Below are 277,500 nucleotides of genomic sequence, written 5' to 3'. Positions count from 1 at the left end.
CTGAAAATATAGTGAAGAAGCAGATCTAAAGAAAATGTGTATCGTACAGTGACCAAATAATCAGGTAAACTGCACGATAACTGTTTACTCCATGATGCATGCTTAGAGCTAAACTATTTATCGACATCATTTTGGCCATAAATTCAGATTTACAAATGATCTTACAAGGATACACATGATACAGAAACTCATGTGTTACATATGTCCTAGCTTATTTTATAATTGGTCTATCCTACATTAGCAAATGTTACTAATCACATGGGTTGAACAAAGTAGATTTATCATCATTAAAACCAATCTAATGGGAGTGAATATGAAAAAAATTAAGACCTTGAACTTGAGAAATGCAGTTATATGTTGGAAAAAGCCACTTGTCATTTAACATTTGTATTGAGGCTGTAACTAAACAATTAGAAGTGTAGAAATAAAAGCATGTGTAAGATTGCTCCCTGTAGGGATAAGACCCTGCATTGCCAAGTCATTTACACTAGGTTGTCTATTTTATTTTTTCAACACATTAGTATATAGAGTTCCTCCAGGTGCACTTAATATTGAAAAAAAGATCTTCGTAATAACCACATCAAGCAAATGTGAATCATATAATTCATCAACTGTCGAATGTATTAATCTTCCCTAATCAAGCAACAGATAAATTTAAGTGTTTTGTGATTCATTAAAACAACTATAGTTTAGATGATATTGATCAAAAAATAATATACAACATGTACTGCCATGGTATTCTCTCTCAAGAAAACAAAACAATGTTATGTCACTAATCTTTCTGTAATCCAATGACAAACAAGCATGAATCAGAGTCCACTGTCAGGACACTTGTTCCAGAATATCTCAATATGTGAGCCTAATTATGGCTACCATCAAAATGACAAAAGAGTTGTCAGATGAAGTGAATGATTAAACAAGTTCATTTGCAACTCTTTTGACTACACAGAAATCCTGCATAGATCAAATCTAGAGAACCACAATGCTAATTGTCTCATGGAAAAAAATATCAGCACACTAGAAAAAACAAAGGGAACTGCTTAACCAAATAAACAATAAAGTGCCTATACTTACCAAGTATTACTCAAAGTTCTTATTTTTCCAAGGTATCATAGATGTCTTTAGAGATACAAATTCTAATTCATGGTTTGTTAGAAATCATATTTTAGATTTACATTACAATTTAGGATTTCCAGTTTACAAATTTTAAGGTTTAGAACATATAGTAAAGTGTAACGAAACAGTAAGAAGGAAAAGAGAAGATACACTCTATCTTGTAATTTGAGCATGATTCGATGTGAATTAGTGCCCAGCTACAGGTTCACACACCTCAATATTAGTAAAAAAAATTTAACCTACAAATCAGTGAATTAGAGGAATGCATACATTTTGAGAAGTGTCATCACTCTCTTCTTCACTTGAACTATCACTTGTGCTATCACCACTGCAACAACCATATTCTTTTATCCAACAGACAACTTGCAAAGGAGTGTAAAGATAAAGACACGATAATGATAAACAGGCTTACGGAATTATACACCTCTGGGAGACTTCATTAGCTGGTGGCCCTGATGATTTACATGTCTCACTGTTGTTCTTTTCTGAAATCATATTTGAACTACTGCAACCTCCTTTGGATCGCTTTGTGGGACCTTTTTCCTTACCTTTACATGACTTACCATCCATTTCCATGCTGCTGGGAACAACTCCCTAAGATGTGGACATCAATCTCTGTTGGCGATATTAATTATGTTGCAAAATAGTTTAAAAAGCTAAATCACATGCTTACAGAATTCTCAGCATTCATATTTGTAGTAGACATGGCAAAAGGACCAAAAGGGCGTAACCCCTGTTCATTACAGAACAATAAGATCACATAGGACATCTAAGTTGTACATTAGAGAAAAGACAAATTTCTATGCAAAAGACACATTCAATGCATTTGGAGGAAATACCGGAGGAACTGAGGGATGAGAATATAATCCTCTAGGAGGATACGTGAGGTATGGAGGTAGTGGAGTCCCATAAGGTGGCATCAAGTGCTGTTGACAAAAGAAAATGGACGTAAATGCCTATAAGAACTGCTACAAGGTTCATGAATGATGATGATAATGTCTTGCTTAACATTCACTGCAAAGGTATACGATACATGAAGGAGATAAGCATTAACACCATCAACTAAAATAAGTAAAAGAAAAGAGAAGAAAAGGTTATGAAGCTCAACAGAAATATAAAAGAAAATTTACATCTTAGAAATCCTGGAAGAGCTAAATGAAGAGATAGATATAGCCTGCGACAATTGTTGATCCTGTAAGAGTACACAAGAATCATCAAAGTTTTGTGGATTTTCTCCAATTGATTGCAGCTTTCTACCACTCCAGGACCTAATACTGCAGTACCTCGTAAGGATGCAAAGATTTCTGCTGCTAAGGAGTGACTGAACTGCTCCTGAAGATTTTTAAGAATGATGTCACCTCTCACAGACCTGATGACTGGAGCCCATATGTGTTGGTCCCACACATCAGGTTTGAGATAGCTGGCATCACCCCTGAAATTTTGCAGGAGTATTCTGGTCCACCTAAATAGAATTTGTGCATGCAAAGCATTCCTGATAGAACATTTAGCAGTACTCAATGAATGAGGTGACCACTGACAAGGTGTGCGACAATCATTCTGGAAGACACAGGCAGCCTAAGAGGCTCACGAGTTCGCCTCCAATATGTGATGTTACTAGAAGAACCCTTCAAAGAAACAAGGTGCTCATTGTTGATTCACATGAATCTGATAACATATTTAGGCCCAACACTTGTCTCAAAGTACGACCCAAATTGGATGCTACCATCTACTCTAGTTGCCAAATCATATTTATTTCCTATTCTAAAATGCTAAAATATGAAAAGATCCACTGTGAGGAACTTAAACGAGATAGAGATGATTTTGACACATAAGCAAGCAATAGTATCCATGTATGAATTCCATACCGGAGCTCCCCACATATAAGGATAAGCCTGGGGACTCGATGGCACTGGGGAAGGGAAGAGTCCATGAGGCGGAATCGGAGGACACGCCTGCCAAAACAGAAATAACCAGCTTATGAGGGACGCAAGGAAACATAAATCTCCCTAAAAGGTATGAAAAAAAAAATCTCCATAAGTATACGATTTCTGATTAGAAAAAAGGTGAAGCCTTTCCACCTGAAAGTTGGACCAATCTGGGTAAACGGACACGGCCGCAGCAGAGCTAGTGGTAGGAGATTGCTCCTAAACCAGGAAACGACAAGGAAGAACCCAATTTTTCTCAGCGAGAAGGAAACCAAATTTCTTGAACAGATCATAGTGAAGACCATAAAGATGAGACTTCAAGTACCTGACCCGCCAATGGTTTTGGAGACTTGGCCGAAGCCTCACCCTCGCCGCTGCCCATGGTCAAGCGTCCACTCGGCCACCCAAATTCGTCTCGTGAAGCGAAAACCCGTAGATTAAGCACCCGACATTGGAAAGGGGATTGCTCCCGTCGGGCTCGACCTTAGGTTTAGGCCCAAAACCCTAGTATGTCAAAAACCCTACGAAGCGCGACAACTACGAATTATTCAGCATGGAAGAAAAAAGAAAACGCCATTTCTTGTAGTAAACGAAGATCTACAGCTCGTTAGTACAGAAAACTCCGGATTCGTAGGGCCGACAGAGAGAGCGAGAGAGATTTCATGCGGAGAGAAGCAATCGATACTACCTTAGAAAGCGAGATTTCGACGGAGGAGGAATGAAGCCGAAAACTGGACCGATCGGCGCAAGCAGGGAGAGATTGCTGTCGCCACGAAATCGAATCGGATGGCTTCCGCGAAGAGGGAGGGGGAGGGAAGGAGGGAGCCGCAAGGTGTGGCGAGCGGGAAGTGAAACGAAGTGGGGAAACGTCAGAAGCTACTTATCGGGGAAACGGATCTTATTTGTGGAGATCCATTGACCGAGACGGGATCATAAAGTGGTGGTCTCCTTGTTCAGGTGTGTTGAGCGCCACACACACACCATAAGTCAACCAATGGATGGCCTCCGTCTCACCATGCCTCTTGTGGGTTGGGTGTTTGTCTCAGACACCTTAATTTATTTCCTTCATTTGATACCTTTAGAAGATATATATAATACAACGTGAAGCCATTGCTGTAGTTTTGAGAGCAGACAGAACACAACTCGATGACTGAATGAGTCCAGCATGATCGCCCAACAATGGCAGCCATCTGCCATCATCCATATGTAGGCTCTTGGAATCTTCGCATGTTTCTACTGGATCATCACCGACAGCCTCTCTTTTGTCGTTTCATGCATGGCTCTGATATCCTCACATGCAATGTATGCATCAGATCGCCGCCGGATTGCAGCTTTCTGGGTTTCCAGGCTCGACGCCATGTTCGCTGCAGAAAGCTTGCAGCTTCAGCCATGGATTGGAAGGTTACGAGGGCAACGTCGTCATGCGAGACCGAGACGGATGGAACGACACAGGCCCTTCGCCACAGCGGAGGAGCTCGTGGGCGGGGTTTGGTCGTGGTTGACTGAGAGGAGATGGAGTCCTACAGAGAGAGCGTTCTTTTTCACACACACAGGAGGAGGCAATGAGATCAGAAATGTTTTCCTTACAGGGAAGCGACGAGGAAGACGATATCTACCGCTACTGCTGTCGAGGATTCGCTGTGGGGCTCCAACACGGAACACATCAATGGAGCCCCTAGATTGATGTGGGCTTTGAGTTAGGCCTGCCTAAAACTCAGCCAGCTCTGACCCAACTCCTACAAAGTGGGCTCCATCTGTGGGCCGCATTACTTTAGAAAAATAGGCTCGTAAGTTTGATTTATATTATCATAGAATTATTCTTTAAATATCATTTATTCCTTTTATCTTATTTTATAGGACTGAAATTTTGTTTTTTATTTATATTGAATTTTTTTCTTTTAAAAATATTTTATAATACCACCAATAATTTGATTTATTTGAAATATTTTTATTATGTCAAAATGTAAGCACCTGATCCGTTATCGGGCCTAATTGCAGCAACCTGTAATCATCTGACTACACCACCTCAAGAAAAAGGTAGGAGATAACAACCAATGGTTTGGACTTGGGGAAAGGAAGGATGACGACGAGAAGAAAGCAGTGGGAGGTGTGGCAAAGAGAGAGGGATGCTTGTCAGCTCACGTGTGGTCATCCGTAGACAACGAGGAGAGGGTAAAGGGAGAGAGAGAATACGAGTTTCTCGAGGAGAGAGAAGGATGAGACGATGGTGAGGTAATGAGGATAAGTGAGTACGGGACATGAACTTGTTGAATCTCGTATTTTGATGATGAAACCACTTGATATGTGTTTATAATTTAAACTACATTTTGAGTGATGCAGGTCTACTCAATCAGGATTAGACAGTTAACGCAGGAAGAATTGACATTGCGCCGGAGGAGATCACGTTAGGATGACAGAAGACTTCATACGTCGGGCATCGGGCCAAGGAGAGCGGAATTGCGCCAAGGATATCGGGGTTGCGGAGGTCAACCGCCGATTGGGCAACAAGCCGCAAAAGAGGACGATGCGCTGAAGAATTGGATGAAGCACCAACCAATGACGTGCCGGGCAACAGAATGTCAATTCATGTTGTAATAATTGTCTAGATCGGAGTAGAGTTTTAGCTTGTGTGTGCAGGATTAACTACGATAACGACGAAGACATAAAGCAAAACAAAGTGTCAGAGTCAAGCACGAAGGATTCGTTGCGAGTTCGAGAGTTCGACGGAAGTCCGAAGGTTCGTCGGGAATGCTGCCGGAACTAGCCAAGAATAAGTAGGGAGCTTGCCGAAGGGTTTTTCGGAAGCTCATCGAAAGGTTCGTTGGAAGTTCGCGGAGCTCACCGAGAAAGATCGGAGCTGGCCGAAGAAGCTCGTTGGAACTCGCCAAGATCAAATCGTGAAGTCTAGGAGCTTGCCGGGAGTCCGTAGAATGGTTTCCGAGAGTTTATCGGAAGACCGTCGGAAGTTCACCGAAAGCTCGCCGGAAGAAGTCTTGACTTACGGACTTTGTAATAGCTTAGAAAATGTCTTTAAATTCATAGTTAACACATTAATTAGGGTTAGGATTAGGTGTTAATCCTATAACCCAAGTAGGGGCCAATTGGGCCCGAGTTCGGACTGGTTTGGGCCAAGTTTGGAGCCCAACCAGTGAGCTAAATTGGCCTAGGCGATGGCATCACCTAGACTAGGCGGTGGCACCGCCAGTCCATTGTCAGTGTCAGAAACTCACAGGCGGTGGCACCGCCAGTCCATTGTCAGTGTCAGAAACTCACAGGCGGTGGCACCGCCAGCATCAGGAACCAAAGAGAATTCAAATTTTAGAGCCCAAATTTGAATCCTCTTGAGGCCTATAAATACCCCTCAAATCTCAACTGAGATAACAACCTTTTGGAGAAGCTAGAAGTTGAGAAAAGCTTTAGGAAAAGTCTTGTTTTCAATAGCTTGAGTGTTCACCTCCTTTCTTTTCATTGAAATCTTTGTAAAAGGGTGAACCACTTGTAAGAGGTTGTAAGAGGGGTGTAAGAAGGAGGTTGATCTTCTCCTAGTAAAGGAAGATCATTAGTGGATGCCGGTGGCCTCGACGGAAGAGGAATCGGAGGAGTGGATGTAGGTCACGATTGACCGAACCACTATAAACTACCGTCTTCTCTGGTTTGCATTTATCTTATTGTCATTTATATTACTGCAAACCATCTTCATTTTGATGCTCTACTTCTTTGTCTCCTTCTTACATATGCCTTCAAGTTAAAACGCAATCGAAACGGTTGCAAACAAAATGTTGCTTTTATCGTACGAAGCTTCTGTAAGTGTTTAAATCGTCGAAAGTTTATCATACTTTACCATTGCACTAATTCACCCCCCCCTCTTAGTGCCACTCCGGTCCTAACAATTGGTATCAGAGCTCGGTATTTCTCATTTCGGATTTACATCCGAGAGAAATGGCTCTTCATGGCTTTAAAGAGGGCTTTTCGGTTGTTCGTCCACCGTTATTTAATGGATTGGACTACACTTATTGGAAAACTCGAATGAGAGTTTTCTTGATTTCTATGAATTTAGATTTATGAAATATCGTTGAAAATGGTTTTCAACTTCCCTCTAAACCGATGAATGAATGGTCGGATTTGGAGAAGAAGTATTTTTTTTCTTTAAACGCAAAGGCTATGAATGCCTTATTTTACGCTTTGGACAAAAATAAGTTCAATCGGATTTCAACGTGCGAAACGGCTTTTGATATTTGGCGAACACTTGAAATCATGCACGAGGGAACTAGTAGAGTCAAAGACTCGAAAGTTAATAATTTATTGCATGATTTTGAGCTTTTTCAAATGCAACCAAGCGAGACTATAGGTGACATGTATACCCGTTTCACGGATGTTGTCAATAATCTAAGAGTTCTTGGTAAATCTTTTTCGAATTTTGATCTCATAAGCAAGATCTTAAGATCCCTTCCAAAAAGGTGGGATCCTAAAATAACCGCAATACAAGAACAAAAGATTTAAATATTTTTCCACTGGAAGAACTAATTGGTTCGTTGTTGACATATGAAATGGTGTACAAAACACATGATGAACATGATGAACAAAATCACCTTCCAAAGAACAGGAAGGATTTGGAACTCCGGACAAATGAATACCACTTGAGTGATGACTCAAGTGATGAGGACAATGATGAACTTGAACTTCGAACACTAAATCTTAATAAGTTTATTAAACAAAAATCTAAAATAAACAATGAACTTGAATGGAGGAAGAGGCCAAAGATGAGGAAGGCAACCAAGGATGAATCAAAAACTTCCAAAGGTGAAACGGCGAATTGGGCTTTGACAAGCTTCGACTACAAGGTAAGTAACTCAACTCTCTTGAATTATTCTGAAATTACATAATACTTTTCATGAGTTATTTTTAATTTAGTTTAGGATTAATTTTCTTAAAAATTACATGAAAATAAAAAAAAATAGAAATCATGCTTATCATTCTAGTAATTTTGAAAATAATCATGAAAATTGTATGTTTATGATAATCAAAATGATTTTGATTAAAAATACCTTATGAAATATGATATCATGCCTAATAAATTTATTTTTTGAAGCTATGCATGATGATGATGAGCTTTGGGTAATTTATAGTTTATTGATTATTGATGATTTCCATAATGATCTTTTACGATTTATGGATTATCGATTTATACTATGATAAAAGTTGCTTTCGAAAATGATGCACGGCTTTTGTATACAAACTAAACATGAAAAGATAGATTCACCTAAAAAGAAAAATGTATGACTATAACAAATAACAAATGATTTTGGTTGAAAATACTTTATACTCAATAAAACCATCATTGATGAATATGCTTTATGTTTAATAGTTTCTTTGGCTTATATGCTCTATCATGATAAATATTTTAAAAATAAATGAAATCATGTTTGATTTGAAGTAATGCATAATGATCATGCTTAATGATGCATTTTTTGATTTGACATAAAAGAGGCTTTAAAAAATGATGTATGTTTTGATTTGACGTAAATGAAATAGGCATGCTTATATGAAATAGTGAAGTGTCATGCTTGACAATTGTATACTTAATGATGCATAAAGTTGTAATGAAAATATTAAAATTTTAATACTATGATTTGATGATTTTATGCATGATATTGTAAAGTTATATATAATGATGCATAATGATGAAATTGTGTAATAAAAATATTAAACATTTTGAAACCATGTTTTAGTGTCATGCATATTGATCATGCTTAATAAATTTCGAAATTATGCATGATGAATCTTGCGATTTATGGATTATTGATTTTTACCATAATGAAAGTACCTTATTGATCTTTGTTGTAATAAATCTTACTCTTTCGGTTTTAAACATGATAAATGTTTTTATTTGGCATAAATGAAACAAAATCATATGTTTTGAAATAATCGAAAAGAGGAAAACATTCTTGAAAATTATTTTGCTCAATCTTATTGATTTTGATGAATCCATTTGTATCATCTTTGTGAATCTCTTGGATTTTGATAATGATTTTGATGATTTAAATTTGAATCATTTTTTTTATCAAAATCACGATCTTGATCTCTTGAAATTCATAACATGAAATCCTTTATGAATCAAGATTTTTTTTCTATTTAAAAGGAGATTTATCGAAATGTTTCATAGTCTTTTAGTATTCATGATCTTGACAATTATGTTTTGAAACTTTATGTAAACCAAGAATGTTCATCATGATTCTCTCTTTGAATATTTAAAGAGGAGAATTTTCTAGATGAATCATGATTTTGATGATTGAATATTTGATATGCATGAATTGAGATCTTGCTCTCCTACTACTCTTTTTGCTATTCACCAAAAGGAAGACTAATTATTATATGAATTTTATTGTATTCATGAAGTAATATCTCATCACTAATTTTTGTTTATATTCCTTCATGTGATGATATGAATGTATGAAACACTTATGATATGATTTTTTATACAATTCCATGTATTCGTGAAATATTTATCTCATCACCCAATTAATTCCTCTTGATACTCCTAATGTGATGAAGTGAAATTATGCATGAAATACAAATGGGGAGAAGTTTTGATCATGCATGGTAGGATATAATTTGACAAATTAATACCATCATGATATGAAACATTTATGATTTGCAATGATGTATGCAATACTTGTGCTTTCTAATTATGATGTGATGTATTACATATGATGTAAATCATGATTTAAAATACTATGAGTTGTTGCTAAAATGATGTATTATAAATATTGATTTAATGTTTTGTATCATGAATACTCTAAATGATGAATGTTTGGTATCATGATCAAAATGTTGACAAATAGTTAAAAGTTTTAGTATAATGTATGATATCCTCATAATGTTGATCGATTTATTCAATAACGTGCATGAATGAATATAAAGTTTTTGAAAATGTGCATATTTTAATTTGAAAATATGATGATGCACAAATAAGATTATTACTCACCTTTGTCGTGATTTAGAAATTGACATAAAGGGTCTTCCCTTCTTTAAAAAGGGTCTTCCCTTCTTTTTGATAATGACTAAGGGGGAGATAGCTAGCTTGCACAATTCAAGAAGAAAGCAAAAATTGCACTTCTCAAAAGAGAAGAAATTGCTATCTTGAACATCACTGAAAATTGCTAGCTTGAAACATCAAGAAAATACAAAAATGTGCTATCGTGCCTATCTCAAGAAAAGCAAATATGCCAACTTGCACATATTTGAATTTGCTAGCTTATAAAACTTGCATATTTCAAGAAGCAAGAGTTGCTTTCTTGAATATCTCTAAATTGCTAGCTTGCAAGTTCTAAAATGTTGTAAAATTGCTAGATTGCATGATGATAAAAACTTAATATTATGTTTTTCATGCAATGAGTTGAACCCATATAACAAACACTTGATTGTGGTACTTCTCCTTTTTGTTGATGACAAAGGGGGAGAAGTATGTTGATGACATGACATGTGATGCATAAGTTTTATGCATATGTTCATGATGATGTGTTGCAAGTATTCATGATGAATATTGTAATGACTTGAATTCAGTTTGAATTCAAGGTTCTATCAATATGGCATATTGATAGGGGGAGTTTGTTTAAACTCCGGGAGTTAAGGTTAACTCCGTCATCAAGTGGTTGTCATCATCAAAAAGGGGGAGATTGTTGAATCTCGTATTTTGATGATGAAACCACTTGATATGTGTTTATAATTTAAACTGCATTTTGAGTGATGCAGATCTACTCGATCAGGATTAGACAGTTAACGCAGGAGGAATTGACATTGCGCCGGAGGAGATCACGTTAGGATGGCAGAAGACTTCAGACGTCGGGCATCGGGCCAAGGAGAGCGGAATTGCGCCAAGGATATCGTGGTTGCGGAGGTCAACCGCCGATTGGGCAACAAGCCGCAAGAGAGGACGATGCGCTGAAGAATTGGACGAAGCACCAACCAATGACGTGCCGGGCAACAAAATGTCAATTCGCGTTGTAATAATTGTCTAGATCGGAGTAGAGTTTTAGCTTGTGCGTGCAGGATTAACTACGATAACGACAAAGACATAAAGCAAAACAAAGTATCGGAGTCAAGCACGAAGGATTCGTTGCGAGTTCGAGAGTTCGACGGAGGTCCGAAGGTTCGTCGGGAATGCTGCCGGAACCATCCAAGAATAAGTAGGGAGCTTGCCGAAGGGTTTTTCGGAAGCTCACCGGAAGGTTCATTGGAAGTTCACGGAGCTCGCCGAGAAAGATCGGAGCTGGCCGAAGAAGCTCGTTGGAACTCGACAAGATCAAATCGTGAAGTCTAGGAGCTTGCCGGGAGTCCGCAGAATGGTTTCCGAGAGTTTATCGGAAGACCGTCGGAAGTTCGCCGGAAGCTCGCCGGAAGAAGTCTTGACTTACGGACTTTGTAAAAGCTTAGAAAATGTCTTTAAATTCATAGTTAGTATGTTAATTAGGGTTAAGATTAGGTGTTAATCCTATAACCCAAGTAGGGGCCAATTGGGCCCGAGTTCGGACTGGTTTGGGCCAAGTTTGGAGCCCAACCAGTGAGCTGAATTGGCCTAGGCGGTGGCACCGCCCAGCACCCGAGAGCTGGGCGGTGGCACCGCCAGTCCACTGTCAGTGTCAGAAACTGACAGGCGGTGGCACCGCCAGCATCGGGAACCAAAGAGAATTCAAATTTTGGAGCCCAAATTTGAATCCTCTTGAGGCCTATAAATACCCCTCAAATCTCAGCTGAGATAACAACCTTTTGGAGAAGCTAGAAGTTGAGAAAAGTTTTAGGAAAAGTCTTGTTTTCAATAGCTTGAGTGTTCACCTCCTTTCTTTTCATTGAAATCTTTGTAAAAGGGTGAACCACTTGTAAGAGGTTGTAAGAGGGGTGTAAGAAGGAGGTTGATCTTCGCCTAGTAAAGGAAGATCATTAGTGGATGCCGGTGGCCTCGACGGAAGAGGAATCGGAGGAGTGGATGTAGGTCACGATTGACCAAACCACTATAAACTACCGTCTTCTCTGGTTTGCATTTATCTTATTGTCATTTATATTACTGCAAACCATCTTCATTTTGATGCTCTACTTCTTTGTCTCCTTCTTACATATGCCTTCAAGTTAAAACGCAATCGAAACGATTTCAAACAAAACATTGCTTTTATCGTACGAAGTTTCCGTAAGTGTTTAAATCGTCGAAAGTTTCCGTAAGTGTTTAAATCTTCGAAAGTTTATCATACTTTACCGTTGCACTAATTCACCCCCCCCTCTTAGTGCCACTCCGGTCCTAACAGAACCATCGAGCCTGGGCATCACTCACTCGTTCACTCGATCACACATCGACGCATTGCCAAATCGTTCCTATGCCTCAAGTCTCACACTCTCATTTGTCACGTTCCCATTGGCCATTTCTACCTTATGTAAAACGAAAAAGAATGACATGAGTAGCTTTAGATTGGAATATGAAGTCTTAAATCTTATTTAACACATCAAATTAAACATGCTTTATAGAATCAAAATTAAATTTTAGAATGTTTCCATAAAAAATTATTAAATTCATAATAATATACATGAAATCCTATAATAATTATGAAACATATTAACACGGAAGCGTACCTGATGAATCTATCGACATATTTTGGTTTAATTGGTGAATTAGCCTTCCAATTACAAAGTGTTTCTAAGAACCCTTTTGTTTCTCTTTAATAGGTGAAGAGAAATATGAAAATTGATACTACAATTGGAGACCATAACTCCATTTATATTCATAACTGTATCTATAGTTATGCCCCAAGATGTTTCATATTTCTAACTTGTCTTATCATCAAGTTAAAAATGTAACTGATAGTATCCACATAATTAATTTTCATAACAATTATACCCCTTAGTCAAATAAGTTTACTTTAATTAGATCATTTTTATTTTTTGGCTAATCAAAGTAATGACTTAACATATTTAATTATGCATGTGTAACCCTTAAAATTCTAAGTATCTCCCACTGGGTCACATATATATATCCTTATAAATGTGATATAGTTTATGAGCTCAAAACTGTTGCCATTATTAAACAAGGCATATAATATAATCTCGTCCATTGGCCATATTAATATAGGACCAAAATAGTCTTTGCTATATTAATCATAGCTAAATCAATCAATGATCACTAATATTACTATAACCAAATGACATAGAACAATCATGAAATATATAGCATGAAAATTACATGAATGTAATATGTACATGTCAATTTTCAACTGGTCCAATTTTATCTTTATGAGATCATTAATAACTTTAATAGTCATAATATATAAAGCATAATAAATTGAAACTTTCTTTCTAATCAGAAAATATCTATATAAATATAGAATCTGGCATAGAACATACAACAAATATATAATAAACTCCCACTAAACTGAAGTTTCCTCAAATTCTAGTATATTCATACGAGCAATATGCTCATGAAATAACTTGGGTGGTACACCTTTTGTGAGAGGATCTACCAACACAAAGTTTGTTCCTAAATATTCTATAGAAATTTGTCTACTTTGTATCCTTTCTCTCACAACTATGAACTTGATGTCAATGTGCTTTGACTTACTCGAGCTCCTATTATTGTTGGAGTATAAAACAGTTGATTTATTGTCATAGTATATCTTTAGTGGTCTTTCAATCCCTTATACTATTTTCAGCCCTATGACAAAATTCTTCAACCAAATTTCATAATTGGATACCTCAAACCATGCTACAAATTATACTACCATGGTGGAAGAAGTATAAGAGATTGCTTGGCACTACGCCAAGAAATCGCCCCACCAGTCAACATATAAATATAGCCCAAAGTGGATTTCCTACTGTCTTGGCATCCAGTAAAATCGGAGTCAGAATACCCAATTATCTCCAAATGGTTTGATCTTCTATATCTTCTTTAAATATCTCATAAATCCTGCCTTCCAATGATCCATTCCAAGATTGCTTAAGTATCTGCGTAACACGCCAACAATGTATGTTATATCCAGACGTGTACAAACTTGTGCATACATTAGACTCCCTACAACTGATGCATACCAAATCTTCTGCATTTCTTGAGTTTCTAGATTTCCTTTAGGGCACTGATTGAGACTGAACTTATCTCCCTTTTTAATTTTACGTTTAGTACTTCATAATTCCGTATTCAGGGATTCATAATAGGACGCTATAGTATCAAGCAAATATAGATTGTCATAAGTCATAAGTGAACTAGTTCCAATCACTTTTGAATTTAAAGACAAAGTAAACTGATTGTTTCCAAATGAATAAGAATAACCATATTTGTCCAAATAAGAAATATAAATTAAATTTCGTCTAAATGATGGTATAACAAAAGTGTCTTTCAAATCCAAATAGTATCCGGTACACAATAACAATCTAAATATGTCTATAGCTTCCACATCTATTAATTTTTCATCCCCCATATAAATGCATATCTCAACATCATTTGGCCTTCGGTAGCATAGGCAACCCTGCATTGAAACACTGATGTTAGTAGTTGCACCAGAGTCTAACCACTAAGTGTTTCCAGATACTGAAGTTAAATTAACTTTATAACAAACCAAAGTAACGAAGATACCCTTTTTAGCACGCCAAGTGTGATATTTGGCATAGTCCTTCTTCAAATACCCAAATTTCTTATAGAAGAAACAAGTATCATCTTTATTTTGTTTCTTCTATACTAGACTCTTATCAGCCTCATTCTTTTTATATTTATATTTTTTTTCTTACCCTTGTCCTTAGAGGTACTCGCCAAGTTGGTACTTTCAATCTTTTCTTGCTTCAACTTTTTTCTTCTTGCACACAATATAAAATGAGCTCATTAAGAGATCATTTGTCCTTTTGACAGTTATAACTGACCTTAAACTGACTGAATTGTGAATGGAGAGATATTAAAACTAAATGGACAAATAAGTCCTATGATAAGCCAAGCTTTAATGCTTTAAGCTTTGAAGCAAGTTTAGACATCTCCATGATATACTCCCTTATATTTCCTTTGTCATTGTACCTCATGGAAATCAAGCTTTGTAGCAGAGTGCTTGTTTTCGCCTTATCATTTGTAAGAAAACGCTTTTCTATTCCGGTAAAGAAATCTTTGGCCTTGGTAATCCCTTCAGATATCGCACCCCTAAAGACTTCCGGAATGTCACGCTTAATGATCATGAGACTCATGTGATTAGACCTGTCCCACTTTTCATATAGTTTCCTTTCATCAGGAGTACTATTTTCCGTAAGAGAAGTGGGTTGGTCTTCCCTTTGTTGAATCTCGTATTTTGATGATGAAACCAATTGATATGTGTTTATGTTTTAATCTGCATTTTGAGTGACACAAGATGCTTCGATCAGGATGAGACAATTAAAGCAGGAAAAATCATGTTGTGCTGGGGGAAAACATGTCAGAAGATTAGACGTCGGGTCGGAGGAACGGTCAACATATCGACAAAAGGCTTCGGGCCATGGATTCGAGCATCAGGCCAAGAAGGGTAGATATTACGCCAAGGATATCGGAGTTGCGAAGTTAACTGGCCGATTGGGCAATAGGTCGCAAGAGAGGACGATGCGCCGAAGAATCGGACGAAGTGTCGAGGGACCAATAACATGCCGGACAACATTATTAATGCTTAGTATTAATTGTTTAGATCGAAGTGTGTTTTACATGTGCAGGATTAACTATGATAGCAAGGCATGAAGCAAAATGAAGTCTCGAAGTCAAGGACATGATTTCGTTGGGAGTTCGAGAGTTCGTCGGAAGTTCTAGCGTAACCAGCCGAGAAGTCTCGGAGCTTGCCAGAGAAGCTCATCGAAACTCGCCAAGAAGATCGTCGTGAAGTCCAGGAGCTTGCCGGGAGTCCGCCGGAACATTGCCGAGAGATCGTCGGAAGTTCGCTGGAAGATCATCGGAAGCTCGCCAGAAGAATAGCCATATGGACTTGTTTAGCTTAGCAAATGTCTTAAGATTTCGTAGTTAGCACATAATTGGGCTTGGATTTGGGCCAACCTAATTAGGGGCTAGCTAGGCCCATGTAAGAACTGTGTTGGGCCCAATAAGAGGCCCAAACAGTGCCCCAAGAAGTCTCACCGTCATGACACAGTCTTTCAGACTGTGTCAGGCGGTGGTACCGCCAGCCTGGGTGGTTGTACCGCCTCTAGCAAGGTGCCAGGCGATGGTATCGCCCAAGGCAGTGTCAGTCAGACTGACACTGGGCGGTGGTATCGCCCAATGTAGGCGGTAGGACCACTCGTGCCCGGAGAACCCGGGATGGGAAAGTTTTAAGCTCCAAGTTTGAATCAACTTGAAGCCTATAAATACCCCTCTCATCCATAGTTAAACAACGCAAGCATAGAGAGATTAAAAGAGAGAAAACGCTGCTGCGATCATAAGTGTATTCCCTCCTCTAGCTTAAACTTAGATTTCTATTTAGAGAGGAGAGTGAGTACTTATAAGGGTTATCTCCTAAACCCAGTAAAATGAGAAGAGGGGTGTAAAAGGTGATTGGCCTTCGCCTATTGAAGGAAGGCATCTAGTGGACGCCGGTGACCTCGTTGGAGGAGGAAGCCGAAAGTGGATGTAGATCACGTTGACCGAACCACTCTAAAACTCTAGTTTGCATTTACTTATTGCTATTTACCTTATTGCAAACCTCCATATGTGCTTTACTTCCTCGTTACTTTTGCCGCACACCTTTACAAACATGCTTTCAAGTTAAGTATATTTTCGAGATCGGTTTTCAACGAACGAGAAAATTTTTGAAACTGACATTTTTATCCGCTTCAACGAAGTTTTTGAAGACGTTATTTTATCCGCTATACTAATTCATCCCCCCTCTTAGTGCCGACCTCTTGATCCTAACACCCTTAATACAAGGTCCAAATCCATGCAGCCTAAAACGATCAGAATATTTTCCTTCAAATCCTTAAAGTTGGTTCCGTTTTGAATAGCAGATATTGTTGCAAGAGAACCTAAACAACAAAACAATATACAACCATAAATTATAATTATATATATTTCCATAAACTTAAGTAAACTCAAATAATGATATAACTCATCTAAAGATTTCACGTGCAACATTAATATCTTGTCTTTGGACTTCAATATTAATTGTTAGTGGTAGTCTTATTGTAATGATAATAAGGCATATCAAATGATAAATTCATATTTGGATTTATTTATTATTCACATATACAACTTTATAATTATTACATGTTTACCATGTGTGTATAGAATCCTACCGGTCAATTAACCTTGAGCCGAATAATTTTCACATGGATGTAAATACATACTGCCACACATGAGAGGTCACTTTAGTAACTTCATGCATCAAATTAGTCAATCGAATATTAAACAACTATATAATCACTAATTGAATTTGAACCATATTAATCAAATTAGCTTAACCTTAATTTATTGATTGAAACATTTGCCGCATATAAGCTATTCGATTTATGTCAACAATCAACTTTATATAACCAATATTATGTTTAAACCAACTATTATTAATTGAATTTGTATGAATTTAATTAATTAGATAAAATCCAAATGTATTTTAAAAAATAAACCGGAAGATGCACTGCAATGAGGAAGTTTATGCATTATAAAAATAAACAACAATAGGAACTCTAATATCATGTGTTGTGCATACTGTGAAGAGGAAAAAACACAAAAAGGAAAAAGCATATAAAACCATCATGACAATATAATCGAATCACGCCAAAATACTAATAAAAAATAGCATTAAAATGCATGAAAAAATGAGCTTAGATGTTCAGTAATCATTGTAAGAGCAACTCTAATACCATGTGTTAGTTATTTAACACATCAAATGTAGATCAAACATGTTTTATAGAATCAAAACCAAATTTTAGAATGTTTCTATAAAAACTTATTAAATTCATAATAATATACATAAAATCATAAACAATTATGAAACATATTAACACGAAAGTATACCTGATGAATCCATCGAAGTATTTTAGTTTAATTGGTGAATTAGCCTTCTAATTGCATGGTATCTCTAAGAACCCTTTTGTTTATCTTTGATAGGTGAAGAGAAATATGAAAATTGATACTACAATCGAGGACTATAACCCTATTTATATTCATAACTGTATCTACAGTTATTATAACTCAGGATATTTCATATTACTAACTTGTCTCGTCATTAATTGTATCCACACAATTAATTTTTATAATAATTATACTTCTGAATAATTTTATTTTAATTATATCACTTTAATTTTTTGACTAATCAAAATAAGAACTTAACATATTTAATTATGGATGTAGATAATTATCAGCTTTTGAGATGGACCCACATGATTTGGAGATTTGAGCTCTCCAAGATATTAGCTTAGAAGTTGGTCGTCAATCCCAATTTTAAAGACAATTTAACTTGATTTTAATGTTGACACTGATAAGTAGATGAGATTAGATGAGATTTCCCTAACTGTTTGAGGAAATCTATCTCTCTACTCTGTTGAGGGAAATCCTCTATTAGAGCAGTTCCTCCTTGGCGACAGCAGTATCGCCGTGTGTTAGCCAAGCGGCCACAGTAACACGCTACCTCTTCCTTCATCACCGGTCTTGCTTTTCTTCGCCGGCCTCGCTTCCCTCTACACAACGGCGCCCCCTTAACGGCGGTGTCCTCCTCCTCAATAGCGACGAACGACGAACAGCGGTGTCTTCCTCGCTCAGTCTTCCTTGCTTAACGATGGCTACTGCGTCTTCCTCCTTCGCTGTCGCAGTTGCTTCCCGGCCAACAGCAGCCGCAACCGCTGCATCTTCCTTCCTCTACCGCAGCAGCTTTCGCTGCCACTTTCCTCTATACATCTAATTGCTGTAGATTTCTTTCACTGCAGTTTTCTTGAGTACCGCTGCAGATTTTCACGGCTATTTCCCGGCGAACCGCAGCCTTGAGTACCGCTGCATTTTTCACGGCCATCTTCCGGCGAACTGCAGCCTCTACAATCTGCTGTAGCAAGTAGCAATCCACAGCAGCGAACTGCATCCTCTACAATCTGCTACAGCAAGCAACAATCCACAGCAACTGCCGGCATCTTTGGGCACTGTTGTAGATTACTCAATTTGCTGCAGCAATCTATAGCAGCAGCCCCTTCCCTCATTCTCCACCTTGTGTGACTTGCGTATCACATAAGGTTCGCTGCACTTCTTCCAAAAAAAAAAAAAATAGAAAAAAAAAATGTCTTCGTTCACTTCTTCTGATGTTTTAGTTCCTGTAGAGACTCCCACTTCTTGTTCTTCTAAAGGGCTTATCTCCATCAATGCTGTCATGCTGATCCCCTTTAAGTTATCAAAGGGTGGCAACTATGCGTCCTGGCGAGCTCAATTTTCTAATCTTTTATTTGGATACGACTTGTTAGGTTACATTGATGGCTCTTTCAGTTATCCTCCGGCCATGCTCAACATCCCCGATGATCCCAGTCCAGTACCCAATCCAGCTCACAAACTGTGGCTACGTCAAGATCGTCTCATCCTCCAAGCTATTCAAGTTTCAGTTGCTGGATCCGTTGCTCCCTTGATATCTTCATGTGTGACAACTACTGATTTATGGTCTACACTGCAAACCACCATGGCAAATCATTCGCGTACTCGCAAGCTCAGTCTTCTATCCAAGCTTATGGTGACAAAACAAGAGGGAAATACTATCTCTGATTATCCACAACATATCAAGGTTATCATTGATGACTTGGCCTTGATAGGTCATTCCCTATGTGACGAAGAGGTTGTCATTTATACCCTCAATGGTCTCGACACCGACTACAAGGAATTGGCTGCTGCAATTCGGGCACGTGACTCGCCAGTCTCTTTTGAAGATCTCTATGATAAGCTGACTGACTACGAGATGTACTTGAAGCATGCGGACAACCTGCCTGGATCAACTATCACAGCTCAAGTCAATCACAAGTCTAAACGGAAGAGCACTCGGTACTCGCCAAACATCACCCAAGGTTTGGCTAATGCGCCTCTTGATTCTGTGAGTTCCATGCAACACCCCTCCTATCCTCCTAGTCATCACTTCTTGCAAAATGGCAACTCCAGCCATCATCCGTCTTGGCGTCCTGCCCTACCAAACCATCAAAGACGGGTCGTTTGCCAACTGTGTGACAAAGTCGGCCACTTCGCTAAAGTTTACCGGTCTCGTCCCCGCCTCCCTACTCCGTCACACTGGCCTCAAGCAAATCTCCTAACTTCTCCGACAACTAGCCAGTCCAACTGGATTGTCGACTCTGGTGCCTCTCATCACATCATCGCTGATCTTCAGAATTTGTCTCTTCACAATCCCTATGGCGACCATGAAGATATCATCATCGGTGATGGTAAAGGACTTCTTATAACTCATACTGGTTCCACAACGCTTAATTCTGACTCTAATACATTTACCCTCGATGATGTTTTATGCGCTCCTCATATTAAACGCAACCTTATTTCTGTTTCTCAATTTTGCAAACATAATAATACTTCCATTGAATTCTTTCCTGATTCATTTCTTGTTAAGGACTTGAGCAAGGGGGCATCATTGGTCCAAGGCCCAAATAAAGACAACATTTACGAATGGCCGTCAGCCTCTCGAATAACCCAGCCCACTGTTCATTCTTCTGTTGCGGCTCCAGTTAACGTGTGGCATTGTCGGCTTGGTCATCCCTCGTCCTTTATTCAGCATAAGTTATTATCTCGTCACTCTCTTCCTCTTTTTATATCCACTACTTCTATGATGCATTGTGATGTTTGTCTTAGTAATAAGAGTCATCGGCAGCCTTTTGGCTCATCTTCCATTTCCTCCTCTAAACCTTTTGAAATTATATATACTGATGTTTGGGGTCCTGCTCCAATCTTATCTTTTGATAAGTTCCGATTTTATGTTATTTTTGTAGATCACTTCTCTAAGTACATATGGATATATCCTCTTTACCTCCTTCTTGTCCAAGTGTTCTTGACGTGTCTCCCCTTGACTCGACTTGTGCCACAGATCCTCACCCAACATCACCTCCCAATCCTGTCGTCTCCAATCATCCTATAACCACTCGCTCTAAGCATGGTATTTTTAAACCTCGTCAGGTACTTAACCTACAAGCTATCATGAATTCCTCATCCCCCACCGTTGAACCCACCACCTTCACTCAAGCCCAAAAATCTTCGCATTGGCGTACTGCCATGAGTGAGGAATATAATGCCCTTCTCCATAATTCAACGTGGGATCTCATTCCTTTCCATCCTTCACAAAACATCATCGGGTGTAAGTGGGTCTTTAGAATTAAGCGGAACCCAGATGACTCTATTGCCCGATATAAGGCACGCCTGGTCGCCAAAGGGTTTCATCAATGACCTGGAGTTGATTTCACTGAGATGTTTAGTCCTGTTGTTAAACCCACTACAATCCGACTTATCTTGAGTTTGGCTACCACTAAAGGCTGGCAATTATGACAATTGGATGTTAATAATGCCTTTCTACAGGGATCTCTATCCGAAGATGTTTTTATGCAACAACCCCCCGGTTTTACTCATCCTCAGTATCCACAGCATGTTTGCAAACTTCGGAAAGCCATTTATGGACTTAGTCAGGCTCCGAGAGCTTGGTACACTGAACTTAGCTCATTTTTTACTTCTGTCGGCTTTCTTAACTCCAAATCTGACACTTCGTTGTTTCTGCGACATCATCATGGAAACACAATGTATATTCTGGTATATGTTGATGATATTATTGTCACAGGCAACAATCCCATCAGCATCCAAGCGTTCATCAAATAGCTGGCAGCTCGAATCTCGCTTAAGGATCTCGGACCCTTGAGCTACTTTCTGGGCGTCGAAGCTACCTTCACTTCTTCCGGTCTCCTTTTATCACAACGCAAGTACATTCAAGATTTGTTATTAAAGACAAACATGCAGGATGCAAATGCAGTTACAACCCCTATCTCTACTAGTGGTTCTCTCAAATTATCGGATGGAAGTCCTGCTACAGAACCCACTCAATACCGTCAAGTTATTGGCTCTTTATAATACTTAGCTCTCACGCATCCATACATCTCATTTGCTGTCAACAAATTATCACAATTTATGCAGCAACCATCTACTCTACACTGGTCTAAGGTCAAGAGACTTCTACGATATCTTAAAGGGACCCTAAATCATGGACTCTTTTTTCGTAAAAACTCTCCACTTCGTCTTCATGCCTTTGCCGATGCTGATTGGGCAGGTAACCTTGATGATAGAACATCCACATCGGGGTTTATTATTTTCCTTGGTGCTCATCCAATCAGTTGGAGTTCTAAGAAGCCAAAGACAGTCGCCCGGTCTACAACTGAAGTTGAATACCGTGCCATTGCCGCTACCACTGCAGAACTCAATTGGATCACGAATCTACTCCAGGAACTCAACATCGATTCCACTCCTACAATATATTATGATAATATTGGAGCTACCTATCTGTGCGCTAATCCGGTATTCCACTCCCGCATGAAACATATTGCTATCGACTTCCACTTTGTACGCGATCAAGTTGTTCGCCGTCAACTTCGTGTTTCTCATGTTCATATGACTGATCAATTGGCCGACTCATTTACGAAGCCTCTAGCTTGTAAACTTTTTGCATTACATCAGCCCAAGATTGGCCTCCTTAATCGGAGCACCATCTTGCGGGGGCATGATAAGTAGATGAGATTAGATGAGATTTCCCTAACTGTTTGAGGAAATCTCTCTACTCTGTTGAGGGGATGTGTTAATAATAATCAACTTCTTCTACAACTTGTTTATCTATTTATTTTCTAACAGACACACCAGTAGAATTGTCCAATAGCATAAACTTTGAGGAAAGATGATCTCCGATGAAAGCTCTAAGCTTGATCCAACCTTTGGAAGACTTTTTATTATCATTTTTTATAGGATCATTTTGGTGCTTAAGTTAATGGATCTTTAAGTTTAGATAAAAAGCCTCCAAATGGAAGGGGGAGAGAGAGAGAGAGAGAGAGAAATAGAGAGATATGGGAGAAAAACTTATGTGATTGTAGAGGGTTTAGTTTGTATTTTGATGGGAGATGATATGATAAATTCAATCATTATATAAATATAAATGAATTATGTCGTGAGGTAAAGAATAATGATTGAATTTCTGGAAAAAAATCTTTAGTTTTCAGAAATTCTTCATACAACACCTTAATTTTTTTTAAATTTTTTGTAAGAAAACATTCATAAATAACAATTTGACCCTTTGTCACTTCTGCTAGCACCGGCTACCTCCAAGCATTGACCACGCTTGTGCCTCCGACGTTGGTCGGAACTTGATCGCCCACCCATTTACGCTTACATGAGCCTCTAGTTACCTCGATGCATTAGCTACATAAGCCTGGCAACACCTACAAGAAAGGAGGAACGAGAGAGTTGTTGACGAGGAAGGAGAGGTTGCAAGCGATGATGGTAAGAGCCCCTAGCCACCTCCATCCTTGGTCACCTCTGCATGCTAGCCATAACTACGAGGAAGGAGGAAGGAGGGGGCTACGCAGTTAAACTTATCAACCGATTCTCTCTTCGTATGCAAAAGGAAGAAAGTGTTGATCATCTCTATTTTACTTGTGGCTATGCTAATTGGATATAAAAGAAGATTTTAAAGAGATTTGAATTTAATAGGCTCATGCAAAGCTTTTTAAGAAAATGGCTTCTTACACAACTAGCAAAGGTTACTTTCAGATGTGTTATTTAGTAGATTTAGAAAGAGAGGCGTGGCAAAATATTTGAATGTCACAATATAAATAATGCTCAACTTTTGATAGAGATTTTTAGAGACTCAAGATCATATATAGAGTAAGATCTGAAAATGGAGCACTTAACAAGAAGAGAAAAATGGAGCAGTTAATAATCTTAGGAATGATGATAAAGAAGGGAATGCATTCCATGGTTACATGCTTCAATAATGTGATGTATTCACAAGTAGTCCAAGCATATCCGGATATTGTATTTTATTATTCATTGATTACAGTAAAGAATCATAGTCTATCGTATGTGTAGTCATGACTATATTTTTGTTTGACTACTGTTTGAGATAAGTCTGGTGGAATGAGACAATTTTACCTTTCCGATGTGGGATGCACTCTCCTAAACTACTCTAAGAGATTTCAGGATTTAGTCTATAGTCTGTGTAGATAAACCTATTTTGTATAAACTTTATACATAATATAATTACTTTTACTTTCCAAAAAAAAAAAGGAAAGGACCGCGGACGAGGGCCCCTAGTTGCCTCCATCGCTAGTCATGCCAGCCCGACCATGCTTCTGAGGAAAGAGGAAAGAGGAAGGATAGGGTCATGGGCGAGGATGATAAAGATGAGGACAAAGCAAGGCCATAAGTGATAGAGGAGAGTGGGATGAGGGTGGTGAGTGGAGGGTGAGCGGTTCATGCACCAAGGCAACCAGGGGCATCGCGAGCCATGATTCAAAACGTAGAGGTACAATCGGCATCATAAAACATGCGAGTCAATCCCCGCATAAAGGCGTAGGTGGCCAGAGGTTCATATTTGCTCATAGCTCTCCACCTCGTTATTGTTCTTGATCGACGGGAGGGGAGATAGAAGAACGGTGTAAGGTAGAGGTGATCAAGGATCTTTAAAAATTTTAAATATGTTATAAATTTCTTAGAAGTTTTATTTTTTATTTTTTAGACCGTCTCCGAATAAAACTAGAGTAAAGCAAATGAGCACAGCAATTGCGGCAGCTTGACAGCACCACGTGGGTGAAGGAAGAGGCAAAGAGTAGCGGGGAAAACAAGGCATGCAGGAGGCGTCACCTCAACCGGTCCATTCTCGGCACTCGCCCCTTGACGGAACTCTGACGCTTCTTTAAAGCGCCAACCCCGAAGAAAAAGCGTGCTCTGCGTTGCATGCTATCTGCTGACACCTCTCACAGTACGCCTTCATTCCGCCAGCGAAAAATGAGGGGGAGACAAGGCAGAGGAGGAGTTGCTGGTGCCACGATCGAGAGAGCGAGACAGAGAGAGAGAGAGATTATAGCGTCTGAAAAGAGCTTCCATAAATCTGCTACGAAGAAACAAGAAGAGGAGCTTTATGTTTGCTACCCTCTTTGTTTCACAGGGCTTTCTCCCACATGAGCTGATGAGTAGATTGCATCTCTGAGACTAGTTCGTGAACGAGAACAAGGACAAGATATGCTGCTGCTGCTCTCCCAGTCCATCATCACTGCCTTGATTACTACCGAAGGCATCAGTTGGATCCAAACTCATCCAGCATCAAAATCAGCACTCCTTTAAACAAGCAGTTCATAATCTGGCACGGTAATCTCTGTCGGATGATGATGTAGAACTGTTTGAGTCAAACACACACACAGAGAGAGAGAGAGAGAGGATTAATATGCTGTCAGAAGGGCATGCTTAGGAAATCAGAAAAAAAAAGCAGGAACAGTTGTTTGAAAGCATATGAAGTATCAAAAGGCACGGCAGTAGTAATCTGACACATGCATGCAACTAAGAGTGGGCTGTGCATGGCAGCAGAAGCACACCAAGAAGAGCCAAAACCAATTTTGCCACATAGCTTCTGCATTTGCTGCCACTTCTTGTTACCACTCTCTCGCTTTCCATCCCTGCATGCTTCCTTCCCTGGATCAAATAAATACTCAGCAAAGTTACATGTTTAGTTACCAGTTGTTTTCTCTTGTATTTTGTCAGAGATACAGCTCAAAATTGTAGCATTAGATCCATCATAAATCTTGTTCTTTTGGGGTGAAACTAGAGGTAGTAATTAGATCATCTATAAAAGATGATTTATTTTTTTTTCCTTTTTTTCTAATTTCAGAGATAAAAGGCAGGCAAGTTTTAATCTCAGCTGCAACACTGAACCGAGAGAGAGAGAGAGAGAGAGAGAGAGAGAGAGAGAGAGAGAGAGAGAGGTAATAGAAAATGTTGATGGTAAGGGGAGACATGAGGCACACATCAAGAATCACATCTGACAAAATAATTGATGCTGCTTATGTTGAAAATATGATGTACATAATCAGCATTTTTCATATCAAAGCATTCAACACAATATTCCATGCATTTTCCCCCTTCATTGATAATAAAGTTAGATATTTCCACTCTTTTTATGCAAACAAAAAGTGATTCGTAGCTTCAATGGTGTGGCTCAAATTCCTTTTCTATATGGAGTTCATCTCTTTGGTATTTAAAATAACATTGTCATTCTATGTATCATGTGTGTATATAAATGATGGCTAAAGATTTTTTGTGAGAGACATCTTTTAGAGTCACCCTTTAGAAGAGAGGATATTTTCTTAAAAATAATTGTGGAATTGAAACAAAGTTAATTCATGTTTTGCATACTTAGTTTGATAATGAAAACCTCATGTTCAGTCTCTACCATGGAATAGTACTAAAGTTGAACCGCATAAAATCTGTGTTGATTATAGACTACCAAGTTTGCTTAGATCTTATTTTTAATTGTATTTATTATAAATTGAGAACAAATTTTGTTCTCTGAATGTTTGAACCTTCTTGAGGAATATCTCATACTTTTGAGAGAGGAGGGTTTAAATAAATACTTTCATGTGAACATTCTATTGGTGTTTAGCAGACTTTAATCTGATAAATCAAATCCGAGGATCGCATTTAGCAAATAGTGTGTGATTGGGTTGCTAATTATGCATTGTTGGTTCTATAATTAAGACTCACAGTGCACACAAAAAAGATTAAAGAACTCAAAAGAAAGAAAATGTGAGAGGCTACTATTAACATAAATTAATGTGCTTGAAACACAAGTCCAAAAAAATAAAAGACATGAATGTGGAGCAAAGAGCTAATTATATGTCATGTACTTGTAGTGAATGTACTGAAAGGCTACGACTCGTTTGGATTTTGGAGGAAACTGCATCTTGTGGTCAATAGTTCTACTTTTGAAGCGCCTAAGTAAGCTATATTGCTTTGTTGGAGCTGTCTCTCTCTCTATAGGACAGACTTGTCAAGTTCAGACATCAAATACTTTTCTAAACATTTTCCCATTAAAGATTCATCGTAAAGTTCAGCCTTGTATGACAACATATTTCTACTCCAATCATACAAGACCAGAAGAAAATTATGCGAGATTTGCTTGTATTTCTAGTCAGTGAAACACCAGATCCATATACATGTGCATATCATCTAAGAACACAATCTTAGGTACGCTTACAGAGAGATGAATGCATAATCTCACTTTATTCTCTGTTGCCTGAGCTCTCTCCTTGACCTTTTGCTCTTGGCAATTTCTTGCGTGACCTCTGTGGGGGGCAGGCACTGTTTCTTTTTGTAGTCGAATAAAGTGATCTTGCAAAGGAAAGCTCATGTCAATATGGTCTGCCAAGGGTGATCTCAAGATTCGGCTTATTCGGGCTTGATGAGTTCGATATGGAGAACATTTCAGAGCTTTTTGGCTGCATATCCTGCCGCGACAACATAGAAGAATCATCACATCATTATTGTTAGTTCATTCTTTAAGTGCCTCAGTGTTTTGATTACTTTGCAGTAATATCACACAGTGTGTATTGCAGTTCAAAATAGCATGGAATCACATCATCATCATTTCATTCTTTGAATCAGCTCATGTGAGTTAAGGAAGGAATAGTTCATGTACCACATTCGATTGCATTCTCCCTGAAGTTGAATCACTTGCTATGCCATGGTAACAGCCTTTTCTGTTGCGAAACCATCACAAAGACTATCCGTCAGCCGAAAAATCATTTTGCAAACAACTTCATTTTGTGAATCATTAGTGCCGAGAAGAAGCTGCAAAGAAGTTTCAGAAAATGTGCTTCGAGAACCTTTAAGAACAAAATTTTCAGGAGAGCTCGTCTCCGGCAATTGGGAAGAGAAATAAGCTTCCCTACTGTCCTTTCCAAGGATCACAGAGTCACTATGGATGTGTAAATGTGGACAGTTGGAACAAAGGTATGACACAGTGGAAAGACAAAAGGAATGGAGAGCCATTATATTAGACCTGTTCTTGTGTTCTCTTTGACTTGTATTACAAGGCAAACAGATTCGACCGGCGGCACTGTCACAAGCTCTTCTCTCTTCCAAAAAAGGGGAAAGTAAACCATTGATTCATCCAGCGATCGGAAAAGAAAAGGTGAAGACAGATGTTATTCTTAGTGATTTGATTACTTACAAGAAGAAGGCACAAACCTTTTCCCATGCAATGTATTCACATTGCGTCATGTGATTGGTGAAGCTTTCTCGAGTTGTAGGTTCATCATTTATTTATGCTGATGATGAAGGCCAAAAGTTTGAGATAGCAACTGTTCAGGTGTCTATGCTGGAGCACTTTCTCGATATTAGAATATCGATTCTACTTTTTCAGCAGGCAAGAAATTTTATGTTGATTGAATAGAGCTTTGAGATACCATTATTGCATTTAATATGCTTTTCTTACTTCAAATGCTCAGATCTTTTAATTAATTATAGGAAGTGAAGATTGATGAATTAGCACAAAAGGTTTTCTCTGACAGTGCACAACCTAAAACCAACCAGCAATAATGTGAAAATACAACGATCAAACAAAGAAAACAATTACTACCTTGAGGTATTGCTCCACACACCAGCATGATCGACACGACAATGTGCAGCGCCTGAGGATTCCGATCTATGGAGACTCTGAATACCTGTCAAAGTTTCCTCAGAATGATCTCCCGACGAACCATTCTCGAACCCATCACACTGGCCTGCCATAGGTAGTCAAAATCCATAAGATCCTTTATTTAGTAGAGAAAGACAACCAAGTTTTGAGCTAGAAATACAAGAAACGATGTCTTCTCCACCTGAAGGAACTGCTGGTTTATCCGTGTTCTTGACAGTTCGATACATCTGCAACCACATATCAGCGACAAACTTGGATAATCATTTTTGAGAAGAACATAAATCTAGTTTTCAAGATGAAGTTAATTTGGAGTGCCACTTATTATTATTATTAGATAGAGGCTAAAGAGGTTCAGAATTGTGCACATGGATGCAATTTATCCACCTTTTTACTTACAGTAGCATCTTTTTAGGTTCATGTGTAAAAGCTGCTGCAATACTTTGCAGGTGGAGATCTCTTTTCCCATCTAAAACAGGCAGGAAGAAAACAATAGAGGGATGGATAATAAGGTCCTCATGGATTCGAGTTCGTTCTTGATCTATCTACAACTGTTTTCATTAGTGGTTGCAGATGGGGAAATAACTAAGTCAACTTGGTAAGGAAATTGCAACAAGAGAAACAAAACCTAAGCAAGCGAAGATTAAAAAGGAAACGGAAACTAAAAGCTGGGAACAAGAAATACGAGAGGTTTCCTCCTCCGACCTGCAAGTGAGATTTCACATGGGCCAAGGTGAGATCTTTGACATCCATGAGCTCTAGAACTGACTTGGGTGTAGCCCCTGAATCCAAAAGAATCGAAGCAGGAGCGGTCAGATAAATCTCGATGGCTGAAATGAAGAGAGATTTCCATGAGAAGATGGGGAGGGAAACTGATCATACTCTCATGGCCTCCTAACAGCTCCACGGCACGGACGAATCGGTCATGGAGTGTGGTAGTCCACCGCATCCTCGGCGCCCTCGTGATCCGCTTGGCCGGGAACCTCGACCTCGACAAGCCTTGGCTTGCAGCGAAGGTCGTGAAGCTGTGGGTGGAAGAAGAACAGCCGCACAGGTGGTGGTGCTGCCGCTGTGGGGCGACCAAAGCGAGGGAAGGCGCGTGTCGGTAGACCGGGATGCCCGGTATGGGCTCCATCGAGCTCTGGTCTTGGTGGTGGTGGAAGGAGAACCCGGAGGCGGCGGGGTCGGCGTCGGCGTCGGCCTCGGCGTCGGCGTCGGCAGTGGTGATCATGCTGTAGCTGGTTGTGGAAGTGGAGTCAAGAGCCCTTCTCCAAAACCCTAATTCCATGTTCTCATCATGCTTTCTCCTGCCCGATGGTGTGGCACTGGGGGGACTGATCTGAAGTGACAGATCTGGTTGTGCAGCAAACAGCTCCATTTGGCCACGCAAACCTTTCTTCTTCCTCTTCTTTTCTCACTCCCTTCCTGTCTTCCTCTCTCTCTCTCTCTCTCTCTCTCTCTCTCTCTCTCTCCTGTTTGAGATCGCCTCCTCTTCTTCCTGTGGTTAATAGAGTGTGATGCGGATGGATGTACCTTGGTTGAATGTGTGGAATCATGGCCTTGTGGTCAGGTAATTTATCTGGTAGTGGCCATGGCTTGCAAGTGGCCATACTGTTGTCTCTACCAAAAAGTATGTAATGTCAAGAGTGAATATTGTGTGGAGCAACAAAGATTGATCTCCGGGTGGGTTTGTTTCTGAATGCTGTGAAGCAAAATGACAATCGAGGAGGCCGCTTGAATGTGGTGTGCGTGAGAGAGAGAGAGAGAGAGAGAGAAAAGGAATAATATGTACAGGTTTGCTATTGGATCTGAGAGAGATGGGTGGAATGGATGGTCCCTGTACTACTTTTTGAGCTGATCCTTCCACTGCATTGTGGATTTGACCCTCTCAAATCAAGATTGGCAGTACATTGTGAGCATTGGTGGACACCACAAAGTAGGATGCCATGGTTCTTATGTCCAATTAATGCAGCTTCATGTCAGGACTAATTACGCAACTTTGGTCCTGACTCACAGGTCAAGCAGCTAATGGCCAAGTAAATTACACTACTAATAGACTCCTCGATGTTTCATGTAAAGAAATAAATTAACCTTCGATTGAAAATCTATATAGGATATCAATTCAACATAATAATCGGTGGTATATCAGTTATCCAATCAAATTCTATCATTCATAATTGTAGTTAATTTCATTATTTATTTTCATCCATAGGTCCTCGTGGAAAGCAAGTGTTAATTAAAACGCAGAGAATCTAATGATTCAAACTAAAATTGGCACCTAATAAAACTTTAAACTGCGATTTTATAGTGTTCTATTTAATTGAGATGCTGCTTGCTATTTGGTGGCACCAAAAAATATTTATCACAAACGAATGATTCAACTAAATGGGAAGATCACTAGATTATTCCCATATCCACGATTTATGCCCCTACTCCTGTTTCAGAAATCTAATTCATCATGATAATTTCCAACAGTAATGAAAGATTAATGATGAGACTTTCTTCTGTCTATTTGAATTGACGAAATTGTTACAGATTACAAGTGTCATGAAAAGTTGAGCATAATCCATAATCTTTATGTAAAGTTGACATCATAATCTGCTGAAACCTTGGTGATCTCTTCAGAAATGATTTCTCTCTCATAAAATATATTGTAGGGCTTTCTCATTTTACTGGTTGACTATCGAAGGAGACCAACTAAATGTATGTTTAGAATGGTAGTCAACAACTCCAATTATTAATTATCCAGTCTTTGTTAGTACTAAAGCATCATCTACAAACAAATGCTCACAGGCTACTATATCACTTGGTCAAAACTTACACATAGCAGCAGCATAGACAAGCTGAGTTATGGTGTTCTTTTGTTAGCTAAGAACATATCATGGTCTCAGTTGGAGTAATATTAGCTGTCCATCATTCTTGATTTTGATGATATATATACATAGGGAGAGAGAGAGAGAGAGAGAAACCCAATATTTTTTGTGATAATACCTGATCGATGAGTTATATTAAATGATATAATTATATGTGGACTCAAACTCAAAGACCTATCACTTTATAAACACAAAAACCCTCCATATTTCATCATCAATCAATCAATTAATGATAAGAAGAATACATCCATTATTTTCTAAAGTCATATCGTGCAAGCAACCTACCACAAGTTGCATGGTGGGGCTCACATCCGGTAGTAATTTTTTATTTGAATACTTGCCTTACCGCTTATCTCCGATCAAAGATTTAATCTATGAATTTAATACCTAAAATATAAATTTGAAAAACCTACCCCCAAAAAACAAAAAAAGAAGATACACCGAATTTTAAGCTAAGCTAGCTATAATTGGACTTTTGGATTGGTATTTAATTACAGTAATAATCCTCCAATATTTACTTGTTTCTAATAATTAAAACATTCTTGCTATAAAGAAGGATATAGTGGGACTAATTATAGATTATCCTATAGTTAACTATTCTTAGTATTTTGATCTTTATACTTTAAAGAGTTATATTGGTATTTTTATAATTATAAAAATGAAACATTTAATCTTATTTCTCCTCGCGTCGTTGACTCTACCGACCGAAGATGCAGCATATATTATCATATATAGATACTAGAAATATGGATAAAAATATAATTTTATTATCTTTATCATCAAAAAAATATTAATTTCACATAAAGATAACTTATGTAAAAACTTTGATATTCTCCCTCCGACTTTACTATCCTCTCGAATAGCCTACCTACTGGCGGTGTCGGTGGTGATCCTTATCTCTTACACCATTTTATTTCTTCAACTTTGCTATCCTTCGATTTGACTTTGCTATCCTCCTGGATAACCTACTTAACGGTAGCATCGATGACAATTCTCATCTTCTACACCATCCTATTTCTCTTGTTTTGTTATCATATCCAATGCCTTCGACTTCACGTAAGGTTGGTAGCTCTTTGTTGTTCCTTTGCAAGTCAGAGGAGAGCATAACAAAGTTTTCACGGAAGTTATTCTTTTATGAAATTAATATTTTTTGACAACAAGCAAAATTATCCTTTCATTCTTATTTTTAGTGTCATTTTTATACATAATAGCATATGTATAAAAATTAGAATATCCATACAAAATTATGGATATTTTCTATTATCAGTAGTGTGAAAATTAGGGCTAAACATTTCACTTTTGTAACTATAGAGAATATATATATATATATATATATATATATATATATATATATATATATTGAAATATAAAAATAACTAACTACAAGATTACTTAATTATAATTATTAAAATTAGGTTAAGTGTAAGGATATGTAATTACCGCTGAAAGAATGATAGAGAACTATCATTATAAAATTGTCAAATTACTGAAACAATAAAATAAATATAAATTTCAAAAGTTTATTTGATTAACGGTGGAGAAACTTATTGACTAATATTTATTAACCCGGTCCATCCCCATCAACAATTTATAGTTGATTATTTATCAAATCAATCATATTGCAGGCCTAATTAAATAAAAAAAATTATTTAATTTAGAAAATATATATATATATATATATATATATATATATATATATATGAGATAATTTTTTAGAAAATACTCATATTTTAGGAATTTCTCAATCAGTAGCTTTTTAATTTTTTAAGCAATACCCCTAATTTAAAAATATATAAAAATATTTTTTTTTCAAATATTTTTCATTTATTATTTTTATCATCTTTAGATTATTATAATGTTTTTATTTAGCTCATTTACGATATTTTTAATATTATTTATAGTATTTTTATTAAGATTTTATAATATTTATATTTGACTTATTTATAATATTTTTAAATATTTATCGTGTTTTTGTTATGATGACTAAAAATTATAACGAATTAAATTTTTTTTAGGAACAGTTTAGATATTTTTAAATTAGGACTACTATTTGAAAAAAAAACTAAAATGAAAAAATCCAAAATATATTTTTTTTTAAAAAAAAATCGTATATATATATATATATTAATGGGATATTGTAAGGCTTATTACGTATCTGACATATTTACGTGCGGGCCATCGGACGCCATGTGATGTGACGAAACGGTTAAATAGACGGTGGATATGGCGTACGCATAGATATCTTTATAAATAAAACCATTACGTCGTTGATCGCTAAGAAGCTTCGCTCCTCAGTGTGTTTTCTAGGGTTTTGACAGCGAGACGACGCCGTTGATCTCGTCTCCGGCTTCAGCGGCTGCTAGCGTCCATGGCGGTGAGTGTGTTCAGTTCACGATCCATTCTTGGGCGCCCTATTCCTTCTCGTTTTGGTGCAGAAATTTCTCAGGTTTCTTGGGTTCTTGGTCTGGCTTGTTGCTTTGCGTTTGGATGAGGCATACTTGATAGGAATTTTGGGGAAATTAATGGGGAAGCTACTGCATCATGTTTTGTGCAGTGATTTGTCTGTAAATTTACATGTAGGATGAAGTAATTCCGCAATTTCGAGGTTAATTCTCCAGCAAGATACTTTCCTTCTTGATAATCTCACATACGTTTGCATTCTCAATCAAATCCAATCGTTGTGCTGTTGAAGAACGGCGAAATTGAGCGTCTTGTGGATATTGAAGACCATCTTTACGTTGTTCTCCATGCCCGTAACTCTCTTGGAGTTTCTTAGGTTCTTTCCTTGACCCACCCTCTTTTGCCTTATTTCTATTGTGGAGCTAGCAACTTGGTGGTATGACTGATTCGACCCCCGGGGTCGTCCTGATTCAGGTTTAATTATGATTTCTGACTCTTGTAGCACTAGTGTGTGTTTTCAGTCGATGAGTGCAATCTAATCTTGGCTTAAGTGCATCAGTTCTCAAGCATTCAGATTTCTAGATTCTGTGACTACTATAATAAAAGAAGGGGAGTCTCCTTTATATCTGTTCCCTCTTCTTGGTTCACGTGAATATCAAATAACATATAAAAATTTACACAAAAAGGAAGATGAAACCTCAATAAACTTCATTGATCTTGCGAGGAACTCAGTGAGCTTCTTTGACGATCCTAGACCCCACATTACCAGAAGCCTCGTACACTGGCTTTCTTTTTTAGTTTAGATCTTTACCCTCAACGACACCTTATTATGATGTTTCTTGCAGCACTGAAGCTAAATATTAAACCCTTTGGAACATGATGTCTGATTTTTGAAGGGCCCTCTTTCATTATATATATGTATAGATATTTCTGGATATCTTTAAAATTTGGGCTTTTTGTTTCTTAAGCAGATGTAGTAGTTGGATATTAGAGGAAGAACCTGATCAGTGTCTCTAGTAGCTTTTTTTTTTTTCTGTTTACTAGTGGAATTGAAGTGTCTATACAAAAGATATGTATGAAAACATATTAATCATAAAGTTCATTGATTTGATTATTGGTGTTATATTCGCTTGACAACAAAGCAGCAATTCAATTAATAATCTCAATTTCATTGCTAAATTTCCAGAGAAGAATATAAAAAAAAATCTGAGGCTTTTTGTGCACTATTTAGATTTTTTGTTAATTTCATCCATTCATGTGCAAGAGATTTCCATCTGGGTTAGATTTAGGATGCTTACATGTTTAAGCATTAAAGTGACAGAGCTTTCTGTATTTTTTGGATGAGTCCAGTATACTTTTAGAGCTCAAGGTTTTTCTTAAATTTCAAACTCAAAAATACTTATGGCGGTGCCTGAGTATTAATACTATGGCCTGGTTTGGTTTTTTTTTTATCTTTATGCTTTTATGAATGAAAAAAACATATTTTAAAACAGGTTCCTTGGTTACAACTTAGCTACTGATCTCAGGTTGAAGTAGAGGGACTTATCAGTATGAGGATTTGGAATCTCAAAGATCATGAATCTTATGCATGGATCTGAAATCTTCCAGTGTTTGTTGTTGCTATATTTAGGACAGAAATCTTTCTTCCAAAAGTCAAAAATAGGAATATTCCAGGAAAAAAATGGAGGAATGGAAGCAATGTTATCAAACATGTTTTATGGCTCTGAATGTTTTCAAGAAAACCATGAGAAAGAAAATAGCAACTGACAAAAGGCAACCATAAGTTATTTGCAGCGCAGGTTTTACTATCTATTTGAGGTTCATACATGAATACTGAAACTGTATCGATTGGATGCAAATAGTCACTGCTAACTAGAACAGACACCTGTTACTACTTCCATACTTTTAATGAACCTAGTATTGCTTTGTCAAATATCCTCACTTGTCATTTGTACAATTTTTTGATGACAGTGTTGACTTGGTATTGCAGGTGAAGACGGTGAAGGTTAGCAATGTCTCCCTAAGTGCCACAATGCAGGATATTAAAGAGTTCTTTTCCTTTTCTGGGGATATTGAATATGTTGAGATGCAAAGGTTTGTGTCGGCAATGCTATTAGTGCCCTCTGTTAATACATGTTGGCAGTGTTTGTCTTATGGCTTTCCAGGATCTTTGATGTGTTATGTCTACCATTTTTGTTTTACAGTGCGGATGAGTGGTCTCAAATTGCCTATGTCACGTTCAAAGATTCACAGGGAGCAGAAACGGCACTTCTTCTTTCGGTGGTTTAACTTCTTAAGCCCTTTCATTATGATATTTCCAGTTCTTTCATTTATGTCCATAAAGAACTGTAACAAGAATTCAAGAGGAAGATTGAAGTTTTTAGTGGTTCTTTGACTTCTTTTCGTGTGATGGCCACCTTTTGTATTTCTCGTAATGTTTAGTGTGTACAGGATCCCTTAGGTGCATTTATTTTACCGACTACCCTTTTGTTAATTTCATATGCCAACACATGTTTTGCTATCAGAAGCTAAATTTCTTTAAGAATGGACTCCATTAGACGTGGGAGATTTTGGAAGGTATATTCGGATGTTTAGTAGTTAATGTGTGGGAATGAGTGGTCACTTTTCAGTTTTTTCAAAGAGTTGCAACGAACCAGCCATCTGTTACTTTACTATATTTCAAGGAAGAAGGATATCATTTTAATGACATTCCCTGATGCCATTGGAATAAATATTGGCAATGTTTAGTTTCCAGGTCTCTGATATTTTCTTATTCGTTTATACAGGGTGCAACAATAGTTGACCTATCTGTGATTATTGTACCAGCTCCAGAATACCAAGTGCCTCCAGCTGCTTCATCTCCTCCTGTGGTAGATTTCATGGCATGTTTCTTCTCTTGGGTCTGTTGTTCCCAGATTAAAATATTGCATTGTGATCGATTAAATTTTGCTGCTCCTTTTCAGCAAAAAGATGATAATGCGAGCAGCAGTGCTGGATCTGCTGTTCAGAAGGCTGAAGATGTGGTTAGCAGCATGCTTGCCAAGGGTTTTATCTTGGGCAAAGATGCTGTCAATAAAGCCAAAACTTTTGATGAGAAGCATCAGCTGACTTCCACTGCAAGTGCCAGAGTTGCTTCTTTCGACAAGAAGATAGGGCTGAGTGAGAAAATCAGCACAGGCACTTCAGCTGTTGGGGAAAAATTCAAGGAAATGGATCAGAAATTTCAGGTTTCTGAGAAGACTAAATCAGCCTTCGCTGCTGCTGAACAAAAAGTTAGCAGTGCAGGGTCTGCGATCATGAAGAACAGATATGTCTTCACCGGAGCATCATGGGTGACAGGTGCCTTCAATAAAGTTGCCAAGGCTGCTAGCGAAGTGGGATCAAAAACAAAAGAAAAAGTTGTTGCCGAGCAAGAACACAAGACAAGGTCCGAGGATGACTTCGCCGAGGTTCATCTATCTGAGACTCCAAAAGCCGCATCTGCCGAGCATTCGTCCAAGCCTACGTCGGCCCAAGGATTGATTCTTTGATGTTCTCTTTCTACAAAACAACGCTCTGGGATACTTGTGTTACATGTTGTGACGATAAACATGAGAACAGATGCTCCTCTGTCTACACTTGTCTATTAGAACAATTTCACCATGGTGAGCCTTGAGGTATCATGAAATGGTGGCCTTGTTGCTGGTTCATGTATGAGGATGGAAGCTCCAGCATCTATTATTCTTCAATAGTCATTAAGTTAATTTCCTATCCTCCTTTCTGTTAGAATTCTGCCAATATCTTCTACCAACCTTGAGAAAAATGCAATGGTGATCTACATTTTGCATGTCTTCCAAATGTGGAAATACACAGATAGGAGTGAGCATATCCTCAGCATGACCAGACAAGATGCTCAAAATCGAATTCAGACAGAATATTAATTTGATACACGCAAAGAAACCAACATTACTTACATGATTCATTCATTGACTAATTCTATGACATCAAATTTTATCTTCACATTCCATTGACAGGATCTGAATTGACCTTCAAATTAAAAAGGGGTATATAACTATGATTCCAGACTTTAATCTCCTAATTTATGTCAATACAACCTTATCTTAGCACCAAGAGCTCACTTGTAATTTGGTTTCCAAATTGGTTGTCATTAAAATATAATATTTAAACAGGTTTTAGAATTAAAATCCAATATTCTACACTTGTAAGATTGCTCATGGAGCATATATATACATGATACTGCTTTGTTATCGACTTAAGGAAGAATGAAATTTCATCAACCACCTCTGAAAGTGCACATCCGACATAAGATACTCATTTTTTGTAGGAAAGCTCTTAGTGTTCCACCAGCCACACACAGGAGGTGAAGGGGGACTGGTTTGTGGTATCTATTATTTCATCTTGTCAGCACATCATTTGATTTTCGATTGATAGGGAAAGAAACATATATTAGGTAAGAAGATTGCACTAGTAAGTTTTGGTTTTTTAATCTAAAAAAAAAAGGATTTGTATGGTATTTTGATTCGATAAAATAATTAATTTATTAATTTGATAGACCTAGATTATAATATTTTTTAAAATATTTAAGCTCGTGTTCTTCTTCTTCTTCATCATCATCATCATCATATATATATATATATATATATTCAATTGATCTTCTTCATCAAGTGTTTTGATTATACGGAGGATGTCAAACCTTTCTCACTTAAAATTTGATATCCTTTAGTACGACTTAAACGTAATACATAATCATAAGACTCGGTTCAATTAATATTAGTTTTATATTGATAATATTGAGGTACCTCTGATCACTTGTATAAATAACATCGTTTTCATTTATCATAATCTAAGTCGATGAAATAGTCAGTCGTTCAAAATACTTAAACACGAATAATCCGCCTCACCTCAAATGAATTATCACACTCGACTTGAGGTGTCATAATTATAATCATATGAATTAACCAAGATTAGCACAAGGCCAAAATAAAACTCAGGAAACATCAAAGGCTGGCATGCTCAGGTTCTGTTTGTGTGACAGATACATGCCTTTTTTTTATCTCACTGAAAATGTGTCTTAGCTTAGGTAATGAGACAATAAAAATCACACAGCCACAGTGACACAGATTGCCATACTCAGATTAAATTAAGTGCTAATGTTAACTATCACATTACTCAATCAAGTAGGCTACCATATCTAATGCCAAAGAAACAATCAAGATGTGAAGAAGCTAAGAGTCACATGAAAGTCATATGCTGCATGGATGTATGATAGAACATGGAGTTCTATCATAAACTGCATGTTCTTATGATGGAGTTGGACGAGGACAACTCATGCATAATGTCTAAGGTGTACAGCAGCACATCGAGGTTTGTCATTCTACTGAATTCAACCTAAGTTTGGATCATGTTCTTAATAAGGGATTGTACAAAAGGGGAAAGAGTGTTCTAAGTTAATTCCACTGCATCTGCTTTGTGAGGATGGTGTGAAGTCAACGTCAAAGAAAGATGATTCCCATATGCTCGAGTCGTAGTAAGTATATATGGCTGAATCCAATGTACATTCCTGCACATGTCACTTCATCATTGGCTGGGGGATGGACTGTTCCATTACCACCAACACTCAACTAACTCATGCCTGATTAAAGCATGCCGAGAATACTAACAACAGGATACACTGTATCCAGAGCTGCAGCTGATGACTCCATCCTACCTACCGCTTAAAGAAAAAGGTGTCATCGTCATGTGCTTGTTATCTTCTCTATATGCACCGAAAAATCTAATTGTTTGTTTTGAGTTTAATTTTTATTAAGTCCATACTAAGTTAAAATAATTTGGATTTATAGTTTGAGCTTTTCTTGTTTAGTAGTTTCAGATGTTTTATGGCCTAAGAACATTTTCCTAAGGTATTTATAATTATCCTTTTTATAGTAGAGTTTTACTCTTCCTCTGTCCGTAGACGTAGGTCAATTGATCGAACCACGTAAATCTGGTGTCCTTGTCTTTTTTATTTTTCTGCTTTATTGTCTTTATTGGGTTGCCAAATTATCCTTTAGTAAATTTTCTGGGGTTAAAATGAAGGTCATTCTAGTTCAAGACGGGGTTGATTTGGCACTACAGGGAGCCGAGAACATTCTAAATGATATGTCAAAGAAGACCTTGCGGGTATGAATAAGAAGGCCCGATCAAGCATTATTCTAAATCTCTCTGACGAGGTTTTACGGGAGATAGCTACGGAGACTACGGCTAAAAGCATGCGGGACAAGCTTAAAGCTTTGTATATGAAGAGGAGTGGAGAATCGTCTCTACTTGAAGCAGAGTTTGTATATGTTTCGGATGACTGAATGTACATCTATACTCTCACATCTTGATAAATTTGATTCCTTAGTTATGGATTTGGAGAATATAGATGCGAAAATTGATAATGAGGATAAGGCCCTGTTACTTTTGTGTTCTCTTCCCCAATCCTTTAAGTATTTCCGTGATACTATGATTTATGGAAAAGAAATAATTTCGTATCAGGAAATTAAATTCGTACTAAAATCTAAGAGGCAAATAGACAGGGATATCACTGGGGAAAGTAGAGAGAATCAGGCTGAGGGTCTGGTTGTCAAGGGTAGAACGGATAAAAGGAAATTTGACAGTAGTAGATTTAAATCCAAACATAGAAATTTGGAGTGCAGATATTATCATAAAATGGGACACATTAAGGCTGATTGCTTTAAATTGAAAAATAAATTAAACCAAAAGGAAAAAATTATTGAGAAAACTACTGAGTCCGCTGAAGCTAGTGTAGAAGCTGATGAGAATGTTAGAAATATTTTCTTTGCTACTTATGATAGGACGAGGTCTAAAAATGAATGAATTTTAGATTCGGGTTATTCTTATCACATGTGTCCCAATAGAGATTTATTTTCCACATATGAATCTTGTAATGGTGGAATTGTTTTGATGGACAATAATGCCGCTTGTGATGTTGTTGGTACAATCCGAATTAAAATGCATGATGGTATTGTGAGGATGTTCACTAATGTTAGACATGTTCCTAATTTAAAAAAGAATCTCATCTCTTTAAGCACCATAGAGGCTCTTGGGTATAAATACGTAGTTGAAGGTGGAGTTATAAAAGTTTCTAAAAGTGCCCTTGTTGTTATGAAAGCTTGTAGATATGGTAGCTTGTATATTTTGCATGGAACTACTTTCACAGGCTCGGTTGCAGTCCCGTTATCTTCATTATCTAATTCTGATATCACCAAATTATAGCATATGCGTTTGAGTCATATGAGCGAAAATGGTTTGAGTATATTGAGCAAAAGGGGTCTTCTTTGTGGACAAAGTACTGGGCCACTGGATTTCTGTGAACACTATATTTTTGGAAAGCAGAAAAGAGTCAGCTTCAATCGTCCAACAGTTCACAAAACGAAAGGTATTCTTGACTATATTCATTTAGACCTTTGGGGTCCAGCTCGTGTTCAGTCTAAGGGTGGTACCAGGTATATGTTGACTTTCATTGATGATTATTCCAGGAAAATTTGGGTTTATTTTCTAAAGCATAAAAATGATGTTTTTCTAACCTATAAACAATGGAAGGCTTTGATTAAGAAGCAAACAAGTAAACAGATTAAGCGGCTTTGAACAGATAATGACATAAAATTTTGTGAATGTGACTTTGATGAATTTTGCAAAAATGAAAGAATTGTTCGGCATCGCACTGTTAGGATGATGCCTCAGCAAAATGGTGTGGCCGAACGTATGAATAGAACACTCTTGGAGACAACAAGGTGTATGATCTTAAATGCAGGGTTGACCAAGAACTTTTGGGCATAGACGATTAATATAGCCTATTATGTTGTCAACCGTGCTCCTTCTGCAACATTAAATTTTAAAACTCCAGAGGAAGTTTTGTTAGGTACTCCTGCTGATTACTCCGATTTAAAATTTTTTGGGTGTTTAACATACATGCATGTAAATGAAAAAAAATTAGAGCCTTAAGCTAAAAAGTGCATTTTTCTTGGGTATGCTTCTGGGATGAAAGGATATAAATTATGGTGTTTTGATCCCAAATCTCCAAAATTTGTAATTAGTAGAGATGTTACTTTTGATTAATTGTCTATGTTATCTTTCAAAGAGGAATCTACTAGTTGTACAAATTATAGTGTGCGACAGCAGGTGGAGCTTGAGATTGGTAGTTCTGATTCTTTTCAATCAAACTCTTCTACTCAAAGAATGCTAGTAGATGGTCCTGAGTCTACTGACGAAGATGATCCAGAGGAAAAGCAATATTCTATAGCCAAGGATAGACCACGGAGAGATATTCGACCACCACAAAGATATACAAATTTGGTTGTATATGCTTTGTCTGTTGTAGAAGAAACAAGTAAAGTTGGTGAGCCTACTACCTACTCAGATGCAGTTTCTTGTGATAATTTCGCTAAGTGGTTGATTGTGATGAATGAAGAAATTGAATCTCTCCATCCGAATAGAACTTGAGATCTTATGAAGCCGCATTCGGGTAAGAAAATTGTTGGATGCAAATGAGTCTTCAAAAGGAAGGAAGGTATTCCAGGGGTTGAAGATGCAAGGTACAAACCACGATTGGTTGCAAAGGGCTATCGTCAGGTACATGGTGTTGATTTTAATGACGTATTTTCACCTGTTGTTAAACATAGCTCTATTTGTGTTTTGCTTGCTTTAGTTGTCATTTGGAATTCAAGCAACTTGATGTCAAGACATCTTTCTTACATGGTGAACTTAAAGAACAAATTTACATGAAGCAATCTCATAGATTTAAAGTTGACGGTAAGGAAGACCATGTTTGCTTGTTAAAGAAATCCTTGTACGGATTGAAGCAGTCTCCAAGATAGTGGTATAAGAGGTTTGATTCTTTTATGTTGGGTCATGGTTACACGAGGAGCATGTATGATAGTTGTGTCTACTTCCGGAAGTTAACTGATGGCTCTTTTGTGTATTTGTTGCTTTATGTTGATGACATGCTTATTGCAGCTAAGAATTTGTAAAAAATTCACACTTTGAAAATGCAACTGAGTAGTGAATTTGAAATGAAAGATTTGGGAGCAGCTAAGAAAATTCTTGGCATGGAGATCAAAAGAGAACAAGGAGTTGGAAAATGATTTCTGACCCAAAATAATTACCTCGAGAAAGTCTTGGAGAGGTTTGGCTTGAAAAACACTAAGCTAGTGAGTACTCCTCTTGCTAGCCATTTTCGGCTATCTGCTGCTCAGTCACCACAGTTAGTTGAAGAGGAAGAATATATGGTGTAAGTTCCATATTTCAGTGCCATCGGCAGTATTATGTATGCAATGGTGTGTACTCGTCTAGATATTTCACAAGCAGTCAGTGTGGTTAGCAGATATATGTCTCGCCCGGGTAAAAAACATTGGCAGGCTATGAAGTGGATTCTCATATACTTGCAAGGGACTTCAGATGCTTGTTTGGAGTTTGGGAAAAATCGTGACACTTTGGTTGGTTTCGTCGACTCTGATTATGCTACGGATCTTGATAAACGAAGATCTTTAACAAGCTATGTTTTTTGCATTGGCGATTGTATAGTTAGTTGGAAAGCTTCCTTACAACCTATCATGACTTTATCTGCTTCAGAGACAAAATATATGACAGTGATAGAGGCGATCAAAGAAGTTTTATGGTTAAGAGGATTATTCGGCGAATTATGTCTACATCAAGTTGTTACTACAATTTTTACCATGATAGTCAAAGTGTTATTCATTTGACTAAAGACCAGATGTATTATGAGAGGATGAAACACATCGGTGTGAAGTTTCATTTTATTGGGGATACCACTGTTGAGGGAAAGGTCCTTGTTCAAAAAATTTATACGAAGGACAATTCAGCTAATATTCTTATGAAGCCTCTTTCGGTTTACAAGTTCAAGTAGTGCTTGGACTTGTTTGGCAAGTCCCATATAGTCCCATACTAGGAAAATCAAGCTTGTTATCTCTATTGCAACTATAAATAAGAGTTTGGGCCTTGAAGCCAAATGCACCACAAGAAAAACCTAATTGTTTGCTTTGAGTTTAATTTCTATTAAGTCCACATTTAGTTAAAATAGTTTGAGCTTTTTTTGTTTAGTAGTTTTAGGTGTTTTATGACCTACGAACATTTTCCTAAGTCATTTGTAATTGTCTCTTTTATTTTTCTGCTTTATTATCTTTATTGGGTTGTCAAATTACCCTTTGATAAATTTTCTAAAGTCAGCTCTAACATATAGTCTTATATTTATCATAAATAGAGATAGCAATATATATATATATATATATATATATATATATATATATTGATAGATAAATAATGTACAGGATTCAAGAGTGGCATATAGAAGCTCTAATTTGCTCTAAGAGAGAGAGAGAGAGAGAGAGAGAGAGCGAGGTGGAAGACGACGTCCCCTACCTTTGCTTCCTCGCTTGGGGAAACGCTACTGCTTATTACCACTGTTCACTGATAACTATTTGACAGGTGCCATGCCGCACACCTAAACCTCTTCTGCCCTTTTGATGGCGTGTCGTGTCTGCTAAGGTGCAGAAAGAGACCCCCTTCCATTGTATCGCAGGCGTCTACGTAGCTTTTGGAGGCTGTCTGCATGCGTCTCCACAATATCTGTAGATTTTGGAGGCTAAACGCTACTATAAAACCCTCTGCCCGCCACCTCATGCCTCTTCTTTTTGTAGGTTGGAGGAAGGATCGATGGGGAGGTCACCATGCTGCGATGAGGTGGGGCTGAAGAGGGGTCCATGGACGCCGGAGGAGGACAAGAAGCTGAGGGACTACGTCCAGAAGAACGGCCACGGGAGCTGGCGGCGGCTCCCTATGCTCGCCGGCCTCAACCGCTGCGGTAAGAGCTGCAGGCTCCGGTGGATCAACTACCTGCGCCCCGACATCAAGAGAGGGAACTTCACGGAGGAAGAGGAGAGTCTCATCATCGACCTCCACTCCCTCCACGGAAACAAGTACGCTTTCTGCTTCTTGACACCGTCTATTAGACCTTGCTTCTTGACACCTTGCTTCTCCAATCGAAGGTGGTCCACCATCGCCGCCAGCTTGCCGGGGAGGACCGATAACGAGATCAAGAACTACTGGAACACCCACCTGAGGAAGAAGCTGCTGCGGATGGGCATCGACCCCGTGACGCACCAGCCCAGAACCGACCTCCGTGTGCTCCCCGGCCTGCCCGAGTTGCTGGCGGCGGCCAACTTGGCCGGTGGATTCACGAGCAGCCTAAACGATCCCCTGCACCTGCAAGCAGATGCTGCGCACCTGATCAAGTTGCATTTGGTGCAGAATCTTGTCCAGGTGCTGACCAGCAATCCCACTCCAAATCTGAACCAGATCATGGGTCCGTTCGGATCAGGCTTCCTGAGGAACTACCGACTCGACGATGTCGACGTGCCTTCCAGCCGCCAGCTGGAGAGCCTTCTTCGTCATCTTCCTCATGGTTGGCTGTTGCAGAGCACAGCGCCGATGGCCTCGAGCCTTTCGACTCAGGGCTGGCAGAGGTTCGTCGACAGCCTTCATCGTTCGACGCGTGAGTCCAGCCGTTCTGTGGACGCCGGAGACCAAACAGCTGCAGCAGCAACAGAAGACGTAAGCTCTGTTAACGAAGGTTGTCTCCCAACCTCGGATTCTACGCCTCCATTTCTTTCGTCATCTCCAGTAAACATGAACAAAGGTGAAGCGATCACCATCGATGGATCCATCAACGCACCCTTGGAGGCATGGGACGCGAATCTGGATGATCAAGACGATCTTGGCTACTGGAAAGAAATCTTGGAGTGAGTACTCAAGCAACTTCATCTTTGCTTCTCGGCGTTAAAAGGGTTCGTGTATCAATCTAATGCTGTGTCAGCTGTTGCTTGCAGCCAAATCTCATCATGGCCCAACACACCATAGAAGTCAATTTGCTGATGGAAAAAGGAGTGTGGATTGATTTGTGAGGTAGAAACATTATGCCAGCATGTTGTTACGATTATTTCCATGTCGAGACTTGAGATGGTTTCATGTGCACATAATAAATAATACATTTAAAGGAATAGATGCAGAAATATAATATGTGTTGTTCTTTTCAACAAGGTTGCATTTGGTAGATGAAACCCCCTGAAACGTTACTATCTAACAATCAGCTTCAGCTAGTGGAGTTGGGGTTGACTTGTGGCAAGAAGGAAACAGGCATTTAGGTTGGAGCTGAAAGGTTTACCTCACAGGTAGCAGACAACCCATTCATTCTGTCTCTGGGATTAGGGGGATCCAAGCGATGTTCACCTGTTGTGAGGGTCAGTTTATATCTTAATCTCTCGATGAACATATGCATATAATGAATGCATCATTGTCGTGTATAAAAGATAACAAGATAGATAGATTAATCGGGATTATATGGGGGGACAAGACACAGAAAAGGCTAGCGGAAGCAGATGATATGGTCACAACACACACAGAAAAGACATATGATGGGTTCCCAAGATAGATAGATAGATAGATAGATGCAGGGTGTCCAAATATTCTATTCACTTTATCACTTTCATCCAACAGAAAGCAAGCAGAAGGATATATTTCCTTTCCCGAGTCGAGGCTCTATTTTGATTTATTAGTAATCAGAAGGATACAAATGTTCTTCTACGTCACTGTTTGATGCTCTTGGGACCATCGAAGCAAAAGTCTCGTGATTTGTTACTGGTTAGGTGGATGAACTCACTGATCCCTTACTTTGGCAACAAGCCATCTCTCTCTCTCCTCCACCCCACCCCCACCTTGACAACGCTCATCCATCGGCAATAACTCGCTTGATTCGGAGAGGTGGATGCGAATCTACCAAGTAATAAGGTATGGTATGGTATGGTATGGAAAAAGCATTCTCTCTCTCTCTCTCTCTCTCTCTCTCCTAGGAACATGATGATGTTGTTTTCATTCGTCATGTTTTATTGGGTAAAAGATGAGAAAAATGGATTACATGATGATGTTGTTTTCATTCGTCATGTTTTATTGGGTAAAAGATGAGAAAAATGGATTACATGATGATGTTGTTTTCATTCGTCATGTTTTATTGGGTAAAAGATGAGAAAAATGGATTACATGATGATGTTGTTTTCATTCGTCATGTTTTATTGGGTAAAAGATGAGAAAAATGGATTACATATGATGTTGTTTTCATTCGTCATGTTTTATTGGGTAAAAGATGAGAAAAATGGATTACATATGTAACCTTGTCCCACGAGGAATAACATGATATCAAGTAGGTAAAATGCACGACCAACCCATCTACCTACACTTCACGTACGTAGTAGACAAGTAGAATGCTACGTTCGACACAAACATCATCAACTAATTGACGTTCGGAAGTCCAAATGTACTTTTTTTTTTTTTTTTGTGGAAATTAAAATCGTTGTGTCGTAGAAAAATAAATTTATTCTTATTGAAATAATCACGTAAGCATAGGATCATTAGCCATACCGACATCCGATTAGTATCTATATCATCATCGTTCATGTCACCGAGTCCATGCAACAGATTCGATTTGGGCTTTTTTTCTCTCTCGAAGAATTTTCTTTTTCTTTTTCTTTTTCTATACATAAAGGCACACATTCTATATTCTAACCTCGGTTAATAACTGACTTGAGCATTATAGAGATGTCTCATCAGAAACACTTCAAGTCATGTTTCTTCTACCCCCATTTTCATGTGATTATCAAGCGGACAATCTTCCATCGACAGATATCCATCTTAATTCGACAAACATACAAAATTCTCTAAAGAATAATGCCAAGTGGCAGGGCATCCTCTAACCTCTAACATGCTTCGAAGAACTGACAAGTCCTAATGCCGATGCAGAAGAATTAACTTGCAGGACAACGCTTTGAGTTAGGTAAGATGTCAAGCTTTTGATCGAGTAGACTGAACTAAGAAGACGATAGTTCGGAGTCCATTGTTAGTTTGGAGACAATACAACTTAGCGTGCTTGGACAAGCAATGGTTTCAGAATGAGATGGGAGTCATGTCACTTGATGCCACTTCCAAGCGAGGCATGATGTGTGATGAGTATAATAATGTTTCCCTTTGGACTTGTGTTTTGGTTTTTCAACAGAGTAGGTAACTAAATCTTTAGCATACTAATCTATCTCACGATAACACTTCTCTTTGCTGTAAAAGCACGAGGATTCATACTATGGATGTTTATGGATATCTATCAGAAATAATTTGAGACAAATTCCATAAGCTTTGCTGTTCTTGGTTGTCAGCCACTGGTTGATTTGGCATCATTGTGGGATAAACTTTAGTGATCACCACAAAAGATGAAAGAGAATCAAAGAGACTGGGAATTTTTTTTTGTAGATAATGTGTTTGACTTCATAAATTTTGATGCATGCAACTCCCAATACTCAAACAAGAAACCATACTTCTCACTGAAAGAAAGAAATCTCAATCATCAGGAAGCCTTAAACATCCTTGTAGAACAAATAAGTAATATATATATATATATATATATATATATATATATATATATATATATATATATATATATATATATATATATTCTTTTTATGGTATGATTCCACCGTGTGAATGTGTGAGGCTTTCATCCTGAGAGTATCCTATTTGAGACAGAGTGAGTCTAATGTTTATTACTTAAATTATTTTTATTATCTTGTCATTATCATTTTTTCTCTTTCTCTATTTTTAAATTATTTTTCATTAAAAAAAATATACTGTAACTCATCCTACATCAAATTATCACCCCCGACACACTTAGTGCAATATGATGTTGACAAACAATGTTCATGTGTACTATGGATGTGTGTGAGATAAAGATATAAATGAACTCCAAATTAATTATTTTATTTTCCTATTTATTATATGCGTTCATGCGTAAGACTCTACATAAAGCCTTCATGGATGGAAGATTTAGTGTATTGAGTCCTTGATGTTTCTTAGTGAGAGACATTGTGCAGTAGACAGATCAAAAGCAGGTATTCATCAGCAGCTGCTGCTCTACATCATCACTCGTGGCTACACACAGCATACTGAAATAAGCTATACTGTTAGTGTATTAAGAAGCTTGTATACGAGATTTTACGTGGAATATAAAGAGAAATAAATTTTTATATATGAATAAATACTAACAAATCATAATACACAGTGAAATTAAATGAAACAATAATCAAATAGAATATCAAGATTTACGTGTTAAACCCTTCGATAAAAATCACGGGGTAAAATAGAGATAATCCACTATAAGAATAATGAATATATAAATCTCAATCTCTTGTCCTAAAATCCTAGTAACAATCACAAGAAAATAACTGGGATACAAGGATCATATCACCGTGCATAATATCTAAATTCTTCCCAAATAATCATAACAATAATTTACTATAAATATGATCTAACCTGAGATAAAAATACTGTTGGATGATTGAAAACAATTTTACTACGTTGTCATTGTATTCTTCCCTTTCTTTCTATTGTTTTACTATCTTATTCTCCTTCTTATTGAATCAAATTACTGTAGCAATTTTTTCTTGCCTTTTTCTGTCTCGATTTCGCAGCCTCCGTTCTTTCCTAATTGATTTAGAGTTTAATCAAAGAAGAGATGGGCTGTGGCCTATGGGCTGTTAAAGCCCAGCATTGGCTGTCAGTCCAACACTGCAATCATTCTGCCCAACAGCTTGGCCGTGAGCTGCTGCTGAGAGTAGACCCGGGTCGTCATCTTCGTCGTCGCTTGCTGGATCATGAGCTCCTTCACCACCGAGATGTTGGCGTAATAAAGCTCGAGGTCAAGCTCTTTTAGCGCCACCATCAAACTCGCCGGCGGGTGGCTCCTCCTGTCGCACTGCACTCGAATTATGGCCTCCGAGCCCACTATCTTCACCTCCACGTCCACCTCGCCGCCGCACCGCCCGCTCCCGTTCGTCTCGGTCGTCTTCGGGTCGCGGTGGGCCGCCGAGCTCCCCGCGGACTCGCTCTCCGTCCTGAGGGCGCTGAGCTCCGACTGCAGCCCTCGGTTGTTGGACTCCAGAGCTTGCGTCTTGGAGCGGAGCTCGTTGATGTAGGTGACGGCGTCGGCGAGAAGGGAGGCCTTGTCCATCTTGGACACGTTGGGAACGACGGAGCGGAGGGAGTAGAACCGTTGGTTCAGCTTCTCGCGCCGTTGCCGCTCTGCCTCCACGTGGTCGAGCGGCTACTTGCGGCTGTTGGCCGGCTTCCGGCCCCGCTTCTTGGGACGGTTCTCCGGCGGTTCCGTTATGCCGCTGCTAGCCACCTCCTTGGCCGAGGCCTCGATGTCCGAGTTATCTGACTCTCCGCCGCCGAAGAGGCCCTCGCACTTCACCCCCTCCGCCACAGCAGCGGACGAGGAGAGGAACACCTCCTCGTTGCGCTCCCTCGACGTTGACTACTTGATCTCATACGAGATGTGTTTGCCGACAAACATAGCTCCGACCGAGGTGGTGGGAATCGTATTGATGTCGCCGGTGAAATTGAGGTCATGAGGCACATGAATTGGGACAGGGTTTTCGGTGAGACAACCGGGAATGGGTTTCTCGAACGGGGAAGAGGGCATCGGCGCCGAAGGCACCGAAAACCAGAGCATGCTTGGATCTATTACCCCCTGCTCCGCCGCCGCCAGCAGCGGCGGAGGCCAGGATCCGGCTGCCTTGCGGCCGCCGGTGACGTCGCCGAAGAGCGCTCTGGCCTTTCTCAAGATCTCCGAGTTCCGGAAGATCTCATGCGTCGAGCCGAGCTCCACGACGCCGCTCCCCAAGGGGACGCAGGCCATCGTCCTTAGCCCCAACGCCCGCGCCTGACGCACCCGCTCACACAGCGCCGTCGCCATGCGGTCCGCCCCGGCGATCCACGCCGGCGAGCTAGAGAGAAGGGCCTGACCAGGGAGTCCAGCGCCAAGCGCGAACGTCTGGGTCATCGACACGAGAAAGAACCACTCGGTGTCGGTTACGTCCTCGTCCGCCGCGTCGTCACCTCCGCCGCCAGAGACGAGGGCGTTGAGCTCCCGGAGCACGTGCTTGCGGTGCTCCTGTTCCGCCAGCGACGAAGCTCCGCCGCCAAGAGGCTTCCCCTTGGCAGCCTCTGTAGTAGCCGTCGCCCCATGTGAGGGCAGCGGCGCCGCGGTGGGGGAACTCCGCCAATATATGGCGTACGTCCAGCTCTCTCTGGCACCCTCTATCAGCGAGTTGAGGCGCTGCTGCAGGTTCGCCGGGCTGAAGTGCGCCACTGCCAAGGAGGTCGCGGTGGAGGAGGCGGCTGAGTTGACACACGGCGGCCAGCGGGGGGGGTGGTGCTCCGGAGCGGCCGCGGGGGAGGAGATGAAGGCCTCCATGACGGAGGCTTTGTCGTCGGTCCAAAGCTTCATGGGTGAGAGGAGGAGGTGACGGACGCAATCGAGCGCGTGCAACGAGACGCTTCGCTGGCGGTCGGTTCGATTCGGCAGCTGGTTTAATAGTGGAGGGAGAGGCGTTGGGGAAGAAGCTGGGTCCCGCAGCGGGCACCACGACAGCAGAACCAGCTCGACATTCGGGTCGGATCCGTTCCTTATCAAAGACACAATTAACATAATTAGTCATTAAAATGTCAAATTAAGACATCATTGTAGACACAAAGGTCCAGTTCCATCTTCGAAGGTCCACATCACCGTCCATTCGGGATCAAAATCGAGGTGATGTGATTGCTTGGTCTGAGTAGGTTACTTTAGCACGTAACCCCGCACATGTTTCGCGTTCTCTGCACGATGCTTTCGTGGCATTTCGTTTCCTACCGAGTAAGAGGGTTGGATGGCTCGCCCATTTTGACATTAGCCACGAAATAGAATTAAATGCGGTAATTGACATGGAAACCAACAAATTAGCCACGAAATAGAATTAAATGCGGTAATTGACATGGAAACCAACAAATTATGTTTGTTGGAAATGGTTATTGGGAATATAAGGCGTTGATAAATGTATGTTAGTTGGAAAAAAAATTATTTGGACACGAATTTTAAGAAAAAATCAATAATTTTTTATGATAATAAATTGATACTATCTTAAATCCCACTTTAGTTAATAATTAACAAAGTTGACTTAATGGATTTGCCATTCTAAAATTTGACATGACTCCACAACTGATTTAAGGTACGACTTACGGACGTGGCGAGTATGCAGATGCGATGAGGAACGATATAGGTCACTACGCGAAGGAGAATTCTCGGTTCGTACGACGATGGTGATGGACGTGGGGCTACTGAGTTAGACGACAAGCTTACCCTGGATTGGTTTAGAATGTGTGATGCAGAACGTGTGATAAATGCGGGGGTGCAATAGTAAGAGTATTCATCTTGCTGTTGTTAGGATCAAGAGCACTAATAGGGGGGTGAATTAGTGCAGCGAAAAATTATCGAGGATTAAAACTGCATTCGTACGTTGAAATCCGATTCTGACGTAAAAGTCGTTTCGTGCATATAATAACATTGAAAGCTTACGAAAACGTATTTGAAGTAAAGTAAGGAAGGAAGTTTGCAGTTAAGATAAATAACACAAAGGAAATGCAAACCAGATTTTAGAGTGGTTCGGTCAAACGTGACCTACATCCACTTTCGGCTTCCTCCTCCGACAATGTCACCGGCGTCTACTAGAGGCCTTCCTTCAATAGGCGAAGGCCAACCACCCTTTTACAGTTTCACTCCTTTTGACGGGTTTAGGAGACAACACTTACAGAATTTTCTCTCCTCTTTTGAAAGATCAAAACTTGAAAGAAAAGGAGGAGAACTTCTAGCCTTTACAATACTTTTGAGCTCTAAAAATCACAGAGTAAGATTGGATTTTTGGTGCCCTTTCACGCAGGAAAGGGTGGGGTATATATAGACCCTAAACTGGTTTGAATTTGGAGCTCAAAAATGTCTTTTCCTGGATTTCCGGGGTCCTGGCGGTACTACCTCCTAACTAGGGCGGTACAATCGCCTGACAGCTCGGAGACTGAGCCTCTAGGCAGTGCCACCGTCTGATAGGGGCAGTTGCACCGCCCAGTCTCGCTCGGAGACTAAGCCCAAGCGGTGCCACCGCCTGACTTGGGCGGTTGCACCGCCCAGCTTTCCTGGGAGACCATCTCTTGGGCAGTGCCACCGCTTGGCAGGAATTATGGTCCGAATGGTTTGATCCATTCGGCCCAATTTGGGTATGTCAAGGGCCCAATTGCCCCCAGATTAAGTTAATGGGATCACCTCCCATTCCTAACTTAATCTACATGCTAACTACGATATTTCTTATGACATTTATTGCAACTTGCTCCGGTGCGTCAATCGCTTCTTCCGGCGAGCTTCCGGCAAACTTCCGGCGAACATCCGACGAACCTTCGACGATGCTCCGACGGACTTTCGGCAAACTCCTGGACTTGCGACGATCCACTTGGCGAGTTCCGACGAGCTTCTTTGGCAAGCTCCTAGACTTCTCGGATTTGTTCCCGCAGAACCTCCGACGACAGACTGGACTTCCGTCGAACTCTCGAACTCCCAACGTGATCATAGTCTTGACTTCGGTGTAACTCCTACCGCAATAGGCTGTAGGAGAGGATGATGCGCTGAAGAATCGGACGAAGCGTTATGGACCAATGACATGCCGGACAACTTGGTTAATTGCTTAGGATTAATTGTCTCAATCGAAGTTTTGTTTTAAGTGTGCAGGATTAACTACGATGAAAGTAAGATATGCAGCAGGAGCTGCGTCAGAATCAAGACAATGATCACGTTGGGAGTTCGAGAGTTTGACGGAAGTTCGGACAGTCGTCGGAGGTTCTACGGGAACAAATCCGAGAAGTCCATGAGCTTGCCAAAGAAGCTCATCGAAACTCGCCAAGTGAATCGTCGCAAGTCCAGGAGTTTGCCGAAAGTCCGCAGGAGCATCACCGAGGGTTTATCGGATGATCGACGGAAGTTCGCCGGAAGCTCGCTGGAAGAAGCGATTGATGCACCGGAGCAAGTTGCAGTAAATGTCTTAGGAAATATCGTAGTTAGCACAATGATTAAGTTGGAAATGGGAGGTGATCCCATTAACTTAATCTTGGGGCAACTAGGCCCCTGAAAAACCCAAATTGGGCCGAATGGATCTACCCATGCGGACCCTGATTTCTGCCAGGCGGTTGAACCACCCCAGCCAGGCGGTGGCACCGCCTGGGCTCAGTCTCCGAGCGAGACTGGGCGGTGCAACCTCCCCTGATAGGAGGTGGCACCGCCTGAGCTCGGTCTTCGAGCTCTGGCAGGAGGTGCAACCGCCCCTGACAGGTGGCACCGCCCAGAGGCTCAATCTTCGAGCTCTGCCAGGCAGTGCAACCGCCTCAGTCAGGCGGTGCAACGGCCAGATCCCGAAATTCCGGGAATTGATAGTTTTGAGCTCGAAATTCAAACTGGGTTGGGGCCTATAAATACCCCACCCTTTCAGCACTGAAAGGGCACCCAGAAACCACCGAAATTCTGATTTTACTTTATGATTTTTAGAGCTCAAAAGTGTTGTATGAGTTGAAAGTTCTTCTTCCTCTTTTCTTCCAAGTTCTAATCTCATAAGAGAGGAAAGAAAATTTTGTAAGGGTTATCTCCTAAGCCCGTCAAAAGGAGTGAAACTATAAAAGGGTGGTTGGCCTTCGCCTATTAAAGGAAGGCCTCTCTAGTGGACGACGGTGACCTCGTCGGAAGAGGAAGCCAAAAGTGGATGTAGGTCAAGATTGACCGAACCACTCTAAATCTCGGTTTGCATTTACTTTGAGCATCTTATCTTTACTGCAAACCTCCTCAAAAGCTTACTGCCTTCTGCGTATATACGATCGTGTTTCAAGCTCTGCATTTTCCGAATCGGCGTTTAGACGTAAATCATTTTTATTGTACGAACATCATATTTCAGTTTGCGTTTATGTTCTAATTTCTATCATAACTGTAAACTGCCTTTATATCTTTGCTTTAACTGCATCTTGCTTGGTTATAAGTTAAAGTGATTTACGAATCGGATTTTCTACCGAAATCGCTCTTATCGTACGAACGCGATCTCAATCGTCGAAAGTTTTCTGCTGCACTAATTCACCCCCCCCCTCTTAGTGCTCTTGATCCTAACAATTGGTATCAGAGCCCGGTATTTCTCATTTCGGATTTACACCCGAGAGAAATGGCTCTTCATGGCTTTCAAGAGGGCTTATCGGTTGTTCGTCCACCGTTGTTTAACGGATTGGATTACACTTATTGGAAAACTCGAATGAGAGTTTTCTTGATTTCTATGAATTTGGATTTATGGAATATCGTTGAAAACAGTTTTCAACTTCCCTCTAAACCGATGAACGAATGGTCGAATTTGGAGAAGAAGTATTTTTCTTTAAACGCAAAGGCTATGAATGCCTTATTTTGCGCTTTGGACAAAAATGAGTTCAATCAGATTTCTACGTGCGAAACGACTTTTGACATTTGGCGAACACTTGAAATCATGCACGAGGGAACTAGTAGAGTCAAAGACTCGAAAGTTAACATTTTATTGCATGATTTTGAGCTTTTTCGAATGCAACCAAGCGAGACTATAGGCGACATGTACACCTGTTTCACGGATGTCGTCAATAGTTTAAAAATAATTTTTGGTGATTTGAATTTGAATGAGTTTTATCCAAAATCATGATCTTGGTTCCGTGATATTTACAAATTAAGATTTATTATGAATCAAGATTTTTTCATTAATCGTTCTCCTAAGATTTTCTTTTGATTAATTATGGAGTAGGTTTTTCAAAATGAAATCATGTCTTTTGGTATTCACATGTTCTAATCTTTCATGATATGATTTTTATGCAATTCCTTGTATTCATGAAATGTTTATCTCATCACCTAATAATTCTTCTTGATATTCCTTATGTGATGATAAGAATACATGAAATATTCATTAATTTGTTTTGATGTATACAAATAAGAAGTTTCGATCATGTATGGTAGAATGTAATTTGACAAATTTGGTACCATCATGTTGCAAAATAAATGATGATTAGGAATCATGCATTAATGATGATTGTATATTTTATGATTTGGCATGATGCATATTCATGAATTTGAAATGATGCATGCAATACTTATGACAATGATGTACATAATGTATTGCATATGATATGTATCATGAATGCTTTAAATGATGAATGTTTGGTATCATGATCAACATGTTGATAAATGCTTAAAAATTTTAATGTTTGAGTATCATGTATGATATACCCATTAATGATGATTGATTTATTTTTCGATATCGTGCATGATAAATAAGGTTTTTGAAATTTTGTATGTTTTAATTTGAATATATAATGATGAACAAATAAAATTGATACTTACCTTTGTCATAATCTGAAAATTGAAAAAAGGGTCTTTCCTTCTTTTTGACAATGACAAAGGGGGAGCAAGAATTTCTAGCGTAGACATCATGAAAAGAGGCAAACTAGCTAGCTTACACAATTCAAGATGAAAGCAAAAATTACACTCCTCTAAAGAGAAGATGCAAATGTAACACTTGCCAAATTGTTTGCTTGCCTCATGTAAAACATTATCTCTTACTAGTTTGGCATTTTGCTAGCTTGCACTTTGCAAAGAAAGCGAAAATGACACTTCTCAAAAGAGAAGAAAGAGCTTGTTATCTTGAACATCACAAGCTTGCCAAACAAAAATTGCAAAAGTGCTATCTTGCCTATCTCAAGAAGCAAAACTTGCAACTTGCATATTGCAATAAGAAGCAAGAATCATAAGCTTACACAAGAAAGCTATCTTGCATTTGCTTTTGAAATTTTTGCTAGCTTGTATGTAGTAAAACTTGCATATCGTAAAAATTTTTAGCTTGTAGTATAAAGAGAAGCAAATAGTTGCTATCTCAAGAAAATTAAACATGCTAAACTTACACCTTGCAATGGAAGCAAAATTGCGAGCTCAAACATTGCAAAGGAAGCAAAAATTTGCTAGCTTGCAACTTGCATATTTCAAGAAGCAAGAGTTGCCTTCTTGAACATCTCTAAATTGCTAGCTTGCAAGTTCTAAAATGTTGTAACATTGCTAGCTTGCATGTTCTAAAAGTGCTATCTTGTATGCTGTAAAACTTGCATATCTAAAACTTGATAGCTTGAATGTTCTAAGCATGATGTAACATTTGCTAAATTTTCTGGCTTCAAAACTGCACGATGATAAAACTTGATATCATGTTTTTCATACAATAAGTTAAACTAATATTCCAAACATAAGAATAGTTGGACTTCTCCTTTTTGTTGATGACAAAGGGGGAGAAGTATGATGTTATGCATAAGTTCATGATGACGTGTTGCAAGTATTCATGATGAATATTGCAATGACTTGAATTCAGTTTGAATTCAAGATTCTATCAATATGACATATTGATAGGATGAGTTTGTTTAAACTCCGGGAGTTAAGTTTAACTCCGTCATCAGGTGGTTGTCATCATCAAAAAAGGGGAGATTGTTGAATCTCGTATTTTGATGATGAAACTACTTGATATATGTTTATGATTTAATCTGCGTTTTGAGTGACGTAGGATGCTTCGATCAGGATGAGACAATTAAAGCAGGAAAATCATGTTGTGCCGGAGGAACATGTCAGAAGATTGGACGTCGGGCCGATGGATTGGTCGATGTATCGACAGAAGGCTTCGGACCGTGGACTCGGGCATCGGGCCAAGAAGAGCGGGTATTGTGCCAAGGATATCGGAGTTGCGGAGTCAACTGGCCGATTGGGCAATAGGCTGTAGGAGAGGACGATGCGCCGAAGAATCGGACGAAGCGTCGAGGGACCAATGACATGCCAGACAACTTGGTTAATTGCTTAGGATTAATTGTCTTAATCGAAGTTTTGTTTTAAGTGTGTAGGATTAACTACGATGAAAGTAAGATATGCAGCAGGAGTTGCGCCAGAATCAAGACAATGATCACGTTGGGAGTTCGACGGAAGTTCGGACAGTCGTCGGAGGTTCTGCGGGAACAAATCCGAGAAGTCTATGAGCTTGCCAAAGAAGCTCATCGAAACTCACCAAGTGGATCATCGCAAGTCCAGGAGTTTACCGGAAGTCCGTCGGAGCATCACCGAGGGTTCATCGGATGATCGACGGAAGTTCGCCGGAAGCTCGCCGGAAGAAGCGATTGACGCACCGGAGCAAGTTGCAGTAAATGTCTTAGGAAATATCGTAGTTAGCACAATGATTAAGTTGGAAATGGGAGGTGATCCCATTAACTTAATCTTGGGGCAACTGGGCCCCTGAAAAATCCAAATTGGGCCGAATGGATCAACCCATTTAGACCCTAATTTCTGCCAGGCGGTTGAACCGCCCCAGCCAGGCGGTGGCATTACCTGGGCTCAGTCTCCAAGCGAGACTGGGCGGTGCAACCGCCCCTGACAGGAGGTGGCACCGCTTGAGCTCGGTCTTCGAGCTCTGGCAGGAGGTGCAACCACCCTTGACAGGAGGTGGCATCGCCCAAAGGCTCAGTCTTCGAGCTCTGCCAGGCGGTGTAACCGCCAGATCCCGAAATTCCGGGAATTGACAGTTTTGAGCTCGAAATTCAAACTGGGTTGGGGCCTATAAATACCCTACCCTTTCAGCACTAAAAGGGCACCCAGAAACCATCGAAATTCTGATTTTACTTTGTGAGTTTTAGAGCTCAAAAGTGTTGTATGAGTTGAAAGTTCTTCTTCCTCTTATCTTCCAAGTTCTAATCTGATAAGAGAGGAAAGAAAATTTTGTAAGGGTTGTCTCCTAAGCCCGTCAAAAGGAGTGAAACTATAAAAGGGTGGTTGGCCTTTGCCTATTGAAGGAAGGCCTCTAGTGGATGTCGATGACCTCGTCGGAGGAGGAAGCCAAAAGTGGATGTAGGTCAAGATTGACCGAACCACTCTAAATCTCAGTTTGCATTTACTTTGAGCATCTTATCTTTACTGCAAACCTCCTCAAAAGCTTATTTCCTTCTGCGCATATACGATCGTGTTTCAAGCTCTGCATTTTCCGAATCGACGTTTAGACGTAAATCATTTTTATCGTACGAACATCATATTTCAGTTTGCGTTTACATTCTGATTTCTATCATAACTGCAAACTGCCTTTATATCTTTGCTTTAACTGCATCTTGCTTGGTTACAAGTTAAAGTGATTTACGAATCGGATTTTCTACCGAAATCGCTCTTATCGTACGAACGCGATTTCAATCGTCGAATGTTTTCTACTGCACTAATTCACCCCCCCCCCCCCCTCTTAGTGCTCTTGATCCTAACAGGCACAATATCTGCTCTTCTTGGCTCGATGTCTGAGTCCACGGCCCGAAGCCTTCTGTCGATACGTCGACCGATCCATCGGCCCGACATCCAATCTTCTGACATGTTCCTCCGGTCCAACATGATTTTTCCTGCTTTAATTGTCTCATCCTGATCGAAGTATCCTGCGTCACTCAAAACGCAAATTAAAACATAAATGCAATTATCAATTGGTTTCATCATCAAAATATGAGATTCAACAATCTCCCCCTTTTTGATGATGACAACCAATTGATGACGGAGTTAAACTTAACTCCCGGAGTTTAAACAAACTCCCCCTATCAATATGGCTTATTGATAGAAACTCTTGGATCAAAAAATCTAAGTAACATGTCATGATCAAATCATGCATGTCATCAACATACTTCTCCCCCTTTGTCATCAACAAAAAGGAGAAGTACAATTCTCATGTGTTTGTAATATAAGTTCAACTCATTGCATGAAAAACATAGTATCAAATTTTATCATCATGCAATCTAGCAATTAAAGATGTGCAATCTAGCATGTTTGCAATCTAGCAATTTTTACGATATGCAAGTTTTACTACATATAAGCTAGCAAAAATTTTGAAAGAAAATGCAAGATAGCTTTCTTGTGTAAGCTCATGATTCTTGCTTCCTATTGCAATGTGCAAGTTACAAGTTTTGCTTCTTGAGATAGGCAAGATAGCACTTTTGCAATTTTTATTTCTTAAGATAGGAAAGCTTGTGATGTTCAAGATAACAAGCTCTTTCTTCTTTTTTGAGAAGTGTCATTTTTGCTTTCTTTGCAAAGTACAAGCTAGCAAAATGCCAAACTTGTTGAATCTCGTATTTTGATGATGAAACCACTTGATATATGTTTATGATTTAATCTGCGTTTTAAGAGACGCAGGATGCTTCAATTGTTAGGATCAAGAGCACTAAGAGGAGGGGGGGGGGGGGGGGGGGGGGGGGGTGAATTAGTGCAGCGGAAAACCTTCTGCGATTAAAATCGAAAACTGCTTTCGTTCGATAGAAGTGATTTTGGTAAGAAAGCCGATTCGTAAATCACTTCAACTTTTGACTAGGAGAGATGCAGCAAAGATATGAACGCAATTTGCAGTTGTGATGGAAATCAGAATATAAGCGCAAACTGAAATACGACGTTCGTACGATAAAAGCGATTTCGGTATAAAAGTTGATTCGTAAACCACTTTAACTTGAGATAAGGCAAGATGCAGTTAAAGCAAAGATATAAAGGCAGTTTGCATTTATAATGGAAATCAGAACGTAAGCACAAACTGAAATACGACGTTCGTACGATAAAACAGATTTGCGTCTTAAACCCCGATTCGGAAAGCACTGAACTTTGAAACACGTTCGTAAAAACACAGAAGGCAGTAAGTTATTGAGGAGGTTTGCAGTAAAGATAAGATGCTCAAAGTAAATGCAAACCGAGATTTAGAGTGGTTCGGTCAATCTTGACCTACTCCACTTTTGGCTTCCTCCACCGACGAGGTCACCGACGTCAACTAGAGGCCTTCCTTCAATAGGTGAAGGCCAACCACCCTTTTACAGTTTCACTCCTTTTGACGGGCTTAGGAGACAACCCTTACAGAATTTTCTCTCCTCTCTTTACAACTCAGAACTTGGAAGAAAAGAGGGAGAAGAACTTTTGGCCTTTACAACAATTTTGAGCTCTAAGAATCACAGAAAAAGATCAAGATTTCGGTATAAGTTTATTGCCCTTTCAGTGCTAAATGGGTGGGGTATTTATAGGCCCCAACCCAGTTCAAATTTGGAGCTCAAAACTGTCAATTCCCAGAATTCTGGGATCAGGCGGTTGTACCTCCTGATTGGAGCGGTTGCACCGCCTGGCAGAGCTCGAAGACTAAGCCTCTGGGCGGTGCCACCTCCTGTCAGGGGCGGTTGCTCCTCCTGCCAGAGCTCGAAGACTGAGCTCAGGCGGTGCAACCTCCTGACTGAGGCGGTTGCACCGCTCAGCCAGTGCTCAGAGACCGAGCCCAGGCGGTGCCACCTCCTGTCAGGGGAGGTTGCACCGCCCAGTCTCGCTCAGAGACTGAGCCCAGGCGGTGCCACCTCCTGGCTGGGGCGGTTGCACCGCCTAGTCTCGCTCGGAGACTTAGCCCAGGCGGTGCCACAATTAATCCTAAGCAATTAACTAAGTTGTCCGGCATGTCATTGGTCCCTCGACGCTTCATCCGATTCTTCGGCGCATCGTCCTCTCCTGTAGCCTATTGCCCAATCGGCCAATTGACTCCGCAACTCCGATATCCTTGGCACAATACCCGCTCTTCTTGGCCCGATGCCCAAGTCCACGACCCGAAGCTTTCTGTCGATACGTCGATTGATCCACTGGCCTGACGTCCAATCTTCTAACATGTTCCTCCGGCACAACATGATTTTCCTGCTTTAATTGTCTCATCCTGATAGAAGCATCCTGCGTCACTCAAAATGCAGATTAAATCATCAACATATATCAAGTAGTTTCATCATCAAAATACGAGATTCAACATCAATCAGGATGAGACAATTAAAGTAGGAAAATCATGTTGTGCCGAAGGAACATGTCAGAAGATTGGACGTCGGGCCGGTGGATCGGTTGACGTATCGACAGAAGGCTTCGGGCCGTGGACTCGGGCATCGGGCCAAAAAGAGCGGGTATTGTGCCAAGGATATCGGAGTTACGGAGTCAACTGGCCGATTGGGCAATAGGCTGTAGGAGAGGACGATGCGCCGAAGAATCGGACGAAGCGTCGAGGGACCAATGACATGCCGGACAACTTGGTTAATTACTTAGGATTAATTGTCTCAATCGAAGTTTTGTTTTAAGTGTGCAGGATTAACTACGATGGAAGAAAGACATGCAGCAGGAGTTGCGCCGGAGTCAAGACAATGATCACGTTGAGAGTTCTAGAGTTCGACGGAAGTTTGGACAGTCGTCGGAGGTTCTGCGGGAACAAATCCGAGAAGTCCATGAGCTTGCCAAAGAAGCTCGTCGGAACTCACCAAGTGGATCGTCGTAAGTCCAGGAGTTTGCCGGAAGTCCGCAGGAGCATCACCGAGGGTTCATCGGATGATCGACGGAAGTTCGTTGGAAGCTCGCCGGAAGAAGCGATTGACGCACCGGAGCAAGTTACAGTAAATGTCTTAGGGAATATCATAGATAGCACAATGATTAAGTTGGTAATGGGAGGTGATCCCATTAACTTAATCTTGGGGCAACTGGGCCCCTGAAAAACCCAAATTGGGCCGAATGGATCAACCCATTCGGACCCTGATTTCTGCTGGGAGGTACAACCGCCCCAGCCAGGAGGTGGCACCGCCTGGGCTCAGTCTCTGAGCGAGACTAGGCGGTGCAACCTCCCCTGACAGGAGGTGGCACCGCCTGGGCTCGGTCTCCGAGCACTGGTTGAGCGGTGCAACCGCCTCAATCAGGAGGTTGCACCGCCTGAGCTCAGTCTTCGAGCTCTGGCAGGAGGAGCAACCGCCCCTGACAGGAGGTGTCACTGCCCAGAGGCTCAGTCTTCGAGCTCTGCCAGGCGGTGCAACCGCTCCAGTCAGGAGGTGCAACTGCCTGATCCCGGAATTCCGGGAATTGATAGTTTTGAGCTCCAAATTTGAACTGGGTTGGGGCCTATAAATACCCCACCCATTCAGCACTGAAAGGGCAATAAACTTACATCGAAATATTGATCTTTTTCTATGATTCTTAGAGCTCAAAATTGTTGTAAAGGCCAAAAGTTCTTCTCCCTCTTTTCTTCCAAGTTCTGAGTTGTAAAGAGAGGAGAGAAAATTCTATAAGGGTTGTCTCCTAAGCCTGTCAAAAGGAGTGAAACTGTAAAAGGGTGGTTGGCCTTCGCCTATTGAAGGAAGGCCTCTAGTTGACGTCGGTGACCTCGTCGGTGGAGGAAGCCAAAAGTGGAGTAGGTCAAGATTGACCGAACCACTCTAAATCTCGGTTTACATTTACTTTGAGCATCTTATCTTTACTGCAAACCTCCTCAATAGCTTACTGCCTTCTGTGTTTTTACGAACGTGTTTCAAAGTTCAGTGCTTTCCGAATCGGGGTTTAAGACGCAAATCAGTTTTATCGTACGAACGTCGTATTTCAGTTTGCGCTTATGTTCTGATTTCCATTATAACTACAAACTGCCTTTATATCTTTGCTTTAACTGCATCTCGCCTTATCTCAAGTTAAAGTGGTTTACGAATCAGCTTTTATACCGAAATCGCTTTTATCGTACGAACGTTGTATTTCAGTTTGCGCTTATATTCTGATTTCCATCATAACTGTAAACTACGTTCATATCTTTGCTGCATCTCTCCTAGTCAAAAGTTGAAATGATTTACGAATCAGCTTTCTTACCAAAATCACTTCTATCGAACGAACGCAGTTTTCGATTTTAATCGCAGAAGGTTTTCCGCTGCACTAATTCACCCCCCCCCCCCCCTCTTAGTGCTCTTGATCCTAACAATTGGTATCAGAGCGGAGTTAACTCTCAAACGGATTAAAACCCAAGAGAGATGGCATACGCCAGAAACCAAGAGGGCCATTCTATTACACGTCCACCCATATTCAATGGGACGGACTACACTTATTAGAAAACTCGAATGAGAGTTTTCTTGATTTCTATGAATTTGGATTTATGGAATATCATTGAAAACGGTTTTCAACTTCCCTCTAAACCGATGAATGAATGGTCGAATTTGGAGAAGAAGTATTTTTCTTTAAACGCAAAGGCTATGAATGCCTTATTTTGCGCTTTAGACAAAAATGAGTTCAATCGGATTTCTATGTGCGAAACGACTTTTGACATTTGGCGAACACTTGAAATCACGTACGAGGGAACTAGTAGAGTCAAAGACTCGAAAGTTAACATTTTATTGCATGATTTTGAGCTTTTTTTAATGCAACCAAGCGAGACTATAGGCGACATGTACACCCGTTTCACGGATGTCGTTAATAGTTTAAGAGCTCTTGGAAAATGTTTTTCGGATTTTGAACTCGTAAACAAGATTTTGCATTCTCTTTCTAAGAAGTGGGATTCAAAAGTAACTGCAATACAAGAAGCTAAAAACCTAAACAACCTACCACTTGAAGAACTAATTGGTTCATTGATGACATATGAAATGGTGCACAATGCACATGATGAACATGATGAACAAAATCACCTTTCAAAGAACAGGAAGGATTTGGAACTCCGGACAAATGAATACCACTTGAGCAATGACTTAAGTGATGAGGACAATGATGAACTTGAACTTCGAACACTAAATCTTAATAAGTTTATTAAACAAAAAACTAAAATAAATAATAAACTTGAACGAAGGAAGAGGCCAAAGAAGAAGAACACAAAGTGGGATGAATCGAGCTCCTCTGAAGACGAGGAGAAAATCAAGAAAGGCGAGGTGGCAAACTACGCCTTAACCACTTTCAATGATGAGGTAATCGAAATCCCCCTAATTTATTTTGAAATTACTTGATGCTTTCATGATGTATTTTATTTTTTAGTTTAGAATTAAAATTTAAAAAAAATATTATGATCATGCTAGTAAATGATAATATTGCATATTTTATGATAAACAAACAAAATGATTTTGATTGAAAATATGAAATAATAATCATGTTGATGTCCATTGTTATTTCTCGATTTTGAGTATATTAAATCATGTTTAATTTGAAGTTATGATTAATGAGTATATATTTTTAAAATTATGTATGATGATTCTTGATAATTATGGATTATCGATTTTCATGATAATAATAGTGGCTTTAAAAATTAATGCATGTTTTGATTTGACATAAATGAAAAGGCATGCTAACATGAAATCAATCACTTAAGATGAAACACTTAAAAAAGGGGAAAAATATATTATCAATGAAATCATGAATCTATTTATGTTATAAATTTTGTGAGCCATAAAAATGATTTTGATGATTTAAATTTGAAATGAGTTTTATCAAAATCATGATCATGATTTGTCAAATTGAATGAATTGAAAATGAATGATGATTTTTCTCTTAAATGATTGTGACCTGTATTCCTTGTATTCATGATATGATTTTTATGCAACTCTTTGTATTCATGAAAGGTTTATCTCATCACCCAATTATTTTCTTCTTGATATTCCTTATGTGATGATATGAATACATGAAATATTCATTAATTTATTTTGATGTATACAAATGAAAAGTTATGATCATGCATGGTAGGATATAATTTAACAAAATTGATACCATCATGATATGAAATATTTATGATTTGCAATAATGCACGCAATACTTGAGCTTTTTAATTATGATGTGATGTATTGCATATGATGTGAATCATGATTTAAAATGCTATGAGTTGTTGCTAAAATGAAGTATTATAAATGTTGATTTAATGTCATGAATGCTCTAAATGATGAATGTTTGGTATCATGATCAAAATGAAGTGATAAATACTTAAAAAATATTGATTTAATGTTCGGTATCATGAACACTTTATTATCATACATGAAAATAGTGATAAATACTTTGAAAATAAATGTTTGTATCATGTTAGATGGTTTGACATATTGTGCATGATAAGCTATAAAAGATGATTGAAACAATGATTGAAATAATAGGAATGATGATTTGGAATCATATAATAATGAGTTTATATGTTTTAAAAATATATATGATGATAATGATGCATGCAATGATGAAATATTCATGATAAAATAATTGTTTTGACATTCAAGACTTGAATTTTCATCAATACTATTTACCTTTGTCATAATTTAGAAATTAACATAAAGAGTCTTCCCTTCTTTTTGACAATGACAAAGGGGGAGCAAAACATGCTTGAAAGATAATTTGCTAGCTCATATAATTAAAAAAAAAAGGAGAAAGAAAATAATTACACTTCTCAGAAGAAAAGGAATTGCTTTCTTGAACATCTCAAAATTACTAGCTTGCGTGTCTTAGAATTGTAAACTTGCTATCGTACTACCATGATGATGAGCATGCCTTACCTTCATGATTGTAATTGAATATCTATAGCAAAACCTTGTCCGAATGCATGAAAGTGTTAATTTCATTTTCGGATTCTCTTAACTATTGGTATCCTAACAATTGGATTTTCGAATTATCCTCTTCCAGACTTAATAAGCATATGTCATATCAAGTTTAATTCATATCATTGATTTTTGACATATGGAATCAACTAGCAAATACATCTCTCATACACTTATTATGTGAATAATATTTTGTTTTGAGAAATGGATTTGATGAAATGATTCCTGCTTATAAATTCCTTCTTGAAAAAGGAAGTCATTTTTACGCACAAGGATTTGATTCACATACATATCTTGATACTTGTAAAAATGAAGCGTGCTTTAATATCTTATCAATTTTAACTTCATTCGAGTAAGCTCAGAAATAGCTTTCCTCCTTCATGTAAAAAGAAAATAACAAATAAAATGGAAGAAGTTTTCAAAGCTATCTCCATGTCATGTTTTCCTTGAGATGTTTGAATATTTGGTATCTTATCACTCTTTGTTGAAAAATGACATGAACCTGCTTATGGCATCGCACTTATATTTAAAGTTTGCTTATATCGTTCTCCTTTTTGTTGATGACAAAGGGGGAGAAATATATGAATTGATGCTATGATTATGCCATGCTTGCATCATCAATAGATATATGAATTAATATGATTGCCATATTTGTAATGCTTGCATCATCAATAGATATATGAATTGATGCTATGATTGCCAAATTTGCATTATGCCATGTTTGCATCATGCATTAAGATATCAAGAACTTGTATCGTAATTTTACGCGTTGATATCTTACCATGTGATGAAATGCTACAATTGATAAACACTTGAAATGTTTGCGTTATGATATCAAAAGCTTACATCGTAATTTTACATGTTGATATTTGATAATAGCAAACTTGCATGATGATAAAACTTGATATTATATTTTTCATGCAATGAGTTGAACCAATATCACAAACACTTGATTGTGGTACTTCTCCTTTTTGTTGATGACAAAGGGGGAGAAGTATGTTGATGACATGACATGTTATGCATAGTTCATGATGACGTGTTGCAAGTATTCATGATGAATATTGCAATGACTTGAATTCAGTTTGAATTCAAGATGGCATATTGATAGGGGGAGTTTGTTTAAACTCCGGGAGTTAAGGTTAACTCCGACATCAAGTAGTTGTCATCATCAAAAAGGGGGAGATTGTTGAATCTCGTATTTTGATGATGAAACCACTTGATATATGTTTATGATTTAATCTACGTTTTAAGTGACGCATGATGCTTCGATCAAGATGAGACAATTAAAGCAGGAAAATCATGTTGTGCCGAAGGAACATGTCAGAAGATTGGACGTCGGGCCGGTGGATCGGTCGACGTATCGACAGAAGGCTTCGGGCCGTGGACTCGGGCATTGGGCCAAAAAGAGCGGGTATTGTGCTTAGGATATCGGAGTTGCGGAGTCAACTGGCCGATTGGGCAATAGGCTACAGGAGAGGACGATGCGCCGAAGAATCGAATGAAGCGTCGAGGGACCAATGACATACCGGACAACTTGGTTAATTGCTTAGGATTAATTGTCTCGATCGAAGTTTTGTTTTAAGTGTGCAGGATTAACTACGATGGAAGAAAGACATGCAACAGGAGTTGCACCGGAGTCAAGACAATGATCACGTTGGGAGTTCGAGAGTTCGACGGAAGTTCGGACAATCGTCGGAGGTTCTGCGGGAACAAATCCGAGAAGTCCATAAGCTTGCCAAAGAAGCTCGTCGGAACTCGCCAAGTGAATCGTCGCAAGTCCAGGAGTTTGCCGGAAGTCCGCAGGAGCATCACCGAATGTTCATCGGATGATCGACGGAAGTTCGCTGGAAGCTCGCCGGAAGAAGCGATTGACGTATCGGAGCAAATTGCAGTAAATGTCTTAGGAAAAATCGTAGTTAGCACATTGATTAAGTTGGAAATGGGAGGTGATCCCATTAACTTAATCTTGGGGCAATTGGGCCCCTGAAAAACCCAAATTGGGCCGAATGGATCAACCCATTCGGACCCTGATTTCTGCCAGGCAGTTGAACCGCCCAAGGCAGGAGGTTGCACCGCCTGGGCTCAGTCTCCGAGCGAGACTGGGAGGTGCAACCGCTCCAGCCAGGCGGTGGCACCGCTTGGGGCTCAGTCTCCAAGCGAGACTGGGCGGTGCAACCTCCCCTGACAGGAGGTGGCACCGCCTGAGCTCGGTCTTCGAGCTCTGCCAGGCGGTGCAACCGCCTCAGTCAGGAGGTGCAACCGCCTGAGCTCGGTCTTCGAGCTCTGTCAGGAGGTGCAACCGCCCCTGATAGGAGGTAGCACCACCCAGAGGCTCAGTCTTCGAGCTCTGCCAGGCGATGCAACCGCTCCAGTCAGGAGGTGCAACCGCTTGATCCCGGAATTCCGGGAATTGACATTTTTGAGCTCCAAATTTGAACTGGGTTGGGGCCTATAAATACCCCACCCATTCAGCACTGAAAGAGCATGAACTTACACCGAAATCTTGATCTTTTTCTGTGATTCTTAGAGCTCAAAATTATTGTAAAGGCCAAAAGTTCTTCTCCCTCTTTTCTTCCAAGTTATGAGTTGTAAAGAGAGGAGAGAAAATTCTGTAAGGGTTGTCTCCTAAGCCCGTCAAAAGGAGTGAAACTGTAAAAGGGTGGTTGGCCTTCGCCTATTGAAGGAAGGCCTCTAGTTGACGTCGGTGACCTCGTCGGTGGAGGAAGCCAAAAGTGGAGTAGGTCAAGATTGACCGAACCACTCTAAATCTCGGTTTACATTTACTTTGAGCATCTTATCTTTATTGTAAACCTCCTCAATAGCTTACTGCCTTCTGTATTTTTACGAACGTGTTTCAAAGTTCATTGCTTTCCGAATCGGGGTTTAAGACGCAAATCAGTTTTATCGTACGAACGTCGTATTTCAGTTTGCGCTTACGTTCTGATTTCCATTATAACTGCAAACTGCCTTTATATCTTTGCTTTAACTGCATCTCGCCTTATCTCAAGTTAAAGTGGTTTACGAATCAGCTTTTATACCGAAATCGCTTTTATCGTACGAACGTCGTATTTCAGTTTGCGCTTATATTCTGATTTCCATCATAACTGTAAACTGCGTTGATATCTTTGCTGCATCTCTCCTAGTCAAAAGTTGAAGTGATTTACGAATCGGCTTTCTTACCAAAATCACTTCTATCGAACGAACGTAGTTTTCGATTTTAATCGCAGAAGGTTTTCCGCTGCACTAATTCACCCCCCCCCCCCCCCCCCCCCCCCCCCCTCTTAGTGCTCTTGATCCTAACAAAACTAGCAAGAGATAATGTTTTACATGAGGCAAGCAAACAATTTGGCAAGTGTTACATTTGCATCTTCTCTTTTGAGAAGTGCAATTTTTGCTTTCATCTTGAATTGTGCAAGCTAGCTAGTTTGCCTCTTTTCGTGATGTCCACGCTAGAAATTCTTGCTCCCCCTTTGTCATTGTTAAAAAGAAGGGAAGACCCTTATATCAATTTTCAGATTATGACAAAGGTAGGTATCAATCTTATTTGTGCATCATTATATATTCAAATTAAAACATACACAATTTCAAAAACCTTATTTTTCATTCACGATACCGAAAAATAAATCAATCATCATTAATGAGCATATCATATATGATACTTAAACATTAAAATTTTTAAGCATTTATCAACATGTTGATCATGATACCAAACATTCATCATTTAAAGCATTCATGATACACATCATATGCAATACATCATTATCATAAGTATTGCATACATCATTTCAAATTCATGAATATTTCATCATTGCATGCATCATATCAAATTATAAAATATAAATCATCATTACATACATGATTCTAAATCATCATTTTATCATAAAATGATAATTATTTATTTTCATATTATTTTAAAAAAATTAAAGTGTTGCATGCATTTTTATCTAAGGGAAAAATCATAGTGTTGCATGCATTTTCATCTAAGGGAAAAATCATTGTGTTGCATGCATCATTCCAAAACATTTCAAGCCATGCAAGCCATAAATACAAAAAAAATCATGTCATGAAGGATAAAATCATTTTAATACCAAAAGACATTATTCATATATTAAATATCTTCTTTAAATAAAATGTTGAATCTCATATTTTGGTGATGACGTCAATTGTCATTTGTTATCTTATCTATATGTTGAGATAAGTGTGCCGGATTAACTACGATAAAAGTAAGACATACAACAGAAGTTGCGCCAGAGTCAAGAGTATGATCACGTTTGGGGTTCGAGAGTTCGACGGAAGTCTGGACGGTCGTCGAAGGTTTTGCGAGAACATATTCGAGAAGTCCAGGAGCTTGCTAAAGAAGCTCGTTGGAACTCGCCAAGTGGATCGTCACAAGTCCAGGAGTTTATCGGAAGTATGTCGGAGCATCGCCGAAGGTTCGTCGGATGTTCACTAGAAGTTCGCCGGAAGCTCGCCGGAAGAAGCGATTGACGCACCGGAGCAAGTTGCAGTAAATGCCTTAAGAAATTCGTAGTTAGCACGATGATTAAGTTAGAAATGGGAGGTGATCCCATTAACTTAATCTTGGGGCAATTGGGCCCTTGAAAGACCCAAATTGGGCCGAATGGATCAGCCCATTCGGACCCAGATTACTTGGCTAGAGGTGGCACCGCCTGGGTCGGCGGTGGCACCGCCCAGGGCTCAGTCTCCGAGCTCTGGTTGGGCGGTGCAACCGCCTCTAACAGAGGTGCAAGCGCCTGAGCTCGGTCTCCGAGCTCTGGCAAGAGGTGCAACCGCCCCTGACAGGAGGTGGCACCGCCCAGAGGCTCAGTCATTGAGCTCTGCCAGGCGGTGCAACCGCCAGACCCCAGAATTCCGGGAATTGACAGTTTTGAGCTCAGAATTCAAACTGGGTTGGGGCCTATAAATACCCCACCCTTTCAGCAATGATAGAGTAACCAAAAACCACTAAAATCCTGATCTTACTCTGTGTTTTTGAGAGCTCAAAAAGTGTTGTATGAGTTAAAAGTTCTCTTTCCTCTTTTCTTCCAAGTTTTGATCTGTCAAGAGAGGAAAGAAAATTCTATAAGGGTTGTCTCCTAAGCCCGTCAAAAGGAGTGAAACTGTAAAAGGGTGGTTGGCCTTCGCCTATTGAAGGAAGGCCTCTAGTGGACGTCAGTGACCTCATCGGTGGAGGAAGCCAGAAGTGGATGTAGGTCAAGATTGATCGAACCACTCTAAATCTCGGTTTGCATTTACTTTGAGCATATTATCTTTACTGCAAACCTCCTCAATAGCTTACTGTCTTCTACACATTTACGATCATGTTTCAAGTTCAGTATTTTCCGAATCGGCGTTTAGACGTAAATCAGTTTAATCGTACGAACATCATATTTCAATTTACGCTTACATTCTAATTTCCATCACAACTGCAAACTGCCTTCATAGACTTGCTTTAACTGCATCTTGCTTGATTACAAGTTAAAGTGATTTACGAATCTGATTTTCTATTGAAATCGCTCTTATCGTACGAACGCGATTTTAATCGTCGAAAGTTTTCCGCTGTACTAATTCAACCCCCCCCCCCCCCACCCCCTCTTAGTGCTCTTGATCCTAACAATTGGTATAAGAGCGGGGTTAACTCTCAAATGGATTAAAACCCAAGAGAGAAAACATACGCCGGAAACCAAGAGGGCCATTCTATTACACATCCACCTATGTTCAATGGGACGGACTACACCTATTGGAAGACCCGAATGAGGATCTTCCTTATTTCAATGGATTTTAAACTTTGGAATCTTGTCGAAAATGGATTTTCGAAGTCTTCTCTTCCAATGATTGATTAGAATGAATTGGAGAAGAAGACTTTCACTCTTAATGCAAAGGCTATGAATGCCTTATTTTGTGCGCTTGATAAAAATAAGTTTAATCGTGTTTCGGTTTGTGAAACCGCATTTGATATTTGGCATACACTTGAAGTGACTCACGAAGGCACAAGTAGAGTGAAAGAGTCAAAAATTAATCTTTTGATACATATTTTCGAACTTTTCCGAATGAAACCGAGCGAGACTATTGGCGACATGTACACCCGTTTCACGGATGTCGTCAATGGTCTAAAAGGACTCGACAAAAGTTTTTCGGATTTTGAGCTAGTAAATAAGATTCTAAGATCCCTTCCTAAGAGTTGGGACCCTAAAGTCACTGCTATTCAAGAGGCTAAAGATTTAAACAACTTCCCTCTTGAAGAACTAATCGGGTCATTAATGACCTATGAAATGACATGCAAGGCTTATGAAGAGCAAGAAGATATCCTTCTAAAGAACAGGAAGGATATGACACTTAGAACTTTAGATGACCACTTGAGAGAAAACTCAAGTGATTAGGACTGTGACGATGACTTGGCACTTCTAACAAGAAAATTCAAAAAATTCATTAAGAGAAACAAGTTTAAAAATGACACAAAAAATAAACTTGAACCCAAAAAGGACCAAGTTATTTGCTGTGAGTGCAAAAAGCCGGGACACTACAAAAGTGATTGTCCCCAAGCCAAGAAGAGAACATCAAAGAAGAAGGTGCTCAAAGCAACGTGGGATGACTCGAGCGCGTCCGAAGAAGAGGAGTCCAACATTGAGCAAGTTACTCATTACGCCTTAATGGCCATCGGAGAGGAGGTAACAAATTTAATTGATGTAAATTTATCATTTGATGAGTTATTAAATACCTTCCATGACTTATTTGATTAATGTAAGATTATTAGTAGAAAATACAAATTGCTAAAAAAAAAAGCATGATAGTCTTATTTGTAATTTCGATAAGTTAAAAACTGAATATCATGATAGTTTAGGTTCTTGTATAAAATGTCATGATATAAAAACTATCCAAAAGGAAAACTTACTACTTAAGGACACCTTGAAGAAATTCGAGGTTGGTAGCAAGTCTTTGAACATGATCCTTACAAACAAGGGTCACGTTCCCAAAAGAAGTGGAATTGGATTTGTTAGAAATCCTCACCAAAATCCAACCACCTTCATAAAAGGTCTCATCCTACATGTTCGACACCAAAGCAAATGCAACTTTTGTTGCAACCATGGACACAAAACACATTATTGTCCATTCAAGAAAATTAGTCCGAACAAATTAATTTGGGTTTCTAAAGGAACCATGATAAACTCTATACAACATGATAAACGATATAGATCAGTTTTTGAGGCACCCAAAAGTAAATGGGTACCTAAAAATTATCCTGTCTTGTAGAGACGTAATCCATCCCAAGCTGGGAGCATGAAATAATATCCTGCTCTTTGGATACTCGATATTCATAACTCGAGATCCAAAAAGAACACGCGATGCTCCCTAGCCTAAATAACAAAAAGAGGATTATAAAATTAAAATTACAAGAGCAATGCAGATACAATCCTATCTGATCCCTCAGAATTAGAAACCCATGATTCTCCCTTCACATATCCTCTGGATTTCCGAACCCATCAAATTGACTTGTTCGAATCCAACTATATCATAAACTTATGTCTTGTAAGCAAAGTTTGTCATGGACTTGCAAAGCTTACCAACTTAGATAATCTGTCATAAACATGCGTACGACATTTGAAGTAGAGTATGCACGTCACTAGATCTATCTTGATCGTGCAAAATTTCTCATCTTGAAAATTCTTACGTAATTACGTAAGTAAAGTTGACTGCTCCAAATAAAAAATTCTTCTCAAGTCAAAAACATTCAAATTAGATCACACAGCAGTCAAAACGAGTGCTCACCGCCTACAGGCGGTGGCACCACCCCAGCTGGAGGTAGCACCTCCGGCTATCACTTATTGCAAGCGGTTGCACCACCCCAGCCAGCGGTGCAACCGCCCGCAATCCTGCCCCCTTTTAAACCAAGCTAGGGCCGGCGGTGGAACCGACCCCAACTCACTCCCTTCCCCTCTTTACTCTTCCAAAGCTTCTCCACCTCCATTTCTCCCCTCTTAGCATCCCAAATACTCCTCATTTCGAAGCAAAAGATCAACAATCTCTCCTTCTCTTGAAGATCTCACTTAAGGTATTATCTAAGAAACCTCTAAATTATGTTTTTGATTCATTTACTCTTGCTCATTACTATCCTCTTAAATAACAGTAGTTATGGGCTCTAGAAGATCCTCAAGGGACAAAGGGAAGAGGAGATTAGTGGAAGACTTTGATCTTACCCTTTTTGATTCAAAATATCATGCTAAAAAATTTTCCTCTTTCGAATTTAGAAGTGTCAATAAGGGAAAACATGTAGATTTAGATGAACTAAGAGACTTACAGACAATCTAATGGTTTGCAAACCTAGATCTACTCCCTATTTTACAAATTAGTGAACCCATCTATCCAAGACATGTTAGACTGTTTTACAACAATCTACAAGTAGATGAAGAAGAAAGAATGTCTACCTATCTCTTAGGACAACACATCTTCATTACAGATAAATTCATTTGCGACATGATAGGCATTCCCGTAAAAAATAGAGGACTTTATTTTAGAGGATCGTGGGACAATGAAACGGTGGGGACAACATATGTTGAAGCCTTAGGAACAGTTTTTGGTAATCCCAACCTAGTGATAGTTCCTAAAAGCTGTGAACATCTATTACCACTAAATACTAAAGTACTTCATCATATCCTAACTAGTATCGTTCTCTCTAAACAATACCATCATGATGAAGTAAGTCAAATAGAATTAGGAACCATGTATTGGATCATGAAAGGACATAACATCTGTTTTGGATACCTTATACAACAAAACATGATAGAACTATCTAAGAGAGACATGATGCTTCCATATGGTGGTATAATCACTAGAATACTTAAAGCCTACGATATTCCAATACCACCCAATGAAGAAGTGATGAAAGTAGATATGTTTAGCATACCCTTCAACAAACCCGGGCAGCGAATGTACCTCGGGAATTAATCACAGGGTAATCAATCAGGGCAATAAATCATAGGAGAATCTGACATCGGACCTTCCTTAAGTAACAGAACAGAACACTCATTCTATGATCGACCGTCTTAGAGTAACCATCCACTCATTCTTTAGGTAGAACCCATCAATCCACGGGCGAACAACAACTCATTATGATTTATCGATTGAATGATTCAATGTACTTATCCGCTCCTTTCTGCTTATTAAACTAATCAATATTATATGAAAGAACTTTCCATACGAATACCTAATAAACAAAAATCTACTTCACCGATTGAGATGTGTTTATAGAAACGGTAATTGGGTTAGAATGCCTAGAAGAACTGATCCCTCTCAACCAGAACCAGAACCTGAAACACCAGTCTTTAGGGGTACTTAATCTCCTTCGATCTGTCCCTTTGAGGAAACACATCCATTTGAGCAAGCTCCTGCATCATCTATCGAAGACATTGGAATTCGGATGGACCAATTTGAACAAAGACAAGATCGGCTTAAACTTTGACAAGATCAAATCCTATCTAAACTGCAGCAAATTCATCGATAATTTGACTCTTTATTTAGGCACTTTAATTTTTCACTTCCTGAATAAGCTTGTATATGTGGACACAATAACCTCTTGTTGTAACAATCACGTTGTTGTAAACTCTTTATATTACTCACCTTGATCACAATGCCTTGATGACTACTGATCACTGATATGGTTACCTAATGCATTAATTAGAATATGCTCAATCGCATTACTCATTGTCGCATTTCATGTTAAAATTAAATGTTTCTATAATGCCTACTTTGAAAACATCATGTCTTGGTAAATATGATACGAGAAAGTAATATAGTCATGAAATTGATAAGACATTACCATAATGTTAAATATTACCATGATATTGATGTATTGCCATGATGTTGATGTGTCCGAATGCATAAATTTATTAAAAAAAAAATTTTGGACTTTATTGATTGAATGATCAAATCACTTAATTGCCATTACATGCCTAAAATCACATGCTAAAAATTAATACAAAAATTTCCATAACAATGAGCATGATTATAGTCTTGTCCGACTGCATGAAAGTGTTAAATTAACATTTCAGTTCTAATCGGATTTCATAAATACATTATTCTCTTTCGGACTTAATAAACATATGTCACTTATAGTTTGATTCACATCATTGATTTTTGACAAATAGAATCATCTAGCAAATGCATATCTTTTAGACTTATCATGTGAAAAATATTCTCCTTGAGAAATAGATTTGATGATTCCTTCTTATAAAAGGAAGATATTTTTATGTGCAAGGATTTGATTCACATAAATATCCTGATCCTTGTAAAGCATGCCTTAATATCCTATCGATTTGAACTACACAATTGGCTTTCCTGCTTCATGCAAAAAGATAATAACAAATGAAAAGGAAGAAGTTTTCACTTTATGTCATGTTCTTCTTGAGATGTTTGTATCTTATCACTCTATGTAGATAAATGACATGAACCTACTTATGACATCGCACGTATATTTAAAGTTGTTTATACCGTTCTCCTTTTTGTTAATGACAAAGGGGAAGAAATATATGAATTGATGCTATAAATGCTATATTATGTTGAAAGAAGCAGATATATGTGTATTGATGCTATGCCATGCTTGCATCATCGAAAAAATATGAATTAATGATAACTATGATTGTCATATTAGCAATATGCCATGTTTGCATCAGGTTAAGATATCAAGAACTTGCATCGTAGTCCTACGTATTGATATCTTACCATGTAATGAAATGCTATGATTACTAAAATACTTAAAATATGTGCATCGTGTTAAGATATCAAAATCTTACTTCGAAATTTTACATGTTGATATATTACCATATGATGAATTACTATCATTACCATAATTCACATTTGAAATTTGAAAATGGATGTCGAGTCTTGACATCATACATCATTTTTAGAGAGATACATCATGATGGGAATCATGATGGGAGTATTGATAAGGTTAAATGATTTTAACTTATCAATATATCTCTTGAATTCAAAGGCTTTGGATTCAAGAATAATTTATCTCAATTATGGCACATAGATAGGGGGAGTTAAGGTTAACTCTGTTATCAATTGATTGTCATCATAAAAAAGGGGGAGATTGTTGAATCTCGGATTTTGATGATGACGTCAATTGTCATTTGTTATCTAATCCATATGTTGAGATAAGTGTGCAGGATTAACTACGATGAAAGTAAGACATGCAACAGAAGTTGCGCCAGAGTCAAGACTATGATCATGTTGGGGGTTCGAGAGTTCGACAGAAGTCCGGACAGTCGTCGGAGGTTCTGCGAGAACAAATCCGAGAAGTCCAGAAGCATGCCAAAGAAGCTCATTGGAACTCACCAAGTGGATCGTCGCAAATCCAAGAGTTTACCGGAAGTCCGCCGGAGCATCGCCGAAGGTTCGTCGGATGTTCGCCGGAAGAAGCGATTGACGCACCGGAGCAAGTTGCAGTAAATGCCTTAAGAAATTCGTAGTTAGCACAATGATTAAGTTAGAAATGGGAGGTGATCCCATTAACTTAATCTTAGGGCAATTGGGCCCTTGAAAGACCCAAATTGGGCCGAATGGATCAGCCCATTCGGACCCAGATTACTTGGCCAAAGGTGGCACCGCTTGGGTCGGCAGTGGCACCGCCCAGGGCTCAGTCTCTGAGCTCTGGCTGGGCGGTGCAACCGCCCCAGTCAAGCGGTGGCACCGCCTGAGCTCGGTCTCCGATGTTGGGAAATCTTGGGGGCGACATCATATGCGCAGCGGAAGAACAATAAAATAAAATCCCCGATTCCCAAAGAGATGTTCGTCGTCGTGCGAAGATTGGTGTGCAAAATCTGTGAAACTTAAAACTGCGTATAGAGTAGATTGTGTTACCTAGGGAGATCGTATATCCCTGTTTCCTTGCAGATCCTTAGGAGAGGGTGAAGGAGGTCAAGCGTCCTCCTCTCTAGCGGATGGAACTCTTTCCACTGCTACATCTCCTCGGGTTACGATCTCTCTGATAAGCTGGAACCTCCTCAGAACACTTCTCATGAGACCCGGGTTCCCTTATTTGAGTAATCGCCCCATAGTTGTCGCAATATAAGGAAGTCGGCTTCTCGCTATCCGGCACGACTCCCAAATCTGTGATGAACATCTTCACCCAGACTCCCTCCTTTGCTGTATCTGATACAGCAATGTACTCCGCCTCTATGGTCGAGTCAACAGTAGTATCTTGTTTGGAACTCTTCCAGCACACTGCTCCTCCATTCAAGGTGTACACATACCCTGAATTCGACTTGCTATCATCGACATCAGATTGAAAACTTGAGTCTGTGTAGCCTTCAACCTTAAGGCTATTACCTCCATATACTAGTAAACTATCCTTAGTCCTTCTCAAGTACTTAAGGATACACTTTACTGCTTTCCAGTGCTCCAAGCCTAGATCCGCCTGATACCTGCTCGTGATACTCAGAGCATGCGCTATATCAGGTCTAGTACATAGCATGACATACATGATAGACCCTATTGCTGAGGCATAAGGTATCATATCCATGTTCGCCCTTTCTTAGAATTTTTCATGCCAAACCATTTGACAATGGTCTCTATGTACTTGGACTGGGACAAGCCAAGCATCCTCTTGGATCTATCTCTATAGATTCTAATCCCCAAGGTATAAGATGCTTCCCCTAAGTCCTTCATGGAGAAGTGTCTAGATAACCAAGCCTTTACTGTGGATAGCATTCCTACATCGTTCCCAATGATGAGGATGTCATCCACATATAACACCAAAAAGGTGATAGCACTTCCACTTACCTTCCTGTACATACAAGGCTCATCTTCGTTTTTAACGAAGTCATAAGATTTGATTACCTCATCAAATCTTATGTTCCAACTTCAGGAAGCTTGCTTTAGTCCATAAATGGATCTAAGCAACCTACACACCTTATCTGGGCAGTTCTTGGACACGAATCCCTCAGGTTGCATCATATACACCTCCTCCTCGAGGTTCCCATTGAGGAATGCGATTTTCACATCCATCTGCCAGATCTCATAATCATAGTGTGCTGCAATAACCAATAGAATTTTGATGGATTTTAGCATTGCTACGGGTGAGAAGGTTTCGTCGTAGTCAACACCTTGCCTTTGACGATACCCCTTAGCCACTAGCCTTGCTTTATAGGTCTCTACCTTTCCATCTACTCCGATCTTTTTCTTAAAGATCCACTTGCAACCAATGGGTACAATACCTTCGGGTGCATCAACTAGGTTCCAAACCTTATTAGAGTACATAGAATCCATCTCAGAATTCATGGCTTCTTGCCACTTCCCGGAGTCTATACTTATAATAGCCTCCTCGTAGGTCTGAGGATCAATATCCTCAACATCCTCTCCTCTAATATGTCCCACATATCTCTCAGGAGGATGGGATACTCTATCAGACCTGCGTAAAGTTGAAACTTGTGTATTAGGTACCTGAACAGACTCGGGCTGTAGAGTGGTGCTTGAGCTTGGTTCTCCAACCTCGCTCAACTCTATCATTCTCCCACTGTCTCCGCCAAGAATGTGTTCCTTCTCAAGGAACACTACTCTCTTAGCTACAAAGACCTTTTGGTCCTCGAGATGATAGAAATAATACCCACAAGTTTCCTTGGGGTATCCCACAAATTTGCATCGCTCTGTCCTTGATTCTAACTTATCGGGGTTGTGTCTTTTAACGTGGGCAGGGCAGCCCCAAATTTTAACAATCTTAAGATCAGACTTCTTCCCTTTCCATATCTCATATGGTGTAAACACTACCGACTTAGTTGGAACTCTGTTCAGAAGGTAAGCTGCGGTTTCTATGGCATATCCCCAGAATGAGATGGGTAGGTCAGCGAAACTCATCATGGACCATACCATATCTAATAACGTACGATTTCTCCTTTCAGAGACACCATTGAGCTGAGGTGTATAAGGAGGTGTCCATTGGGATAATATCCCATGGTCCTTGAGGAACTGAGTAAACTCTGTACTTAAGTACTCACCTCCTCGATCTAATCGAAGAGTTTTGATACTCTTTACAGTCTGGTTCTCCACCTCATTCTTATACTCTCTGAATTTCTCAAAGGCCTCGGACTTGTACTTCATTAAGTACACATATCCATACATTGAGAAATCATCAGTAAAGGTAATGAAGTAGGAGTAACCACCAATGGCATGAGTTGACATGGGTCCACATACATCACTATATATGAGTTCCAACAGCTCAGTGGCTCTCTCTCCAATTTCACTAAATGGAGAATTGGTCAGTTTTTCACGAAGGCAAGGCTCGCAAGTTGCATATGACACATAGTCGAATGGATCTAGATATCCATCATTTAGCAACTTTTAAATCCTTCTTTCATGGATGTGACCTAGCCTACAATGCTATAGGTATGCACTGTTCACCTCATCTCGTTTCCTCTTAGACACTTACATTCATGATATGTGGAGTAGTGTCTTGCATAAACAAACCTCTATGCAATATTCCTCTCGTCAATCTCCCCTCGGCTTTGCTAGAATTTACAATAAATTGTAGATGTGATAAGCAATACTGGTATCCAATACCAATGCACTATCACAAAAATCTGACAATTGGGGATTGATCATGAATGTACCTGAAATGAAGCTTCTCCAAGCATATATTTCGCTTTTTCTGCAAGGTACTCTTTGCAGTTCCTCTTCCAGTGCCCATCTTTACCATAGTGGAAGCACTGGCCTTTGTCCTTTACTGGGTCTTTCTTAGCAACCTTTGCTTTACCTGGTTTGCCCTTGCCCTTTCCCTTCTTAAAGGACCTTTCTGCTTTCCTTTTCTTTCTGGTCTCACCAGTATAGAGAATTGGCTTCTCTTTCTTAATAGTACTCTCTGCCTCCCTCAACATATTGAGGAGTTCTGGGAGAGTCGCCTCAAGCTTGTTCATATTAAAATTCATTATGAACTGTAAAAAGGAATCTGGTAGGGACTGAAGCACAATGTCCACACACAAGTTATCCTCTAGGACCATTCCTAGACCTGTGAGTTTCTCTATCCACTCAATCATCTTTAGAACATGGTTCTGAACCGGTGTCCCCTCAGTCATCCTAGCGCGGAAGAGGCTATTAGATATCTCATATCGCTGAGTCCTTCCCTGTTCCTCAAACAATTTACGGACATGTAGGAGAATGGATCTGGCATCCATCTTTTCATGTTGTCTCTGTAACTCAGGAGTCATAGAGCCCAACATATAGCACTGAGCAAGAGTGGAGTCATCAATGTACTTCACATAGCGAGCGATCTCATCCTCGTTTGCCCCTTCTTCGGGCGTAGGCATCACTGTATCAAGGACGTACACGATTTTCTCCACTGTGAGAACAATTCTCAAGTTACAGAGCTAATCCGTATAATTTGGACCAATGAGGCGGTTGACATCAAGTATGCCATGTAAGGGATTTGAAAGCGACATTTTCTGAAAACAAAGATGTAGCAGAAATGAATAACATGCAGATTTTGTAAGAAATAAACTATCAAGATATGGACTTCTATCTTAATATGCTCCCACTATTTTACTAACGAGTCATGCGACACCCTCAGCACGTGAAACGGAAGTCTCCGGCAGATTTCTAGTGGGGATCAGGATCCAATCAGCGTCTTAGTGTAACCTCGAGGGACTCGACCAATCACACTAAGCCTAAAAGGTAGGCAACTCTTGCCGATCACAACTCCTTGTGATTCCCGTCCTGTTCGGCCTCCGAATCACCATGGCCTCGAGGGACTCGACCAACCATGATGCTCGGTTAAGTCAACACCTTCGTTACAAGATGAGTCTGATTTGATGATATACCCTCGAGGGACTCGACCAAGCATACCATGCCCTCAGGTCACCGGTGACATCTCTATGTCGTAAGCAAGATAGCGAATCACGATATAGGTGAGTCTCGAGGGACTCGACCAACTCAACCTACACCGGGAATCGGTTCCTACTTATAACAATGGAAGGCCACGTGGGTCAATCTAATTGCCTCACGTTTACCGACTTAATATTATCGAGAGATGTTTCTATGATTTGGTCTCCTAATATGACATGTCACACATATACATATTTAATATATATTTACATCGCATGCAAATATATATACATATCTAGTATGTGTATAAGCAATCACACCAGATGATCATGGACCACAACCTAATATGATTAGGCCCGAGCCAGTAGGCATAATCACTCACATCAAGATCTATGTGTGCAACGGTGCATCTCCATGCCCTGTGATTGTCCATCTCGTCCTCGTCGGTTCCGTCGACATCTTGATGCATCTTCATGCATCACGATCGTCCGTCTCGTGGGTCCTGCTATCGCATCCATGCTCCAGCTGCGCCTCCTCATGTGATTACAACTTAATCATAGGCTCGCAGACCTCAATAATAATAATCACAAGTACACACATCACACGGTCCATGATCATCCGTCCACACATCATACATCACATGTATAAATAATCATCATTATGTAGGAGTACTAGATAATAATAAAAATAATAATCAACTAAACCTTTTAATTAATTAATAATTTTTGAAATCAGGGACATAGGAAATTTCTCAATTTCTAAGGGTATTTTCATAATTTGGACAAAAGACAGAAAATAGAATTTCTCAAATTCACAGGGGCAAAACTATCTTTTTGCCCAAAACCCTAATTCCCTCTTACTGCTGCCGCCGCCGCCACCCTGCTGGCGGCGGCCTGTGCAGCGGGGAGAGGGCGTTGCCCTCGCCTACAGGCGGCACGCTCGCTGGCGGCGCTACCGCTGCAGGTGGGCGCCCCCGCGGGCGGTTCTGCCAGTGGGGCAACGCCCGCAGGCGGTGCTGCCCCTGTAGGTTGGCGCCCCTGCGGGCGCCGCCGCCTCTACTGTCGGTTCTGCCCGCGGGGCAACGCCCGCAGGCGGTGCTGTCCCGCCAGGCGACCGCCCCTGTGGGGGGGGGGGGGGGGGGGGGGGGGTGGTTTCGCCCGCGAGAGCAGCATCCAATAAGACAAGGGCTCCGTCGGATATATGTGTGTGACCCTATAGGCCCAATATCGAGCTGCCCGCGAGAGCAGCGACGGCAGGCGCCGCTGCCCTGTGGCGCCTCACCCACGGGAGAAGCGACCGCAGGCGCCTCTGCCCGCGGGCTGCCAGCCCCGTCGGACGCAAGCCTGCTGCAAGCAGGCCGCCGACCAGCTACTGCAGACCCAGCCCCTGTGCTGCCTGCCTTCGACTGCGCTGCACGCACGCAGATCGAGGGCAGCAACTGTTGCTGCCCTTCCTTGTTTTTGCGTCAACGATTTTGACGTCAAAATTCTTCCTCAACACAACGCACGTAGTTAAAAACCAATCATTCGCACGAACAACCTAGCTCTGATACCACTGTTGGGAAATCTTGGGGGCGACATCATATGCTCAGCGGAAGAACAAGAAAACAAAATCCCCGATTCATAAAGAGATGTTCGTCGTCGTGCGAAGATTGGCGCGCAAAATCTGCGAAACTTAAAACTGCGTATAGAGTAGATTGTGTTACCTAGGGAGATCGTATATCCCTGTTTCCTTGCAGATTCTTAGGAGAAGGTGAAGGAGGTCAAGCGTCCTCCTCTCTAGCGGTGATCCACACAGTAGGGTTGCAACGACGCTCCTCGAAACTCCAGGCCTGCTCTGAGGTGGAGAGGAAGATGAGAATAGGAAAGGCAAGCAAAGGCTCTAGCCTATGAGGCTCTGAATCCCTCCTATTTATAGAGATCCCCTGTCAAACCCTAATGAGTCCTCCCATAGTGGGTATTGGATCTGCATCCAATAAGACAAGGGCTCCGTCGGATATCTCATATCTGAACCTCTACTCATCGCAATGCCTACCATATGTGTGTGACCCTCTAGGCCCAATATCGAGCTGGCCGTGAGTCATACATGTCAGAACTCCTTCTAACTCAGTGAATTATTATCTCTGTAATAATCCACTTGACTCATCGACTACGGAAGTACTAGGCCACTACGCCGTAGTCCCCAGACGATACAGGGGAATCCAATCCATTGGACCTGTCTGTCCTCAGTTACCGTGTACCTATAGTCCCTCATCCATCTAATATCCCAGAGACCGTATATCGAGCATGGTGTTGTCAGACCCATACGGTTTCTACTCGAGTCTCGCTCTAATCGGATTCTCCCGGAGAACTCTTTCTCTCTCAACCCGAATGACCCTGGCCAGGGATTTGTCTGAGCAAGAACACATGGGATATTCCTCTCATGACGTCGAGAGTGGATGATCCTCTATCGACACTCAATAGCCCTCGTAAGGTCGACTACCACTCTCAATGACTAGCTGTACTAGATCTGGGACAGCCAAACCTATAAGTCTGGTATCAAAGAGTGGAGCACTCATACAGGACATCCTTGGTGTCTCAAGTCTAAGGACCAGATACACCACTAGGACTACGAAATCACTGTCTAACAATAAGGCATCATCAACCATCTAGCATTCCGTAAGCGGATCAATCAGTGAACTCATTCTCCAATGAGCACCTGTACTGTATCCCTAGTGTCCCTACACGAGCAGCTATGAGACCAGCTGCATCCATCATATGGACGGGTATACAGCACACCAGTCTGTCCGGTTATCACGATGTCCCTCTCGAGTAACCTATGACCGGGATTATTTAGGATATGTGTTTAAAGGTGAATCGATTTCATTATCGTGATCTCATCACGATCCGATTCCCATTGCACAAATCCAATGACATCACAATATATATATGCACATATGTAATAGTTATAAAGTGATATACGCCAAAATATAATAAGCAAAAAGATTTTGTATCAAGTCACACGTGCCATCACTCACGTGATTGGCTTGCTGGGCACCTATGACTAGCATCCGAGCTCTAGCAGGAGGTGCAATTGCCCCTGACAGGAGGTGGCACCGCCCAGAGGCTCAGTCTTCGAGCTCTGCCAGGCGGTGCAACCGCCCCAGTCAGGCGGTGCAACCGCCAGACCCCGGAATTTCGGGAATTGACAGTTTTGAGCTCGGAATTCAAACTGGGTTGGGGCCTATAAATACCCCACCTTTTCAACAATGACAGAGTAACCAAAAACCACCGAAATCCTGATCTTACTCTGTGTTTTTGAGAGCTTAAAAAGTGTTGTATGAGTTAAAAGTTCTCCTTCCTCTTTTCTTCTAAGTTTTGATCTGTCAAGAGAGGAAAGAAAATTATGTAAGGGTTGTCTCCTAAGCCCGTCAAAAGGAGTGAAACTGTAAAAGGGTGATTGGCCTTTGCCTATTGAAGGAAGGCCTCTAGTGGACGTCGGTGACCTCATCGGTGGAGGAAGCCAGAAGTGGATGTAGCTCAAGATTGACCGAACCACTCTAAAATAGAGCATTCATAGCTCTAGCATTTAAAGAAAACGTCTTCTTCTCCAAATCATTCCAATAGTTCATTAGAAGAGAAGACATTCGAAAACCGTTCTCGATAATATTCCATAAATTTAAATCTAACGAAAGCAAGAAAACTCTCATTCGAGTTTTCCAATAAGTGTAGTCCGTCCCATTGAAGAAGGGGGGACGAATGAGAGAGTGACCCTCTTGGATACCGAAAAGAGCCATTTCTATATGGGTGTTAAACCAAAATAGAAAACCGTGGCTCTGATACCAATTGTTAGGATCAAGAGCACTAAGAGGGGGGTGAATTAGTGCAGCAGAAAACTTTCGAGGATTAAAACTGCGTTCGTACGTTGAAATCCGATTCCGACGTAAAAGTCGTTTCGTGCAGATAATAACTTTGAAAGCTTACGAAAACGTATTTGAAGTAAAGTAAGGAAGGCAGTTTGCAGTTAAGATAAATAGCACAAAAGAAATGCAAACCAGATTTTAGAGTGGTTCGGTCAAACGTGACCTACATCCACTTTCGGCTTCCTCCTCCGACGATGTCACTAGCGTCTACTAAAGGCCTTCCTTCAATAGGCGAAGGCCAACCACCCTTTTACAGTTTCACTGCTTTTGATGGACTTAGGAGACAACTCTTACAGAATTTTCTCTCCTCATTTGAAAGATCAAAACTTGGAAGAAAAGAGGAAGGAGAACTTCTAGCCTTTACAACACTTTTGAGCTCTAAAAATCACAGAGTAAGATTGGATTTTTGGTGCCCTTTCATGCAGGAAAGGGTGGGGTATATATAGGCCCCAAACTGGTTTGAATTTGGAGCTCAAAAATGTCTTTTCCTGGATTTCCGGGGTCCTGGCGGTACTACCTCCTGACTGGGGCGGTACAACCGCTTGACAACTCGGAGACTGAGCCTCTAGGCGGTGCCACCGTTTGACAAGGGCGGTTGTACCGCCCAGTCTCGCTCGGAGACTGAGCCCAGGCGATGCCACCGCCTAGCTTTCCTGGGAGACTATCTCCTGGGCAGTGCCACCACCGACCCTAGCGATGCCACTGCTTGGCAGGAATTATGGTCCAAATGGTTTGATCCATTCGGCCCAATTTGGGTCTATCAAGGGCCCAATTGCTCCCAGATTAAGTTAATGGGATCACCTCCCATTCCTAACTTAATCTACATGCTAACTACGATATTTCTTAAGACATTTACTGCAACTTGCTCCGGTGCGTCAAACGCTTCTTCTGGCGAGCTTCCGGCGAACATCCGACGAACCTTCGACGATGCTCCGACGGACATCCGGCAAACTCTTGGACTTGCGACGATCCACTTGGCGAGTTCCGATGAGCTTCTTTGGCAAGCTCCTGGACTTCTCGGATTTGTTCCCGCAGAACCTCCGACGACCGTCCGGACTTCCGTCGAACTCTCGAACTCCCAACGTGATCATAGTCTTGACTCCAGTGCAACTCCTACTACATATATTCATCGTAGTTAATCCTACACATGTAAAACAAAACTTCGATCGAGACAATTAATTCTAAGCAATTAACCAAGTTGTCTGGCATGTCATTGGTCCCTCGACGCTTCGTCCGATTATTCAACGCATCGTCCTCTCCTATGACCTATTGCTCAATCAGCCAATTGACTTCGCAACTCCGATAGCCTTGGCACAATACCCGCTTTTCTTGGCCCGATGCCCGAGTCCACGACCCAAAGCCTTCTATCGATATGTCGACCGATCCACCGGCCCGACGTCCAATCTTCTGACATGTTCCTCCGGTCCAACATGATTTTTTCTGCTTTAATTGTTTCATCCTGATCGAAGCATCCCGCGTCACTCAAAATGTAGATTAAAACATAAATATAATTATCAATTGGTTTCATCATCAAAATACGAGATTCAACAGCCGTGTCTGTCGCGGTTAACGACCGGCCAAGTCCGATTGTTCCCACATCATGGTTATAAACCAAATCAGAGAGCGGTTCGATTAAGTTTCGGTTCACTGGACCGGACCAACCGATGGCTCAATCAATCAGATCGTAATTAAAAATATTCTAAAATATATAAATAATTTAAAAGTATATATAATAAAAATATTAAAATATCAAAACTAATGAAAAATAAAAACTTTTATAACAAGTAAATTAAAATTTAAATAATTTTAAAATAAATTTCTTAATCCAACAAAATAGCTTATCCAACATAAGGAATCGACTAGTATATGCATATTTTTTTCATATATCAAAAAAGATATTTTCTTATTCATCAAAATGCAATTTGATAATTCTACCCCAATGAATCCATTATTTGAAGATTCGAGAAGAATTATATTGTATATATTTACAAATTGATCAACCATCGAAAAATTACGTGTGTGGTGAAAAATAAGAACAAGTGAATATAATTCTTATTTTATGTCCAATATTGAAAGGAAGCAGTCTACGAGATGCGTGCGATTCGCGCGAGCGCAGTCGCCGGATCTCGACCCACCTCATTGGTGGATGAGAATTAAACCTCACGGCGATGATCTGAACGTGACACTCGCTTACCTTCTCCCACTCGCCACGGCAGTTCTCTTTCTTCTTCGTTGTCGCAGGAGCAGATGGAGTTTGGAGCTGGCATCGAGTTCTCTACTCTTCAGAAGCAGCGAAGCCTCTACGTTCCACAACTTCCCCCTTGCTTGCAGGTACTCCTTCGCTCTGTCTCTCTCTCTCTCTCTTGGTCAGCGTTCAGTGGAAACAAGGGAGTTGAAGGCAGTGCAGTGAGGTGACCATTTAGTGGTGTTGAAGCTTCGTCAACAGGCACACAAACGCATGCATCGCATGTGTTGTGTCAGCCACTGTCGTCAGATATATATATATATATATATATATCTCTCTCTCTCTCTCTCTAACCGAGGGATGGCAAAGTTACTGAGATGGACAATTCAATGACAGGGATCTCATGTCCAAGTAGAGTTTGGTGATGCGACTACTGTTCCAGATCCGTTGGATGCTGAATCCATCAAACGTTCCTTTCCTCTAACTTATGGCCAACCTTTGGTGCACTTCGTCAGCTCACTGGAGAAACCCCCTCCTAATGGCGTCCAAGATCAACAGCCACCACTCAGGTGATGACTCTTCCTCTCTTTCTCTCTCTCTCTCTCTCTCTCTCTCTTAAGTTGTATAAGTTATAATACAGAATATTTTAGCCTGATCTATTCAAGAGTTTAAATTAATATATATTAAGCAAGTATTTGATTGTTCCAGTTGAATGTTGATTGAGAGTAAATCAAAAAAATTATTTTATGCTAATATTATGTCGATTTTAATCAACACCCCACTTGCCTGATTCTGATTGTGCTGAACCTTATAAAATTATATTTAATAATTCTTTAAAAATATCATTCTAATATTTAAATTAGTCTTAGATTTGGATAATTCATCTTATGTTGTGTAATATATTTAGAGAGTGATCTCATGATACATGATGAGCCCTTTTATATTGAGCTTTCAATACTATTACTCGGACGATCAATATCGATGACGGGGAATGTTAATCACATATTTAATCATAATCATGATGTGTTAATCACATATCAATCATATGATGCCATGGTGTCGATTATATTGATACTGTAATGTTAGTCATACGACAATATTGGTTGTTTCTTTATTCATATAATAATATATAAAATATGGTATGATTTATGTTTAATATTATTTATAATTTTATCAAATTATTTTATAAATTTTAAATTTAATGATAAACGATGGTATTCTAAAATTTACATTTAAAATTTTTAAATTTAAAATGTTAAAATTTTTAAAATTTATATTTTTAATTTATTCTAAATTTTAAATTTTAGAACAATGATACTAAATTAAAAATCAACTTCAGGTGTCTACCAAAAGAAAATCTCACCACACCAATATATGATCCTAATAAATTAAAAATTACATTAATTAGATTGCATTATTTATCCTATGGAGTAATACCATATCGATTTAGTTATATCGAAGCTATAATTTTAATTATTAATAATATATTTTTAGAGTTGTCAACAACTAAGATAGCAAACATTTAAGGATTAACTAACTTAATTTATAAAGACTTTGAATCTCATATTTAGTATAAATTATTTTAAAAATAAATTTTTTTAAGGAGGGTTTATTATTTTATATTTTTGTATTTTTCATTCGAACTAACCATATTCGTAAATAGTTTTAATGAGAGAGTGCATGTAAATGATCTTAATACTTGAGGATTTATGGGGAAAAAATATGGACACCGTTGTCACATATTTACCAATTTGGGATGGGTTTGGTGCCAATTCGGCGGGAAGAGTTCCCCCCCTTCTCTGCCCTGCAGAGGCAAGGGATGTGGTTTCTGGTCGGCGGAGAGGAGGCACAGCCCAATGTTGAGAATGGCAGGCTTCGAGCCTTCTTCCCCTTCCAGATTCGTTTCCCTGAAGGGGATTGCCAAACTGCGGCACTCCGCCAAGCCGCCCAAAGGGCCGGCGAAGGTATCGATTCGAACGAGCACTATCCTCTCCTTCAGGGTTACACGGCCTCAGTCAGCTTATGCGTTGAATCTGTCCGATCTTTTTCTCTTGCCTGGTCATTTTGCCTTCTCGTTCAATGTCATAAACAAGAAAACACACATGGCGCATTTGGCCATCTTCAGAATTTTTCCGATCAGCTGTATGTTTTCGGTTAAATCTTGCTCAAGAAAAGGGTTTCCAAAACATGGCACGACTTTGGTGATAGATTTGCTTGGTTCTGACGGTTCTAGCCGACGTCTGGTTGATCTTAGAAGAAATCAATGGGCTAAATTATCCTTGCGCAGCTGACTAGCTCAAGTAATTCAGGCCTCTGTTTTTGTGTTGTTTGGTCGCTAATCATGATTTGTTATCTCTTAGCAAAGAAAACGAGAGATGGTTATTTGACATATTTTAACTAAACTCCTAGATGGGTTATCTTAAATTAAGATTTTGGTGCATTAAATCCCTAGCCATTCGTTTGATCCTCCAAATCGGGCTTCCTCCTTGATTACCACATTTCAACAAAGGCTTGATGACAACGATGATCATGAAAATGTCCGAGATAATTTAAATTTCTAGTAGTGATCAGTTTAATACCAGAAAGAAAAAAGACATAATGTTACATCCTCCCTATTAAACATGCTTCTACAGTTCTACTTCACATGTCGTGCATCATGAGATGCTATCTGCTTGCTTCTTTTCTTCATCCATTATGCACTGTGAATGACTTCCATAAGTTCGTCTATCTTTTTCATATGTGAAGTTCTAAATCACTCAGCTACACAATTGTCTTTCTATGCCAGTACTGAAGCCACAATGTTATTCTGGTAATGGTCTTATACAGGGTTGGGGTAGTCTTTTGTGGCCGCCAATCACCTGGAGGGCATAACATTATTTGTGGACTTTATGATGCTATGAAGTTACACAACCCAAAAAGTACCTTGCTAGGGTTTTGCGGTGCGTATGCACTCACCATATATCTGATATATAATGGGCAAAGAGTTTATTTTATAGTTCACTGTTTTAACTTTCTATCCAGTGGATTATTTTTAGAAGGTATTTCTTTGAAACTTCTTTTATCTGGTGACATGTTGGTTAGGCAAATTATTGCATAAGGCTTTTTGATAATTGACAATTTCTTTGCTTTGTTAAAATAGGAGGAACCGAAGGATTATTTGTGCAAAAAACATTAGTGATCTCGGATGATATCGTCGCTGCTTATCGTAATCAAGGTTTATATTAGTTGTCTTTTGCTAAACCTATGGGCATTTTATTTGTTCATTTCTGGAATCACTTGCTCTATGACTTTCTTGTCACCTGGCACCAGCTGTGGTTTGAATGCTATAAATTGTCAATTTTTTTAGCCATGCATTAGCAATTTAAGTTGTTGTTAAAGCTATATACTTCCACAATAGGGAATTTAATCATCTTTTGGAAAATGCAGACCAAAAATTTCTTACTGGTTTATCTGGAAATAAGCTAATTCTTCTGGTTTTACAATGCCCTAGCACCCTCACATGATGCACTTGCTTGAGTGTTTATTTTAATCAATGAATTACAATATTAGAATATTTAGTAGTTTAAGAGTCATATGCATCAACATGTTGCATTTTGGTCCATAAATATTATTAGTGTATGGCCGTATGCTTCATAGCACAATGTGATTTTGTAACGACATGTTGCATTTTGGGCCATGCATATTAAAAGCATATGCTCCATACCATCCGTATTAGTTTAAAATGTCAAGAAACCAACAGTTGGAAGTTTTTCCCAAGAAACAAGTTTCTAAAATTGTTTATTCTACTCCATTGATGAGAAGTACCGGATAAACTGAGATTGACCCATATGCATTGGGTAGATGACAGTCATGATTGCTGACAAGAATGTGTTGTTTACATAAATGACTTTTAATCCAAGGATGAAAATTACCAAATAAATTGAGATCGATCCATCAGGTTAAGTCATTGTTTCTGATGTTAATTTCTTTACATAAATTGCCTGGCAAAATATCTCTGCCCTAGCAAACTAAAGCCTTTGTAAATAATGTACTTGTGATTTCATGAATGTTGATGTCTCCTCTATATATTTTGAGTTGTTAAGTGCAAAATTTTGTCTTTGGACCAGAAGAAATGAGATCTGGCAATATTGAATGCTTAACACAAATTGGTATGGTTGGCACTTGCAGAAATAAAATCTGAACTACCTAATCATTACGAAATTTATTATCTAGGGGGTTATGATATGCTGGGAAGGACAAAGGATCAAATCACATCAAAGGAACAGGTGAACTCTGCACTAAATGCATGCCAAACACTAGATCTTAATGGACTTGTTGTTATTGGAGGTATTTGCCTTGATTTTAATCCTAAATAGACAAGCTTTTCAGCATTATCTAGAGTGATAGTTCATGTATTCTTTCTTCATGAAGGTGTCACATCCAATACTGATGCAGCTCAACTTGCTGAGACATTTGCAGAAGCAAAATGTTTGACAAAGGTTTTTGGCAATTCCTGTAGCTAATGTTAATTCTTAATCTGTAATTCATATAATTTATTGAATTATTTCTCTTAACAAGTTCCAACACAACAGTGAACCATTTTTCCCCGTGACTGGTCCAATCCTTATATGGCTATTTTTTTCCAACAGAAACGACAAATATTGTCTTAAATTTGGGTATTTGAAGTTTTTATTGAGTAGTGAACTCCACCTAAGGTCATAGTCTTTATATGCGATAGAAGAATGATAAATCTTGGGTTTGTAGGTTGTTGGTGTTCCTGTTACCTTCTATGGGGATCTTCAGAACCAGTTTGTTGAAGCTAATGTCGGATTTGACACAATCTGCAAGGTATTTAATGTCCACTTTTTTTTTTCTTCAGTTTTTTCTCTTTATCCTTAAATTTGGAATGAAGAAAAGCAACCACTAGATGTCAAACAAAATTAGCATATTGTGTCGCCACCATATGCTAACTGCCTTATTAAATATTATACATGTAATAACTGAAATATTTGTAAAAGATTTCTTTTTCTTTTGATGATTTAGTAACCTCCAACCATATACAAAATTGTGTATGCAAAGTTGCAATCTCTTATTCTTTTGTTCATCAATAAGAAAAAATTCGGTTGCCAGTAAAAAAATTAGTTACAAATTTTTTTTTAAAACAAACAACAAAATGTTAAGGAACAGTAATCGGGTAGGTCACCACTCCAAACATAAGAACCCTGCTGTCAGGCATAGTCAGCAAGGGTGTGGGCCTCAATATTATGATCACGTTTCACATATTAAGCATGTTTCCAAAAGGTGAATCGCCTGCAGGTGGTCAGATCTGGCCAAAATGGGGCGGGCACCTCTCTAGTGAGCTAACTTCAATCCTTTAAGAATGGTCCATCTTTCTGTCTGTAGAACTGAATGAAGCTGTTTAGCCCTACAGCCTGCTACAATGATCTGGCCTTGAAGGTCCATTAGAGAATATAACCTGTTCCCGCAAACGCCATAGAACTTTTGAAAGAAGCATCATATTCTAAAATATAGTAACAAGTTGCAACTTCTATTGTACAAGAAATTACACAAGCATCTTATATTAGAAATTGCTCTGAAACTACTAAGAGAAACTAAGACTCAAGATTGTCAAAGTAGGATAAAAGAAATGTGATGCATATTTATTCAATATAATGCAGTACTAACTAGTAAGATTAGTTAAATAATATTATTATCGGATTGAACACCATCCTTATATGTAACTAATATATAATAGGTTGAATTTAACAAGAAAAGCTCAATGAAAAAGTACTTAGAATCAAGGTTCGCCATACCGCAGCATACCGCTCAGTTCGGGTGGTTACGTGCCGATTTGACAAGGGACTGGTATGGGTGGTACATTGGTATGTCCTTATGTACTATATGTTGATATGTTTGGTATGGCTCGGTACAGTTTGACACGTATCGTACCAACAATTGGTCAGTACCGGTATGAACCAATTAGACGAATCATGCTTAGACTTATGAATCAGATATCTTAAGAAAATATAGGAACTTTAATATGTAATTGGTACATATGGTAATTATGTATGCAAAAATAGTCTGGAGTTATTGTATGATCTATGATGCATAAAATTATGACATAGCTTATGATTTGAAGTATCAGTATATGATTGGGAAGGTTTATGGTATAGGGTGACAAAAAAATCAATCTGAAGAGCCATCTCACTCTGTGTATCAGGAGAGATCATCTTGTCCCTTGGAAAGAACTATTTGAAGAAAACATAACAGACATGCAGTCTACTTCTTGATTTTCTACATCAATAGATTGCATATACTTTCTGGGCTCCAATCTTTTGAATATGAACAACTCATGGCCCATTAAAAAGCACTGACATGACATGGAATGTGGGTTCAGCATCATGTGAGAGATCCATTTTGCTAACAGATACATTGATGATGTCTAACTTTTGCCAGTATTCTTAAATCTGGTGCTAATAAACTGCTCAGCAAGTGAAAAATCTTGTCATAGACCGTAATATATGATCTATTTCTTGAGATTCATGCAATGACTTAATTTATATTCCTGCTTTGAACTTCCAAAGTTTGACTTTTAAATTTTTGCTGTTAATTCTCACAGACATCTGTTAGTAAGCACAGAAAGCTGTGAACTCCTAGAACCATCATTATCTTTGATATACATTATACAGTACCTTAATTTACTTATGTTGCATTTCTTCATTTTATTAAAAATAAGAAAATCATTTTCATAGTTTAGCTGGTTCTTTTGCTTAGGTGAACTCTCAACTCATCAGTAACATATGCACAGATGCCCTTTCTGCTGAGAAGGTACAAATTACATTATTTGAAATTTAAATTGAGTATTAGTTGGAAAAGGGTATTGATAGTGGGTAAGTTTCATATGATTCTATGAAATAGGTCCATTTGAATAGATGTCAAGACTGTCCTGATCAGCCATCAGCACTTGTAATATGCGTATATCCACAAGCATATATATATATATATACATACATACATATATACATACATACATACATATATACATACATATATATATATATATACACACAAGGTCTGTCGTACCGAAGTGTACCTCCCGTACCGGGCGGTATGTACTGGTCTGACAGGTTATCGATACGTGGACCGCCCGGTACCGCTACAATGCTACGGTACTATACTGTAGCACTGCTACAGTTGTACAGTAATATATTGTAGCACTGCTACAGTATGAAAAATAAAAAATTATTCGGTACACCAGGGCATACCGCTCGGTACGCCCTGATGTACTGCCCGGTACACCGGTACCGTACTGTACCGAGCCCGGGTCGAAATGTCGGTATGGTATGGTACAGCGAACCTCGTATATACATACATATATGTATGTATGTATATATACATATGTATATATCCATACATACATACATATACATGGATATATACGTATGTATATATACATACATACATACATACATACATACATATATATATATATATATATGCACTTGTGGATGTACATATGTATATATGTAAACTTAGCCTTGCAGATTCAAAAGGAACACAAGGATCAACCAGATCCAATCCTCATCAACTATGTATATATGTATGTATGTATGGATATATACATATGTATATATACATACATACATACATATATATATATATTTTATATATATATATATATATATATATATATATATATATACTTGTGGATGTACATATGTATATATGTAAACTTAGCCTTGCAGATTCAAAAGGAACACAAGGATCAACCAGGATCCAACCCTCATCAACTATCTTTTTCTAAATTGTCAAGTCTTAAAATGGTAGGACTGAGTGATTACCTTATCTTCTTTGCTTGCATGGTGATTTTGGTCCCTTTTTGCAGAAAAGAAGAAATTAAGTAACTAAACAAAATGGATGATAGATTTGTTCTATTTTGGTATTTATGTTTTACATAGCTTAAATTTTAATTAACTAGTTGCTTTGCATGTGCTAAATCACATCTATACCTAGAATTGGGAGAGTTTTGAAGGTTATTAATTAGCATGAGGTTCAGATGATTCAGTCAGAAATTAATCACTCAAATCATTCTGTGATTCATGTGAAGCTTTTATTGCACATCATTTCATTGTTTTTCCTGGTTACAAAACCAGTCTTGTGAAGTCTATTATCTTTTGACTGTGTAAAGTAAATTCATCAATCTGGTTGACATATTTAAGCTAAACAACTTCCACAGAAATAACCTATCAAATTATGACAAGAATACTTAATCCTTTCTTGACTGTAAGGATTATGTATGAACTTTTCATTTATTGTATGAGTCCAAAGCAGAACCACACATATTGGTGCTTATTAAGTAACTTGTAAATAGTAGAAACAATCTTGGCATGATTTTGTATAGTATCTACCATCTATGATCTTTTTAACTTTGGCAAACACCTCGTACTTGCATCTGAAAACATTGTGATTTAGGGGCTTCATGAAGCAACAAAGAGTAACTAGCTTTTATTTCCAGCTAGCTTGGGATACACCATGTTAATTTTGTCCATTTAATTTTTTGGAGTCATCTTAATTTCCCTAACCAATGCACTAAGTTCTTTTAAGCATGTTCAAACAAATTGTTTTTGGTTGACGTAAGTCTCTACAGATCCAATTTTATTGTTTTATATTGGAAAATGTATTGCAATCTAAGAAACTAATTACTCCTGAAGGTTCTTTTATACTCATTTTTTTGGGCATTTGTTTCTTTTTTATTCATAAACTACACAAGGTAAGTCTACATATGTTGACCCTCCCTAGACCACCTTCCTCGAGTTGCATGCTCTTTGCCTTTTTGTTTCACTAGTCTTATAAATTTTGTAAAAGTTAACAAAAGGCATATTCATTAATTGCATAAAACATTAGATGGCTGGCCTTATTGTCATATACTCAACTCAAGTTTGTGCTTCAATGACTACATATGAATGGGCCATATTGGGTACCCCACATGGCATACAAATTCATATACCATCCCATAGCTAAAATGATTACAAAATCCAAATTTAAAACCTCGATACCAGGTTGGACCGATATAGGTCTGGTACATAAAAGCATATCAACACATGGTACACCATACACTAACAATACTGATCAACGCCAACCAAAGAGAAAGAGGGAGAGAAGGGAGGAGAAGAGGAAGATGATAGGAGAAGAGGAGTGGAAAGAAGAGAAGTAGAGGAGGAGGGGGTCTACAAAAGGCGAAGGAGGAAGTGATGATCCGGTGGCACGGTAACAACAATCCAGCAGGATGGCAGCAATGAGGCAGTGGATCCACGACAGTGAGGCAACAGGTCAAATGAGGGCGAGGCATTGATGTAGTGGGATGGCGGCAGTTAGGCGGTAAATTGGCCAGGACAAGGTGACAGGGAGGAGAAGGAAGAGGCTTAGAAGGAAGGGAGAGAGAGTGAGAGAAAGAAAGGGTTTAGGACTATGTGGAAAAACAACTCAGGAAAGATTAAAGAAAATGGAAGAAGAAGCAAGATAACTGCAAGAAAAATGATAGTGGTACCAGGTTGTAGACTTATCACCATGTAACCCCATCTCTGAACCAACAACGGGATAAATCATTTGGATCGTGTTCTAGTTTTTGGTTGGACCAGTAAATACCAATCGACATGGACTAGCACAACTGGTTTTCTATACCTTGTACAAAATAGGTGAAAATTTTGAAGTTTTGATTCAATGACTTAAATCTCATATTAATACTGATTGGATTCATATGATACTTGTACACCGTGTGATATATTGGTTTGTACCATACAATATCACCATGAAAGGGAAAATTAAATGCTGGCTGGTACCGACCTATATGGTTTGTTACCGATTTTTGATCGGATTGATAAAATAATGTTTGACATGTACCAGCCCGACATGTATTTGTAATCTTGTTCTGGTTGCATATTGGTCAAAGGTTGCAATTTTCATTTATATACTTCTGCCTTTTCAATTACCAATCACTTTTTCTCTCTCCTCAGCACATGGATTTTATGTGCTCCAATCTCCTTCCTTTTCTGACAATCCTTTGACCATGGCCATCGTATGACCTCACCAAACTACTGGCACAGTTTTGGCCCATTGCCCCTTAGAATATTAATCATGGAAGCAATTCATTTTGCTGTGGTTGGTGCATAAATGAGTAGTAGCAATGGAAAAGGCAAGATCCACAATGGCTTAAGTTACAAGGGATAGTCTTGACGCTACTCATTAGTGTGAGCTTGATTCTATGAATAGGATTCCTAAGTATGATACGAATGTATCATGATAATTTCCATCATATCAACAAAAGCTCCAGTTGGACTTATGATTACATAAGCTCTTTTACGGCACATGTGTTATCGAATGTTTGTCCATGAGTACAACATACCAGAAATGGAGAGCTCCTCTATATTTAGTGATAATTCTCTATATAATTATTGTTTTTGACAAAAACAATAACATTTTGTTTGATTGTTATTCTTAATGAAAAGTGTCTGTGATAGTTCTCTTCATAATTATTGTTTTTGTTTGATTGCAATTATTATTAAAAAATTGGCTTCTGACTTGATTCTACTTTGTTTATCTTAATTAAATGTTAAAAGCACTGTAATCTATATATTTAACTTGGACATCCATTTTTGGATGCTTAAATTCTTAAGTTTGCAAGCAGGGAAAAATGTTATAAGAAAATAGCACTAAACAAGCAACTTGGTATTCAACACAAAATTCGCCTCCAATAAGGGTATCATAATCATAGAATTAGAAGATACCTATGCACCTAGAGTAGACATATCTTTGGCCAATGTAGACTGCGTACTGCATAAGGCTCTTTCCGATACAAGATCTTAAAATGTCAATGTGCACAAGCTTACTCCTGAAAGTAGAGAATTTGTTTCCATGACTCCAAGCTTGGTTACCCAAGTGGTAAAGGAGCAACATTTCTTACATCAATATTTGTCCTATATATTGACATTTCTAGACCATGCATAAGTATTTGGCACATATGAATGCTTATAAATAAAGCTATCATATTGTTTTTGTTGTTGAATTATACCAAGTAAAGCAGAGCGAAAAGTTTAAGGGATTGCTAAATCCATCTGTATGTTTCTCAGTATTACTATTTTATTCGGCTTATGGGAAGGAGCGCATCTCATGTTACTTTGGAATGTTCTCTTCAGTCTCATCCAAATATGGTATGCTTATCTGGATTTGCACATTGGTATTTTGTCTTCACAGCATTGCTGGTAACTTGTTGCTCTGGAAACATATGGTTAGGTTATTCTTGGAGAGGAAGTTGCTTCTTCAAAGCTTACTCTTCATGACATAACAAAACGAATTTGCAATGCAGTTCAATCACGGGCAGAAAAAGGTAATTTCTCTCCATGCACATCGAACATTGTGATTCCAAATTTCTTAAAATGAAAAGAGAATGCAGCATTTATTACATAGCATTGATTTCCGACAATGTAGTAGTGATGGAATTTCATTATCAACCAATAATCCATGATATATAGTCAAGGAACTTGCTCTTTCCATATAATGTGGTGGATGAGTTAGTGCATGCAAGAAAATCATATCATTCTTCTAAAAGTATCATAAGAATAGCAGCATATCAAGTGCTTTTTTAGCTTTTTCGATATTGGAGTTTGGAGGAGACCAACCTTTTCTTTCTAATCAACTTCTTGAGTTGCCATTTCCATGATGTGGGAAGATCTCCATCTTCTGTGGCAGGCCTTTTTGCCTTACATAAAACTCATACCATTATTATGCTTGTTTGAATTGGAATTGATCACTTTTTTGGCCATTACCTTCTACCAGTACTGTTAAAAATTTATCATGATATTGAACTACATTCCACAGTAATTATTTTTAATCTTTTATTAGAGTTCTTGGCTGATTAAGTACGCATGCATGTTAATGCAACTTGTTCAAATGTTTCCAATCTTTTGCACTTTTGAGAAGTATTTTTACTTTAAGAGATCTAAATTCATATGGAAGCTATATTTGATATTGGTCAGTGTAAGAGATTTGTAGACATTTTTTTCTACATACTGGAATGTTTCCCCAGGCAAAGATCAAAATGAGATGCTTTTATTCAAAATATATTTATTCTTTATCATTTCTATGAAAATATATGTCATGATGCAAATCATCTTAAGGGACAGAATCTTGTTTTTATAGGAAAATATCATGGTGTGATTCTTTTACCTGAGGGACTCGTTGAAAGTATACCTGAAGTATATGCCCTACTGCAGGTACTAACTGCATCATAATGAGAATAATGGTTATATATTTTTATGTTTTTGTTATTTTGGGAATAAAATGAGCTTGAGCTTGGATCTTTCATCTTTCAAGGAAATACATGTTCTTCTGAAGAATGGTGTTTCGACTGAGAGCATTTCAGGACAGTTGTCTCCTTGGGCCTCTGCTTTGTTCGAGTCTATGCCGCCATTTATAAAGAAGCAGGTATACTGATTTTCCCATTACAGCCTCCATAATGGCCTTTATTTATGTTAATGAGATTTAACATTACTTGTTCACACTATCGTGTAAAATTATACTTCATGTTACTCTCTGAGGCTTGTTCAAACGTGACATCCAATTAGAGCTTCTCGAATGAGGATAAAACACTGGGTGTGGTTCTTTACCATCCATTTATGTAATATTTGTTTAAATACTAAAGTTACAGCATGCAATGCCTCATTTTGCCATTCTGTATTTTCTTTGGATTCATTTTTTGTGTTAACATGTTTTCAGGACTGAAGAAGTTCTGTCTAATGTTGACTCTTATACCAATGTTTTCTCAATGAACTTGATTTTGAACTAAAGTTATTTATTTAATTCTGTTCCCATGATGCAGCTTCTTCTTTCTCCTGAATCTGATCAATCAGCACAATTGTCTCAGGTATAAAACTGATGTAGTACATGTTTCATTCAAATTGTTTGATATTCGAGTGCCTCCATGAGAATGAGTGAAATTAAATTCTTCTCCTGACAGATTGAAACAGAGAAATTGTTAGCTCAATTGGTGGAAACAGAGATGGAGATACAGACTGTAAGTTGAAATTTGAAAACTATTTACGTGTTTTAAGTGTTTAATCTGTCTGTAGTAAACCTTGATTATGTGTTATCAATTCTTTATTGATTTATTTGCCCAGAAGTTTTAGCATTATGTATATCAAGCACAATGGTATAGTATTGACACCATATTGTATCGTGTATCAATATGCTTGGTTTAATGGTAGGCCAATAAAAAAAATCTTTCAATATTTTTTTATTGTTTTGGATGGTTTTGAATGTCTTTGAATTTGTATCATCTATGTCATGTATCATGATCATAATATTGTCTTAGAAGACAATAACATATTATTGCATTTTATCTCATTAAAAGATCATATATGGTAATGAATTTATAACTCAATTAATTACAAAACATGTTAGCTCAATGATATAAATGTAATTCAGGTTCTACTAGCACAACTATCAAATTATTATTATTTATATATTTCTTGATACAGATCAGCGACCGAACCAATACACTAGGCTTTTAGTGGCTCATAGAGACCCAATTTTTAATTGTCAATGTTTCATATGGATTGATACCATTTGGTACCACCCAGTGTGTATAGAGAGAGAGAGAGAGAGAGAGAGAGAGAGAGGATGTGCACTAGTAGGAGGCATGAGTGATCTATTGAGAATGAAGAGGCGACATCTACAAAGCTGCGAGGAGGAGGTGGCAGTGAAATGGTGAAAAAGAGGAGGCAGCTTAGCGTGGAGGAGGTGGAGGAAGGGAGTGAGAGCCTGAGAGATAGAGAAATAGAGAAGAATATGAAGAAAAGACACCTATGATAGAAGTCAATTATAAGCTTACCACTAATCTATTTACTTCCTTGTAAGATGAGCTTACTAAATGGTTCAATTCATACTGAACCAAACAAAGTGAAAACCAGTTCATATAAGTTAGTACAGATGATATTTTGATCCGTGCTTGATTCAATAGTAAGTTTGCTCCTTTGAGACCTAAGTGATTGAGATTCGGTATGGAAATAACCTCTTATAGGGATAAGGCTTCATACTTTGAACCTCCCCATACCTTGCTTTGGCCAAAACCTCATGCGTTGGGTTCATAATATTTTGCTCAATATTGGTCTCATGATATATCTAGACCTCTTATTGTTGGATAAGTAGCTGCAAAAAATGGTCCCCCACTGGATTGTTGGCTATTGGATGGTGTATATGGATGCAGCCATGTGTCCGACCAAAATAAGAAGCTGGATCTGAGATGGGCCAAGTAAGATAAAGTTATGAACTTATTTTGTTCTGTACAAACTTTTTAATTAGAGATGTAATATTTTGAGACCAATATTTTGCTCAATATTGGTCTCATGATATATCTAGACCTCTTATTGTTGGATAAGTAGCTGCAAAAAATGGTCCCCCACTGGATTGTTGGCTATTGGATGGTGTATATGGATGCAGCCATGTGTCCAACCAAAATAAGAAGCTGGATCTGAGATGGGCCAAGTAAGATAAAGTTATGAACTTATTTTGTTCTGTACAAACTTTTTAATTAGAGATGTGTAGTCACTAAGTTAGCTGTTGTAATGTATATTTTCTTGTCAGCTTCTGTCACCTAGTTCAAAAGGGGTTGACCTTGGGAGGGGAAAAGACTAGAAGCAGCTCCTTCATACTCTTTATAGGTGAAATCACTATGGGCATACCGGCACAGCATTGGATGCATTGGCAGTGGGCATTAGATGATGCTTCACCTTGCAATAAATAAAGGTGTGGTGGTGGGAACATGAAGTTGCTACTTATGATGAGTGCAAACTGCATAGGCAGATATCAATGGCATTGCAAGTGGGAGCATGCTGCTCACTGAAAGCCAGCGAGGATGAGGCCATGGTGAAGCTATGGTGGGAAGGGCAAGTTGTGCATGGTAAGGCCACTGGTGGCGAGGGGGCAGCAGGACTGGAGGTACTGACATGGGTGGATGACATCCATGATATTGCCATTCAAGAGAGGTAGGGATGGTTTGAGCATCTAAAAGACAGGCTTCTTAGACCTGGGTTTTATCCATGATACTTTTCGAGGGTAATGGAGCACTACCTAGAAGTGACAGGAGCAGTAACTTATTTGAAGTTTTGCAGGGGTGTAGTAGCAATTCCAACATTTGTGGGGATATCTAGACAAATATGGAAAATAGGGGGTGTCCAGTGCAAAAAAACCCCCAAAATTTCTAAATTACCTTCAAACATCATTTGTGTTGAAAACATGATACAGAAATAAAATCTGTGCTTAATATGTCATTGATGTCTTTCTTGATTTAAAGTTATTTCTGCTGGAAGCTGATATATTTTCTTTGAATGTTATATTTGTGATATACAGAAAAATGGTACATACACAGGTAAAAAGTTCAATTCTATCTGCCACTTCTTTGGATACCAGGCACGAGGATCAGTTCCCTCCAACTTTGATTGTGACTACGCATATGTAAGGGTTGGCTTCTTTAGCTTGTTGATGGCAAGTTTATGCTGTTTTACAATCAACTAATTAGATTCATGATGGTTGATCTAAATGTAGGCTCTTGGTCATGGTGCTTATCATCTTCTTGCTGCGGGGCTTAATGGTTATATTGCTACAGTGACAAACCTTAAAAACGATGTTTCTAGGTGGCGATGTGGTGGTGCTCCACTTACGGTATGTCATCTGTTATGCTTTTACATTGATGAACTCACAAATATATCTAAACCTCAACACTCTTAAGATGACCCTTGGCATCATACATTAGAATCAAATCAAGAAATTGGCCTGTTGGAGGGTCAGACTCTCCCACTAAGCATATGTTTTGCTAATAGCAAGATCCAACCAACCCAGATTCTGTCTTTTTTTCTTAACTTGAAATTGAGGTTAAATTTGTCTTAACCTGCAAATCATTCCCTGACCTGAAATCTTTTTACCCGAGCTGTTATCTACATGGGTAGGATACATGAAATGAGTTGTTGACCTGCCAGGAGGTCATGGCAGGCTCAGGCCAGCTTTTGTTCTATTACCCAATCTTGAATTGACATGAACATCTCATTAGGCCCCAAGCAAATGTGAAGAATTTATTTGAAGGAAGAAGCCAGGAATTATATAATTAGTAATAGCGAGGTCTTAAATGCTGCTCTGAGACCAATTTGACAACTTGTCAGATAATTGTACACTGGACAGTCTATCAACCTGCTCCATCCAGTATCATAAAAATATCAAAAAAATAAATACTGATCAGTAGAAACTATATGGTAATTCTAGTCCCTGTTTAGACCAATTATTCTCAGCCTGCTTTGAACCGGTCCAACAGGTATTTGAAATTGAAACCATAAGTAGCATATGTAGATTAATTTAGTTTGTAAAGAGATAATCAAAGGTTTACATCATGAATTAATTTTTATACTGCACGAATTTTATTGTTTTTCACATGAACTTTATTGTTTTCCAGATGCAGAGAACAGCATATTTTCACTTGTTATCATATTGTATGAACAAGATATTACCAATGATGACCAATTTTTTTCATGATGAGAGTTGCAAAGTATTTTGCAATTTGATTAGAGGACAAATTGCTGTATGTTTGATATATAGTTCCTCAACATTAGTAGTTGTCCTGTTATAACTTATGTGTTTTAAAGAACTAGTTTTCAGAATTCTTGTAGCCCATTTATTGCTGGTGTTAGACTTGCTAAACAAGACGACATACATTAATTCTAGCGGTGATGTTTTGTGCCAGCATCTGACCTAATAAGTGTATTTCCAACAGGTGCTTATGATCGTGAACTCTTCACAATGCTGACCTCATTATTATAGTTTTGATGTATTTCAATGCTTAAGATTTCCTTTTAACATATCATTGGTTGAATCCTGATTTATATTAATTGTGAAACCTTATTAAGCATAAAAAATCACTGCTCTCTTGTTTTCTGTTAAAATTAACTGCTCCAGGTTTGTGTTTTATAAGGAAATTCGTTCTCCTATGTAGCTTCCATATGATGCTCTTAATTGGGAACTTCTTTCTTACTTTGCTTATTGTTTATTGAGAGCCTTGGTTTTGTCCCTGTAATTGCTAATACTGCTCTGCCCCCAGGTCTTTTGTTTCAAACAGCAAATTTTACGCTAAAGAAACAATACCATAGAGGTGATTTTGACCTTTTCTTATATATTGGCAGGCTATGATGACTATAAGGAGGTTGTTGCGTGGTCTTGGAACTCCCTTGATTGGAAAACCATCAATCCATCCAGTTGGAGTGGACTTAAAAGGAAAATCATATGGGTAAACTGTTTTTTTTTTAATGTTAGTTAGTAAAATGAGTTTGTCAGTTTTAGGTTTTAGAGTGAGTCTCCATACAAATTTAACCTCATGATTATTCCAACATTTCAAATATAGTCCTGATCTATATAGTGGTATTTGTAATGCTATCCTGACAAATCATATCATATTCTAGATACTGAGGGATATATCATGGGAGATGTCTAAAAAATGTAAAAAAAGGGGAAGTTGTGATCTGAGTTCTAGACTGTTTAGTATGTTGGAAGGTAGAGCTGCAAAACCAACTTCAAAGAGAATGTTGAGGCTTATTTTCATGTCAAGCCTTGTAAATACTCCAATTTGCTGTTAGTGTTCTTAGTAAAAGTGATAAAATCAAAGGTAATATATAAGGGAGTCTGATGCAACATCAACATAGTATTGTAGTATTATGAAGAACAAAGGGTTAAGTATGAATTATGTGTAGTCTTATGGCACATTAATGATATTTAAAACCCTTACAACAAATTAATGATCTTTCATCTATACGTATATGATAATCAAAATGACATGGCCATCCCCGTACTTCTTTCAACTTTGTTGCTACTATAGTAATGTGTCAAATAATAGAAAGGTTCTACAGAAATGCTTGCACTAGGCATTGAGTAACATCTGCATAGAAAAATGGAGCTTTGAAGTTTGTTGTGGGGCAGATACCAGATAGGAAAGTAGAAGATGTAGCATTTATCATTTTCACCTTGCCATATTGTGCATAGAGAAATCTTTCCAAATACAAAGAATAATGTATCGTCAGCTGAAACTTGATTTTGATTTATGTTGTAGGTTGCAACAAAATTAACATTGATGAGAGCTACTTACTGAAGTTCATCATTATATGATAATAATGATGACAAATCTGTACTTTGACATTTTTTAAGCACTGGCTTTTTTTGTTCACAGTTTGTTGGTGCAAAATGCTGAAAAGTACTTGATGGATGATCTTTACTCCAATCCAGGACCAATTCAGTATAAAGGACCTGGTTCTGACAGCAAAACCATCTGCCTGTGTGTGGAGGATCATGATTATATGGGCAGGTTGAAAAAGTTGCAATCTTACCTTGATAAGGTACAGTGAATAAGTTATTTTTATAACTCATGTTCCATTAGATGTTCTTCATATGGTTTGTGCAGCATATCTCGTCTAATAAACAAAATCAATACTTAAATGACCGTGTTTGCTGTCTTTGCTGCCATGATGATACTGATCAACTTTCCAGAATGATTTTAGACAAATATCAAATAATCAAATCACTCTGGTAGTTTGTTAATGGTAGCCTTACTCGACTGAACTACATTTAGTCACTCAATTGACATTCCTATCATTAGGAGAGAGGCTTGGCAACTACTCACTGCCCTCCTGCCCTTTGCAGCACCAGCAAACTTCCTTCAAATATTTGTGACCAGATCATATCGCTGATATTAGTGCACTATGATCGAAGTAGTGAGCAAGATTTCTTATGTGACACTAATTAAAATAAATATATTAGTAATTTTAGTGGATTTTTCTTTGACTGCAGGTGAAAACAAGTGTCAGACCTGGTTGTTCACAAGAGGTACTGAAGGCTGCTGTGAGTGCCATGGCTTATGTTGTTGAGATACTTAGCCTGATGTCACCAGCTGGAACAGGCCATGCTTATCATCCTTTAGAAGATACATATGCTAATATGTGATAACCAGTTTTGGCATTTCATCAAGTTACGATTCTTCAACTCTAGAGATCTCAGTTTTGCTTTCTTGAAGCCTCTGTTGCAACAAAGTCGCAGTGAAAATTATTATTATTTTGATCCTTGTTTCAGTCCCAATGGAAAAAAAAAAGTATGAATGAATTTAATTGATTTTAGCAATAACCCCAACTTAGTCAACTCTACCTTCTATGATTCAACAATATAAAAATATTTTGCTAGCAGCTGTTTCTTTGAAGTCTGATTAATCTACCAGCTTTTTTGTGTCTGCACTTATTGTGTCTTCTTTTAGGGTAAATCATGTTACAGATTGTTTAGATCTGCACAAAGACTGATTTGGCCATCCATGAAGGTAAATCTCATGCAGTTTTATTGAATCATAGCATTAGCAAGCCTCTAAATTACAACCTTGTGATATATAAGAAGTTGGCAACATTAACATTAATTCTTTGACTTCACCTTCAGGCTCTCTTGTGAAAACCCTTTTTATGCCCTAAAATTTTATTTTCACATATTTTTTTACTTATTTTTACTTTTTCAGAATTACGAACAAAGCGTAAATATTTAAATGGAGATGGATACAATAAATTGAAGCATAACTCTTCTACTCGCTTTCTTATTGACTTGTCATGAATTTAGTTAGTTTTGTTTAAGTCGTATGATATTTTTACGTGTTTGATCGTAAGGGTTAGTTTTGAAACTTTTTATGGTTCGTTAAGGATTTGCAAAAGAAAAGATAAGCTAGAGAAAGTGTTTAACTCGGGATCCATAAGTAGTCATTTCCGTAAGCATTTGATAGACAATGCAAATTATAAATATAGACTTCACAAGCTCTGAACGTGAAAAAGGGTCTAAGATGACCCGTTGCGATCAAAAGTCCTCATAAGTGTCCACATGATATTGTTAGAATATGACAACGAACCTGTCTTAGACACTATCCTAAATGCCCATTCAACCATGTGCCAGCCAAGTAGCTCTTGGGTGTTGTATTGGTTGACACTTTACATTACTCTACAGAGCTAGAAAATCTCCAAAATGACTGTTTGGATGGTTTGTTCCTAGCAGATTTGCTTTTACTTGATGACTACACAATAACATGCATTTACAAGCCTGAAACAACTATAAAAGCCAATCAAAATAGGGCTGTCAAGTCTACTACAAGCCATCTATATGTTGTGTAGAGAATGAATAAAATTAAAAGACACGACATAGATGAGCATTATATCAAACCCCTTGTTTATAACTTTGTTTGGAACATTCTCCCCCACTTATTTCTTCATTGTTATCATCGAAGTCTTTGCGAATACTATGTATCCTCAAATTTGATGAACATTCAATCTTCTACTCTAGTTGCAATGCACTCGTAGCTCTTAACTGCTTATCGTCGTTATTATGAGTAGGCAAACTTTGATCTATTATGCTACTTCAACTCGCCAATAACTCTATCTCTATTGTGGGGTCGGTTGAGTTGTGTTGATCTTTGTTGGTTCTTACGGATCCTTCAGATGAAGAAAAAAACATTTCTTGTTATGCATAATCTCTTAAACATCTCGTCACTTGAACTGGTTGAATGCCTATTGGAGCTTTAACAAGTATTACCTTGCCGACTCTAAAAATTTTGAGGTCTTTCCTTTGTAAAATTTGCCCATCGATTCTTCTTCTACTTGGTTGTCACATTCAGGCAGGTTTGCATAACTTCCGCTTTTGACTGACATTATGTTAGAAAATGAAACAGATAGTCTACTCTCGATAGAATCGATCACTATCGGTGAGGATTTACAATTGTTGTCTTATACTAAATTTCTTTGAATGATCTTTGAATATGTACAAAGCTCCTCTATTGGATAAATAAGAGAATTAATGTACTCGATTTTTCTCATTCTCTTAAGAGTTAAAAAGGTAAATATTACTTGACTTCGCTTACCTCATTAGAGGTTGTACTCAATGCATTGAGTTGGTTATTAGCCTTCGCTTGTTTTTTGCTCATACTTTTGAAGCACTCGAAGTATTTGCACTACTTGCATTGGGTTAACTATTGTGATTCACCTCCTTATCACTATAGAACTTTTGGAATATAAGAAGTTTTGCCCCAGAAGAGAAAATTTTATCTCGATTTGGAGAAGTCTCCAATATTTTTTATTGCCTCTGGCATTGTATTGTCTTATTTATCATTTCTATCGTATACTCCTTTGAGCAGAAAAGGTACAACACCACGTATTGTCTAATTCATTTCTTAGTCAAGCATTTCTGCATCGACTCGAAGTCCCCCACTTTTGGTTATAATGATTAGAAGCATGTTGACACCAATCTTACGAAGTTTTTGAACTTTTGCCCTTCAGTATTGTCTTGATACTTGGAGTTTGTCTCTGTATTCTCCACATCGTCAAACCCTTTCACGATCATGCATTCTCCCTCCATAAGAGCAAGGAATTGATAACTCTATGGAAGTTTCACCTCTATAATATCATAGTGTTGCCATGCTCATAGCTCTGCAATCTGTTGCCTTGCATGTGCATCTCTTTCTTTACGATTGGTAGATCAGCATCTGTGGCACTATGATACCCCTTTGAGTCCACCTCCATTCTAATTGATATTTGATTTTAGATAGCTAAGTTTTTTATCTACTTATCATCGCTTCCTCGCCCCTTTCAACTATCTACTTTAACACCTTTATATTTTTCGAGTAGTTCTCCTTGATCGATAGAAAGACAGATTACAACTCACATGCATGACCTCCACCATCATGTTGTAGGGTTCATGCCGATTCTATTCTCATTTATGTCCTTGGGTAACAATGTTTACTTACTCGACTTTATCCTCTGATTTGTCGGGCTCCCTTAAGTGAATATGAGCTATGGAACATTCCAATACTCTAAGCACTCAAATCATACCTCTGTATGATCAAGTCTCCCTTGGGACTCATTAGTACTTACACTTGAAATTCTCCCTTAGTGGTATACAACTCTTATATAATGATGACCAAGACTTTCATCTGATTCAAAATTCGATGCATGCAAATAAAACTTGCCTCCGTGGTATCATGAAATTTACTCATTAAATCCATAGGCCTTCTTGTTCTCGTATTTATTCACCAAAGTGAATCTCTTAATAACTCTCAATCATACATCCATATGACCAAGTCCTCTTATAGGACTTGTCTCATGTGTGTCGCATTGCCTTGAATTATTTCATAATGATCTATTGCACTATTGTCATGGACTTAGCTGGTTTTGCCTAAGTCGTGCGGCACCCTTGCATGTTCGTCCGCAAAGGTCAGCCTCCCCGAAGCCTCCCATGTCCCTTAGGACTCACAAAAGAGAGAACAGGTTAGAGAAAACGCCTCATTCGAGATCCACAAGCAAACATTTCCGAAAACACTTCATAGACAATGCAAATTACAAACAGACTTTACAAGCTTTGAACAGTTACACAACAAAGGGTCAAAATGGTCCATTACAGACCAAAAATCTCTCACATGTATCCTCATGATACAATCTTTATTTACAAGCCTAAAGCGACCACCAACCTAACTAAAATGGTACTATTAAGCCTTCGGTCGTCCCTCTACATGCTGTACAAAGCATGAACATACCAAAAGACATGGACATATATAAGCATTACATCAAACATCCTGTTTAGAAGTTTGTCCATGACATTCTCCCCCACTTATTCCTTCGACGTCCTCGTCGAAGCCTTTGCCAACACTGCAACTCCTTGCCTTTGCTAAGTCTTCAATCTTCTGCTCCAGCTGCAATGCGCCTCTTGGCTCCCAACTGGTCTCCACTGCTATTTTTGAGTAGTCGAACCTTTGATCCGCCATGCGGCTTTAACTCGCCAATGACTCTGACTCTAGTGTGGGGTTGGCTGAGTTGTGTTGATCCATGTTGGTTCCTGCGGATCCTCCAAATGAAGGAAAAGACCATCCTTACTATGCGTCAGTCTCTTAAATGCTCATGCTGCTTGAACTGGGTGGATGCTTGTTGGAGCTTTAACGAGCATCGTCTTGCAAACTTCTGAAGTTTTTGGGTCCTTCCTTCACAAAATTTGTTCATTGACTCTCCTTTCACTTAGTTGTCACTTCCAAGTAGGTTCGCATCACTTCCGCTTTCGATTGGCAGTTCGTTGGGAAATGAAGCAGACAATCTACTCTCAGTAGCACTGATCACCGTTGGTGAGGATTTAACAACTATTATCTTCCATTATCTTCAAAGGGTCTTTGAACATGTGTAGAGCTCCTCTGCCGGATAGATAAGAGAATTAGGGTACTTGGTTTCGCCCATTCTCTTAAGAGTTGAGAAGGCAAAGGTTACTTGACTTCGCCCGCCTCCTCGAGGTTATACTCCATGCATCGAGCTGGTTACTGACCTTCGCCTGCTCTTTGCTCACACTTCTGAAGCACTTGAAGTGTTTGTACTCCTTGCGTTGAGTTAGCCACGGAGACATATCTACTGATCGTGAAGAAAAGGAATGCAGGAAGTTTTCACCCCAACTTGGAGTAATTCTCTCATAGGTTTGGTCGCCTCTGGGATTGTACCGTCTTCTCCATCAACCCTGCCGCCTACTCCGCTGAGTAGCAAAGGTACAGCACCGCGTACTGCCTGCTTTGTTCCTTGGTTATGTACTCTTGCATGACCCGAAGTCCTTTACTTTCGGCTATCTTGATGAGAAGCTCATTGACACCGATCTTACGAAGTTCCTCAGCCTCTGCCCTTCAGCCTTGTCTCGGTACTTGGAGATTGCCTCTGCATACTCCACCTCCTCGGCCCCTTTCACGACCAAGCACTCTCCCTCCATGAGAGCAAGGGATCAATGACTTTCACGGAAGTCCCGCCTCTGCGGTACCATAGCGCTGCCATGCCCATGGCCCTACTATTCGTCACCTCACATCTGCATCCCTTTTCTTCACGATCAGTAGATATGTCTCCGTGGCACTCCTCTGGGTCCACCTCCATTCTAACTGATGCTTGATTTTGGGTAGCTAAGTCCCTCTGGACTCGTCGTTGCTTCCTCGCCCTTTTCGACCCCTTGCGTCAACACCTCTGTGTTCTCCAAGCAGTCCGTTTGGTCGATGGAAAGACAGACTGTAACTCTCATGCATGGTCTTTGCCATCACGTTGTAGGGTTTGCACCGATTCTGTTCTCCTTAGCTTCCTTGGTAGCAACGTTCGCTTACTTAGCCTTGTCCTCTGACTTGCCGGGCTCCCTTAAGCGAATATGAGCTCTGGAGCAGTCCAACTCTCCAGCTGTTTCGATCATACCTCTGCATGATCAAGTCCCTCCCATGGAACTCACCTGTACTTGCATTCGAACTTTTCCCTTGGTGGAACCCAGCCCCCATATGCTGATGACCAAGGCTTTCATCCGATGTAAAATTTGATGCACGCACGGAAGACCAGCCTCTGCGGTACCATGGCCTTCACTCCTTGAATCCATAGCCCTTCTTGTCGTCGTGTTGTTCACCGAAGTGGAGCTTCCAGTAGCTCCCGATCATACCTCCGTATGATCTAGTCCCTCATGGGACTATGTCATGTGTATCGCATTGCCACGAACTGTTCCACCACGATCCACTGCACCATGTCGCCTCCTGGTGACATCTCCATTGCATTCTGATCCTTGTGGAATAAACTCGAATTGTGAACCCTCTGTTGGGAAATCATGGGGGCGACATCACATGCGCAGTGGAAGAACAAGAAAACAAAATCCCTGATTCCCAAAAAGATGTTCGTCGTCGTGCGAAGATTGGTGCGCAAAAATCCGCGAAACATAAAACTGCGTATAGAGTAGATTGTGTTACCTAGGGAGATCGTATATCCCTGTTTCCTTGCAGATCCTTAGGAGAGGGTGAAGGAAGTCAAGCGTCCTCCTCTCTAGCGGTGATCCACACAGCAGGGTTGCGACGACGCTCCTCAAGACTCCAGGCCTGCTCTGAGGTGAAGAGGAAGAGGAGAATAGGAAAGGCAAGCAAAGGCTCTAGCCTATGAGGCTCTAAATCCCTCCTATTTATAGAGGTCCCCTGTCAAACCCTAATGGGTCCTCCCCTAGTGGGTATTGGATCTGCATCCAATAAGACAAGGGCTCCGTCGGATATCTCATATCTGAATCTCTACTCATCGCAATACCTACCATATGTGTGTGACCCTCTAGGCCCAATATCGAGCTGGCCATGAGTCATACCCGTCAGAACTCCTTCTAACTTAGTGAATTATTATCTCTGTAATAATTCACTTGACTCATCGACTACGGACGTACTAGGCCACTACATCGTAGTCCCCAGACGATACAGGGGAATCCAATCCATTGGACCTGTCTGTCCTCAATTACCGTGTACCTATAGTCCCTCATCTATCTAATATCCCAAAGACCGTATATTGAGCATGGTGCTGTCAGACCCATACGGTTTCTACTCGAGTCTCGCTCTAATCGGATTCTCCCGGAGAACTCTTTCTCTCTCAACCCGAATGACCCTGGCCAGGGATTTGTCTGAGCAAGAACACATGGGATATTCCTCTCATGACGCCGAGAGTGGATGATCCTCTATCGACACTCAATAGCCCTCGTAAGATCGACTACCACTCCCAATGACCAACTGTACTAGATCTGGGACAGCCAAACCTATAAGTCTGGTATCAAAGAGTGGAGAACTCATACAGGACATCCTTGGTGTCTCAAGTCTAAGGACCAGATACACCACTAGGACTACGGAATCGCTGTCTGACAATAAGGCATCATCAACCATCCAGCATTCCGTAAGCGGATCAATCAGTGAACTCATTCTCCAATGAGCACCTGTACTGTATCCCTAGTGTCCCTACACGAGCAGCTATGAGACCAGCTGCATCCATCATATGGACGGGTATACAGCACACCAGTCTATCCGGTTATCACGATGTCCCTCTCGAGTAACCTATGACCGGGATCATTTAGGATATGTGTTTAAAGGTGAATCGATCTCATTATCGTGATCTCATCACGATCCGATTCCCATTGCACAAATCCAAGGACATCACAATATATGTATGCATTTATGCAATAGTTATAAAGTGATATACGCCAAAATATAATAAGCAAAAAGATTCTGTATCAAGTCACACGTGCCATCACTCACGTGATTGGCTTGCTGGGCACCTATGACTAGCACCCTCCATGTGTGGCCTCTGCCAATACATCACAGGGTCTCCTCCACCTTTGATTTTGTTCGCTCCTTTGGCAATCGACCTTCATCCACCCGCTCTTGGGTCACACCTAGATGAAGCACCGCTCTAGGACAGTCCGTCGCCTAGTAGCTCCCGAAGTCCACCGACTTCACTGTAATTTGTGCACCATTGTCTGGATCCTGAGCCTCTGCCCCCTACCAACACAATATCTGCTGCGCACCGGTTCCTTCATAGCAACTCGAATGGCAACACTGTGGCATATTCTTCAAGAGTACCCGCCTCTGCGTCCTCTTGCCCCGTGCTAAGGCCTTCTGAACCCAACTTCGCCTCCGCAAATTGAGTCGCCTTAGTTCCTCCATCAAATGCTTCTCCGAGATAAGGTGCATGTGCCCCGAAGCTCCCTTCGTCTTTGGCACCATGCAAGATGAGTCCGCTCCGTCAGAATGAAGGACCCATGGAGTAACATGATCCTACTCTTGCCTCTGCAAGAGTTCATGTCATTGACCTCTGTCTAAGGAAAGCATTATGCCTCTGCTCCACGTTCCAACTTCTATGCTGGCTCCCTTCATGCGGCTTGAGTACTTCGCCAAGTTACACCCAAGTTGCTCCGCTCCTTGTTTTTGCATTGAGTTGATGGTGGCCCTCGTGCCCACCATTCCACGGGTCAGCCCTCCCTTGAGTCCGATCTCCACATCGACTCCAAGTGTGCCTTCATTTGGGTTGCTCTGGGTCGCTCCCCTACTTGATCTCGCAATGCATCCACCAATGCATTCTATCAAGCGAGATCATGCGACGACTCCTCGCCGCTTGCTCAGTCCATCGAGCTTCGTGGAGTTGTTGTTTGTTAAGGTACTCCTCCTCAACATGTGAGGTCCGTCTCACATGATTCTCCCTCTGGAGAACCGGGACTTTTCCCTCTTGGATAACTGTCCCATTGGAGCAACATCTCTCTTCGTTTCGGAGACCACCATCCCCTTGGACTACTCCGATCTGCTGAACAAACTATGCATTGTTCTGCCTCCTGCAAACGCACTTGCTAGATTGCGACTCCACGTCAATACAGCCCCCGCTGCACCACTCAAGGCCTAGCAACATGCTGAACTCGTTGCACACTCCAGCCTCCTACGGATGTATCCTTCACATGCCGAAGAGAAAGTTCCAATGCTCCATGGCGCCGAGTTTCGGTCGCCTTGGGATGGCCGTGAACATTCCATCGTCCGCATACAAGCCCATGCATGAGTACCAAATTCTTCGAGTTAGCAATTCCCCTCACCTCTGTGAGCTTTGCATAACTCTTTTGGTCGTTGAGCAACTCATTCTCCTTTGCGTGGTCTTATCCTTTACCAAGCGCCTTGCTTGTAATGAGCACCATCAAGTATAGTTGTCAACGTTGAGCCGTAGCTCAAACTCAGCCATCCCAAACTTTGTGCGCTCCGCATTCTTCCAAGCTTGTCTGTTCTCGTGGCTCTTGTGCGAAGGGTTGGCCATTCCTCTGAATGCCAATGTTATATGCCCGCTCCTCCGAGCGACTCCTTTTCCCTACATCTCCATGCCCGTTTTCCCCCAAACGGTCGTGCGTGTGCTGACTGCCCTCAACGCAGCCCCGCTAGGTCCCCCACGTTTGCATGCTAAGTGTTTCTATGAGTGTTTGTCCCGCTCTGATACCATCTGTCATGGGCTTAGCTGGTTTTGCCTAAGTCGTGCGGCACCCTTGCGTGTCCGTCCGCAAAGGTTAGCCTCCCCGAAGCCTCCCATTGTCCCTTAGGACCAACAAAAGAGAGAACGGGTTAGAGAGAACGCCTCAATCGGGATCCACAAGCAAACATCTTCGAAAACACTTAATAGACAATGCAAATTACAAACAGACTTTACAAGCTCTGAACAGTGGCACAATAAAGGGTAAAATGGTCTATTACAGATCAAAAATCTCTCGCACGTGTCCACATGACACAACCTTTATTTACAAGCCTAAAGAGGCCACCAACCCAACTAAAATGGGACTATTAAGCCTTCGGCCGCCCCTCTACATGCTGTACAAGGCATGTACATGCCAAAAGACACGAACATACATAAGCATTACATCAAACATCTTGTTTAGAAGTTTGTCCGTGACAACTGGGCGGTACCATTGCCTGACAGGGGTGGTACCACCGCTGGCAGCATTACTACCGGTGGTACTACCACCCAGAATACATGGGGTGCTATTCCCCAAGTAGTGCCACCGCTGGCCAAGGTTTCAGCACTTTGGTTGGGCCTTGAATCCGGCACAAACCAGCCCAACTTCGGGCCCAGTTGGCCCCTAACAGAGTTGATGGGATTACCTCCCAATCCCAACTCCAATTATGTGCTAACTACGATTCCTAAGACATAATCTAAGCAAGATAAGTTTGGTTTCTTTTGGCGAACTTCCGACGATCTCTCGGCAAGCTCTTGGACTTCACGACGATATTTTTGGCGAGTTCCGATGAGCTTCTTTGGCAAGCTCCTAGACTTCTCGGTTGGTTTCGGCAGAATTTCCGACGAACGTCCGGACTTCCGACGAACTCTCGAACTCCCAACAAAATCGCGTTCTTGACTCCGGGACTTCATTTTCCTTTATGCCTTGTTATCGTAGTTAATCCTGCACACACAAAAACACACTTCGATCTAAAAAATTATTACTAAGCATGAATCATGTTGTCTAGCATGTCATTGGTCCATCGATGCTTCGTCCGATCTTGCGGCCTATTTCCCAATCGGCCAGTTAATCTCCGCAACTCCGATATCCTTGGAGCAATATCCGCTCTTCTTAGCCTGATGCCCAAATCCATGGCCCGAAGTCTTCTGTCAATACGTCGACCGATCCTTTGGCCCGACGTCCAATCTTCTGACACGTTTTCCTCCGGCCCAACATGATTCTTACTGCGTTAATTGTCTCTCCCTGATTGAAGCATCCTACATCACTCAAAACGCAGATCAAATCATAAATACTTATCAATTGATTTCATCATCAAAATCTGAGATTCAACAATCTCCCCCTTTTTTATGATGACAACCAATTGATGATGGAGTTAACCTTAACTCCTGGAGTTTAAACAAACTCTCCCTATCAATATGCCATATTGATAGAACTCTTGAATTCAAAAATCCAAGCAACATGTTATCATAAACTTATGCATAACAGCATCATACTTCCCCCCTTTTGTCATCAACAAAAAGAAGTTCAACTATCAAGTGTTGGAGATATAATGTCAAATATTGCATTTATCATCATGTAATTTGTAAGCTTGAAAATTTAGGAAGTGCTACATTATGCAAGCTATCAAGTTTTAGATATACAAATTAGTAAGATAGCAAGTTTATACAAGCTAGCAAAAATTTCGAAAGAAAATGCAAGATAGCTTTCTTGTTGAAGTGTGTAAGCTAGCGATTCTTGCTTCTTTTTGCAATGTGCAAGTTGCAAGTTTTGTTTCTTGAGATAAGCAAGATAGCACGCTCTTTCTTCTCTTTTGAGAAGTGTCATTTTTGCTTCCTTTGCAAAGTGCAAGCTAGCAAAATTTTATATTATTTTATAATATACAAGCTAGCAATTTGACAAGTGTTACTTCTCTTTGAAGTATGAAGGCTAGTAAATTTTTAAAAAATAATACAAGATAACAAGCTAGCAAGATATAATGTTTTACATGAAGCAAGCTAACAAGTTTTGCATTATGCAAGCTAGTAAGTTTTTTCAAACCTTTTGATATATACAAGATAGCGTGTTTTTGCATCTACTTAAAACGTGTAAGCTAACTATCTCCCCCTTTGTCATTGTCAAAAAGAAAGGAAGAATACAATTTTGTATCTCTTTTTCTCTTTACAATAATTTTCAAATCATGATAAAGGATAAATAATAAAGATGAAAAATCAAGTCATGAATGTTAAAATAATTTTTCATCATGAATATTTCATCATTGCATACATCATTATCATAAGTTAAAATATTATATGCATAATGTCAAATCATCATTTATAATTACATCAATATTCCAATCATCATTTAAAATATTACAGTTTCAATTTACGACATGCACAATTTTAAAACATTATATATCATCCTTACTCTATGCATGATACTAAAAATAAATCAATTATCATATCATACATGATACTCATAAGCTAGCAAATTTATATCATTTTAGAGCATCAATATAATATCATGAGTATTTCATGCATTTATATCATCACATAAAAAATATCAAGAAGAATTAGGTGATGAGATATACACTAAATGAATACAAGGGAGTTTCGAAAGATGAAAGAAAAATCAATTTATGTTTACCATGTTCCAAACTTCAAAGCACATCATCTCAAGTTATGAGTAAAAAAAAAATTATGGAAACATTTGTGATTCATTTGGACAAATATTCTCATTAATAAACTACAAAAAATTATTCGAGAATAAAAAGTGAGGGATTTTGATTCAATTAAGGAAAATATCAAGATTTGATTCTGAGTATCCAAGATCATGAGTTCAATAATACTTCCTTTTAATATATAGCAAGTAGAATCATAGGAGATTAAATAATAAAAGATCTTCAAAATAATTTTTCAGTCATGAATTCCTAAAAAGATATTCTCTTTAATAAATCGCAAAAGGAAACATAGGGGGAAAAGATTTCAATTTATGCATAAGAAATTTTATGATTCAAATTCAAATCTCAAGTAATTCCAAGGAATCAAATTCACGAAATAGGTAAAAACTCATTCAAATTCAAATAATCAAAATCATATCTTTTCAAGAAAATTGAATGAAGACAATGTAAATAGATTTTCATGAGAACTCGATTCATGTATAATATCTCAATTTTTCATGAAGGTCATAAGACATGATTTATTTTAACAAATCTCTTCTTTTATAAGTGGATAAAAGAAACATAGGAAATCTTGATTCGTGCATAAGAAATCTCAAGTTATAAATTTTGAAAAATCAAGATAAAGCTCATTTAAATTCAAATCGTCAAATTAAGATCATTTTTTAAGAGATTATATAAGATAGATTCATCACTAAGAATCACTTGTTGAAAAATCGAAAAGCTTTAGAGGTATTTTCAAGAAAAATATACATTCCCCCTTTTTGTTTTAATCTAAGTGATTTGATTTCATACATGCATGCCTAAGTTTTTTTCGTATGAAAACCATACATCATAGTTTAAAACTGAAAAGGCTATATTCATTATTGTAAAAATCGATAATCCATAAATCTCAAGAATCATCATACATAAATTCGAAACATAAACTTATTGAGTATCATATCAAATCATTATTTCAAATGAAATATGATTTCATTAATCATAGAGCATCATTAAAGCATCATGATTTCATAAGGTATTTTTAATCAAAATTATTTTATTTATTTATCATAAAACATAATCATTTTCAAAATTACTTAGCATGATCCCTATTTTTTTTTTGACATTTTCATTACATCATTAAACATGCAAATTTCAAGAAAAATAATTAAACTAAATTAAAAATAACTCATGAAAAGTATTATGTAATTTCAAAATAAATTAAAGGAGGTTCATTTGAGTTGTTTACCTCATTGTAGAAAGTCGTTAAGTCGTAGTTTGCCACCTCACCTTTATTTTTCTCCTCGTCTTCGGATGAGCTTGATTCGTCCAAAGTTGCTTTCTTCTTTTTTTTAAGTTCATTTTTAATTTTTGATTCTTGTTTTAAAAATTTCATGAGGAGTTCAAGTTCACCATCACTTGAGCTTATACTCGAGTGGTCTTCGATTATTCTTAGTCCGAAATCCTTCATGTCCTTTGGAAAATGGTCCTCAAGTTCCTTACGTGCATTGCACGTCATTTCATAGGTCATTAGAAACCTGATAAGTTTTTCGATAAAAAAAAGTATTCAAATTTTTTTATTCTTGTATAGTCGTTATTTTTGAATCCCAATTCTTAGAAAGCGATCGTAAAATCTTGTTAATGAGTTCAAAATTAGAAAAGCATTTGCCAAGAGCTTTTAAACCATTGATGGCATCCATAAAACGGGTGTACATATCTCCAATGGTTTCACTCGGCTTCATTCGAAATAGTTCAAAATCGTGCATTAAAAGATTTATTTTAGAATCTTTTACTCTACTAGTGCCTTCGTGTGTGATTTCGAGAGTGTGTCATATATCGAAAGTCGTTTCATAAGTATAAACCCGATTAAACTCGTTTTTGTCTAAGACACAAAATAGAGCATTCATATCTCTAGTATTTAAAGAAAATGTCTTCTTCTCCAAATCATTCCAATGGTTCATTGGAAGAGAAGATATTTGAAAACCATTTTCAATAATGTTCCATAAGTTCAAATCTAAAGAAAGCAAGAAAACTCTCATTCGAGTTTTCCAATATGTGTAGTCCATCCCATTGAAAAAGGGAGGACGAATGAGAGAGTGACCCTCTTGAAAGCCGAAAAGAGCTATTTTTCTTCGGTGTTAAACCAAATAAGAAATACGAGACTCTGATGCCAACTGTTAGGAACGAGTCAGCACTAAGAGGGGGGGGGAGGGGGTGTGAATTAGTGTAGCGGTAAAAATTACGTTGGTTCAAAAATCTTCGTACGTTAAAATTTATTCCAACGAAAACCGTTTCGTAAAGATTTTAACTTGAAACACATTCATAAATGTATTGGAAGCAGTAAGTAAAGTTTATAGTAAAGATAAATTGCTCAAATACAAATGCAAATCGAGTTTTATAGTGGTTCGGTCGTCGTGACCTATATCCACTCCACCGATTCCTCTTATGTCGAGGCTACCGGCATCCACTATCGGTCTTCCTTCAATAGGCGAAGGTAGGCGAAGACCAACCACATTTTACAACTCGATTCTCCTTTTACCGGGATTATGAGATAACCCTTACACCCCCACTTACTCCTCTCTCAAACTATTCTAACACTTAGAACTTTGAGAGGAGTTTCACACACAATTGCAACATAGTTTTCTTTCTTATTTTGCTCTTAGTTGTGTGTTAATTAACCAGGAATGAGAGGGATATTTATAAGCTTTAAGTTGATTTTAAACTTGAAGCCTAAAAAGGTCTCATCCCAAGTTTCCTAGGTATTGGCGGTACCACCACCGTTCTTGGGCGGTACTACCACCGCAAGATCTGCCACTAGGCGGCACCACCGCTGGCAGCATTATTGCCGACGGTACCACCGCCCAGAATACCTGGGGTGCTATTCCCTAGGTGATGCCATCACTGGCCAGGGTTTCAACACCCTGGTTGGGCCTTGAATCCAGTCCAAACCAGCCCAACTTTAGGCTCAATTGGCCCCTAACAGAGTTAATGAGATTACCTTCCAATCCCAACTCCAATTATGTGCTAACTATGATTCCTAAGACATAATCTAAGTAAGATAAGTCCGATTTCTTCCGGCGATCTTCCGACAACTTCCGACGATCTCTCGGTGGCGGTCTCCCTGTAAGCTCCTGGACTTCACAACGATCTTCTTGGCGAGTTCCGACGAGCTTCTTTGGTAAGCTCCTAGACTTCTCGGTTGGTTCCGACAGAACTTCCAACGAACGTCCGGACTTCCAACGAACTCTCGAACTCCAAATGAAATCGCGTTCTTGACTCTAGGACTTCATTTTGCTTTATGTCTTGCTATCATAGTTAATCCTACACACACAAAAACACACTTCGATCTAGACAATTATTACTAAGCATAAATCAAGTTGTCTGACATATCATTGGTCCATCGACGCTTCATCCGATTCTTCGGCGCATCGTCCGATCTTGCGGCCTATTGCCCAATTGGCCAATTAATCTCCGCAACTCCGATATCCTTAGCGTAATATCTGCTCTTCTTGGCCCGATGCCCAAATCCATGGCCCTAAGCCTTCTGTCGATACGTCGACCGATCCTCCAGTCCAACATGATTTTTCCTGCGTTAATTGTCTCTCCCTAATCGAAGCATCTTGCGTCACTCAAAACGTAGGTTAAATCATAAATACTTATCAATTGGTTTCATCATCAAAATCTGAGATTCAACATAGCACACCAGTCTATCCGGTTATCTCGATGTCCCTCTTGAGTAATATATGACCGAGATTATTTAGGATATGTGTTTAAAGGCGAATCAATCTCATTATCGTGATCTCATCATGATCCGATTCTTATTGCATAATATATTCAATCAATAGGCAATAAAGTGATAAAATATCAAATAATAATAATAAGTAAAAAGACTGCATGTTAAGTCACTCGTATCATCACTCACGTGATTGGTTTGTAGGGCACCTGTGACTAGCATTAGCAACATGCTGAACTTATTGCACACTTCAGTTTTCTACGGACGTATCCTTCCCATACATAAGAGAAAGTTTTAATATTCCATAGCACTGAGTTTTAGTTATCTTGGGATGGTTACAAACATTCTATTGTCCACATATAAGCTCTTGTATGAATACCGAATTCTTTGAGTTAGCAATTCCCTTACTTGTGTAAGCTTTGCACAACTCTTTTGGTCGCCGAGCAACCCATCCCTCCTTTCACAATCTCTTCCTTTACCAAGTGCTCTACTTGCCTTGAGCACCATCAAATTTAGTTGCCAACGTTGAGCCATAGGTCGAACTCAGCCATTCTAACCTTTGTGCATTACACGTTCTTCACAGTTCGCTTGCCTCGTAGTGTCTCTCGTATGAAGGGTTGGCCATTCCTTTGAATGCAGATCTTGGATGCCCTTTCCTCTAAGTAACTCCTTTCCCTACATCTCAACGCCTGTTTTCTTCAAACAATCATTTGTGTTGAATGCCCACAATGTAGCCCTATTAGGTCTCCTACATTTCCATGTCATGTGTTTTTAAGTGTGCTTATCCTGCTTTGGTACCATCTGTCACAAGCACAGCTAATTTTGCCTAAGTCATGCGACACCCTTGTGTGTCCATCTATAAAAGGTCAGCCTCTCTGAAACCTCTTATGGTCCCTTAAGGACTTACAAAAGAGAAGATAAGTTAGAGGAAATATTTAACACATGATCCAATAAGTAACCATTTCAACAAACACTTGATAGTTAATACAAATTACAAACATAGATATTGTAAACTTTGAACGATCGTGCGACAAAAAGTCCCAAGTGATTCATTATGGCCAAAAGCCCCCACAAGTGTCCACATGATCCTACTACATAATAAGATAGCAAACTAGCTCTAGATACTATCCCAAAGGCCCATCCAGCTATGTTCTACCATGGTATCTCTTAGGTGCTATATTGGCTTATACTCTGCACCACTCTACAGGGCTAGAAAACCTCTAGAATAGCTGCTTGGATGGTATGTTTCTAGACAATTTTGCCTCTATACGATGATTGCACACAACTTGTATTTGCAAGCTTGAAATGACTACAAAAGCTAACCAAAATGGTCTACCAAGCCTACTGCAAGCCCTCTACATGTTGTGCAAAGTGTGAACAAAACCGAAAGACACAGATATACACGAGCTTTACATTGAACACTCTGTTTATAACTTTGTATGTGGTAGTGCAACACCTTTGCGTGTTCCTCTACAAAGGGTTAGTCACCCTGAGACTTCTTATAGTCTCTTAAAGACTTATAAAAGAGAAGATGAGTTAGAGGAAGTATTTAGCTCAGGATTTCACAAGCAGCTATTTTAATAAACACTTGATATACAATACAAATTACAAACATGAACTTCACAAGTTCTGAACGGTTATATGACAAAGGGCCCAAAATGATCTGTCATAGCCGAAAGTCTCCACAAGTACCCACATGATACTACTATGGAATAAGAAAGCAGACCAACCCTAAGCACTATCCCAAAAGCCCATCAAGCCATTTGTCACTCAAGTAGCTCTTAGATGCTATACTGACCGACACTTTACATCACTCTGTGGAGCTAAAAAACCCTCAAAATGATTGTCCAGATAGCTTGTTTCTAGGCAATTTCTTTTCCGTACGATGACCGTAAATAATTTATATTTAAAAGTCTGAAATAACCATAGAAGCCAACCAAAATAGGGTTGACAAGCCCTTTACTTGTGGTATAAAGCATAAATAAAATCGAAAACATAAACACACACAAGCATTACATCGAACCTATTATTTACGATTTTATTTATGATAGATCGAGTCCTGAGATTTGAGACTCTATAGGTCTCTTGGAGTTTTCCTTTTTATTTTGAAGATGAGGTATTGTGGTGGTGACCATAAATTTATTTTTAATTTTATTATTCTCATTTCCCTCGGACATCCTCTCATAATCCACGTTCAGAAATTTAATGAGTCCAAAACTAATTATGGGGAATTCCATTTCGCCCAATTAAGATGGCGTATGCTAGCCTAGAATTAGGAGTACAAAGACAATCCCCATAGGAATCAAACCACAATTATGAGAGAGAGAGAGAGAGATCTGCATGGCATTCAAAAATTAACCTTTCAGAAACCAATGACGTCTGGAGACAAAGATGCAAGTTATCATGCCATGGCACAAAGATAGAAGACAACATCATCAGCCATCCAACCCTTAAGTTCCAAAAACTCTATAAACATGCCAAAACTGCTAGTTCTGGAGACTGACATTGGGAAGAAGCTCTATACATTAACTGTGAGACTCTCTTAAGCTGATGGAAGTTCGTTCAAGTCATAGGCAGCCAATTCACCGGATTCCAAGGTTTCAGTTGCCAGGCTTCTGCTCAGTGCTTGGCGAAGCCTGTGACATGGAAAATGTTGAGGACAACTTCATCAATGAGGCATGTGAATCAGTATTTAGGTTTTTAGCATTGTGTGTATTGCATTGACAATGTTAAACATGATGGCATTCTATTTAACATGTTCAATCATCCAATAATCACTGGAAATGATTGATACTGACCCCAACTGAGGTGACAAAGCTGCAAACTGCGCACTTCACTGATCTTGCTCCATATTGATACATCAGCAGCATATGGCAGTTTCCGCAATTGACATGTGCAACCTGGTTTGCTGCAACACAAATGTGTCAACAATGAGAATACATTGGTAACAAAAAAGAGCTCAAGATGCTCTTATGTTTGTGATCTGCTTGATAAATTGTCTACATTGATTCCTAGACACTAATTACAGCATCGAAACTTGAAGAATGGTTTGAGAAGTTTCAATGCTAGTTTGATTAGGAACACTGTTATTGTTAAGAAACTAGAGTGTTTCAGCTACTTCTACACTGAGTTTCAGGCACAGCAAGTGTCTTTGTAAGGATTCCATCAATGTCGATGAAAAGAGCAATCTCATCTTACAAATTCATACTGAGTTTTCTTGTCGAAGATTATAAAATTTAAGCCATTTATTTGTCAGATTGTAAGAAGTTTCTCTGAAAAATCAGAGATATGCAATCAGATTTGGTACACAAAGTAGAAGTTGATGGAGCTACAAATATGAAGCAAGAGTATCAGCATGATGTTTAAGTGAATATAATGTCTAAATGTAGGTTAGGTTAGGTTATATGTTACCATAGTGTTTCACTTGCTGTAGTTTAAAGAGAAACTTCTCGGTAATGTAGAGCAAACACTTGATGTCCAAGTCAAAAATTCAGTCGAAAGAAGGCTCTAATTATGTGAAGGAAATTTGATATCACTACAAAAAAATTAAAAAAATATATTATGGTTCAAGAGCAACCAAGTGTCTAAATGCAAATTTAGTTGGTAAAGACTTGAACCAGTGATAGCATCCAGTTGACACCAACCAATGTAACATATGAAAGAACAAGTTCAACCACCTCAGAAGTAGCAAAAACCAAAAAAAAAGATATTGGTATTTAGCATCTTCATGAATCAATAGCCTTCCATTAATAGCAATTTAAATTCATTAAAGAAGAACTTTTTTTGTCACAAAAACCTGCTTACCTTCTGGAGCCAGATTGACTGTGTGACAGCAAGAACACTGAACCCTACTCGCTCCACGAACATACATCAACAGTGTGTGGCAGCTTCCACAAATTAACTGTGCCATTTCTGTTCCTGCAGAAAACTCAAGAAAACCTGACAAAGTAAATTCCAAATTGATATCAGAACGCAAGAGGAACTCGATAATAACAAATCGAGTTGCAAACTTACGGGGAAAAGAAAATATTACCAGGTGGAGGTACAGTGGTCACTGCACTGCAGACGGCACAGCATACTGATGTTGCCCCACCTGGATAGATGAGGAGATTTCTACACCCACAACAGACAACTTGGCTCTGCCCACCTGCATATGAAATTAATCGACATCAATATTTCAAATGTAACAACTTCATAATCTAATAATACAATGAAACATGGATAGCAAATATAGCACTAGCTGAGACATTATCTCCAGATTTCAGATTCCATTATTGCTAGGATAGTTTTATGCTAATTTAACAACATCAGAGCTTAGGAGTGTTATCTGATCAAACAAATCAGCTGCCATGATAGAGGCAATACTAATAAAACAGAGCTCTAATCTTTTGTTGCAAGCAGTACTTTCAGATTAAGCCAGAGAAAAAGGTGAAGTATTTATTCAGTTCTGATATCTTAGTCACCCTTGTTATTATACTAAATTCAGGGCCTATTAAAATATTCAGCAAGCATTATCTTCTACGGTTAGTTGGAATTTACGATTTTGTTGTTGTATTATCCTCTACCATAGGAGACATGATATTGTTATGAACTTCATTTTCTTCTTTTACTAAGAGTTTATTGCCCTACTTGGCATAACATATTTCATTTATCTTCTTTGTGACATATACATCTATCACACTCAAAAGAAAATTGAGGCAGAAGATACTATTCGGTAGAGCTAATGGAAGTGGAGGTGTCGGGTATGGAGCAAGAGGGACTGGCATTGCCGGCTGTTGTCGATATCTCTCTTGTCAAGCTCTGAAGGCCTTCGACTTCGAACTGGAGATATGGATTCTCTAGTCTCCCATAGCTCCCTGTACCAGAACCACACCTTGCCTAAGGCAAAAGAATTGGAAGAGAAAGACTACTCGAACTTGTAGTGCATATTAGCACATTAAAATCCAGACAAAAAAGCAACCTTGTAAATCCACCAGCGTAAGCAGAATTCTAAGGCTTTGTATTGTTTCTCGATATAAAGCCGAGCAGATCACGTCACAGAAATAAACACAAACACCTGGTGCTACAATTCGAAATCTCACACAAATGTTGTGTTTTGCGGCTAACAATTAGCCATGGAACTAAAATCCATTTCCAAGGTACACCAAAATCTTATAAAGCTAGAGATGCAATCGGAAGAAACGGAACAAAACCAGTAGATAAGGAGCATTTAGCAATCAACATGATCAAGGAAAACATGGTGGAAGCACCTTCGATTACTGTGTCTGATCCGGGAATACCTCACCAAGTTGATCTTTTTTGCTCGTCTCTCATCTGCTTACTATAGTTTTCTCCTCCTCCGAGTCCTGTAACTATTCGAGGAGAGTTGTGGTGGTGGTGAGACCGAGCAGTCTCCATTGTTCTCAGTATATATACGGTGAGATTTCAAGATCACCGGCTGCCTTCCATCCTTGCACTGTTCTTTGCCTCTCCCACCTTCGTGTCGTGTGGTGGCCGACGCCATGCACGTGAGCTCCACGTACCTGCGAACTGGCGGCTGACGAACCTCCACGTTCATCAAAGAATCGCTAAGAGCACGAGGAGACCACACCACACACACAAGCTTTATCTCTACATGTTTCTGTGACAATTACCAGTCAAGAAATCATCAACATTTTCTTTCACGTCTCAAATCATTCACTGATTTGCGTATTAGAGTGGATAAGAGCGCCATCTTCTTCCAATCCCACCCATCTTTGACCGACTCACGAAAGGAACTTCCAACCCTTCACGGCCACAAGCACAATATCTTGTGGCGATGGACCACATGATTTCGGACGGAGACATGCTCTGCTACTTTGTGGGCAGCGGAGGCATCAGGGTCCTTCTCCGTAAGTTTGTAGCTCTCCAATCACCGCATGCCCGCGATCTTCGAGTGTGACTGCCCTCCGCGAGTCGAGCCGAGAGGTGGAGTTCACCGCTGTAAAACCTCAGTAAACCTCATGTCATCCGCCGAGACGATGACACGAGCACTGCGTCAACGCCACATCATCGTACTTATATTGTATTCGAGTCTATTGGATCTGCGAGAAGAGCCGCAACGTTGCCAAAAGGCAAGACGAATATTCCCAACGACAACCACATCAACTTCTCTTCTGCACTGTTTGGGTCCTGCGTGTCGGATGCGACTATAGAAATCGGCGGCAGGAGACGTGACAAGAGGAGAAGGGAGCAATGTGTTGTTGGCTCCTTTTCCCGGACACAAAGATCCATTCATGTCCGATGAATTAATTATGTGATGCGGCAGCATAATGGATATTCTGTTTTGTAGGAATCAATAGATGATCTCTCATTCAACTCAATCCCACCCTCCATTCTCGATATCAAACTTATTAAGAAATATTGCGACGATTGTTATTTGTTGTGACATAGCCCATACATAGTCTCCATTTATCTTAGATTTATCTTCTTTCTTTCTTTCTTTCTTTCTTATAATAATAATATAAAACGGGATTCGAGTTCGGAACCTCCTTAAGTTAATCTTAATTATTAGAAATCTAATAATAGATAAAAATATAAATAATATTTATCCTTTTGTCTTCCATATAACCAACCCTACCATGATTTGATGGCTCAACTAATGCCAAAATAAAATTTAGAAAATTATTTTGGTACATTTAATGACACTGGAGTATCTAATTTACTACAATCTGTTCATATGGACCATACTGATAATATGATATTTTTTTCAGCCAATAATATTGCTACATAATCTTCAACTCAGCCTACTCAGATAAGACAGCTCATCAGCATATTCCCTGCACAAAGGAATACATTAATGGAGTTGGTTGGCAGCTGTAAAGCACTTAATTTCGAAATTTCCTATACATGAAGGGTTGTTTCATGCACTAGTATTTATTTTGGAGTTTAGGGCTTAGAAAAGACTTTAAAAAACTGAGGATATTGACAGAAGCTCTCTTGGAGTGCTCTTTTGAACTCTGTATCTCTTGGATGTGTCCTTGAGTGGTGAGTCTTTTGCTTTCAGTTATGTATCTTTGTTTATTGTCATTAGGGTGGTGATCTTTCTGTATCCCTTTTGATTTTAAACTTGGTGGTGAGCTATTTTTCGTTTTACCGAAGTTTCTTCAAGAGTTCGTTCATTGCCTTCTGTGATATTTTCTATCTGTACAACTATTCTATTGGTATTCTTTCAAAATCCATTCTGCATTTTTTACCCTCCCCGGTATCATTTAAGTATAGAACAAATTAATTAACAAAAAAAAAATAATGTATTATTTTAATCTGCCCTTGTTCTTCCTTTCTTAGAATCTTGAGGGGGCATATCATAATCTTTGGAAGAGTTAACTTATCATCTCTTGTTTTTGTTTGAAGTTTATTTGCTCAATATGAATGTTCTTTTGGGCCGGGCCTCAAATTAAACGGTTCGGGCTCCATCTCCACCGGTCCGGTCCGCCGATCGCCTCAGACGAAGCCGTGGTTTATAGTAGGGTTTACGAACCGACCTCTCGCTTCCGTTTCCGTTCCATTCTTCGCACGAGGCTTCTTCTATCCGCTGCGTTCGTCGTCTGATCCCGCCCGCACAATTCTTGACGCGGATCCTTCTCGCTCTAGTATATAAGTATCACGCACCGCACCGGCCCGACCTTTGCCTTCATCTTCCCCTCCGATCGACATAGCGCGTGCATTCGACGAGAGGGCGAATCCGTCGCCTCCGATGGGCGTTTTACCAGATGAGTACGTTCGATTTCGATCCCTTTCCGTGAGAAAGAAGACAACGGTCACTTGTTCGATCTGATGAAACCGTTATTTCTCCTTTGGCAGCGCGGTCGCGTCCACCAAGTCGCTCGCCGCGCCCGTCAAATCCGCCGTCGATAAGTTCCAGCTCCTCCCCGCCTTCTTGCGGGTGCGAAATCCTCTTGCAATCTCGATTTGTTCTTGGATTCTTTTGGTTCTTTTTCGTCGCGGGGTTCTTGAAAGGATCTGGTGGTGGTGGATGGGTTTTGGATGCAGGTGAGAGGACTGGTGAAGCAGCACATTGATTCTTTTAATTACTTCATCAACCATGATATCAAAAAGATCATGAAAGCCAACGATCTCCTCGTCTGCCGCCACGATCCCACCTTCTATCTTAGGCAACTGTCGTCTCAAACCCTTCAAATTTGATTTTCTTTGGATTCCAAAGAATTGATCAATCTTTTTGTTTTCCTTTTTTTTTTTGTCTTGGTTTAGGTACACTAACATCGAAGTTGGGGAGCCATCAGTGGACGTGGATTTCTCCATCGAGAAACTGACACCGCACCTTTGCCGCCTCTCTGACAGAACGTACGTTGCGTTCCGCTCTGTCCTCCCATTGCTCGAAATATTTTTTAGAAATGGTCACGAATGTCAATCAGTTGCTTAACGTTGCAAGCAGGATTATTAGGTCATATGCCAGCAGTTGTTAGAGCTTTTGGTATTGTATTGTTTGGACAAATGGTTTCGCCAAAGAAACGGATACAAAATAACCCTCATTCTTCTATAGCTTTAGGTTATTCTGATGTTGAAGGTAAAACTAGCACAGGTAAATCTGTCTGATGTTGGTACTTGGTGGGCAATATTTGTAAGATCAGCAGATCAGGAAGAAGTGATTGGAGCGAGTGTGCTAACCAAGTTGTAGCCTGCTGACAGGATACATATGTGTACTTTTAGGTCCCAGATAATATAATCTAGTAATATTCTAATTCTTAAAATAAATCAGGTACACTATTCGTTTTGATAATGAGAGTACCAAGTCAGTCAGTGGGTGCTTTTATTTTTTTTCTACGTCTTCTTGAGTCTCCATTAAGTTCTGGTGATTACATCAAAGCAATCAGGATGAATGCCACTTTACACGGTTGGTTTTCAGACCCTAAACAGGGACAGATCTATCTCCTCTCTATAGCAGTAAGAGCCCTACTTCCTGGCCACTCGTTCTGTCGTTGTGCATTTTTTAATAAATTAAATAATTTAATCTGACAAAACTATCATAACCTGTTTGGTTATCATGTTTACCAACGCAGGTTTCTCAGAGAAAGTAAAACCAGTCCTTTTCAGTCAAAGGCTCTTTTTGGTATTTATATAAAACATTGAAATTCGTTCGTGAAAAATCTGGCATTTGGTAGAACCAAAAACTTAGCTGAACTGTTCAAGAATCAGATGTATGTGCAAACAAATATTGGTCGCAAAATGTTCTAAGTGACCAGAAAACAAATATGCATACATTGCCAAATTTTAATGATGAAAGACAAATATTGATCACACTTTAGATTGTAAAGTTATTATTAAGTCACTAACTCTTAAGCAAAGAAAATCATTTTTAGTGTGGGAATTTCAGGCTTCTCAACCGTAAGTCTTTGGTCGTCCGTGTATCCTAGCTGCATTTTTCAGAAGGCCTGTTCTAGTCACATTTTTATTTGGCATTCCCTTTTGGTCGGAGAACAGTCTTCCTCTCTTGTTGATGTCCGTGGACAGAAACACTCTCTTGCTGATATCTGAAAACAATATTTTGTTTATAGTGTTCATTATCCTATTCATATGATAGTTAAAGGCTATAAAAGTTCATTGTGATTGTCTGTTTCCTATGATGGTCAAAGGCCTAAATAAAGGTTCCGGTGACATCTAAATCTCATCAACTTACCTAATTGTTATGCATAGCTATGATGATTGGGTTGCATATTTGTATTCATAAATGGTTTGGAGGGATAAATTATCATACATCCTTTTTTTCTGCTTCAATTTTTACGCGATTCATTCTGTCATAGGTAAAATGGCCAATTTGTTTACTTATATTCTTAGAGAAGCAGTAATAATAAACTAATGTCAAGTTAGACAATTGAGGTAAATTCAAATATATGTGGCTGATGAGGGGTTAAGATTAGAGCAGGAGTTAGGTTTTTTTTATAATTATTTTCCCACCCCCAACAAAGGCATCTTCTTGCATGCAAAATTATGGGGAGTTGTCTATTCAGATTGGGAGAGGGAAGCTGGTTGAAAGTTAGTAGAGATGAATTATGCCCAGTACATCGTTGGTTAACATTTATTAGAAATTAATTGAACTTTGAAGTATCAGCATGATCAATATCTTGCCCATCAGTTCTTATGCCAAGTACGGGTCGTTGCATTGGAATGTGATGGATTGTAGCTTTACATGCTCTCCGTATTATGCATTTTTTTCTTCCCTTCTCAGGAAAACTATGCTTTTCGTTGAGACAATTAATCTGTATTATCTCTATGTGTCTCTTGTTTCTAAATTGCTAGCACTTGTGCCTACTGTCGATCAATTTGTATTTTTGCTTGTGCAAGAAAACTCAACTCTCAACAATGGGCAACATTTGCTTTACTCGTGCTAAAATTGAAACAGCTAGAACCTTTTGTTTTGGTAAGTTGTGTTACTTGATGCTTATTTTGCAAGGCAATTGATGCCCTGCGGTTGTCTTAAAGTGATAACACCCCAGGTTTTTTTGCTGGAAAGTTTTTATTTGTCCATATATGCATAACTAATTATCAAGTTTGTATTCTTGAAGTCTTTCATAGCATGAATGTAGAGGCCCTGAATTTTTTTAAAAATATTCATTATATAAGGTTAGAATTGAAGATAATTAGTTACCCTGCAGGCATTCCTAAGATGATTATCATGCCTCTGTTGGACAAGAAAGTAACCTAGAATTCGGTGTCTTTTAGAGTGGTTCTTCTGTTTAATTGGTACCTTCTTGGGCGGGATACTCTTTCGTACTTTGAGTTTATCCAGATTTATTCGTTTAGCTTCAAGGGAACAGGGTTTAATTGGTTCGAGGTTTAGATAGCCTATGTTTTTGATGTTTTTTTCCTTCATTACATTGATTTCTCTTGTACTATAATACTGCATAACTGGTTAAACATAGGACTTTTGTTTGATGCTGGTCTACATGTGGCTACTTGGCGACAAATCTAATGCTAATGAATTGATTAATGTTGCTCATCTCTTTGAATGGTTTTCTTATTCTGTGCTGTTCTCATCTCGTGTCTTGCAGATATGCTGCACCGATAAAAGTTGATATTGAGTACACAAAAGGAAATCAACCAAATAAGACTCCTGAAGTCAAGGTATTTGAGTCTGACGACATTTGTAGTTGCAAATTATTTCTTTGGAATTTTGTTCACATCAGTAATTGCATATTACTCTTCTGAAATTTGTTATCTTTTTTTTTTTTTGTGTATCAGAGAGGTTTGGTGATTGGAAGAATGCCAATTATGCTTCGGAGTTGCCGTTGTGCTTTAAGTGGGAAGGATGAAGCTGAACTTTCTAAACTTGGTTTGTCACATATTTTGCATTTTGCCTTGAATGATAGCTTTATGTTAGTTCTTCTAATTGGGTTGCTCTTTCAACTTGGTTTGTTTTCAGGAGAGTGTCCTCTTGATCCTGGTGGCTACTTTGTTGTTAAAGGAACCGAGAAGGTAATTTAGTGGTCATATTATTAAATTATCATTGCTCCTAATTAAGGATCTAAGGTCAATTGAATAAGTATGGTTTTGTTTTGGTTAAGCTAGAATTGCTATCCTTTCCTTTTCTTTTTGATCTGAGCTATGCATGATTGGGATTTAGGATTAAGCAATGTTCCTTCTCTTCTTTTCCTTTATTTCTTGCTTTTTCTTAGTTTTACTTGTCATTTTTGGCTGCTGCATACATGTACCCACTGCATGCTTTTGGCCATTTGTCTCTCTTTAGCTACATGGTGGTTCGGTTTTCCCTTCTGATTTGTTTCTTGGCCAAACAACCCTGCATGGTAGCCAATTTTTATGGAAATCCCATACCTAATTAACTGTGGTTGGATTGATGGATAAGAGTGTTGGCTTGTGATATCTTTTAAAGTTTGAGTTTTTTTTATTATACATATTCTATGAGAGAACAAGTAATATTAGAGTGATGTAATTGAATTTTTATGAATGACAATGTCATATCTGATATGACGCTGGTTGGCCTGATGATTTTTCTTTTATCATTCCTCAATCGTGTCTTCTATCATTTAGCCTGTGTTGTCTTCTATTTTGATCGTTTCCTTCAGTATCTAGTTCTTAACTTCTGCCTCCCGTATAATCCTATGGATAAATGTTGTTTTTACCAGGGTCTGCCGTACCGAATTGTACCACCTTGTACGGGCGGTACGTACCGGTCCGATAGGTTGTCGGTACGCGGACCGTCTGTTACCATTCCGAGTGCACTGTAGCAATGCTACAGTACTCGGCACACCTGAGTGTACCACTCGGTACACCTGGGTGTACCGCTCGGTATACCGTACCGTACCGGTACCGAGCCTAGGTCGAAATACCGGTATAGTACGGTATTGCGAACCTTGGTTTTTACAAGCCATAGAACATCAATGTTCATGCTACAATGGTGAGGGAAAGTGGTGCTAGTGTGTTGCAAATGCAGGATTATTTCAATTGAGATAAAGAACTAAAATCTTGATTTGGGTCCCTTTTAGTGGGATTTTGTGGAGCAACAAGAGTTCGGGAAAAAAAACTCCCTTATTAAAACCCTCTTACATATGAGATCATGGAAGCACTTGGGGTATATGATTTTAGTTATCTTTTTTTTGTTGCGTTAATAATTAGTAATAGTTTTTTTAGTTTAGTTCTCTCTTTTAGTTGGTAGTTTGGGATCATAGTCTTAATGAAGGATTGCAATTTCGTGATGGCTGGTTGTGTCGGTCTTTGGTCGGATTGGTATTTACTGGTCTGTACTGGCGGACCATGTGTCGTTATGCAGGGATGTGTTGACAGATCCAAAAAGTGGTCGAAAAGTCCCCCAAAATACCTAACATTTTGTCAAAACCTAAGTCAGGGTCTTATAATCTGAACTAAATGCAAATTTAGTTTAATTTAAATAAAAAATATCCACATAAGGAAGGGATAGCAGATTTATATTTTTCGGACGTTGAGGAGCAACTTTGTGGCACGTTCCAAGTGGTTCTTCCATTGATATTGGATCATCTACAAAGGTACCACTTGAAATATTAGATTATGTCTCGAAACTTTAAGATTTAAACAAATCGAGTAATAATGGATCAGTTGTTGGATATACTTGCTTCTAACACCAAAATGAATGACGAGACTTTATAGTCGGCGGATCAGGGTTCCCAATCCTATGTATTCGTATATCAATATGATACATTTGTTGAACCCAATCTAGAAATTGCTCTCATGATATAATGTAGTAATAAACTGTGTGCCATTGGTGCATCAATGTGGTGACTTGATTATCCTATGTAACATGTGTCCGAGACTCTTGAGGCAAGTATAATTGCGGCATGTATGGGTGGGCAAGTATTGACCATAATTATTATTAACTAGACAGAATGGTGCTAACACAGATCTAATATAGATGTAATAATCATTAAATCCACTAATCACATAATTAATAAGCTGTGATGATACCTAATTTACCGCAGTTTGGCACTAAAAACATGTGAGTGGCCCTAATCATCAGTAACTTGATGGAATGAAGCTAATCATGTCATAAAATAACTAAGAGGTAGTAAAAGAATATACACCTTTTAATTAGAGTAATCCTCCTCTAAATGACTTGTTAGAATGCCTTGAACCTCCCAAATGAACCTCTAATCATCAAATATCAGCTTTAATTGAGAACAAGAGTCATAATGTGTGAGAAAGAGAGAGTGATTGAGTGAGAAGGAGTGTTAGAAGATGTGAGAGTGAAACAGAGTGAAAGAGGGGGAGGAATGGGTTTGAATAGGGTTTCAAATGGGTCCAACAGTCAAATTGGCCGTTGGAACCAAATGAATCTCGGCCATTGAATGATTTTAATCGAAATTTGATTGTTATCTATTGGTACAGGTCGATAACGGTCAAATTTTGATTGTTACGCTCGATACGCAGGTTGTATTGCTCGTTACGATCGTTATTTGTATATACCGCATGGTATTGGGTGGTCCGTGTTTTGGTTGGCTGTCTGACCGGTATGTATAGCCCGTATCATACCATTTCAAACGGTATGTCAAACCATGGTCTTAACTATATACTAAGCCTTCACTATTAGCAGGACCTTATTAGCTTGCTGGCACTTGTAACCGGGGTATACAGTTTCAAATGATACTGCCCGGTATGGGCGGTACATACCGGTCCGACAGGTTACCGGTACGTGGATCGCCCGTTACCGGGCGGAACACTTAAAAGCGGCCCGTATCGGACGATATGGGGTTATATCGCCCGTTACCGCCCGGCATAGCTCGGTAATGGTCGAAATCGACCGTTACAACTCGGTAACGATCGAAATCGATCGTTACATCTTGGTAACAGTGCTCCAATGGTCAAATTGACTATTGGAGCCCTTTCTCATATATTTTTAAACCCTTCTTCTCCCTTATTTCACTCCATTTCATTCTTATACCCTCTTAAACTATCTCAAATTGTTTTTTCTCACATTTGTGCTCTCCTAAACTCTACAAAACAATGAGTTTTGAATTGAATCGAAGTTAATTTCGGAAGATTAAGAGGAAGAACTTTTTAATCAAAAGATATATATTCTCTTTCTTTAATTAGAGAGTAATTAAGATCTTTAATGTTATGATTAGTGTGTTTAATATTGCTTAATTCGAAATTAGATACTATTAAGTATCGAATAGGTGTACTGCTCGGTACACCTAAATTAAGTATCTAATTAGATACTATTGATTAATTCGGAGGATTTTACACCTAAATTAGGTGTATCGCTCGGTACGCCCTGGCATACTACTCGGTACATGGTACCGTACCGAGCCAAGTTCGAAACACTGGTACAGTACGGTATTTCAATTCTTGCTTGTAACTTTGTTGCAGTCTCTTTTTTGCTGTACTATTACATGAATCATGCCTTAACATATATGAATATCGTTATTTGTCAGTTCATTCTGCAATTCTTGGTTCTACTAAAACTGGTTTTTGAAGACATAATATATAAGCTTGTTCCTAATGCTTTGGAGATGCAACTGGAATGAACCATAGTTCCCTTGTGCTAAAACATTATGACAACCTGAAATTCTGAAGTTTTCATGGAAACCATTCTGACCGGAAGATTTTTAAAAGCACTCTTTGGTGGGGTTTTAGCCTTGACGTTTTGGTACAGAAATGTCTAGTTCTTGAGAGATTTTTTTTAAGGAATTTCTACAATACTATGTAGCTACCTTGCTTTTATGTCTTTTTCCCTTCTCTTTTCTTTCATTTGTGTATTGAGATGAGTTGGATAGGCGCTTTACCTATCCTTTGTAAAAAAAAAAAGTTATTTCTTATTAGTTGGAACTGAGAGGTATGACTTCTTTCTGTCTTTTTTTTCAACTTTATGACCACATGTTACAATCACTGACATTACGTTGTGGATTCCAGGTGATTTTGATACAAGAGCAACTCTCCAAGAATCGTATCATCATTGACACTGATAGTAAGGGACGGTGCGTCTTAGTTATGATATTTTATTTGCAAAAATCATTAAGTAATATGATTTAATTGTGCCTGTTTGTTCCTGTCCTCCGTGAATTTTTTCTTTTAGTAGAAGATACATGAAGAGAAAGTAGCTAAGGGAAGCCCTAATTATCCATGGTGTGGGGTTGATATTGATGAAAATTGCTCACCCCCTTGTAGTGTTTTGTTCCTTGCTGCACTGATGCTATTTATATTACGGTTCTCATTTTTCTGGTTACTCTCCATATTGAGAATCTCTTTCAGTAATGCCTAATGTGAAATACATTTGATAAATGATTCTTGCTTAAAGGAATGGCCAAATATCACTCTAGTTTCATACCAGGTATGATTGCATGCCTTGTTGAAAAAAAAAATTAGACAAAGGCCTTCTAAGTAGTAAGTACATTTGCTGGATTATTTTAAGCACTTCTACATCAGATAAAGAGTCAGAACTGCAGATTGTAAAAGCTTGGCTAATCAATATAACATTATTTAACTAGTACTAGATGGTGGAATCTAAAAACAATTGTGAAAATTTTTATAGTATGATGACAAATATGGGGTCTCAACATGAATGGGAATGATGCTATTGTCATGTGGATTTTGATGGCTACTAACATCAAAAGCAATGCAAAAGATGGTGGTGGTGTGAGGAGGTCTAAAGAATTTTCACTATAAAAGGCCATTTTTTGATAAGCACTAGGAGTATTGGGATTATTGGATTGTGAATGCATATTTATTGAATTGCCAAAGCTAGGGATAGGGAGAGTAGAGGTTTAGGTGACATGGTGCATAAATGGTGAGCACTAAGAGGTATTTATATATGATATATAACCTATATCATTGTTGATCCGTTTTGGTGCCTGTCAATGCCGATGTTTCTGAGAGGAAGAAAAAGGAGAAGAGGACAGGGATGGTGAAGGAAGACGAAGGAGGAGGAGGAAGGAAGAAGATGAGATAACAAAGGAAAAGGATGAAGGAGCAGAGGGAGGAAGCCGAAGGAGAGGCAGTAGAGCAGAGGAAGGAGGAAGTGGTAGAGGAGGAAATAAACTTGTCGTTAGCACACGATGAGCGGCAGGTGGCGACTGGTGACAACGTGAGGAGAGACACGCTCATGTTTGGGCAAAGAGGGCTCGCAAACGTGAGCTCTAAATGCTTAAACAAGTCAGAGTAGATCGAACAAGGATGATTTGCATATTGAACCAATACGTACCGTCCATTTCGTCCATCGCCCATTTCTAACTAGTTCAGGCGAAATGGCGGTCCTTGATATAGATATTGAGGAGAGACGAAGACATTATTTCTATAAACCTTGTAATGAACTTTTTGCAACGAACCTAGCTTTATTGATAGGAAATAGTTATAAATTTAGGATTATTTATTTATTTGTAAAATTAAAGTGAACAAGGTAAAGAGAGCTTTGAAGATGATGATAATAGGTTAGAGTGCAGGATTATATCATATCCCATTGAGGTTTGAAATAATGTACCAGATCAAATGATTGTTCATTTGACTAATGGAGAAGCTTTTTGGTATTGGTTTAAAAGAGTAGGGGTGATATTCAGAGTTGTTTTATTTATTAGGAATTTAGATAATGAGTCAAGTTATGGAACTTTAAAAATTATGATATGAGACAAGTATATATGGGGATCAGTATGACTTTGTGTTCGGGACCATATAAGTTGTTTATTTATTTAAATGATGTGGTATTTGGAATTTTTGAAAAGAAATGAGTATGTGGTAGTTATGTTCATCTAATAAAGATATATATGCAGATAAGTATATGTATTGCAGCCTCATAATGTGCTTGTAGAATTTCTTCTACAAGCAAAGAATTCAATATTGGTTATGGGACCTATGCCAGCATATTGACACATGGTACCTTTGCATGTACTAAGGTAGTGTTTTCTGGTTTGGGAGAGGGTGGAGGGGGGAAGGAAGGAGAAGAAGGAGGTGGTGGAGGAGGAGGAGGAGGAGGAGGGAGGAGGAGAAGAGAACTAACAGGTAATGGCCTGCCATCAGCAGCGTGCAAGAGGTGGTTCAACGTGATTCCTTCTTCAGCATGCAAGAGGTGGCTCATGAGAAGAGATTTCTGCCCTAAACACATGTTTTTTCTTTTTTTGAAAATAATGGGAACCGGACAGTGGGAGAAGAGGCAGTCTTGTGTCTCCGTTTATCCTCAGACCGGCAAATTCTGGTCGGTGTGAACTGGTTCAGATGGTTTTGAATTCCTTGTTGAAACTGTGTTCCTTACTTTTAACTAATGTTTTTGCGTTTGCTAAATGTTAGGTGCCATTGATCATCTTGGGGGTTGTCTAATGATCAAGGCCACTCAGCCAACTCAACAATTCCAGCAGTAGCAGAAGTTACGATGAATCTGTAGGAATTCACAGTTGTTGCTTTTAGTTGCAACAGCAGTATCTGCTGATTCTGATGGCAGAAACCACAACCATTGGCGTTATAGAAACTTGGAAATAAAAGAAACTGCAAGGAGTATGACTTGAAAATTGCCTTCTAGGTGATAAAATAGTTGTCTAATGTTCAACTGCCGAAATGATTGCTGCTGGTGAAATAAACAAACTGTAGCTGCCCTCAGTTTGGGCAAGCACCTTGGTGGTTCTTGAATATTTCAGAAAGCTGAAGTACATGTTATCGTCTTGGTTGTATATGCTATGTATATATTTTGGGTGGCTGAACGGATTACTGTGATAATATATGGATGATAGTGTTCCTTTACATTTTGAATTGTGCAGTGTTGGATGTTTTTCTTTGCATTCTCAATATGACTGCTTATCTTTAATATGTAAATTTACATGTATCATTTTTTGATATTTGTTCGAGTAAATTTGATAGTACAATGATGGCAATCTAATTTTGATCAGGGTCACAGCATCTGTTACTAGTAGCACACACGAGACAAAAAGCAAAACTGTTTTCTTTATGGACAAGGATAAGATATATCTACAACTCAATCAGTTCAGTAAACCGGTAGTAACTTACAACGCTTTATTTTTGTTGATTTGATTTGTGGGTAGTTGTTTTATTTGTTCTTGTTGTGTTAGATTCCTATCATGGTGATTATGAAGGCTATGGGAATGGAAAGTGATCAAGAGATTGTACAAATGGTTGGAAGGGATCCACGATATGGTGGTCTCCTCCTCCCTTCAATTCAGGTAGCCTTCAGCTCCAACATAATTACATTTTTAAACTACTTGTATGCATCTGCTCCATGTAAGTATGTTACATTAGTTAATGTATCCATCTCTTGTAATCTGGTTTGTTATACACCTTAGACGGATTGGAGAACTGAGAGGTTGCATCTGTTATTCAAATTAACAGAACATGCTTCACAAGAGCCAATATTGTAATTTGCATTTCATTACACACACTAAGGAATGTGTTTGATGGAGGTAAAGTGATTGAAATCAGGACACTTTGGTCTACACTAGGCATGGGAGACAGGAAGGCCGACCCAAGATGAACGCGGATTTGGGTTCAATTGGTTTGTTTTCATTTCGGTTTAGTTATTTCTTTTTCTTTGAAAATTTTGGTATTTTAATGGAAGTTTTTGTAATAAATATAAGTTGTCACATGGCAACATCGCCTTTCTACTTCGGTTTCCTAGATTGTCCAAGAAGAAGAAAATGGAAGCCAATGAAGCCAAAGATAGAAGAAACCATGGTATGCAGTACCGAATGGCACCGCCCGGTACGGGCGGTACGTACCGGTCCGACGGTATACCGGTACGCGGACCGCCCGGTACCGGACGGAACGTGCTACAGTGCTACAGTATTACACTGTAGCAGTGCTGCAGTAAAGAAGAAAATATATAAAACTGTTCGGTACACCTTGGTGTACCGTTCGGTACGCCCTGGTGTACCTCTCGGTATGCCGTACCGTACCGAGCCAACCTCGAAACACCGGTACGGTACGGTATTGCATACCTTAAGGTCTGCCATACCGAAGTGTACCGCCCGTACCGGGCGGTACGTACTGGTCCGACAGGTTACCGGTACGCGAATCACTCGGTACCGCTATAGTGCTATAGTATTTTTACTGTAAAATTGTTCGGTACACCAGGGTGTATCGCTCGGTACACCCTGATGTACCGCTCGGTACACCGGTACCGTACCGTACTGAGCCCGGGTCGAAACGTCGGTACGGTACGGTACGACGAACCTTGCTGTTAACAGTATACTATCGAAGTGAGAAGAGTGAGTAAGAGGAAGACCGAGGCTGCTAACTGAAAGCAGCGGTAGCGGTAGCAGTAGCAGCGTTAGCGGGAGTGACGATAGTGGTAGCGGCAGTAGTAGCGACAACGATGAGCAGCGACAGCAACAACGAGTAGTGATTGTGGCAGCGGCGAGCAGTGACAGTGGCAGCGACAATGGAGAGCAGCGACAACGGAGAGAGACAACGACAGCGGAGAAGAAATCTCGGCGGTAAAATCACGAGCAGGGTTAGGATTGGGGAAGTCGCGAGAGGGATGTTGGGAGGCTAATATCGGTGCTTTAGTTGGTTCGAACCAACCAACAAAAGTACTAGAGACCGAACTAGACCTAAAACGTTGGTTCGGTTGCCTGATTTAACCTGGGCGCTCGCCCGAAGCGCCTGGCGCCTGGGCTCGGGCGTGCGCCCAGGCGGCGCCTCTTTGAAGCGCGCTGCTTGGAAATGAAGCGAGGCACTCGGGCCTCGCCTCGCCTCGCCCGAGCGCCTATTGAAATCACTGTTTTTTAGTGAATGAATGAATCAGAATGTTAGTGTGAGTTTACATCGCCATGAAGTGAGCTCGGAGTACTTAGAGTGAGTTGAAGAAGTTATCTCCCGTCTTTCTCTCATCTCTTCCCCAATTATCTTACTACTCGAATTTCCAAAATCCCTGTTGTCTTATGCTTTTCTTCAACTTCACAATTTAACAAACCCCACATTGCTGAAAACGAGATGTTATTGGAGCCACTTAGTGTTGGAGACTAGTGGATTAACTTCATATCAAGTTAAGCTGGTCGAAAGCCTTCTTCGACTGGAGCTGCAGGTTGGGTTTCGAGCACAAGCTCCGGTCAGTGCAGAGGTAAGCACAAGGTGCGGAAAGCCTTCTTCTATTCTATTTATTCAGGCACCTATTTTGACTGCAAGAACCGGAGAACGAAATCCATCCCGATGATCTACTGAGTAGGATTCTTCCTTGGAAAGTGTCAGGTATCGGGCGAGGGCTTGGAGCGCTAACTCTAGGGAGTGTGCAGTCTGTCTTTCAAAAGGATTTGGATCTACTTGTTCCTTTATTATTTAGAATTATTTCTTCCATGAGTTGAGCATGCTTTATTGAATCTCCTCCTTCGTTATGTCTTTCTTTTTTCTCCACTTCTCTTCCAGTCCCCTAAGCTTTGTCACCCTTTTAGGTTGTCCTATGTTATATTTGGTATAAGAGCTTGGTTTGTCTGTAAGAAGTGACCAATCTTATGCAGACAGAGCGATTACTTATTGTGTAATCCCAACAAAAGTTTTTAGTCTTTAAAAAACGAACTACTTGACATCAAAGTTTGCTTAGATGACTTGAATACAACATTAGCTTCCCTTAGGAGGATCCAATATGCTGAAAGGGCAGAAATTTCAAGGATCTGGTATCAAAATTAGGGTGGTGATAATTTAAATCATGCTGAGACTGATCTCAGGATGGTGATAATCTTCGGCATGAATGTTATAATTGTAATGTAGGAATCCTAGAGAAATAATCTTTGGTCAATTCAAAAAAAAAAAACCCCTACTTTTTCATGAGATATGATGAATAAATAATCCATTTAGTTTAAGGTAAGAATCAAGGTTTTTAATTTCGAATGATACCGCCCACAGAAGATTGAGGTGGAACCTAGAAGCAAAAATTATGTTTGGCAAGGAATTGTATTGTGTTTGTTCTGCTCCATATTGGGTGGCAATCCCTTCTTTAAAATTCAGAACGAAACATCAATTGTCTCAATAAAAAGAACTGAAACCCATTGAGATGTCTTTGATTTATTCGACTTGCTTGTAATAGGTGAATGAACTCAAAGCATAGGATTTGCAGCCTGAACTCATAAAGGTAGGGCTGTGGTTAACCTTGATGTAAGGGTCAATGACTTGAACCTCTAATTAGATCCTATCGATTAGGTTCAACTGCTCGGCTAATGCATGTGCTGGCCAAAGGGGAAAATAAGCTTTGGACGACCGGTGCTTGCTGATGCTCACTGGCAGAGTATTGTATGAGTGTTCATATCTTGTTCTCACTGTTGCCATATTTTTTTTTATTTTTTTGCCATTGGTGAGAATATTTATTGTTTTCCCCTTATCATCAGATTTATCGATTTGAACTTTGCATCATCATCTCTAGTTTTTCCCCATTGTGCTACATTTTAGTTCTGCTTGTTTCGGCATGCCAGCATGTTTCATTAGGCCAGCTGCTGGCATTGTTGCGCTGCTGTTTCTTAAAGTATATATATATATATATATACATATATACATATATATATACATATACATATATATGTATATATATACATATACATATACATATACATATACATATACATATACATATACATATACATATACATATACATATACATATACATATACATATACATATACATATACATATACATACATATATACATACATATATACATACATATATACATACATATATACATACATATACATATATATATATATATATATATATATATATATATATATATACATACATATACATATATATTTCTTGTTTGTTCGCCTTGCAGCTGACTGACAGCTAATTATATTTTTGTCAAACTTATGCTTGCTTATCAGGAATGTGCATCTGAGAGGATCTATACACAGCAACAGGCATTAGATTACCTAGATGGAAAGGTGAGTTTTTTCAATTTTTGATATGTACAGCTTCCTTTTATATTTCTCTTTAATATGATATGCTCATACTCTATCAGGGTTTATTTTGAATAGTTTGCAATGAATTTATTAGTTTTATCGGATGAACACTGCTAATGTGCAAAATGTAAATATTCAGTTATGTAATATTTTTCGTCATGTGAATTGTATCTGTTTTATCTAGCTTCAGTTCTGATTCCAATGGAAAGTCTTGATGTGATAGCAAGAGTTGAGGGCTGATAATTTACTGCTTTTCATTAGCTGTTTTGTTGAAAGCCTTGAAGTGTGAGATGCATGCCTTGGTCTTTGTAAGATGCTAATTTGTGGGGCTTGAAGATTGCCTGTTTGTCCATCCTGTTTTGTATTGCTGTGGTGTAGGATTAGGCATAGTTCCAATGTCTTGATGAGCATAGCTTACTTAAGGATGTCCACAGGTTTGTTATGGCAAGGTCAAGCTTCAGTTTGTCCAACACTGATGTTCTGTTTTAACTAGCTTCAGTTTCTCCAACATGGATGTTCTGTTGTTCTGATTCCTATGGAAAGTCTTGATGTGATAGCAAGAGTTGAGGGCTGATAATTACTGCTTTGCATCAGCAGTTTTGTTGAAACCCTTGGAAGTGTGAGATGCATTCCTTAGTCTTTGTAATATGCTCATTTGTTGACCTTGAAGATTCCCTGTTTGTCCATCCTGTTTTGTATTGCTGTGTGTAGGATGAGGCATGGTTCCAATGTCTTGATGAGCATGGCTTACTTAAGGATCTCCACAGGCATGTTTTTGGCAAGGACAAGGGTGAACATGCAATGGGCAGGACATGAGTGGAAACCACAAGGCTGGCCCAATTTTGGCACAAAGTTTTTCCATGGGTGGGTAATCATAAAGAAGTAATGCAAATTCACCTGGACAAGAATGTACTTATCAGTAAGGATGTGAACTGGCATGCAAACTGCCCAATTTCAAGCAGTCCCTAGGCAGTACATGGCTTATCACCTTGTAAGCCTTATGAATTGGGCTTACTGTCTTATGCTCGGTAATGGCCCTGGACTAGATGGTATGATCTGGTCATTGTTACCAGTATTCAAAATCGAAAACCTTGATCTTCGGGGCTTATGGTTCAGGTGGTATGGTCTAGTATAAAAAATTGAGAACTTAATCTTAAATATTGTTCGGAAATGATAGTATTGTCTAATATAGTTCTGTTACAAAATTAAGTGCTGATTTAGAGGTGTTTTTATAACAAAATTTGTAACTTCTGCTTCAAAACATCCAAAATATATGATGATTTGGTTTATACTTTTAAGCTTCATATTAGAGACAACTATGGGTCACAGGGCAGTATAGTTGTAACCACAAGGTCTGAAATATCAGTCGTGCTTATACCAACCTCAGATGGAATTATATGTACCATTACTGACTAGCTATGAGTGTTGGTATGGGTCTAGATCCATTGGTAGTAACAGGTCCAGTCAATTCAGTATCCATACGTGACCTCTCTTTGATGCATATACTATATATTACATGTGATTTCCTATCTTAACATTTTTATGACCTGTTATCAATTATTGTCCTTGTGTAGATATAGATTAGCTTTATACAAATTATGCTTGAACTAACTCAAAATTAAAACTTAAATGCTCCATTAATGTCTACATTAAAAGTTAATGCTTAGTTGCTGATGAAAATCTAGAACGCCAAATGAATGCTTTTAACAAAAATGTTACTGGGATAATCCAGAATAAAAGAGAGCTCTAATTGAGGAGGGGTGGTAGTCTCACAAATTGGAGAGGAAATGAGAGAAATAGTGAAGAAAGATTTTTAAGCATCCCTGGATGAAAATTTCAGCTAAAGAGGAGCTTGAGTTGGAAAGGGATTCGGCATTTGGCTTCCTGCCCAGTGTAAGGTCTCAAATACCAAGTGGTAGGCTTTGTATCTGACAAGTACCAGCTGATAATCTCGTTATAAGCCCCTATTAGTCACTTTTGGTGGGTCCACTTACTGGTCCATGGCCGGTCAGCAGTATTTTAAACCATGGTCGAACATACTGTTCCAGGTTTTAATATGCAGTTTGTACAGCATAATCGCAGAATATGTTATACACAGGAAAAACTTCTATCATACAGTTGTGTTTAATAATTCAAAGAACCAAGAGTTAGAGCCAAGCCTGGTGAATTTCTATGGTCTCTATCTTTTCTATAATAATTTACATATATCTATCTGAAACGTTTCTTTTCTGGATTTTACAGGTTGGAAGTTCTAATTCTGCGAGAGCTGGGAATAGAAAGGTGCTTTGATTAGCTGAATATTAGATGAATTTGTGCTCAAGCTATCGAACGCTCGTTTTGCAACATGTTTCATGGGAGCATTGTGAATTTAAGGATCAAACTATTTAGCACATGTCATGCAAAAATTATTCGAATGTTTTGCATCATCATGAACTTTTATACTTGGGGCGTATGAATTCCCTGCATAGCATTGAATATAGCTGGGGTTGAGTGCATGTTGTTCCTCTGCCTTTTTCTTATGATGCTCAAGAAATATGCGTGTTGGTTTTTATGTTCAACAAAATTCTCATGTCTGCAGGAAGGGCTAGCTAAGGCTATTCTTCTTGATGTATTTCTTGCAAATGTTCCGGTACAGTATATATTCCCCAGATTTAAGCATGTATGTTGATTTGTTTTCAGTAAAAACTTTCAGCCTCATGTGCTTTGTAGGTATTCCGAGGTAATTTTCGTCCTAGATGCATATATGCTGCTGTAATGTTAAGACGCATGTTGGATGCAATTCTCAATACAGACACATTTGATGATAAGGTGTGGTGAAAATATAAAATTTTGATTTCATTGTCAAATTTAGTAATAATTTATCTCTTAATATTTCACTTACATTAGGATTGTGGATATCTATATATATCAACTTGGTGCCTTTGATATTGTTGTAAATGAAGTGGATTAACTGTAGGTTCACATTTTTTCATGGTTATCTCCTGTGGTTTTCTTTCATGATATATAATGCACAAAATTTAATAAATATTGGCTATACAATTTTTGTATGCTTAAATTGTTGTCCTGTTCACATCAAGGTTTTTAATCTCGTATCGTACTGATGTATCAAGATTTTCTCGGTACAGTACGATACCAACGTATCGAGCGGTACGTCTAAAATAGGCATAAATCTCTCCAAAAATACCTAAAAAAAAAAAAAAAGAGTTGCACGTTTTAGCTGAAAATGATATTTAAATTTATAAAAAATGGAGTCATTAGAAAAAAGTTAACTAATGAAACATTAAAAGCTGAAATCTATGGTTCATCCTATCATAAACTGATTTTTCCTTAAAATTATATCGCAATAATTCCTGCATGTTTTAGCTGAAAATGATATTTAAATTTATAAATCTGAAGTATTGGACAATGACTTGCATCATATTATCTTCTTGAAATCATTGTTAAGACAATTTCATGTACTGTTTCTAGAATTTCAGCAGCTTTATGCTTTCATTTCAATTCAATGAGTTGCAGTAATCCTCTTTGAGACTCCATCAACACTTGTTCTACATCAAATTGCTACCAAAAATTCCTGGTTTAACAAGAAATTCTAACAATCAACATCAAAGCTGAAATCTATGGTATCGCTGGTACAAGTCGGTAATGGTAGAAATTTTGACCGTTATCGCCTGGTATAGCCTCGTATCACTCGGTACGGGGCTAAAACCTGATACCACCCGGTAGCGGGCGGTCCATGTGCCGGTTTGCTGCGGATTGATACTTACGTTCGTACCGGGTGGTACGTACGAAATTAAAAACCCTGATTCACATAAAATGTGTATTCTTTTGGTTTATTGCATATAATACTAGAAAAATAGTTTCATAACTTCTCTCTATCCTCAGCGCCTATGCTTTTTTTTTCTCATTACTAACTCAACCTAGTTTAACTTCTTTAAACAGTAATTGCAGCTGATAAATAAATGCCAATTTTGTTTTTCATGCATGTTTATCTATTGTAGTTTTGTTACTGCAGCTCTTTCTGGGGATTGGGTCTGGGAGGTTCTTGTGCAATTATCAAAAGAAAAATGTGCCAAGGCTAATATCAAGATATTGATTTGGATGGACCATTCAAACAAAGATGAGATCATGATCAGTCAAATCACTTGATTTGTATCAGGACAGAAAATGAAAAAGGAAAATAAGTTGATTAATAAAAATAAAATGCTTAATTATTCAGTAACTGAAAAAAGGGAAGTCCTTAGTGTATAAGGTTCCCGTCAATGCAGGGTCAATATGTTATCTCTAAATATAGAGAGACTGATTTTGTCATTCGAACCCTGGTCTAATTATTTAGATCGGGCTGCAAAGGAGCAATTCTAATTATTTAGCAACTCTAAATTCCAATAAATATCAGGGGATTTTTTGACGATGATGTTGCATTAACTATATATTTTTGATGTCAATATCAGGATTATGTGGGTAACAAGCGGTTGGAGCTATCGGGACAACTGGTTTCCTTGCTCTTTGAGGTCAGTTACAGATGTCATAGGCTTGTCTCATGTGAATACTTGAAGACTAATAGTTTTGCATTTATTGAAACTTGTTTTTGCAGGATTTATTCAAATCAATGAATGCTTTTGCTCTAGAACTTGTCAACAGAGCATATGAACACGCTAGCCGTTCTAGTCCTCTGGATTTTATCCATGTAAGTTGCAATAAATTTTAGAAACTTGTATTAATATGGCAAAATATCTCGTTTGGCTACCAGATATTGTATGTTTCGGCATATTTGTCTTCATGTACACGTCTCTTGCATATACACCAAGCATCTAAAAGTTTACCCTAGGGCATGTTTCTTCTTTTACGGAGATGATTTTGTCTAACATCTTCTGTCACTGTTATGCACACAGTCTCTTATCTATAACATTGTATGTCTGCAATTTCATCCAGACTTCCTCCGCTTTAACTAAATAATCTGAATGAGCCATATCAATTTTTAATACTGATAATTTTATTGATCTTGCTATGGAGGACATGTTTTATCAATGAAAGACAGAAATTAATATATCAATTAAGATGCCTTCATTTTATTGGAATTCATCCGTTTAATTATTTTGCGATGATGAATACTTGCACAATGTGACCTGTGTAAAATAAATCACCAATTATTAATATAATCTGGTTTTGTTCCTTAGTGATATTACAAGTAGGATGCAGATATTCTCCTTATGCAAGTCCTGGATTTACACATCTGGATTATGGACCTTTGTGATATCTGTGTTATGTTTTATTCTCTATTTCCATCAGCATTAGAATTAACAAAATGAGAAAACAACAGCTATTTGTAACATGATGTTGTAATACTGAAAATTTTATTGATCTTGCTATGGAGGACATGTTTTATCAACGAAAGACAGAAATTAATATATCAATTAAGATGCCTTCATTTTATTGGAATTCATCCATTTAATTATTTTGCGATGATGAATACTTGCACAATGTGACCTTTGTAAAATAAATCACCAATTATTAATATAATCTGGTTTTGTTCCTTAGTGATATTACAAGTAGGATGCAGATATTCTCCTTATGCAAGTCCTGGATTTACATATCTGGATTATGGACCTTTGTGATATCTGTGTTATGTTTTATTCTCTATTTCCATCAGCATTAGAATTAACAAAATGAGAAAACAACAGCTATTTGTAACATGATGTTGTAATACTGAAAATTTTATTGATCTTGCTATGGAGGACATGTTTTATCAACGAAAGACAGAAATTAATATATCAATTAAGATGCCTTCATTTTATTGGAATTCATCCATTTAATTATTTTGCGATGATGAATACTTGCACAATGTGACCTGTGTAAAATAAATCACCAATTATTAATATAATCTGGTTTTGTTCCTTAGTGATATTACAAGTAGGATGCAGATATTCTCCTTATGCAAGTCCTGGATTTACATATCTGGATTATGGACCTTTGTGATATCTGTGTTATGTTTTATTCTCTATTTCCATCAGCATTAGAATTAACAAAATGAGAAAACAACAGCTATTTGTAACATGATGTTGTAATACTGAAAATTTTATTGATCTTGCTATGGAGGACATGTTTTATCAACGAAAGACAGAAATTAATATATCAATTAAGATGCCTTCATTTTATTGGAATTCATCCATTTAATTATTTTGCGATGATGAATACTTGCACAATGTGACCTGCGTAAAATAAATCACCAATTATTAATATAATCTGGTTTTGTTCCTTAGTGATATTACAAGTAGGTTGCAGATATTCTCCTTATGCAAGTCCTGGATTTACATATCTGGATTATGGACCTTTGTGATATCTGTGTTATGTTTTATTCTCTATTTCCATCAGCATTAGAATTAACAAAATGAGAAAACAACAGCTATTTGTAACATGATGTTGTAACTTAATGGCTTTGCAGTATATAAAGCAAGATTTTATCACACATGGCTTAGAAAAAGCTATCTCAACAGGTAATTGGGATTTAAAACGGTTTAAAATGCACCGAAAAGGTGTATCTCAGGTAATGATTTCTCCCTTCTCTACTCTTTTTTTGGGCTTTATCTCTTTAGTATAAATACTGAAGTAGTTTCATGTCCTGCTTCTCAGGTTGTTTCAAGATTATCATACATAGCAGCTTTAGGCCATATGACCCGGATATCACCACAGTTTGAGAAGACTAGGAAAGTAAGTGGACCAAGGGCCCTGCAACCAAGTCAGGTAATCTCTTTCAGTGCCTGCTTGAAAGTTTCCTTAGATGTCTATACCATTTCATTCCTTGGTGTTTGGTTTTTGATGTATATAAAATGTATCTGTAACAGTGGGGTATGCTTTGCCCTTGTGACACTCCTGAAGGAGAAGGTTGTGGGTTGACAAAAAACTTGGCTTTGATGACTCATGTCACAACTGATGAGGAGGAAGGCCCGCTGATTTCTCTGGTTTGTCACTTGTTTAAATATTACATCTCTATTACTTAAGATTGGCTTCAACTTTTGGATCTCAAACTTGTTTAATTTTTCTACTAGCACTACAGGTATCTATGTATATTCATGTCCTGAGAAGAATTGAGGTTTTTTATTTGTAAATGGTGTTTGAAACAGAACTGGGCTAGGATTGGCTGGGTAAGACTAGATAATCAGTGTTTGTCACAAAAACAACCTTTATGCTTGCAATTGCTAACTTTGACCCTTTCCAAAATTTTGGGAGCCCTGTGCACTGATCTTCCCTTGATATATAGTTATGTGGAACTGGATTAGGATGAGTTGGGTTGCCAAACACCTCAACCTGTTCCTGTACTCGAATTAGTGTTAGGTTGCATATCTTTTTCCAATCTTGCTTGTCTTGTCATTGATTTAGCTGATTCGGCACTCTAACAAAACCTGCTCACAAAGGGTCAGCTTATTTGCAATCTCTCTTGCAAAGCTCACAAATGCTATCGTCACTTTACAAAAGGACAAGGATGCAGATTGAAAAACAATTGAAGGCTTTGTTAGCAGCAAGATACTTGCAATTTTTGAACAACTACAGCAATGGATTCTAAGGGGCGGGACAAGGCCTAACCACCATCTAGCACTTGAAGACTTCCAACAAGCGAACCCACTAAAGATATCTAGTGGCCCCTTGAGTATTAGCCAAGAGTTCCTATTCTCCTTGTGCCTCTTGGAGGCTTCGAGGGGGCTGTGCTGGCTGATGTTTTTACTAGCTCTGCTTAGCAGAATCCCTCACATGGCATGGGAGAATGGGGTTGTTTTTTCCCTGGTCATTCAACACAAGGTTCGCAATACCGTACCATACCGGTATTTTGACTTGGGCTCGGTACTGATACGGTACGGTATATCGAGCGGTACACCCAGGTGTACCGAGCACTGTAGCACTATAGCAGTGCTACAGTGTACTCGGACCGGTAACAGTCGGTCCGCGTACCGAAAACCTGTCGGACCGGTACGTACCGCCCATACCGGGCGGTACGGCTCGGTACGGCAGACCCTGATTCAACAGATTAACTTGCAGATTGGTTTTCTACAATTGTGAGATTCAAATGCAAGCCAAAATGAGGTTGCTGGGATTCCACATGACTCACCATGTTACAACAATACAGGAAATTGTGGTTTAGCTGCGAGTGTTTCGTGAAATTTCTCCTACCTTTCTGTTGTGACCCTCATCAATTTGCACTTGGATGCTTAAATGATCTCATTTTCATGCTTAGTAACATTCATTGGTTTCCAACTTGCTTCTCTTGGGAAGGTCCCACTGGTGAACTTGTGGACGTCATCTCCGACATGCACTTGAATGCCGAAGGGAACTCTTCATGCCTCAAAGCATCACTATCTAGTTGCATGAGTCTTTAATTCCACCTCCTCGCCCATAGCATTAACTTTGATGTTTGCTCGCTTGTACTTATATTCAATCACCATGTCGAACTCTACTGGCTAGTCATCATATTGCCTATTTGGTGATAATTATTTCTTTTTCCGGAATAAGATCAACTTGATGTTGCATGAGTCTTTAATTCCACCTTGCTTCTCTTGGGAAGGTCCCACTGGTGAACTTGTGGACGTCATCTCCGACATGCACTTGAATGCCGAAGGGAACTCTTCATGCCTCAAAGCATCACCATCTAGTTGCATGAGTCTTTAATTCCACCTCCTCGCCCATAGCATTAACTTTGATGTTTGCTCTCTTGTACTTATATTCAATCACCATGTCGAACTCTACTGGCTAGTCATCATATTGCCTATTTGGTGATAATTATTTCTTTTTCCGGAATAAGCTCAACTTGATGTTGTCTGTTTAGAAGACAAACCATGCCCCCAGTAAATATTGCCTTCCAGTCTGTAGTCAATGCGTAACTGTGGTCATCTTGTCCATCAAATATTGCTGCTCAGACTTGTTTTGATTGTGGCTTCCATGAACTTCAAAGAACTTCACATAGTTTGGAAGTCTTAGCACTCATTCTTATATCACTGTAGCCTTAAGGTTTTGAAATACATCATTGCATTAGTCCGGCCATGGGCCACCTCCAAGGTTGCTGGTCCTTTCAGAACTTCATTAGTAGGGCTGCATGCTTTGAGTATATCTCAATGAAATACATACAAAAATTGATGAATTCAATGAAGAATTTGAGCTAGGACAATTTTTTGGTTTGCAATTCTGCCAGTCTTCATCTTCACACCATCCATTTGACTCAATCCACTGTCAAGTCAATGCCTGAAGAACATGATTTCTACTTGGGCAAAGTAGCACTTCTCCCACTTCATGTGGAATCATCTTGGAAAAGCTTGAAGATGGTCCGTAAGTGCTGGATGTGCTTCTATAGGTTTTAACTATATATGATGATGATCGAGGTAGATAATTTTCACAAACTTGTTCAAATAATCCTTAAACACGGTTCATTTGTACTGCCTGGTACGTACATACCCATCCTGGTGAAGCATCAAACCTTGCCTTAAAGTATAATTGTGATTTGTGTGTCAGCAGCAAGAAGGCACTTGCAAGTTTTGAATGATAGCGCATAAGAGGTTCTCAGAATAGCACATGGTCTAGTGGTCATTCAGTTTTATTAGGTGTCATTGTGGACTGGCTGCGAGCTATCAGTGGCACTCCTGATCTCAAAAGGATATCTGAACCCATCCACAATCCATGTTGTTTTCGGTTGGGCTACAGTCAATGCATCTGAGTTGCATAGTTGACTGGAACCAATACAACAAATTGTTTCTTTCTTGTTCTAATAGTATCTGTTATAAGAAAGAATGAGCTGTTCTAATATATGGACAGAAAATTAATTGCTTAATTTTTCATGGATTGTCATAGTAATTGTGGAGGACAAAGGCAAAAATTTATTTGTTGAAAGAAGTATTTCAACATATAGGAAGCAATATTCGTGTAAATGCTTTTTTCATATTCTCTGATGATAATGTCATGACGCGTACTTTAAATCAGCAAAATCCATTAGGTGATTTTTCTTCCATTCTTCCTGAACCATGGAAGTTACTTTTTATTTTATGTTTATGACTGTGGTTTGAAATCAAATAAATTTGTGGTTGGCTATGTCTGTATGTTTTTCAGCCCTTGTATTCTAATTTTCTTTAATATCTTTGGCAGTGTCATAGTTTAGGTGTTGAAGATTTAGGACTTCAATCTGGTGAGGAGCTTCATGCACTACGATCATTTTTGGTTATATTTAATGGGCTTATACTTGGAAAGCATAGACAACCACAGGTTTATATGATAATTATTTTAACTTTTGCAAACAGTTTTTCTATACTCAATTCTTATTACTCTCTTATTTAAAAACATGATCTTAATTTTGCAGAGATTTGCTAGTGCCATGAGAAAGTTGCGAAGGTGTGGTAAGATTGGGGAGTTTGTAAGCATTTTTGTGAATGAAAAACAGGTAGAATTTGTTTTGCCATGTTTTTATTTTTTTAAACTTCATGTTTGGAATGGGACCATGGACATGTATCAATTGCACTTTTACTGCATAATGAAATAATTGAATGTCCCTTATCTTTAGCATAAGATTGGATCTAATGCATTAATGCTTATGGTCAATTATATCTTTTGAATGCTTTGTCTTGTATTAGCAGATCTTGATGAGCAGTGGTGAGTCGCATTCATTTTTGAATTGAGCTACTTTTCCTGATGGTTTGGACATTATAGGATTCCCTAATCCAAAGATTGATAATACATGCTTGTCCCACTGAAACTCTGGCATACCTGTTTTGTGACTAAGGATCAGTTTTTGCTTTATGTAATTGATTTTCTTCTGGGCAAGCATAATGAAACAGTTTTACATTGTTCCTCATCAGTAGTTTGTTCATCATAAACTCGATTGTAGTCATCATTTTTTGATTGAAAAGCATGCAGCTCAGAACATGTCCATTGTCTTGCTTGCTTAATCTTTGTCCAGAAGAATATGATTCTACATATTCAAGTCATTTCCTGTTTCTTCTATCAAGAGGTTTTTAACTTGTCCAGTTTCTTAACGATGCTTGTTTAATTCTAGTCAGCTGTTCAATTCAGATGCTGAAAATTTAAATCATCCAACATTATGAGTTTTTGGATTTGTGTCCTATTTATAAACATCTTTGTTGAGGTCTATAATGTACATTTTCCATGTTCATGTCGTGGTGGTGAAGGGTGGTTGTATCAGATACTGACAAGAGTATCATATTTTCAGAATCTATGCTTCTTTGTATGGATTATGGAATATTGATTAATAATGAACCTGTCAGAAGCACTAGAAAAGGATAGGTAATATACATTGAGCAGCATCCTGCGTACATCTTGTTGATCAAGGATTTTTTTGTCAATGAAAGGGGCAAGATGGGAAGCATTGCTAGTATTAGGATTGAGTGTCAAAAGAAATTAAGATATCCATCTTGGTTTGAATGATGGCTTTGAATATACCAAGGAATTTATTTTAATTGTTTCGAAGGATTCTGTAATCTGTTGTTGCTACATCTGAGATATATGTAACAATGGTGACAAAGGCATGTTGTTAGTATTTCTACTTATTATAGATGTTTTATATTGGATATCCTATTGTACCAAAATGATTGGTCTTGGTGCATAACTGCATTTATAATATTTTGACATAGATGGACATCTTGCATCCTGCATCTTGCAGAAAGCACATTTCTTTAGTTTCATATTGACCAAATCACCAAACTATGGAAGTTCATACTTTTCTTGGTGCTCTGGAAAATCTGGTTGGTCTAGAAAAGGATAGGTAATATACATTGAGCAGCATCCTGCATACATCTTGTTGATCAAGGATTGTTTTGTCAATGAAAGGGGCAAGATGGGAAGCATTGCTAGTATTAGGATTGAGTGTCAAAAGAAATTAAGATATCCATCTTGGTTTGAATGATGGCTTTGAATATACCAAGGAATTTGTTTTAATTGTTTCGAAGGATTCTGTAATCTGTTGTTGCTACATCTGAGATATATGTAACAATGGTGACAAAGGCATGTTGTTAGTATTTCTACTTATTATAGATGTTTTATATTGGATATCCTATTGTACCAAAATGATTGGTCTTGGTGCATAACTGCATTTATAATATTTTGACATAGATGGACATCTTGCATCTTGCATCTTGCAGAAAGCACATTTCTTTAGTTTCATATTGACCAAATCACCAAACTATGGAAGTTCAAACTTTTCTTGGTCCTCTGGAAAATCTGGTTGATATAGAGTGTCCTCCATATCCCATCTCAGAATGATCATCTCCAAATTTTCCTGTGAACACAATCCTTAAACATGCTATAAGTTGAAACTCTTGATTCTTTTTCAGTTAGTACAAGTAATCAGAATTTCTTTTCCAACTCTAAATTATTTGCTGTATCATGGAGAAACACCGGCTTTTAAATTGGCCAGCATAATTGAATATGAAAATCTTGCAGTTATCAAGTTGCACACTTGCCAAACAGTGATACTCTCGTTTGTTTTAATGGTTTTTTTTTATTGCTACAGCTAACTGAATTCCTGATCCATTAAAACATTTTCCATAAGTATGACTATTTTTTGTTGATCAGTCTTCTTTCATATACATCCATCGTATTGATTATTACCCTTTTCTTGAAGCATTGTGTTTATGTTGCCTCCGATGGGGGTCGGGTTTGTCGCCCACTCGTTATTGCTGACAAAGGAATATCAAGGATTAAAGAACATCATATGAAAGAATTGCGGGTTTGTGTGTTTGCGGTTTCTTTATTACGTCCCTGTTTGTTTTCTTTGATGTTCTTTTAAGATCTTGCTTTTTGACGCTTGTTTCTAGGATGGAGTTCGTACCTTTGATGATTTTCTACGGGATGGATTGGTTGAATATCTTGATGTTAATGAAGAAAACAATGCCTTGGTTTGTTAATATGCTGCTAATTGTGTTTTTGGTTGCTAGAAATTGTTCATTTCATTCTTTGATATGCTTTTCTTAACAGATTGCACTATATGAGTGTGTAAATGATATGGATGACTCTGAGGATGACATCAAGAAAAGTTGCATAACACATATAGAGATTGAGCCATTGACACTTTTAGGGGTCTGTGCTGGTCTAATCCCTTTTCCCCATCACAACCAATCTCCACGCAATACATACCAGGTTTAACTCCTTTTTATAGTTAACTTCTTTGTGTTCTAAACACTTCCAATAACTTTTGGAAGAAAAATTCTGTTGTAGTGTGCAATGGGGAAGCAAGCTATGGGAAATATTGCTTATAATCAGGCAAGTGGTTTTTAGATGACTCTATGTTGAGAATTAATGTATTGCTTCATTTTCATCAAATTTTTCCTTATTTTCATAAAAATAGTAGTTTTTTAGTTGAGCCTTAAATATTTGTTACTTCTGAAGGAGTTTCTCATATCCAAGGTCTGCCATACCGAAGCGTACTGCCCGTATCGGGCAGTACGTACCGGTCCGCGGATCACCCGGTACCGCTATAGTGATACAATATTTACTGTGGCACTGTAGCAGTGCTATAGTACTATACTGTAGCACTACTATAGTATGAAAAAAATATAAAATTGTTCGGTACACCAGGGTGTACCGCTCGGTACGCCCTGATGTACCGTCCGGTACACCGGTACCATACTGTACCGAGCCTGGGTCGAAACGCTGGTACGGTACGGTACAGCGAATCTTGCTCATATCTACTGGATTTTTTGGTACATTGAAGTCTAGTATTAGTAAAATGATATAATGATAATCTGATTTGCAACTTTTAGCATTCTTCATAATTATTGTTGTATGCCTTGTTCAAACTAACATTTTTGAATATTTGAATAACATGTTTTTCTAGGTAATTTAAATTGACAAATGAAAGCCAAGGGCCCAACAAATCTGCTAAAAACTCGAAAAATCACTAAATCAAATCTTCAGAGATCATACCTTTTCCTAATGCTAAATGACAAGGCTAAGATTTTGCACCCCTTAGTGCCTCATGATTTTGTGTCTGATTTGCATTAATTATTCCAGTATCTTTTATCCTTATAGTTAGGATACTGAATCTTTCACTTAAATTCTGGCAGCTTTGTCGAGCGGACACTTTACTTTATTTGTTAGTGTATCCTCAACGCCCGTTGCTGACGACAAAAACAATTGAGCTGGTCTGTATTTTCACTTCTGTTATGTGTATAATGCTTTTATGGCATCTCCCTAACATTAATTGTACCAGATTGGGTATGATAAACTTGGGGCTGGGCAGAATGCAACTGTTGCTGTTATGAGTTACAGTGGCTATGATATTGAGGATGCAATTGTCATGAACAAGTCATCTCTTGATCGTGGTTTTGGCCGTTGTATAGCAATGAAAAAGTACTTGAGTGTATCCCTGAACACACTTCATGTATTCCTAAACATGTGTCTTTTCCTCTATACATAAAATTGCCATAACCTTTATTAATTTTCTAATTTTGGTTTTAGGTATTCTGTTCTCAAAGAGATCTATGGTAATGGTACATCTGATAGAATAGTCAGGCCAAGAAAGGATAAAGATAACCAAAGAATGCAGGTATCTTTGTCAATGCATTATTCTGTTGGATGTCTTGCAATTATGATTTTATATTCTTTGTCTCTTAATCCCTCTGGTAACCATGCTGTAAGAGTAATAAGATGTTGCGTTCTCTATATTTCTGATTCTTTGGTTTGCATGCTAGGTTGAGCATCAGCCTGTTTAAATTGAATATTTATATTCATAATGGCATATCTTGTAAGATGATTCGATTTTTTTTTTCTCATAAGAATTGACATGCTTGTTCAATGACTTTTAAGATGGGTATTTCTGGTATGGCCAATCATAAGTGGCGAAGGCACCAACTCCCTTTCAGTGATTGTATAAACCTTCAGTGCTGTCAACAAATAAAAACTAAGATGGAACAAGGAAAACTAAGAGCGACGTCACCTATGATTTTGCTAAGAAATAGACAGGTCAACAAAGAAAAACTAAGAGGGAAGTCAGCTATGAGTTTGCTAAGAACTCATAATAGACAGGTCAACAAAGAAAAACTAAAGAGGGAAGTCAGCTATGATTTTGCTAAGAACCAAGGTTTTAAATCTCGTACAGTACCAGTGTACTGAGATTTGCTCGGTACGGTACGTCTAAAATAAGTATAAATCCTTCCAAAAATACCTGAAAAATAGAAAAAAAAAAGAGTTGCATGTTTTGGCTGAAAATGATATTTAAATTTATAAAAAATGGAGTCATTAGAAAAGAGTTAACTAATGACTCAACATGAAAAGCTGAAATCTATGGTTCATCCTACCATACACTGATTTTTTCTTAACATTATCTTAGAACAATTCCTGCATGTTTTAGCTGAAAATGATATTTAAATTTATAAATCTGAAGTATTGGACAATGACTTGCATCATATTATCTTCCTGAAATCATTGTTAAGACAATTTCATGTACTGTTTCTAGAATTTCAGCAGCTTTATGCTTTCATTTCAATTTAATGAGTTGCAGTAATCCTCTTTGAGATTCCATCAACACTTGTTCTACGTCAAGTTGCTACCAAAAATTCCTGGTTTAACAAGAAATTCTAACAATCAACATCAAAAACTGAAATCTATGGTATCGCCTGCTACAGGTTGGTAACGATCGAAATTTTGATTGTTACTGCCTGGTACAACCCCATATCGCCCGATACAGGACCAAAAATCTGATACCACTCGGTAGCGGGCATTCCGTGTGTTGGTCTGCTGGTGGACCGATACGTACTGCCCGGTAAGTACGAAATTAAAAACCCTGCTAAGAACCACCATCTTTTTTTCTGGGTAAGGAGGTGGCTTCTCTCAAATGTGCCCACGCTGACTGGCCTCTGTCGTAGCATTGCTACATTGTGTGTCAACCTTTGACCCACCCAGACCTTATATGCTGGCTTGGAAACTGGCACGTGAATAACCACCTGTTTGTTTGGTGCATTCTTAAATACCTTCTAGCATTTTTACCAACAACCACAAGTTGAATGAAAGTGGGGTCAAAAGGAAGAAGGTAGCTTGTATTTCTTAGAGCTACTGTAGATAATACATGACAATGTCTATTACCCTTTTCTGTTTAGTCTGATTTACCAACTTTATAATGGAGAAACAATAGTGTTAATTAGTGATTGAAGATATTCATGTATATATTAAAATGTAACTTCATTTATGTAGCAAGCTTATTTGTGTGTTGTTAAAGGAAGGTCTAAATACTGATATCGGTACTTATATCAGAATCTTATCGGGCCATTTTGTACCAACTACTATGATATCAAATTCTTTGGTACACCAATAACACATAACACTTGAAAAAATTTGATACATTGAAGACTTGCTTGATGGTGATACATAGATGGACTTTTGATGGCGTGTCCTATCAATAGAATTCATTGTAATGAATACTTTGGTAAGTTCTGCTGAAACTTTAGACTCATTCTGGAAGGAACTCATTTAGGTTCCTGAAATATGGAAACAACACTTTGGTTTAATGTCATAAATGAATCTTTGCCCATTTTCTAATCCCATTCTCGCTGGCTTGAAGCCATTTGTGACAAGAAGGTCCAAGACTACATTGAGATTTGGTACTTGGCTTGCTATTTGGTCTCAGATTGTCTTCTTCTTCGTAAATAATGATGAGAACCTCATTTTTGGGATTCTTCTTTCTCAGACAGTTTTGGTTACTTGAACTTTATTTTAAAATCTTATCCTTTAGTAATGATTTTTCTATATTTTGTGAAAACTTGGTAACACAGATTCAATCCAGTACTTATGTTTGAACTTCTATCTCTGTTCATGGTTGCTAAAAGTATTGTAGTGTTTTACTATCTTACATGCTTAAAATAATGCATGTAAGTCATCTACATCATTCCAATTCAAGACTAATTTGAATTGAGTTGTGGACAGATACTCGATGGTGATGGAATTGCTGCCCCTGGGGAGATAATTCGGAACAATGATATTTATGTGAATAAAGAAACTCCCATAAATACAAGGGATAAGACTGGTGGCCCGATGGGTTTGAAAGATGAGTAAGTCTTATCTTCTTTTGAAGTTTTCGACCCATGCAAAAGTGATGCTAATGTTGTATTCTTGTGAAATTCCAGAGACTACAAAAGGACACCTGCTGTGTACAAAGGTCCTGAAGGTGAGACTACCGTGATTGACCGAGTGATACTTTGCTCGGATACAAATGACAAGTTATGTATCAAATTTATCATTCGTCATACTCGTAGGCCAGAGGTGAGTATATGTAAACAAATTCCTTGTGCTTTGGTCAAGGTTGCAAATCTGGGTCACACTTCCAATTCCTGGATGATGACCCTCTTAGACACTTAGGAAGGATATCAAAGAAGATAGGTGGAGACCTAGAATATAATGTATCAATTCAACCAAACATTGTATATGATAACTGGTACAGTTGAACTCTTGTTAGATTAGGATCATTAGGTTTTTCACATTAGTTATGATAAGTCTTTCAACACTGAGTAATGGAATTTTGAATATCAAAGATGAGCAGTTCAGAAACATGATATGACTATTACTTTGTTATAAAAGAGGCACTAATTTATATTTAAATTATTTAAACTCTAAACAACAGTTGGCAGAGGCTATAAATAATGCCAGGAATAGAATATATTCACAAAGACAGCTGATTATATTTTAATGTTCAATTGGTTGTACAATACTGATATATTGCTACAGAAGTGTTCTTTCAAAACCAATCATCTTCTATATTAGCAATAATTCTTGTAACTATCAACCATCTTTATTAAAAAAAGTTGGTCCCTTTTGTGTAAAGTTGGCCTTTTCCTTGTAGACCATTGTTTAGGCTGTCATTTAGCACTAGGTAGCCACTCGGCTTCAAACATCCCATGAGTATCCACGCTTTCTGAGGGTAGTGGGTCGGGACAGCTGTTTGTGACTACATTGATCCTGATATACTAACATATGCTGTTAATCCTGTCCATTTGATTTTGTTGATCACGTAGGTAGGTGACAAATTTAGTAGCAGACATGGTCAAAAAGGGGTTTGTGGTACCATAGTTCAACAGGAAGATTTTCCTTTTTCTGAGCGTGGGATATGTCCTGATCTTATCATGAATCCACATGGATTTCCCAGGTATGATATCTGCTTCATGGCTTTTGCTCAAGTTCTGCTCATCATATGACTGGATTGTATGTTCCTGTTGTCATCATCAACAGGTTCTGTTTTCCTTTTATTATTTTGTTGAAAGATTAGATATTGAATTATGCGCTGGTTTAGTTTGAATGATTTATCTTTGCCTTTCTACCTGTTAAATAATTCGCCATAGATTTCACTGAAATCATGTATCCTTGTTCTTACACGATTTCTCTATACAACTATTGATCCATTAATTAATTACCATTAGATTGACTGATACATAAGTGCTTCCTTGTCCTCTGTAACAAGTAACAACAATGATGAGATTTTGTTTCTGCTTATTAGGCTACAACTACATGCATGTATGCATGGCTTTAAGTGAAATATACACCCAAATATGGTTTGTAAGTGATGAGCACTGCTCCTAGGTGAAGCTTAGGCAACTTAGAGTTCAACTTATGAAGGGGAACTTAGCAACAATACGTGTCTTCTTTTGATGCATTTGAGCAATCTCAAATCTGAGCAACAAAGTTCGGTGTTCCTTAGGGTAGCTCATATTTTGAGTTTGTATTGATTCATTGTCTGACATCTATCTCTGCTGCAATCTCCCTCTCTTTCCTTGTCTTTGTTCTATAATGCAAGACATTTGATTGGACCAAATATTTGGATATCAATTTGATTGGATGTGGATCAGCTCTAAGCTGATCTTGTCAGGTAGTCTGTTCTTATTGGATCAAATCAAGGTGAAATGTTGTATGATCCATTTAGTTTATCTAATAATGCGTTCAAAAATAGGCTGATCTCCTAACCATTGTATGTGCAATAACATGAAAGAATGCAACTAAGCAAAGCTCTAGAGATGGTTCTGGAGAAGTAGGAAAAAAGTGAGACTACTATTGAGTTGATTGCTTGTCAAGATTTTTTTATTTCGTAGAAAAAAGGAACAAGATGGAAAATGAGATTAACATTTATATCGTGGATATTCGACATGAAAACATGTCTAGATATGTAGAGAGTTCTAATTATTTTTGGGAAAATCCTTGAATAGTTGAATGTGAGAACATGAACACCATTCATTCGTGAAGCCCTTACTCCATATCGCGGATAACTAAGTTTTGATGATTTAGATCTTTCAAGATCATTGAAATTATTGACTATATATTTTCTGAAAAGTCCTACTACGTGATACTGGTATAAGACCCCAAATTAGTCCAACATTGAAAGTGGACTAACACTTAGATTGACTTATAAGAGGCTAATGGGTAGGCTTAAGCATTTTAGGTCAATGGTATAGGCTTAATTAGGCATTCTGGGTTAGTTATTCAATCAAATCGGGTCATGACAATTGGTATGAGAGCCGAGTTAGTATTGAAACATGTGAGAGGCTCGAGTCTCGTGAACAAGATCAGAGGGTAAGTCACGATGTGGAATTACTATTGGGCTATGCCTCACATGCACAATGTTAGGTTCAATTCTGCACTATACTAGGTCTTGACAAGGACATCAAGGGAGATTGTAACACTCCAATTTAGTCTCACAAGACTGGACTAACACTTAGATCTTGACGAGGATGACAAGGCTAACACTCCAATTTAGTCTCACAAGACTGGACTAACACTTAAATTGACTTATACTAGTGCCAGCTTGAGCTTAAGCATTCCAGATTAGTAGTTCAGATTCAACAGGTTAACATGTGAGTTATCCAATTAGACCAGGTCATGACAATGGATGCCACCTTTAGCATAAATCTTTTGTGCAAAGTCATCGAGATGAAGTCATTGTTGATATCCAGTTGAAAAATTGGTCCTATTTTAATGGCTGGTGCAATGATCAACTTAAAGTAGGAGAAAGTTTCAAGTAGAGAAACATTCATGTTTGTGCAAATTTTAACAGTTTCACTTTCAGGCTTTCTTCATGTCAGAAGGAATATGTTCCATAATAAACACCCGTCTATCAAAAAGCCTGCATTTTTGTAGTTCTCAACTGGCTTCCAGTTTTAATCAAGTCAAGGTTACCCATTTATGTTTCATAGCATTTATCTGTCCATTGTCAATCAACGCACTGTAGGAGCATAGAAATAGAACTAGAGGCAAAAATTATGACAATTGTAGGTAGCCAAATGTTTGCTGGAAGCAAGAAAATCGAGGATGGAGATCGAGTAGAAGTGCGTGTTTTCTAAAAAAGAATTGTTTTGAACAATTAGAGGCTTGTACATCCTAATGCAACAGGGAATTGGCATGGCTGCCACCATCACCAATTTCAATGGTAGCCTTCATCCACTGATCAATCATGCTGACCAATGACCTAATGGAAGAGTCGTCTGGTGGCCATTTACATGGCAGTGATCCGACAACTGATGTAGCAGGATCTTTTTATTGTGGAACACATTCCTGACTGGTTGGGCTTCGAGCAAGATAGACCTCAAGTGATACCAACTACCAAGTACTGCACATAAGATGGATCCATACAAAATACACATTGAGCATATATGCAGAGTCAAATAGGTGGATGATAGATAAAAAGGGGAATCTAGTGCCCTTGCCGGGTCTAGGGAGTATAAATATACATTAAGGAGGTTTTTCCCATACTGGCCTCTTGATACCATAGTCACAGAAGTGCTACTTTACCACAGATAATCAGTAGTGGGCTTATTGAGCTGTTGATTGGTTTAGGTGATTGTGCAGCACAATAAAGTGGATATGAAATCATCCAAAGGAGAAGAAGACACCTAAAGGAAGTTATTTTTACAATGGTGTCACATTTCACTGTATAATCTCACACTAAGTTGCAGACCCATTAAGGGCCCATACACAGAAAATGGGCCTTAAAGAAGGTTTCTAATTCTCATTGAGGGCTAATTGGTCTTAAAAAATGATTACAGACTGATCTATTCATGGACCATTTTTTGTTTGAAACTGGTCCAAAAATGAGTTGAGCAGGAGGGAAGAAGAATAAGAATAAAGAAAGAAGAGGTGAAATGGACCTTGGCTTCGTCCTTCATTCAGAAGGTATATTTCCTTCCAACTCTGCCTCATTTTTCCCAGGATTTTGGTTGTCTTCTTTTCTTTTTCTTAACTAACCAGTATATCATCAGCTACCGTACCAGTCTTACAAGGGACCAGTACAGGTACTGACTGGTCTTGAAATTTTAAACCTTGGGTTTTACTGATTCTCCACATGATTATGTTGTGCTGCTCTTTGTCCATCAATTGATTTTGAACATTTTTAGGTACTGTTATAGTGTTATTCTTGCACATAAAGACTCGACATGCATCATAATAGAGGTGAAGCTAGATCGATGTTAGGGGAAAAAAGGGTCAAAGAATTCTAAATGATAGTAAAACTGATCTCTTTTTTTTCTTTTTGGTTTTGCACATCATGTCATCCTTCCGGTGGTTGAAATTGCATCCACAACTTGTAGATGCCTATGCATCCTGCCTGCTTGCACCTGCAGGGACCAAGGGGTGGCATGGCTGCAGTTTATATTTCATGCTTGGATGAGGCCTGCAACATAACCAGCAAGCAGCCATGTTATAGAGAGAGACATGTGCTTGGCTCATGTGATAACAATACCAATTCTTGATTTCCTGAATTTTATATTTAGTTGGTCACAGGTTTAAGGTTGACATATTGAAATCTTAGATTATGAAATATAGATTTTGTACTATGTTTGGAGAGCATATATTGACATCATTTGTTTGCACAAATAAGTGACTAGTGCTTGAATTATGTATATTTACCATACAAATGTGCCATCTGATCAATTAGATTGTTCAGCCTACAATAATTTGTTGCTGTAATTGTCTTCCATGCATATTCATTCTTTAATATGTGCTGGAGATATTTGGGTTCTTTCCAACTGTGATTACCTTATTATTGCTTCAAGTTTTACACAGCATTCAGACTATTATCATGTTATTTACAAGAAGAATCACTAACATCCATTGCAATAAATAGTCGAATGACAATAGGCAAAATGATTGAGCTTCTTGGTGGAAAAGCTGGAGTATCTTGTGGTCGATTTCATTATGGTAGTGCTTTTGGGGAACCAAGTGGCAATGCTGATAAGGTTGAAGACATAAGGTATGCTACATTTTAAACTATCAATAGGTTTCTGGCTGTGGTATCTGCTTATACTTATGCAACAAATCCAGTTATACACTTGTAAAGCATGGATTTAGCTACAGTGGAAAGGATTTTATCTATTCAGGTACGCAAGTGAGCTCAATCTCTTTACAAGAAAATATATACAACAACAATTGAAGGTCTTGCATATGCTTTATGAGAAATTGGCATATATAAAATTCTAATGAACACCACTCTAGAAGAAAACAAATCAAATCTGAACGTAAGCCACAAATTTTATTCTGTACATGAATTTATTTTATAATTCTAGAACTGCTTTTTCTTATCAAATGATTGTGCAATTTTTTGTACCTTTTTTCTCTCATATGATGCATAGATATTATTGAATTGGATATCTAACTTAATTAATGAACACAACTCTAGAAGAAAACAATATCTGAAAGTAAACCACAAATTTTATTCTGCACATGAATTTATTTTATAATTCTAGAACTGCTTTTTTATCAAATGATTTTGCAATTTTCTGTACTTTATACACTTGTATATGTTAATCATCAGAATATCTTCAAAGATCAGTTTTTTGGTCATTATCTACTTGTATGATAAACTAAAAGATGGTTACTAACTTACATCTCATGACAATAATCAGGACCAAGACCTTCACATTTTTTAACAACTTACGTTGTTGTGCATGTAAGATTTGACATGATTGTTTGATCTCACAGGCATTACAGGTTATCCTCTGCAAGCATATATATTCATGGGGCCAATCTACTATCAGAAGTTGAAACACATGGTAAGAGGATCAATATATTCTAGTAATCTTGTGTCTAGGGCATGAAAACTGCTTTAACAAAATTAAATTGTAAGAACATGAATTTTGTTGGTTTATAATGTTTATTGCTTTTATGCCATCTTGTCAATTATTTATAACAAAATGGTATGCCCAAAATTTAAGTATTTATTATGCTTCTTGTTAATCTAAGGTTTAAAGAATCATCTTTTGAATCAGTCTGATGATTTTCTAGTAGAAGAAATTTTGATTATAAACATAAACTAAACACCTAAGGATGTACCATGAAGTGGACTTAAGCTAAGAAGCACAGGCATGGCCACGGCGACGCATCATTTTTAAAAACATTAGGATATGGACATGGCGAGGACATGTGTATTTTTTAATATATATATATATATAATATTTGATTAATATGAATTTTATAATATTTATAATTTTATTTTAGTATTGGTAGTTTTTTAATAAGTTCGTAGCACATATCCACATAAGTTACTTTACTTTTGTTATACATGACTTATTACTAATAAGAGGCAGTAACAAAATTTACCATCAATATTATTATTAATATAGTTATGTTACATTATAATTTAGGGAATATAAAAGGTGATCATTTCCTAAAAAAACACTAAAAAGAAACAGAAAGTAGGCTTTCTGTGACCAAGGTTGCAGGTTTGCTGTTTGCACACAAGTGGGGTGCGAGGCCACGGGTTACAAGCGATGGATCAGTGAGAGGGATGATGAGGGAAGCCCACGTGCCTTGTTGCCCGTGATAGGCAATGGATCAGCGAGAGGTATGCTGAGGGAAACCATGAGCAAGGCTGTCCGTGACAGGTCTCAGTGGGCATGGCCCCGTGGGTTATGCGACTACCAAACTACCTAATTTTTCTTTAATTTCTAAATTTATATCTTTGTAAACATACATACCTTTAGAAACTTCAGAAATTCTATGTAGGCAATTTATTCTGTTTTAAGAAAATGTATTTTGGTGATCTTTTTGGTATTTCAGGTCCTTGATAAGATGCATGCTCGAGCTTCAGGGCCCCGTGTGATGCTAACTAGACAACCCACTGAAGGAAGAAGTCGTGATGGAGGTTGTGTAAAGATTGACACTGAATTTTAACCTTAAGAATTTTTGTTTGTGTTGGTTTCATGGTTCGGGCTCAATATATATATTTTTATAAATTCACTTGTTTCTATATGCAGGATTACGTTTAGGAGAAATGGAACGTGATTGTTTGATAGCATATGGTGCTAGCATGTTGATTTTTGAACGTCTAATGTTATCTAGTGACCCTTACCAAGTTCAGGTACTTACAGAAGCTATTCCTATGTTTTCTTGTGGCTATTATCTTAATCATACTAAACATGGATCTTAGTGGCCTAAACATGTGCAGCTCACATTTGTATTCTATTGTATTACTGTTTGAGGAATGTTCGTTGAGATGAAACAAGCACCTGGTTGTAGACTGGTCAATGAATTTAATGCTGAAAATCCACAGAAAATGATCTGCCCAAGGAGTAATTTAGTTTTATGTGATTTTATCCCTTTCAATCAACTAGGACAGCAACCAAATGGAGAAGGGGGATTAACCTGTGTGTCTTTTTTTTTTTTTTGCTAATCAGGTTTAGTCAATGTTTAACTGACACTATTAATGATTCACATGTGTGATCCTGGCTGAAGCCACCATGCAACCTCTTTTTAGTGATGATAGCAGACACTAGCTATCTGGTGTTTTACATGCAATTTCATACCTATTTTCATAATGGCCTTCCAGGTATGCAGGAAGTGTGGTCTCTTGGGGTATTATAACTACAAGCTGAAGACAGCCTTTTGTTCCATGTGCAAAAATGGAGAGAATATATCCACAATGAAACTTCCATATGCTTGCAAGCTGCTATTTCAGGTAACGAGGGATTATATTCTTCTTGTGCCGTGTGCAATCATTTGGCTGCTTTCTACATCTATCAATATTTTAGGTGAATTATGTTTCTGTTCCTCTCTTTCCTTGCCATCAGGAGTTGCAGTCGATGAATGTCGTGCCACGTTTGAAATTAGTCGAAGCATGATTGCTTGATGGATGGATGGATTTAGAAGGCAGATAAAAACATCAGGCATGTAGCAAGAAAGAGGAGAAAGCATGCCCCAAGCAGGGACCTTAAAATCGAATGCGAGGTCCACTCAACTTACCGTGGATAGGATTTTACTGCTTTTCCAGGAGGATATCAAAATGGATTTTACTCATCTTAAATGTTTTTACATGTCATTGTAATTAATTAGACTGCCTACGATAGCTTTTTCCCAAATAGAGAGAACTGCACTTGGATAAAGCATGAGACTATATATTGTGTGGTGTTTCTCAAAGTGAGAAAATACTAGTATAACCTGATAGGCGATGGTGTAACCTCGACTACCTGATAGACTATAAGCTGATATGCAGACACGAAGAAAAGGCACTCTGGTGTAACCTCGACAATCATCCTAAACAGCACTAAGCACAACACCATATCTAAACTTTGCCCCGGCCAACTTTATTGCTCAGTTGGTATTGGTTTTAATAGAGAGGTAGGGTTCTTGTCGCAGAAAGACTTGATGGCGGCAGGGAACAAGGGGTTGAAGGTGGGGCGGCATTGGCGAAGATGGGGTGAAGCAGCCATCTTCGATCTTGTCGATGACCTTGCAGCACTAGGGCCCGAGCTGGGCGTGGAAGTTTAAGTAGGAGGTCAACAGCTCCCGGTTGCAGTACCGGATGCGGAGCTCCAAGTACCAGCACTGGGCTATCTTTGCCTGGGTCGATGCCCAGGCAATTCGTAAGAGGTTTTTCATCGAGTCTATCGATATTGTAGGCATAATATTATTTGTATTTTGTATGACGATAGAGAATGATATTATTTGCTTTGATGCAGATGTGTTCTACTTCTCAGTGGTAGTAAGCATTCACGTAGCGACAGTGGTGCCGGACTTCTCCCTGCTCTCCCGTGAGCACATTGATGCTCCCCATCTTCACAATGGAGCTCCTGTAATGGCGGAAGAACAGCTCTTGATCACGCGCATACGCCCACACCAAGCTCGCCACACCATCGTCTTCGTACCCGGCGATGAGCTCGTCGTCGCTCAGCAGCAGCGCGTTCCCCCGCACCAGGTTGTGGAAATACCGGTTGTCGAATCGCCTCGGGGTCTTCAGGTCGAGAGGGACGAGCGTGTCGTCTCCTCCTGATGGTGGGCATGCCGACCGCAAGCTGCTGAAGAACTCAGAGTACCTGTGGTAGAGATCGTGTTCTTCGAATGGCTCTATCGGATCTTGGCCGTACAGCCTGCCTTTGAAGCTTACACACCTCGATCTTCCAATCGTGTGACTGCCTACAGGAATCAGAGTTCGATCCACTAGTTGAGCTCAGAAGATAGGCAAGCGCAAGATGCACGGAACGGCTACCTGAGAGGCTGACCAAGTCTACTATGTCCAGGCCCTGATCATGGAAGTTGGAGATGAGCATGTCGAGTGTGAAGTTGGGCGCAGGTATTCTTTTGTTGGCTTCGCTCAAGCTTGCTGTGAGAGAATCCTTCCTCCCCGAATACACCTCCCAAGTCGGACCACCTCGCTACAGAATTCAATGGATGAACAGTTCAATCTCAGCAGTCTCTGCAATCCTAATTTGTGACCGAAGAGCTTACCAAATGGACTGCATCTCTGGCAACAATGGCGAGGATATCAGCGCACGACACTGTTAGCGGGCAGGCCTCCTCCAACACGGCCTTTATCGAGTCTATCACCTCGAATCCTCGGAGGGAATTCAGGTTCGGCACAGCATTCTTCTCGCTGACTATGCCATCGGCATCGTCCAGTAGCACCGATGCATCGCATCCCTGCAACACCAACAGAGCTTTCAGTTGCTGCAGCAGCAGGAAGAGGCTACGGATTGGATGCATGGGGAGTGAGACCAGAACGAAGCAGTCGTGGAAGTGAAGGCGGAGCAGCGACGCGGCCAATCTCGGATCTCGATACACCACCGCTTCCACGTTCTGCCTTATGATGTGCTCCGCAAGGGGGCAGGTCTCCTTGTAGTAGTGTGGGGAGAGTCCTCCGTCTGCTTCCACACCAACCAAAACCAGCAGCAGGCCGAGGACGAACGACTTCGCCATTTTCTGATGGGCTTCTCTTTCCTGGAGACAGGGCTTATTATCTCCTTCATTGATATATCTGCAAGCAGGGTCACCATTCTCTTCTTCTGAGGATGATGATGATGATGGCATGGCAAGCGTTCGAAGGTGCTTTCCACAACCACCCACAGCAAGTTAGACAACAGAGGATACACCTACCCGACCAACTTCCCATTGTCGAGAGCAGAACACAAGTTTAGTAGCGCTCAAAGTCTCATTCGACCTCATGGGAGAAAGAGACAACGGAACAGAGGCTTTGCACACTTTCTCATGTTTTCATCCATCTAACCAATCATGATCTGCAAATGCTTGCTGACAATACCAAGAAACCAGGAAATAAATCGGGATGTGTAGATTAGACATTATAGATTATAAATAAAACAAAACAATAGCTTAAAGAGAGAGAGAGAGAGAGGGGGTTCAAGCAGGAAAAGAAACTTGGTACGAGAACAGTATTTTCCTTGGAAGCTTACTATTTATATCTTTTGAATTATTATGACAATACTGATCATATATATATATATATATATATATATATATATATATATATATATATATACTATTTACAATCCTAATATTTGTTAGGAACGAGTTGACACTAAGGGGGAGATGAATTTGTGCACCGAAAAAATCATCGGTTTTGAAATTTCTTTGTACGATCAAAAACTGATTCCGACGAAAATAGTTTCGTAAAGATAAATTTAACTTGAAAGCATATGGAAGAGTGTGTTGAGAAGGTAAAGCAAGTAATGTAGTTTGCAATGTAAGTAAGAGCTTAAAGTAAATGCAAACCGAATTTTATAGTGGTTCGGTCGTCGTGACCTACATCCACTCCGTCGATTCCCTTTCCGTCGAGGCCACCGCCATCTACTAATGATCTTCCTTCAATGGGCAAAGATCAACTACCCTTATAACTCGATTATCATTTTAACAGGTTTAGGAGAGAATCTTTACACCCTCACTTACTCCTTCTAAAACAGAATTCTAAACACTTAGGCTAGAGAAGGAGAACTCCCAATATTACAACAGAATTTTGCCTTATTTGTGTACTCTGTATATATGTTAACTAAGGATGAGAGGGGTATTTATAGGCCTCAAGTTGATTCAAACTTGGAGCTTAAAAATGTATCATCCCAGGTTTCCTGGGTCTTAGCGGTACCACCGCCCAATCTAGTAGTACCACCGCCTAGGAGATTATGTCTGGATGGTACTATCGCCTAGACTGGCAGTACCACCGCCTGACAATCTCAGAGATTGAGTCTGGATAGTACCATCACCTAACAATCTCAGAGACTGAGTCTAGATGGTACCACCACCTGACATAGTCTCGAAGATTGTGCCACGACGGTTCCACATGTTGGGTCACTGTTTGGGCATTTTACTTAGCCCAACAGAGTCCATACATGGGCCCAACTGACCCCTAATTAGGTTGGCCCAATTCCAATCCCAATTATGTGCTAACTATAAATTCTAAGACATACACTAAGCAAATCCGATCCGGTTAGTCTTAGTTTCTTCCGACAAGCTTCCAACGATCTTCCGTCGAACTTTCGACGATCTCTTAGCAATGTTCCAACTGACACTTGGCAAGCTCCTGGACTTCACGACAATCTTCTTGGTGAGTTCCGACGAGCTTCTTCGGTAAGCTCATGGACTTCATGACGATCTTCTTAGCGAGTTCCGATAAGCTTCTTCGGCAAGCTCCTAGACTTCTCGGTCAATTCCGGTAGAACTTCCGACGAACTGTCACGGACAAACTTCTAAGCAGGATGTTTGATGTAATGCTTATGTATGTCCGTGTCTTTTGGTATGCTCATGCTTTGCACAACATGTAGAGGGATGGCTGAAGGCTTAAGAGTCCCATTTTAGTTGGGTTTGGTGGCTACATTAGGCTTGTAAATAAAGGTTGTGTTATGTGGATATTTGTGAGAGATTTTTGGTCTGTAGTTGATCATTTTGACCCTTTGTTGTGCAACTATTCAGAGCTTGTAAAATTTGTTTGTAATTTGCATTGTCTATGAAGTGTTTTAGGAAATATTTGCTTGTGGATCCCGAGTGAGGTGTTTTCTCTAACCCGTTTTCTCTTTTGTAAGTCCTAAGGGACCATAGGAGGCTTCGGAGAGGCTGACCTTTGCGGACACGCAAGGGTGCCGCACGACTTTGGCAAAACCAGCTAAGTCCATGATAGATGGTATCAGAGCGGGACAAGCACTCATAGAAACACTTGACATGCAAATGTGGGGGACCTAGCGGGGCTGCGTTGAGGGCAGTCAGCACACGAGCGACCGTTTGGGGGAAAAACAAGCATTGAGATGTAGGGGAAAGGAGTCGCTCAAAGGAACGGGCATCTGTGAGTGGCATTCAGAGGAATGGCCAACCCTTCGCGTAAGAGGCACCATGAGGATAAGCAAGCTAGGAAGAATGTGGAGCACACAAAGGTTGGGATGGCTGAGTTTGAGCTATAGCTTAACGTTGACAACTATACTTGATAGTGCTCAAGGCAAATGAAGTGCTTGGTAAAGGATGAGACCATGCAAGATGGAATGAGTTGCTCAGCGACCAAAAGAGTTGTGAAAAGCTCACAGAGGTGAGGGGAATTGCTAACTCGAAGAATTCGGTACTCATGTATAGGCTTGTATATGAATGATGGAATGTTCGTGGCCATCCCAAGGCGACTGAAACTTGGCGCCATGAAGCAATGAAACTTTCTCTTCGGCATGTGAAGGATACGTTCGTAGGAGGCTGAAGTATGCAGCGAGTTTAGCATGTTGCTAGGCCTTGAGTGGTGCAGTGGGGGTTATATTAACATGGAGTCTCAATCTAGCAAGTGCGTTTGTAGGAGGCGGAACAATGCGCAGTTTGTTCAGCAAATCGGAGTAGTCCGAAGGGGATGGTGGTCTCCAAAACGAAGAGAGATGTTGCTCCAACGGGATAGATATCTAGGAGGGATAAGTCCCGGCTCTCCAAGAGGGAGAATTATGTGCAATAGACCGCACATGTTGAGGAGGAGTACCTCAATAAACAATAACCCCACGAAGCTCAATGGACCGAGCAAGCGGCAAGGAGTTGTCGCATGATCTCGCTTGAGAGAATTCATTAGTGGATGCATTATGAGATCAAGTGGGGGAGCAACTCAAAGCAACACAAATGAAGACACACTTGTAGTTGATATGGATATCAGACTCAAGAGAGGGCTGACCCGTGGAATGGTGGGGGCGAGGGCCACCATCAACTCAATGCAAAAATGAGGAGCGGAGCAACTTGGGTGTAACTTGGCGAAGTACCCAAGCCGCATGAAGGGAGCCAGCATAGAAGATAGAACATGGAGCAGAGGCACAATGCTTTCCTTGGATAGAGATCAAGGACATGAACTCTTGCAGAGGCAAGAGTAAGATCATGTTGTTCCATGGGTCCTTTATTTTGATGGAGCAGACTCATCTTGCATAGTGCCAAAGATGAAGGGAGCTTCAGGGCATATGCACCTTATCTCGGTGAAGCATTTGATTGAAGAACTAAGGCGACTTAACTTGCGGAGGCGAAGTTGGGTTCAGAAGGCCTTGGCACGGGGCAAGAGGACGTAGAGGCGGGTACTCTTGAAGAATATGTCACAGTGTTGCCAGTCAAGTTGTTAGGCAGGAAGCGATGCGCAGCAGAGATTGTGCTGGTAGGGGCAAAGGCCCAGGATCCAAACAATGATGCACCATTTTCAGCAAAGTCAGTGAACTTCGGGAGCTACTAGGTGATGGACTGTCCTAGAGTGGTGCTTCATCTAAGTGTGACCCAAGAGTGGGTGGATGAAGGTCGATTGCCAAAGAAGCGAACAAAATCGAAGGTGGAAGAAACCCTATGATGTATTGGCAAAGGCCACACATGGAGGGATTACAATTCGAGTTCATCCCACAAGGATCAGAATGCAATAGAGATGTCACCAGGAGGCGACATGGTGCAGCGGATCGTAGTGGAATAGTTCGTGGTAATGCGATACACACGACATAGTCCCATGAGGGACTAAATTATACGGAGGTATGATTGGGAGCTACTGGAAGCTCCACTTCGGTGAACAACACGATGGCAAGAAGGGCTATGGATTCAAGGAGTGAAGGCCATGGTACCGTAAGGGTGGATCTTTCGTGTGTGCATCGAATTTTGAATCAGATGAAAGCCTTGGTCATCAACATATGGGGGCTATGTTCCACCAAGGTAAAAGTTCGAATGCAAGTACCAGTGAGTCCCATGGGAGGGACTTGATCATGCAGAGGAATGATCGAAGCAGCTGGAGAGTTGGACTGCTCCAGAGCCCATATTCACTTAAGGGAGCCCGGCAAGTCAGAGGACAATGTCGAGTAAGCGAACATTGTTGCCAAGGAAGCTAAGGGGAATAGAATTGGTGCAAACCTAGAGGCCATGCATGGGAGTTGTAGTCTATCTTTCCATCGACCAAAAGGAGCTGCATGGAGAACACAGAGGTGTTGAAGGGGTCGAAAGGGGCGAAGAAGCGATGACGAGTCCAGAGGGACTTAGCTACCCAAAATCAAACATCAGTTAGAATGGAGGTGGACTCGGAGGAGTGTCAAAGAGACATATCTACTGATCGTGAAGAAAAGGAATGCAGATGCGAGGCGACGGATAGTAGGGCCATAGGCATGACAGCGCCATGGTACCACAGAGGCGGGACTTCTGTGAAAGTCATTGATCCCTCGCTCTTATTGAGGGAGAGCGCTTGGTTGCGAAAGGGGCCGAGGAGGTGGAGCATGCAGAGGCAAACTCCAAGTACCGAGACAAGGCTGAAGGGTAGAGGCCAAGGAACTTTGTAAGACCGGTGTTAACAAGCTTCTCATCAAGATAGCCAAAAGTGAAGGACTTCGGGTCATGCAAGAGTGCACAACCAAGGCACGAAGCAGGTAGTACGCGGTGCTGTACCTTTGCTACTCAGTGGAGTAGGCGATCGGGTTAATGGAGAAGACGGTACAATCCCAAAGGCGACCAAATCTATTAGATAATTACTCCAAGTTGGGATGAAAACTTCCTGCATTCCAGAAGTTCGATGGCATTGAGAAGGTGAATTACAGTAACTAACTCAACGCAAGGAGTACAAATACTTCAAGTGCTTCAGAAGTGTAAGCAAAGAGCAAGCGAAGGTCAGTAACCAGCTCAATGGATAGAGTACAACCTCGAGGAGGTGGACGAAATTAAGTAACCTTTACCTTCTCAACTCTTAAGAGAATGGGCGAAACCGAGTACCCCAATTATCTTATCTATCTAGTAGAGGAGCTCTGCACAGGTTTAAAGACCCTTCGAAGATAATAGAAGATAGTAGTTGTCAAATCCTCACCAATGGTGATCAGTGCTACTAAGAGTAGATTGTTTGCTTCATTTCCCAACGAAATGCCAATCGAAAGCGGAAGTGATGCGAATCTACTTGGAAGTGACAACTAAGTGAAAGAAGAGTCAATGGGCAAATTTTATGGAGGAAGGACCCAAAACTTCGAAATATTACGAGGCGATGCTCGTTAAAACTCCAACAAGCATCCACCTAGTTCAAGCAGCATGTTGTATTTGAGAGACTGACACATAGTAAGGATGGTCTTTTCCTTCATCTGGAGGATTTGCAGGAACCAACAGGGATCAACACAACTCAACAAACCCCACACTAGAGTCAGAGTCATTGGCGAGTTGAAGCAGCATGGCAGATTAAAGTTTTGACTACTAAAAAATAGCAGCGGAGAGTAGTTGGGAGCCAAGAGGCGCATTATAATTGGAGCAGAAGATTGAAAACTCAGTAAAGGCGAGGAGTTGCAGTGTCGGCAAAGGCTTCGATGAGGACGTCGAAGGAATAAGTGGGGGAGAATATCACAGACAAACTTCTAAACAGGATGTTTAATGTAATGGTTATGTATGTTCATGTATTTTGGTATGTTCATGCTTTGCACAGCATGTAGAGGGATGATCGAAGGCTTAATAGTCCTATTTTAGTTGGTTTGGTGGCCGCTTTAAGCTTATAGATAAAGGTTGTGTCATGTGGACACTTGTAAGAGATTTTTGGTCTATAGTGGACCATTTTGACCATTTGTTGTGCAACTGTTCAGAGCTTGTAAAGTCTGTTTGTAATTTACATTATCTATGAAGTATTTTCGGAAATGTTTGCTTGTAGATCCCGAGTGAGGCATTTTCTCTAACCCGTTTTCTCTTTTGTAGGTCCTAAGAGACTATGAGAGGCTTTGGGGAGGCTGACCTTTGTAGACGGACATGCAAGGGTGCCGCACAACTTAGACAAAACCAGCTAAGTCCATGACAGAACGTCCGAAATTTCGACGAACTCTCAAACTCCCGACGAAATCTCGTTCTTGACTCCGGAACTTCATTTTGTTTTATGCCTTGATCACTATCGTAGTTAATCCTGCACAAATAAAACCTACTTCGATCTAGATTATTACAAAGCTTAAATCATGTTATCTGGGATGTCATTGGTTCATCGATGCTTCGTTCGATTCTTCGGTGCATCATCCTCCCTTACGGCCTATTGCTCAATCGGCTAGTTGACCTCCGTAACTCTGATATCCTTAGTGTAATTTCCACTCTTCTTGGCCCGATGCCCGAACTCATGGCCCGAAGCCTTCTGTCGATACGTCGACCGATCCTTGGGCATGACGTCTAATCTTCTGACATGTTCCACTCTAGCCTAACATGATTCTTCCTATTTTTAATTGTCTCTCCTTGATCGAAGTATCCTGCATCACTCAAAACACAGATAAGATAAACACTATCAATTGGTTTCATCATCAAAATATAAGATTGAACAATCTCCCCCTTTTTTATGATGACAACTAATTGATGATGGAGTTAACTTTAACTCTCGGAGTTTAAACAAACTCCCCCTATCAATATGGCATATGTGAGATGAACCTTGAATTCAAAATGAATTCAAGTCAAAGCAATATTTCATCATGAATATTTGCAACACATTATATACATATCATCAATATAACTTCTCCTCCTTTGTCATCAACAAAAAGGAGAAGTGCAACTATACAAGCTTTTGATATATAATTTCAAATCATTACATTTCTCATCATGCAAGCTAGCAAGTTTTAGAGATGTGCACAGTTTAGCATGTTTGCTTTTCTTTGCAATGTTTAAGCTAGCAAGTTTTCAAAAAAAAAGAATGCAAGATAGCATTTTTGCCTCTTGTTGAAGTGTGCAAGCTAGCAATTCTTGCTTCCTTTTGTAACGTGCAAGTTGTAAATTTTGCTTCTTGAGATAGGCAAGACAACACTTTTGCTTCTCATTAGATATGCAAGTAAGCAAAATTTTATTTCATGCAAGCTAGCAACTTTGACAAGTTTTACATCATTTTCCAATATGCAAGCTAGCAAATTTAAAAAATGTTACATTATATTAGAACATGCAAGCTAGTAATTTGGCAAGTGTTACTTTTCTTTGAAGTATGAAAACTAGCAAGATTTTGAAAAAAAATACGAGACAGTAAATAACAAGTTTAGAACATGCAAGCTAATAAGTTTTTCATATATGAAGAAGGTTAGCAAATTTTTGCATCTTTTGAAATATGCAAGACAGCAAGCTAGCAATTCCTGGTGATGTTCAAGATAGCAAGTTTTTTTCTTTTCAATTTGTAAGCTAGCAATTCTTCTCCCCCTTTGTCTTTGTCAAAAAGAAAGGAAAAATACAATGTTACAATTTGTTTACCTTTACATCAATTTTCAAATCATGATAAAGTTAAAGTATCATTCTTTTTTTAATATAGTTGTGCATCATTATAGTTTCAAATTAAAACGTGCACAGTTTTAAAACTTTTTATTTCATTCTTACTGCTAGTCATAGGTGCCCAACAAGCCAATCACGTGAGTGATGGCACGTGTGACTTGATACAGAATCTTTTTGATTATTATATTTTGGCATATACTACTTTATAACTATTGCATATATGCATATATATATTGTGATGTCCTTGGATTTGTGCAATGGGAATCAAATCGTGATGAGATTACGAAAATGAGATCGATTCACCTTTAAACACATATCCTAAATAATTCTGATCATAGGTTACTCGAGAGGGACATCGTGATAACCGGACAGACTGGTGTGCTATATACCCATCCATATGATAGAGATGCAGCGGGTCTCATAGTTGCTCATGTAGGGACACTAGGGATATAGTACAAGTGCTCATTGGAGAATGAGTTCACTGATTGATCCGCTTACGGAATGCTGGATGGTTGATGATGCCTTATTGTCAGACAGCGATTTCGTAGTCCTAGTGGTATATCTGGTCCTTAGACTTGAGACACCAAGGATGTCCTGTATAAGTACTCCACTCTTTGATACTAGACTTATAGGTTTGGCTGTCCCATATCTAGTACAGCTGGTCATTGGGAGTGGTAGTCGACCTTACGAGGGCTATTAAGTGTCAATAGATGATCATCCACTCTCAGCGTCATGAGAGGAATATCCCATGTGTTCTTGCTCAGACAAATCCCTAGCCAGGGTCATTCGGGTTGAGAGAGAAAGAGTTATCTAGGAGAATCTGATAAGAGCGAGACTCGAGTAGAAACCGTATGGGTCTGACAGCACCATGCTCGATATACGGTCTTTGGGATATTAGATGGATGAGGGACTATAGGTACACGGTAACTGAGGACGGACATGTCCAATGGATTGGATTCCCCTGTATCGTTTGGGGACTACGACGTAGTGGCCTAGGTAACAGACATGTCCTATTCTCCTTCCCCTCTCCACCTCAGGCCTGGAGTTTTGAGGAGCATCGTCACAGCCCTACTGTGTGGATCACTACTAGAGAGGAGGATGCTTGACCTCCTTCACCTTCTCCTAAAAGTCTGCAAGGAAATAAGGATATACGATCTCCCTAGGTAATACAATCTATTCTATACGCAGTTTTTCAGTTTCGCGGATTTGCGCACCAATCTTCACATAACGACGAACATCTTTTTGAGAATCGGGGATTTTGTTTTCTTGTTCTTCCGTTGCGCATGTGATATCGCCCCCAAAGATTTTCCCAACAATTACTTCATGCATGATACCAAAAATAAATCAATCATCACTATGAGCATATCATTCATGATACCAAATATTAAATCAACACTTTTAAGTATTTATCACTTCAAGATTGTTGGTACCAAACATTCATTATTTATTTTCTCCCCTTTGTCATAGGCAAAAAGGAGAATGCAAGTGTTTAAAAGCATATCAAGTAAGTTTTACACTAATTTATCCAAGCTAGCAAAAATGAGAAGTTAAGCAAAATCTTTGCATGAAAAATGAGAAGCTAGCATTTTTGCTTAAGAGCTTTTTGGTTCTTGTTAGCATGTTTCTTTCTTTCTTTGTCATAAAAAGATAAGAAGAGGAAGAAAAGTAAGGGAGAAATTCATTTTTTAAAAAAAATCAAGAACCAAATTCATGAAAAGATTTAAACCAAGTCAAATTCATAATAAATGAGTTTCATTGACTCAAGCTTCTATTTTAACAAAAAGAAAGGATTCATTAAAAAGATCAAGATGTCCATACAAAATCAAATCCCTATTTTTGCAAATGATCATTACATACTAAAAGTTCATGAATAAAAATTCTTCTTTCGTGAGAAGAGTGAGGAAAAATTTATGAAAAATGATCATTAAATGAATGATTAAAAATCCATGAATAAAACTTCATAAATCAAATCCCTTTTCTTGTAAATAGAAAGATAATCTCAATTTAAAAAGAAAATTCAAGTTATGGAATCGAGAAATCTGAAAAGGTAATTGATACATTTGGAAGATTTAGCATGCCTAATTCTCTTATGATGCAATCAAACAATTCTTTTTATATGTTTCATTTTAAGTGATTGATTTCATATAAGTAAATACAAGTTTTTCATATCAAAACGATATATCATAGTTTAAAATCGAAAGAGCAAATATCATCATACAAATCATCAAGATCAATAAACCATAAATTACCCAAAAATCATCATTACTTCAAATCCTCATGGATAATATAAAATCATCAAGAATGATACAAAATCTTTTGACATTTTCATTACGTCTTACATTATTATGTCATTAAAATATTAATCATGATTTCATTGAACATAAGGCATTTTCAATCAAAAATATTTTGTTTGTTGTATTAATGTATTTTTCTTTTTAAGTGAATCTTAGTGCTAGGAGTTATCATGCAATTGTCATGCTCAAAATTTTCAAAATAACTAGAAAAAGAAGCATGAAATATTTTTTTTAATTTTTTTACTAACTAATTTAAAAATAACTCATGACAAGCATCATGTAATTTTGAAATAAAATAAAGGAGTTTCGTTTGAGTTGTTTACCTCATTGTCAAGAGTCACCAAGGCGATGTTCGCCACTTCTTCTTCATTGATTTGCTCATCGTCTTCGGAGGTACTCAATTTGTCCTAAGTCACCTTTTTATTCTTTGGCAACTTCTTCTTTTTAAGTTCATTTTTATTCTTATATTCTTATTTTAAGAATTTTTTAAACTTTATTATGAGAAGTTCAAGGTCATCATCACTTGAGCTTTCGCTCGAGTAGTCTTCTATTGTTCGAAGTGTCAAATCCTTCTTATTATTTGGAAGGTTGTTCTCATGATCGTTTTGTTCATTAGGTTCATCATATGCATTGAGCTTCATTTCATATGTCATCAATAAACCAAAAAGTTTTTCAAGTAAAAAATTATTGAGATCTTTTGCCTCTTGTATTGTAGTTACTTTCGGATCCCAACTCTTTGGAAGGGATCTTAATATCTTGTTAACAAGTTCAATATTTAAAAAATATTTGTCAAGAGCTTTTAAACTATTGATGACATCTGTAAAGCGGGTGTATATGTCAACAATAGTTTCACTCGGCTTCATTTGAAACAACTTGAAATCAAGCATCGAAAGATTAATCTTTGAATCTTTTACTCTACTAGTGCCTTCGTGTGTGATTTCGAGTGTGTGCCAAATATCAAAAACCGTTTCGCAAGTAGAAACCCGATTGAATCCATTTATGTCTAAGGTGTAAAATAGAGCATTCATAGCTCTAGCATTTAAAGAAAAAGTTTTCTTCTCCAAATCATTCTATTCTTTCATTGGAGTAAAAAACTTTTTAAATCCGTTTTCTACGATATTCCATAAGTTTAAATCCATAGAAAACAAGAAAACTCTCATTTGAGTTTTCTAATAAGTGTAGTCCATCCCATTGAACATAGGAGGACGAACGATAGAAAAACCCTCTTGAAATCCAAAAAGAGCCATTTTTCTTGGGTGTTAAATTAAGAGAGAAATAACGTGGCTCTGATACCAAACTGTTAGGAATGAGTCGGCACTAAGAGGGAGGGGGGGGGGGGGGGGGGGTGAATTAGTGTAGAGAAAAAATCACCGGTTTTAAAATTTCTTCGTACGATAAAAAATCGATTTCGACGAAAACCATTTTGTAAATATAAATTTAACTTGAAAGCGTGCATAAGAGTGTATTGAGAAGGTAAAGCAAGTAAGGAAGTATGCAATGTAAGTAAAGAGCTTAAAGTAAATGCAAACCAAGTTTTATAGTGTTTCGATCGTCGTGACCTATATCCACTCCGTTGATTCCCCTTCCGTCGAGGCCATCGGCATCCACTAAAGATCTTTCTATTAGGATCAGGAGCACTAAGAGGGGGGGGGAGGTGAATTAGTACGTTGAAATCCGATTCTGACGTAAAAGTCGTTTCGTGCAGATAATAACTTTGAAAGCTTACGGAAACGTATTTGAAGTAAAGTAAGGAAGGCAGTTTGCTATTAAGATAAATATCAAGAATAAAATGCAAACTAGTGAAGATGGTAGTTTATAGTAGTTCGGTCAATCATGACTTACATCCACTCCTCTGATTCCTCTTCCGTCGAGGCCACCGGCATCCACTAATGATCTTCCTTTACTAGGCGAAGATCAACCTCCTTCTTACACCCCTCTTCTCCTTTTACCGGGTTTAGGAGACAACCCTTACAAGCACTCACACTCCTCTTACAGAATTCTAACACTTAGAACTTGAGGAGGATTCTCACAAGGGATTTCTATAGCATTTCTTTACTTTTAAACTCTCTATGCTTGTGTGCTTTAACCAGAGATGAGAGGGGTATTTATAGGCTTTAAGTTGATTCAAACTTGGAGCCTAAAAACATCTCATCCTGGGTTCCTCGAGCACGGGCAGTACCACCACCCAGTGTCAGTTTGACTGACACTGTCCTGGGTGGTACCACTGCCTGGGGCATAGTGCTGGGCGGTACCATTGCCCAGACTCGCGGTACCACTGCCTGGCACCCTGCCAGGGGTGGTACAACCGCCCAGATTGGCAGTACCACCGCTTGACACAATCTCGAAGACTGTGCCATGATAATGCGTCTTCTTGGGGCACTGTTTAGGCTTCTTATTGGGCCCAACACAGTTCTTACATAGGCTTAGCTAGCCCGTAATTGGGTTGGCTCAATCCAAGCCCAATTACGTGCTAACTACGATTCCTAAGACATATTCTAAGCTAAACTAAGTCTGTAAGTCTATTCTTCTGGCGAGCTTCCGGCGATCTTCCGGCGAACCTCCGACGAACTCTCGGCAATGCTCCGGTGGACTCCCGGCAAGCTCCTAGATTTCATGATGATCTTCTTGGCGAGTTCCGACGAGTTGATTTGACCTTTGCACCTCCACTTACTCTTAAAATAGAATTCTAAACCCTTAGGCTAGAGGAGGAGAACTCATAATATTACAATAGAATTTTGCCTTATTTGTGTACTCAGTTGTGTGTATGTTAACCAGGGATGAGAGGGGTATTTATAGGCCTCAAGTTGATTCAAACTTGAAGCCTAAAAAGGTCTCATCCCGGGTTTCCCGGGTCCTAGCGGTACCACCGCCTATGCTAGGCGGTACCACCGCTTGGGAGACTGTGTCTAGGTGGTACCATCGCCCAGACTAGTAGTACCACTGCTTGACAATCTCGAAGACTGATTCTAGGTAGTACCACCGCTTGACATAGTCTCAGAGACTGTACCACAATAGTTCCACCTGTTGGGTCACTGTTTGGGCCTTTCACTTGGCCCAACACAGTCCATACATAGGCCCAATTGGCCCCTAATTGGGTTGGCTCAATTCCAATCCTAATTATATGCTAACTACGAATTCTAAGGCATATACTAAGCAAATCCGGTCCGATTAGTCTTGGTTTCTTCTAGCGAGCTTCCGACGAATTTCTGACGATCTCTCACCAATGTTCCAGTTGACTCCCGGCAAGCTCTTGGACTTCACGACGATCTTCTTGGCGAGTTTCAACGAGCTTCTTTGGCAAGCTCCTGGACTTCTCGGTCAATTCCAGTAGAACTTCCGACAAACATCCGAACTTCCGATGAACTTTCGAACTCCCAACGAAATCTTGTTCTTGACTCCGGGATTTTATTTTGCTTTATGCCTTGATCACTATCGTAGTTAATCCTGCACAAATAAAACCTATTTCGATCTAGACAATTATTACAAAGCTTGAATCATGTTGTCCGGCATGTCATTGGTTCATCGACGCTTTGTTCGATTATTCAGTGCATCGTCTTCCCTTGCAACATATTACCCAATCAACCAGTTGACCTCCGCAACTCCGATATCCTTGGTGTAATTTCAACTCTTATTGGCCCGATGCCAGAACTCATGGCCTGAAGCCTTCTGTCGATATATCGACCGATCCTTTGGCGCGACATCCAATCTTCTGACATGTTCCATTCCGGTCGAACATGATTCTTCCTACTTTTAATTGTCTCTCCCTGATCGGAGCTTTCTGCGTTACTCAAAACGCAGATAAGATAAACACTATCAATTGGTTTAATCATCAAAATTCGAGATTCAATAATATTATCGTTCAAGTAAAAAATAAGAGTTTTTTTTCGTTCAAATTGAAGAAAGAAACCCCTAATGTTTTTACAAACATGAGCTTTTTTCTTCTGTAAAGGTCAAGGCAAAAAAAAAAATTATTATATTATTATGAGCTTTTTTCTTCTGTAAATTATTCCTTTCTTAAAGAACCAACCGATGGGAAAACAATTCTCACATTTATGCTTTGTATTTATACTATGCAACAATAAGCTATGCTTATAATATATCATATTATACTGTGGTATATATATTATCTTATACTGCATCGTATCATACCATAGTATTATAGTATTATGGTATACAAAAATTATATCGTACAGTCTGGCAAGTATATAAATGCAGAGCAGAGAAATATGCACTCGTTGTTCGACCGGAAGAGCAAAATGGCTGTTAAACCCACACCCGCCGCCCGGCCTTCCTCTCGCTATCTCGACCGCGTCCTCCTCTCTCTCCCCGACCCAAGGCGTCTCCCTAACCGCATTTGGCCTGACGACGACAACGACCGCCACCGCCATGACGCTTCCTCCTCCTCCTCCTCGGCAGTCGCCACCTCCGTCCCCTGCGCGGCCTCCCCCTTCTGCGAGGACGCTCCGCCGCCGCCTCCTGTCAAACTCAGCCATCCTCTCCTCCGCGCCCTTGAGTCATCCGGCGGCCCCGCAACACCTCCATTCTCCCAAACCCTCGCGCAGCTCATCGTATCTGGCCTCGCTCTCCACCGCCTCGCCGCTGGCCGCGCCATCAAGGCGCTCTGTGCTTGCCCTTCCTCTGTCCCTCTCGCCGTTTCCCTCTTCTCCGGCGTCGACGACCCCGACGCCTTCCTCTCCAACATCATCCTCCGATCCTATATCTCCTTCGGCCGGCCTGACCAAGCGCTCGCCTTCTTCCGCCGTCACGCGCTCCCTTCCCGCGTCTTCCCCAACCATTTCACCTTCCCACTTCTCGCGAAGCTGTTCTCCGAGCTCGGACGCGCTGGGGACGGGCGGAGCGTCCACTCGCTGGCCGCTAGACTGGGTTTTGAGTCCGATTTGTACGTTCGGAACTCTCTGATTCACATGTACTCGACTTTGGGTGATGTCGACTCCGCCCGCAAGCTCTTCGATTTGGATCTCGATTCGGATTTTGTCACCTGGAATTCTATGATCGATGGGTACGTAAAGAATGGGATGGTTGATTCTGCTCGCAGGTTGTTCGATGATATGTCCGAAAGGGATATAATCACTTGGAATGTGATGATTGCTGGGCATGCTGGAGTTGGGGATATGGACGCAGCGAAGGATCTGTTCATAAAGATGCCTGAGAGAGATGTTGTCTCATGGAACACCTTGATCGATGGATATGCTAGGAAAGACGAAACTGGGGTTGCTAGAGAGCTCTTTGATGTGATGCCCATCAAGAATATGGTGTCTTGGAATGTCGTGCTGGCTCTGTATGCTCGGATCAAGAATTACAGGGAGTGCCTGAAGTTGTTTGATAGTATGACTGCGACGGGGGATGCAAAGCCAAATGAGGCTACTTTTGTCAGTGTCCTGACGGCCTGTGCATGTTTAGGTGATCTTGCTAGGGGAAAGTGGGTGCATTCTCTGATGAAGAATAGTTCTGGAGCAATAAAGCCTGATGTATTACTGTCAACCGCGCTCTTGAATATGTATTCCAAGTGTGGGGATATGCATTTGGCTAAGGAAATCTTTGACTCAATGGAGGAGCACAGTGTAGCAACATGGAACTCTATGATCATCGGATATGGTTTGCATGGAAATGGTGAGAAGGCTCTCGAATTGTTCATGAAAATGGAGAAAGAAGGGCCTAGGCCCAATGAAGCCACCTTTGTGTGTGTTCTGAGTGCATGTGCTCATGGAGGAATGGTGTTGGAAGGCTGGTGGTGCTTTGATCGCATGATTCACTTCCACAAGATTGAACCCAAGGTGGACCATTTTGGTTGCCTGATGGATCTCCTTAGTCGAGCTGGTTTTCTAAAGGTCTCGGAGAAGCTGGTCCAGGGAATGCCAGTTGAGCCGGTGCCAGCCTTATGGGGAGCATTAGTGTCAGCTTGCAAGACCCATTGTGATTTGCATCTTGGGGAGGTTATTGGCAAAAAGTTGATTGACATGGAGCCTCAAGACATTGGGCCTTATATATTGTTATCTAATATATATGCAGCAAAAGGCAGATGGGATGATGTAGAGAAGGTAAGGAAGATGATGGAGAAGAAAGGTTTGCGGAAGGGTACAGGAATTAGCTTAGTGAGTATTGATGATCATGTTGTGGATCACAACATTTCAGTTGGTAAAAAAAGTGTGGTTTTCTCAATGTTGAGTGAGATGGGTATGAGCATCAAGTCATCATGTACTGGGACGTATAAGATGCAGAGGAATACAGTTTGACTCGATAATTCATATTCCATATTAGTTGATTCATATGCTTCAAAATTGCTGATAGAGAAATGTGAAAAATATTTCTCAACTGATTGGAATATGATCCAGATGAGCAATTATAGGGTGATATTTGCTTATACTCCAGAAAAATTGGGAGGACAAATTCAGCCTAGTTTTGGGGGATGTGACTTAGTACAGAGATTCTACAGGATAATTTGGCAGGAACATATACTATCAGACATAACAAATGAGAAATAAGGTTCATCATAATAGATGGCTTTTCTGTGAAGTGACGGATTGGGAGAAATTTGACGGATTCCATTTAAACCGAGTGTTGCTCATAATGTTCAGCAGAGATCCCTATGCTGACATCTCTAATAAGTGGTAAGTTACAGCTCAAAAACTCGCTTATTCAGTTATCATTTGCTATTGTTGTGTTCTTCTGGGAGATGATTAGGATTAAGAGTCGTTTACCGTAGTCAATTGTGCAATTCATAATTGTACAAGAAGGAAATTGGCTTGCCTTTTGTAGGAAGACGGATAGGCAGCTTACTTTTTGGGGGCAAAAGGAATGAAGCACATTCTTTTTTTTGTGTGTGTTGTGAAGGATTCTGCAGGGACCTTCAGTGGACTCGTGTTGGCAAGCTATTTGGATCAGGAGTTATACATCTTCAAGAGTGACAAATGTTTGCTGACATCTTTGTACTAAAAGCAACTTAATTTCAGTGTGAAGCTTAACCTCATTTGATCCAAACTATCCTTGTGTTTGGAAAATACCTCTTTTCCTTGGAGATACGTAGATAACTGAGATTGAAGATTGGTTTGGGTCAGACTGAAGTCCTTTCCAGTAGTCAAAGAGGAGTCTACAGGTTCAAAACAGATCTTAAAGACATCTCAAATCATGACAATGGCGGATCGATCACACCTCAGCACTGAGCAGTAGATGACCGAACACAGCACTTCCATGCAGAGGATGCTTCATCTCGACATTGGTAATACTGCTGATGAGGTTGGCTCTTCTCTTGATGAGAGTGAGATCTGAAGGAAAGAGTTAAGAGAGTTCTTGCCGATCATCTCCATCGACTATCCATGGAAATAATTCACCATGCTGATTGGCTCTCGATATCGACAAATGGGAGGGAGAACTTTCATTTGTGGTGGCAATAGGTTTCTTGGTGCCAAGTATGTATTTTCATTGTTATTGCAATTTATGGACAATTCCAATAGTTAAAAAAGATATTGCATAGTTGATGAAATGAATTTTTTGACATGTTTCTGCTAATATCTTTGGCTAAATTCCATCCGGGTTGGTCACTAAATAATAAATAATGGGAAGACGTTTTTTGGTCAATCGATCATGCTATATATAGTTTAATGTTCTTCTTCTTTTCCTCTTGTTTTTATTGTTCAACAGACAAACAAGGAAACTGAAACTAAGCCCTAATCCGACCAGTTGAGCATTTGATTTTAATGATTTGACTTTGTACTTTCAGGATGTATGTAGGAAAGATTAATTGACATTAAATAATTGCTTAAACTCAAATGAGAAGAAGAAAACAATGTACTTCTTGCCAAATCCTAGTGGAGGTACCAAGCATTTGTGGGATGGCACTGCCATCTTATTTGATGGCACGTCCACGAGAGAGCCATAGCACGTCTCTCTTACTCTTTTAAACTACGCCATGCATCATCATCATCATACAAGCAGCTTTCTCCTATATAACAGGCAGCGACGTGCCCCAGCTCTTCACCACCACCCTCCTCCTCGATCAAAGAAAGAAGATACGGCATCAGAGACAGTCACTGGGGTGTGTTCGTGTGTGTATAAAGGGATGCGACGCATCGATACTGTTGGATGGGAGTGGAACCGAGAAGAGGGTACGACCTCATCGACCAGGCCAAGGCAGCACTGGAAAGCAAATGCCCCGGCGTTGTTTCCTGCGCTGATATCATCGTCGTCGCAACGAGGGATGCTGTCGTGCTGGTACGTGCGGTGCATGCATGCGTGGGGTTTACTTACTGTATGCTTCGTCCGTCGTCGTCTTCTGTTCTCACCGGAGATCGATGTTTCAGGGAGGTGGGACGCAGTATACGTATGCGGTTCAGACAGGGAGGAGGGATGCCAACATCTCGCTTGCGTCTGATGCCACCAGAAATCTGCCTGGGGATTCCTTCTCGGCATCCCAAGCGACTGCGGCGTTCCGGGCGAAAGGGCTCAGCGCTTCGGACATGGTGTTACTTCTAGGTAACTTCGTCTTCCACAGTGTCATGATGAATCAAGATGAGTGTTGGTCAGCTTGTGTGCCAATCGAGAGATGGATATGGGTAAAAGCTTAAGCGTCTCCGTTGTTGATCTGCAGGAGGACATACCGTTGGGCTCACGCACTGCTCCTTCATCCTTAATCGTCTCTACAACTACAATCGGTCGGGGAAACCAGACCCGGCCATGGATCCCGCGTTTGTGGCCATGCTCAAGTCGAGGTGCCCGCAGACGTCGACGGTTGACAACACCGTCCTCCTCGACCACGGCAATCCCACCACCGTGGACAACAGCTACTACGAGCAGCTCCTGGCGAGAAGGGGCGTGCTCACAGTGGATCAGAACATAGCGTCGGACGCGGCGACCAACGCCACGGTGAGGGCGCTGGCCGGCGGCAGCTCGAGCTTCCCGGCTCTGTTCGGGGGTGCCATGGTGAGGAGGATGGGCGGCATCCAGGTGCTCACTGGGACGCAAGGCCAGATCCGGAAGTCGTGCCGAGTCGTCCTTTGGTTTGGGAGTTCCTTTTGTCATTTGAACTTTGGTTGGTTTCTTTGTTTGTTTGTTTGTTGGGATAAATAAATAATTAAAAGAGTTTCTTCTTAATATATTAATCCTTTCAAGGTTTTTTTTTTTAAATAACATACTTAACCTCATAAATTTTGACATAACTTTTAATATTTCGAAGAAGAAAAGAAAAAAAATAATATTCTTTTATCCAATAAGTGCATCGAATTGAATCAATTATTTATTTATTTTATTACATCACTAATTTAGTCAAAATTATTAAGTCGTAAGATACTCTTACACTATTAATCTGTCCATATAGTTTGTCTCAAACTTACGAAAATGGAACGAAGGAATAAATCCCAATATCTCGTAAAATGAATTTTATGTGCATAGAGAAAATTAATTAGCACATGAAAATGATCTATAAAAGAGAAAGTTAATTAATTCATGAAAATAAATAAGAAATAAATCTCCAAAGTCTTATCTGTGCCACAAAAGAGTTTTAAGAGACTAATTGACATAACCTGCAACAATCAAACCATAACACATAAAAATTAGATCATTTTGAGATTGTTATGCATAGTGTGATGATCGATTATTATGTAGCTTCGTAAAGTATTTTTGCTTACAGGTTTCAAATAAAAATACTTACGGGTTTCAAGTAAAAACACAGATAAAACAAAACACACTATCAAACTCCTATACGAACAAACGATGAATGATCTATTAACGAAGGTGTTACAGATGCATGCTAATCATCCGTGATGGACTGTCATATTCAATCTGGATATAACTATGGATAACATGCACCTAAAACGGCTCAAACGTTTTCAAGTAATGTTTAATCTTCCCAAAAACGAATCATGAAAGGGTACAGCACGAGTACCTGACAAGATAATAAAAAGATCCAATGACATTATTTTTTGTTCCTTTCCCTTTTCATTTGCGGATTTGTGTAACACCATGTGATGATTCAACTGAGAGTGTCAGTTGAGCAGACCAGATCATTTCAATGTCTTGACCTTTTCATCTACAAATCACTTCAAAATGTAAAATTTTCTTCACAATTTTCTCAAGAATGAACAGAATGACAGTTCCATGCCTAGCTTGCAAAAATAATTCCCTTTGACAACTTGTGAAGCAAAGCAAAGACTAGCTCAATCCCTTTGGTGGACTTTGGAGAGAGAATACTCTTTCACTTGGATCAGAAACAGATGCCATATCTGAAGAAGTTCCTAAGGCATAGATTCTAGAATCACCATTGCTCTTGCTCTCTTCTGAGGTCTCTGGATGGGGGTTCTCCGCTAAAGGAGCACTTGTATTGTCTACATTAAGCTTTTTGTATATTGCTAGAGCCTGAGTTATCATAGAAGAAGGGTTTCCAACAGCGCTAGGAAGTAGGAGAGTCGTTCCCTGAACAAAGAGAGGAGAAAAATAAAAATAAATATAAGAAAAAAAAGATCTTGCACATATAAGACTGTTTAACAATTACACGATGATTTCTTACCTCCTTTGCTATGCAACCAAATGCTTTAATATATTGCTCAGCAATTCTGAGACTTGCTGCCTGAAGAAAAACAAAGGAACAAACTTCTAAAACTCAGACATGTATCCATTCTCAAGATGTTAAGCAAAAAACTGATGCAACATACATATCTCTCTTCTAAATGATGTTCTCATCATGATGCGAGTGATGCTTTACGCTTTTGTGAAAGACCAAGTTCTACCATGATAAGCACATATAAACATAGAGGGGAAGGAAGAATCAGGAACAGATCTTGCCTCAGTGCCTCCCTCGGCTTTCATAGCCTGTGACAATATCTTGAGGCCGTCAGCAGTCGCTCGTGATCTAGCAAGGATAGCTTCAGCTTCTCCTGATAAATGAAAAAGATCAAAGGAGTCAGAGAGAAGATTTTAGAAACTTTAACACATTTTATGCTTCATATTCAAAACAGGAGTGATGTTTTTCGCAGCTCCCAAGACATGTTAGATTATCAAGGTCCCATGAGAGGACACTAGTGGTGATAGACCAAACTGCTTATAAGGTTACCTTTCTTCAGTTGCTCAAGTGATACTTCATTTAATAGTCAGACTAAAACAATATATGAACTTAATATGAAATGGAGGCTTCAATCATGGTGATCTATTACTGATTAGTAAGGCTGGCCAAACTAACAGTAGCAACCATTAGCGGAGATAGACTAGTGCCTAGGTAGCGCCAGTCCAGTACAACAGGTGTTAGAAGTGGGTACACCATAAACGGAATCATGTACGAGCCCCAATAGATGAGTTTGGCTGATTACTATGAAAGCTCAAAATGGACTAAAATCAAGAATTAGGGAACTATGAGCAAGGTGTCAGCAGGTGTCAACTATGAAGGATACTCTGATCAGAGACATGAAGGGCTATTGCTTACCTAGTAGGTTATTAATTATACATCAAACCCTGGCTGGATATCTACCTTGTCTCATTTCGGGTAAAAAAGACCACTGATCTTTTCCATTTCTTTTTCTTCTTCACCTGCAGTTGATAGTTATAGAAATGCATTTGTATACTAAAGGAATTCGTGCACTTATGTGGCTGATCTCATTTAAGAGCAGTAAGGATTAGTCTGTGGTATAGCGCTTTTAGCAAACCTTTTTTTTTTTCTAATATCAAAACATCTTTGTCCTCTCTCCTTTTTCGTATACTTTATGTTTGCTTCACATTTTCCCCATATCAAAATGTTCACTTGCAGAAGGTGTTTTTGTGAGAAGAAGTTCCTTTCAACAGATTCTGATATTTCATCTGATATGAGAGACAAACATCATTAGTTGTCCAAGTTGCCAGGAATAATTCCTGTGTACTTGTACGAAAGTAATGAATTACAATGATTCAAAGGAAGCCGACTCAAGTAGACCATCGAGAGTCGGGACGAGATCTCTTGTTGGGTTTATCAAAGGGCCCTAGATAGACAACCTTTTCCCAAGCTCGAGGGTAGAATTTGTATTATTTCAACTTCCAAGCCATCCTACAGTAAGACTAATTTTAGCTCAACCATTCCAGCTTAACATAACAGCATCTCAGGAAATAAATAAATGACAATAGTCTTTCAAACTTTATCTCAAGCATAATGAGCAGACAAAAAGGTTTTGCTATTATAATAAATGAAAAGAAGTTATATCTTCTTTTCTATACCAGCAAAGAATCCATATAGACAATTCAGTTCAAAAAAGAGCAAAGTTAGAAAGAAAAAAAAATGATATGATACCTTTAGCCCTATTAACCTGGTCCATCATTGCAGCTTCTGATGCCAATATCACAGAAGCTTTCGTACCATCAGCAATGTTGATTTTAGCTTGCCTTTCTCCTGTTGAAACAAGAAGTTATGCATTGATACTTTAATTAGAAATGAGAGGATGACAAGCAATATACATTTCCTATCAAATATATATTATTCAAACCAATTTATATCTTAACAAGCCTGCCAAAGCTCCACAGTTATTTTTACAAAGGCATCGTAGGAAACCCTTTTGCAATGAAAGAAAACTTGGTACAGAAGAAAGTGATAATCAGAAAAAAGAGTTCTGCAAGAAATACCTTCAGACTCAAGAACTTGAGCACGTTTTCTTCTTTCTGCTTCAGCTTGCATCTCCATAGCTGCCTTTACTCCTGGTGGTGGAGATATATCCCCTACAGAAAAGAATGAGAAAATTAATTAAAAATAAGAAAACTTTAAAGTTAACAGGAAGTCATAATAGATTCAAGAACTTACGTATTTCATAACGCAGACATTTAAGACCCCAATCAGAAGCAGCCTCATTGATTGCTCTCTGTGGGACAATAATATACAAGAAAAATGAGGCCCAAAAAGAACTGCTTATAGCAATTTGGTGTTTTCAATCAATTCTTCACAATCTTCCTAAGCCTATGTAATGAATTTACTCTTACAATTCATCAGACAATGTGCATCACAAGAAGTAAATGCTTAAAAAATATATATGCATAAGATGCTAAAGATGAGAGAAAAATCCAGTCAATACAAAAGAAAAAACAAGGTGTCTGTAGATAATCAATAAACAATCAAATTGACTTAAAAGTGGTCATTTACAACTCCTACAGTTAAGATAAAAAATAGCCCAAGGTGTCAGTAAACAGATATCCAAGAGGTAAAAACTACCATGAATCAGAAGTTTTCACTTGCATTGGATCCTGTCTGATGTCATCAAAAGTTTTCTCTTCTCCCCTAATTATTATTTTCACATTTAACATCTCATTAAAAGTAAGAATGATGTGATTATACTGTTACTTTGATACCACAGTCGTCAGACCTTTTTGTTTTCTTACCTACATTACAGATTACTAATAAAATGGTCTCACAAGCAGAGATAATTTTTGAATTAGCAGATAACAAGCAAAATTTGTGTTGTTCCTTTTTAACAACAATGAAATGATGAAAACTGAAATTTATATAATATACAAAAATCATAAACATGCTAATGCACTGTAGATCCAATCATTAAGGAATCTTGTAAGAAGTCATCTTTAGGTAGCAACCACAATAGGAGCACAAGAACTATAAAAATATTCAATTACACAAATGCGGCAGAAAATAATCCAAGTTATTCTAATTATCAGCTTATAGTGACAGGTTTAAACTGTCATGGTTGCCAAATTTTGGAGGCTCAAAGTAGTTATTATGGTGTTTTTGCATTGTAATTATTTTGCATAGGTGACTCAATCTAAACAATACTGATCTTCACTTATCATTTTCAGACAGATTAATGTAGCAGCACAACTGTAAATCAGATTAGCAACTGACACAACAGAATTGTACAAATGGTCAATCGACAAGAACCACACATTCATCTTTTAGTTTTTTTGTGCATCAAGAATCGCCAACTAGCTAAGTCACTTGATCTAACTTCCACAACATCAAGAAATGTTATAACAATAAGAACAAGAACACAGATAACAACGATGAGATCTGACTACTTTCAGTAATATTCATTTATTACGTTATTTAGGTTCATTAAAGGTGACATTCTCCTACATAAGGTCATCATTCCCATGCTGCTAACCAAGTTTTCATTAGTGTTACCTCCCTCAAGGTACCTCGTCTTTGCTTTCTTTTTTATTTTTTTTTTAATTCAAATCTTCCAGAACTTTAACTCAAGTGGCAGAATGCCAATTCAGTCTCAACTACCAGAGAAAAGAGCCCAAAAAGGCCTTGTCTATATAAACAAATGAGTCAGCTAAATCAAAATGAATAAAGGTACATGACATGTTGGATATGTTTCAATTCATATTGAGTAAAAATTCATACTATGACCAAACTAGCCCAACCAACAATTGCTCTATACCAAAGGAAGCATAAGATAAATGGATCATGTATTTCTGGGCCAATGTCACAGATCTTCATATGTTCATAACTGCTCCTTACATTTGCACACATCCAAGGCATCTTCAATGGTTTTTACACTTAATCATTAGGTCAAATAAGATTTCTCCATTACAACCATGGCAACATGAGTCCAAATCACAAAGATACTCTGATCAGATGTAAGATTAAAAACATGTCCAACATAAGCTGCAAGACTCCACCTTCTCCACACCCATGACTGCTGTTTAAAGAAATATCTTATGAAATAATAGTCATTGGCATCAATCACTTGAACTCAAGCAGCAGGCTTCTTAACATGTGAAAACTGACAATATACAATCATGCTGTGAGATGTGCCAAGTACTTTTGCTAAACTGCTTATAAAATACGAACATTGTTATTTTAAAAAATCACTCTTATAATTGTGTCTTACGTGTATAATTTTTCTGGCTCTCATTATTTCAGCAGTGCAACCCTAATGAGGAATTCCAGCCAACATAACAGTTATGGCCAAATGGTGTTTACTTGAATGTTTAGAATCGAATATCATAGATCCTAATTTGTAGGGATTGTTCTATTCTACTATTCTAACAGTTTTTCTTTAGGAGGATAACCATAACTAGAAATTCATTATTTTTTTTCATTTACATAACACATTTTCATATTCTAAGTTCTCATCAATCTATCCTTTTTCTCTAATTTTGTAATAATCACCGATGATTTTTCTCTCTTAACATAAATTAAGATACCATAAATAATGTGTAGATTTATTTAAATTATTAACTTTCTTGTTTGTGTAGTATGGTTAAGAAAATTATTAAAATTGATTTCATTAATCATGTGGATAACTTAGGAATTTTGTCAATCAATTAAATTATTAATTGATTTATTTCCTAATGAATGATGTAATTTTTGGAAAGTAAATAGTTCAAATTCCATTTTTGTGTGTGAATCATAAAAAATAAATATTACAATTTTATATTTGTATGTGAAAGTAAAATAAAAAAGAAAAATTAAATTACTGTTTACCTTTCGGGGATAGCTCATCTTCTCCTATTAAAGTGGGCTCCCCCTCCCTCATTCCTTATCGAGTCCAGCAGTGAGAGAATTGAGGATTCCCGAGGAGAGATAGGATCTTCTATTCTTTTGTTACTAGCTTTTATTCATATTTTAAAATTTTTAATATTATAATTGTTATAATTTGTATGATGCATAATAATATTTTAATTTCGAAATTTTATAATTAATAAATAATTATCATTGAATTATGATGTTAGAATGATTAGTTAATTTAATAATAGTTCTAATTCATTTAATTACATATTTATGTTTTAAGAAATTATATGTGGATTTTTATGATTTAATTAGTTTTAAATTTGAAATCATGAATGTAAATATGAAAAAGAATATATTTGAGGTTAATTATTATTTTATAATATTTTAAAATATTTCTAAAAATACTCAAATCTAATTTAATAAGAGGGGTCAAATTGAGGTTTAACCTGAGTTAAGTTGATTAGTCAAACTAGCTCATATGATTAGGTATGACCTAGCCCATGTGATCAAATATGATCCAATCGATATGGTTAGGCATATACCACAACCTATATGGCCAGGGACGACTCAATCCATATGACCAGATATTGGTTAGGCATGACCTAGCCCATGTGATTAGGTATTGTCCAACCCATGTGGTTAGGCATGATCCAGCTAATGTGGCCAAGTACAACCCAACCCAGCCCATATGGTCAGGCATGACCTAGCCCATGTGGCCAAGTACAGCACAACACATGTGACCATGTATAGTCCACTCCATGTGGTTAGGCATGACCCAGTTCATGTGGCCAAGTACGGTCAAACCCAAATAGTCAAGCATGACCTAACCATATAGTCAGATATGACGCAACCCAGTTCATGTGACCAAGCACAACCAGCCCATATAGTCAAGCATGACTCAACCCATATGGTTAAGCACGACCCAACCGACGAGCCAGGCGTGGCAAGGCTCAGCCCAACCCGCGAAGCTAAGCCCACACAACTATGCGACTAGCTGTCACGGACAAACTTCTAAACAGGATGTTTGATGTAATGCTTATGTATGTCCGTGTCTTTTGATATGTTCATGCTTTGTACAGCATGTAGAGGGACGACCGAAGGCTTAATAGTCTCATTTTAGTTAGGTTGGTAGTCGCTTTAGGCTTGTAAATAAAGGTTGTGTCATGTGGACACGTGTGAGAGATTTTCAGTCTGTAATGGACCATTTTACCCTTTGTTATGCAACTATTCAGAGCTTGTAAAGTGTGTTTGTAATTTGCATTGTCTATGAAGTGTTTTCGGAAATGTTTGCTTGTGGATCCCGAATGAGACATTTTCTCTAACCCGTTCTCTCTTTTGTGGGTCCTAAGGGACATGGGAGGCTTTGGGGAGGCTGACCTTTGCAGACGGACACGTAAGGGTGCCGCACGACTTAGGCAAAACCAGCTAAGTCCGTGACAGATGGTATCAAAGCGGGACAAGCACTCATAGAAACACTTAGCATGCAAACGTGGGGGACCTAGTAGGGCTGCGTTGAGGGCAGTCAGCACACGCGCGACCGTTTGGGGGAAAACGGGCATGGAGATGTAGGGAAAAGGAGTCGCTCGGAGGAGCGGGCATCTGACATTGGCATTCAGAGGAATGGCCAACCCTTCGCGCAAGAGGCACCATGAGAACAGGTAAGCCTGGAAGAATGCGGAGCGCACAAAGGTTGGGATGGTTGAGTTTGAGCTACGGCTCAACGTTGACAACTATGCTTGATGGTGCTCAAGGCAAGCGAGGCGCTTGGTAAAATGATGAGACCATGCAATGTGGAATGAGTTGCTTAGCGACCGAAAGAGTTGTGCAAAGCTCACAGAGGTGAGGGGAATTGTTAACTCAAAGAATTCGGTACTCATGCATGGGCTTGTATGCGGACGATGGAATGTTCGCGGCCATCCCAAGGCGACCGAAACTCGACGCCATGGAGCATTGAAACTTTCTCTTCGGCATGTGAAGGATACGTCCACAGGAGGCTGAAGTGTGCAACGAGTTCAGCATGTTGCTAGGCCTTGAGTGGTGCAGCGAGGGCTGTATTGACGTGGAGTCGCAATCTAGTAAGTGCGTTTGCAGGAGGCAGAACAATGCACAGTTTGTTCAACAGATCGAAGTAGTCCAAGGGCATGGTGGTCTCTGAAACGAAGAGAGATGTTGCTCCAACGGGACAGTTATCCAGGAGGGACAAGTCCCAGCTCTCCAGAGGGAGAATCATGTGGGACGGACCTCACAAGTTGAGGAGGAGTACCTCAACAAACAACAACTTCACGAAGCTCAATGGACTGAGCAAGCGGCGAGGAGTTATCGCATGATCTCGCTCGAGAGAATGCATTGGTGGATGCATTACGAGATCAAGTGGGGGAGCGACCCAAAGCAACTCAAATGAAGGCACACTTGGAGTCGATATGGAGATCGGACTCAAGGGAGGGCTGACCCGTGGAATGGTGGGCACGAGGGCCACCATCGACTCAATGCAAAAACGAGGAGCGAAGCAACTTGGGTGTAACTTGGCGAAGTACCCAAGCCGCATGAAGGGAGCCAGCATCGAAGTTGGAACATGAAGCGGAGGCACAGTGCTTTCCTTAGACAGAGGTCAAGGACATGAACTCTTTGCAGAGGCAAGAGTAGAATCATGTTGTTCCATGGGTCCTTCATTCTAATGGAGCGGACTCATCTTGCATGGTGCCAAAGACGAAGGGAGCTTTTGGGCACATACACCTTATCTCAGAAAAGCATTTGATGGAGGAACTAAGGCGACTCAATTTACGGAGGCGAAGTTGGGTTCAGAAGGCCTTATAGCACGGGGCAAGAGGACGCAGAGGCGAGTACTCTTGAAGAATATGCCACAGTGTTGCCAATCGAGTTGCTAGGCAGGAAGCGATGCACAGCGGAGATTGTGCTGGTAGGGGCAGAGGCCCAGGATCCAGACAATGGTGCACTAATTGCAGGGAAGTCGGGGGACTTCGGGAGCTACTAGGCGATGGACTGTCCTAGAGCGGTGCTTCATCTAGGTGTGACCCAAGAGTAGGTGGATAAAGGTCGATTGCCAAAGAGCGAACAAAATTGAAGGTGGAAGTGACCATGCGATGTATTGGCAGAGGCCACACATGGAGGGACCACAATTCGAGTTCATCCCACAAGGATCAGAATGCAATGGAGATGTCACCAGGAGGCGACATGGTGCAGCGGATCGTGGTGGAACAGTTTGTGGCAATGCGATACACGTGACATAGTCCCGTGAGGGACTAGATCATATGGAGGTATGATCGGGCGCTACTGGAAGCTCCCCTTCGATGAACAACACGACGGCAAAAAGGGCTATGGATTCAAGGAGTGAAGGCCATGGTACCGCAGAGGCGGGTATTCCGTGCGTGCATCGAATTTTGCATCGGATGAAAACCTTGGTCATCAGCATATGGGGGCTGGGTTCCACCAAGGGAGTTCGAATGCAAGTACTAGTGAGTCCAATGGGAGGGACTTGATTATACAGAGGTATGATCAAAGCAGTTGGAGAGTTGGACTGCTCTAGAGCTCATATTCGCTTAAGGGAGCCCGGCAAGTCAGAGGACAAGGTCGAGTAAGCGAACGTTGCTACCAAGGAAGCTAAGGAGAACAGAATCGGTGCAAACCCTATAATGCGATGGCAGAGGCCATTCATGGGAGTTGCAGTCTGTCTTTCCATCGACCAAAGGGAGCTTCTTGGAGAACACAGAGGTGTTGAAGCAAGGGGTCGAAAGGGGCGAGGAAGCGACGACGAGTCCAGAGGGACTTAGCTACCCAAAATCAAGCATCAGTTAGAATGGAGGTGGACTCAGAGGAGTGCCACGGAGACATATCTACTGATCGTGAAGAAAAGGGATGCAGATGCGAGGCGACGGATAGTAGGGCCATGGGCATGGCAGCGCTATGGTACCGCAGAGGCGGGACTTCCGTGAAAGTCATTGATCCCTTGCTCTCATGGAGGGAGAGCGCTTGGTCGTGAAAGGGGCCGAGGAGGTGGAGCATGCAGAGGCAAACTCCAAGTATCGAGACAAGGCTGAAGGGTAGAGGCCAAGGAACTTCGTAAGACCGGTGTCAATGAGTTTCTCATCAAGATAGCCGAAAGTGAAGGACTTCGGGTCATGCAAGAGTGCACGACCAAGGAACGAAGCAGGCAGTACGTGGTGCTGTACTTTCGCTACTCAGGGGAGTAGGCGGTAGGGTTGATGGAGAAGACGATACAATCCCAGAGGCGACCACATCTATTAGAGAATTACTCCAAGTTGGGGTGAAAACATCTTGCATTTTAGAAGTTCGATGGCATTGAGAAGGTGAATCACAGTAGCTAACTCAACGCAAGGAGTGCAAACACTTCAAGTGCTTCAGAAGTGTGAGCAAAGAGCAGACGAAGGCCAGTAACCAGCTCGATGCATGGAGTACAACCTCGAGGAGGCGGGCGAAGTCAAGTAACCTTTGCCTTCTCAACTCTTAAAAGAATGGGCGAAACCGAGTACCCCAATTCTCTTATCAATCCAGCAGAGGAGCTCTGCATATGTTCAAAGACCCTTCGAAGATAATGGAAGACAATAGTTGTCAAATCCTTACCAACGGTGATCAGTGTTACTGAGAGTAGATTGTCCGCTTTATTTCCCAACGAAATGCCAATCGAAAGCGGAAGTGATGCGAACCTACTTGAATGTGACAACTAAGCGAAAGAAGAGTCAATGGGCAAATTTTATGGAGGAAGGACCCAAAACTTCATAAGTTTGCGAGACGATGCTCGTTAAAGCTCCAACAAGCATCCACCCAGTTCAAGCAGTATGAGGCATTTGAGAGACTAGCGCAGTAAGGATGATCTTTTCCTTCATCTGGAGGATCCGCAGGAACCAATAGGGATCAACACAACTCAGCCAACCCCACACTAGAGTTAGAGTCATTGGCGAGTTGAAGCAGCATGGCGGATCAAAGGTTCGACTACTCAAAAACAACAGCGGAGAGTAGCTGGGAGCCAAGAGGCGCATTGCAGCTGGAGCAGAAGATTGAAGACTCAGCAAAGGCGAGGAGTTGCAGTGTTCACAAAGGCTTCGACGAGGACGTCGAAGGAATAAGTGGGGGAGAATGTCACGGACAAACTTCTAAACAGGATGTTTGATGTAATGCTTATGTATGTCCGTGTCTTTTGATATGTTCATGCTTTGTACAGCATGTAGAGGGACGGCCGAAGGCTTAATAGTCCCACTTTAGTTAGGTTGGTAGCAGCTTTAGGCTTGTAAATAAAGGTTGTGTCATGTGGACACGTGTGAGAGATTTTCGATATATAATGGACTATTTTACCCTTTGTTGTGCAACTATTCAGAGCTTGTAAAGTCTGTTTGTAATTTGCATTGTCTATGAAGTGTTTTCGGAAATGTTTGCTTGTGGATCCCGAATGAGGCGTTTTCTCTAATCCGTTCTCTCTTTTGTGGGTCCTAAGGGACATGGGAGGCTTCGGGGAGGCTGACCTTTATGGACGGACACGCAAGGGTGCCGCACGACTTAGGCAAAACCAGCTAAGTCCGTGACATAGCGCTAGATACATCGTCGTCCCTCTATTTAGACCGTTGTACCTCATCCTAACCTACTACCTGAGAAAGGCATGTGCAATGCACGTGACTCATCCAAGGCTCAAGTGGGTCGGTTCAGTCTGAGCTAGCAAATGCGACATAATCCAATTTTCTCTCCCTTTATCGGTTTGAGCTCGTTAATTGACTGAATCATGCAAATTTGATTAGTTCAAGCCGGTTCAGGGTGATTTTAAGCCAAGTTAACTAGTTCAAGCCCACTTGACCTAGTTGAAACCAATTAAATCCAAATTAGACATAGTCTAAAATGATTTCATACCGGTTCTATAAGGATTTGAAGTTGGTTCCGTTAGATCATAATTGAACTGAGTTTGATTTAAGTTAATTGAGCTATTCCAATTAGAGTTATAGTTAATTGAGAGCTATTGAGAGATTGATACCTCACGTCTTTATGATTTGATGAACTTAAAAGTTTTATCTGAAGGTGTCATTTTAAAATAATTAATTATTTACTATTATATTTATATTAAATTGATGGCATTAATGTGATTGTTACTATATAGTATATGTGACTATGCTGAGTGGTCCACATTTGAAGTGCAACTTGTGAAAGGAGCTACGGGTCCATCACAGTGCAGAGCCACCAATGAACATAGTTTAGGAGGTCATACATCAAGCATGGTCCCTCATAATACAATATCTTATCATACTACTTAAATGCATGCATGAATGAACGAATATAAATGGATAATCATGGTTAACTATGCATCCTTGTCGAGAGAATGTAGGGTGATTCCCTTCGGGGATTAACGGAAAATCAGACATGATAGTTAGACGGTTTCTCCACCCATTGTTAGGAGGAACATGTCCCCACTTGGGCGAATGAGGGATACCACTTCATCTACTGTTGAAAGTGTGATATAGGTTCTCTCCATCCGCTATTGGGAGAATGCACCATCGAGTATAATGTACGCTTTTGTTATCTAACTGTTATGTATGTCATCAAAATGTGTTGCATGTAACTGATGCATGATTTTGTTTACTGCATAAGAATTATCATTATTTTTCTAATATATGTTTCATAATAAATTAATATGCTATCATTTCATATTAAATTATATATTTTACGAGTATTAAAAATTATTTTTATGATTTTTCGGAGGTTCTTACTAACATGTGTGGTTGTTGATGTGTTTTATCTTATATTTGTTTTTAAAGCAACCTACTACTTTGTAATAGATTGGAGGCTTGGGTGGAGGAAACTTTTTCATCACTTGTGGCCCCTACTAAGAAGATGTGGTACTTTTTTCAGTTAAAAAATATTTAGTATTGTAAAGATAGGGATTTGAATTCAAAGATAAAAAAGTCTTCTATAAATTATGAATAATGAAATGATGGTTTATTTTTTATAAATCTGGGATGTGACAAATTTTCTATTCTATGCAAGTCCAATCTTCATTATTAATTTTTATTTCAGTATAAATGTTCATCCACTAACAAAATCTAGCCAATATTGTGAAGGAAGCCTAAATTGATTATAAAACTCATTCTTATATTTAGAATCTTGTACTGCGTTACGTGTCTTCAATGTTTTTCACATCTATAACTATTCTCTGTTTACAATCTACCCTATGTGCCAAGCATTGTCATTTAGAACCAAGGTTTATTGTACTGCCTGAGTTAGTATGGCACGGAAGATACATACCAGTCCGACTCACCACTGAGATGTGGCTCGCCCGAGTCTTTGTCGGCATGCCCTAACGAACTGTGTGTCGGTACACTGGTACGTACATACCATACCGACAAATCTCCGAGAAGGGTCCATTTTGCCAATGATGAACGCTGTTTTGAACAATCAATTTTGCTACCTACTACAAATCATGAAGACATCAACCCACCAATATAGTTCACAGAACTCCAGTGTGCTTATGAGCACTCTTCCACCCCTCATCCAATTAAATGCATCTAATAAACAGGAACTTTTGAAAGGCCATGGATGAAATCAAATATTCAAAGGTGCTTTCGCCTCCTTCCTTTGTGATTATCTAACTTTCTCCAACTCCGATATGAATCCAATATACAAATGCACCATATTTTGTGGCACTGTGCAACTTAAAAAAGGCTTAATTGCACCATTGCGCAACAGGGCAAATCAAAATGCCACCTGGCAAATATAAACTGCATCTCATGATTGTGCATAAGAGTATGTCAAATGAATCTATACTAGCAAACAAATTAAAATTACTCTAATTCTGTGTTCTCATAAATTCTGGCTCTTTTAATCTGACAAAATTTATCACCAGTCATCCTCTTCCATGATTTTAGCTTCTTGTCTTCTTCCATGACATAAATTGTTCACAATGATCTTCATAATTGCTTCTCTATTGTTGCTGCCCTGCAACAGAATTTATATCAGTATAAAGATCCACAGACAAGAAACTAGTAGCTATCCATAAGCCAGGATTTCCACTTGCTCACTCTTCAAAATTGAAAAAAAAACACCTACTCACAAATTTCAGCAATGGCAGCCTACTATTCCTCAAATTTTAACTTATCTGATGTCCAGATCCTACAAAAGTTGCCGCACGACACTTTGTACAGTAAGGCTATTTTATTCTTTATGTTATCCAGGGGTTCAGTATTTTGCCATTTCAAAAGAGCAAGTAGTTTAGAACTTTTATCAGATTTAATTGAGGTATCACGCTCCTCAGAAAATTTGTTTTTACATTGTTAATAGGCTTAAGACCAAGTTCCAATTAATCCCAACTCAAGGCAGCATAAGTTTGCAATTATATATGATATTAAACATCCTCAGATTTCCAGGCAGGTTTTCTATCAGACGGCTGTCACCTATTGGAGCTTGCTGCAGCATCCACAAAAAAATAAAGAGCTTTTTATGACAACAATGACATGAAGGAGCTGATCATTGTCCTCACTGAGAATCAAAGGGAGCTGTACGAAAAAAATGATCAACCAGCCGGAACAAAGTTTAAGTTTGTGTCGTATAAGCAGACAACATTGGTACGTAATCAGTTATCCGTAATAAGAGGAGCAGTAGGGAAAGGATCAAAGAAATGAGTCAAACACTTAAGTTAGAACTTCTATGACATTTCAAACAAGTCTCATATCGGCTCCTCAACATGCGAAGCTGTTAAATTGATGTCACATAGTGCAATCATGTATCTATGGTATCTGTCCGATCATATAGTAGCAGAAATGTACAATGTTATAGACTTACAAAAGTATGGTTCAAGGCAAAGCAAACAAAAATTCCAGCAAAATGACAAATCTAGACACATCATTCACTAAAATTTGTCCAGAATCAACTGGAGGAATATCTCATTTTAAAATAGATTGAATCTTTGTCATTATCATTTTCTTTCTGAAGCAAAGATATACCTCGAGGCCGGTTCATTCTATTCACATACCCCATAGTCACAGATGAAATAATGCAATAAATTTAGCTACACTTTTTTTACTGACAGAACTATGGTTCAAGGCAAAGAAAACAGGAATCCCTACAAACTGACAATCTTATCTACCTCAAAGCACACAAATTCAAATCCAAACTTCCATGAAATATGGAAGATAAAACAGGAAGAAACATCAAAATAGGGATCAAACACAGTAGAAGAAGCAAAATAGAGGCTTTCCGATGCATGTGATTCCCACCCAAGCAGAATTTAGAAGGGTTAACATTATTTCTGTAAGCAAAGAGGCTGTTTTTATTGTTAGAATCCTGATAAGCTAGGTTGCCCTTTAGATTTCCAAGGTAAACATTACCAAGTTATGTTGAGCCAGAGCAAGAGTTGAAATCTCAGAGTAAGAAGAAGGCAAACCTACCACAATGTTCTCATTGAGTGTATCCCTCTCCTCAAATGTCTTATCAAGAGTAATTTTACCCAGCTCACTCCTCATCGTCGTTTGTGCTAGCTGGATAACTGCAAATATCGGGTTCTCCACACCATAGGAAGCAAGGACTGGATCAACAATCTGAACGAGTTCACAGTATCACAAACCCATTGATATACACATATGGAAGCTGCAACTTAACATGGGATGAAGACACGGTTCAATTCAAACAAGAAGATTCAAGATTCCGACACAAAACAACAAAATGCAAGTATTCATCACAGATGACACTACCTTGACATAAAGGACCCCGTCGATCAGGATGCTGACATTGTCCTTGGTGATGGCGGATTGGTCGGGAATCGGGATGGCCTCCTCTTTGAGGGAGTGGACATACGCGATCCGGTCAACTAAAGGGACAAGAATGTGGATTCCAGAACCAAGGGTGCGCAGATACTTGCCGAACCTCTCGACGACGCAGGCCTTCTTCTCCGGCACGATGCGGATGCCCCAGTTGATGGGCGGCGGCGGCTGCTCGTACCTGAGTGATCCCTCATCCCAAAGCGACCTCCCATCAAGGATTCCGAACCAAGGGATAAAAAAAAGAAAGACTAGGGTTTTAGGGAAGGATCTTTGCCGTGCCTGGAGGAGGGGAAATCATCGCGGGAGCGGCCGTCGCTGCGGTAGTGGCGGAGGAGATGGAGGAGAGGGGAGCAGAGGAGGAGGGGCTCTTCTCGACGGAAGAAGGGGGCGGAGGAGACGGCGTTGAGGGAGGAGCGGAGAGGGAGGCGGAGGAATTTGGCCGTCAACATCGCCGTTTCTTCTCTGCGGGAGTTCGGATCTGGATGCAAGGACAAAAGAAAACCATCGCCGAACCAAGAGAGGCGAAAGCCCGACCGGGTTCTGGTCGGACCTAACTAAGGCAAGAGCGTTGAGACGAATCTTAAAGATAAATCAAACGGTCAAGATCTAACCATCAAGCTTTCGCACAATTCCCAAAGCAAAATTGAAACGAACCTCACCATCGCTTTCATATCCACGTACGTATGCAAGCGAGATCAATCCCAGCATCACCAACAACGACAGGTCGGTGGGGAGAGGAGGAGGACATCATCCATTTCTGTGTCGCCTGATCTAATCTTGTCCGTTGGATTTGCTAATCCTTTACAGATTTTTTGGATATTTTTAATTATTTCGAATTATAATAAGATAAATAATACCTTATGGCTTTAAGGATATGCCGCAATATATAAGAAAATAAATATTGGCTATCTTAATTGGTAAAAAAAAAATTTATAACAAAATATGAATTTCATCTTTGTCATTTATTTTTTTTAAAAATTACAATATATAATAATATCATGTCATAAAAAAAAATATTATACTATATATATTTATATTATATTTATTTTTGTATAGACATATACTTGATTATTTAATAATTTACATATGAATTCAATCTATCATTTTTCATTTTGTAATAATACTGATAAAGGTGATTATTAATATATCATTGTCGATCAGTCGATATATAATTTTCATTTGCTCGACATCTCGTTCTTCGCTTGATTGACATTCTCACTGAACTGATGTGTTAAAGTGGAACTCATCAACCTTACATAACTAGATTTTACGTACTCAGTTACTCTTACTTTTGTATTCCTAAGTTTAACATATGATTTCATTGATGGTCAAATGATATGTATTATGATTTTTAATATTTACTATGATCTTAACCCAACAATCATATTTAACACTATAAAAAGTCATCCGGATCTATTCCTTTAAATTATAAAAAGACTCTCAAGCACTCGATGCCAAAATACACTTATTGAATATTTATTGGCTGAAGCATCGAACTGTATCTCCAATTTATCTTGACATCGAAACAAACTTAGAACTTCAAAACGTTAACATTGTCATCACCATCTTGAATCAAATATCACAAGAGTAAGTTACTCAAATTGTGGATATTATAGATTATGATGGTTGGATGTTCGGATCTAGTTATTTTATTTATCCACTCTTCGGAAACACAAAGACTTAATTTAATGTCCAACTTTATGCTGAATGCCAATAGAAATAAGCTGCTGAGAAAATTGTGGAGAAAAGAACAGCCTTGTTGACCTCCACATGAATTATATCTTGGAGTGGAATAGAAAATGTTGGTGTATATCTCAAAGAAAGTGAACTACTGAATTATTATTATTATTCATTTCATCATAATATAAATAATGTTGTCTTTATGTGAGCAATAGGAATTAAGCTACTAGTATATTCAGCCATGTTAGTTGGTATGGTTGTTGTACTTCATCCTACAAGCCTATGGTTGAATGGTGGCCAGTGATGAATACTAATGGAAATAAACCCAACATATGATATCTTTCACCATCTCATCACTCATTTTGTGTCATCTTTCAAGTTCACTGCTCTTTTTAATGCTGCCAAACATATTTGCTGCAAGAATTCCATGGAGAAGAACATGATCCCAATACAGTAAGGAACTCCAGGTGTTAGTTGTGGGTTAACACTAGCACCATATTCTTTATTTTTTGAATTTTTTTTTATTTTTTTTATTTTTAAGGTTAAGAGTTTCAAGACGTTATGATGATTTGATAAGGTCTTAATATTTTAGGAATAGACCAATACTTAAATGAAAATATGTCTTGATCTAGCTAAGCTAATCAATACTTTTTAAAAATATCATATGAGATTTCAAACCATCAATTTTTTATAAGCAGGTCTGATGATGATGATGATGATGCATTATCACTAGACCAATATTTAAATTTCAGTTTCAAATCCTCAATTTTTAGTTCGATGAGTATGAGACTAATATTTTAGGTATAGACCAATACTTAAATGAAAATACGTTAGATAAGATTTTAATTCTTAACCTTCTATAAGTCAAAAAAAAAATGTCAAATGAGATTTGTATGAAATTTATTAGATTTTTCAGAAAGATAGCTTTACGCTTCACACGTGAGCTTATATAGTGAACCCAAAAAGACATTCGACCTTAAAATTAGATAGACGTAATTCTTGACTCTTGTAAAATCTTAGTTCTTCGTACAATTGATTCCTTACAATAAATTAGTTATTTTAAATATCTATTTTCATATATCTATAATTGTCAAGGATGGATTCATATTTATTAAGATTTGAAACATGACCCGATATAGTATGAGTGATATATGCTCGTCAAGAAAGTTATTGATACGTGAATCAAGATAAATCAAACAATATTCTAGAAGATATAAGCTCTAAATTAGATTTTTTTAATATTTTTATCAGATCTTTTCATAATACCATAAATATCAATGTACTAACACTTGATATATATATATATATATATATATATATATATATATATATATATATATATATATATATATATATATATATATATATATATATATATATATATATATATATATATACTGTTTGAGTCTTTATCGATATAATATTTTGGTAAGTGGGTCCGATGTACAATCCTCATGTTTTATATAAAAATATAAGAGGTTTCGAACTAAAGATTGAGAAAATATATCAAATAACATGATAGGTTGAGAAAATATATCGATTAATATTTATATAAAATTTCGTAAGAGGGTAAAAAAAAAAAAGGTTAAGAAAGTTTACAGTAACGTAAATTGTATAAATATAAAAGTAAACTAGAATTTAGAGTGGTTCGATCGTTGTGACCTACATCCACTTCTGATTCCTCTTTCATCAAGATCACCAGCATCCTTTAATGGTCTTCCTTCAATAAGCGAAAACCAATCACTTCTTTATAGCACTTTCTCCTTTTCACGGGTTTAGGAGATAATCCTTACAAGTCTCACACCTCTCTTGAATGATCTCAATACTTAAAAAATGAGGAGGAGTACTTTAACACTTTTACAACATTTTATCACTTCAAAGACTTAAAATTATGCCAATACTTTTATGTCCTTTCATGCAGAAAAGGATGGGGCATTTATAGGCCACAATAGCTTCAAAATTAGAACCAAAAAGTGTCTCATCCCAATTTTTCGGGATACTAGCGGTACCACCGTCATTGTTGGGTAGTACCATCGTTGGCAACATTAACTGCCAGCGATACCATCGTCCAATCTGGGCGATACCACCGCCCAAAACACCTGGGAGACCGGGTCTGCCAGGCGGTGCCACCGTCGGCCCTGGCGGTGCCACCGTCGGCCGTGATTTCAGGTGCTGAATGGGATGTTCAATCCAACCCAATTCAACCTTATTAAGGGCTCAGTTGGCTCCTGACCGAGTTAGTGGGATTACCTCCCGATCCTAACTCAACTAATGTTCTAACTATGATTAAGGCAAGCAATTAGTCCGGTATGTCGATTTTTCTTTCGGCGAACCTCCAGCAAACTTCTCGGTAAAACTTCCGGTGAACTTTTGGCGAACTCCTGACGAACTCTCGGCGATCTTTCGACAAGCCCTTGGCGATCTTTCGACGAGCTCTCGACGATCTTCCAACGAGCTCTTGACAATCTTCCGACGAGCCTCTAGCGAACCCCAAACGAACTCTCAACGAGCTCCCGACACACTTTTGATACATCGTCCGAATCTTCAACTCCGGCTTATCATCTGTTTTATGCCTTATTGCTATCGTAGTTAATCCTGCATACTTATCTCAACACATAAATTAGGTCAAATAATTCACCAATTGATTTCATCATCAAAATCTGAGATTCAATAATCTCCCCCTTTTTGATGATGACAACTAATTGGTGAAGGAGTTAACATTAACTCCCCCTATCTATATGTCATATTTTGAGAAAAGACAAATTTGAATTCACTGCCTTGAATTCAAGCTTTAATCGAATTTAATCACATGCATTGTGTATCATTATAGTTTCAAGTCATCATCATATTAAATACATAATTTTAGCACTTCATGCATGATAAAAATGCTTCGGACATAGCCTTACATTACTTGCATGAAACATCCTCATGTTATAACTTTTATAGTAGCATTCAAAGGTTCACAACATTAAGAATCAGATATTACATCATTGTATAATAACATTAAAAATTTTAAGCATTTAGAGAGATCACAGTATCAAAGTAAACACAAGATTATAATATCAAGTTTTCAACATAAAAGAGATCACGACATCAAAGTAAACACATTTACAACATCAAAGTTAACACAACATCAAAAGTTTTAAAGTTTTTCGTCAACTTCTCCCTCTTTGTCATCAGCAAAAAGACATAGATAGCTATTAAGGTGGTGGCAAGTCAAAATGTCTAAACAAAGTATTAAGTTGTTGATGAATCTGTTGTATCTCAGTTAAAATTTGATCTTGACGTTGTTCAAATCAATCCATTCGAGTCCCTATGTCGTCGGTAGATGAAGTGGGTGCTTACTCTATTGGAAGTGTTGCCTCAAAGGGACCAGTAGGAGGAGTTTGATTGCCCCTAAAAATTGGTGTTTCAGGTTCTGGATCAGGTGGGAGGGGGTCAGTTCTTCTAGGTAATTTAGTTCATATCCCATTTCTGAATATGCATTTTAATCTTCATAGTAGATTTCTATTTATGATATTAAACCTATCTAGTTTCATAACTTCTTCGTCAGGTGGGATAACTATGTCATAAGCATGGATTAATCTTGTGATCAGGCCACCATATGGAAGCATCATATCCTTTTTTTGATAGTTCAATCATATTTTGTTGTATTAGGTAGCCAAATCAATTTTCATGTTCTTTCATAATCCAATACATCATTCTTATTTCCATTTGGTTAAACTTTATCATGATGATATTGTTTTGAGATTATAATGCTTATCAAAATGTGATGAAGTAGTTTGGTGTTGAAAGGTAGTAAATGTTCACAGCTTTTTGGAAGAATAGACAAGTTAGGATTACCGAAGATGATTCCTAGAGCTTCAGAATAAGTGGTCTCAACTGTTGCTTCGTCCCATTGTCCTCTAAAATAACAACCTCTATTTTTCTCTGTAATTCCTATGAGGTTACAAATTACGCTATTTGTAATGGGTATATGTGCTAGTCATAGGTGCCCAGCAAGCCAATCACGTGAGTGATGGCACGTGTGACTTGATACAGAATCTTTTTGCTTATTATATTTTGGCGTATATCACTTTATAACTATTGCATATGTGCATATATATATATTGTGATGTCCTTGGATTTGTGCAATGGGAATCGGATCGTGATGAGATCACGATAATGAGATCGATTCACCTTTAAACACATATCCTAAATAATCCCGGTCATAGGTTACTCGAGAGGGACATCGTGATAACCGGACAGACTGGTGTGCTGTATACCCGTCCATATGATGGATGCAGCTGGTCTCATAGCTGCTCGTGTAGGAACACTAGGGATACAGTACAGGTGCTCATTGGAGAATGAGTTCACTGATTGATCCGCTTACGGAATGCTGGATGATTGATGATGCCTTATTATCAGACAGTGATTCCGTAGTCCTAGTGGTGTATCTGGTCCTTAGACTTGAGACACCAAGGATGTCCTGTATGAGTGCTCCACTCTTTGATACCAGACTTATAGGTTTGGCTGTCCCAGATCTAGTACAGCTGGTCATTGAGAGTGGTAGTCGACCTTACAAGGGCTATTGAGTGTCGATAGAGGATCATCCACTCTCGGCATCATGAGAGGAATATCCCATGTGTTCTTGCTCAGACAAATCCCTGGCCAGGGTCATTCGGGTTGAGAGAGAAAGAGTTCTCCGGGAGAATCCGATTAGAGCGAGACTCGAGTAGAAATCGTATAGGTCTGACAACACCATGCTCGATATACGGTCTTTGGGATATTTGATGGATAAGGGACTATAGGTACACGGTAACTGAGGACAGACAGGTCCAATGGATTAGATTCCCCTGTATCGTCTGGGGATTACAGCGTAGTGGCCTAATACTTCCGTAGTCGATGAGTCAAGTGAATTATTACAGAGATAATAATTCACTGAGTTAGAAGGAGTTCTGACAGGTATGACTCACGGCCAGCTCGATATTGGGCCTAGAGGGTCACACACATATGGTAGGCATTGCAATGAGTAGAGGTTCAGATATGAGATATCCGACGGAGCCCTTGTTTTATTGGATGCAGATCCAATACCCACTAGGGGAGGACCCATTAGGGTTTGACAGGGGATCTCTATAAATAGGAGGGATTCAGAGCCTCATAGGCTAGAGTCTTTGCTTGCCTTTCCTATTCTCCTCTCCCTCTCTACCTCAGAGCAAGCTTGGAGTTTTGAGGAGCGTCGTCGCAACCCTACTGTGTGGATCACCGCTAGAGAGGAGGACGCTTGACCTTCTTCACCCTCTCCTAAGGATCTGCAAGGAAACAAGGATATACGATCTCCCTAGGTAACACAATCTACTCTATACGTAGTTTTAAGTTTCGCGGATTTTGTGCACCAATCTTCGCACGACGACGAACATCTCTTTGGGAATCGGGGATTTTGTTTTCTTGTTCTTCCGCTGCGCATGTGATGTCGACCCCAAGATTTCCCAATAGTGGTATCAGAGCCAGGTTGTTCGTGTGAATGATTGGTTTTGAACTGCGTGTGTTGTGTTTGTTAGGATCGGAGCGGCACTAAGAGGAGGGGGGGGTGAATCAGTGCAGCAGATTAAAACTTCGGTTTTGATAAATCTTTCGTACGATGAAAAACAATATCAATGGAAACCGATTTTAGAAGCTTGATAACTTAGAAACGTATGGAAGCGTAGTAACTAAGTAGAGAAGTTTGCAGTATGTAAATGGCAAGAGTAGGATGCAAACCAGATAACGCAGTAGTTTTTAAAATAGTTTGGTCAAAATGACCTACATCCACTTGCGAAGCCTTTTTCGAAGAGGCTTCCAACTTCCACTAGCAAATTTCTTATAGGGGAAGGATTAATACCCCTCTTACAACCTCTTACAAGTGGTTCACCCTTTTACAAAGATTTCAATGAAAAGAAAGGAGGTGAACACTCAAGCTATTGAAAACAAGACTTTTCCTAAAGCTTTTCTCAACTTCTAACTTCTCAAAAGGTTGTATTCTCTGCTGAGAAATGAGGGGTATTTATAGGCCTCAAGAGGATTCAAATTTGGGCTCCAAAATTTGAATTCTCTTTGGTTTCCGAGGCCGGTGGTGCCACCGCCTATCAGTTTCTGACACTGATAGTGGACTGGCGGTGCCACCGCCTAGGCCAATTCAGCTCACTAGTTGGGCTCCAAACTTGGCCCAAACCAGTCCGAACTCTGGCCCAATTGGCCCCTACTTGGGTTATAGGATTAACACTTAATCCTAACCCTAATTAACATGCTAATTATGAATTTAAAGACATTTTCTAAGCTATTACAAAGTCCGTAAGTCAAGACTTCTTCCGACGAGCTTTCGACGAACTTCCGACAGTCTTCCGATAAACTCTCGGAAACCATTCCGCGGACTCCCGGCAAGCTCCTAGACTTCACAATTTGATCTTGGCGAGTTCCAACGAGCTTCTTCGGCAAGCTCCGATCTTTCTCGACGAGCTCCGTGAACTTCCAACGAACCTTCTGGCGAGCTTCCGAAAAACCCTTCGGCAAGCTCCCTACTCATTCTCGGCTAGTTCCGGCAGCATTCCCGACGAACCTTCGGACTTCCGTCGAACTCTCGAACTCGCAACAAATCCTTCGTGCTTGACTCCGACACTTTGTTTCGCTTTATGTCTTCATCGTTATCGTAGTTAATCCTGCACACACAAACCAAAACTCAACTCCGATCTAGACAATTATTACAACGCGAATTGACATTCTGTTGCCCGGCACGTCATTGGTTGGCACTTCGTCCGATTCTTCAGTGCATTGTCCTCTCTTGCGGCTTGTTGCCCAATCGGCGGTTGACCTCCGTAACCCCGATATCCTTGGCGCAATTTCGCTCTCCTTGGCCCGATGCCCGACGTCCGAAGTGTTCAGCCATCCAATATCCTGACGTGATCTCTTCCGGCGCAACGTCAATTCCTCCTGCGTTAACTATCTAATCGTGATCGAGTAGACCTGCATCACTCAAAATGCAGTTTAAATTATAAACACATATCAAGTGGTTTCATCATCAAACTACGAGATTTAACAGTGTTTAGGAAGAATTTTGACGTCAAAATCGTTGACACAAAAATAAGGAAGGGCAGCAACAGTTGCTACCCTCGATTTGCGTGCGTGCAGCGCAGCCGAAGGCGGACAGCACAGGGGCTATGTCTGCAGCAGCCGAAGGCGGCCTACTTGCAGCAGGCTTGCGTCCGGCGGGGCTGGCAGCCCGCAGGCAGATCGGGCGCCTCTGCCGGATTTGAGAATTTGACAGTTTTGCCCCTGTGAATTTGAGAAATTCCAGTTTCTGTCTTTTGTTCAAATTACGAAAATACCCTTAGGAATTGAGAAATTCCCTACATGTCCCTGATTTCAGAAAATATTAATTAATTAAAAGGTTTAATTGATTATTATTTTTATTATTATCTAGTAGTCCTACATGATGATGATTATTTATACATGTGATGTATGATGTGTGGACGGATGATCATGGACCGTGTGATGTGTGTACTTGTGATTATTATTATTGAGGTCTATGAGCCTCCATTATATTTCTCGTTTATTGTTGGGCTTGCGTGCCTATGATTAAGTTGTAATCACATGAGAAGGCGCAGCGGGAGCGTGGATGCAATAGCGGGACCCACGAGACGGACGATCGTGATGCATGAAGATGCATCAAGATGTCGACGGAACCGACGAGGACGAGATGGACGATCACAAAGCATAGAGATGCACCGTTGCACACATAGATCTTGATGTGAGTGATTAGGCCTACTGGCTCGGGTCTAATCATATTAGGTTGTGGTCCATGATCATCTAGTGTGATTGCTTATACACATACTAGATATGTATATATATTTGCATGCGATGTAGATATATATTAAATATGTATATGTGTGACATGTCATATTAGGAGACCAAATCATAGAAACATCTCTCGATAATATTAAGTCGGTAAACGTGAGGCAATTAGATTGACCCACGTGGCCTTCCATCGTTATAAGTAAGAACCGATTTCCGGTGTAGGTTGAGTTGGTCGAGTCCCTCAAGACTCACCTATATCGCGATTCGCTATCTTGCTTACGACATAGAGATGTCACCGGTGACCTGAGGGCATGGTATGCTTGGTCGAGTCCCTCGAGGGTATATCATCAAATCAGACTCATCTTGTAACGAAGGTGTTGACTTAACCGAGCATCATGGTTGGTCGAGTCCCTCGAGGCTATGGTGATTCGGAGGCCGAATAGGATAGGAATCACAAGGAGTTGTGATCGGCAAGAGTTGCCTACCTTTTAGGCTTAGTGTGATTGGTCGAGTCCCTCGAGGTTACACTACGACGCTGCTTGGATCCTGATCCCCACTAGAAGTCTGCCGGAGACTTCCGTTTCACGTGTTGAGGGTGTCGCGTGACTCGTTAGTAAAATAGTGGGAGCATATTAAGATAGAAGTCCATATCTTGATAGTTTATTTCTTGCAAAATTTGCATGTTATTCATTTCTGCTACATCTTTATTTTCAGAAAATGTCGCTTTCAAATCCCTTACGTGGCATACTTGATGTCAACCGCCTCACTGGTCCAAATTATACGGATTGACTCCGTAACTTGAGAATTATTCTCACAGCGGAGAAAATCGTGTACATCCTTGATACAGTGATGCCTATGCCCGAAGAAGGGGCAAACGAGGATGAGATCGCTCGCTACGTGAAGTACATTGATGACTCCACTCTTGCTCAGTACTATATGTTGGGCTCTATGACTCCTGAGTTATAGAGACAACATGAAAAGATGGATGCCAGATCCATTCTCCTACATGTCCGCAAATTGTTTGAGGAACAGGGAAGGACTCAACGATATGAGATATCCAAGAGCCTTTTCCGCGCTAGGATGACTGAGGGGACACCGGTTCAGAACCATGTCCTAAAGATTATTGAGTGGATAGAGAAACTCACAGGTCTAGGAATGGTCCTAGAGGATAACTTATGTGTGGACATTGTGCTTCAGTCCCTACCAGATTCCTTTTCACAGTTCATAATGAATTTTAATATGAACAAGCTTGAGGTGACTCTCCCAGAGCTCCTCAATATGTTGAGGGAGGCAGAGAGTACTATTAAGAAAGAGAAGCCAGTTCTCTACACTGGTGAGACCAGAAAGAAAAGGAAAGCAGAAAGGTCCCTTAAGAAGGGAAAGGGCAAGGGCAAACTAGGTAAAGTAAAGGTTGCTAAGAAAGACCCAGCAAATGACAAAGGCCAGTGCTTCCACTGTGGTAAAGATGGGCACTGGAAGAGGAACTGCAAAGAGTACCTTGCAGAAAGGGCGAAATAAAAGCTTAGAGAAGCTTCAGGTACATTCATGATCAATCTCCAATTGGTAGATTTTTGTGATAGTGCATTGGTATTAGATACCAGTATTGCTTATTACATCTACAATTTATTGTAAATTCTAGCAAAGCCGAGGGGAGATTGACGAGAGGAATATTGCATAAAGGTTTGTTTATGCAAGACACTACTCCACATATCATGAATGTAAATGTGTCCAAAAGGAAACAAGATGAGGTGAACAGTGCATACCTATGGCATTGTAGGCTAGGTCATATCCATGAGGGAATGATTCAAAAGTTGCTAAATGATGGATATCTAGATCCATTCGACTATGTGTCATATGCAACTTGCGAGCCTTGCATTCGTGGAAAACTGACCAACTCTCCATTTAGTGGAACTGGAGAGAGAGCTACTGAGTTGTTGGAACTCATACATAGTGATGTATGTGGACCCATGTCAACTCATGCCATTGGAGGTTACTCCTACTTCATTACATTTACTGATGATTTCTCAAGGTATGGATATGTGTACTTAATGAAGTACAAGTCCGAGGCCTTTGAGAAATTCAGAGAGTATAAGAATGAGGTGGAGAACCAGACTAGAAAGAGTATCAAAACTCTTCGATCAGATCGAGGAGGTGAGTACTTAAGTGTAGAGTTTACTCAGTTCCTCAAGGACCATGGGATATTATCCCAATGGACACCTCCTTATACACCTCAGCTCAATGGTGTCTCTGAAAGGAGAAATCGTACGTTATTAGATATGGTACGGTCCATGATGAGTTTCGCTGACCTACCCATCTCATTCTGGGGATATGCCCTAGAAATCGCAGCTTACCTTCTGAACAGAGTTCCAACTAAGTCGGTAGTGTCTAGACCATATGAGATATGGAAAGGGAAGAAGCCCGATCTTAAGGTTGTTAAGATTTGGGGCTGCCCTACCCACGTTAAAAGACACAACCCCGATAAGTTAGAATCAAGGACAGAGCGATGCAAATTTGTGGGATACCCCAAGGAAACTTGTGGGTATTATTTCTATCATCTCGAGGACCAAAAGGTCTTTGTAGCTAAGAGAGCAATGTTCCTTGAGAAGGAACACATTCTTGGCGGAGATAGTGGGAGAATGATAGAGTTGAGCGAGGTTGGAGAACCAAGCTCAAGCACCACTCTACAGCCTGAGTCTGTTCAGGTACCTAATACACAAGTTTCAACTTTACGCAGGTCTGGTAGAGTATCTCATCCTCCTGAGAGATATGTGGGACATATTAGAGGAGAGGATGTTGAGGATATTGATCCTCAGACCTACAAGGAGGCTATTATAAGTATAGACTCCGGGAAGTGGCAAGAAGCCATGAATTCTGAGATGGATTCTATGTACTCCAATAAGGTTTGAAACCTAGTTGATGCGCTCGAAGGTATTGTACCCATCGGTTGCAAGTGGATCTTTAAGAAAAAGATCGGAGTAGATGGAAAGGTAGAGACCTATAAAGCAAGGCTAGTGGCTAAGGGGTATCGTCAAAGGCAAGGTGTTGACTACGACGAAACCTTCTCACCTGTAGCAATGCTAAAATCCATCAGAATTCTATTGGCTATTGCAGCACACTATGATTATGAGATCTGGCAGATAGATGTGAAAATCGTATTCCTCAATGGGAACCTCGAGGAGGAGGTGTATATGATGCAACCTGAGGGATTCGTATCCAAGAACTGCCCAGATAAGGTGTGTAGGTTGCTTAGATCCATTTATGGACTAAAGCAAGCTTTCCGAAGTTGGAACATAAGATTTGATGAGGCAATCAGATCTTATGACTTCGTTAAGAACGAAGATGAGCCTTGTGTGTACAGGAAGGTAAGTGGGAGCGCTATCACCTTTTTGGTGTTATATGTGGATGACATCCTCATCATTGGGAACGACGTAGGAATGCTATCCACAGTAAAGGCTTGGTTATCTAGACACTTCTCCATGAAGGACTTAGGGGAAGCATCATATACCTTGGGGATTAGAATCTATAGAGATAGATCCAAGAGGATGCTTGGCTTGTCACAGTCCAAGTACATAGAAACTATTGTCAAATGGTTTGGCATGAAAAATTCTAAGAAAGGGCGAACATGGATATGATACCTTATGCCTCAGTAATAGGGTCTATCATGTATGTCATGCTATGTACTAGGCCTGATATAACGCATGCTCTGAGTGTCACGAGCAGGTATCAAACGGATCTAGGCTTGGAGCACTGGAAAGCAGTAAAGTGTATCCTTAAGTACTTGAGAAGGACTAATGATCTTTTACTAGTATATGGAGGTAATAGCCTTAAGGTTGAAGGCTACACAGACTCAAGTTTTCAGTCTGATGTCGATGATAGCAAGTCGAATTCAGGGTATGTGTACACCTTGAATGGAGCAGCAATATGCTGGAAGAGTTCCAAGCAAGATACTACTGCTGACTCGACCACAGAGGCGGAGTATATTGCTGCATCAGATGTAGCAAAGGAGGGAGTCTGGTTGAAGATGTTCATCACAGATTTGGGAGTCGTTCCGGATAGCGAGAAGTCGACTTCCTTATATTGCGACAACTATGGGGCGATTACTCAAATAAGGGAACCCGGGTCTCATCAGAAGTGTTCTGAGGAGGTTCCAGCTTATCAGAGAGATCGTAACCCGAGGAGATGTAGCAATGGAAAGAGTTCCATCCGAAGATAACATTGTAGATCCACTGACAAAGTCGTTGTCTCAGATTGTCTTTGAGCGTCACAAGGGTCTGATGGGGATCAGACACATAGGTGATTGGCTTTAGGTCAAGTGGGAGATTGCTAGTCATAGGTGCCCAGCAAGCCAATCAAGTGAGTGATGACACGTGTGACTTGATACAGAATCTCTTTGCTTATTATATTTTGGCATATATCACTTTATAACTATTGCATATGTGCATATATATATTGTGATGTCCTTGGATTTGTACAATGGGAATCGGATCGTGATGAGATCACGATAATGAGATCGATTCACCTTTAAACACATATCCTAAATAATCCCGGTCGTAGGTTACTCGAGAGGGACATCGTGATAACCGGACAGACTGGTGTGCTGTATACTCGTCCATATGATGGATGCAACTAGTCTTATAGCTGCTCGTGTAGGGACACTAGGGATACAGTACATGTGCTCATTGGAGAATGAGTTCACTGATTGATCCGCTTACGGAATGCTGGATGGTTGATGATGCCTTATTGTCAGACAGCGATTCCGTAGTCCTAGTGGTGTATCTGGTCCTTAGACTTGAGACACCAAGGATGTCCTGTATGAGTGCTCCACTCTTTGATACCAGACTTATAGGTTTGGCTGTCCCAGATCTAGTACAGCTGGTCATTGGGAGTGGTAGTCGACCTTACGAGGGCTATTGAGTGTCGATAGAGGATCATCCACTCTCGGCGTCATGAGAGGAATATCCCATGTGTTCTTGCTCAGACAAATCTCTGGCCAGGGTCATTCGGGTTGAGAGAGAAAGAGTTCTCCGGGAGAATCCGATTAGAGCGAGACTCGAGTAGAAACCGTATGGGTCTGACAACACCATGCTTTATATACGGTCTTTGGGATATTAGATGGATGAGGGACTATAGGTACACGGTAACTGAGGACAAACAGGTCCAATGGATTGGATTCCCCTGTATCGTCTGGGGACTACGGCATAATGGTCTAGTACTTCCGTAGTCGATGAGTCAAGTGAATTATTACAGAGATAATAATTCACTGAGTTAGAATGAGTTCTGACAGGTATGACTCACGGCCAGCTCGATATTGGGCCTAGAGGGTCACACACATATGGTAGGCATTGCGATGAGTAGAGGTTCAGATATGAGATATCCGACAGAGCTCTTGTTTTATTGGATGCAGATCCAATACCCACTAGGGGAGGACCCATTAGGGTTTGACAGGGGATCTCTATAAATAGGAGAGATTCAGAGCTTCATAGGCTAGAGTCTTTGCTTGCCTTTCCTATTCTCCTCTCCCTCTCCACCTCAGAGCAGGCTTGGAGTTTTGAGGAGCGTCGTCGTAACCCTACTGTGTGGATCACCGCTAGAGAGGAGGATGCTTGACCTCCTTCACCCTCTCCTAAGGATCTGCAAGGAAACAAGGATATACGATCTCCCTAGGTAACACAATATACTCTATACGTAGTTTTAAGTTTCACGGATTTTGTGCACCAATCTTCGCACGACGACGAACATCTCTTTGGGAATCGGGGATTTTGTTTTCTTGTTCTTCCGCTACGCATATGATGTCGCCCCCAAGATTTCCCAACAATATGATGTCCTAAGAGATAGGTGGAGACCCTATCATATTCATCCACATGCAAATTATTATAGAACAATCTAACAAGTCTAGGGTAGATAGGTTCGTATATTTGAAGGATTGGTAGGATATCTAGGTTAGAAAACTATTGAATAGGTTCCAAATCACTTAATTCCTATAAATCAACATATTTACCCTTATGAACATTTCTAGATTCTATGATTGAAAATTTAAGGGCATGTTGATGAGAATCGAAAAGTAGGGAGTCATAGTTTTTATTTAATCTTCTCTTCCCTTTGTCCCTTGAGGATCTTCTAGAAGTCATGGAGATTACAATTATGAAGACAAATAAGAGGCAAGAATACGTAATGCAAAGGGGGGAATTAATTTGGTTTAGGTATTACTGTAGTTTTTCCTTCTTGTGATCACCAAGAGGGTGTTTGAGATTGATGTTTGAGATTGATCCTTGATTTAGCATAAAAATGGGGATTCTTTTGAGTTGCTAGAGGGAGAGTAATAGGATCAAGAGGTTTGGAGTACTTTGGAAAGGTGTAGAATGAATTGGGGTCGGTTCTACCACCGGCCCTAACTTGTTGTTTATATAGGGCAGGTTGCGGGAGGTGCTACCGGCTACAACCCGTGACCAGCTAGGCGGTGCTACCACCAGCTAGGCAGTACCACCGCCTATAGGCAGTGAGCACTGCTTGCATTGAGGTGTGGTGCTGACATTGTGTGGTTCCTAGGATTTTTATCATTATGAGGTGCACACACTCATTTACACAAACATTATAAACTCTATTCTTGTAAGAGGAGAAAATTTGTACCATAAGTTCATGATTCATATACGCATCATATAAAATTCGCACCATAAGTTCATGTATCATATAAAATTCGTACGCAAACATCGTATAAGATTCATTCGCATACCAAAAGTTCATGATTCAAGTGAACAATCTTGTAAAATAGAATTCGATAAGAAAATTCAAAGAAAAATTTAAAGGGGAAATAATGTATCTGAGAAATTTAGCATACCTAATTCTCTTCTTATAAAATCAAATTATTTCTCAATCAAAGGTTTTGTAAAAATATCAGCCAATTGATGTTTCGTGTCAATAAATTCTAAGATTATATCATGATTATTAACATAATCTCGTATAAAGTGATGCCTAATATCAATATGTTTAGTTCTAGAGTGCTGAATAGGGTTTTTCATTAAACATATTACACTTGTGTTATCACACTTTATAGGTATATTTTTCATGTGAATTTCATAATCCTCTAAAGTATTTTTCATCCATATAACTTGAGCACAGCTTGCACCTACTGCAATATACTCAGCTTTGGTTGTGGATAATGCAACCAAGTTTTGTTTCTTGGAAGACCAAGAGACAAGTGCGTGTCCTAAAAATTGACATGTTCTGGATGTGCTTTTTCTATCTATTTGGCAGCTAGCAAAATCAGCATCGGCATAACCAAGTAATTTAAAATTTTTAGATTTTGGATACCATAATCCTAGTTTAGGAGTTCCTTTTAGGTATCTAAAAATCCTTTTGATAACTTTTAAATGAGATTGCTTGGGGTTAGATTGAACCTAGCACAAAGGCCTACACTAAACATGATGTCTGGTCTAGTTGCAGTGAGGTATATAGTAAACTATATATCACACCCCTATAAGCTTTTTGATCAAAGCTTTCTCCACCTTTGTCAATGTCTAACTTAGTGAAGGTACTAATAGAAGTATTGATAGCCTTTGAACTATCCATATTAAATCATTTTAGCAAGTCTAATGCATATTTTGTTTGACTCACAAAAATACCATCATTAAGTTGTTTGATTTGCAAGCCTAAAAAAAAGTTAATTCACCCATTAAACTCATTTCAAATTCTTGGATCATACTTTTGGCAAATGATTCGTATAAAGATTCATTCATGGAACCAAAAATAATATCATCAACATAAATTTGAATAATAAGAAAATTATTTTTAAATTTTTAAATAAATAATATGGTATCGACCTTACCTTTAGAGAAATTATTTTGGATAAGAAATAAGCTAAGTCTCTTGTACCAAGCCCTTGGGGCTTGTTTCAATCCATAGAGAGCTTTAGTCAATGTAAACACATGATTAGAAAAATTATCATTTTCAAATCCGGGAGGTTGCTCAACATAAACTTCTTCAGAAATAAAGCCATTAAAAAAAGTACTTTTAATATTCATTTGAAATAACTTAAAATTATTACTACTAGCACATAGGCAAAGAGCATCCTTATGGTTTCTAATTATGCCACAAGAGCGAAGGTTTCTTCATAATCGATACCTTTTTCTTGGTTGAAATCCTTAGTCACTAATCTAGCATTGTTTCTAACCACGATACCAAATTCATCTTGCTTGTTTCTAAATACTCATTAGTACCAATAACTAAATGATTATTTGGCCTTGGAATAAGCTTCCACACCTCATTTCTCTCAAATTGATTTAACTCTTCCTATATTGTGATAACCCATGAATTATCTTTCAAGACCTCATCAATGCATTTAGGTTCAATTTGGGAGTGAAAAGCGGCGTTGACACAAAAATTCTTAAGAGAAGAACGAGTTTGAACCCCTTTTGATGTGTCGCCTATTATTAGCTCTTTAGAATGAGCATCTATATACTTCTATTCCTTGGGTAAGAATGTTTCAGAAGAAGATGCATTCAAGTTGCTAGATGGAGAAAGAGTTTCATTTAAATTCAAAGCATCAAAATTAACATCATCATCAAAATCATTTTTCTTAACTTTGGAAACTTCATTAAAAATAACATGAATAGACTCTTCTATAACCAAAGTTCTTTTGTTAAAAATATGAAATGCTTTAGAAATAGAAGAATAGCCAAGAAAATTTTCTTCATCGGATTTTGCATCAAACTTTCCTAAGGCATCTTTTTCATTCAAGATAAAACATTTATAACCGAAAACTTTAAAATATGAAACATTGGGTTTTTTGTTATTCCATAATTCATAAGGAGTTTTGGAAAGTAATAGTCTTACTAGAACCCTATTTATGATATAGCATGTCGTATTAATGGCTTCGGCCCAAAAGTATTTGGGTAAGCTATATTCGTTCAACATGGTTCTTGTCATTTCTTATAAATTTTTATTTTTTTCTTTCTACTACTCTATTTTGTTGAGGATTTCTTGGAGTAGAGAAATTATAGTTATATCCATTAGATTCACAAAATTTTTGGAATTCACGGTTTTGAAATTCACTACTGTGATCACTCTGAATTGATGAAATCATAAAACCCTTTTCATTTTGAACAAGTTTACAAAACTTAGAAAAATACCTAAAGCAATCACTTTTGTGTGCTAAGAAGTAAGTCCAAGTGTATCTACTATAATCATCCACGATGATAAAGGCATATTTTCTACCTCCTAGGCTTGATGTAGCAATTGGTCCAAACAAGTCCATATGGATCAATTGGAATGGTCTAGAGGTGCTTATTTGGTTCTTTGGTTTAAAACTACCTTTTTTTTGTTTTCCTAGTTGACATGCATCACACACATTGTTTTTAACGAACTTAATGTGAGGAATTCCTCTTATAAGTTTTTTAGATAAGATTTGAGAGATTAGTTTCATGCTAGCATGACCTAATCTCCTATGCCAAAGCCAAGCATCGTCATTCAAAACCGAAAAATACATTTCATTACAAAGATCATCAATGTCAATAGTGTATATATTATTTTGTTTTAGGGCAATCATAGATGTGTTTTTGTGTGATTTTTCAATAATACAAGTATTGGATTCAAATCTAATGATGTATCCTTTATCACATAATTGACTCATGCTCAAAAGGTTATGCTTTAAGCCATCAACCAATAACACATCTTCAATAAAGAAGTTAGATTTATTACCTATGGTTCATTTGCCAATAATTTTACCCATGTTATTATCTCCGAAGGTGGCATATCCTTCGTCTAGGATAGTGAGCTTAGAGAATTGAGATGAATCTCCGGTCATATGCCTTGAGCATCCACTATCAAGGTATCATCTCTTGCTCCTAGCTTATGATGGTAAACATTTCTACAAAAGAGGGTGATTTTTAAGTAGTCATTTAACCTTGGGTACCTCAAAAATCGATCTACTCAATTTATCGTGTTGCATGAAATTTATCATGGTTCCTTTAGGAACCCAAATCAATTTGTATGGACTATATCTCTTAAGTGGACATTTATAAGCAACATGTCCAAATTTGTAACAAAAGTTGTATTTGGTGTGGGGTAATATATGCAAGGTAGGACATTTAACAAAGATGGTTGAATTTTGGTGAGAGCTACTCACAAATCTGATTCCACCTATTCTATGAACTTGACCCTTATCGGCAAGGATCATGTTCAATGACTACCAACTTTAAACTTTTCTAAGGTTTCTTTGAGTAGCAAGTTTTTCTTTTTAAGCATTTCTAATTCATAACATTTTGTACAAGGAGCTAAACTATCATAATGCTCAATTTTTAGTCTATCAAAATCACTAATAAGAGAAGTATGCTCCTTTTTCAAAGAGTTATACTTTTTACTCAAGGTTCTACATTCATCAAATAATTCATGAAAAATACTTAAAAGCTCATCGAAAGATAAATTTGCATCAATGAACTACTTACCTCATCTCCGATAGCCATTAGTGCGTAGTGAGCAACTTGCTCGGTGTTGGTTGGCTCCTCTTCTTCGGATGCACTTGAGTCATCCCATGTTGCTTTAAGAGCATTCTTCTTTGGTTGCTTCTTCTTTGCTAGGGGACATTCGCTCTTAAAATATCTCGGCTTCTTGCATTCATAGCATATTATTTATTCTTTCTTGGGTTTAAATTTATTTTTAGTATTATTTTTAAATTTATTCTTTTTTATGAATTTTTTGAACTTTCTTGTCAAGAAGTGCCAAGTTATCATCAAAGTCCTCATCACTTGAATTTTCTTTCAAGTGGTCTTCTTAAGTTCTTAGTGTCATATTCTTCCTATTCTTTGGAAGGTTGTTCTCGAGCTCTTCATGAGCATTACAAGTCATCTCATAGGTTATTAGTGACCCGATTAGTTCTTCGAGAGGAAAGTTATTTAAGTCCTTGGCCTCTTGAATGACCGTTACTTTAGGGTCCCAACTCTTTGGAAGGGATCTTAAAATTATATTAACAAGTTTAGAATCCGAGAAACTTTTACCAAGTCTTTTTAGACCATTAACGACATCCGTAAATCGGGTGTATATGTCTCCAATGGTCTCACTCGGTTTCATCCAAAACAACTCATAAGTATGGACTAAAAGATTAATTTTTGACTCCTTTACTCTATTAGTGCCTTCGTGAGTAACTTCGAATGTGTGCCAACTATCAAAAGTCGTTTCACAAATAGACACTCGATTGAACTCGTTTTTATCTAAAGCACAAATCAAGGTATTTCATAGCCTTGGCATTTAAAGCGAAAGTCTTCTTCTCCAACTCATTCCAATCGCTCATCGGAAGAGAAAGACTTTTGAAAATCATTTTCTATAAGATTTCATAACTCAAAATCCATTGAAATTAGAAAAATTCTCATTCTAATCTTCCAATATGTGTAATATGTCCTATTGAACATGGGTGGACGTGTGATTGAATGACCATCTTGGTTGCTGGCAAATGCCATCTCTCTTGGGTTTCAAACTAAATAAGAGTGACATTGCTCTGATACCAATTGTTAGGATCAAAAGCGGCACTAAGAGGGGAGGATGAATTAGTGGTGCGAAAACAAGCATTGATTCCAAAAAATATTAGTTTCGATGCAATCCATTTTGGAATGAAACTCTTCTTGAAAGCTTTCGTAAGAATGCAAAGAGAAGGTTAAGGAAGTTTGTAGTAATGTTAATTGCACAAATAGAAAAGCAAACCAGAATTTAGAGTGGTTCGGTCATTGTGACCTACATTAACTTTCAATTCCTCCTTCGTCGAGATCACCGACGTCCACTAATGGTCTTCTTTTAATAGGCAAAGACCAACCACCTCTTTACAGTGATTTCTTCTTTTCATGAGTTTAGGAGATAACCCTTACAAGTCTCACACCTCTCTTGAATGATCTCAACACTTAGAAAGGGAGGAGGAGTACTCTAGCACTTTTACAATGCTTTAACACTTCAAAGACTCAAGATTATGCTAATACTTTCGTGCCCTTTTATGCAGAAAAGGATGGGGTATTTATAGGTCCCAATGGCTTCAAAATTAGTGCCAAAAAGTGTCTCATCTCGGTTTTTCGAGGTACTAGCAATACCATCGCCTGACACTTGACACTGGGCGGTACCACTGTCCAGTCTAAGCGGTACGACCACCTGACAGAGCTAGGAGACCGAGTTTTGGCGGTACCACCGCTGGCAGCATTAACTACCAATGGTACCACCATCCAGTCTAGATGGTACTACCACCTAGAACACTTGGGAGATCGGGTCTTCCAAGTGGTATTACCGCCGGTCGTGATTTCAGGTGCTGAATTAGCTGTTCAATCCGGTCCAAATTAGCCCTGTTAAGGGCCCAATTGGCCTCTGACCGAGTTAGTAGGATTACATCCCGATCATAACTCAACTAATGTTCTAACTATAATTAAGGCAAGCAATTAATCTGGTATGTCGATTTTTCTTTCGGCGAACCTCCGGTGAACTTTTAGGCAAAACTTCCGGCGAACTTTCGACGAACTCCCAACGAACTCTCGGTGATCTTCCGACGAGCCCTTGGCGATCTTCCGACGACCTCTCGGCGATCTTCCGATGAGCTCTTGACGATCTTCTGACGAGTCTCCGACGAACTCCTGACCAAGGAATTATCGCTTGTCACATAAGACAATTGGCGGAGAGATGGGATTACCTTAGCGGAGTTAGATGTTTGTTTGCTCTCTTTTATTAGTGTGAAATTTATAGCAAGGCTTGTCCTTATCATAAAAAACTAATTGTAGATTTTGAAAGTAAGTAATGTTCCTCAATATCGGGTTTTTAATATTAAAAACGAATGGACATTCTAACTTCATCATCACAAGAGGTTTTTTTTAACAAATCTATAGTATTTTTTTTTCAAAAAATGATATAGAATACAAATTTAAAGAAAAAGCTACTGAGTATTGTTTAGATGGGGAATTGGAGGGGCAAAGGATATAATACCATGACAATAATCGCCCTAGAATCGAAGTTTGACTGCGACTCATCGGCAGGAGGTCATCTCCGAGATTGATGTCTACAAGTGTGAGATCTTCCTGCTAAGTGGATGTATCCTTCCCACCTCTACCATCACCACAACAACAACAATAATAAAGATAAAATAGTACGAGAATCGAAGTTCGACTGTAGTCGCTCTACCTGCCTAAAGCACAACATCGCCGGTGAGAGGTCATCTTCGAGATTAATGTTTACAAGTGTGAGATCTTCTTGCTAAATTGATGTATCCTTCCCACCACCACCATAATAACAACAACAAAAATAAAGATAAAACAGTATAAGTACCTATGAGAAGATCTAAATAAACAAAAAAAAAGTTCTGAAAGTAAGATTTTATTTTTGAACTGGAAGATGTGGTGATTCAAATTATTTATTTGGTAGACGTCCAATAGGTACAAACAAGAGAATTTTTGTGCCGATGTTGTGTTCCATCATGCACATACTGAACCCCTAAGATTAAAATTCTACTAAATGCATACGTAAATGCTCAATCATATATTATATGTAACAAAAAGATTAAAAAGGCTTTGGCTTAGTCCAACCGGAATGCAAGCTTTTTGCAGTTACGTGGGCTGCTTAATGAATTAATTGATTAAGATTACGACAACACGACATATTTTTAGAGTTTCTGAAGCTTCAAAGAGTTCGTTACTTCTTGAGCTGTGTATGTATGGTACCGTGCCATCAGATTTCAAGCTTCCTCTGGCAGACGTATCTTCTTGTTCACGGTTTCAAGCTTCCTCTGGCAGACGTATCTTCTTGTTCCCGGTTTCTTCTCCGGATACTGCTTTGCTCTCCTTCGCTTCCACTGAGCACCTCTTATATGGTTTGAATCCCGTCCGACTAGACATGGAATTCCCATGTCGGAAATCATTAGTTACAGAGCTTTGTCCAGTGCTGCCGTTGATTTCCTTACTCATCTCTTCCTTCTTGAGACAATGTGGATGAAGAAGGTCAGTTTCCAAACCTGCGTTCTCGGAAAGATTAGCTGGCAACATGCTGCTATCTCTGTCGCTCCTCACCTTTGTTTGTGCATCTTTAGCATGCAGAGGAGAAGAGCTTCGGGGCAGATCTCTTTTCAGAGGTGCTTCATAGGCAAGCTGACCCTGACAAAGATGATGACAATTAGAGACGCAGTGGCTGGTGGTGGTCAATGTCACAGATAGATAAAAGAAATCAGAAGAAATGGTCAAATGGGAACCTTTTCAGATTCTTTCCATGGCTCGTCCGTGCTTGCACTGCTTCTAAGTCTCCGGTGGTTGATTTCGGGAGCTGAAGTATTTGTGAAGGCTTCTTCAGCCTCTTTGTCAACTGTCTCGTTGTTGGCTGTGTCATTGGATCCACAAGAAAGATGTTGCTTCCTTTTGCTCCTCAAATCATTAACTCCACCAGCTAGTAACGGTGGGGAGTTGTTAATTTCCGAAGCTTTTACCTCTGTGCAATTAGAGTATTCATCTCTTACACTCTCATCGGAATCTGAGGATGGTGGTATAGGTGAAGTTTGACACTGTGGTTCATCAGATAAATCTGGGTTCAGAGGCTTACGAAAGGAGGCATCATGTCGTCGTTCTGGCTCTTGGACCATCTCCACAGGTTGAGCTCGGGTTGGAGGTGCTGAAGTGAAGGCAAAAGTGAAATGTGGAAACCATGGCAAGGCTCCCTGAGCTGCCCACCATGCAGTTGCAGCTCCCACTGTAGCGGCAACAACAGGCGTCATGGTCGGAGATGGCTTCATATGCACCGGTGGACTTGAATGAAGAGAAGTGTCCACCTCAGGGGATGGCCAGACTGATGCTGCCAGGCATGCTGCAGCATGGACTGATGGATTCTGTAGCAAGGTGGAAATAATGAGAGTTGAGAATGTGGATGAGATGTTGAGGAAGGAGTCACACGCATCCTGGTTGCTCTGGCATTGGGTCAATGGTGAGAACCACGGAAGCTGATGCTGCAAGTGACCTGTCATGGATGGGTTAGCAGTGGCATCTCCTCCTTGGTCAGCAGCACCAGCAGCAACGATGGTATGGTTCTTCTGTGCATCAGTGTCTCTGTTCTGCATGTCTTTTCCGATGAAAAAATGTGCTTGATTTGGGCCATTTGGGTTACCTTTGGTAGAGAGGCTCGATGATAGAATATGTTGATCTGATTTGTGTTCACTTGCTTCAGCAAAGTTGGTTTGTGTACTTGTGCAGCTTCTTGGGAGAAACCACATCCTACCCCTCACTGCCTCCTCATTCACTTCAGAAAGCAATAAAGATTTATCAACTGTGATCTTCTCTTTCTTTGATGCCTCACTTGTGGGGATGAATTCCGTAAAGAAGGATGCAGATGGCACATCTTGATTGATGTCAATAACTTCTGAGCGATTGCCATCTTCAAAATTCTCTTTAGCTGCCACTGTTTCCATTGCGGCAAGACGCTGATTGAGACAGTCAAGAACAACAACACTAACAGTACATAAGAGTCTGACTTGATAGAAATTAGAAGAAGGAAATAATTGGCATAGCATAGCAACACCTCTGTGGCTGCATCACTTTCCAAGCGAAAGGAATGCTGATTTGTGGGTTGGAGAGAGGAAGGTGTTGGTGGTTTGTCATCTGTAGCTTCTGCAGAGGGAGAGGGCGAAGGAACTCCTGTGCTCATCTTTCTTGGATATGGATTGCTTGGCTTCCTTTTAGGACGTGGAGGGGGGATATCAATGTCATGAACTTGTCCTGGGGAAACACCTTTCATGAGAGCTTCTTTTTCCAACTGCACATCCACTTGTCAGCCACACAGACCATTATTCATTGTTTCCAATCATATGTTTAATTGGAACCAGTTATGTGTAAGATAACAAACCATGAAAATTTCAACATTGAATCACAAATATTTGCCATAGGAGATCTGTGGGAGAGTCATAACTGAAGTTTTAATGTTTTTTACTTGCGATACGCTTGTGATTGATGGATTTTGAGGAATTTCTCCATTCCCTGTGGGATCTCTATATATGCTAAAGATTGTGGGGTGCAATAGCATTAATTAAAATTTTTAAATGGTATCGGAACAGAAGATCATATGCTCAAAATTTATCTACATCACACTTTAAAAAGCTTTAAAAAAACTGATCTCATCTAATGCTTTAAGCTTTCAGATGTGATGACATTAATAAAAAAATTTCAGAGCAACCTACCACACTTAGCAACGAGCTTAAATGTTGATTACTATCTGGCACATTGACCACACTGACTTCATTACTTAGCCACAAGAACTTAATGGCTAACTATAGTAAATTCTTTTTTTATCTGTTTCTTTAAATTCTAATATCCCCTAAAAATATGGTATGGATCGGTAAGATCCTGTCTTGGCCAACACTCCCTAACCTGATGTGGTCTAAGATTTTTCGGCAAGCTTCAAAAGAGTTAGTATGTTTCAAGCATTTCTCCAGTTCAAGAAGCAAAAAATTCTGCCAAACTGTCAGCTAAATAGTTATTCTACTAAATAAAGTAATTTTATAACATGGAAAAAAGGGAGAAAGTCTGTGCATGTGCCTTAAACTTTGGTTCGCTAATATACATCGCTAACTAAGAGATTGTGGGTAAAAAGCTTTATTTTTAAGTGATCCTGTCACCCTCCAGAATAGATATCTAGAACTCTCCAAATACAATACTTAAAAGCTAAACAACTCAACCAACCTATACTATATCATATTATCAAACAGATTCAAAATAAGACTATATAAACTTTCCAGAAATATATAACAAAAATTAATGACGGTCCAAAAATCATTAAGTACAAAAGTATATCTTAAACTAGTGTCTTTGGCTTGAGAAATCAGAGTGTAAGCTGTCTAAAATTATCCCATTGCTATCATAGTCTAAGTTGTAGTCAAAATCTATACTCCTATGCTTTAAAGGAGTCCTAGGAGCACATGATTGTAGTTTGTGTTAACTGTATAGTATGCTGTTAATGTTAACTTCAGTTGTGGACTTGGTTATCATATTCTAGCATATATATGGTAGATAATTATAGTTTGAGTGTGATATGTGACATGATACATCAAGCCCAGACCTACATTTTCACCTCAGTGTTCCAGATTGTTCTGGTCAGAAATTAACTTGCAAAGACATGGTAATAATGTCAATTAGATACTCTAACCTGTTAGACCGACAATTTTACATAATGATTCATATATATAGTGTGCAGTTTGCTGAAAAGTGTGTCGAGTAAAATCAAACATGTCATTAGCTCCAGAAAACGAGTGTTGAGAAATTGTAAAAGGATATAACAGAATTAGATGAACACAAGTAGAATTCGTGATGATCTTTGCACATATTCTAATTTCTTTGTTATGCATAGATGTCATGTATGTCATCTCAAGCCATTATATTTCTTAACCTCTTAGAAAGGAGAAGCACAGACGGTAGAGACTAGACTCTCTCTGGCTTAGAGATCATAAATTCAACATGGATAAACAACACATAGGAACATATGATTTTTAAGGTTTGTCTAGATGGATAGGCTCTTAAATGGCTTCTTTCTTATGGAAGATTATTATTCCAAATGCTCACCTATAAATGAAATGAATATGTAGATCTATAAGTTAATATAACTTGTTTTTAAGTTATCAAACAACTCTTCAGCACAATAAATTTTGTCAACTAATGATGTTAATCATATCCTAACTAAGAAAATGTATAGAAAGATTGTGAACCATAATTTATTGTCGGCATGAATAATTTTATAAAATCAGCTGACCTTTGTGAAGAACTTCTGTGCATGGCTTCTGATCTGCACTGCAGTTTTTGTACCAATGTGCTCTGTGACAAGCACCAAACAACATAAGCTGAGAAGAGTTTTGTGTTTGAGCTTAGTTAGGTTTCACAACAGCATACAACACCTTGAACCAATTTATAACTGCACAACTCGAATTCAAACAAATTTCTCAAAGAAAACCTGAAATTTATGGTGTAAGAGGGAAACTGTGATTTGAAATAGTCTGGATTTGAACGTGCACACCTTCTATGCGTTGCCATGACCTCCCATAGAGCTTTAGGGCTTCCAGGAACCTGTTGTGTTCCTCCTCTGTCCACTTCTCCCTCTGCTTTGTAATAGTATACGGCTTCCTCACCTACAAATCGATTCCACAAACATATCAATCAACAAAAAAGGACCAAATCGGACGTCGCCTTAATCTAAAATAGCAACACCTTCGCAACCATGTTTTCTCCGCAAGATTTTTCTTCCATTTCAAGATCTGAAACTTCCGAAGCAGAGAACGGGGGTGTGGAAAGCAACCGCGGACACTTGGACTTAAAATCCGCCACATGAATCATCCATCCACCTTCCATATATCCAACCAATCGCTCAACTTGATCCAAGAAGTATCTCATAACTCATCGAATTCTACATCAAAACCAAGAAAATCAACAACCCGAAGTCATTCAAATACGGAATCAAACCGATCCAGAGTTAGCAATCTAGAGAACAAAGATACGTCATGGAGAAAGGCCCCAGAACGGAACCCTAGGGTTCGAACCTCACCTCAAGCGACACCGACGACGCGTCAAGAACGCCAACGAATCATCCCCAGAGCTACCACCTCTCCTCCGCATCTCAACCTGAGATGAAGCTACTAAAGGATGAGATCATTGGAGAACGGAGAGAAGAAGGCAAAGAAGTAAGAGTAGTAGTAAGAGGAGGAGGAGGTTGAGCGACCTCTCTCTCGTCTGCAATGGCGATTGCGGGAGCTGGAGGGGTGAAGCCCACCGTTCGGCCTCGCTCTCTCTCGACGAGAAATCACAGCCACTACTATTTCTTGTGGGCTTCTGTGGACTCTCCGGGGAAGTAATTTGTATTTTTTTTTTTTTTTTGTATTTTCTAAAAACCTTTCCAAAAATTATTCTTCTACTCATGCATTTCGTACCCACGACTCACCGGGCCGTCATTTTATTTCGATCACCAGAGAACAAGTAAGGTAAGGCGCCGAGTACGCCTCGGAGGGGTGGAGAAAGCAGGGGCCAAGTAATTTTGAGGACGGAAGCGAGCCCGGGGGAAATGGCGGGCACCGGGACGGGAATCCCACCACGTGGAATAAAGCAAGTGGCCGGACTCGCTTTTTCGGGGAGGAGGACGAGTGAGGAGGTTGGTTCAAATCTGGCCACACGAACTCGGGCCGTGAACCCGACGCGGGGCGCGATACGCGGTCCGCACGTATACTTACCGTGCGGTCACACGATCCTCCGTCGAGGTCGCCACGCGGAGGAATCCGGACCGTCGTTTATCTGTGGCGATGGATGGCGAGTCGCGTAAGGAGGCGGCACGGTCGCATAGGATCGTGCCCGGATGAGGTCGACCGTACGGGGACGCCGTTTCCGCTTCCATGTTCGCGAAGGTTGCGAGAAACTTGAGGCTGCGGGGGAAAAGCGCATCGCCCCCTATCTGCCGCGGGAACCACGTGGCGACTCACGTGGCATTACGCGTCTCTCTCATCGGCAAGTCTTTTTCTTTTTCGCCCCTCCCAGGTGCATCAGGTCAGGTCCGGTCCGGTCCGGTCCGGCTTGATCGATTCAATCAATGAACCGGACCGATAGCATGCCGTACGGTCCACGAATGATGCCCAATTCGGTTCACTAAGAATTTATAAGGATTAAATAAATCCGAATATTTAGGATAATAGTACAAACTCGATCGTTTAATGAGTCAGATAAGTTGATTAAATGATATCAAAGCTCGAGATGATTAATAAGACAATCATCCTATCAAATCGAACCATGTGTCTAACAATATTATCAATCACATGAGATGAATATAAAAGAATAGCAAGCTGAAGTATCAAATTTTCTTTTGCCAACTAAACTGAATTTTCTTTTTTCTTTTTTTTTTGTTGTTAGTCTTGATAAACAGGTCTCGATACACTATACACAAAGAAGATCAATGAAAACTAATTAGTAAGCAAAAAGTAACACTTTGAAACTGAACCTCAGCTTCTCTGTCTCTCATTCTTACACATTTCGACATCAACTGGAAACATGAACTATATAAAGCATCTAATCTACAAGAACTGATTACAAACTATACAAGTTGATGGACTCGATCAATCGCAGATAATTCTGATAGGGCCTTGAGATTCCTGAGCATACTGCCTTTCCCCTTCCTCTTCTTTCTTTCTAGACCAAATGTGTAAAAAACGAAGATCCATCTGTCACAAAATCATAATTCAACTCACCAGGTTTTGCAGTCATTTGCCTGCAACAACAAACAATAATAATAATAATAATAATAATAATAATAATAATAATAATAATAATAATGCTTACTCTACTCCATTAAAGGAAAAAGGAGGAATACACTTATTTTAACCATCAGCAAGAAATTTTCTCTATCCAAGGCTACTGTGCGGTACCACATTTGATCATTCAGCATGGCTTCTGTAAGACCGAAAGCTCGAAGCTCCTCCACAGTGTGATGCACAAGGAGGCTGTACCTGTGTTCGACATATAGAAGCATCATTCACAAATTAATGTTGACAAATAAAAGCTAGATAAAATTTGCTAAAACAAAACTGTTTCAGATGATCTCAGCATGTCAGCAGAAGTTGTTCATACCAATAGCTTAATAGTCATCAATGATGGGACACTATTTTATTGCAAGTTTCAATACAAAATCATCATTAATTGGTTTTCATATTAGAGAATTTCCTGTATTTTATTGCAAATATGAAATATTGATCTTCAACCGATCAATGACCATAAATAGCATCTCAATGTAAGAAGAATCCATTGCTCAACGAAGAAATTAATAAGTTAATATCTGCATGGTGTTAGAAATTTTATGTGATATTCTGTGCTCCTTTATGGATGAAGAAACGATGTAAGAAATCAGAGCAACATAATTATGAAATCATTCTTCACCATACCTATACAGTAGACAACATGAACTGGGTTTGTCGACAGTCCCAGTGTCGGAAAATATTATTGATATATGAGAAGTAATTGGGCCATTGAGTAATGGCGAAAGATGGAAATTTTTTAGTTTATCATTATATTGCTAAGAATTACAACCCCAAATTGTGTGCTTCTCAACTTTGAAGAGAAAAAGAAGTCCCCCAGAAAAAAGGAAGAGAAAAAAAAAAGAATATCTTGCTGGAAGAGGCAATAATCAATTCAGTCTTTCAGGATAATTACGATGCTTATTTGCTACTGTATCTTGCTGTATGTAGTCCACAATCTACCCACACAAAATAGGAGCAAATTAGTTATTAATTGTACCGATTTTGATGCTTGTGGAAGTTCATAGCCAAAAGAAATTTCCAACAACTTCATTGCAAATTTGGCAAACTTCAAACACTTCAATTTGAGTACCACAAAAATTTTTTGTCAACTTAAAAAAAAAAAAAAAGAAGGAAACACAAAAATGAGCACAAAGTGTGTCAAAATGACAGCTCAATAATGCAGAGCTTTAAACAACCAAGCTCAGCAGTTTTCTCAAAGACCATAAATAAAAAAGTCGGTTGAGTTAATTAATTAACGATATATTTTCCCTCAAAAAAGATACAAAATCACAAAAAAAAAAAAAAACCATCTGTTATAAAATTCTGTTGTCCCGGAAAGGCAGTTAAGCATCAGTCGACAAGGATCTGAGGCAGAAAATAGGGTACCACCAATATACTATTTCTCGTACACAGACATGCTTGGACTCTAGCAAGAAGTAATCAATCGACACTGGTAAGTACAGCCAGTAAACAGGAGTGTAAAAACATTTGGATTTGTGAAGGAAAAAAGATGAGAATGTCCATTTAAAGAGAAAAGAAAACAGTACCTTCCACCGCTACCAGTTTGCATGACTAGCATTCCTCCATTGTCAAAATTGTTGAGCCCCTCAAACTGCTCCACTGTCCACTTGTACCATCTCATCAAAAACACCCGCAATGTTAGGCCATGTGATACAATCACCAAATTCATGTTTGGTGATCGTTCACCTGGTGGTTGGAAGCGGCCAATGTCAATATCTGCCCTGAGGGTTTCCCTAAAGCCTGTAGCAGTAACACTGCATAATTATGAAGCTATGCATCTCAGAGAAGTAGGCCAACTGTGTCCAATGATAGATTGATTCATTTGATTAAAACAAATTAAACCAGGTATATCACAAACCTGTGATTCGGTCATAGACATCAGCAGCTGATTCCCCATTTGGAAACCGATAGAAGAAACGGCCATAACGGTGACGTATTTCTTTCTCGATTCTCATTTTCTCCCTATCCTGAAAGTTTCCTATCCCATGCAGGTAAACAGATAGCAGATTCTTAGATCAGAACAGTTGAATTAAATCATTTCACTGGTGTGTTCAATATTATGACCCAAATTGAAAAGTAAATGCACCCATATCCCAAGATCTAAAGTATCCAAACAGCTAATATCTCTGAAAATTATGACAATTTTCTTGATTCCCTTAAAATAATAAAAACCGGAATATAATAATGCATGCCAAAACCCTCCGTACTTGTAAATTACACAAAATCCATGAAGAATTGCAACACCAAAAACCATCATCTAATTTCCTCCCGAAAGAAGGCACACTTGAGGCGTAGGTATCACTAAGAACGTACCGAAATCTTGTTCCCGAACCCGCGGCTCCTCTCTGACACCCGCGATCCTTGATCTCTCAAAGGCCTTGCCGAGGCCACGGAGGGTCTCGAGCGTCCGGCGGTAGGGCGACACGTAGAAGTATACCTTCCAGTCGTCGGCGCCGTCGCCGGCGACGAGGTCGCGGATCCGGAGGCCGCACTCCTCGGCGTCGCGCCAGCCCTTGGGCGTAAGGCCGATCTTGGGGTCGGGTACGCGGGTGTAGACGCTCTCGTCGACGTTCCCCTCGCTCTGGCCGTGGCGGACGAGGATGATGCGGCGCGGCCGGGGGCACGGCGCCGCCATCGAGCGTTCCGGGAACTGGGCCTCGGGCGCGAGGGGCGGCGGCGGGCGGTGGCGGCGCCGGCCGTGGGTGTCCTCGCAGCAGCGGAAGCGAGGGGGAGCGGCGAGGGAGGGGGAGGCGATCGCGACCATGAGGGCTTTCTTATCTCTTCCCGATCAAGAGAAGAGGAAGCGAGTGGCGGTTGCTCACCGTGTCTTATGGTTAAATCCCTTCCCATGCGTTATGCAAATAAATAGCATTTATACTTAAAAAGTAAACAATTATATAAAAATATATTATTATTATTATTATTTCGTATTAAAATTAAAATTCTACAATCAAATAGTTCGAATATTAATTGAAAATATTTCCTCCAACTTCTTCCTTAATTATCTCGAATAAAAAAGACAAACCGAAAAACAACACGACGGTAACAACTATCGTTACGTAAATTGCTGCTTAAGTCGGTCCCCGACCGACGATAACAACAAAACTGTCTGCGAGCAACGTTAACCCTCTTCCAGAATAAGAAGCGATGGCGCTGGCCTCTTCCTCCTCCGTCTAGGGTTCCGTCTACCGCCGATCTAATCACCGAGGCCGGCCCCTCCGCCGCCTGGTTCCCCTTCCTGCTTCCCTCCAGCCGCCCATCAACTCCCCAGTTTCGGCCCTTGCACCAACCAGAACCACGGCAACTACCCCAGTTCCAGAGGCTCCGCCCCCGCTTGGCTAACCGGAAGAAGCATCAGTATTTGTGCTCCCCTCCGCTTCCTCAGGCGCCGTCGTCGATGTGGGCATCCTACTCCATCCCCGCCTCTGACCCTGCCACAGCCGTCGGTACTGCCCTTCTTCGCAGTACCCTCTCTAGTATGCCCTGCGGCCCGTCTGCCGCCGCCGTCGGTCCCTCCTTCGCCGCTCCCTCCACCTTCTCCTCTAGGGCCTCGAGCCAGCCCGGAGACCCATATGGGTTATTGGCAAGGGTGGAGACGGAGGAGAAGAGGAGATTGAGGAAGAGGAGAGAGTATTAGAAGCAGAAGCAGGAGGACAGGAGCAGCTTATGCTGAAGCGATCACAGTCCACTATGCTGCACAAGACTTGGATGCTTTTATCAGGCAGTGCAAGACGTAATGGCTCGACGACTGAGCGTTGCATGGTGAGGAGAGGATCGAGAACCAGTTGAAGAAGCCTACAAGCTTCATCTGCAAGATGAGGTATGTAAGATTTCTTGGCAACTAAACTTTTCTTTATCTGTAGTGCTTCATTTACTCTATTTTTTTCTTTGATTATTTTCGTTTTGATTTGATTCTTTCAAGACTATCTTTTTAATAACTAGAACAATGTCCTCCTAGTTTATATATTTGCTTCTCTTGAGGACATTAATTCTATATCGACAAATATTATTCATGGGATCAACAAAATTCATCTGTTCTATATGCCACTTACTAATTTTCTGTGTTAGATAGACAATTGACCTATATTAATTATCAGTTTGTCTTGGATAGTTGCTTTTTCCTACCACATTTACCTCATTTATCTGACAACATGTCTCACTTCAATATACTTAAGACTTAATATTTCTATTTCTAGTTTCATTAACAATACCTATTAGACCTGTAATTCTTAAGCTTTTCTATTTGAACCTACTTAAGTAATTGTAAGTTTCATGCATTCTATCATGACTGGCTAGAAATAATCATTTGCTAGCCAATTCCAATTAGGGAAAGAAATTGGAGCATGCATTTATGCTTGTTGCATCTTTAATTTTCTTAAAAGAGCCATTCAAGACTTTCCTACGTAAAGACCTTTGATTCTATTTGGCAATCTTTAGGTTTCCTATTTTATGTTGGGATGAACTATAATGTTGGACAAGATTATACATCCATGCTTGTGACCAATGTTAAGGAAATCTATGTATGATTTTTGAATAGGTTCTGTTAGTGTAAACAACTTTAAGCCGTGGTCTCGGGACCGACGCGGTTTGGTTTGGGTCCGGAGGACGGGGATCTTCCTGGGATGCTCCTCCCGACTGCCGAGGTAGCCGATCACGGTGTTCTGAATGGGACGGGGTCGCTATTCCCTCCGGGCAAGAACTCCACGCCTGCGCGTTCAGCGGGGACCTTCGGCCTCGCACCTGCACAAAGGTCGGGTCGGGAAGCTCGACTCGACCCCTCCGACGATCAAGTCAGTGAGTGGTCATGGGGGGTTCTTTTTTCTAGCCCAGTTGTCTCTCCCCTCACTCTCTGCGCGAGAGTTTTTATAGTGAGAATTACCGTTGCATGATGTGCCTGCTCGTAGGGAGTAGGATCGTACCTCTGGTAGCGTCTGACATTACCGTTGGCGAGGCGTGGGGGATCGAGCCTGAGCAGGGTGTTAATGTGCTTTAGTAGGCGTTCCAATCCGCTTTGACCAGGTGCCTCATCATGTCAACAGAGGCGTGAGGCGTCATCTGGGGCAACTAATGTCACGTGAGTCTTATCGCAATTATTACCCTCATCATATTCTCCCCCCGAAGGATGCTATGCGTCGGTTGTTGTAATGAGGTTCCGAGGCATGGCTTCAGCTTTGAGAAAGTGTCCTTGCTCGGTGTTTGCCAGTTCGTTGCCAAGGGTGTGGGAATTGTGGAATTTAGTACCTAAGGAGAGTTGGATGTGCAGGGGTGACCCTGGGTAGTGCGCGGCCGAGGAGCACAACTCAATCGAGCAGACCGGGCAGAGGCTGTGGTTTCGGGCGACACGCTGTCACGGACAAACTTCTAAACAAGGTGTTTGATGTAATGCTTATATCTGTCTGTGTCTGTTGGCATGTTCATGCCTTGTACAGCATGTAAAGGGGCAGCCGAAGGCTTAATAGTCACACTTTAGTTGGGTTGGTGGCCTCTTTAGGCTTGTAAATAAAGGTTGTGTCATGTGGACACGTGCGAGAGCTTTTCGGTCTATAATGGACCATTTTACCCTTTGTTGTGCCACTGTTCAGAGCTTGTAAAGTCTGTTTGTAATTTGCATTGTCTATGAAGTGTTTTTCAGAGATGTTTGCTTGTGGATCCCGATTGAGGCGTTCTCTCTAACCCGTTCTCTCTTTTGGTGGTCCTAAGGGACAATGGGAGGCTTCGGGGAGGCTGACCTTTGCGGACGGACACGCAAGGGTGCCGCACGACTTAGGCAAAACCAGCTAAGTCCGTGTCATATGGTATCAGAGCGGGACAAGCACTCATAGAAACACTTAGCATGCAAACGTGAGGGACCTAGCGGGACTGTGTTGAGGGCAGTCAGCACACGCGCGACCGTTTGCGGGAAAATGGGCATGGAGATGTAGGGAAAAGGAGTCGCCCAGAGGAGCGGGCATCTGAGATTGGCATTCAGAGGAATGGCCAACCCTTCGCGCAAGAGGCACCACGAGAACAGGCAAGCTTGGAAGAATGTGGAGCGCACAAAGGTTGGGATGGCTGAGTTTGAGCTACGGCTCAACGTTGACAACTATACTTGATGGTGCTCTAGGCAAGCGAGGCGCTTGGCAAGAATGAGACCATCCAAGGTGGAATGAGTTGCTCAACGACCAAAAGAGTTATGCAAAGCTCACAGAGGTGAGGGGAATTGCTAACTCGAAGAATTTGGTACTCATGCATGGGCTTGTATGCGGACGATGGAATGTTCGTGGCCATCCCAAGGCGACCGAGACTCGGCGCCATGGAGCATTGAAACTTTCTCTTCGGCATGTGAAGGATACGTCCGTAGGAGGCTGAAGTGTGCAATGAGTTCAGCATATTGCTAGGCCTTGAGGGGTGCAGCGGGGGCTGTATTGACGGGGAGTCGCAATCTAGCAAGTGTGTTTGCAGGAGGCAGAACAATGCACAGTTTGTTCAGCAAATCGGAGTAGTCCAAGGGGATGGTGGTCTCCGTAACGAAGAGAGATGTTGCTTCAATGGGACAATTATCCAGGAGGGATAAGTCCCGGCTCTCCAGAGGGAGAATCATGTGAGACGGACCTCACAAGTTGAGGAGGAGTACCTCAACAAACAACAACTCCACGAAGCTCGATGGATTGGGCAAGCGGCGAGGAGTTGTCGCATGATCTCGCTCGAGAGAATGCATTGGTGGATGCATTGCGAGATCAAGTGGGGGAGCGACCTGAAGCAACTTAAATGAAGGCACACTTGGAGTCGATGTGGAGATCGGACTCAAGGGAGGGCTGACCCGTGGAATGGTGGGAGCGAGGGCCACCATCGACTCAATGCGAAAACGAGGAGCGGAGCAACTTGGGTGTAACTTGGCGAAGTTCCCAAGCCGCATGAAGGGAGCCAGCAGAGAAGTTGGAACATGGAGCAGAGGCACAGTGCTTTTCTTAGACAGAGGTCAAGGACATGAGCTCTTGCAAAGGCAAGAGCAGGATCATGTTGTTCCATGGGTCCTTCATTCTGACGGAGTGGACTCATCTTGCATGGTGCCAAAGACGAAGGGAGCTTCTGGGCACATGCACCTTATCTCGGAGGAGCATTTGATGGAGGAACTAAGGCGACTCAATTTGCAGAGGCGAAGTTGAGTTCAGAAGACCTTAGCACGGGGCAAGAGGACGTAGAGGCGGGTACTCTTGAAGAATATGCCACATTGTTGCCATTCGAGTTGCTAGGAAGGAAGCGGTGCGCAGCGGAGATTGTGCTGGTAGGGGCAAAGGCCCAGGATCCAAACAATGGTGCACAAATTATAGTGAAGTCGGTGGACTTCGGGAGCTACTAGGCGACGGACTGTCCTAGAGTGGTGCTTCATCTAGGTGTGACCCAAGAGTGGGTGGATGAAGGTCGATTGCCAAAGGAGCGAACAAAATCGAGGGTGGAGGAGACCTTGCGATGTATTGGCAGAGGCCACACATGGAGGGTTCACAATTCAAGTTTATTCCACAAGGATCAGAATGCAATGGAGATGTCACCAGGAGGTGACATGGTGCAGCGGATCGTGGTGGAACAGTTCGTGGCAATGCGATACACACGACTGAGTCCCGTGAGGGATGAGATCATATGAAGGTATGATCGGGAGCTACTGGGAGCTCCGCTTTGGTGAACAACACGACGGCAAGAAGGGCTATGGATTCAAGTAGTGAAGGCCATGGTACCGCAGAGGCGGGTCTTCCGGGCGTGCACCGAATTTTGCATCGGATGAAAACCTTGGTCATCAGCATATGGGGGCTGGGTTCCACCAAGGGAAAAGTTCGGATGCAAGTACCAGTGAGTTCCATGGGAGGGACTTGATCATGCAGAGGTATGATCGAAGCAGCTGGAGAGTTGGACTGCTCCAGAGCTCATATTCGCTTAAGGGAGCCCGACAAGTCAGAGGACAAGGTCGAGTAAGCGAACGTTGCTACCAAGGAAGCTAAGGAGAACAGAATTGGTGCAAACCCTACAACGCGATGGCAGAGGCCATGCATGGGAGTTGCAGTTTGTCTTTCCATCGACCAAACAGACTGCTTGGAGAACACAGAGGTGTTGAAGCAGGGGGTCGAAAGGGGCGAGGAAGCGACGACGAGTCCAGAGGGACTTAGCTACCCAAAATCAAGCATCAGTTAGAATGGAGGTGGACTCAGAGGAGTGCCACGGAAACATATCTACTGATCATGAAGAAAAGGGATGCAGATGCGAGGCGACGGATAGTAGTGCCATGGGCATGGCAGCGCCATGGTACCGCAGAGGCGGGACTTCCGTAAAAGTCATTGATCCCTTGCTCTCATGGAGGGAGAGCGTTTGGTCGTGAAAGGGGCCGAGGAGGTGGAGTATGCAGAGGCAATCTCCAAGTACTGAGACAAGGCTGAAGGGCAAAGGCCAAGAAACTTCATAAGACCGGTGTCAACAAGTTTCTCATCAAGATAGCCGTAAGTGAAGGACTTCGGGTCATGCAAGAGTACACGACCAAGGAACGAAGCAGGCAGTACGCGGTGCTGTACCTTCGCTACTCAGTGGAGTAGGCGGCAGGGTTGATGGAGAAGACGGTACAATCCCAGAGGCGACCTCATCTGTCAGAGAATTACTCCAAGTTGGGGTGAAAACTTCCTGCATTCCAGAAGTTCGATGGCATTGAGAAGGTGAATCACAGTAGCTAACTCAACGCAAGGAGTGCAAACACTTCAAGTGCTTCAGAAGTGTGAGCAAAGAGCAGGCGAAGGCCAGTAACCAGCTCGATGCATGAAGTACAACCTCGAGGAGGCGGGCGAAGTCAAGTAACCTTTGCCTTCTCAACTCTTAAGAGAATGGGCGAAATCGAGTACCCCAATTCTCTTATCTATCCAGCAGAGGAGCTCTGCACAAGTTCAAAGACCCTTCGAAGATAATGGAAGATAATAGTTGTCAAATCCTCACCAATGGTGATCAGTGCTACTGAGAGTAGATTGTACGCTTCATTTCCCAACGAAATGCCAATCGAAAGCGGAAGTGATGCGAACCTACTTGGATGTGACAACTAACTGAAAGAAGAGTCAATGAGCAGATTTTGTGGAGGAAGGACCCAAAACTTCAGAAGTTTGCGAGGCGATGCTCGTTAAAGCTCCAACAAGCATCCACCCAGTTCAAGCAGCATGTGGAAATTTTGAGAGACTGGCGCAGTAAGGATGGTCTTTTCCTTCATTTGGTGGATCCGCAGGAATCAACGAGGATCAACACAACTCAGCCAACCCCACACCAGAGTCAGAGTCATTGACGAGTTGAAGCAGCATGGCGGATCAAAGGTTCGACTACTCAAAAACAGCAACGGAGAGCAGTTGGGAGCCAGGAGGCGCATTGCAGTTGGAGCAGAAGATTGAAGACTCAGCAAAGGCAAAGAGTTGCATTGTTCACTAAGGCTTCGACGAGGACGTCGAAGGGATAAGTGGGGGAGAATGTCACGGACAAACTTCTAAACAAGGTGTTTGATGTAATGCTTATATCTGTCCGTGTCTGTTGGCATGTTCATGCCTTGTACAACATGTAAAGGGGCGGCCGAAGGCTTAATAGTCACACTTTAGTTGGGTTGGTGGCCTCTTTAGGCTTGTAAATAAAGGTTGTGTCATGTGGACACGTGCGAGAGCTTTTCGGTCTGTAATGGACCATTTTACCCTTTGTTGTGCCACTGTTCAGAGCTTGTAAAGTCTGTTTGTAATTTGCATTGTCTATGAAGTGTTTTTCAGAGATGTTTGCTTGTGGATCCCGATTGAGGCGTTCTCTCTAACCCGTTCTCTCTTTTGGTGGTCCTAAGGGACAATGGGAGGCTTCGGGGAGGCTGACCTTTGCGGACGGACACGCAAGGGTGCCGCACGACTTAGGCAAAACCAGCTAAGTCCGTGTCATATGGTATCAGAGCGGGACAAGCACTCATAGAAACACTTAGCATGCAAACGTGAGGGACCTAGCGGGACTGTGTTGAGGGCAGTCAGCACACGCGCGACCGTTTGCGGGAAAATGGGCATGGAGATGTAGGGAAAAGGAGTCGCCCAGAGGAGCGGGCATCTGAGATTGGCATTCAGAGGAATGGCCAACCCTTCGCGCAAGAGGCACCACGAGAACATGCAAGCTTGGAAGAATGTGGAGCGCACAAAGGTTGGGATGGCTGAGTTTGAGCTACGGCTCAACGTTGACAACTATACTTGATGGTGCTCTAGGCAAGCGAGGCGCTTGGCAAGAATGAGACCATCCAAGGTGGAATGAGTTGCTCAACGACCAAAAGAGTTATGCAAAGCTCACAGAGGTGAGGGGAATTGCTAACTCGAAGAATTTGGTACTCATGCATGGGCTTGTATGCGGACGATGGAATGTTCGTGGCCATCCCAAGGCGACCGAGACTCGGCGCCATGGAGCATTGAAACTTTCTCTTCGGCATGTGAAGGATACGTCCGTAGGAGGCTGAAGTGTGCAATGAGTTCAGCATGTTGCTAGGCCTTGAGGGGTGCAGCGGGGGCTGTATTGACGGGGAGTCGCAATCTAGCAAGTGTGTTTGCAGGAGGCAGAACAATGCACAGTTTGTTCAGCAGATCGGAGTAGTCCAAGGGGATGGTGGTCTCCGTAACGAAGAGAGATGTTGCTTCAATGGGACAGTTATCCAGGAGGGATAAGTCCCGGCTCTCCAGAGGGAGAATCATGTGAGACGGACCTCACAAGTTGAGGAGGAGTACCTCAACAAACAACAACTCCACGAAGCTCGATGGATTGGGCAAGCGGCGAGGAGTTGTCGCATGATCTCGCTCGAGAGAATGCATTGGTGGATGCATTGCGAGATCAAGTGGGGGAGCGACCTGAAGCAACTTAAATGAAGGCACACTTGGAGTCGATGTGGAGATCGGACTCAAGGGAGGGCTGACCCGTGGAATGGTGGGAGCGAGGGCCACCATCGACTCAATGCGAAAACGAGGAGCGGAGCAACTTGGGTGTAACTTGGCGAAGTTCCCAAGCCGCATGAAGGGAGCCAGCAGAGAAGTTGGAACATGGAGCAGAGGCACAGTGCTTTTCTTAGACAGAGGTCAAGGACATGAGCTCTTGCAAAGGCAAGAGCAGGATCATGTTGTTCCATGGGTCCTTCATTCTGACAGAGTGGACTCATCTTGCATGGTGCCAAAGATGAAGGGAGCTTCTGGGCACATGCACCTTATCTCGGAGGAGCATTTGATGGAGGAACTAAGGCGACTCAATTTGCAGAGGCGAAGTTGAGTTCAGAAGACCTTAGCACGGGGCAAGAGGACGCAGAGGCGGGTACTCTTGAAGAATATGCCACATTGTTGCCATTCGAGTTGCTAGGAAGGAAGCGGTGCGCAGCGGAGATTGTGCTGGTAGGGGCAAAGGCCCAGGATCCAAACAATGGTGCACAAATTATAGTGAAGTCGGTGGACTTCGGGAGCTATTAGGCGACGGACTGTCCTAGAGTGGTGCTTCATCTAGGTGTGACCCAAGAGTGGGTGGATGAAGGTCGATTGCCAAAGGAGCGAACAAAATCGAGGGTGGAGGAGACCTTGCGATGTATTGGCAGAGGCCACACATGGAGGGTTCACAATTCAAGTTTATTCCACAAGGATCAGAATGCAATGGAGATGTCACCAGGAGGCGACATGGTGCAGCGGATCGTGGTGGAACAGTTCGTGGCAATGCGATACACACGACTGAGTCCCGTGAGGGATGAGATCATATGAAGGTATGATCGGGAGCTACTGGGAGCTCCGCTTTGGTGAACAACACGACGGCAAGAAAGGCTATGGATTCAAGTAGTGAAGGCCATGGTACCGCAGAGGCGGGTCTTCCGGGCGTGCACCGAATTTTGCATCGGATGAAAACCTTGGTCATCAGCATATGGGGGCTGGGTTCCACCAAGGGAAAAGTTCGGATGCAAGTACCAGTGAGTTCCATGGGAGGGACTTGATCATGCAGAGGTATGATCGAAGCAGCTGGAGAGTTGGACTGCTCCAGAGCTCATATTCGCTTAAGGGAGCCCGACAAGTCAGAGGACAAGGTCGAGTAAGCGAACGTTGCTACCAAGGAAGCTAAGGAGAATAGAATTGGTGCAAACCCTACAACGCGATGGCAGAGGCCATGCATGGGAGTTGCAGTTTGTCTTTCCATCGACCAAACAGACTGCTTGGAGAACACAGAGGTGTTGAAGCAGGGGGTCGAAAGGGGCGAGGAAGCGACGACGAGTCCAGAGGGACTTAGCTACCCAAAATCAAGCATCAGTTAGAATGGAGGTGGACTCAGAGGAGTGCCACGGAAACATATCTACTGATCGTGAAGAAAAGGGATGCAGATGCGAGGCGACGGATAGTAGTGCCATGGGCATGGCAGCGCCATGGTACCGCAGAGGCGGGACTTCCGTAAAAGTCATTGATCCCTTGCTCTCATGGAGGGAGAGCGTTTGGTCGTGAAAGGGGCCGAGGAGGTGGAGTATGCAGAGGCAATCTCCAAGTACTGAGACAAGGCTGAAGGGCAAAGGCCAAGAAACTTCATAAGACCGGTGTCAACAAGTTTCTCATCAAGATAGCCGTAAGTGAAGGACTTCGGGTCATGCAAGAGTACACGACCAAGGAACGAAGCAGGCAGTACGCGGTGCTGTACCTTCGCTACTCAGTGGAGTAGGCGGCAGGGTTGATGGAGAAGACGGTACAATCCCAGAGGCGACCTCATCTGTCAGAGAATTACTCCAAGTTGGGGTGAAAACTTCCTGCATTCCAGAAGTTCGATGGCATTGAGAAGGTGAATCACAGTAGCTAACTCAACGCAAGGAGTGCAAACACTTCAAGTGCTTCAGAAGTGTGAGCAAAGAGCAGGCGAAGGCCAGTAACCAGCTCGATGCATGAAATACAACCTCGAGGAGGCGGGCGAAGTCAAGTAACCTTTGCCTTCTCAACTCTTAAGAGAATGGGCGAAACCGAGTACCCCAATTCTCTTATCTATCCAGCAGAGGAGCTCTGCACAAGTTCAAAGACCCTTCGAAGATAATGGAAGATAATAGTTGTCAAATCCTCACCAACGGTGATCAGTGCTACTGAGAGTAGATTGTACGCTTCATTTCCCAACGAAATGCCAATCGAAAGCGGAAGTGATGCGAACCTACTTGGATGTGACAACTAACTGAAAGAAGAGTCAATGAGCAGATTTTGTGGAGGAAGGACCCAAAACTTCAGAAGTTTGCGAGGCGATGCTCGTTAAAGCTCCAACAAGCATCCACCCAGTTCAAGCAGCATGTGGAAATTTTGAGAGACTGGCGCAGTAAGGATGGTCTTTTCCTTCATTTGGTGGATCCGCAGGAATCAACGAGGATCAACACAACTCAGCCAACCCCACACCAGAGTCAGAGTCATTGGCGAGTTGAAGCAGCATGGCGGATCAAAGGTTCGACTACTCAAAAACAGCAACGGAGAGCAGTTGGGAGCCAGGAGGCGCATTGCAGTTGGAGCAGAAGATTGAAGACTCAGCAAAGGCAAAGAGTTGCAGTGTTCACTAAGGCTTCGACGAGGACGTCGAAGGGATAAGTGGGGGAGAATGTCACGGACAAACTTCTAAACAAGGTGTTTGATGTAATGCTTATATCTGTCCGTGTCTGTTGGCATGTTCATGCCTTGTACAACATGTAAAGGGGCGGCCGAAGGCTTAATAGTCACACTTTAGTTGGGTTGGTGGCCTCTTTAGGCTTGTAAATAAAGGTTGTGTCATGTGGACACGTGCGAGAGCTTTTCGGTCTGTAATGGACCATTTTACCCTTTGTTGTGCCACTGTTCAGAGCTTGTAAAGTCTGTTTGTAATTTGCATTGTCTATGAAGTGTTTTTCAGAGATGTTTGCTTGTGGATCCCGATTGAGGCGTTCTCTCTAACCCGTTCTCTCTTTTGGTGGTCCTAAGGGACAATGGGAGGCTTCGGGGAGGCTGACCTTTGCGGACGGACACGCAAGGGTGCCGCACGACTTAGGCAAAACCAGCTAAGTCCGTGTCATATGGTATCAGAGCGGGACAAGCACTCATAGAAACACTTAGCATGCAAACGTGAGGGACCTAGCGGGACTGTGTTGAGGGCAGTCAGCACACGCGCGACCGTTTGCGGGAAAATGGGCATGGAGATGTAGGGAAAAGGAGTCGCCCAGAGGAGCGGGCATCTGAGATTGGCATTCAGAGGAATGGCCAACCCTTCGCGCAAGAGGCACCACGAGAACAGGCAAGCTTGGAAGAATGTGGAGCGCACAAAGGTTGGGATGGCTGAGTTTGAGCTACGGCTCAACGTTGACAACTATACTTGATGGTGCTCTAGGCAAGCGAGGCGCTTGGCAAGAATGAGACCATCCAAGGTGGAATGAGTTGCTCAACGACCAAAAGAGTTATGCAAAGCTCACAGAGGTGAGGGGAATTGCTAACTCGAAGAATTTGGTACTCATGCATGGGCTTGTATGCGGACGATGGAATGTTCGTGGCCATCCCAAGGCGACCGAGACTCGGCGCCATGGAGCATTGAAACTTTCTCTTCGGCATGTGAAGGATACGTCCGTAGGAGGCTGAAGTGTGCAATGAGTTCAGCATGTTGCTAGGCCTTGAGGGGTGCAGCGGGGGCTGTATTGACGGGGAGTCGCAATCTAGCAAGTGTGTTTGCAGGAGGCAGAACAATGCACAGTTTGTTCAGCAGATCGGAGTAGTCCAAGGGGATGGTGGTCTCCGTAACGAAGAGAGATGTTGCTTCAATGGGACAGTTATCCAGGAGAGATAAGTCCCGGCTCTCCAGAGGGAGAATCATGTGAGACGGACCTCACAAGTTGAGGAGGAGTACCTCAACAAACAACAACTCCACGAAGCTCGATGGATTGGGCAAGCGGCGAGGAGTTGTCGCATGATCTCGCTCGAGAGAATGCATTGGTGGATGCATTGCGAGATCAAGTGGGGGAGCGACCTGAAGCAACTTAAATGAAGGCACACTTGGAGTCGATGTGGAGATCGGACTCAAGGGAGGGCTGACCCGTGGAATGGTGGGAGCGAGGGCCACCATCGACTCAATGCGAAAACGAGGAGCGGAGCAACTTGGGTGTAACTTGGCGAAGTTCCCAAGCCGCATGAAGGGAGCCAGCAGAGAAGTTGGAACATGGAGCAGAGGCACAGTGCTTTTCTTAGACAGAGGTCAAGGACATGAGCTCTTGCAAAGGCAAGAGCAGGATCATGTTGTTCCATGGGTCCTTCATTCTGACGGAGTGGACTCATCTTGCATGGTGCCAAAGATGAAGGGAGCTTCTGGGCACATGCACCTTATCTCGGAGGAGCATTTGATGGAGGAACTAAGGCGACTCAATTTGCAGAGGCGAAGTTGAGTTCAGAAGACCTTAGCACGGGGCAAGAGGACGCAGAGGCGGGTACTCTTGAAGAATATGCCACATTGTTGCCATTCGAGTTGCTAGGAAGGAAGCGGTGCGCAGCGGAGATTGTGCTGGTAGGGGCAAAGGCCCAGGATCCAAACAATGGTGCACAAATTATAGTGAAGTCGGTGGACTTCGGGAGCTACTAGGCGACGGACTGTCCTAGAGCGGTGCTTCATCTAGGTGTGACCCAAGAGTGGGTGGATGAAGGTCGATTGCCAAAGGAGCGAACAAAATCGAGGGTGGAGGAGACCTTGCGATGTATTGGCAGAGGCCACACATGGAGGGTTCACAATTCAAGTTTATTCCATAAGGATCAGAATGCAATGGAGATGTCACCAGGAGGCGACATGGTGCAGCGGATCGTGGTGGAACAGTTCGTGACAATGCGATACACACGACTGAGTCCCGTGAGGGATGAGATCATATGGAGGTATGATCGGGAGCTACTGGGAGCTCCGCTTTGGTGAACAACACGACGGCAAGAAGGGCTATGGATTCAAGTAGTGAAGGCCATGGTACCGCAGAGGCGGGTCTTCCGGGCGTGCACCGAATTTTGCATCGGATGAAAACCTTGGTCATCAGCATATGGGGGCTGGGTTCCACCAAGGGAAAAGTTCGGATGCAAGTACCAGTGAGTTCCATGGGAGGGACTTGATCATGCAGAGGTATGATCGAAGCAGCTGGAGAGTTGGACTGCTCCAGAGCTCATATTCGCTTAAGGGAGCCCGACAAGTCAGAGGACAAGGTCGAGTAAGCGAACGTTGCTACCAAGGAAGCTAAGGAGAACAGAATTGGTGCAAACCCTACAACGCGATGGCAGAGGCCATGCATGGGAGTTGCAGTTTGTCTTTCCATCGACCAAACAGACTGCTTGGAGAACACAGAGGTGTTGAAGCAGGGGGTCGAAAGGGGCGAGGAAGCGACGATGAGTCCAGAGGGACTTAGCTACCCAAAATCAAGCATCAGTTAGAATGGAGGTGGACTCAGAGGAGTGCCACGGAAACATATCTACTGATCGTGAAGAAAAGGGATGCAGATGCGAGGCGACGGATAGTAGTGCCATGGGCATGGCAGCGCCATGGTACCGCAGAGGCGGGACTTCCGTAAAAGTCATTGATCCCTTGCTCTCATGGAGGGAGAGCGTTTGGTCGTGAAAGGGGCCGAGGAGGTGGAGTATGCAGAGGCAATCTCCAAGTACCGAGACAAGGCTGAAGGGCAAAGGCCAAGAAACTTCATAAGACCGGTGTCAACAAGTTTCTCATCAAGATAGCCGTAAGTGAAGGACTTCGGGTCATGCAAGAGTACACGACCAAGGAACGAAGCAGGCAGTACGCGGTGCTGTACCTTCGCTACTCAGTGGAGTAGGCGGCAGGGTTGATGGAGAAGACGGTACAATCCCAGAGGCGACCTCATCTGTCAGAGAATTACTCCAAGTTGGGGTGAAAACTTCCTGCATTCCAGAAGTTCGATGGCATTGAGAAGGTGAATCACAGTAGCTAACTCAACGCAAGGAGTGCAAACACTTCAAGTGCTTCAGAAGTGTGAGCAAAGAGCAGGCGAAGGCCAGTAACCAGCTCGATGCATGAAGTACAACCTCGAGGAGGCGGGCGAAGTCAAGTAACCTTTGCCTTCTCAACTCTTAAGAGAATGGGCGAAACCGAGTACCCCAATTCTCTTATCTATCCAGCAGAGGAGCTCTGCACAAGTTCAAAGACCCTTCGAAGATAATGGAAGACAATAGTTGTCAAATCCTCACCAACGGTGATCAGTGCTACTGAGAGTAGATTGTCCGCTTCATTTCCCAACGAAATGCCAATCGAAAGCGGAAGTGATGCGAACCTACTTGGATGTGACAACTAACTAAAAGAAGAGTCAATGAGCAGATTTTGTGGAGGAAGGACCCAAAACTTCAGAAGTTTGCGAGGCGATGCTCGTTAAAGCTCCAACAAGCATCTACCCAGTTCAAGCAGCATGTGGAAATTTTGAGAGACTGGCGCAGTAAGGATGGTCTTTTCCTTCATTTGGTGGATCCGCAGGAATCAACGAGGATCAACACAACTCAGCCAACCCCACACCAGAGTCAGAGTCATTGGCGAGTTGAAGCAGCATGGCGGATCAAATGTTCGACTACTCAAAAACAGCAGCGGAGAGCAGTTGGGAGCCAGGAGGCGCATTGCAGCTGGAGCAGAAGATTGAAGACTCAGCAAAGGCAAAGAGTTGCAGTGTTCACTAAGGCTTCGATGAGGACGTCGAAGGGATAAGTGGGGGAGAATGTCACGGACAAACTTCTAAACAAGGTGTTTGATGTAATGCTTATATCTGTCCGTGTCTGTTGGCATGTTCATGCCTTGTACAGCATGTAAAGGGGCGGCCGAAGGCTTAATAGTCACACTTTAGTTAGGTTGGTGGCCTCTTTAGGCTTGTAAATAAAGGTTGTGTCATGTGGACACGTGCGAGAGTTTTTCGGTCTGTAATGGACCATTTTACCCTTTGTTGTGCCACTGTTCAGAGCTTGTAAAGTCTGTTTGTAATTTGCATTGTCTATGAAGTGTTTTTCAGAGATGTTTGCTTGTGGATCCCGATTGAGGCGTTCTCTCTAACCCGTTCTCTCTTTTGGTGGTCCTAAGGGACAATGGGAGGCTTCGGGGAGGCTGACCTTTGCGGACGGACACGCAAGGGTGCCGCACGACTTAGGCAAAACCAGCTAAGTCCGTGTCAACGCGGCTGAGGAGCACGACGCAAGCAGGCATGCCGCGCAGGTGTGATCTCGGGCAATACGCAGCCGAGGAGCACGGCGCAGGTGGGCAGGCCATGCAGGTGTGGTCTCGGGCAACACGCGACCGAGGAGCACGGCGCAGGCGGGCTGGCCGCGCAAGTGTGGTTTGGGGCAACATGCGACTGAGGAGCACGGCGCAGGCGGGCAGGTGCACCGTGCAGGCCGCACAGGTGTGGTCTCGGGCAGCATGCGGCCGAGGAGCACGGTGAAAGCAGGCATGCCGCGTAGGTGTGGTCTTGGGCAGCATGCGGTCGAGGAGCACGACGCAGGCGGGCTGGCCGCGCAGGCGTGGTCTCGGGCAACATGCGGCCGAGGAGCACGACTCAGGCGGGTTGGCCGCGCAAGCGTGGTCTCGGGCAGCATGCCACCGAGGAGCATGGCGTAGGCGAGTAGGCCGCGCAGGTGTGGTCTCGGGCAGCATGCGGTCGAGGAGCACGACGCAGGCGGGCTGGCCGCACAAGCGTGGTCTCGGGCAACATGCGGCCGAGGAGCACGACGCAGGCGGGCTGGCCGCGCAAGCGTGGTCTCGGGCAACACGCAACCGAGGAGCAACTTGGTTTTGATCAGCAACCCATTGCTCAGTGACGCGCGGGCGTGGGAGGCCAGGTCACTTCTTAGGGAAGCCCAAAGGATCGTCACTTTCGGGAGTCGCTGGCTTTCGAGGCCGATAAGATCAGCGCTTCAGCATTCGCACCGCGCGCTGATTGGCTGCCACGTCAGGCCATATTTATGGCGAAGTGACGTTCGGTCTACCTGACGCAACATGCTTCAGGAGGGGAAGGGTCGTCGTTTTGGCGTGACTTTGCCTATAAATAGCGTGCGGTTGGCTTCCTGCACGTCTCGTTACTTGCATTCGCCCAGTTGCTCCTTCGGACTGTGTTGCTCCGTCCGAATCGGCTATCCTGCTGTTCCTTCCTAAGGTCGGTGAGGATGGCTTCCCCTTCTTCCTTGCCCCCGTTCTTCACCGTCCACCTTCGGTGATGCCGGAGAGAAAATATTGTCGTCGAGTCCCAACTCGTCATCCGACGAGAAAGCAGCTAGGGCTCTCGAAGCCTTAATGTGGCCGCACGACCTCGACTCTACCGTGAGCAAGTCGTCACTTGGTTACCTCCGGGGCCGTTATGGTATCCCGGAGGAGTTTGTTCTTACTGCCCCCGAGCCGGGGCAGCGGGCATACGACCCTATCCCAAAGGGTTTCGCCCTGACTTTAGATGCCTTCGAGGTCGGGCTACGCCTCCCACTGCATCACGTCATCACCTCTTGCATTTCGTGGTGGCGTATTTCCCCGTCACAGATGGCACCGAACTGCTGGTGCTATCTGGTAGCGTTCCTAGGGGAGTGCCACTACGCCAACATTACCCCGACCCGGTCCCTCTTCCTCTCCTGTTTTCGCCTTTCCAAGGGGTCGGGGGGCTACTATCTGTCTGCTTGAGCGGGCTTCCGGGTTAGCGGGGCCCCTTCCAGTAATAAGGGATGGAAGGGGCGTTTCTTTTATGTCTGTCGTTCGGAGGACTAGGGCTTCGGGCTCCGATGGGCGGTGCGCGTGATTGACAACACCGCTCCGTCCCTAAACGATGAGGAGCGCAGGGACCTTCGACGGCTCAAGGAGATTCTCCCAGCCTCTCGGGTCATCCGGGAGATGACCGAGGGGTGGCTGGTCGAGGCGGGTCTTAGCCTGACACCTCGAGGTATGCCTCCGGCGGGAAATGCCAGGGTTTTCCTAAGGATCGTTTTTGGTGTTCTGACCAATGTTGGTGTTTTCGTGCAGAGATGGTGAACCTCGTCGCTGTGCGCGGGGGGCGCTCTTCGTCAGTCACGTCGTCGCGTCAAATGGCCAAGCCCGGGGCCGGCACAAAAGAAGCGCCACTAGAACTCGAGGTCAGCAGGCCTCAGAAGAAATCGAAGGTCGGCCCCCCAGAAGGAGGATCTGTCTCCACCTCGGGCTCGGGAGGTCGTTATTGAACCGGGCCGCCGTGATCGGTGATGGGGCCTTGGTCGGGGCGAGGCCGGCCCAAGCAACGAGGTGGCGGGAAAGGCACATCGGGAACCCTCCATCCGTAACCTGTGTCGCGTCCCTGCGGGAGCACAGGACGAGCCTTACCTAGCTCGGGTGATGGGCAGACTCCCGGAGGGCCAACCCTCTGACCCGCTGGTCGCTAGGTGGGCGGGCCTGACCCGCGGGACCCGGGTGTGGGCTGATGGGGAGGCCGCGGCCTCCTTCGCGCGAGGCGGGCTTCATCCCGACATGGCTTGGGATCTCTACACCATGCCCTCGGACGTTTTGTTGGGCAAGTATGCTAAGTCATTGCTGTGGGTAAGCATCTTGCTATCGACTTTCTTTGCCCGAACGGTACTTGTCCTGACTTTTTCTCTTTGCAAAGCCATCACTATACCACAGTGTTGATGGACCGCGTTCGCAATGCGGGTCGGGCCCTCGGCGTTTTGAGCGACCGTAATGCCGAGCAAGGGCGGCTCCGGAAGCGGTTGTTGCGGCCGAGCAGCGAGCTTCCGATTTGGAGGCGGAGGTGTCACGCCTCTCCTCTGCCTCGAGAGCAGTCGAGCAACACGCGTCGGAGCTGGAAGCAAAGTCGGCGCGCCTCACATCAGAGGTGAAGGCGACCAAGGACCAGAATAACGAGCTCTAGTCGCTCCTGAGGGTGACTCGAACCGAGGCTCGTTTGGCTCGGGATGAGGCGACGGGCCTAGCTCGAAAGCTGGAGGAGGCTTGTGCTGAGGTAAAGGGGGCTTCCGACGCCCTGGCCGTCGAGATGAGTCAGCGGCCGGAGAAGGACAAGAGTCCTCGGGTTTTCAGCTCGGTCTGGTCTGGTCTGATTGGGGCAGGTCACCTATGAATATGGGTACCGGATTGCCCTGGCCCACTTCAAGGCACGCCTCCCTAACTTGGAGGTCGAGGAAGACCCCTTTACCTCCTGCCCCGAAGACCTGAGCGTCGGAATGCCAGATGAGGTCCCTTTTGACGACAGCGTCGAAGCCTCCGAGAAATAGAGCATTGTAATAACCTAGGGGTCCAGTCGGAGCTGTCACTTGTCTGGTCCTGTAATCAGATTTTGATTTCAATAAAACTTCTTGTCTTAGCTTTCTATCTTGTATACTTCACCTTTCCTTTATACGAAGAACTTTTTGAGATTTTGCACGTTCCACGTCCTCGGTAAAGGGTGGCCCTGCATGGTTGCAAGCCGATACGTGCCGAGCCGGACGATGTCGGTAACCCGATAAGGTCCTTCCCAATTGGGGGCGAGCTTGCCACGCGCTCGGGTCGAGTCGCTGACCTCGGCCTTACGTAGAACTAGGTCGCCTAATTTAATGGGTCGAGGTCGTACCTTGCGGTTATAGATTCTGGCGACGGCTCTCTTGTAGGAGAGGTCTCTCAGGTGTGCGTCAGCACGCCGTTCTTCGAGTAGGTCGAGGCCGGCTCGCATTCCTTGGGCCAAAGTGATTTCATCGTAGTTTTCCGTCCGAGGGGTAGGGAAAACCACTTTGGGGGGTAGGACAGCCTTGGTCCCATATGAGAGGTTGTAGGGGGACTCTCTAGTTGCGGTTTTGGGGGTGGTCTGCAGGGACCATAGGATACTCGAGAGCTCGTCCACCCAAGCAGATCGGGCCGCAGACACTCTCCTCTTGAGTTCGTCCAGAATAGATCGGTTGGTCACCTCGGCCAACCCGTTCGTTTGGGGGTGGGCCACCGAGCTAAACCTCAGCTGAATCCCATAGTTCGCGCAGGATTCTCGGAACCTTGCGCTGGCGAACTGGGATCCGTTGTCCGTGATGATGGTTCTGGGCAAGCCGAACCGAGTCACGATGGTTTTCCAAACAAACTTCTCCACTTGTCGTTCCGTGATCGTTGTCAGTGGCTCGGCCTCGGGCCATTTGGTGAAGTAGTCTACTCTCACGACAATATACTTCCGTTGCCCCGAGGCCGATGGGAAAGGGCCGAGGAGGTCCAGTCTCCATTGCGCGAATGGCCACCGCAGTCAATGGGTGCGAGTGGAATAGCAGGCTGCCGGGGCGTTCGAGCGTGCTTCTAGCACGGGCCGCACCGATGTACGTAAGATCTTGCGTCTTGGGACATGGTGGGCCAATAGTATCCTTGGCGAAGGACTTTGTAAGACAAGGTCCATCCAGCGATATACTCCCCGCAAATCCCCTCATGGACCTCAGCCAGGGTCGTCTGAGCCTCTTCAGGCCCGAGGCACCACAGTAGAGGACGCGAGAAGGACCATTTGTAGAGCCGTCCGTTTACCTCGGAGTACCATGCCTGCGTTCGGCGGATGTGCCGAGCCGCAACCTCATCGGCGGGAAGAATCCCGTCGCGCTTGAAGTGCAGCATCTCCTGCACCCATGTGGTACGAGCATCGGCTGAAGTTACAACCGAGACCGAGATGGCGCGAAAGGGGATTTCTTCAATCTCGGACTAGGCTTTGGAGCCCAACCTTGAGGCCAGTTTAGCCAGCTCGTCGACTTGTTCGTTCTGACTCCTTGGCACCCTAGATACCGTAAAGCGTGAGAAATTGGAGGCTAAGCTTTTTACCTCCGCCAGGTACTTCGCCATGGTTGGTTCCCTGGCCTCGTATCCGCCGTCCAGTTGCTCGGCTACCAGTTGCGAATCGGTGAACACATGAACGACATTCACTTGCATCTTGAGGGCTAGCCAGAGTCCTGCAAGGAGTGCCTCATATTCTGCTTCGTTGTTGGTTGCACAGAACCCGAAGCGGAGGGAGCACTCAAACGAACGTCCATCGGGGGCCGATAACACCAGTCCCTATCACGCCCCCCGAATTTAATTCTCATTTAGGAGGTGTGAACCTAATTCAAGATTGATAATATTTAATTCAACAAACAATCTAGGATCCAATCACACATTTGAGGTCACTAAGAAAAACATTCAAGTCATTCACCTCTACAATCCACAATTCACAAAACATGTGCAGTCTATAATCATACATCATGTCACTAGATGATTCTTAATATCCAAAAGCAACTTAACTAAACCATAACTATATCATAAATCCATAAGCACGACAATTAATGCAATCACAAAACCAACATGTACTACATGTTTATATCAGTACACAGTTTAGACTTTAACATTTCCAAAATCCTGACGTAAGTGGTGCTTTTCAAATATTTACAAGATACATCAATCTAGATTTGTCATTGATATTTCATTACACCCAAAAAGAACTTATACAACATCAACCTATCAAGTACAAAATATTTGCCCCAAAATCTTCTAGTCTTCCACTGCCTCAACCCAATTTACACATTTTAGTAAGCGATAAGTTATCCTGAAAAATTTATATAGCAACGGGGTAAGCATATAAAGCTCAGCAAATGACTAACATATCCATAACAAAGAGGATAGTTTTCAAACAAATGAGGTATCAAAATATAAAGCAGATATACAAGATGAAACAGTAGCATGTTATGTTTGAATGCATAATTACAATATCGTATCGTTCGAAGCACGTTGTATTCATACAATCGAGGAAAGGTAATTGGAGCATATCATTAGCATAAGGAGCATATCGATGACATATGGTAGTTTTCAAGGTATAACAAAGACTTATAACATTTCGGAAATATATCAAAGAACAAAACATGAATAGAAGCTCAAATGTCACATGACGATGCATTCATTTCATTCTTATCCAAAGCATGCATAGAAACATAGCCAAAGCTTTGGATATCATATCAAACACATAGAAGGTGAAGTGGGATCATAACATAATATGGTCCATCCATTTCTGAATGACCAACAAACATAAGTCTCCCACGTCTGGGAGCTCCATCCACCCACGTCTGAGTGAAGTCATAGGGGGCCGGCAGAGCATCGCGGGCTCTAAGCATAACTCCCTTTACCATTTCTGGCAAAGGTTCACATTTATCCCACAAACTCCGGAGTACAAAGGGACAGTATGAATAATGAAATTAGCATATATTGGAAGCACATGTGGAACAACGAAATGTACATATGTCTTTCGAGTCAATACGATACAAACATAATCTTTCACAAATGTATTCAGATTTGAAAGGAAACAAAAGCAAGAGCATACAAGGATTTCAAGAAATCATATATAGCTCAATTGAAATAAGAAAGTTAGATAAATTCAATGTCCAAATAAATGAAACTGGAAGAGGCACATATCGAAAGCAAATGTGGAACAATGGGATGCATGTGCTGAATCATTACGATGCAAACATGATCTTTAGATGATAGTTGCAGATGTACAAATAAATAAAGGACAAAAGTATACAGGAATTTAAGGTAATAATGTAAAGCTTAACTGAAGTAAGAGTTTTTGCCGAAATCGATTTCCAAAGAGAAGAAACAAGGAAAGCCGAAATCGACCAAAGCTCGATTCTGGCAGAATTTGATAGGAACATTGTATGAACTATTTGGATAACCAATTATGCTCCAATTTATACAAAATAGGTGTCATTAGAAAGCTTTGTCAATCTAGTTTCAGGAAAATCAAGTTTAACAAGAATTGGAATTTATAACAGGGAGTTACAGATAATTTCGTAGAGAAAGGTCTGAAAATATTAGCTCTGTTTTACTGAATCCATAGGGTCGATGAAAGCAGATGTTTTAGTTAGCAATTGTACTCCAAAAATTTCAAATCAGGTATATACAGAAAGCATTTTGAGTCTAGCTTCGAATAAATAATACTTTGTATGAATCTGAGTTCACAGCAGAAAGTTATAAGTAGTTAAGCAACAAGAGGTCAGAAATTTCGGTCCCTATTTTACAGAATCTGTAGGGTTAATTTAAACAGAAGTCTTAGTAAGCATTTAAACTCCAAATCATTCGATCTTAGTATCAAAATAAAGATTTTTTTGTCTACTTTCAAATAGAATAGGTCTTGTCTAAATCAGAGTTTATTACAAAATGTTATGACCGAAACATTGCATAGAGGTCAGATTACCGAAAAATTACAGATTCATAACTTTATATCAAAACGAAATAAGGTCTGGTTCTCAGTTGAAATCTTTCAAATTTTACAGAATAAAAATGGAAATAGAGATTAAGGTTATTGTGGGATGGGGTTAGAACACTTGCCTTAAAATTATTTGAATCCCAAATGTGAGAAAATTGATGAAAAACCTCAAGCTCTTCTTCTTCTTCTTCTTCTTCTTCTTTTTCTCAAACTCACGTTGGCTACAACTCTTCAGGTTTATTTTCTTTAACCTTTCATCTAATTATTTGGGTTTTGGCTAATGCAAAAGTTGCAAGGTGTCATGCATGCATGAAAGGGGCTAGGTGTCATCTTTAGAGCAAAGATAAGTGGCACCAATCTTAGGTTAGCTAGTGACACATGTCCACTATATATATTTTTTTTAAACTTAAATCTGAATCTTTCATAAATTATATCAAACTTCTAATATTTACTCTTAGGTCCCTAGCCATAAACTTTTAATATAATATCATTGAATATAAAATAATTATTAAATAATTTTTATTTTTACAAACAAATCTTTTACTAAATTTTTTTAAAAATGGGGGATGTTACACTCTCCCCTCCTTAAAGAAAAATTTAGTTCTCTAAATTTATCATACCTCATTCGACGAAAAGATGAGGATAAGCTTTCATCATTTCTTCCTCGAGCTCCCAAGTTGTTTCCTCTCCAGAATGTTATCTCCAAATCACTTTAACTAGAGGGATAACCCGATTCCTCAAGATCTTTTCTTTTTTTATCAACAATCTGAGTGGGCTCTTCCACATAAGACAAGTCTTTATCAATCACCATCGGCTCATACTTAATGATATGAGAGGGATCAGGTATATACTTTCTGATCATTGAAACATGAAATATATCATGGATATGGCACAATGATGGTGGCAAGACAATCCTGTAAGCGACAGAACCAACCCTCTCAAGAATCTCAAAAGGTCCAATAAATCTTGGGCTTAACTTTCCTTTCTTCCCAAATCTTATAATGCCTTTAGAAGGGGAGACATTCAGGAATACAAAATCCCCGATTTGAAACTCAATATTTCATCTTCTGTTATCAGCATAACTCTTTTGACGACTCTGAGCAGTCTTTAACCTTTTTCTTATAAGTTGAATTTTCTCAATAGTCTCTTGTACTTTTTCGGGTACTAATTACTTTCTGTCGCCAATTTCTTCCCAACATATAGGCGTCCTACACTTTCGCCCATATAAAGCTTCATAAGGAGCCATCTGAATACTTGAATGATAACTATTATTGTAAGTGAACTCAATAGGAGAGATATCTTTATCCCATTCACCTTTCCAATCCATAACATTGGCTCGAAGCAAATCCTCAAGTGTTTGAATGGTTCTTTCTGATTGACCATCAGTTTGAGGGTGATAAGCAATGCTAAACTTGACTTTAGTGCCAATAGATTCCTGTAACCTTCTCCAAAATCTAGATAAAAATCTGGAGTCTCTGTCAGAGATTATCTCTTTTGGAACACCATGAAGTCTTACTATTTCATTTATATATAAATCTGCAAGCCTATCAAGAGAATAAGTCATATTGATCGGTAGAAAATGTGCAGATTTCGTTAACCTATCAATGATAACCCAAATAGCATCATGCTTTCTAGAAGTTCGGGGTAGTCCTGAAATAAAGTCTATGGTAATACATTTCCATTTCCATTCAGGAATATCTAAAGGTTGCAACAAACCTCCAGGTCTTTAGTGTTCTGCTTTGATTTGCTGACAAGTCAAACACTTTGAAACATATATTGCAATCTCCTTCTTCATGCCTTCCCACCAATAATGACTTTGGAGATCTCTATACATCTTAGTGCTACCAGGATGCATGGTGTACTTTGAATTATGACCATCCCTCAGGATTTGATTTTTGATATCTGAGTCATTTGGAACACATATTCTATCCTTAAATCTCAATAGGTCATCCTCTGAAACTCGAAAATTCACTTTCAATCCCTTTTCTACTTCATTCTTTAAGCGGATCAAGCGTCGATCTCGTAGTTGTCCTCCTTTAATTTGTTGAATGAGATCAGATTGCACTTGGATGGAGGCCATTAATATCATTGAGTCTTGCCCTTTTCTCATAACATTCGAATCATAATTCTCTTCTAATAACTTCCATTGCTTCGCAACCAAAGTCGCCATAAAACTTATAGATTTTCTACTAAGGACAACTGCTACAACATTAGCTTTACCCGGGTGATAACGAATGGTACAATCATAATCCTTTAGAAGTTCTATCCATCTCCGCTGTCTCATATTTAACTCTTTTTGAGTAAAAATATACTTTAAACTCTTATGATCAGTAAAGATTTCAAATGTTCGTCCATACAAGTAATGCCTCCAAATCTTTAGAGCAAAAACAATTGCTGCCAATTTTAAATCATGAGTTGGATAATTTAGTTTATAACTCTTTAGTTGTCTAGAAGCATAAGCAATCACTTTCCCTTCTTGCATCAAAACACATCCAAGGCCCTTTCTTGAGGCATCAGTGTAAACCATAAATCCCTCATCACCACTTGGAATAGTGAGAATAGGGGCAGTAGTCAATCTCCTTTTTAACTCTTGAAAACTTTGCTCACAATCATCACCCCATACAAATTTCACATTCTTTTGAGTGAGTTTGGTGAGAGGTTGAGCGATTCGAGAAAATCCCTCCACAAATCTCCTATAATAACCTACCATGCCCAAGAAGCTTCTAACTTCTGTCACGTTTGTTGGTCTTCCCACTTAACAACAGCTTCCACTTTCTTTGGATCAACAGATATACCCTTCCCTGAAATCACATGGCCTAAGAAAGCAATTTCATTCAACCAAAATTCACATTTGCTGAACTTTGCATACAACTTCTTTCTATTAGTATGGATAATATATTTATCAAGTGTTCCTCATGCTCCTGATTACTCATTGAATATACTAATATGTCATCAATGAATACAATCACACAATCGTCCAAGAATGACTGAAATATCCTATTCATCAGTTTCATAAAAGCTGCAGGGGCATTAGTTAAACCAAAAGGCATCACTAAGAATTCATAGTGACCATATCGAGTTCTAAAAGCTGTTTTTGGAATATCCTCCTTCATGATCTTCAACTGATAGTAACCTGACATTAAATCAATCTTGGAGAATACTTGTGCACCCTGCAATTGATCAAACAAATCATCAATTCTGGGTAGGGGATACTTGTTTTTGATGGTCACCTGATTCAATTATCTATAATCAATACAAAGCCTTAACGTTCCATCCTTCTTCTTAACTAATAGCACCGGAGCACCCCATGGTGAAACACTGGGTCGAATGAAACCCTTATCTAATAGTTCTTGTAGTTGCTTTTTCAATTCCTCTAGCTCGGGTGGTGCCATTCTGTAAGAAGGCTTAGATATTGGGGTTGTCCCAAGAACCAAATCAATAGTAAATTCACCTTCTCTATCTGGAGATAAACCAGGCAAGTCATCTGGAAATACATCAGGGAACTCTTTGACCACTGTAATTTCATTTAGGTGAGTTTCTTTATTTGAATGCTCCTTTACACACACCATATAACAAAAACAACCCTTCTGCATAAAATGATAAGCTTGAAGTGCTGATATCAAGCAAGGAGGCAAATCATGCCTAATACCCTCAAAGTAAAATATAGGCTGATCTGGTATGCAGAAAGTAATTATTTTTGTATAGCAATCAACACTAGCATGATAGGAAGATAGCCAATCCATGCCAAGTATAATATCAAAACCCTGGATCTCTAGGAGAATCAAATCAGCAAGAAGTTCACATTCTCCGATAGAAATCAAACAAGATGGATAAACCAAGTTTGTTGTCAAAGAATCCCCAACAGCAGTAGTTACATATAACATATAATCCAAGGGTCTAGGTTCAATGCCCAAGTAACAAGCAAAGTGTTGTGAAACAAAAGATAAGTTGGAACCAGGATCAAACAAAACTTTTGCATTTCTTTTAGAAACATGAAGAATACCTTCAACCGCTGATTTAGAGGCTTTGGAATCTTGTTCAGTAATAGCATATACTCTAACATGGGTTGTTGACTTAGGAGGCAGTGGCTCTTTCTTCTTGTTCAGTGGGCAATCTCTTACTTTATGATCTAATTTCCCGCAAGCAAAACAAGCTCTAGTCGTCCGAAAATATTGACTTGTTTCATGATTTAATCCACATTTAGCACATGAATGAGTCCTTTGTGGTGGTTTTTCTTTCTCAAATCTGGACATCTTGACCCTCTTATAACTTGTTTCAGATTCATTCCCTCTCTTACTTTTGCTGATAAACTTCTTATCTTTCTTGTCCCTGATTTCTTGAATTTCCTCCAAGTCTCTTTCAATTATCAAAGCCCTTTCGACCACATCGGCATAAGCTTGGAGTTTTAATGCTGATATTCGACTTCTTATAACTGGCCTTAGACCCCTTTCAAATTTCTTTGCTTTTCTAATTTCATCATAAGTTATATGAGTGGCAAATCTAGAGAGCTCAGTGAGTTTGGATTCATACTTTGCAACTGTCAAATTTCTCTAGATGAGATCCAAGAACTCCAATTCTTTCTACTCTCTAATACAATCTGAAAAATATTTATCGTTGAACTTTTCTATGAATGCCTTCCATGTGATTGGCTCATGTTTGATTTCAGAAATCCTTTTAATCATTCTCCACTAGTGCTCGGCCTCTCCTTCCAATATAAAGGCAGTAAGAGAAACCTTTTGGTCTTCAGGGCAATTTAAGACATCAAATATTTTTTCTATCTGCATCATCCATCGTTCTGTTGTCATTGGATCAGGCTCACCACTAAAACTAGGAGGACTAAGCTTCTTAAACTGTTCAATTCCCAACCTAGTATGGTTTGATGCCCCCGTTCTATTATTTCCTCGTTGGACTTGTTGTTGCATCACTTGTGTCATAGTCTCCAGAGTTCTCATAATTCCACTTAATTGATCAGCAGTAGATGCAATAGGAGAATCAGATGTCCTCGTCATCCTTGCTTCCTAAAAACAACAAAAGAGAATTTTTTTTTATCAATCTCTGAATAAAATTCACTAAACCACCAAATTCTTTTTGTGTATCTAGCATATCAAAATAATAATAATAATAATAATAATAATAATAATAATCTTAGTGATCCTCAAATCATGCTCTGATACTACTATGTCATGCCCCCCGAATTTAATTCTCATTTAGGAGGTATGAACCTAATTCAAGATTGATAATATTTAATTCAACAAACAATCCAGGATCTAATCACACATTTGAGGTCACTAAGAAAAACATTCAAGTCATTCACCTCTACAATCCACAATTCATAAAACCTATGCAGTCTATAATCATACATCATGTCACTAGATGATTCTTAAAATCCAAAAGCAACTTAACTAAACCATAACTATATCATAAATCCATAAGCGCGGTAATTAATGCAATCACAAAACCAACATGTACTACATGTTTATATCAGTACACAGTTTAGACTTAACATTTCCAAAATCCTGACGTAAGAGGTACTTTTCAAATATTTACAAGATACATCAATCTAGATTTGTCATTGATATTTCATTACACCCAAAAAAAACTTATACAACATCAACCTATCAAGTACAAAATATTTGCCCCAAAATCTTCTAGTCTTCCACTGCCTCAACCCAATTTACACATTTTAGTGAGCGATAAGCTATCCTGAAAAATTTATATAGCAACGGGGTGAGCATATAAAGCTCAGCAAATGACTAACATATCCATAGCAAAGAGGACATTTTTCAAAACAAATAAGGTATTAAAATATAAAGCAGAGATACAAGATTAAACAGTAGCATGTTTTGTTTGAATGTAGAATTACAATATCGTATCGTTCGAAGCACGTTTTATTCATACAATCGAGGAAAGGTAATTGGAGCATATCATTGGCATAAGGAGCATATCGATGATATATGGTAGTTTTCAAGGTATAACAAAGACTTATAACATTTCGGAAATATATCAAAGAACAAAACATGAATAGAAGCTCAAATGTCACATGACGATGCATTCATTTCATTCTTATCCAAAGCATGCATAGAAACATAGCCAAAGCTTTGGATATCATATCAAACACATAGAAGGTGAAGTGGGATCATAACATAATATGGTCCATCCATTTCTGAATGACCAACAAACATAAGTCTCCCACGTTTGGGAGCTCCATCCACCCACGTCTGAGTGAAGTCATAGGGGGCCGACAGAGTATCGCGGGCTCTAAGCATAACTCCCTTTACCATTTCTGGCAAAGGTTCATATTTATCCCACAAACACCGGAGTACAAAGGGACAGTATAAATAATGAAATTAGCATATATTGGAAGCACATGCGGAACAACGAAATGTACATATACCTTTTGAGTCAATACGATACAAACATAATCTTTCACAAATGTATTCAAATTTGAAAGGAAACAAAAGCAAGAGCATACCAGGATTTCAAGAAATCATATATAGCTCAATTGAAATAAGAAAGTTAGATAAATTCAATGTCCAAAGAAATGAAACTGAAAGAGGCACATATCGAAAGCAAATGCGGAACAATGGGATGCATGTGTCGAATCATTACGATGCAAACATGATCTTTAGATGATAGCTGCAGATGTACAAATAAATAAAGGACAAAAGTATACAGGAATTTAAGGTAATAATGTAAAGCTTAACTGAAGTAAGAGTTTTTGCCGAAATCGATTTCCAAAGAGAAGAAACAAGGAAAGCTGAAATCGACCAAAGCTCGATTCTGGCAGAATTTGATAGGAACATTGTATGAACTATTTGGATAACCAATTATGCTCCAATTTATACAAAATAGGTGTCATTAGAAAGCTTTGTAAATCTAGTTTTAGGCAAATCAAGTTTAACAAGAATTGGAATTTATAACAGGGAGTTACAGATAATTTCGTAGCGAAAGGTCTGAAAATATTAGCTCTGTTTTACTGAATCCATAGGGTCGATGAAAGCAGATGTTTTAATTAGCAATTGTACTCCAAAAATTTCAAATCAGGTATATACAGAAAGCATTTTGAGTCTAGCTTCGAATAAATAATACTTTGTATGAATCTGAGTTCACAGCATAAAGTTATAAGTAGTTAAGCAATAAGAGGTCAGAAATTTCGGTCCCTATTTTATAGAATCTGTAGGGTTAATTTAAACAGAAGTCTTAGTAGGCATTTAAACTCCAAATCATTTGATCTTAGTATCAAAATAAAGATTTTTTTGTCTACTTTCAAATAGAATAGGTCTTGTCTAAATTAGAGTTTATTACAAAATGTTATGACCGAAACATTGCATAGAGGTCAGATTACCGAAAAATTACAGATTCATAGCTTTATATCAAAACGAAAGAAGGTCTGGTTCTCAGTTGAAATCTTTCAAATTTTGCAGAATAAAAATGGAAATAGAGATTAAGGTTATTGTGGGATGAAGTTAGAACACTTGCCTTAAAATTATTTGAATCCCAAATGTGAGAAAATTGATGAAAAACCTCAAGCTCTTCTTCTTCTTCTTCTTCTTCTTCTTCTTCTTCTTCTTCTTTTTCTCAAACTCACGTTGGCTGCAACTCTTCAGGTTTGTTTTCTTTAACCTTTCATCTAATTATTTGGGTTTTGGCTAATGCAAAAGTTGCAAGGTGTCATGCATGCATGAAAGGGGCTATGTGTCATCTTTAGAGCAAAGATAAGTGGCACCAACCTTAGGTTAGCTAGTGACATATGTCCACTATATATATATATTTTTAACTTAAATATGAATCTTTCATAAATTATATCAAACTTCTAATATTTACTCTTAGGTCCCTAGCCATAAATTTTTAATATAATATCATTGAATATAAAATAATTATTAAATAATCCTTATTTTTACAAACAAACCTTTTACTAAATTTTAAAAAACATGGGGGATGTTATAGTCCCACGCCCGCGTCCGCGCCTCTTGAGGTGGCCGAGCCGTCCACGTGTAGGATCCACGCTTCCTCAGACTGCTCGAGACCCACGTCATTGATCTGAGCAAGTTTCGCGACGAAGTCGGCTACGGATTGGGCTTTGACGGCAGTCCTCGGTACGTAACGTATGTCGAACTCCCTGAGTTCTACCGACCACTTGAGGAGCCGACCTGCAACATCGAATTTAGATAAAACCTACCTGAGCAGTTGGTCGGTGATTACCTCAATCGGGTGGGCTTGGAAGTAGGGGCGTAGCTTCTGAGCCGCTAGCATGAGCGCCAGAGCCAGTCTCTCTATCGGCGGGTACCGCTCCTCTGGCCCGTTTAGGACATGGCTGACGTAGTAGACTGGTAGTTGCTCGCCGAAGACTTCTTTTATCAAGACAGAGCTGACCGCTTGCCGAGAGGCAGCCAGGTAGATTCTGAGTTTTTCCCCAAAAGAGACCGAGGCAAGGTGGGGGAGGTTGGCCAAGTGTCGTTTGACTTGGCCAAAAGCTTCTTCGCACTGCGCCGTCCATTGGAAGTTCTTCGGGTTCTTTAGTGCCCGGAAGAAGGGGAGGCAACGATCGCTAGATCGAGATAGGAACCGGGATAAGGCAACGAGCCTTCCGTTCAGTCGCTGCAAGTCCTTGATTGTCCGGGGGGGCTTGCATATCGATGATCGCCTGGACCTTTTCCGGGTTGACGTCGATTCCTCTTTCATGTACGATGAACCCGAGGAACTTTCCCGAGCTGACACCGAAAACACACTTTGCCGGGTTGAGTCGTAGACCATACCTCCGCAGCGTGGCAAATGTTTCGGTCAAGTCGGTCAGGTGATCTGCCGCCGCACGGCTCTTCACGATCATGTCGTCAACATAGACCTCGAAGTTCCGCTTGATCTGTTGGGCAAACATCTTGTTCACGGCTCTCTGATAGGTTGCGCCTGCATTCTTTAGCCCGAACAACATTACTTTATAGAAATACACTCCTAGATCGGTGAGGAAAGCCGTGTGTTCTTGGTCCTCGGGCGTCATTCTGATCTGGTTGTAGCCGGAGAAGGCGTCCATGAACGAAAGGCGGGCATGCCCGGCGGTTGTGTCGATCAGCTGGTCGATCCTCGGGAGGGGATAGCAGTCCTTTGGGCATGCACGATTGAGACTGGTGTAGTCAACACACATCCTCCAGCTTCCATTAGATTTCTTCACCAGAACTACATTGGACAGCCATCGCGAGTACTTGACTTCCTCAATGAAGCCAACTGCCAAGAGTCGCTCCAACTCTTCGCGGACGGCCTGCTATCTGTCCGAGGCTTAGGATCGCGGTTTCTGCTTCACTGGCCGAGCATCGGGTGAAATGTTCAAGTGATGTTAGGCGGTCTTCGGATCGACGCCTGTCATGTCAGATGGCGACCAAGCGAAGACGTCGGCGTTCTCTTGCAAGAAGCCAACAAGTTGCCCCCGCTCCTGCTCGAGGAGTTCCGATCCGACTTTAATCATTCGGTCTGGCCGATCCTTTATCAACGGTATGTCACAGGTGGGGGCCATCGGCTCGGGATGCGGGGTAGGTTGCTTCGTTTCCCTTGGGTCCTCCAGGGGTCAATTGGTCTTCGCCCTTTTGTGAAGAGAAACTGCCGTCAAGTAGCACTGTCTGGACTCCCGAGGGCTCCCCCAGACCTCCCCAGTCCCTGCGTGGGTCGGGAACTTCACCGTCTGGTGGTAGGTGGAGACTACGGCCCTAATCTTGTTGAGGGTGGGGCGACCGAGGATGGCATTGTACGCCGTAGGGAGATCCACCACTAGGAAGGTGGACATCACCGTCTTTGATCTGGGCGGTGCTCCTAGAGTCAGGGGCAAGGTGACGGTTCCCAACGGTGAGATCGAGTCGCCGGTGAACCCTGTGAGCGTCGAGCAGATAGGCTCCACGGCCTCTTTAGCTAACCCCAGTTTTTGGAAAGCGTCAAGATATAGCACGTCAGTTGAGCTCCCCATGTCGATCATGATTCTCCTCACCTGGGCGTTGGCGATTCGAGCCATTATCACGAGCGCATCGTTGTGCTCTGGTCGCTCAGCGCCTTAGGGGGGGAACGCGACCTCAAGGTCGGGGCCGCGTCGGGGAGTGTCGTCCTTAGCTAAGCAGGCGTATGCCTTCCTTCCTAACATACTGATCCCACCGGACGCTGGGCCGCCACTGATGACGTCGATGTGGCGCTCAACGGGACCCTCTGGATGGGGCGACGATCCCCTATTCTGTCGGACGTACCGACTGAGGTGTCCTCTGCGGACGAGCTCCTCGATTTGCTGCTTCAGCTCGCGGCACTCTTCAGTATCGTGTCTGCTTTGCCAGTGGAAGCGACAATACTTGGATCTGGTGATCGTTGCCTCCCCTTCTTTCTATTCTCATTCAGCCTATGAGGCTCTGAATCCCTCCTATTTATAGAGGTCCCCTATCCAACCCTAATGGATCCTCGCCTATTGGGTATTGGATCTGCATCCAATAACCCAAGCCTTTTAGATTAGTGGATCTCTATCCAATAATCTCTCATGGGCTCTTATTAGATCTCATTCATGGGATCCAATAATTCAGGGGCTTATTGGATATCCAATAAGACAAGGGCTCCATCGGATATCTCATATCCAAACCTCTACTCATCGCAATGCCTACCATATGTGTGTGATCCTCTAGGCCCAATATCGAGCTGGCCGTGAGTCATACCTGTCAGAACTCCTTCTAACTCAATGAATTATTATCTCTGTAATAATTCACTTGACTCATCGACTACGGACGTACTAGGCCACTACGCCGTAGTCCCAAGACGATACAGGAGAATCCAATCCATTAGACCTGTCTGTCCTCAATTATCGTGTACCTATAGTCCCTCATCCATCTAATATCCCAGAGACCGTATATCGAGCATGGTGTTGTCAGACCCATACGGTTTCTACTCGAGTCTCGCTCTAATCGGATTCTCCCGGAGAACTCTTTCTCTCTCAACCCGAATGACCCTGGCCAGGGATTTGTCTGAGCAAGAATACATGGGATATTCCTCTTATGACGCCGAGAGTGGATGATCCTCTATCAACACTCAATAACCCTCGTAAGGTCGACTACCACTCTCAATGACCAATTGTACTAGATCTGGGACAGCCAAACCTATAAGTCTGGTATCAAAGAGTGGAGCAGTCATACAGGATATCCTTGGTGTCTCAAGTCTAAGGACCAGATATACCACTAGGACTACGGAATCACTGTCTGACAATAAGGCATCATCAACCATCCAGCATTCCGTAAGCTGATCAATTAGTGAACTCATTCTCCAATGAGCACCTGTACTGTATCCCTAGTGTCCCTACATGAGCAGCTATGAGACCCGCTGCATCCATCATATGGATGGGTATACAGCACACCAGTCTATCCGGTTATCACGATATCCCTCTCGAGAAACCTATGATCGAGATTATTTAGGATATGTGTTTAAAGGTGAATCGATCTCATTTTCGTGATCTCATCACGATCCGATTCCCATTGCACAAATCCAAGGACATCACAATATATATATGCATATATGTAATAGTTATAAAGTGATATATACCAAAATATAATAAGTAAAATAATATTCTGTATCAAGTCACACGTATCATTACTCACGTGATTGGCTTACTGAGCACCTATGACTAGCAATCTCTACCATCATGTTACAAGGTTCACACCGATTATGTTCTCCTTAGCTTTCTTGGTAGCAATGTTCGCTTACTCGACCTTATCCTCTGACTTGTCGGGCTCCCATAAGCGAATATGGGCTCTGAAGTAGTCCAACTCTCTAACTGCTTCAATCATACCTCTGCATGATCAAGTCCCTCCCATGGGACTCACTGGTACTTGCATTCGAACTTTTCCCTCGGTAGTACACAGCCCCCATATGTTGATGACCAAGGCTTTCATCCGATGCAAAATTTGATGCAGCACGGAAGACCCGCCTCTGCGGTATCATGACCTTCACTCCTTGAATCCATAGCCTTCTTGTTGTCGTGCTATTCATCGAAGTGGAGCTCCCAGTAGCTCCCGATCGTACCTCCGTATGATATAGTCCCTCATAGGACTATATTCGTGTGTATCGCATTGCCACGAACTGTTCCACCACGATCCGCTGCACCATGTCGCCTCTTGGTGATATCTCCATTGCATTCTGATCCTTGTGGGATGAACTCGGTTTGTGATCCCTCAATGTGTGGCCTCTGCCAACATATCACAGGGCATCTTCCACCTTCAATTGTGTTCGCTCCTTTGGCAATTGACCTTTATCCACCCGCTCTTGGGTCACACCTAGATGAAGCATCGCTCTAGGAAAGTCCATCGCTTAGTAGCTCTCGAAGTCCACCGACTTAGCTAAAAATGGTGCACCGTTGTCTGGATCCTGGGCCTTTACCCCTCACTAGCACAATCTCCGCTGCGCACCGCTTCCTTCATGGCAGCATTGCTACATATTCTTCAAGAGTACCCACCTTTGCATCCTCTTGCCCCGTGCTAAGGCCTTCGAAAACCAACTTCGCCTCAGTAAGTTGAGTCGCCTCAATTCCTCCATCAAATGCTTCTCTGAGGGAAGGTGCATGTGCCTCAAAGCTCTCTTCGTCTTTGACACCATGCAGGATGAGCCCGTTTCATCAGAATGAAGGACCCATGGAACGACATGATCCTGCTCTTGCCTCTACAAGAGTTCATGTTCTTGACCTCTATCCAAGGAAAGCTCTATGCCTCTGCTCTATGTTCCATCTTCTATGTCGGCTCCCTTCATGCGGCTTAGGTACTTCACCAAGTTACACCCAAGTTGCTCCGCTCCTCGTTTTGCATTGAGTTGATGGTGGCTCTCGTGCCCACCATTTCACGGGTCAGCCCTCCATTGAGTCTAATCTTCATATCGACTCCAAATGTGTCTTCATTTGTGTTGTCTTAGGTCGCTCCCCCACTTGATCTCGCAATACATTTTCTCAAGCGAGATCGTGCGACGACTCCTCGTCGCTCACTCGATCCATTGAGCTTCATGGAGTTGTTGCCTTTGAGGTACTCCTCCTCAATATGTGCGGTCCATTGCATGTGATTCTCCCTCTAGAGAGCCGGGACTTATCTTTCCTGGGTATCTATCTCGTTGGAGCAACATCTCTCTTCGTTTCCTTCCCTCTGAAAGTTTCGGAGATCACCATCCCCTTGGACTACTTCGACTTGCTGACCAAACTGTGCATTGTTTTGCCTCGTACAAAAGCATTTGCTAAATTATGACTCCACATCAATACAACCCCCGTTGCACTACTCAAGGCCTAGCAATATGATGAACTCGCTGCACACTTCAGCCTCCTATGGACGTATCATTCTCATGCCGAAGAGAAAGTTTCAATGCTCCATGACGCCAAGTTTCGGTCGCCTTGGGATGGCCGCGAACATTCCATCGTCAGCATACAAGCCCTTGCATGAGTACTAAATTTTTCGAGTTAGCAATTCCCCTCACCTCTGTGAGCATTACACAACTCTTTCGGTCATTGAGTAACACATTCCACCTTGCATGGTCTCATCCTTTACCAAGCACCTCACTTGCCTCGAGCACCATCAAGTATCATTGTCAACATCGAGCCGTAGCTCGAACTCAACCATCCCAACGTTTGTGCGCTACACATTCTTCTAAGCTTGCTTGTTATCGTGGTGCCTCTTGCGCGAAGGGTGGGTCATTCCTTTGAATGCCAATCTCAGATGCCCACTCCTCCAAGTGACTTCTTTTTCCTACATCTCCATGCTCGTTTTCCCCCAAACGGTCGTGCGTGCTGACTACCCTCAACGCAGCCCAGCTAAGTCCCCCACGTTTTTCATGCCAAGTGTTTCTATGAGTGTTTGTCCTGCTCTAATACCATCAGTCACGGACTTATCTGGTTTTACCTAAGTCGTGTGGCACCCTTACGTGTCCGTCCACAAAAGGTCAGCCTCTCCGAAACTTCCCATGATCCCTTAAAACCTACAAAAAGAAAAAACGGGTTAAAGAAAGCGCCTCACTCGGGATCCACAAGTAATCATTTCAGAAAACACTTCATAGCCAATGCAAATTACAAACAGACTTTACAAGTTCTGAACGGTTATACAACAAATGGTCAAAATTGTCCACTACAGATTGAATATCTCTACAAGTGTCCACATGACACAACATTTATTTACAAGTTTAAAAAGGCTACCAAACTCAATTAAAATAGGGCTGTTTCGACCGTCCCTCTCCATGCCGTGTAAAATATAAACAAATCAAAATATACGGACATAGATAATCATTATATCAAATATCTAATTTCGACCGTCCCTCTAGCTGTGTATTCTCGTAAGTTAATGTTGTTTCCCGAGAATTCTCCACCGAATGCCTCGTTAGGAGGCTTTTCTGGAAGCCTGAGTTCTCATAAAGCATGCCTCGGAGAATGAAATCTTCTGTTCCGTGTGGATTGATTCTTGTTGAAGATCATTTGTATACCTCTTTTTGTGAACGATTATGATGCCAATGTGGAGTGACAGAGTCTTCAGTTGGTGTGATTTTTCTGGATTGACCATGTCATTCTTCATTCGAAGGATCAAGGAAGTTCTACTGTTGGCGGAGGGAATATTTGCTTGATACAATTTGATGCAGGGAATCTTGGTGTGGTTTAGCCTAATGGAAGACAAATTCATGCAGCAAATATCCTGCACTGGGGTATGGGTGTGGGATCTGCAGATAATAAGGTGTTTAAATCAGATATCTACCCCAAGGTTTTGGATCCTGCATATGTTTTATTGGTCCCATTTTAGGTCCCAGCTGGACCTGACCTGATTGATCACATCATCTTTTGCTTTGCAGATCGTGCGTGGAGCCTTGATGTAACATGTGGGCCGGCCTGCTGATGTGCTGCATTCCTTTTGATTGAATCCATGGTTTGGGAACAACAAACCCTTAGAAAAATAATTTTTAAAGAATAATTTTAGGTTGAATCATATTTCATTTAACAAAGTCTTTCTGCAGAGTGACCCGATCATGGCATCAACATTTAATCCCCAGTGGCGCATGTGCTCTGATCGCATTAATTCAACACGGAATTAGCAAAGGAAGATGCTACGTCGAATCCTATCAGATCATGATTGAAACCCGAATCACTACGGCATACATGTGACAGGCCATATGCCTCCGCCGCTTAGCACAGTATGCTATCCCGGTGGTTCTCCCGCATTAACGTGCTGTGGTTGGGGGCCACGCAATGAATGCCGACTTCCCCTCCCTGTGATGGTAAAACGTGTGTCCGTATCCCAGCGAATGCCCAGTGATATTTTAGAGGGAGAGAGAGAGAGAGAGAGAGAGAGTGTGTGTGTGTGTGTCGCAGCACTACAGCAGCAGAAGCGGTTTTGGCGTCTAATGGGTGGAATGAATGCGGCTGTTGGCTACCGGAAGATGACAGCAACGGGTCCATGGCGGGCGGTCCTGGTGGTTCTCTCGCCTCCCCCAG

General features: G+C 40.3%; 13 protein-coding genes, 1 long non-coding RNA gene and 1 pseudogene across 45 annotated transcripts in view; 7 read left to right on the top strand and 8 right to left on the bottom strand.

The window, feature by feature from the left end:
• LOC103972996 (bZIP transcription factor 1-B) overlaps positions 1-3,946 on the bottom strand; it is a 5,565-nt gene extending 1,619 nt beyond the window's left edge. For 2 of the 5 annotated variants that reach the window (XM_009387434.3, XM_009387437.3), the window contains exons 1-8: positions 3,730-3,897; positions 3,367-3,562; positions 3,195-3,260; positions 2,982-3,068; positions 1,956-2,042; positions 1,790-1,849; positions 1,529-1,710; positions 1,387-1,444 (exon numbers count right to left, since the gene is read on the bottom strand). In XM_009387434.3, the coding sequence (XP_009385709.1) occupies positions 1,387-1,444; positions 1,529-1,710; positions 1,790-1,849; positions 1,956-2,042; positions 2,982-3,068; positions 3,195-3,260; positions 3,367-3,423 (597 nt within the window). In that variant the 5' untranslated portion in view covers positions 3,424-3,562; positions 3,730-3,897. Of the gene's footprint in view, positions 1-1,386; positions 1,445-1,528; positions 1,711-1,789; positions 1,850-1,955; positions 2,043-2,981; positions 3,069-3,194; positions 3,261-3,366; positions 3,579-3,729 lie in introns of those variants that run through there. The other 3 variants (XM_009387435.3, XM_009387436.3, XM_065104098.1) reach the window with 3 other exon arrangements.
• Positions 3,947-27,138: 23,192 nt separating this feature from the next.
• On the bottom strand, positions 27,139-30,273 carry LOC103973014 (probable transcription factor KAN2). Its single transcript, XM_009387472.3, has 6 exons — positions 29,567-30,273; positions 29,390-29,466; positions 28,869-28,914; positions 28,628-28,772; positions 27,686-27,746; positions 27,139-27,494 (listed from the first exon to the last, which is right to left on the bottom strand). The coding sequence occupies exons 1-6, from the start codon at positions 30,060-30,062 to the stop codon at positions 27,399-27,401; spliced, it is 921 nt and encodes a 306-aa protein (XP_009385747.2). The 5' UTR covers positions 30,063-30,273; the 3' UTR covers positions 27,139-27,398.
• A 3,521-nt stretch (positions 30,274-33,794) lies between these two features.
• On the top strand, positions 33,795-37,709 carry LOC135610085 (binding partner of ACD11 1-like). 9 transcript variants are annotated; one of them, XM_065104095.1, is made up of 5 exons: positions 33,795-33,931; positions 35,948-36,051; positions 36,162-36,240; positions 36,744-36,827; positions 36,921-37,709. In XM_065104095.1, exons 1-5 carry the CDS (start codon positions 33,926-33,928, stop codon positions 37,485-37,487), a joined length of 840 nt encoding a protein of 279 aa, XP_064960167.1. In that variant the 5' UTR covers positions 33,795-33,925; the 3' UTR covers positions 37,488-37,709. The 9 variants fall into 9 exon arrangements, with proteins under 9 accessions (XP_064960167.1, XP_064960168.1, XP_064960166.1 ...); XM_065104096.1 differs by having other exon boundaries at positions 33,796-33,931; positions 36,162-36,237; XM_065104094.1 differs by having other exon boundaries at positions 33,796-33,931; positions 36,162-36,237; positions 36,744-36,839.
• Positions 37,710-44,461: 6,752 nt separating this feature from the next.
• LOC135609040 (transcription factor MYB53-like) lies at positions 44,462-46,032 on the top strand. Of its 2 annotated transcripts, none has more exons than XM_065102128.1 (3): positions 44,462-44,933; positions 45,003-45,755; positions 45,830-46,032. In XM_065102128.1, exons 1-3 carry the CDS (start codon positions 44,671-44,673, stop codon positions 45,915-45,917), a joined length of 1,104 nt encoding a protein of 367 aa, XP_064958200.1. In that variant the 5' UTR covers positions 44,462-44,670; the 3' UTR covers positions 45,918-46,032. The 2 variants fall into 2 exon arrangements, with proteins under 2 accessions (XP_064958200.1, XP_064958201.1); XM_065102129.1 differs by having other exon boundaries at positions 44,469-44,933; positions 45,843-46,032.
• A 3,172-nt stretch (positions 46,033-49,204) lies between these two features.
• LOC135609039 (transcription factor MYC2-like) lies at positions 49,205-51,589 on the bottom strand (annotated as a pseudogene).
• Positions 51,590-88,201: 36,612 nt separating this feature from the next.
• Positions 88,202-107,474, top strand: LOC135583362 (pyrophosphate--fructose 6-phosphate 1-phosphotransferase subunit alpha-like). 2 transcript variants are annotated; one of them, XM_065102126.1, is made up of 19 exons: positions 88,202-88,333; positions 88,584-88,756; positions 91,014-91,126; positions 91,327-91,401; positions 92,400-92,513; positions 92,598-92,665; positions 92,931-93,014; positions 94,941-94,994; positions 99,293-99,373; positions 99,456-99,549; positions 100,362-100,435; positions 100,536-100,646; positions 101,041-101,085; positions 101,179-101,235; positions 103,569-103,673; positions 103,764-103,880; positions 105,386-105,489; positions 106,423-106,588; positions 107,040-107,474. In XM_065102126.1, the coding sequence occupies exons 1-19, from the start codon at positions 88,250-88,252 to the stop codon at positions 107,190-107,192; spliced, it is 1,872 nt and encodes a 623-aa protein (XP_064958198.1). In that variant the 5' UTR covers positions 88,202-88,249; the 3' UTR covers positions 107,193-107,474. The 2 variants fall into 2 exon arrangements, with proteins under 2 accessions (XP_064958198.1, XP_064958199.1); XM_065102127.1 differs by lacking the exons at positions 88,202-88,333; positions 88,584-88,756 and adding an exon at positions 90,022-90,151 and having other exon boundaries at positions 107,040-107,343.
• Positions 107,475-124,738: 17,264 nt separating this feature from the next.
• On the bottom strand, positions 124,739-127,861 carry LOC135610084 (protein LSD1-like). Of its 4 annotated transcripts, none has more exons than XM_065104086.1 (6): positions 127,681-127,854; positions 127,110-127,257; positions 126,435-126,548; positions 126,206-126,340; positions 125,200-125,309; positions 124,739-125,037 (listed from the first exon to the last, which is right to left on the bottom strand). In XM_065104086.1, exons 2-6 carry the CDS (start codon positions 127,165-127,167, stop codon positions 125,002-125,004), a joined length of 453 nt encoding a protein of 150 aa, XP_064960158.1. In that variant the 5' UTR covers positions 127,168-127,257; positions 127,681-127,854; the 3' UTR covers positions 124,739-125,001. The 4 variants fall into 4 exon arrangements, 3 of the variants coding, with proteins under 3 accessions (XP_064960158.1, XP_064960159.1, XP_064960157.1); XM_065104087.1 differs by having other exon boundaries at positions 126,206-126,319; positions 127,651-127,849; XM_065104085.1 differs by having other exon boundaries at positions 127,651-127,848.
• Positions 127,862-129,934: 2,073 nt separating this feature from the next.
• Positions 129,935-170,153, top strand: LOC135610082 (DNA-directed RNA polymerase III subunit 2-like). The gene is made up of 38 exons (XM_065104082.1): positions 129,935-130,135; positions 130,223-130,304; positions 130,412-130,533; positions 130,631-130,723; positions 133,429-133,501; positions 133,619-133,709; positions 133,800-133,852; positions 137,777-137,841; positions 140,734-140,839; positions 140,914-141,024; positions 144,671-144,730; positions 146,990-147,028; positions 147,327-147,377; positions 147,458-147,556; positions 149,197-149,256; positions 149,340-149,432; positions 151,188-151,289; positions 151,376-151,486; positions 151,588-151,704; positions 154,868-154,984; positions 155,079-155,159; positions 157,356-157,460; positions 157,549-157,629; positions 157,709-157,870; positions 157,949-157,993; positions 158,797-158,874; positions 158,943-159,082; positions 159,191-159,278; positions 161,651-161,775; positions 161,851-161,986; positions 162,736-162,866; positions 166,827-166,952; positions 167,024-167,079; positions 167,681-167,751; positions 168,758-168,842; positions 168,955-169,058; positions 169,527-169,655; positions 169,768-170,153. The coding sequence occupies exons 1-38, from the start codon at positions 130,116-130,118 to the stop codon at positions 169,816-169,818; spliced, it is 3,459 nt and encodes a 1,152-aa protein (XP_064960154.1). The 5' UTR covers positions 129,935-130,115; the 3' UTR covers positions 169,819-170,153.
• Positions 170,154-170,581: 428 nt separating this feature from the next.
• Positions 170,582-171,934, bottom strand: LOC135610083 (peroxidase 20-like). The gene is made up of 4 exons (XM_065104084.1): positions 171,689-171,934; positions 171,422-171,613; positions 171,183-171,348; positions 170,582-171,109 (listed from the first exon to the last, which is right to left on the bottom strand). The coding sequence occupies exons 1-4, from the start codon at positions 171,887-171,889 to the stop codon at positions 170,670-170,672; spliced, it is 999 nt and encodes a 332-aa protein (XP_064960156.1). The 5' UTR covers positions 171,890-171,934; the 3' UTR covers positions 170,582-170,669.
• Positions 171,935-186,174: 14,240 nt separating this feature from the next.
• On the top strand, positions 186,175-191,018 carry LOC135610081 (pentatricopeptide repeat-containing protein At3g29230-like). 2 transcript variants are annotated; one of them, XM_065104081.1, is made up of 5 exons: positions 186,175-188,552; positions 188,776-189,350; positions 189,895-190,152; positions 190,242-190,413; positions 190,529-191,018. In XM_065104081.1, exon 1 carries the CDS (start codon positions 186,180-186,182, stop codon positions 188,175-188,177), a length of 1,998 nt encoding a protein of 665 aa, XP_064960153.1. In that variant the 5' UTR covers positions 186,175-186,179; the 3' UTR covers positions 188,178-188,552; positions 188,776-189,350; positions 189,895-190,152; positions 190,242-190,413; positions 190,529-191,018. The 2 variants fall into 2 exon arrangements, with proteins under 2 accessions (XP_064960153.1, XP_064960152.1); XM_065104080.1 differs by having other exon boundaries at positions 186,175-189,350.
• On the top strand, positions 190,024-191,007 carry LOC135608711 (peroxidase 5-like). The gene is made up of 3 exons (XM_065101740.1): positions 190,024-190,152; positions 190,242-190,413; positions 190,529-191,007. Exons 1-3 carry the CDS (start codon positions 190,024-190,026, stop codon positions 191,005-191,007), a joined length of 780 nt encoding a protein of 259 aa, XP_064957812.1.
• A 798-nt stretch (positions 191,019-191,816) lies between the features above and the next one.
• On the bottom strand, positions 191,817-207,653 carry LOC135610080 (uncharacterized). The gene is made up of 9 exons (XM_065104079.1): positions 207,403-207,653; positions 207,055-207,301; positions 206,752-206,901; positions 194,690-194,747; positions 194,515-194,607; positions 194,186-194,284; positions 192,718-192,809; positions 192,443-192,502; positions 191,817-192,348 (listed from the first exon to the last, which is right to left on the bottom strand). Exons 1-9 carry the CDS (start codon positions 207,570-207,572, stop codon positions 192,088-192,090), a joined length of 1,230 nt encoding a protein of 409 aa, XP_064960151.1. The 5' UTR covers positions 207,573-207,653; the 3' UTR covers positions 191,817-192,087.
• Positions 207,654-229,960: 22,307 nt separating this feature from the next.
• Positions 229,961-235,440, bottom strand: LOC103973007 (protein CCA1). 10 transcript variants are annotated; one of them, XM_065104078.1, is made up of 10 exons: positions 235,303-235,440; positions 235,129-235,205; positions 234,795-234,990; positions 234,604-234,715; positions 234,343-234,404; positions 232,123-232,356; positions 231,154-232,024; positions 230,810-231,042; positions 230,631-230,714; positions 229,961-230,537 (listed from the first exon to the last, which is right to left on the bottom strand). In XM_065104078.1, exons 3-10 carry the CDS (start codon positions 234,975-234,977, stop codon positions 230,340-230,342), a joined length of 1,977 nt encoding a protein of 658 aa, XP_064960150.1. In that variant the 5' UTR covers positions 234,978-234,990; positions 235,129-235,205; positions 235,303-235,440; the 3' UTR covers positions 229,961-230,339. The 10 variants fall into 10 exon arrangements, with proteins under 10 accessions (XP_064960150.1, XP_064960146.1, XP_064960147.1 ...); XM_065104074.1 differs by having other exon boundaries at positions 230,810-232,024; XM_065104075.1 differs by having other exon boundaries at positions 229,961-230,534; positions 230,810-232,024.
• Positions 235,441-236,517: 1,077 nt separating this feature from the next.
• On the bottom strand, positions 236,518-239,712 carry LOC135610078 (phosphoglycerate mutase-like protein AT74H). Of its 4 annotated transcripts, none has more exons than XM_065104065.1 (5): positions 239,192-239,712; positions 238,737-238,856; positions 238,405-238,618; positions 236,904-237,070; positions 236,518-236,785 (listed from the first exon to the last, which is right to left on the bottom strand). In XM_065104065.1, exons 1-4 carry the CDS (start codon positions 239,640-239,642, stop codon positions 236,905-236,907), a joined length of 951 nt encoding a protein of 316 aa, XP_064960137.1. In that variant the 5' UTR covers positions 239,643-239,712; the 3' UTR covers positions 236,518-236,785; position 236,904. The 4 variants fall into 4 exon arrangements, with proteins under 4 accessions (XP_064960137.1, XP_064960139.1, XP_064960141.1 ...); XM_065104067.1 differs by having other exon boundaries at positions 236,518-236,832; positions 236,935-237,070; XM_065104069.1 differs by having other exon boundaries at positions 236,518-236,832; positions 236,947-237,070.
• A 259-nt stretch (positions 239,713-239,971) lies between these two features.
• The window catches only part of LOC135610077 (uncharacterized), a 38,331-nt gene continuing 802 nt past the window's right edge, over positions 239,972-277,500 (top strand). Inside the window, exons 1-3 of one of the 2 annotated variants that reach the window (XR_010486025.1) lie at positions 239,972-240,698; positions 276,861-276,934; positions 277,023-277,500. The exon at positions 277,023-277,500 is cut by the window's right edge and continues 802 nt beyond it. This is a non-coding gene — a long non-coding RNA (uncharacterized LOC135610077). Of the gene's footprint in view, positions 240,699-269,739; positions 276,773-276,860; positions 276,935-277,022 lie in introns of those variants that run through there. The other variant, XR_010486024.1, reaches the window with a different exon arrangement.

The sequence above is a fragment of the Musa acuminata genome, chromosome BXJ2-4, assembly GCF_036884655.1.
Source record: "Musa acuminata AAA Group cultivar baxijiao chromosome BXJ2-4, Cavendish_Baxijiao_AAA, whole genome shotgun sequence".
Taxonomy (NCBI): Eukaryota; Viridiplantae; Streptophyta; class Magnoliopsida; order Zingiberales; family Musaceae; genus Musa; species Musa acuminata.
The sequence above is the reverse complement of the archived record's forward strand: the minus strand, read 5'-3'. Positions and strand labels throughout refer to the sequence as shown.

What these genes read in the sequence shown, in the direction of transcription:
- LOC103973014 (XM_009387472.3), bottom strand. Translation starts at nt 30,062, where the DNA reads ATGGAGCTGTTTGCTGCACAACCAGATCTGTCACTTCAGATCAGTCCC. An exon ending in GCTGTTAGGAGGCCATGAGA is followed by an intron (nt 29,467 to 29,566) that starts GTATGATCAGTT and finishes TTTTGGATTCAG; the next exon opens with GGGCTACACCCAAGTCAGTT. An exon ending in TAAACCAGCAGTTCCTTCAG is followed by an intron (nt 28,773 to 28,868) that starts GTGGAGAAGACA and finishes TACCTATGGCAG; the next exon opens with GCCAGTGTGATGGGTTCGAG.
- LOC135610085 (XM_065104088.1), top strand. Translation starts at nt 33,926, where the DNA reads ATGGCGGTGAGTGTGTTCAGTTCACGATCCATTCTTGGGCGCCCTATT. An exon ending in CGGCACTTCTTCTTTCGGTG is followed by an intron (nt 36,241 to 36,743) that starts GTTTAACTTCTT and finishes TCGTTTATACAG; the next exon opens with GGTGCAACAATAGTTGACCT. An exon ending in CTCCTGTGGTAGATTTCATG is followed by an intron (nt 36,840 to 36,920) that starts GCATGTTTCTTC and finishes GCTCCTTTTCAG; the next exon opens with CAAAAAGATGATAATGCGAG.
- LOC135609040 (XM_065102128.1), top strand. Translation starts at nt 44,671, where the DNA reads ATGGGGAGGTCACCATGCTGCGATGAGGTGGGGCTGAAGAGGGGTCCA. An exon ending in CACTCCCTCCACGGAAACAA is followed by an intron (nt 44,934 to 45,002) that starts GTACGCTTTCTG and finishes CTCCAATCGAAG; the next exon opens with GTGGTCCACCATCGCCGCCA. An exon ending in TACTGGAAAGAAATCTTGGA is followed by an intron (nt 45,756 to 45,829) that starts GTGAGTACTCAA and finishes ATGCTGTGTCAG; the next exon opens with CTGTTGCTTGCAGCCAAATC.
- LOC135583362 (XM_065102126.1), top strand. Translation starts at nt 88,250, where the DNA reads ATGGAGTTTGGAGCTGGCATCGAGTTCTCTACTCTTCAGAAGCAGCGA. An exon ending in TCAATCACGGGCAGAAAAAG is followed by an intron (nt 99,550 to 100,361) that starts GTAATTTCTCTC and finishes TTGTTTTTATAG; the next exon opens with GAAAATATCATGGTGTGATT. An exon ending in TTGATTGTGACTACGCATAT is followed by an intron (nt 103,674 to 103,763) that starts GTAAGGGTTGGC and finishes ATCTAAATGTAG; the next exon opens with GCTCTTGGTCATGGTGCTTA.
- LOC135610084 (XM_065104086.1), bottom strand. Translation starts at nt 127,167, where the DNA reads ATGCCAGTCCCTCTTGCTCCATACCCGACACCTCCACTTCCATTAGCT. An exon ending in GACCACTGTACCTCCACCTG is followed by an intron (nt 126,341 to 126,434) that starts GTAATATTTTCT and finishes TTACTTTGTCAG; the next exon opens with GTTTTCTTGAGTTTTCTGCA. An exon ending in AGTCAATCTGGCTCCAGAAG is followed by an intron (nt 125,310 to 126,205) that starts GTAAGCAGGTTT and finishes TTTGTGTTGCAG; the next exon opens with CAAACCAGGTTGCACATGTC.
- LOC135610082 (XM_065104082.1), top strand. Translation starts at nt 130,116, where the DNA reads ATGGGCGTTTTACCAGATGA. An exon ending in ATGGGCGTTTTACCAGATGA is followed by an intron (nt 130,136 to 130,222) that starts GTACGTTCGATT and finishes CTCCTTTGGCAG; the next exon opens with CGCGGTCGCGTCCACCAAGT. An exon ending in GAAATATTGCTTATAATCAG is followed by an intron (nt 157,994 to 158,796) that starts GCAAGTGGTTTT and finishes AAATTCTGGCAG; the next exon opens with CTTTGTCGAGCGGACACTTT.
- LOC135610083 (XM_065104084.1), bottom strand. Translation starts at nt 171,889, where the DNA reads ATGGCGAAGTCGTTCGTCCTCGGCCTGCTGCTGGTTTTGGTTGGTGTG. An exon ending in TCCACGACTGCTTCGTTCTG is followed by an intron (nt 171,614 to 171,688) that starts GTCTCACTCCCC and finishes TTGGTGTTGCAG; the next exon opens with GGATGCGATGCATCGGTGCT. An exon ending in AGACTTGGTCAGCCTCTCAG is followed by an intron (nt 171,110 to 171,182) that starts GTAGCCGTTCCG and finishes TGATTCCTGTAG; the next exon opens with GCAGTCACACGATTGGAAGA.
- LOC135610081 (XM_065104081.1), top strand. Translation starts at nt 186,180, where the DNA reads ATGGCTGTTAAACCCACACCCGCCGCCCGGCCTTCCTCTCGCTATCTC.
- LOC135608711 (XM_065101740.1), top strand. Translation starts at nt 190,024, where the DNA reads ATGGGAGTGGAACCGAGAAGAGGGTACGACCTCATCGACCAGGCCAAG. An exon ending in CGAGGGATGCTGTCGTGCTG is followed by an intron (nt 190,153 to 190,241) that starts GTACGTGCGGTG and finishes TCGATGTTTCAG; the next exon opens with GGAGGTGGGACGCAGTATAC. An exon ending in GGACATGGTGTTACTTCTAG is followed by an intron (nt 190,414 to 190,528) that starts GTAACTTCGTCT and finishes GTTGATCTGCAG; the next exon opens with GAGGACATACCGTTGGGCTC.
- LOC135610080 (XM_065104079.1), bottom strand. Translation starts at nt 207,572, where the DNA reads ATGTTGACGGCCAAATTCCTCCGCCTCCCTCTCCGCTCCTCCCTCAAC. An exon ending in ATGTCTGCGTTATGAAATAC is followed by an intron (nt 194,608 to 194,689) that starts GTAAGTTCTTGA and finishes TCTTTTCTGTAG; the next exon opens with GGGATATATCTCCACCACCA. An exon ending in CCAGGTTAATAGGGCTAAAG is followed by an intron (nt 192,810 to 194,185) that starts GTATCATATCAT and finishes TTCATTTATCAG; the next exon opens with GAGAAGCTGAAGCTATCCTT.
- LOC103973007 (XM_009387458.3), bottom strand. Translation starts at nt 234,977, where the DNA reads ATGAGATACTTCTTGGATCAAGTTGAGCGATTGGTTGGATATATGGAA. An exon ending in GTCATGGCAACGCATAGAAG is followed by an intron (nt 234,405 to 234,603) that starts GTGTGCACGTTC and finishes TGCTTGTCACAG; the next exon opens with AGCACATTGGTACAAAAACT. An exon ending in CATGGAAAGAATCTGAAAAG is followed by an intron (nt 230,715 to 230,809) that starts GTTCCCATTTGA and finishes CATCTTTGTCAG; the next exon opens with GGTCAGCTTGCCTATGAAGC.
- LOC135610078 (XM_065104065.1), bottom strand. Translation starts at nt 239,642, where the DNA reads ATGGTCGCGATCGCCTCCCCCTCCCTCGCCGCTCCCCCTCGCTTCCGC. An exon ending in TGTCTATGACCGAATCACAG is followed by an intron (nt 238,619 to 238,736) that starts GTTTGTGATATA and finishes TTACTGCTACAG; the next exon opens with GCTTTAGGGAAACCCTCAGG. An exon ending in CAAACTGGTAGCGGTGGAAG is followed by an intron (nt 237,071 to 238,404) that starts GTACTGTTTTCT and finishes TGTCGAACACAG; the next exon opens with GTACAGCCTCCTTGTGCATC.